Raw genomic sequence first — 288,358 nt, 5'->3', positions numbered from 1 at the left:
CTTTAAGAGTCTCATCCTTAAAGTTGGGCCATCAGCTCCTTAGACCTGAGTCGCTCGATGACGATGACAAAATGCAGTTTAGGACAAAAAAAGTCCTCAATCGATACAAGTCGACAGGCTTCGATGGGCAGTCATTTGTTTTTAGCTGCAGCCAACATTACCTAAATAGCTGACAGTACTGTGTGAGGTAGCCATTGTCTACTTCGTTACTATGTGTTTTACTTCATTCTATTTCCAGCGTTTCCTTTCCTTGTGATAAGTGTATGTAATTGTTACCATCCGTAGTGGAAGTGAAGAAGAATTACAGGATCTGCTGAATGGTTCAAAAATGGTTCAAATGGCCGTAAGCACTATGGGACTTAACATCTGAGGTCATAAGTCCCCTAGACTTAGAACTACTTAAATCTAACTAACCTAAGGATATCACACACATCCATGCCCAAGGCAGGATTCGAACCTGCGACCGTAGAAGCAGCGCGGTTCCGAACTGAAGCGCCTGGAACCGCACGGCCACAGCGGCTGTCCTGCTGAATGGAATGGTTTAATGAGTATAGAATATGGATTGAGAGTAAATCGAAGAACGACAAAGTTAATGAGAAGTGGCAGAAATGAGAGCAGCGAGAAACTTAACATGAGGACTCGTGATCACAAAGTGGATGAAGTTATCAAATTCTGCTACCTAGTGAGAAAAATAATCCATGACGGTCGGAGGAAGGAGGACATAAAAAGCAGAATAGCAATGGTAAAAAGGGCATTCCTGGCCAAGAGAAATTTACCAGAATTTAACACAGGGCTTAATATGAGGAAAAAATTTGTGAGAATATACGTTGGAGCACAGTTGTGTGGTAGTGAAACATGGACTGTGGGAAAAGCAGAAAAGAAGAGAATCGAAGCATTTGCAAGTGCTGTTATAGGAGAATGTTGAAAATTAGATGGGCTGATAAGGAATGAGAATCGGTGAGGAAAGCAATATAAGGAAAACACTAACAAGAGGAACGGACAGGATGGTAGAACATGTATGAAGACATCAGTGAATAACTTCCACGGGACTAGAGGGAAATGTGGACCACAAGGAGATTGGAAGAAATCCAGCAGGTAGTTGAGGACGTAAGTTGCAAGTGCTACTCAGGGATGAAGAGGTTGGCACAGGAGAGGAATTCGTGGCGGGCCGTATCATACCAGCCAGGAGACTAATGAAAGAAAAAAAATTGTTGTGGTTATGATCTTTATGAAAAATATCAATACATATGATTATTTCAGTTTCGATTGCGAACATCATTTAATCGATTTTTATCTCTATCTTCTGCTTGCAGAAGCAGCTGTGTCTTATTCACACTGCATGATGGCGGTGAATTTGGGGGCAGGGCTTGCAGTCGGCTAAGTGACATCGAACTCAGTAGCGAGTCAGAAATAAATCGAAACGGTTGGTTATTGTTACTGATGGTGTAGCGTTTTTACAATACTGAACTCGCCGCCAGCCACCAACGAAAGTACTTTAATACCATAGCCAAAAAGGAAGCAAAAAGTGAAACTGAAAACCAATTTTAATGACGACTGGTGTAAGGTTTACTCATGGCTTCACGAAGGTAAAGATGATTATCTATAATGCTCACTGTATTGACGTTAAAAACACACGTTAAAAATTCCGATTTTTTCAGTTTAAAAGTGTCATATTCGACAAAAAAATCCCGACCTTGATTTAGAAAACCAGATATTCCTGCCCTCTCCCCCTCCCCCAAGAGCAAAGCTATGCAGCAAATGTCATTGGAAGTACTGAACGACTGATACGTATCATTGCACAACGGTAATGGTTTCAGTGAGGTTGGCAACCAATATCATGCTATGATTCTGCAACGTAAAATGTCTCAAATGTTGTTATACAGTAAAGAGTGATAAAATCTGAAAAGAGTTATATGTACATTGTATTGTGTTGTATGTTAACCGGGGACCTAGAAACGACGGAGAGGCTCCGCCCCGCCGCAGCCGCAGTGGTCCACAACCCCACGACGACTACCGCAGTCCACTTCACCCCTCCGCCACCCCACATATTTCCGCATTTCCGTCATGCTCCTCAGCGAATTAAACCTGTGACAATTCTTACAGTCCTTCTTTGTAAAAGGGCGCGCTGAAAAGTAATGCCTCCGAATTTTTATGCGAAAACTCTTAAAGCTTATTATGCGGTTCGGCGTTAGACCGCACGCCCAAGCGAGCGGGCTATATGTACATACGATCTGCGCAAACTACTGTGAACTGCATGGCAAAGAGTACTTGGCATGAAACCACTTGTTGAGGTTTCTACCCGTTTCAATCACATATGGAAAGCGGGAAGAATAGCTATTTATGCCCCTGTTCGTGCTGTAGCTGATCTAACCTTGTTCATACATGAGAGATACATACGTGTCTGAAGAACACCGCTATAGTCTGTACTAAATAATGCATCCTGAAAATCTTTAGGTAGGATTTTGCAGGATAATTTACTGGTGTCAATTTTCAGGAGTGTGCTGATTCAAATTTTTCCGCATTTCCGTCATGCTCCTCAGTGAATTAAACCTGTGACAATTCTTACAGTCCTTCTTTGTAAAAGGGCGCGCTGAAAAGTAATACCTCCGAATTTTTATGCGAAAACTCTTAAAGCTTTCTAAATAAAACAAACGTTATTAACATTCCACATCTTTATTTTTCATGTCTACGTATTTGCAGCCCTCTGCCCCTAGCGGGCTCCGAATTGTAGCGTGTAATATGGTGGTGTGTTACATAAATATGTCAATGCGTCAGACAGCGTGCTGTAATCTAGTTTCGAATTCTGCTTCAGCATGACAATGCGAGACCACACACTAGCGCTGCGCCATCTGCAACAATCCGACACCTTGGATTCACTGTCATCGATCATCCTCCAATCTGTCCTCATTTGGCCCCATCCGATGTTGACCTGTTTCCAAAACTTAAAGAGCATCTCGGATGACTTCACTTTGATAGTGATGAAGCGGTGCAGCCAGAGATGGGGCTGTGGCTCACTCAACAGAGTCAAACATTCTACAGTGACGGTACCAACAAACTGGTGTCTCGTTCAGAGAAAGCTGTACGTCGCCAGGGCGAGTATGTTGAGGAATAAATATGTAAAATTCGGAGGTACCGCTGTATTACTTTTCACCACGCCCTCGTGTTCGTTCGTTCAGCTTCCTCTGTCCGTCTGTTTGGTTCGGGTCCCACACACTTGAGCAGCATCTAAGATAAGACGCACGAGTGATTTAGAGGCAGGCTCCTCTGTCACCTGATTATCTACTACTGAACCTACGTCATCGTTTTATTTCATATCCCTACAAATGTTACATCGAAACCAAGTGATTCAATTTGTGACTTTATTGACGTCGTTGTTATAGGAAACTACTATTCCCCTTTTTTTTGTGAAGCGCACATCTTTACATTTTTGATATTTCAAACTACACTCATGGTCATAAATTAAGGATAATGCTGATACATGGTGAAACAACGGTCTAGTGGGCGGTTTGCGTTTTAAATCACCTCGGGGTATGACCATGCGGTGCATTTGACCTCTGATCATCGCGCGGTGGTGCTGGCAGCAGTCCACATACGCAGAGGTGTGTTGGTGCATGTCAGAGTACGGTGCATCAAGTAAGTGTGCAGACGTTTTCAGTCGTGCTAATGGTGACTATGTGCTGAAAATGGCTCAAAGAACGCATATTGATGACTTTATGAGGGGTAGAATACTAGGGCCACTGGAGGCTGGTAAAACACAGCAGGTCGTAGCACGGGCCCTCCGTGTTCCACAAAGTGTGATCTCACGATTATGGCAACAATTCCAGCAGACAAGAAAGTTGTCCAGGCGCTACTGTACGGGATGTTCACAGTGCACAACACCACAAGAAGATCGATATCTCACCATCAGTGCCCACAGAAGGCCTCGGAGTACTGCCGATAGCCTTGCTCAGGACCTTACTGCAGCGACTGGAACAGTTGTCTCCAGACACACAGTCTACGGACGACTGAACAGACATGCTTTATTCGCCTGGAGACCTGCAAGGTTCATTCCACTGACCGTTGGTCACAGGAGAGCCCGTAAAGCCTGGTGTCAAGAGCACAGTACATGATCATTGGAACAGTGGTCCCAGGTTATGTTCACAGACGAATCTCTTGGGGTTTTCAGCTGGCGCGAACCAGGAACCAGATACCAACCCCTTAATGTCCTTGAAAGGGACGTGTATGGAGGTCGTGGTTTGTTGGTGTGGGGTGGAATTATGATTGGTGCACGTACACCCCTGCATCTCTTTGACAGAGGAACTGTAACAGGTCAGGTGTATCGGGACGTCATTTTGCACCAGTATGTCCGCCTTTTCGGGGGTGCAGTGGGTCACACCTTCCTCCTGATGGATGATAACGCACGGCCCCACCGAGCTGCCATCGTGGAGGAGTGCCTTCAAACAGAAGATATCAGGCGAATAGAGTGGCCTGCCTGTTCTCAAGACCTAAATCCCATCGAGCACGTTTGAGATGCTCTCGGTCGACATATCGCTGCACGTCTTCAAACCCCTGCGACTCTTTAGGAGCTCCGACAGGCACAGGCGCTGGTGCTATACGCCAGGTGCCGCTCGACCACCTGATCCAGAGTATGCCAACCCGTTGTGCGGCCTGTGTACGTGTGCATCGTGATCATATCCCATGTTGATGTCGGGGAACATGCGCAGGAAACAGTGGCGTTTTGTAGCACATGTGTTTCGGGACAGTTTTCTCAACTTATTACCAATACCGTGGACTTACAGATCTGTGTCGTGTGTGTTCGCTATGTGCCAATGCTATTAGCGCCAGTTTTGTGTAGTTGCCATTCTTCGCACCTCATAGAAATCTGAGAAAGAACTGACTGGATATTTGTGCAGCTATTTTCAGATAGTACATTACATTATAGACAACTGCATCATCTGTAAAAAATCAGAAGTTAATACAAATTTAATCTACCAGGTCATTAATTAGGGTCGTAGCAAGTCCCATGGTGGGGTACTCTCTCGCCACGGGCGCAGGCACAGAGGGAAAAAAAAAGGAACAAACGACTATCGCTAACTTCCGCTTGGTTCACACAGGTGCCACCGACACAGTTCGCCAGCGTTTATAGATCGAGTTTTCGGGATTTCTGCGTAACAGACAAAAAATTCGCTAAAGTGATGCCATTTCGGCACCTTTTCCCCAAATATCTTAAACCTACCTAAAAAATTAAACTCCGTCCGAACAGGACTCGAATGGCGCAGCGGTATTGACCGACCGCCGTGTCATTCTCAGCCCTTAGGCGTCACTGTATACTAATATGGAGGGACATGTGGTCAGCAAATCTCTCTCCCGGCCGTTGTCAGTTTACGACACCGGAGTCCCACTCGAGCAGATCCTCAAGTTGTCTCACAAGAACTGAGTGCACACCACTCGCCAACAGCGCTCGGCAGACAGAACGGTGCTAGCTAAGTACGTCAGCGCTTAACTTCGGTGATCTGACGAGAACCGATGTTACCACTGTGGCAAAGTCGTTTGCTTAAACCTACCTAGTCCTTTAATTTAACATTTGTTATCAGTTTTGATAGCTTGAAAAGTTGCAATTATGTGTTCATGACCATAAAATATAGTAGAGAACAAAAATTATACTACATAAAATAAAATTTTCAATTTTTAAATAAACACAGTAGTCTGGCCAGAAAAAAGATCCACCTCTAGGGGGCCACTTTTTCTTCGTGCTTTTTTCATTGTTTTACTGGTTTATGATTAAGGTATCACCTATACACAGAAGTGAGTAAGTCATGGGATAGTTCCTAATACCGTGTCGGGTCCCCTTTTGCTCGGCGTAGTGCAGCGCCTCGACATACGTGGGTGGACTCAACAAGTCGTTGGAAGTCCCCTGCAGAAATTTTGATTGTTGCATCTATAGCTGTCCATATGGGCAGCGTTGCCGATCCAGGATTTGGTGCACAAATTGACCTCTCGATTATGTCCCATAAATGTTCGATGGGGTTCATTTGTGTGGCCAAATCATTTGCTCAAAATGTCCAGAATGTTCTTGAAACCAATCGCGAACAACAGTGGCCCGGTGACATGGCGCATTATCACCAATAAAATCTCCTACGTCGTTTGGAACGTGAAGTCCATGAATGGGTCCAAATGGTGTCCAAGTAGATGCATATAACCATTCCCAGTCAATAATCGTTTCAGATGACCCATAGCACCCAGTCCTTTTCATGTAAACGCAGCCTACACCACTATGGGAGTCACTACCAGCTCGCACAGTGTCTTGTTAACAGCTTGGGCCCACGGCTTCATGGGGTCAGCGTCACACTCGAACCCTTCCATCGGCTCTTACCGTCTGAAACCGAGGCTCATGTGACGAGACCACGATTTTCCAGTCGTCTAGTGTCCTACCGATATGGTCACGAGTGAAGGAGAAGCGTTGCAGGCGATATCGTGTTGTTAGCAAAGGCAGTCGCATCGGTCGTCTGCTGCCATAGCCCATAAATGCAAACTTTCACCGCACTGTCCTAACGTGTACGTTTGTCGTACGTCCCACATTGACTCTGCGGCTATTTCACGCAGTGTTCTGGTCTGTTACCAATAACAGCTCTACGCAAACGCCGGTGCTCTCGGTTCCTCTATCCCATCACTTTTGTCACCTTAGTGTATCTCACTTCGCAAATATATATCTGCATTCACTACGCTACTGTGAACACACAAGATCCGTGACTGTGCTTTCTACTTGCTCCTCCTGAAGGCTCATTACAGCCGACCTGTCATTACCTTATATTTAATTACAAAAATCATACCAATACCGACGTGTTTTGGAGAGACCCTCAATATTTGCAACAGCAGATATTCATAGGACGTACGTTATAAAACGCAGCAAATACAAGCTTCAACTAAAACGACGATATCCAACATGACACCCCCTTGGACCTCGATACGACTACGAACGAAACTGTGCTTTTTTTCCTTTATTGTTATTTCATTCCCCTCGCCCATGTAGGCTGTCAGTGCATCAACACTCGGTGCTACAACACTCCGCTCTTCAGCCAAGTGAAATTAAAAAATGTATAATGAGAATAAGAAGCAAATATTAGGGCTGTCTTTCTATTTTAAATTAAAAATCAAAGACGGAGAGCTAAGAAACGAAAATATATACATTTAAAGAATCGCTATATGATGAAATTCTTCTGATAAAAACACTGAAGCAGTGCACTTTCACTTAAAATCTGGAGGGCCTGCTCTGTGTGAGAAGTATTGTGAGAGGAAAGAATATGTTCCATAGGATTGGGGGGTGTGGGTAAAAATTTAGGCTCCTGTTAGGTAGGAAAACTATGGAAATCACAGATGTGAGTTGAGGTGGATAGTGGGAAATACAGACGGTGGGAAGACAGAAGGGGAGGAGGAGTGTGGTACATTGGTAGGGTAGTGGTTATATGGATGGGTGGAAAGGGAAAAGGAGAGAGGAGCCCTGATGTTGAATGGAGTAGGTGGGGAAGAGCTAAAGTTGGTAGGAGAGAGAAACAGGTCATATGCAGATCATAGTGGTCACAGAGAGGTGTCACAGCGGTGAACCTAAAGTCTCCTACAAATGGAAAGGTGTATCTATTGATTTTAAGCGAGAGTGACTTCCTTTTGTCAATTAAATAAATCTTAACGGGTAAAATACACGAACAATGTCTTACCGAAGCACTACCATTTTAAGTACCACTTGAAATACGTAAATGTATATGGTGGCATCTAGTGATTAGAAAACTAACTATGTGTTGTTCGAACCAAAAATCAGAGATGGCATTAGTAACGAGGCTAGGCACATAAAATGCCGTGCGTCGGCGAAGTGTCTCTGCAGCAGCAGTCTCTCGCCCAGTAAGCTCAATACTGAACTGGAGAGCCTACTACACGAAAAACCGTGACGCGTGACGTCACAGTCGCCATATTAAACCGAGGCAAGGTACAAATTGTTCTGCTACATAGAAAAAATTCAATTAACGTTTATGCACACTATATGACGCAGTATGTGTTTTGTTTATAGTTCACTCTTAGCTGTTGCTTTGTACCCTCTAACCCTTCCTGCAAGATCAATTTTTGCTGTTACTCTGCTGTGTTTACATACGCAATTTTTGTACTGCCACTAAAGCTGCTGACAAATTATGCTTCTCAAAAATCTTACCTCTGTGCAAAAGATTTCTTGCTTTCACTTTTTGTACTTTATTTCCTGAACGACGAAATTGCATTGCGATACAAAATGATCAAAGTATTGACATGACATTTTTTTATTATAGTTACTTCATCAGATGTGTGACGAACTTTTACACAATAACACATGTGATGCAGTGTTCATTTCTTTTACATGTAACGAGAAAAGTTCTGTACACATAATTAGGCAACAAAACTGCTAAACCATTGCTTTGTTCCTAATTTCAGCTATTAAATAGGAAATATTTTTAATGTTAACACGAATCATTTAACAGGTTATTATGTTAACAATTAACAGGAATGAATTTTGGGAAAGGAAGGAGGTGGTCAAATTAGTAACATGTATACATCAAATTTTAATTTTTATTCATTGTTTTGCTTCATTCAGTATACATTCACATGTCATACATTGTCAAATGTAATTAGCTTCCCCAACCTCTGCCTCATGCCAGAATAGTTACCGTGTGCAGCAGCTGTTGCCTTTTTGTGTGTGCCTTTAATGTAATCTCGAGGTGCACAGTAACAATACGTTGCATTAACTGTGACTTCATCATGTCTTCTCAATCAGTGGCAAAGACTAGCGTATGCACATTGCCAAATACATTGTTCACCAAAGAAACAACAAACAGAATTTATAAGCCTGTCAAAAAATGGTTTGAGTTTAAGGTAAATCTCACTGGAGCAGAACGAAAACATTTTTCCACATGCTGCACTATTTCAAACACAGCTAGAGATAGGTGAAGCAAACCACCTCTGTCAACCTCCATAGTAACGGCAGATGGATTTGCCACAGGCGTCTTGCAGAAAGTGTGATCGTTTGGACACATGTAGGAAACAGTAATAAGTTCTTGGCACTCACACATCTTAACGTTTCCATAATCTTTTTCATAACATATCCTAATACACAATAAATAATATTATCCTGTATTAATTGAGTAGTGCTGAATCAAGAGCCTTGAAGTAACTAGTACCTTCACTACCATCAGTGAACTTATCACTGGCTTCTTATGTTACATAAACTCATGAACAGTGAAATAGTTCACTTTCTCAATGTCATCTGCAGTACTCTTGTCACTTGCAGTAGCATTGTTCTTGAGCAACATTGTTCTCAGAGTAGACTGGAGATGTAATGTGATGGGCTTATTGTTCCAACCAAACCAAGATGTGATGGAAGAAAGAAGGAGTTCTATATGATCGTGTGAGAGTTTTTATGTTAAAAAATACTTTAGAGGTTCACTGTCCCTAAACAGAAATTCCTGGGAGAGATCTTAATACTATGTATGCATATCAAAAATCCCAGCACAAATGTTTTTCGTGGATGTACTAATGCATACACACCATCAATCCTTAGTGTTTGAAGGAAGTATTTTGCACAACAAAAAAATTCAGTCCAATAATTTACATTTTAAGCTCTCATTCGTTGTTTAAAGCCCTTAGCATGAACATCCTAGAGTTGAACACATCAAACTCCGGCCTTAGCCAGCTTTCAGTGCCTGTGAGGATTTGAGCATCAGTGCTTTGTATTAGCGCTTGGAGCTCAGGTACTTTCCCAACACAGCTACGACAATTAACTGTTATACCGATTGTTCCTGTATCTACGTCCTTTCTGTGTTCGGCCTGCATCCTTTGTGACTAAAGCCCTTTTTGTGTTTTCCCGAGACCGTCTAACCTAAAAAACCGCCCAGTCCACGCCACACAGCCCCTGCTAACCGTGTAGCCGCCTCCTGAGTATAGTGGACTCCTGACCTATTCAGGAAAACCAGAAAACCCAACCACCCTTTGGCGCAAGTCGAGGAATCTGCAGCCTACGCGGTCGCAGAACCGTCTGAGCCTCTGATTCAGATCCTCCACTCGCCTCTGTACCAGAGGTCAGCAATCGGGCCTGTTAACTACAACAGCACTATGTTAACTAAGAACAGAGCATGTTATACTTTCGGCCTGGTTCCGTAAGAAGCGTACGGTATTGCTGGAGCTTTGCCGAATATTGTTTCATTCTGTTTCAAAATTAAGTGACATTCAATGCTATATTGTTTCTTTGCTCGTCTCTTTTTAAGTGTTAACTGCAACTGCTCACATCTCTGTCAGGAGTGCTGTCTTTTCCTGTGCTTGCCTGCTTCTCCGTACTTCCTCCATCAAGTTTTATTTTGCTTCGAAGGAAACAGAATTCCATAACTCGTCTACTTCGTGGTCACTAATACTTGTGTTAAGTTTGTCGCTAATCCCATTTTTGCTGCTTCTTATTACTTTCATGTTTCTTTGGTTTACTCTCAATCCATATTCTGTGTCTATCAGACTATTCATTCGTTTCAACAGGTCCTGTAATTCTTCTTCACTTTCACTGACCATAGCAATGTCATTGGCGAATCTTATCATTGACACCTATTCACCCTGAATTTTAATCCCAATCTATAACCTTTCATTTACTGCCGTTGTATTGTTAACCAACGAGACCTACACTACACTGCATGCAGTGCCTGCCCTATGACGACTAGAGATGGGCAGTCCGCCTGTCAACTGAATCAAAGAGCCAGGTCATAATGTAACATAACATTATTATTATTTTTTCTTTCTTTTTTTCTCCCTCGTACTTTTCTTTATATATATAAAGAATAGTATATAAAGAATATATATAAAGAATAGTACTTTTCTTTATATATATATATATATATATATATATATATATATATATATATATATATATGGAGTATCGTAATTAATGGCGTAAACGCATACAGTTGAAAGTACACGATACTAGAAGCAAAAAAATCTCAGTAAACATAGGGTCGAAAATGCGTACTTTAAGAGCTACGAGCAATTTTTCATCTTCGATACTGTGAAGCAAATCTCTTCTATTGTAAGCTCTTTGCTTTCCACATTTTGGGAAGTAATAATATGAACCAAAACAAGAAAAACTGTCCCGTAAACGTTCGCTCTAAATTGCATACCTTAAAAGTTATGAGCTGTTATTCATTAGAAGAGTTGTGTTTCCAAGTAGCGAAGATGAGCACGTGCTCGTAGCTCTTAAGGTATGAACTTTAGAGCGCATGTGTACTGGACTTTTTTGTCTTGTTTTAGTCCACATTACCATTTCACAAAATATGGAAAGCAAAGAGCTTGCAGTAGAAGAGATTTGTTTCACAGTGCCGAAGATGAAAAATTGCTCGTAGTTCTTAAGGTATGCATTTTCGACCCCATGTTTACTGAGAATTTTTTCCTTCTAGTATCGTGTAACATAATTAATGAGGAAGTATTGAATAGGATTGGGGAGAAGAGAAGTTTGTGGCACCACTTGACTAGAAGAAGGGATCAGTTGGTAGGACATGTGTTGAGGCATCAATGGATCACCAATTTAGTATCGGAGGGCAGCGTGGAGGGTAAAAATCGTAGAGGGAGACCAAGAGATGAATACACTAAGCAGATTCAGAAGGATGTAGGTTGCAGTAGGTACTGGGAGATGAAGAAGCTTGCACAGGATAAAGTAGCATGGAGAGTTGCATCAAACCAGTCTCAGGACTGAAGACCACAACAACAACAGTATCGTGTACTTTCAACTGTACGCATTTGCGCCATTAATGCGCCCTGTAAATATATATATGGCTCCGAGCACTATGGGACTTAACAGCTATGGTCATCAGTCCCCTAGAACTTAGAACTACTTAAATCTAACTAACCTAAGGACAGCACACACCACCCAGTCATCACGAGGCAGAGAAAATCCTTGACCCCGCCGGGAATCGAACCCGGGAACCCGGGCGTGGGAAGCGAGAACGCTACCGCACGACCACGAGCTGCGGATAGATAACACTGACAGGCAAACAAAAGAGGTAGAAAGAGATCCTCTTCAACCTTTTAATTGCTTTAGATTCATCTGTCTTTTCCTATAACTGGTAGCGGGTGGACATGTAACGAGTTCTGCCGCATTGGTATTGTTAAGAAGTGTGTGTTCCAATTGTGCGTTAGAAATTATTAAAGACACTTATCGAGACAGCATAGTTTATTCGTTCATTCATGGCGATGATCCCGTCTGTTCATCTCTCCGCGACTCCGAGAATCCTGCATCAAGAGAATCGAAGCTAACAAGAAGAATCCGCGTGAGCAGAGGAGCGATCCGGAAGCAGTATTGTCATACTAATCCCCATGCACAACAGCGGTAACAAGAAAAGGATGTACGTAAATTTATGAATGTTAAACGCTGAATATATGTATTGAATATTTAAGTGCCATTTAACGTTCACTCAGGGTATGTGTACCTTCCAACTTCTATGTCAATCATTCTAGCAAAATTTCCCTTTTAAATATCCAAGCAGCAAATTTTTATTGGGATTATTCAATGGTGACGGTTCAAAGGTCGGCGCCAAACGGAATATGAACAGACCTTTCAATTGTTGAGAAAAAAATTTGAAAAAAACCATCGTACAGAAATACATAATTTGAGTCTAAGAGTAGATCAGTTAAGTTTAGAGTCAGAATTTGCCTAAGAACAGAGAGATAAGTTACGTGCAGATGAAAAGGAAATAACTGAAAAAGCTGAAGCCGGGATTCTGGTTAAGGACAGCACTCTTGCTGAAAAGGTAGTGACAGAATGCAAAATTTATGTAGATACTGTAGGAGAAGCTCTAAAAGAGAAGGATAGTCAACTTCTAGCTAAAATAGACTCGGGTTTAAAGGAAGCAGAGGAAAGGTTACGAGGCAGTGTTGCTAAAACTACTGATATTCCAAAACAACATATGACGGAGAACAAACCTATGCTTTTAGAGAACTTAGATATCTTCACTGGTTACCCACAATAAGGGTTAGCCCGTCGAAGGAAAATAGCGAAGCCTGCCTAACGCAACACTTGTCGGCAGTCGCACCTGTCGAGCAAGCGCAGTTGCCATGCGCTATCCCACACGCGAACATAAACACGCTTGTCACTGACAGGGCGGCGTGTTTGTCAACATTACTTGCAGATGAGGGATTACTTAGGCATCGACAATTACCGATATGTACTTCTGAAGGGAAAAGAACACACCCTGTGGTCTTTCAAAGAATGGCTCTGAGCACTATGCGACTTAACTTCTAAGGTCATCAGTCGCCTAGAACTTAGAACTAATTAAACCTAACTAACCTAAGGACATCACACACATCCATGCCCAAGGCAGGATTCGAACCTGCGACCGCAGCGATCACGCGGTTCCAGACTGAAGCGCCTTTAACCGCACGGCCGGCCTTGTGGTCTTTATCAGAGCATTTAGAAATGTTTTACCTCGTACCTGGACCAAAGCCCAGAATATTAGATTTGTTGTTGGATACACACAGGGTGACGTTCTGCTAAGGGCTACGGACATGGTGGAACGTTGCCACTATTATGAACAGTTTGAGAAGGCATTTCTGGATAAGTATTGGTCTGAGGACTCACAAGAGAGGCTTAGACGTGAAGTACTCAACTCAGTTCCGTTCAATAGCAAGTATGGAAGCTTAAGGCGCTGTTTCGAAAAAATCAAAATAAAACCAGATACTGGACGAACCCTTATCTCAAGCAGACGTGCTGAAAATTTTAAAAAGCCGTCTTCCTGCCACAGTAGGGTAAAGCTCGTTACCATCCCGGAACACGACATCGAACACATTCTATCTGTACTGGACTCAATACATTTAATATATGAAGAGAGACCAGTACAACCGAAGCCTGTTAACCCTCCCGTTGCTCGCGTGGATGACACTCGTCATCCACATGACATTCCCGCTCAATTTTTTCTGACAGGGCTGGATTGAGTTCGCGCCATTTGCAGTACCTTTCTGTTAACTCTCCGGCTGTTAGCTCCAATCATTGTTGTCTTTCAGTTACGAAAGGTACATTGTTTATGAAACATTATTATAGTCTGGAGGACACTTGTCATCCGCGTGAGCTCTGCTGCCACAATCTGAAACAAATTAAGTCTGCATTACTTTATAGCTTTTCTAGATTCAATCGATCGTTCATGTGTGTAAATGTAGACGTATTGAAACTGATTGCAGTTACCTTCCATCTTACCTAGTATTCTCTTTATTTTTACATTGTGGAAAGAAATTTCAAAGGGAAAAAACCCCGGAGAGAGTTTAGTAGAAATCCTAATGTATTGTTGGAATGGTTCAATGAGCTGAGTGACGAAGATGCTCACAGTGATAGCGCTGACTCAGAGACTGAGGATTCTATTCATGAAAGCGGTCATGATTCAGGAACAGAACAAGAAGTGTCAGAAAATGATGAATATGGATCACAGGAGGAAGTAACTCAATAGGATGCATTTTTTTAGGGAAAGATGGAAAAACTAAGCGGAGGAAAAATAAATATCCTACAAGCGTTAGAAGCAGATCTTGTAATTTTATTACGCATTTGCCTGTGCTAAAAAATCAAGCTGTTATAAAAAAGACAGAAATAGAAATTCTGAGTCTGTTCTTAGATGAAAACATAATAAGCATTATCGCAACATGCACTAATATATACATCAATTAAGTTCGCGGTAACTTCTCTAGGGAAAGGGACACTAAAGAAACAGATGCCATAGAGATCATAGCTTTCATTGGTTTGTTATATTGTGTGGATCTTTGAGATGTTCTAGAAACAGTATATCGAAATTGTGGGATAACTGAAAGAGAAACGGACTTGAATCATGTTATTCATGCATAAGTGAAAACTGATTCAGGTTTCTGTTGAGATGTCTGAGATTTGATAATATCAGTGTTCACAGAGAAATTGAAAAGTTGGCTGCTAGCCATAGTTCATGTATAACCGAAAAGGCTGAAAAGTATTTAAGTAAAATCACTCACATCTGGTAACTTTGTGGAAAAATTCATATAACTGTCACAACCGTTAGAGACTTGTGCCAATCGGTTGTCTCACATTGAGCGAAACCACTCAAACCAGAGAGTGAATGAACAAGATCCATATAGCTGATATGATCACACACACTAGTTTTATTCGGCAGTTGCATTCCATTGAAAAAGCCTACTGAGTGAAACAACAGTCAACCAATGTGGCATTTTATTTGTGTTGGCTCGATGGTGATGGTTGTCCCAGTCTGGTTGACATGGAACAGCGTCTGTCGATCGCGGCGACTCCGATCTGTTGTTGTTGTTGTTGTTGTTGAGGTCTTCAGTCCTGAGACTGGTTTGATGCAGCTCTCCATGCTACTCCATCCTGTGCAAGCTTCTTCATCTCCCAGTACATACTGCAAACTACACCCTTCTGAATTTGCTTAGTGTATTCATCTCTTGGTCTCCCTCTACGATTTTTACCCTCCACACTGCCCTCCAATACTAAATTGGTGATCCCTAGATGCCTCAACACATGTCCTACCAACCGATCTCTTCTTCTAGTCGAGTTGTGCCACAAACTTCTCGTCTCCCTAATCCTATTCAATACTTCCTCATTAGTTATGTTATCTACCCATCTAATCTTCAGCACTCTTCTGTAGCACCACATTTCAAAAGCTTCTAATCTCTTCTTGTCCAAACTATTTATCGTCCATGTTTCACTTCCGTACATGGCTACACTCCATACAAATACTTTCAGAAATGACTTCCTGACACTTAAATCTATACTCGATGTTAACAAATTTCTCTTCTTCAGAAACGCTTTCCTTGCCATTGCCAGTCTACATTTTATATCCTCTCTACTTCGACCATCATCAGTTATTTTGTTCCCCAAATAGCAAAATTCCTTTACTACTTTAAGTGTCTCATTTCCTAATCTAATTCCCTCAGCATCACCCGACTTAATTCGACTACATTCCATTATCCTCGTTTTGCTTTTGTTGATGTTTATCTTATACCCTCCTTTCAAGACATTATCCATTCCATTCAACTGCTCTTCCAAGTCCTTTGCTGTCTCTGACAGAATTACAATGTCATCGGCGAACCTCAAAGTTTTTATTTCTTCTCCATGGATTTTAATACCTACTCCGAATTTTTCTTTTGTTTCCTTCACTGCTTGCTCAATATACAGATTGAATAACATCTGGGAGAGACTGCAACCCTGTCTTACTCCCTTCCCAACCACTGCTTCCCTTTCATGCCCCTCGACTCTTATAACTGCCATCTGGTTTCTGTACAAATTGTAAATAGCCTTTCCTCCCTGTATTTAACCCCTGCCACCTTCAGAATTTGAAAGAGCATATTCCAGTCAACATTGACAAAAGCTTTCTCCAAGTCTACAAATGCTAGAAACGTAGGTTTGCCTTTTCTTAATTTAGCTTCTAAGATAAGTCGTAGGGTCAGTATTGCCTCACGTGTTCCAACGTTTCTACGGAATCCAAACTGATCTTTCCCGAGGTCGGCTTCTACTAGTTTTTTCTATTCGTCTGTAAAGAATCTGCGTTTGTATTTTGCAGCCGTGACTTATTAAACTGATAGTTCGGTAATTTTCACATTTGCCAACACCTGCTTTCTTTGGGATTGGAATTATTATATTCTTCTTGAAATCTGAGGGTATTTCGAGTTTCGTCAGGACTGGCTCTCCCAAGGCTGTCAGTAGTTCTAATGGAATGCTGTCTACTCCCGAGGCCTTGATTCGACTCAGGTCTTTCAGTGCTCTGTCAAGCTCTTCACGCAGTATTATATCTCCCATTTCATCTTCATCTACATCCTCTTCCATTTCCATAATATTGTCTTCAAGTACATCGCCCTTGTATAGACCCTCTATATACTCCTTCCACCTTTCTGCTTTCCCTTCTTTACTTGGAGCTGGGTTTCCATCTGAGCTTTTGATATTCATACAAGTGGTTCTCTTTTCTCCAAAGGTCTCTTTAATTTTCCTGTAGGCTGTATCTGTCTTACCCCTAATGAGATAAGCCTCTACATCCTTACATTTGTCCTCTAGCCATGTCTGCTTAGCCATTTTGCACTTCCTGTGTAAGGAAAGTAACTTTTAAAAACAAACTCCTCGCTTGGTTGATTAGTTTCAGTGTAACGATGTAGCAGCACGCCGGAATGTGTAAGCAGCTCTTGTTTAAAATTGAAGCACTGATGTTCGAATTCTGTCGGTGTTCTTCACTTCTAACCCACAGCAGTTGCACCATTCGGTACCGCAACAACTCCCTTGTTCTGAAACAATTAACCAAATACCGTTCGCGTGTTCGCGACATCCTGATAAGCTTACGCGAACTATAGTTCTTATGCCCAGTTTTCGAATGAGTGTTCAAACGCGGATAATAGCATATCTTGAGTTATAAAGTCCATCACTCAAGCCAATGCCACATCATAGTTTTTGCGAAGATGTTGATTTATTAATTAATGTAGCGTCGTCAAGGCGTCGCTACGTTGGTAATTCAACAACTAATACGACGTAATTTCAGAGATAAAATACTCTTCTGGCAACGTACAGAAAGCGTCTTATTTCGGTGTAAACTTGATGTTCCCAGTTAATAAAATCACTAAATCACCTTTAACTTCTGAGTTCTCTCAAGAAATAGTTGATTACACAATTACACAGTAATTCCCATTAAATGACGAAGCCGACACGAAGCATTAAGGTTATATTGGAGTTTATTGAACTTCGTAATTATTTAAACATGCTCTGAAAACACACCGAAATGTCATTCAGGGTCTTGCATCACTGATTCTGACATTGACTACAGCTTCCGATAACACGGCGTAATTGTTAAGTTCTTTGTGATCGCGTGTAGCTGTTTCCTGCTCAAGGCTAATAATAGAGTTTATGTCGGCGGTTGGTATATTGCTGTGTCCTTTGATGTACGTGACAATCACAGATCACGAAGGCTAAGTCCCAGCGTTAATCAGGTATCAAACGACTTACTTTCCTTTCACATATAATAACTGCTCCGTTGTCTGGCTAAAAGGTAAATGTTATTTTACTTCAGTTCGAAATTCTGACTAGTACGTCAAGTCGATATTGAAAAACTTTTAAAACTCCAGATCGGTTTGAAGCAATCTAGTAGCGTTCAAAAGGCTTACTACTATTACGACGTCTACCCGAAAGGCTGAATTTACATCTTCATTGCAGTGTTACATTGTAGTCGCAGCGAACTTACAGCTCGATGCGGCTACAACTCTCTTCTTGGATAAATGTTATCTCTGATCTATTTATGGTCTGGGCTTTAACCGTCGTAATGAATATATTTCGAAGTATTTTTTAAAGTTTCAAGCTTCGTATCATCTGATAGTCTTTCATTTAGTCCTTTCTTTATAATAAACGTTATTAATTACTAATATTCCAGTTAGTCAAACTTGCAATAGTGTTCATTTTGTTGTCAATTGCTCCCGTCAATGTCAGGGTAACTAATTTTGCTATTTCTTTTATTACCAAAGTGCTTTTGTTAGGGGTTTTATATTTCAGGTGTTACACTGACCAAGCAGTTTTTAAAACCAGTCGGCTGTCCCATTACTATCTAACTCCGCAGTGGCCGCTTTACCCCTCCACCCCTGAGTTAAGCGGCCAACTATACTTACAAGCAACTTCAGTGCGAAGTGCAAAAGGCTAATGATGTCTACGGCATTCAACGCCGCAAAGATTGTGTACCATACAAGCACAATATTGGCTGCTAATGGCAATAGGGGGGTGGGACTGGAGGTATCCAATGGCGAGCACAGCATTAGGCTACGGAGCATAGTTGAACTGCTTAGTCGACGAGTAACTCAACAGTGCTACAGTGTTAGTGGTGTTGATACAGAGAAAACAATGCAAACTTTGCGTTATACCTACAACAATAGATGTTAAAGTTGACATTTCGTCACAGAGGAATCCAAGGAATATCGTAGAGTGAGAAAGAAGTGGCAGATGAAATATTAGCCTTTCAGCAAGGTAAGTGGAATGTGTGGTGTCATATACCCTGGACTGTGCGGACAATGTACATGAGGCGTACAATGATGACGATACGTGCTTAACAGCTGAAAGTGATACTGAAACAGATGTCGAGCCATGTAGTTCATCACCCTTGTCGGACAGGCAGCCACAAATTCCGTCTCCGGTGAAACGCAGTAAAGGACTATCGTTGTCCAAGGAGCGGGTACTAAACAACATAATTATGTACATGGCAGATCATCCGCAGCATAGTAAAAAAAAAAAAAAAAAAAAAAAAAAAAAAAAAAAAAAAAAAAAAAAAAAAAGAGAGAGAGAGAGAGGGAGAGAGAGAGAGATTATGAACAGATTTCGAATAAATCCACAGCAATATGATCGTGTAGCGCATAAAGAAAACTACGGATATTCAAGCGAGGATAAGGAGCACTTTTTACAAAAATTGGTGTTTTCGCATCTCAAGGGTGCTCGATACAATTTACAGGATGTTCAAGACAGTCACCTACTACGTTATGCACATCAAATTTCACTCGACATAGGCTATAGAGATTTCAAAGGAAGCAATGGATGGTTGCATAACTTCAAACAATGCTTCAGAATTGGAACATGTAAGATAAGGAAATTTCGCACAAATCGTCAATCAGGCGATGCACAGTAAACTGTGGAATCTGCCCGAAAATTTGTAGCTGAGATGAAACAAACTTATTTCACCATTCAGTAAGTAATATGTTTCCAACTCGGGCCAATCGCTATTGGAAGAGGAAATGCACTTAAAAGGATCCTGGAAATAAGAGGTACCAAGGGAGTTGTATCAAAAATCAACGAACAGTAATGACTTAACGCGTTCGTATACAATTTTGTCCACTGTTATTCAGGATGATAAATCGGCTGGAAAGTTGTTTATTGTGCTGCGAGAAGTTGGAGGCGTTCTGCCCCCTAGTGTTCCTTCTCGTGGGTGTGATCTTGCAAGGCCGACCGCTGTGACCGAGCGGTTCTAGGCCCTTCAGTCCGGACCGCGCTGCTGTTACGGTCTCAGGTTCGAATCCTGCCTCGGGCATGGATGTGTGTGATGTCATTAGGTTAGTTAGATTTAAGTAGTTCTAAGTCTAGGGGACTGATGACCTCAGATGATAAATCCCATAGTGCTCAGAGCCATTTGAACCTTTTTTTATCTTGCAAGGACAGGAGGGAACATTTACGTCGCAGCAAGCAAGAGTGGGAAAATGGGCGTAAGAGAACTACAGCAATGGTATGAGCACTGTTTTTGGCCAATAGCTGGTCAAAATAATTTGCTTTTGCTTGATTCCTGGTCTGCGTATAAAAATCATACTCTCTTAGAGCAAACTATCCCTCCGGAAAAGTATGTTACATTGCAATTAGTACCGCCTGGAACCATTCGACGTATTCGGCCTCTAGACGCTTGTTTTTTCCGTGCCTATATAAAACATATTATCGCAATATCTGCCGCTATGCCTTAAAGGACAGCCAGTTTCACGATAAGCTCCGCGACTGACTATTTCACGCTCGCTTGCATACCATCACATTCCATCAGTTCTCATCACCCCGGTACATCTATATGATTCTACACGCGTTCTTTGAGATAGGATACATAGCTGAATGTCCTGTACGGTTTGTAACCCCCAATAAGTTCGCCTTCGATCTTGATGGCGCGAACATTTGCGATCACTGTGGCGCGACATTTATCATTCAGTGTGCGTGGTGCAAGTTAATGGTTTGTTTTGAACATTTCTGGAATGTCGACGATGTCCAATTTGAGAAGCATAATACATACATTCCATGGAAGGTTGATATCTGCACCTCCTACACACTCATTTTCTGTCGCCCTGCTGATGCACGTGGTTAGTCATTAGCAGATAATATTTTTCATGTCATAATCATTAACACAACAGTTTCAAATTAGCCTCACTTAAGATTGCACTCTCACACTCAAGAGGTTCCTTTGTAGCTCACGGACGAATTCAACGTCAATAAAAAATTAAGCATTTTGGAATATTGCTGTCTCTGTAAGTTGTTTTGTTTATTACTGTGCAGGAAAACAACATTCTTGAGAACCTCTTACAGATAGCCGACATTCTTGGATTCACCTGCCGGATCATAATGCTATAAAATACAGCTGAGAACCGGGGGCCGCACGAATAGTTGATACAGGCCGCAGTTTGACGACCACTGATCTATACTGATCAGCCAGAACATTATGACCAGCTACCTAACAGCCGGTATGTCCACCTCTGGCACGGATAACACGCCGTGGCACAGAAGCAGTGAGGCGTTGGTAGGTCGCTGAAGGGAGTTGATACATCAGCACACACGAGTCACCTAACTCCCGTAAATTCCGAGGAGGGTGCGATGTGCTTTGACGCCACGTACAGTCACATCCCAGGTGTGTTCGATCGGGTTAAGGTCTGACGAATTAGGAGCGCAGCACATCAACTGAAACTCGCCACTGTGTTCCTCGAACCACCACACTCCTGTCTTTGTGACATGGCGTATTATCTTGCTGAAAAATGCCACTGCCGTTGGGAAATAGGATCGTCATGGAGATGTGTACGTGGTCTGCGACCAATATACGATACTCCTTGGCAGGCATGGTGCCTTGCATGAGTCCACTGGAGTCACGGATGCCCACTTGACTGTTCCCTTCGAAGAGGACGGACTCGCGTCCTCCTATTGGCATGATGAAGAAGGTATCGGGATTCATCAGACCATGCTACGCTCTGCCACTGCGTCAACGTCCAGTGCCGACGATAATGTGCCCATTTCAGTGGTAGTTGCCGATGTCGTGGTGTTAACATTGGCACTTGGATGGGTCGTCGGTTGCGGAGGCCCATCGTTAGCGGTATTCAGTGCACTGAGTGTTCAGACACACCTGTACTCCACCCAGCATTAAAGTCTCATGCTAGTTCCGCCACAGTTCGCCGACTGTCCTGTTTTATCAGTCTTCCCAGTCTACGACGTCCGACAAAAGTGTTGAGGGGTGGTCGCCTAACCACACGACATCTGGACGTGGTTTCACCTTGGTGAAGACACTCTCCACAGAACTCCTCGAACACCCGTCAAGTCGTGTAGTTTCGGAAATTTTCGTGCCGAGCCTCCGGGCCATCACAAGCTGCCCTCGCTCAAACTCATATACGAGGGTCACTCCAAAAGAAATGCACACTATTTTTTGTAAAAATACGGTTTTCATTCTGCATGTGTGAAAGTTTTACATTGTATAGATACATCCTTCCCGCTTGTTTTGAAACTTAGTTCAACCTGTTCCCCTGAGTGGCGCCGTCACAGCATGTCTTCAAGATGGCTGCTACACTTGAAGTTCGTTGTCAGAAGCTACGTGCTGTCATAGAATTCCTGTGCTGTGAAAAAGAGACAGTGAGAAACATCCACAAGAAGTTGAAAAAGGTGTATGGAGTTGCTACTGTCGATCGCAGTACAGGTAGTCGGTGGGCAAGCAGGTTATGCGATGAAAGCGGGCATGGCACTATTGAGGATTGTCCTCGCAGCAGCAGGCCTCGTACCGCACACACTCCACACAATGTGCAGAGAGTTAACGAATTGACGAATTGGTGACTGCTGACAGACGCATCACAGTGAACGAATTGTCACGCTACGTTGGGATAGGGGAAGGGAGTGTTGGCAGAATACTGAAAGTGTCGGCGTTAAAAAAGGTTTGTGCTACGTGGATTCCCAGGATGTTGACAGTGGCTCACAAAGAAACAAGAAAAACGGTATGCAGCGAAATTTTGGAACAGTACGAGAATGGTGGAGATGAATTTCTAAGAAGAATTGTGACAGGTGATGAAACATGGCTCCATCATTTTTCACCAGAGACGAAGAGACAATCAGTGGAGTGGCATCATGCAAATTCACCCAAGAAAAAATATTCAAAACCAGTCAGTTGAGAGGGATGAAAATTATCTGGAGAAATGAAAATATTGTTCCTAAAGGATGTATCCACACACTGTAAAACTTTCAAACATGTAGAATTAAAGATGGATTTAAAAAAAAATAGTGTGCATTTCTTTTGGAGTGACCAACATAGATTGCACGTCTTCCCCATTCTACACACGAACAGCAAGCTCACTGATACTACACGCACCGTGCGTCTGTCTGATTACCGGTCATTCCTCCCCAGGTGACGCTGCTATCGCCTGAACGGGTTTCTATCGATGATATATCGGTGGTCTTAATGTTCTGGCTGTTAGTGTATATAGTACACGTAAAACATATTAAAAGTCCCACTCGTCTCGAAAGCGAACTGAGTGTCAAAAACACCAGCGCCTTGCCCGTTTCCTGTTGGGTATGCAGAATTTTGCCCCAGTTCCACACCGGTCGGAGCAGATGCAATCGCAATAGCCTCACGTTAACAGGTCCCTTTGATTGATGCGTCAGCTATCGACACTATCGAGGCACACTAACTAGGATACGGCAGTTCAGACGAATTCCGATAAGCGTGGGTATTAAGTCACCGGCAGCAGCGTGAGGGGAAGAACCAGTTGTTATCACAAGGTCTTCTGGCAGGCGACAACACAGCACTTTAGACTGCCTGGCCGCGGTGTTTGTGTTATGTGGTCGCATACGACCTTAAAAGTAACAGGGTCGTACTGTCTGTCAACGAGGAAACTCACTGTCTCCTTCTCCGTATTCGTCTGTGATGTTAGAAGGAAATATTAAGAGCGTAACATGGTGATAAGAGTGTTGGAATTTGCACAAATTTCCCCGCAACATTGAAGGAAAAAGTAAAGCATTCGTCAGTATCTAGGTTGTTTTGGACACCACGGTGTTTTTCTAGACGCGATGTGCCTTCGCCTACTTCCGATACGTTAATACCCTAAACGAAGGGACGTTTAGGGTTTTACGTCTCGTCGACGATGAGGCCGGTATAGTTGGAGCACGAACTCGGGTTGGGGAATATAGAAAAAATTCTAGCTTTTTCAGAGAAACCAACTCGGCCTTTGATGTAAGCGACTTATAGCAACCACGTAAAACCTAAACCGGAGAGATATGCAGAGATTTGAACTGGCGTCCTCCCGAGTGTGAGTCCAGCGTGTTGCCAATGCGCCACCTTCCTCAATCTGAACTATGGATGTAGCCAGTTAAAGTATGGGAGAGTCTTGCAGTTTGGGCCAGTTTAGGTATCGGCCACGACCGTGATATCCGTTTCCGCCACTAAATGGCAGAACGCAGGATGCCATTCTCAATGGAGAGAAGTCTCCCGAAGTAAGAGTGATTTCAGGTGTACCGCACGGGAGTGTCGTAGACCCTTGCTACTCACAATATAAATAAATGACCTTGTGGATAACATCGGAAGTTCACTGAGGCTTTTTGCGGATGACGCTGTGGTATATCGAGAGGTTGTAACAATGGAAAATTGTACTGAAATGCAGGAGGATCTGTAACGAATTGACGCTTGGTGCAGGGAATGGCAATTGAATCTCAATGTAGACAAGCGTAATGTGCTGCGGATACATAGAAAGAAGGATCCTTTATCATTTAGCTACAATATAGCAGGTCAGCAACTGGAAGCAGTTAATTCCATAAATTACCTTGGAGTAGGCATTAGAAGTGATTTAAAATGGAATTACCATATAAAATTAATCGTCGGTAAAGCAGATGCCAGACTGAGATTCACTGGAAGAATCCTACTAAGGAAACGCAGTCCGAAAACAAAGGAAGTAGGTTACAGTACACTTGTTCGCCCACTGCTTGAATAATGTTCACCGGTGTGGGATCCGTACCAGATAGGGTTGATAGAAGAGATAGAGAAGATCCAACAAAGAACAGCGCGCTTCGTTACAGGATCACTTAGTAATCGCGAAAGCGTTACGGAATGATAGATAAACTCCAGTGGAAGACTGCAAGAGAGACCCTCAGTGGCTCGGTACGGGCTTTTGTTGAAATTTCGAGAACATACCTTCACCGAGGAGTCAAGCAGTATATTGCTCCCCCCCCCCCCCCCCCCCCCACACGTATATCTCGCGAAGAGACCATGAGGATAAAATCAGAAAATCAGAGAGATTAGAGCACATACAGAGGCATACCGACAGTCTGTCTTTCGACGAACAATAAGAGACTGGATTAGTAGGGAGAACCGATAGAGGTACTCAAGGTACCCTCTGCCACACACCGTCAGGTGGCTTGCGAAGTATGGATGTGGATGTAGTGTGCAATATGCAGGAGCTAGCTTGTGTATCCATGTGCACTGAAGTCGGATGTCATCTTCCTCTCTTCACCACCTTCTGCACTCTGAGTGCTTGATGGTGTTGCTGTAGCTCTTAGTGCACGGAAGATACACTCTAAAAATAAATAATAAAACGACGCGCTACGAAGGAATTATCCGTGTGCGACGGAAACCGGTAGAGTGCAGACAAACTAGTCATTACAATTTCCAAAAAATAGTGGAGGATTTTATCCAAGAGAAAGAGCTTCACAACAGGAGCCAGTCAGTAACGCGTTGGACTACCTCAGTCCCTTATGAAACCAGTTATTCGGCCTGGTATTCATGACCGAGTAATTTTTGATGTTTTCCTGAGGGATGTCGTGCCAAACTCTGTCCAGTTTGGCGCGTTATATCGTGAGAGCGTGGTTGGAGAGTACTGCCTGGTAATGTTCCAAACTTTCTCAATTGGGAAATATCCGGCGACCTTGGTGTCAAGGTAGGATTAGGCAGACACGAAAACAAGCAGCAGAAACTCTCGCAGTGTCTAGCCGGGCATTTCCTTGCTGAAATGTAAGCCCAGGATGGTTTGCCAGAAAGGGCAACAATGTGGGGAGTAGAATACCGTCGGTGTACCGCTGTGCTGTAAATGTACTGTGGATGACAACCAAAGGATGATGATGATGATGACGATGACGTTTGGTTTGTGGGGCGCTCAACTGCGCAGTTATCAGCGCCCGTATAAATTCCCAACCTTTCGTCAGTCCAATCTTTCCACGTGCATGAATCATGATGAGCACAACACAAACACCCAGTCATCTCGAGGCAGCTGAAAATCCCTGAACCCGTCGGGAATCGAACCCGGGGCCCTGTGCTCTCGAAGCGAGATCGCGACCGCGAGACCACGAGCTGCGGAAACTACCAAAGGATGCCAGCTATGAAAAGAAATGGCACTGTAGACCCTTCTCCTGGTTGTCAGCCGTACGGAAAGCGACAGGTTCGTGTCCCACCAGTCTCCAGACAGTCTTTGCTCGTCATCGGGGCTCCATTCGAAGCGGGACTCATCACTGAAGACAATTCAGTCAGTGAGGTTCCAGGTCGAAGACATGTCTGGAGGCGGCCCGTACAGCGATGGTATGCCAAACTCACTGTCGGCCGCCATACGGCGCGACGACCGGGATGCCACTTCTCTTCATTGCCAGAACCTGTTTGGTTGCCATCCGCGGTACGTCGATGGTATTCTAAATCCCGTTTTGTTGCTCTTCATGGCAAGACATCCTGGGCTTATATTTCTGCAAGATAATGCCCGCCCGCACACAGCGAGAGTTTGTAATGATTGTCTTCGTGCTTGCCAAACCCTATCTTGGCCAGCAAGGTCGCCCGATCGCTCCCCAATAGAGAACGTTTGGAGAATTATGTACTGGTCCTCTGGGAACGAGAAACGTTTGTTTATGGTTCAAGAAATTCGGGAACTTTGTCCACAAATTTATTCTACGTGTACCTTTTACTTATTGTGCATGGTCTCCTTCACTCCTTCGAAATACTCTCCTCCACAACTGATACACAATTCCCGACGCCGTTTCCAGTCTTAGTACGCCTCTTGTTGGATCGTGCGAAGCACCGTCTGCGAATTTCCTTGTATCTCGTCTATCGTTGCAAATCTTCATCCTTTCTACTGCGTTTTCAACTATGGAAATATAAAAAAGTCCGCAAGGGCCAAGTCTCTCATTTGCGCGATCCAAAAGCTCTTCACAGATTGCGAGGCGAAGATCTGTCTGGTCTTCAATCATGAACCGTCGGGCGAACTTGGCGGCAAATGGATGCATTCCAGGCTGCTGCGTCAGGATTTCATGACCTGATCCAGCTGAAATGTTACGTTCTTTTGCAATCTCTCTGAGAGTTGTCAATGCACAATTCCGTTGACGTTTCTGCTATGAGCGTCGTCGGTAGACGTCGGAGGGTTTCCTGAACGAAGGTTACCTTTAAGTTCAGTCCAGACATTTTTAAACCGCGTGAACCATTCGTAACACCGAGTGCGACTTAAGCACTCATCACCGTAGGCTTTTTGCATCATTTGGCGTGTGTCTGTAAAGGTTTTCTTGAGTTTCACGCAAAATTTAATGTAGACGCGTTGCTCGTCTAACTCTGCCACGTCGAAATTCGCAAACTGTGCGACACAACGTTCTACTCAATACAGCACTGAACAATAACTAACAGACAACACAACAATGAAACCTCCGGCAGTTGCACATTAAACAAAGGTGTGTGCAGGGGTGCCAACCCCATTTCGCTCCATCATACCATTCTCGCGAAATTACGAATGTTTCGGAATTTTTTGAACAGATCTCGTATACCTTATAATCTTTGGTTTGAATCTTCCCACGAGAATGACGTGGATGGAGACGTATTTCTGGTAAATACATGCTGTTATTGATAACCAAACCACTTATTTCAGTAGCATTAGCATCAATACAAGTATAAAAAATTAATTGTTAATTTTTCAGAGATTAATCATTCGAGGTACAGCGAGTTGTTGGCCGCCATTTATAAGACGGCAGATTCCTTTTTAAATTACTCCTATATTACATGGCGTAAAGCCAAAAGGTGAAGGTTTACAATTAATTTCTTTAATAAACAGACTAAAGTCAAGTTAATTTAATTGATTTTGCAAAAAGTAGTATCGATTTCAAAAGAGATTCTTGCTGTTGCCGCTTCACGGCTATCTTTTGTTCAAGTTACAAGATTTTTTACAGTTAAGAAAGTGCTCAGTTTTGAATTAATAATAGATGTACCACGCAAAAGGTTTTTCTCCATGCGAAGCTACGAAACTGTAAATTATATTTCATGCTAAAAGACATTCCATTACAGCCCTAAGATCTTTCAAAAAGTATACCATTAACGGGTTTACTTTACGTCTATACAGACACTCCAAAGTGATTTATTTAGTGGCCATTTGAGTATAGAAGGTGTTTCGGTAAAAGAGTGCAAAAATTTAAGAGGACGTAGAGGATGCTCCACTGAACAATTTGAGGTAGGGAAACTGTGGTCGGAGAAGCCAGCTTAAGGAGATAATAGGAATAAAACTACATTCCTGTGTACTTTTTTATTTGCATGTATTACTATTAAGGGTAAATACCTTCACTGACACAATGACGTACCATTTGTACCGTATCTTACAAAATAAGCTGAAACTAACGGCCACCAACCTCATTTCAAGCATGACATCGGTGAACAAGATTCTGATGCATCTTGACAGGTACCTCTGGTGTGTTTCGAATCACATCACAGACAGCTACAACTCTGGCAACTAATTCCATCTCCATATGCACTGGGGCCTCATACACAAGTGACTTTAGATATCCCCAAAGGGCGTAAGCAAGGGGAATCAGGTCAGATGACTTCGCACGCCATGGTATAGGACCTCCCCTTCCAATCCAGCTACCAGGAAATAATTGATATGGATGTGGACATCCATACTGAAGTGAGGCGCTGCACCATCATTTTGTATCCACATCCTCTCACGAACAGCCAAGGGTACGTTCTCCAAAACTCAGGCAGAATTCTTTGAATGAATCTCAAGTACATGTGGCCATCCAGATGGCGAGGTAGAAGATATGGCCCAATGAGATTGTCGCCTTGCAGGAAATAAAGAACGTACATGTAAATAAGCAGCACAGAACATCTGAACTTGTACGCATGTTAGTTGTAAGTAAGCTGAAATACAGTAGTGCTAGACAGAGTAATATACAAATTTACTTCCGTATCTATTTAAGCTGGCTTCACCAGCCACAGGTTCCCTACCTCAAATTGTTCAGTGGAGCATTCTCGTTGTCCTGTTGCACTCTCTTACGGAAACACCTTGCAGAAAAGCTTTATAATATCAAAGAAAAAATTACTTGTCCATGGAATGGATTTGTACAGAATGTGTTGTACGTAGCCTCATGTGATCTTATGATGTGTTAGTAACAGCACAAGTGTACTCATACCTGCTCTTCAGTGAGTCGTACACACAGACACACGATACACACACACACGTAAAATAAACCACGTTTACGCTGCAACGAACCTACACACTCGTATACACAAAAAAATCACAACCATTACCAGGCAGAGCCCTCCAACCATCCTGGGATTTTGACGATCTAAGGTGCCAATTGGACAGTATTTGGTACGGTATCTCTCAGCAGGACATCCAACAACTGTATCAATCAATACCAAGCCGAGTAACTGCTTGCATAAAGGCCAGAGGTGGACCAACACGTTATTGACTTGCTTAATTTGTAAAGCTCTTTCCCTTGGATAAAGCATCCAATTAATTGTGATCATCTGTTTGACTGTCCATGTACATCACATCTACCTACTTTCCGTCCCATTCGGATGATTCCTTTGTGATGCGTCGTTTGTTTCCTTTTTCGGCTGTATTTCGAGACCTGTGGTGCCCGTTTTCGAGGTAAGTGATTCATTTCGTTGCTATATCTCAATTATCTACGTTACTTACGGAGTGACATAATGACATCTAACAAACGTTTCATGATAATGTCCATAAAAGAACGTACAACAGGAATAGATCTTACTGCGTGTTTATCGTGCTGTACCGGACACCCAATTGTCTTTCAGTGACGGCCAGTAACTTCAATTTCTAAGTTTTATTTTCTCCTTCTTACCTCTTTTCAGATTGAAATGGTGGAAAATGAGACAAAGTAAGACGAAAGCCAATTATAAAGGGGAGAAGAAAACTGCAATTTACCGAAATAATGGACCAAAAGAAGTGACTGGAAAGTGCATTATGGATTTGGGGTCATTTGTAGAAGACTGAGACTGAATGCTGTGTAGCAAGTGTAGAGACTGGGCACATGTTGAATGTGTGAATTACGAGAATATGTTGTATTTTATTTACGATATCTACGAAACAGTGAGCTAAAGATTGGTGATCTGAACCGAAATAGCAACAATAAGTTCCCATCCTTACGTGTTATACTATCTTCTAGTAACCGTCGGTACAGTGTATCAAAACAACCGATATTATCACAGAAAAGACAATGACCAATACTGCAAGACAATTTCTAAAGGCCTTGTAGTTGTAGCTCCTTTACTTCCGATGTAATTGAACACTATAACTAAAAAGCAGAAATCGTTACACTGCGCTATTCATAGCACATAGTATATTCCGATTAACTACCACAGTTAAACCGTAAGGTAAAAACCTTAAACTGGCCGCTACTAAGCGGCTCATCCCTGCTCTAAAATCAGGAGTGTGACTGATTGTGTTCTGACTTGACGTGTTTCGATGTTCAGTTTATAAGGAACAATATGAACTCTGTCCAGCATAAGAGCTCATAAAGGTATATGCTGAGCACCTTAAGTTTCGTGAGTTCCTTTAATGATGACATAAATAATTCTCTCTCCTTCTAAGATTGGCTCTTGTCTTTATTATTCTTTCCTGTAATTTGAATATTTTATTTGTAATCCCTGTAGAGGCACCAAACCACCCACCCTCGATCACAGAATTATACCATAACTTGACCCTGCACAGATGGTTTTGAGACGGGTCACAATTCGGTAATATCTCTCCCTCCTCCCCTCCCCCTGAATAGAACTTGCTGTCATCCCCAGTTTGAAAGTGCTACAAATGCCTAGGATTTTAATAGTAATAACAATAAAATACTTAAATTGTTTTATTCAATCAATGTGTATTATAAAAGTGTACAATATGCGTGCCGCCAAAACTCATAAACGAGTCCCCATCCATGAAGAAGATTCCCACTTTTACCTGAACGGTGTGCTTTTGGCGATATAAGGGCAGGGAACTTTCGCTCTCTAGAAACTTCTACAACATTCCAAAACAACCTGGAGTATTCGAGAACATTCCAGAACATTCAAGAGCGTTCCACAACATTCAAGAATGTTCCATGATTATTCGGGATGTTCTGGAATGTTGGGGGAGTAGTCTGGAACATTTTTTAAGATTCCTGAATGCTCGGGAGCATCCCGGAACATCCCAGGTCTTTGTGGAACATTCCAGAACACTCTCGAATATTGTGGAATGTTCTGGTACATTGTGAACCATTCGAAGCCTTTGTGATATGTTCTGGAATTCGTCACTGGTGGGGCTACTCTTTGGTAGGGGTATATAAAGCAAAATCGGCCGTGGGTTCTAATATCAGTTTCTTTTCTGCGACGAAGGAAGGAACCGAAAAAGTAGTGAGTGAATGAATAAAAACAAACAGTGGAGTCTGACAAGTTAAAGTGATACAGTGACTGAAAGTAAATCGAAAATAAAGTGTGTAAAGTGTACTTAGTGTTTTTGTTAATAAAAAGTTGATTTGATTTGATAAAAAGTTAATTTGATTTATATTTTAGACAATACGCAAACGTAAAAGAGGAGGAAATCTAGCCAGTTCTGAAGAAAAATGGTGAAAACAAAAAGAACAACGGAAAAGCGAAACAGACGAAGCGCACTAAGCGCGTTTAAGTTCCCAGGGAACGACAATGAGCACCGTGAGAAGCAGAGAAACCGAAGAAAAACGAAACTAACGGACTGAAGAATCAAGAATTTGCAACACACTCTAGGAATAAACGACTGCGAACTCAAGCCAGTTATGAAAATACCTCCCTACGGGAAGCGTGGAAGAGGACAAGTAAATCGTACAACGGAACAAACGCAATATTCCACTACGACCCGACGAAAGGATATAACAGAGCCGGCCAAGGTGGCCGAGCGGTTCTAGGCGCTACAGTCTGGAACCGCGCGACCGCTACGGTCGCAGGTTCGAATCCTGCCTCGGGCATGGATGTGCGTGATGTCCTTAGGTTAGTTAGGTTTAAGTAGTTCTAAGTTCTAGGGGACAGATGACCTCAGATGTTAGGTCCCATAGTGCTCAGAGCCATTTGAACCATTGGAGTATGCACGAAAAGAAGAACAAATAATAATATTTTAAACTTTACTTCTATTAAATCTCAAAAATGTTATAGGTGCTTTGATTATAAACGTTCTGTGTCATGGAATAATTGTTCTTAGAATTAGATTACACTGTAGCTTACTGCACATTAAAAGACGTGGTATCGTAAGAAGTATTACGAACTTTATATTATGCGATCTAAGAGTCTTCTCATGAACATTATGGAAGTTGCGATACAAAAAAGCTTTTTTTATGAATAATAAGTACAAGGTAATTTATCTCATATGTCAAAAAATGTAGACTATTAGTTGCTGTATGTATATCAAGAATAAAATTACAAATGAAAGAAAATTAAGTTTCATCATTTCCATTAAGCAATTCTGAGAAGAGAACATCATTATTTCCAAATCTAGGTGACACGGTCAATAAAGGAGAGATACAACATCGTGGCTACAAAAGACATCGAATGAATTTTCCGCATGCACGAAATAAAATCATTGCATAAGTGCTTTGTAAGAAAATACGAGAAACTGTACATACCTCTAATGAAATACACGCATATTTTTTCGGATGTGCTAGTAGGAAAATGAAACTCCTTCCGCTCCAACAAGGTTTTTCACATCAATAAATTCATTTCTGAACTTTTGACAGATGTGAAAAATGCAGGGGCAACCTATAATCTTATTGCCAGACTAAATCAAGATTCTCCCTAAAACTTTTTCCACAGTTCGTGATATTGGTGCATTTTACAATAACCCGTCGCCCTTCGAGGTTGAAAACAGAATTCGCCTACTAGTACTGACAGGCAATGCGACAGGTATACCTTTACCCTTTGATGCTTCCTTTGCAGAGGGCAAAGACCAAACATCTGCAAAAGAAACAGTGGGAGAGTTAGAGAATAATTTTATTTAAACTGAGTTGTGCAACAAAGTATCTGACGCGTCACGTCACGATACTCAAAATACTTGGCAGGATACATCCCGTTACAGTGCGAAAACATCGACAGTTTATTAGGAATTACAAGAGCAAAATGCCATATCGATGCAACATTAACAGCTAATCAAGACTGGATAAGTATACATTCGAAAGTTGGCGTTGCTTCTCCATCACCTGAGTGGCTTGCTTCGATATCAGATCTCTAAATTATTTGTGGCTTATTTTCATGTAGCCAATATTTCAGGCTGCAAATGGGTGACGGAATCATTCGTAGCACTAGTACAATCAAGATTTCCCGCAGTCAAAAAGAAAATCATTGATGTTTATGGAAGAAATTTCGACCGCATTAGACATTTGAAATAAAAAAAAGCAAAACTGGATTAAATAAATTGGTCTTCGACGAAAAGACATCGTCTTTGGACTACGTCGTCTTCAGCAACTTCGAATTAATTTTTCCGCGTCAGCGTCATCAGGTAAGTTTCGTCATCTCTACCATAATTTTCTCTAAATATGTCTGAACTAAAGTAGCACGTGAGACTGTAAAATATTCAGCGTAGTCACATTCTTAAGTCGTAAGTTTTACTGACGATCATCTACAGATTGCTCTGTATTTTAACAACTGTTATCATCAGTGTTTTTACCGCTTAATATTTCCTTTCGAATATTTCAGAAACTGATTCTTTCGAATCATCTTTAACCCCGTCAATGAGATGCTCAAAATCTAATGAAAAGAAGCGTGAAAAATTGTTTTACTGTAACGCATCGCTCAGCAATCGGAGCGTAGTATTCGCCGGAATGGCCTGCCTTTCTAGTCGATGTACCCTGACTTCTAGGCAGAGATTCCCAAGAATTCTATATTTTCTCATGCCTTAAATAGTTGACAATGACTGGCATGCTTTGTTACGAGAAGATCCCAGATGGACTCAGGTCAAAAATATACCTGTCTGTAATCCGGCAATTTGCCTAATACATTGCAGAATGTTGGTTCACAACAAAAGAAACATAGCAATAATTTGCTATTCTGGAAACCAAAATGCTTTGGTGGACAATTGGTCTTACAGTTCACGATCACGTGACCAATGACGAAATACGGAGGTGGTACGGATTGGCACCTACCGTTGAGAAAAAGGTGGGGTGGGGAGCCACATCTACGGTGGTAGCGACACGCACTTCGAGAAGACCAAGATACAATAGCAAAACGCTGGTTTTCGTTGAAAATCCTCCATATAAGTGATCTCTAGATAGCTCGCCTCCACTCTGATGCAGCAGAATATGGCTGGCGTCAAGTGGAGACAGAGAGACAAAACAGCAGACCCTGCCACAATGCCGGGCAAATGCTGAAGAAGAGGAGGAAGAAGAGAACTGCTCAGTATGTTGCTTTAGCATAACTTCCAAGAAACTGAAAATCAGATAAATACACCATTTGAAAAGTATGCAAGTGAATTAGGAATTTTAATAGTTACAAACCTCACAACTTTGACAAAGTCGTAATTTAAAAGATATAATTCGTAGTGTGGCTTCACCTCACCTGCAGGAAAAACACTGAGGCAGGTAAGTACGAGCACATTTTTCTTCTTATATAGACACTACTATTAATACCTGCACTGAGGAGATCTCTTCTTAGGCCTACAAAATATAATGGAATAATCTATCTTCATGGATACTCTGCAAATCACATTCAAGTGGCTGGCATAGGGTTCATCGAACCACCTTCCCAATTCTCTATTATTCCAATCTCGTATAGCGGGCGGAAAGAATGAACATCTATATCTTTCCGTGCGAGCTCTAATCTCCCTTATTTTATCGTGGTGATCGTTCCTCCCTATGTAGGTCGGTGTCAACAAAATATTTTCGCATTCGGAGGAGAAATCTGTTGATTTGAATTTCGTGAGAAGATTCCGTCGTAACGAAAAACGCCTTTCTTTTAATTATGTCCAGTCAAAATCCTGTTATCATTTCTGCCGGCTGTAGTGGCCGAGCGGTCCTAGGCGCTACAGTCTGGAACTGCGCGACCGCTACGGTCGCTGGTTCGAACCCTGCCTCGGGCATGGATGTGTGTGATGTCCTTAGATTAGTTATGTTTAAGTAGCTCTAAGTTCTAGGGGACTGATGACCTCAGAAGTTAAGTCCCATAGTGCTCAGAGCCATTTGAACCATTTTGTTACCATTTCTGTGACACTCTTTCCCATATTTCGCGGTAATGCAAAACGTTCATACTTCCAAAAGAAGCAAAAATTGTTGTAAAAAATGTGTTAATACAAGTTTCAGTTGCTAAATATGAACCTGAATGTGAAATTGAATTAAAGGAAGAAACACTTCAAACTGTAAGGGGATCCATATCTTCCTATGACCTACATAATGGAGAACTTTAAGGCGGAACTTCTCATCCCATTTTCTTAGCAAGCACGGAGACAACAAGAAGAACTGCACCACAAGATGATTATGGAGAACTTTAGTCCTTCCTTTAAACAGAAAGTATAATCAGCTTAGATACTCTTCATTATTTGGCCACATTAAACTTCAAAAAATTCATCTAAAGAATGGTCGTAATGAAGTATTTCTTTAAGAAATGTGGAATTTGATTCCGCCAGATAACTTTCTACAAGTAAAAGATTCATTTAGGGATTTTAAACGTTCTACACACTTCATAGGAGACGTCAGTGAATTTGGTTTTATCAACAACTATCCCGTTTATAACATAAACGTGACTCATATGAAGAGTGTGTTAACAACTCAGAAAATAACTGATAATACATTGACCTACACAGCTGTGCATGGGAAATAGAACTTGATAATGATTCACAACACAGAATATTTACTGAAAACTTTTAGTTTAATAAACGAATAACGAAATTTAAAAAATGTGACTGTGTTAACTCTATATTTACATTTCTTTGTAAAGAATGTTAAGGAAGACAAAAATAATAAAAAATGAAAATTTAACTTTTATGCGTCTTCGAAAGATAAAATTTAATGATTAATTTATCATGGACTCGGTCTGCTTTAGTAGATTAAAACAGCATTTTGAAGTTTTAAAATCGGTTGATATTTGGCTGAGAAATAAAGAAAACGTATTTCCCCTCTTGCACTTGCGAGTTACGCAGCTCATAGTATTTTTGTGTACTGTAGGTAGTAGTTTTTCAGGGGTTTCTGCTTTGTCCAAATATGCAATTAGAACTCAACTTTCTCTAAGAATCAAAAGTTGTGCGGCATCTGTAGGTAGACAGCTCAACACATATAGCAAGTGTGCTGGCGTGTTGGCTCATAATACGAGATATTAAGAGCTGCTGTCTGTTAGCAAAGTATTGACTGTGATGAATTCAAGACATGATTCAGAAATGAATATGAATAGTGCACTTGATTGTCATGTTGGTTCTGTTTTCTTAAATTAGTCAGAAAATGTAAACAAGTGAATAGATTTTTTATTTAGTAGTTGGCGAATATTAATTTTTCATTTACTTTTATACTTTTTAAGCTTTACAACTGTTAGTGTAATATTTATTAAAAATGTTCTTTTATACAGTTTCAAAGTAGTAGAATATATAGGAGAATACAAAGGAGATTCTAACTTTTATACAATACCGAATGGAGAGTACGAGCTAGCCAAAATGGGGAGTGGCCACAGTCACTTGGTAGGTGGGAACAACTACTACTCAGTTAGAGCTGTCTATTTCGAAAACATTCACTGTCTTCTCTTCTGTGCAATTCATCGACAACAACAATGGTGGGTCGTAACCTGATCTAGAGAGTGGTGGTGTGTTTAAGCCGAGATTAATGGTGTACTCTTCTTACTCAGAGGTGCTCTCCGTTCTCACTGACGAGCAAATGTTATGTACATATGCCTGACTCCAAGCCTTGTTAAATCGTAACTATATTGTTACAGAAACTAAGCATTTGCGCCACGATCCTGACCACATCATGTTACATTTCATGATTAAATTCGAGGCAATTCGAGGCGACAGCTGATTTGCTTGGTTATTTTAGTCGGCTGTGTCGCTGATGTTCCTTGCACCTCTCCTGCACTATTCTAATAGTATGTTCCACATAAGACAGGTCACATTCGCATGGAATACGTATCACCCGGTTCTCAGAGACCTAGATCGTTTTTAACACTGCCGAGTAGACTTCTTATCTTAGTTAAAGGAGGTGATGTACACTGTATGCCATGTTTCCGTAGAAATTTACAGTTTTTTACCCATATTGGGTCAGCACAATGTAGATTTTTTTACGATTTTTGGCTTCTCTTCCCCGTTCTGTCTCAACAATACGTGGGGAAGTGCGAATACCATTTCCGCGAGACACCGGGAACTTAGTACAACGCCTCTGTCAATTGCGGATCCAGGATAGGGCTTGAATTTAACAAAGCTTGGGGCTCGCAGGCCATCACATTGACCAGGGCTGGAAAACGCCGAGAGAATTTACATTTCGCAGAATATCAATGTGGGCTCTGAAAAAAACAAAAATGCATCAAAGGGTATAATAGGCTGTGGGAATCTAACACGGCTATAAATAACGACACGAAACCAACAACAGTTCACAGTCTGGTTTAAGTCCAGGCAGTGAAAACACTTAACAGCAAAAAACTAGGAAGTCAACGTCTGTCATTGAAACAGTATGCATAAAATGCAAACACCTCGAGAGAACACACGAAAGTACACTCTGCATCAGTATTTTATTGTTTTAGCATAGCGAAAGACTTCTCTCCAACGACCGATTTTACCAATCTTTCCACCTTGTATTTCTATTTTTATTTTTCATCGTTTTTAACTGTGGTAGCACCTTATCCTCGGGGGGGTAGTGTCTCGGTCATGCCAGCGCAGCAACCGTCCTTACTATTATCGCTAGATAATTCTCTTAATTTCTCGATGATTTTTCCTTAATTGTGCCTTGATTATTTTTGCATATCCTCTTACATTAAACAATATAGCAACTTGACGCAGTTCTCAACAATACAGGAAAGTCTGCTGCGGCCCACTTACTTTAGCAGTCGGCGCACGGGACGAGTTTGCTAACGCTGGCGTGGCGCTCTACGAGTTTTGTGACGTCACTTTCTGCTATTTGTCGTTGAGAAGCTTCGACCATAAATATAATAGACTGGCTCTGACATCGTTTTCATGGCTCCAACATCTCTGGGCTGAAGTCACGTGAATGTTGGCAAAACATGGTTGTTTCGTGTTGCGCTTATGGCCGTACTCAGCGTTTTGTCGGGGGAAATGGCATTACATTTCACGTGTGTTTCTATCATAGTGCAGATGCGTTTATTGAAATCTGCTGAAGGGACTTTTATATGTTTTTTTTACACTTGAAATAGAGTATCACGTAAATTAAAGTGCTGAAAGTGATGCCTGTAAAGTCAGACTCATATTACATTTTGGAAAGTATCTGTGATAATTCGGTTACAGGAGTACTCATAGTTTCCCTAAGGATGAAAACCGAAGGCAGTTTTGGATACAGGCCCTGAAACGGAACAACTTTAAGCCATCTGCACATACGCGCCTTTGCTCGTAGCACTTCGAGGAGAAGTGTTTTGATAGGTTAGTTATTATTTACAATGTATAGTTATAATTTATGTTTACAGTGTCGGTCAATTTTAATCCTGATGTATTTATAGGGCTAAGACTGGAGGGAATTGGCTAAGTAGTGATGCTATCCCAACACTTTTTGATTTTCTGGAGCATATGAAATCGAAGAGGCCTAAGCTCCGTAAATTAGACACTAGAAGACGTTCGGTATATGATGCCTCGTCTTCTGAAATCTGTGCTTCCAATGCCTGTAAGTCTAAAAGTTGTTAGAATTTGTGTGATAACTGCGAGTTAGTAAAATATTGTATTAGAATAGAACTGTAGCTCGTTACGTTTTTTTAAACTGATAGTTTAAACTTTTGTAAAAATAGTGGGAACTGAACCTTTGAAGTGCACCTAAAATTCATACTCTAAAATGGACCTGCTCCTAAACTCGACAATTTTGGCACCTATAGTTGACATAATTCCCATATCCCATTTTCTTTTATAAGTGACTAGAACTCAAAACGCGGCGAATCCAATGTTTAAAGTTTTGACACGAGCCCACTCTTACTGTTTAAAATAATTTTAACGACATTTTACATTAATTGATAGTTTATAGTAACTTCGTCCCGCCGCCCACCAGAGGGGCGTTCGATGTGTTTGTTAGTTTTTATAAATGGTACTGTGAACAAATCCAGGTCGAGTGTAGTTCTGGCATAATTTTTCTCAAATAAAAAAGTAATTTTTGTTGGAAGCGTTTGGCAGTCAGTTGAGAAATGTGGGGCAAATACGATACAAACATAGGATGGCAGACCGCTGATTTGAAATCCTGCCACGTTTTGCCAACAGTCACGTGGTTTATGTTGGAGCCACACCAGCCCTATAGCTTCTGCACAGCAAGGCCAGTCTACTAGTATCTATGGTCGAAGGTGAGAAGCCACTTCGTCACGTGAAGCACAAAATAAGTTCTGTGATATTTCGGCATAGACCATACATAACATAGATCGCGCATGACCCTATCCTTGGCGTTCTAAGGCTTGAAACCACCATCTAAGTCACGTGTCTAGGGGGAGAAAGCCGAGTTCCTGTCTTTACGCGCTGTGTGGAGTTGGCAGTTACAGTTCTTCCCATTTATATCTGAAATCAAGCGTTGATTTTGACACTTCAACGAACTGTAGTACTACTGTTACACATGTAGTAGTGCAGTTAACGTAGTTTCACCAAAATTCCTGAAAATAAAGCAATGGTTATCGTTTTTACATGTGGTAAAGTTGAAAGTATTGACAGTTCTATTTAACAAGCGACAGAATAATTATTGTTTAGTGAATACTCTTTTTTGGCATTGTGAATTCGTGTAGTTCAGCACTTCCGCGGGAGTGGAAGATAAAACAATAATTCCGCATGCAGCAATAGTTATCTAACGATTCCACGAGCATGTGTCTGAAACGTTATATGCTTTTGTAAGAAAGGAAATTTATTTCTGTGCGTAATGTCAGGTATTTACATAAAATAAGCGCATATATTTTCTGACTTTTTCTCAATCCAGTACAGATACCGAGACGATATAAGTATAGCAAGCGTAATATGTTACAAAACGTTGATTATTCTTGTGTAGTGATCTAGATATTAACAACATGTCGTCTTAAAATCGTAGTAATTCATCAAGTTTTGCATCCAAGGGGCAACATCCATCCTAACTTTCAACTCATGGAAATACCTCTGCAAGTATTTTGAAATAGTTCTTTCTCATAATTGAGATTTTCAACCGCTTGTGAAGTGTGTCGGGTCAAAACAAGACTTCTGTGGGCATATATTCACTGAAGAACTGTAATTTTGTTGCTTGTAAACAGAACTGTCAGTAAAAATGATAACCATCGCATTAATGTTAGGAATTTCGGAGAAATCAGATTAATTGCACTACTTCATGTGTAATAGCGACAAGGCAAATTATTTTCTTGTTAAAATCAGTGCTTCATCTCAGCTACAAATGAGAAAAACTGTGTCAACTCAACCGCACAAGTGCGTAATAACAGAAACTCGGCGTCCTGCCTCGAATCACGTGACTTAGATGTTCGTTTCGGTGTAATGGCGTCACGCGCAGTCTGTTATCTGTACAGAAAGCTGGCTGTACAGAAAGCTGGCTTAAGCCAGAGATAAATTGTGCCGAAATTTTTACAAAGGTACAGACGGTGTTTAGAAAGGATAGATTGCATGCAACCGGTGGTGGAGTGTTCGTCGCTGTTAGTAGTAGTTTATCCTGTAGTGAAGTAGAAGTGGATAGTTCCTGTGAATTATTATGGGTGGAGGTTACACTAAACAACCGAACTAGGTTAATAATTGGCTCCTTTTACCGACCTCCCGACTCAGCAGCATTAGTGGCAGAACAACTGAGAGAAAATTTGGAATACATTTCACATAAATTTTCTCAGCATGTTATAGTCTTAGGTGGAGATTTCAATTTACCAGATATAGACTGGGACACTCAGATGTTTAGGACGGGTGGTAGGGACAGAGCATCGAGTGACATTATACTGAGTGCACTGTCCGAAAATTACCTCGAGCAATTAAACAGAGAACCGACTCGTGGAGATAACATCTTGGACCTACTGATAACAAACAGACCCGAACTTTTCGACTCTGTATGTACAGAACAGGGAATCAGTGATCATAAGGCCGTTGCAGCATCCCTGAATATGGAAGTTAATAGGAATATAAAAAAAGGGAGGAAGGTTTATCTGTTTAGCAAGAGTAATAGAAGCCAGATTTCAGACTACCTAACAGATCAAAACGAAAATTTCTGTTCCGACACTGACAATGTTGAGTGTTTATGGAAAAAGTTCAAGGCAATCGTAAAATGCGTTTTAGACAAGTACGTGCCGAGTAAAACTGTGAGGGACGGGAAAAACCCACCGTGGTACAACAACAAAGTTAGGAAACTACTGCGAAAGCAAAGAGAGCTCCACTCCAAGTTTAAACGCAGCCAAAACCTCTCAGACAAACAGAAGCTAAACGATGTCAAAGTTAGCGTAAGGAGGGCTATGCGTGAAGTGTTCAGTGAATTCGAAAGTAAAATTCTATGTACCGACTTGACAGAAAATCCTAGGAAGTTCTGGTCTTACGTTAAATCAGTAAGTGGCTCGAAACAGCATATCCAGACACTACGGGATGATGATGGCATTGAAACAGAGGATGACACGCGTAAAGCTGAAATACTAAACACCTTTTTCCAAAGCTGTTTAACAGAGGAAGACCGCACTGCAGTTCCTTCTCTAAATCCTCGCACAAACGAAAAAATGGCTGACATCGAAATAAGTGTCCAAGGAATAGAAAAGCAACTGGAATCACTCAATAGAGGAAAGTCCACTGGACCTGACGGGATACCAATTCGATTCTACACAGAGTACGCGAAAGAACTTGCCCCCCTTCTAACAGCCGTGTACCGCAAGTCTCTAGAGGAACGGAGGGTTCCAAATGATTGGAAAAGAGCACAGATAGTTCCAGTCTTCAAGAAGGGTCGTCGAGCAGATGCGCAAAACTATTGACCTATATCTCTTACGTCGATCTCTTGTAGAATTTTAGAACATGTTTTTTGCTCGCGTATCATGTCATTTCTGGACACCCAGAATCTACTATGTAGGAATCAACATGGATTCCGGAAACAGCGATCGTGTGAGACCCAACTCGCCTTATTTGTTCATGAGACCCAGAAAATATTAGATACAGGCTCCCAGATAGATGCTATTTTTCTTGACTTCCGGAAGGCGTTCGATACAGTTCCGCACTGTCGCCTGATAAACAAAGTAAGAGCCTACGGAATATCAGACCAGCTGTGTGGCTGGATTGAAGAGTTTTTAGCAAACAGAACACAGCATGTTGTTATCAATGGAGAGACGTCTACAGACGTTAAAGTAACCTCTGGCGTGCCACAGGGGAGTGTTATGGGACCATTGCTTTTCACAATACATATAAATGACTTAGTAGATAGTGTCGGAAGTTCCATGCGGCTTTTCGCGGATGATGCTGTAGTATACAGAGAAGTTGCTGCATTAGAAAATTGTAGCGAAATACAGGAAGATCTGCAGCGGATAGGCACTTGGTGCAGGGAGTGGCAACTGACCCTTAACATAGACAAATGTAATGTATTGCGAATACATAGAAAGAAGGATCCTTTATTGTATGATTATATGATAGCGGAACAAACACTGGTAGCAGTTACTTCTGTAAAATATCTGGGGGTATGCGTACGGAACGATTTGAAGTGGAATGATCATATAAAATTAATTGTTGGTAAGGCGGGTACCAGGTTGAGATTCATTGGGAGAGTGCTTAGAAAATGTAGTCCATCAACAAAGGAGGTGGCTTACAAAACACTCGTTCGACCTATACTTGAGTATTGCTCATCAGTGTGGGATCCGTACCAGGTCGGGTTGACGGAGGAGATAGAAAAGATCCAAAGAAGAGCGGCGCGTTTCGTCACCGGGTTATTTGGTAACCGTGATAGCGTTACGGAGATGTTTAATAAACTCAAGTGGCAGACTCTGCAAGAGAGGCGCTCTGCATCGCGGTGTAGCTTGCTCGCCAGGTTTCGAGAGGGTGCGTTTCTGGATGAGGTATCGAATATATTGCTTCCCCCTACTTATACCTCCCGAGGAGATCACGAATGTAAAATTAGAGAGATTAGAGCGCGCACGGAGGCTTTCAGACAGTCGTTCTTCCCGCGAACCATACGCGACTGGAACAGGAAAGGGAGGTAATGACAGTGGCACGTAAAGTGCCCTCCGCCACACACCGTTGGGTGGCTTGCGGAGTATCAATGTAGATGTAGATGTAGATCTATGTATTTCGGCAAATTACGACGTTAAGCATTACGAATAGGAAGCAACAACGAGCCTTACGTCACAAGCAGAAAGCAAGATGGCATCCTGTATTCGGCGTGTCAAGCAGAAGCTCATATTCAATGATTTTATGTATACGTGACACCGAATGAATATATACTATTTCTAAGCACGCCCGCTGAATTTCTTGAGATCATATCTTTAATGGTACGATTTGTCGTAATAAAATGACAGTAAACGTCACACTGGCGGTTAATGAATTTTCGTGTTATTACTGACGTGTAATGAGACTAAGCCGTTTTATGGCAACGACCCATTTTCGATTCATGAAAACGTGTCGTTCATATTATGATTTGTTATGTAGTCAAATGCCTATAACACTCCGTGGATTAATGTAGACAAAACGAGGAATAAATCGGATGATGGTTCGCTTTCCTCTGTATCCAAGGCTTTTTTTTTCACCTTCGCGTTTTCTAAACGGTTGTGGGAGTTTTGTATGAAATTAATAGGAATGATTTCTGTAATATTTGATGTTACATAAATACAAGTATGCCGTCTGTCAGGAGTGAATTTGTTTGATTTGGTGAACTTTTATAAGCTTATGTCTTTCCTGAGTGAATATGTATGATTCATTTTCGTCTTATTAAAGTTTTTATTTATACCATAGACAAAACACTGTCACTAGCATATGGTCAGAAAAGGAAATATCCGTTTTAATAGAGCTAACGCAGGAATTCTGCATTTTAGTGAATAAACTGTATGGTTTGCGAGCCAAATAAACCCGACAACACCCAGTGAAGAGCGCAGAAGCACGGCAAACAGCTCGAGCCGTATATCCAGTCTGTGTGCACGTCAACATTTTAGTTCAGTTCTTTTATCTTGGCGGCTCGCGCATGCCCGCCCAGACGCGGGAGATTGCTGCGTTGCCAGTTGCACACGACGCAAGCGTCAAGAGAAGCAGCGCCATAGTACAGCATAGTTCGCAAGTTTACGTTTAGGGGGGAGCGCGCAGTTTATGTAGTAAAGCCACCACGGCCGCATTAACCCTTTCGCTGCTACAGAGACGTGCTCGCCGCATTCCGCGCTGTGCGCGATTTTGTCATCACTGTGCAGACACGTGGTGTTCCGACTGCTTTGACACACCTATCATTCGATTCCACAAAAACTATTTGGCCCAAAAATTTGATTTTTATACATCTTCTTGACTGATACCTTCCCCCCATAAATGACTTAATTTTGTTTCGATGTTCAATGCAGTTATTATGCAGCATTAAATATAGTAAACCATTGCACGAAATTTTGAAGAGTTTGCAGAGGTAAAAGTCCATAGAGTATACTTTCCATATGGTCGATTTTAGTTGCCACAATGTCGAGAATGAAATGTGGACAAGTGCTTTAAAATAAAGCCAAAAGCGCACGGTGTAAATAAAACTTTTATTACAGTCGCGAAAGACGGAATATTTCACAATATTACATACGACACCTATGTGGTACTTAAATTAAATGAGATATTGTTATACAGTAAATTTTATATGAAATTTAGGTATCTTGTCCACATTTCATTCTCAACATTGTGGCAACTAAAATCGACCATACGGAAAGTATACGCTATGGACTTTTACCTCTGTAAACTCTTCAAAATTTCGTGCAATGGTTTACTACATTTAATGCTGCACAATAACTGCGTTGAACATCGAAACAAAATTTATTCATTTATGGGGGGAAGGTATCAGTCAAGAAGATGTGTAAAAATCAAATTTTTGGCCAAATAGTTTTTGTGGAGTCGAATGATAAGTGTGTCAAAGCAGTCGGAACACCATGTGTCTGCACAGGCGAGCAGTGCAGTGATAAAATCGCGCACAGCGCGGAATGTGGGGAGCACGTGTCTGCAGCAGCGAAAGGATTAATGAAGAGACAAAGCACTAGAAATTTCAAAAAGCTGCATTCAAACGAATAAAATTCGTGAAGTAAGACACTTCGATATCGTTTTTAAATAAAGAAAATATTATGCATCACACAAGGTTTGAACACCCTTTTGCTTAGTAGCCCAACCAACACCTTAACCGTTCCGCTAACGCAGCTCGTCTGGCAATATATCTCCATGAGGACTGTAACACGTCACGCAAAATACTGACAAACACTATTGGTACGACTATGAATTAGTCATGCTTCGTCGAAGTACAATAGGAAATAAACAATTACTGCTGTTCTTTATTTCGAAAAAGCGGTTCGTGAGATTGATACATACACCTTTCCATGCTATCGCCTGAATTAGGAGTTTTATTGCTTGTTTGGTTTAATTAATTAATAGAATATGAAGCAACTGATGTAAAGAATGCTCTTTCCAAACTTTCTATAAAAGAAAGTCTGCTATCAAGACATTGCTTTTCTTCTATTACTTTATTTATGACTGAACGTTTCTAAAACTGGAGACACTCGTCCGAGCTCTGCAGTGCAGTCGAGATCTGGCAACGTCGTTCTCTGTTCATTGGCTGACTGTGTTTTGTGACGTCAGATGCGCAGAACGAACCTAAACTCGGCCGCCAACATAAATGACGCGCACTTTAGTTACCTTGTCCCATGTTCCGACGTCATTATTATCAGTTTTGAGACGAGACGACTGGCACGCAACACCAATATGCATGTCCCTAGGCAACAAAATCTTGAGAAAACCGTGAAACCGTAAGAGCATGGAGCAACGATAGCAATCGGAAGGTTATGGCTTTAAGTTCCGCAGGTCTGTAGCACACATACATCAAGTCGGTTGCACCTTTCTGCGGATGAATAACATAATTTGTCAAAGCCATGTAAATTTAATGGGTATGGATACCTTCAACATGGCCATGATATTCAGCGTAATTTGATTTTATAAACCAGTCATTCAAATTGATTACCGAGTTTTGTTTCAGGCAGATGGAGGAACATGAATTTTATAAATCTTGCAACTACAGGAAAATCGGAATACAGAATACGTTCTCCTACGAAGATTCCGTTCCAAGTTATCTTTGTATTCGCCCATATAAACATTGTTCCAGAAGTCTGGTTTGTCACCGGGGTGTCTTGAGACACAGGTTTCCCATGGACATGTCATAAGAAATAATACATCCAAGCTAATGTTATCAATGCGAGGGGAACCCTCGTTTCACAACGATTCCGCAATATCGAAGGCAGTATGATCAGCTCTCGACTTTCGTTAGCTTTCGATACAGGCCTCTCACAAGATTGCATGCACACGTACTGGAGATTTAAAAAAATGTCATTCTTAGAACATTTATTATGTAACTATAGCTATAACAACTATAGACATAATCCCCCCCGCCCTGAACCATGGACCTACCCGTTGGTGGGGAGGCTTGCGTCCCTCAGCGATACAGTTCAAGTTCATATGCTCACTAGCTCCGCTAATGACGAAGAGATTGAAGAAATGTATGATGACATTAAAGAGATTATTCAGATAGTGAAGGGAGACGAAAATTTAATAGTCTTGTCGGACTGGAATTCGATAGTAGGAAAAGGAAGAGAAGGAAAAGTAGCAGGTGAACATGATATGGGTGTAAGGATTGAAAGAGGATGTCACCGGGTAGAATTTTGCACGGAGCATAACTTAATCATAGCTAACACGTCGTTTAAGAATCATGAAAGAAGGCTGTATACATGGAAGAGGCCTGGAGACACTGGAAGGTTTCAGACTGATCATTTATTTATTTTTATTTATTTAGCTTATGACATTTGAGTACATTTCAGTATTGGATCACATTATTCTACATTACATATATTCACAGACAAACATCTAGTCGTTGTATATATTCAATGGATTTTTGGGATGCCATGAGGAATTCGTCAAAGTCCCCACCGAACGCTCTGGCACTGCATTCTTCTCTGATGTGATAGATGGTCTGCTTAGGCCCGCTGCAGTCACGTGCTGGCGAAGACAGCAGTCCTCATTTGAGGAGCGAGTCAGCACTTCTTCCATGCCCAGTTCTTAGTTGGTTCAGAGTTGACCAGATCTTGCGGGGCTGATCAAACCCAGGAACTGCCTCAGTGCAGGCATTAGGTGGCACGTTGTAGGGGCATTTTGCCATTCTCTTCTCCAAAAGTTGTCAGCCCTAGTGAGGCTGTCGAGAGCAAGAGGAGGATGTTTTAAACGAAGCCTCTTGATACTGAGATCAAGTATATCGATGTGTACCGGTAGTTCAGGGTTGCCTCGATCTTGTTATATTCCCTGACAAGGCTGCTTCTCGTCGAATTTTTGAGGGTGGTATATGACTCAGGTCTGCCCCATTAGCTGAGTGATCAGCACGGCGGTCTGTCGCGCCAAGGGGATCAGGTTCAATTCCCGGCTGGGTCAGAGATTTTCTCCGCTCGGGGACTGGGTGTTGAGTTGGCCTTATTATCACTCCATCATCACCAGTGGAAGGCAATGGGAAATCACCACTGGAATCACTTCCCTAGACGCTCATGGGGTGGACCTCTCTGACGAGGCTTCCCCCATGACAAGACCTGCCGTAAGGCAGAACATAAAGTATATGACACAGGACAGGTAGCCGTGTGTTACGTGTAGACCTAATGGTTCCTGAAATAATGCGCATGATGTTGTTAAGTTCAACATCGATTTTATTCACATGGCTACTGTTTAGCCATACTGGTGCTCAGTGCTACGCCGCAGAGTAGACGAGGCTCAGCGCAGACGTCCTCAGAGTTGTTGCCATTGATCCCCAGGTGGTTCCACAGAGTTAACAGATAAGGTTGTTTCTTGTTCTCACCTTGCAAGCTGTTTGTAAGGTGTGATTTAGATGGCAAGGTTCTGTCTAATGTGACCCCCAGGTAACTTGGCTCCTTGTTGCGATTGAGGCCTGTGTCATCAAGGTATACTTCCAGAGCTCTGTCGGCTTCTCTGTTATTGAGATGGAAGCAAGTTACTTCTGCCTTCGTGGCATTAGGTCTAAGCCTCCATTTAGGGAAGTATGCTGCCAGGGCAGGCAGATTGGATGTCAGGGTTTCTTCCATTGTATCAAACTCGGTGTGCCTTTTTGTGATGGCCCAGTCATCAGTGTAGCCAAATTTTGTACTGGCTGTTTCTGGCATGTCAGCAATGTATAGGCTGAAAAGCAGTGGGGCTAACACTGAGTCTTGAGGTAAGACATTTTGATGGAATTTCTGGCTACTGACTTTGTCTCCCATGATGACCTGGAATCCCCTGTTACCAATCATGGTACCAACAAGCTTTGTCACTTTTTGACAGGGAATTATTTTCATCAATTTATAGAGTAGGCCTTATCTCCAGATGGTATCATAGGCGTCTGATAAGTCAATAAAGGCCCCAGATATTTTTAATTTCTTTAGGAATCCCGATTGAATATGTGTTTTAAGGGTCAGACTTGGTCTGCACAGCTTTAGTTAGGGACGAAAGCCGGCTTGTTCTACTGGGATGACCGTGAGTATTGTCTGGCCGATCCTGTTAAGTAGTACTCGTTCCAGAAATTTGTACACCATTCTAAGCAGTGCTATGGGCCTTTAGTTTTGCGGAAAATTTCCTGGTTTACCTGACTTTAGGAGGACGATTATCTTGGCACGTTTAAGTTTTTAGGGTATATTTCCTGTCTGCAGTAGTGATGTGAAGAACTTTGCTAACCATATTTTCGTATATTTGCCAGACTTGATAAAAAAACTCTGGGAGGATGTCATCTGAGCCGGTGGCTTTACCTTTTTTTTCTGCTACCGAGATCTCTTCGGGGGTAGTGTCACATGAATATCTAGTGTCAACACTGGCTGTTGCTTTTAGCTTTCTAAGTTCACGTTTAATGCGTATTGTTGTCTCTCGGTGGTTTACCCCTATAGACGTTATAACAATGTGTAAAGCAATTTTGTTAGGTGTTGGGTTTTCTTCTCGAATGATACGGCTGCCTCCTCCTGGTTTTCGAAGCAGGGACCATGCTTATCTGCTGGATACTTTAAAATCCATAGCCTGATTAGTTTCCATCCACTTCCTTCGTCGTGCAGTATCAAGGCTGTGTATGAGTTCATCTGCTCTTTCTCTGTCACCGCTGTTTTGGTAGTCATTATACAGTTCCTCACATTTCTCGTCCCAGCTTGGAATGTATTATTTGAGGTATCCTCTAGGTATGGGCTTTTTTTCTGTACTGATGTGTATTCCCACAAATCTTTTATAGCTATTAGCAGATGGAGGGATCCATCCCAGCCATTTATCGAGGTCTTCAGAGTAAGCTTTCCAATCCGGTTTTTGTAGGTTCCATCTGGGTCGAGAAGTTGAGGTTATCAATGAAATACTTGTGCCTGTTTCTACTAGGACAGGTCGGTGTTGATTATGAGGGAAATCTGGCAAATCATTTCGGCTGGTGTAGACCAGCTGGTGATTTTCATCAGCTGTGACAAAGCATAGGACTGAGTCATACGCTCGTTTCCAAGCTGCTGATCTGAAGGAACCGCGATATTTAGCATCGAAAATGAGGTGGATGTTGTTTTCTTCTGCCCAGTTCGCTAAGGCTTCACCATCTGTATCAGTCGTTCTGTATCGCCATTGCGTGTGGTGGCTGTTAAAGTCTCCTAAAAAGACCGCAGGATGGCGGTATGATTGGAGCAAATCTGCTGGTCATGCGGATCCTGGTGCTTTGTAAATGTTACTTACGACCAGATCAGCTATTTTGATTATCACAGAGTGGATATTGTCATTTGTGAAAGTGGATAGCAGGTGAGCGTTCTCTATTTTATTTTTGACGTATGTGGCTACTCCATAGGCATAGTAGTATGTTGCGCCAATGATATCGTATCCTGGTAGTTTTCCTCAGGAGCGTAGTTGATCTTTGTTATCTGTGTGAGTTTCCTGTAGGACAACCACGTCAATGTTGTGCTTCGTCAATAACTTTTGGAGAATTGGGCATTTGGTTTTACTAATGCCCTCAATATTCATTTGACATATTTTAATACTTGTTCCAAGTTTCCTAGATGTTTGGCCCTGAGAAGGACTTTTGATGTGATTATGAGAGATTTCCTCTCGGTTATGTACTTCTCGAATAGCCAGGAGATCTAGAAAGATTGTCTAGCTGCCAGTTTTGTTGACTTTTTAGCACCATCCAGGGGTCACGTGTGGGGCAAATTTCAGGTTTACATCCACGGACATGAAGCACCATCGACCCCCTCAGATTGATTATATAATGGTAAGACAGGGATTTGGGAACCAGGTTTTAAATTTTAAGACATTTCCAGGAGCAGATGTGGACTCTCACATGAACTGTCGATTAAAACTGAACAAACTGCAAAAAAAGGTAGGAATTTAAGGAGATGGGGCCTGGATAAAATGAATGAACCAGAGGCTGTAGAGAGTTTCACAGAGAGCATTAGGGAACGATTAACAAGAACTGGGGAAAGAAATACAGTAGAAGAACAATGGGTGGCTTTGAGAGATAACATAGCGAAGGCAACAGGGGATCAAATAGGTAAAAAGGCGAGGGCTAGTAGAAATCCTTGGGTAACTGAAGAGATATTGAATTTAATTGATGAAAGGAGAAAATACAAAAATGCAGTAAATGAAGCAGGCAAAAAGGAATACAAACATCTCAAAAATGAGATCGATAGAAAGTGCAAAATGGCTAAGCAGGGATGGCTAGAGGACAAATGTAAGGATGTAGAGGTATATATCACTAGGGGTAAGATAGATACTGCCTATAGGAAAATTAAAGAGACCTTTGGTGAAAGTGGAACCACTAGTATGAATATCAAGAGCTCAAATGGAAAACCAGTTCTAAGCAAAGAAGAGAATGCAGAAAGGTGGAAGAAGTATGTAGACAGTCTATACAAGGGCAATGTACTGGGGATGTAGATGAAGATGATACTGCATGATGAGTTTGACAGAACACTGAAAGACCTGTGTCACAATAAGGCCCAGGGAGTAGACAACGTTCCATAAGAACTACTGATAGCCTTGGTAGAACCAGGCCTGACAAAACTCTACCATCTAGTGAGCAAGATGTATGAGACAGGCGAAATACCCTCAGACTTCAAGAAGAATATAATAATTCCAATCCCAAAGAAAGCAGGTGTTGACAGATGTGAAAATTACCAAACTATCAGTTTAATAAGTCTCGGCTGCAAAATACTAACGCGAATTCTTTACAGACGAATGGAGAAACTGGTAGAAGCCGACCTCGGAGAAGATCAGTTTGGATTCCGTAAAAATGTTGGAACACGTGAGGCAATACTGACCCTACACTTATCTTAGAAGATAGATTAAGGAAAGGCAAACCTATGTTTCTAGCATTTGCAGATTTAGAGAAAGCTTTTGACAATGTTGACTGGAACACTCTCTTTCCAATTCTGAAGGTAGCATGTGTTTATACAGGGAGCTATTTGCAATTTGTACAGAAAGCAGATGGCAGTTACAAGAGTCGAGCGGCATGAGAGGGGGAGCAGTGGTTGGGAAAGGAGTGAGACAGGTTTGTAGCCTATCCTTGATGTTATTCAATCTATATATTGAGCAAGTAGTATTGGAAACAAAAGAAAAATATGAAAATATGGAGTAGGAATTAAAATCCATGTAGAAGAAATAAAAACTTCGAGGTTGCCAATGACACTGTAATTCTGTCAGAGACAGCAAAGGACCTTGAAGAGCAGCTGAGCGGAAAGGAGAGTGTCGTGAAGCGAGAATGTAAGATGAACATCAAAAGGAAAACGAGGATAATGGGAAGTAGTCGAATTAAATGAGGTGATGCTGAGGGAATCAGATTAGGAAATGAGACACTTAACGCAGTAGATAAGTTTTGCTATTTGGGGAGCAAAATAACTGATGTTGGTCGAAGTAGAGAGGATATAAAATGTAGACTGGCAATGGCAAGGAAAGTGTTTCTAAAGAAGAAAAATTTGTTAACATCGAGTATTGATTTAAGTGTCAGGCAGTATTTTCTGAAAGTATTTGTGTGGAGTATAGCCGTGTATGGAAGTGAAACATGGACGATAAGTAGATTAGACAAGAAGAGAATAGAAGCTTTCGAAATATGGTGTTACAAAAAATGCTGAAAATTAGATGGGTAGATCAGGTAACGAATGAGGAAGTATTGAATAGAACTGGGGAGATGAGGAATTTGTGTCACAACTTGAGTAGAAGAAGGGATCGGTTGGCAGGACATGTTCAGAGGCATCAAGGGATCACCAATTTAGTACTGGAGGGCAGCGTGGAGGGTAAAAATCGTAGAGGGAGACCAAGAGATGAATACACTAAGCAGATTCAGAAGGATGTTGGTTGCAGTAGCTACTTGGAGATGAAGAAGCTTGCACAGGATAGAGTAGCATGGACTGAAGACCACAACAACAACAACAGCTGATAATAAAATGTCACGTAATGATTTATCAACGATTAATGCCTTCATATAAGAGGCTCTCTTAGGACTGAGTTATTATTGTCAATAATTTACAAATTAAGAATGACACACACTTGTTTTATAATTTGCAGTATGCCGTTTCAGTGTAACAGAGCAATGAAACTTTATCACAGACACATCACCATTATCATTATATGTCACTTAACAATGCATCAACGGTGCAAGATAGAATATGATAAGCGAGACCGAAGTTAAACATCGCATGGTTAAGCGCTAGCGTAATGAATAACGTCGTGGTTTCTGTAGTCGAAAGTTGTTTGCATTCCGTTTCATGTATTTTTTTTCTTTCGTGTTAACATGTTCTGTTACTTTCTTATGAATGTAATACAAATGAATCGCTGATTGCAAAACCCTCCTAAATCCATTTCTGGTGAAAACTAAGTTAAGGCAAAAATGCATACTCTGGATGTAGCTCCACCAGACTGTGCACGAAAACAGCCGAAGTTATCGTCTGTTGCCGTTCAAACAGATGTAGGAAGTTAGAGCTGAGTGCAGAAACGTCCGTAGTCCAGGACTTTCTTCTCAACTGTTGTACTACAGTAAAGTGCGGTACAGCTGTACGGAAGAAATTGGCATTGTTGATTTTAGTATTCTTGTGAAAGTGGATGAAGTGGTGTTACCAGCAGTTATGATAAGAAAAGGGTGATACATTCTTCGGAATATCAAAGAAATATTATGAAGAAAGCTAAAATTCATGGAGAGGAACATGTGAATTATAGAGGAAAAGCAATTCTGAAAAAGGTGACAGGGGAAGACTGTAAGTGTCGAAGAAGCAGAAGACAACAGAACTCAAGCTTCAGCACATGTTCTGAATATGGAATGCAAGAATGACCAGGACCTTTTCCTGCAAGAACTGATCACAGCAAGTAATGTTAAAAGACACTACCCAAGAAGTGAGAAGGGGTGCAGGCGTGAAAAATCTTTTAGCTACTGTGTTCTCGTTGGAGACAAACGATTTGAGGTATGTAGAAAAGAATTAAAGTTAAAGCAATAACAGCCCTCGGTCGCAAAAAGAAGTCTTTTGACGTAGGTTTCGGTACTACTATGAGTGGCTTCATCAGAAGTAAAACATCAAACTGGCCTATAACATAAGTACAAAAATTATAGGATTTTAAAAAAAATTTATGTAAATGTAAATACTGACTAACACTACATTGGCTGCTCACACATGTCGAGTCACATGTAGCAACAGACTGAGGCGCCCGCGTTAGCAATTGCGGGCAGGTGAACATTACACCAACAGTGCCAAGTACAAACATTCAAAATATAGACAGATGAATATAATGATGAACATTATTTAGTACACGAAGTAAAAGGCAATATTTTATCTGACAGCAGCAGACATGGTAACATTTTGTCTACATAAGGCCTTAGAAGTACAGTTTAAAGGCTGAAAACACCATTATAGGATTACAAAGAGAGAGCTGAATAACTCAGCGCGTAGAAAAACGGTATAACATGAAATGCAGCCATATATAAGAGTGTTAATGCTATGCCGTCAGAGGAAATTGTCAAAATTACAGATCACATCAGATCATTCCCCATTAAGGAAAGTCATTATTTTGTAGCCGCACTTTGCACTACCTTGACTGTGAGCTATCTGTGGAAAAAAAATGCATCAATTTTTTATTGACAAATATCTTAACTCGCCAGTGAAATACGAGTACTATAACAAGATTTTTCGTGAAAGCTTTTCATTTGCTTTCGGGAGACCTATAGTAGACATTTGCGGCACTTGCGAAGAGTTGATGTTAAAGATTAAGTCAGAAACACTCGATGAAGTAGCAAAACGAGCAGCAGTAGCAGAGAAGATTGTCCATATCTGAAGATCTAAGAAGTTTTATGATGCTCTGCAAGATGCGGAAAGAGAGTCGGAGACTAATCCCAGAACTACTGTTTTATGTTTCAACTGCATACAAAATGTTCAACTTCCTCGTCTCCCGGTGCACGAGCTGTTCCACCTGCGCCAGTTGACCATTGCAGTATTTTGTATATGTAGTCTACATACAAGGTCATCTGTCTTTTTATCTTTGTCACGCAGGGAATGCGAAGAAAGGACCCAGCGAAGTTTGTACTTTTCTATTAAGCTACATCAATGAATATATAGTCCAAGATGTGAAAAACTTAACTTCTGTTTTCCGATAACTGCCCGGGACAGAAAAAACACAACACGCTAATCCGCCTTCAGATCAAATGGCTCTGAGCACTATGGGACTTAACACCTGAGGTCATCAGTCCCCTAGAACTTGGAACTACTTAAACCTAACTAACCTAAGGACATCACACACATCCATACCCGAGGCAGGATTCGAATCTGCGTCTGTAGCGAATCCGCCTTCATTTAGCTTTTGTGGAGTTAGACAGATATGAAAAGATTGAGCATTTTTACACAATCCACAGTCGTTCGCTCCTGTCATGTGATAGGGTATTTGGGGTAATAAAGAGAGCTTTCGAGAAAGTAGAGAGAATGTACACAATCCATGAATTAATGGAGCTTATAGTAACTGCAAACTATAATTCAATTGCGCATTTGGTGGATGGAGATGAAGTAGTAGACTTCAAGAAGTGGTGGCCATCAATTTATAAGAAGACTTGCTTTTCTGTTGAAACATCGAAACGAGATATTCCGAGGGCTCACAAGGTACCACTAAATATTTCAGAGTTTCATCATTTCCCTTATAAATCATCAACGCCAGGAGTTGTCGAAGCAATGGAATTCATTAATGGGCTTCAGACCAATAACTTCTTGAAATTTGACGAAAGGAAGAAACCACATTGCCAGATGAAAAGTGTTACAAGGATACAAAAGTACCTATTGGGGTGAAGAAAATAGAAGACATTAAACAATTTGTATGATTTGTTCCTGACAGTGAAAGTGTGTCATCCTTCTGGAATGAAATATTAACCTGGCCTACAGCAAATATGTAAGAAACGTTGGGTGGACTTCTCTACTGTAAACATTAAATACTTCTTTGTTTTGTTACTTTTGCAAACAGTGTTATTAGCGAAAGCATTCAAATATGTCCTACTACAGCTCTGCAAGAAACATAAGAACAGTGTACTGTATTCTAAATAAAAATAGTTAATTTGTTTTTGTATTTTTTGATATTTTTTATCATCAAATGCGTTGACTGCAAAAACAACCTAAATCCACAGCTTAAAAAGACTTCTGCAATGCAAACAGGTTAGCACGTAGGTGTAAGATGTTGACAATGAACCTGTTGAGTGCTATTTAATCTTCAGCTTAAGTTTCGCCTTATTCTAATAATTTATGTAGTACTTATATTGTTTTTCTCACTTTCCTTAAAAGTAGGTGCATGTGACTTAGGTTGTTTTTGCAATCAACGATTTAAATATGTTATGCAATATTGGATGTTATTTACATTCAGTCTGATATGAGAACGGAGGATGAAATAAATATTTAGCGGTTTCCGAGCTTGTGGTTAGGCAGAAACCAAAGACGACAGCTTAAATTGCCGCGGCTGAAACGAGCAACAATATAATTCATATTTTTCCTTCTCACAAATATTTGGTTGGCTCTTGATTTCCTTTCGACTGTGCGTTTACGCAGGAACCTGAGGACAGATTAAATTGCTGCGTGTGAAACGTGGAGATTATTAACATTCATATGCTTGAAACTTCCTGGCAGATTAAAACTGTGTGCCGGACCGAGACTCGAACTCGGGCCCTATGCCTTTCGCGGGCAAGACAAAGGTCCCGAGTTCGAGTCTCGGTCCGGCACACAGTTTTAATCTGCCAGGAAGTTTCATATCAGCGCACACTCCGCTGCAGAGTGAAAATCTCTTTCTGGATTCATATTCTTCCTTGCCACAAAGTCGATCATGCGGCAATCTATATTATTGCGTGTGATGTCAAAATGACATCACGTTTGCGGGAATTGTGACACGAGCATTACTCAAATGCAAAAGAAACTCCGTCTGTAACGCTTTCACGACTAAACCGCTGAACCGATCATGATAATATTCGGTGTGCGGACCGTTTGAATATTGAGGAAGAACATAAGCTACTTTAGAAAGTGTGTAGTACAAGATAATTATTGTTTTGGAGAATATAAGTGGAGTATGGAGAAACAATTACTCTTTCAAAAAGCTATTTACCTTTCATTTGAACTTTAACATATTTGTGGAAGTGCTTTTGTTGGTTGACATATTCCACCCAATTTCAGTTCAACGTAATGAATACAATGCTTATACAATCCCCAATGTGGTTGATCCATACTTCCATACTAATATTAGTCACAGGCTAGCCACTGAGCGTCATGCATCACTCATAGTTTCCGAGATGCTTGATGACCCACAACGATGGTTTAAGCAAATATTGTATAGTGTATGACAAACAGAGAGATATCGTACCTTTACATGTTGAACATTGGAGACCTTTCCTGAGATTGGATTTAATAATGATATGTGAGTTCAGCCGCAGGCAACAACCACACATGTGAGGGCAGCTAATTTGCATGTACAAATATTATAAAATTTGCTCTACATAGAACTACACTTAGGTATTTATTTCTTTCTTCGTCAGTTTATCGCTATTTAATAATTTCAGAGAGTCCATATTTTATTTTAGTGGTGTCAGTAGTACTGATATACGTGAACAGCTTGTGGTAAGCGTTGCTAACTTCCGATCAGGGGGTTCTGGGTTAGATTTCCGTTTGGGGCAGATTTTCTCCACTCGGGACTGGATATATGCCCTGCCCTCATCATCATCGCTGAAGTGGCATCAAATAAAAAGAACTGGTTCTTCTAGATAATAAGGTCATGTGTACATTTGATTTCATTTTGCTTACATGCGAGCACAGCCAGTGGAAACAGCTAGAATAATGTAGACAGCAGCATTCACTGTGGTCCCGTTTTCAGCAGAGTTCACCAATAACACACCATGCATATTCCAGAGCACTGTCACAAGCACTTCCCTACCAGATTGAGTCACTTTGATTTTTATTTTTTATTTTTCCTCATACTGGGGAAACAGCATGTTTCCACCCCATAGAGGCCAGCTTGGTTTCAGGCATGTACTGGTACACCCACGACTCATCGCCAGTGACGATGCTTTCCAGAAACTCACGCCCTTCTGCGGCATAACACGTTAAGTGATCCAAGCTTGTCATCGTTCACTGGTCCTTGCGGTTATCTGTCAGAATATCATACACCATACCGTAGGAAACGCTGAACTGCTGCAATAAGGTTCGGACGTGCACGCACCGGTCGATCAAAATTGCTGGCTCAATGGCTCGTATATTCTGCCGTGTTGCAGCTGTTAACCAGCCGCCAACAGCGTGACGAATCACTAAGGTTCACACGGTCCTCTCGTGTATTTCACGTAGTTCTTGCCCTTTGGCTCACGATGTCGAACTACTCTTCGCTGCTCTTCACAAATTGCAAATGTGCGCCATTTTTGTTTCATAGTTCAGACTACTTCTCTCGCTGCAGCAGGACATGAAAACAAAGTATCCTATGTAGCGCAAACTTCAAACTGTATCATCGTGAAATTTCAACCTTCCAGATGCCATACCAGGGGAGAACATAATTATTGTGCATTACTTTTCGATCCTCCCTCGTACAATCTTCAACGTGTTTAATCCATACATCCATAGTAATATTACTAAATAATACAAAAGTTACTCTGCCTGTTACGTTTTCATGCCTAAACTATTTAACCGATTTCGATTAAATTTGATATGAAGATAGCTTGAACCTTAAGAACGTAGGGTAATTTTTTAAGAAAAAGCAGATCCATTAAAGGGTGAAGTAAGAAATGGAACATCTTTTATTTACATCAGTGAACATAAACCATGTTAAAAATTATTAAATTTGTTGTATAGTGAACATATTGTATAATGTATATAATTGCCTACACCCATCCGCGCACACTGCGTCATCCTGTGTGACTCATTGTTGTCGGTTGGTGCAATTGGGGGGGGGGGGGGAGGTTGCATATCAACATAAGCTATACTTATTTGAACAGGCAGACATGTGAGGGCAGCTGATGTTATTGCACATACAATAGACATAGTCCATATCAATTCAGGCAGGCTAGGAAAAATTCTTATCTTCATGGTCTGGGATGTTATTGAATTTAGCATATGTTAAAATGAAGGACTAAGTGAAGAACACGGATTTTTGTTTTCTCCAAAAAAATATCTGCTCCAAGATATAGCCCTCAAAGATGGCGCTGCGCATATCATTTTGAAGATGCGAAAATTTGGAAAAAAAAAATTTTTAATGCTGTATCTCTGGGACAGTTCCAGGTATTTTGTTGGGTTTTTGTTATTTGGAAGAGAATTGCTTTATGATTACAAAGAAATCCTCCATTTGGACTTATCTGTCAAAGTTCTTTTACTATAGCATTCTGAACTTCTTTATAATTTATGGAAAATTTTTTTTTCAAAAATGCCAATACATAAAATTTTGATTTTTTTCCTGCTGATTAGTACCATATAGTTCTACATTCCCAGAAAAGGAGAGCTTTCACTTTTAAGTTGAACAGGTTTTAAAAAGAATTGAAACTTTTGCCATACATAAACCTGTTTCATTACCACATTATCACATAACAGGCTCATAAAAATCAAAACCTAGCCTTATTTAACATAATGTTAGTTTCTAAAGATGAGAAAGGGACTCATTTTTCAAGCATTTTAAATGGTTCCAAAATGTATGTGAAGGGTTCAAAAACTTAAAGGTTTCAATATACACAACTTCTGTGCACTCTGCTTTGCACTGAAATTAGCCAGTCAATGAACTAATGCCTTCCTGTTGAACCAATAGGAACTGGAGCACTTACAGTCGACAAAACATTGTGAACAGGAAGTGAGCACTGATGGCGTTGTTGCTGTCCTTCAGCTGGAAACCTATATCCAGCAGACCAGTTCTCAGCAAAATCACAGTGAAGCACTAAACATAGTTCTTCAGCCTGTACACACCCTATCACTACTGCAATTTGTTGTTGCAATTTATTCAGATGCTGGTGCTTTGGTTCATTTTCTTCTGAAGATGGAATTTCTACTTTGAAGAGTGTGTCAGTTTTGCTGTAGTGAATTCATCCATAGCTTTAGTAATTTCTCTGTGCTTCCTTGATGCATGCAGCTTACAACTCGCCCTCACTGATCACAGTTTCACTCAAAACTGGTGCCTATAATCTCTGCAATCCACCAGTCACAGTCATACACACGCGCCACAAATATCCCCCTTATCAGGTTGTGAATCTGAATATTATCCTGCTGTTTCTGAGGTATTGGATGAACAAACAAAATTCCTCCTTTCTTGCTCTTTAAAGTGCAAACAATATGAGTTCTCCCATCACTTTGAGTCCAAAAATGTGTCTTCTGAATTCCTTTCACAGGAGTAGTTTGTTTGGACTATTCTTTTTTTTTTTGCCCACGCAGTTCTTTGATTTCCTCTTTGGACAAAAGAATGAGGGCTGTGGATGTGTGAGATTTCAGGACTCTTGTAAAATCTTCAGCATTCTGAATCAAAACAGTATTTGGTGTGGAAAGATTATGCTTTGTAGCATGGTGCAAGGCCCCTTCCCATGACCAGTAGCACTGTATACCCAGTCAGTTGGCACAAGCGACTTACTCAATTGAAACAGCTGGTAACGATTTCGAAAATGACTGGGAGCATCGTCAGAAATAATGATGATCTTCTCTGTCCCTGTTTGCAGTTGAACAATTTTACACATTGCTAGCAAAGCATGTGCTGAGTCATATCCTCTGTCATCAAGAACTGCAACACTTGTGGTCTTGTTTTGAAAATATGTCATTCCTCTAAAAATTGAAACCTGGTCATTACTCCAATGATACCCTTGTACTTCTTGTGAGAGAATTACAGACCAGTTCTCAGCAAAATCACAGTGAAGCACTAAACATAGTTCTACAACCTGTACACACCCTTTCACATCTACAGTTTGTTGTTGTTGCAATTTATTCAGATGCTGGTGTGTTACTGCTTTCACTGACCATTTACCAAGTTCATCAATGAAACTGTCAAAGACAACAGGTTTCTTAATTATTATATTTTCCTCCCATGCCGCATATGTAATTTCTGCAGAGTTATCTGCTATGTCTTCCAGGCCATGTGTTTGTAAAGACAGTCCTTCCTTTCCAGGGCAGTCATCACTTTCTTGAAACAAAAAAGTCTCTCACTTTATGTCACAGACTAGTAATGACTTCAGACACCCAACCAAGATGTCATATGTCACATGCTCCAGTAAGTTAAGTTACCACACAAATTTCAAAATTCACGCAGTACGCACATAAACAGGCACCTCTAGGTGGGTGTGGAGCTACCCACTTAGATCATAGTGCATAAAATTTTGATCTTCCAATATATGAAGTTGTATAGTTGTTCTCATAAATTGCAAAAGTTTCTTTAATACTGCAAGTCATGTACTTCTTGACTTTCACAATTTTTTGCCCTTCAGCTGTTACAGTTATAGAGTCTTTTTTGTTGGCACTCTGGCGAGAACAGTCCTATTTATCTTCCAGATAAAATGACTGCACTGTCTGAACTTGAGATGCTTCTACAGGATGGCAGAAGTAGGGATCTGGTCTTCCAAAGACTCCTTTTACAGACCTCGTATATCTTTGTCTACTATGTACTTTGATGCTGATGGAATGTGGTTCAAAATTGTTTTCTTTGAAAATTTCTCTGGAATAATAGTTAAAACTTGCACCTTTTCACTGTAGGATGCACAATATTCAACAGCTGAATTGATATTTGTGAAAAATTCCTGACAAGAGGTGCAAGAGTGCTTTGGTTCATTTTCTTCTGAAGATGGAATTTCTACTTTGAAAAGTGTGCTCAGTTTTGCTGAAGTGAATTCATCCATAGCTTTAGTAATTTCTCTGTGCTTTCTTGATGCATAGAGCTTACAACTCGACCTCACCGATCACAGTTTCTTAACAGGACCAACACCTACCTCTGTAGTTGATTAATTCAAGGTATTTAATTCTTACTCTATTGATGCAAAATCTGCATCATCTGCACCATGGAAGGCTTCAACTTGTTCAGATACTATCATTGTTGTTATTCTGTCAAAACATTTAGAACACAAAAAGTAATCACTGGAAACATCTTCACTTTGAAACAGAGTCTTCAAATGAGGACACTTATTCCCAACCAGAACAAAGCCTATTTTTTTGTTTGTCTTATATATCAATCTTATATGGGTATGCAAACAGTCAGCACACTTCACTCTCCTGTGGCCCGAGTCATAAGACATTTCAAACAGTCCTTTTCACAAAACACACTGCATCTGTGTCAACTGGCAGATTTCTCATGAAAACACAGAACTCACTGAATGGTCTCAGATTTCTTAAAAGCCTCTTCAGTAAACAAATTAGTGCTGACCAACTACAATACAGAAACCTGTAATGAACAACCATGACAAAGAAACTGACAAGAAACTACAACAAAGTGTAAGAAATATCTGCAACAGTGAAAGTAAAAAGAAATAACTGCAGCAAAGAAAGTGCTAAGAAATAACTGCAACAAAGACAACAGAAATAAACATTGTAACAAAGAACTTAGTAAGAAACAACTTCAGTGAAGACATACATTACTCTTGAAAGTTAAAAAACAGATTTTTTAAAGTAAAACTAGTCAAACTTAAAGATGGAAGCTCTCCTTTACAGAGAATATACTACTACATGGTACTAATCAACAGAAAAAAACTAACTTTTCTGGAATGGCATTTTTGAAATTTTTTTCTGTAAATTACAAAAAAAAAAAATTAAAAAAAATAAAAAATAAAAAAAATAATAATAATTCAAAATGCGAGAGTAAAATAACTTTGACAGAAATGTCTAAATGGAAGATACCATTCTAATCATAAAGCAATTATCTTTCAAATAAAAAACTCTAACAAAATATCTAGACCTGTTACAGACATACAGCATTTTAAAAAATTTGCCGAAATTCACATCTTCAAAATGGTGTCCGTAGTGTCGTCCTTGGAGACCTGTGTCTCGGGACAGGAATTTTTTTGGAGGAAAAAAAAATGTGTTTCGTACTTATTCCTGAGTTTTAACATACGGTAAATTCAATAACATCTGAGACTATGAAGGTAACCCCCCCGTCTGAAATGACATGAATCATGACAATAGCTCACTTACTCATGAGAACTCATAATAACAAAACTACTGATATGCAAGCACAACTGTGGATAACAGCTAATTTTATTATAATTTGTAACGATCACAGATTAATTTCATACACCAAGCTGGAAAACTAATTTACCCTTTAAATCACAGACATCTTATAAATGGGATTTTAAATTACTGTTGCTGCTTGAACTATAATTAAGTACAGGTGGGCCATCTTTCGTCATTGTGCCAGCGTAGTTTGTATTATTAATCCCAGTAAAATGTGCCCACATTTTTTTGACTTCTCTGCTCCCTACTACTGAATTGGTAGAAGTCGCTAAAATTTGAGATGGTAACATATTGATTCTTCTCACTTCCAATTTTGGCAATCCAATGATGCTGTTTGCAATGGCCCTGATGCTACAGTCACTATTTATGCAGTGTTTCATTTCAGTGATAAGTAATGTATAGCAGTATCATTTGTATGCAACCTGTTATGCCATTGTGTGCCCCCGATCTGTCACAACAAGTGCTTGCTATTCACTCTGAGAAGACTTTCAGCAGTGGCTGATGGCAGTACCAATAGCTGTTGTTGTTGTGGTCTTCAGTCCTGAGACTGGTTTGATGCAACTCTCCATGCTACTCTATCCTGTGCAAGCTTCTTCATCTCCCAGTACCTACTGCAACCTACATCCTTCTGTATCTGCTTAGTGTATTCATCTCTTGGTCTCCCTCTACAGTTTTTACCCTCCACGCTGCCCTCCAGTACTAAATTGGTGATCCCTTGATGCCTCAGAACATGTTCTACAAACCGATCCCTTCTTCTAGTCAAGTTGTGCCACAAACTCCTCTTCTCCCCAATCCTATTCAATACTTCCTCATTAGTTATGTGATCTACCCATCTAATCTTCAGCATTCTTCTGTAGCACCACATTTTGAAAGCTTCTATTCTCTTCTTGTCTAAACTATTTATCGTCCATGTTTCACTTCCATACATGGCTACACTCCATACAAATTCTTTCAGAAACGACTTCCTGACACTTGAATCAATACTCGATGTTAACAAATTTCTCTTCTTCAGAAACGCTTTCCTTGCCATTGCCAGTCTACATTTTATATCCTCTCTACTTCGACCATCATCAGTTATTTAGCTACTCAAATAGCAAAACTCCTTTACTACTTTAAGTGTCTCATTTCCTAATCTAATTCCCGCAGCATCACCCAACTTAATTCGACTACATTCCATTATCCTCGTTTTGCTTTTGTTGATGTTCATCTTATACCCTCCTTTCAAGACACTGTCCATTCTGCTCAATGCTCTTCCAAGTCCTTTGCTGTCTCTGACAGAATTACCATGTCATCGGCAAACCTCAAAGTTTTTATTTCTTCTCCATGGATTTTAATACCTACTCCGAACTTTTCTTTCGTTTCATCCCTCGACTCTTATAACTGCCATCTGCTTTCTGTACAAATTGTAAATAGCCTTTCACTCCCTGTATTTTACCCCTGCCACCTTCAGAATTTGAAAGAGAGTATTCCAGTCAACATTGTCAAAAGCTTTCTCTAAATTTACAAATGCTAGAAACGTAGGTTTGCCTTTCCTTAATCTTTCTCCTAAGATAAGTCGTAGGGTCAGTATTGCCTCACGTGTTCCAACATTTCTACGGAATCCAAACTGATCTTCTCCGAGGTCGGCTTCTAACAGTTTTTCCATTCGTCTGTAAAGAATTCGCGTTAGTATTTTGTAGCTGTGACTTATTAAACTGATAGTTCGATAATTTTCACATCTGTCAACATCTGCATTCTTTGGGATTGGAATTATTATATTCTTCTTGAAGTCTGAGGGAATTTTGCCTGTCTCATACATCTTGCTCACCACATGGTAGAGTTTTGTCAGGACTGGCTCTGCCAAGGCTGTTAGTAGTTCTAATGGAATGTTGTCTACTCCCGGGGCCTTGTTCCGACTTACGTCTTTCAGTGCTCTGTCAAACTCTTCACGCAGTATCATATCTCCCATTTCATCTTCATCTACCTCCTCTTCCATTTCCATAATATTGTCCTCAAGAACACCGGCCCTGTATAGACCCTCTATATACTCCTTCCACCTTTCTGCTTTCCTTTCTTTGCTTAGAACTGGATTTCTGTCTGAGCTCTTGGTATTCATGCAAGTGGTTCTCTTTTCTCCAAAGGTCTCTTTAATTTTCCTGTAGGCAGTATCTGTCTTACCCCTCGTGAGATAAGCCTCCACATCCTTACATTTGTCCTCTAACCATCCCTGCTTAGCCATTTTGCACTTCCTGTTGACCTCATTTTTGAGACGTTTGTCTCCCTTTTTGCCTGTTTCACTTACTGCATTTTTGTATTTTCTCCTTTCATCAATTAAATTCAGTATCTCTTCTGTTAACCAAGGATTTCTACTAGCCCTCGTCTTTTTACCTACTTGATCCTGTGCTACCTTCACTATTTCATTCCCCAAAGCTACCCATTCTTCTTCTTCTACTGTATTTCTTTCCCCCATTCCTCTCAATTGTTCCCTTATGCTCTCCCTGAAACTCTGTACAACCTCTGGTTCTTTCAGTTTATCCAGGTCCCATCTCCCTAAATTCCCACCTTTTTGCAGTTTCTTCAGTTTTAATCTACAGTTCATAACCAATAGATTGTGGTCAGAGTCCACATCTGCCCCTGCAAATGTCTTACAATTTAAAATCTGGTTCCTAAATCTCTGTCTTATCATTATATAATCTATCTGAAACCTTTTAGTATCTCCAGGGTTCTTCGATGTATACGACCTTCTTTCATGATTCTTGAACCAAGTGTTAGCTATGATTACCAATAGCTATTACAACAGAAGTCTAAAGACTGTGTGTGACATTGGACTGATAGTTACTTGTTCTTGGTGCCCACCGATATTATCTTTCAATATTGTCTGCAAACAGTATATTCCATTAACGTATTAACAATTATAAACCATTTCAAATTCAGTTACACATAACATTGCTGAGACCTTTAACACTCCATGTTACATCTACTTCCATTTACAAGTACAGGGATGAACTGAACATGTTGTGTTCATCAGTCATATACTGGGCATCAAACATAAATGTGGCAGGAAGAGAACCCCTGCCACTAAAAGTTGTTGCTATTATTGGCATTGCATGATTCCACACAGTAACCATACAGATTCATCACAGGCCCAAACAGGTTTATGCAAACTACAACAAAACTGCAAGTGACAAGAATTAGCAGCAGTTAACAATAATGGGTCCAAAAATTATACACTCCTGGAAATTGAAATAAGAACACCGTGAATTCATTGTCCCAGGAAGGGGAAACTTTATTGACACATTCCTGGGGTCAGATACATCACATGATCACACTGACAGAACCACGGGCACATAGACACAGGCAACAGAGCATGCACAATGTCGGCACTAGTACAGTGTATATCCACCTTTCGCAGCAATGCAGGCTGCTATTCTCCCATGGAGATGATCGTAGAGATGCTGGATGTAGTCCTGTGGAACGGCTTGCCATGCCATTTCCACCTGGCGCCTCAGTTGGACCAGCGTTCGTGCTGGACGTGCAGACCGCGTGAGACGACGCTTCATCCAGTCCCAAACATGCTCAATGGGGGACCGATCCGGAGATCTTGCTGGCCAGGGTAGTTGACTTACACCTTCTAGAGCACGTTGGGTGGCACGGGATACATGCGGACGTGCATTGTCCTGTTGGAACAGCAAGTTCTCTTGCCGGTCTAGGAATGGTAGAACGATGGGGTCGATGACGGTTTGGATGTACCGTGCACTATTCAGTGTCCCCTCGACGATCACCAGTGGTGTACGGCCAGTGTAGGAGATCGCTCCCCACACCATGATGCCGGGTGTTGGCCCTGTGTGCCTCGGTCGTATGCAGTCCTGATTGTGGCGCTCACCTGCACGGCGCCAAACACACATACGACCATCATTGGCACCAAGGCAGAAGCGACTCTCATCGCTGAAGACGACACGTCTCCATTCGTCCCTCCATTCACGCCTGTCGCGACACCACTGGAGGCGGGCTGCACGATGTTGGGGCATGAGCGGAAGACAGCCTAACGGTGTGTGGGACCGTAGCCCAGCTTCATGGAGACGGTTGCGAATGGTCCTCGCCGATACCCCAGGAGCAACAGTGTCCCTAATTTGCTGGGAAGTGGCGGTGCAGTCCCCTACGACACTGCGTAGGATCCTACGGTCTTGGCGTGCATCCGTGCGTCACTGCGGTTCGGTCCCAGGTCGACGGGCACGTGCACCTTCTGCCGACCACTGGCGACAACATCGATGTACTGTGGAGACCTCACGCCCCGCGTGTTGAGCAATTCGGCGGTACGTCCACCCGGCCTCCCGCATGCCCACTATACGCCCTCGCTCAAAGTCCGTCAACTGCACATACGGTTCACGTCCACGCTGTCGCGGCATGCTACCAGTGTTAAAGACTGCGATGGAGCTCCGTATGCCACGGCAAACTGGCTGACACTGACGGCGGCGGTGCACAAATGTTGCGCAGCTAGCGCCATTCGACGGCCAACACCGCGGTTCCTGGTGTGTCCGCTGTGCCGTGCATGTGATCAATGCTTGTACAGCCCTCTCGCAGTGTCCGGAGCAAGTATGGTGGGTCTGACACACCGGTGTCAATGTGTTCTTTTTTCCATTTCCAGGAGTGTATATTATATACCTTGAATGTGAAGAGGAAGCATAGCAAGTAGTTCAGTGTTCACTTATATTGATCTTTCTTTGAATACTAATCCAACCTGAAGCCAGTAAATCATTAGTATAACTAATAAACATCCATTTTCATTCTTCTGGGCAGCAACTGTATATAGTCCTGATGCTGCCTGGAAGCACTTTTTAATACTGTCGAACTAACTATTGATACACTCTGAATAGAGCCACGCATCTGCTAATATCTGTGTTCCTTGGTGTATGTCCACTTGGGAACTATTTGCATGAACTAAGGTGAAGGCATAACAAAGTCCATGCTGTGCATGCCCTCTTTGGCAAGTTGATTAAATGATTTTCATCTCTTTACATTAGAATGATTTCCTAAATAAACTTTGATTCTTTTAATACAGGGAACGATTTCGGTTAACTGAACAATTCACTTTAAATTTCACCTTTTTCAAATTTTTATTTCCGGCACCAAATGTCCCAGTTGTACCAGCCTACTTACATCTTTGCATGTAAACCCATACACATTTTGACATCCTTAATTGTGGAAGTACCTTAAATTTTGATCTGCATGTAAACCTTTATTTCATCCTGAATCAGGAAAACACAACAGATGTGCTCCCAAATGTGGAATTCTCATAAAAACGAAAGTTCCTGTATATAACAACCCCCATTTCCTCATCTGCTTCAACACTGACATATTGTTGCATTTGAGCACACAATTTTCAGCTCTGTACTTGCATACTTTCATTACCTCATCAAAGTATTTCTTGCTTTGAGTGGCCTTTGTGGAAAGTGTAACAATAATTTCTCTTATTTTACCAACTCATTATATGCTAATAATTTGTACCTTGGTAATGCTGTACACCACTCCCTACTTTCATCCTTCATAAACATTACTTCTTGTGAAATATAATTAGTGGAAGTATGTGGCAAATCATTCATTACAGTTTCAAACTGATGCAGGCACATATACCAACTGCTTCAGTTCCTTGCATAATAAAATCACTTAAAACAATTAAACTCTCTAAAAATGCACTCTTATAGATCCACTTCAGGCTGGAATTTTAAAATTAAAATTTGTTTAATCTTTTCTCCAGTACTGATAAACTGACTGTCATTGTCTGAAATGATGTATTCAGCTTGTGCAAACTGTAGCATGTAATCATTACAAATTCATTTAGTAATAAAACCACTCACTTCTTTCAACCTAGTATCTGCAATAAAGTGTCATTTCTCATTAGTAAAACGCTCATGTTGATGCTAGTTTCTGTCTTAAAGGGCGGCTCATCCAAACCTCCAGATAGATATGTTATGTTAACTGGGGACCTAGAAACGACAGAGAGGCTCCGTCCCCATCGCAGCCTCAGTGGTCTGCAGCCACACGATGACTGCCACAGTCCACTTCAACTCACCGCCGCCCCACACTGAACCCAGGGTTTTTATGCGGTTTGGCCCCCGGTGGACCCCCCCCCCCCCAGGGAACGAACGTCTCACACCAGACGAGTATAATCCCTATGTTTGCGTGGTAGAGTCATGGTGGTGTACGCATACATGGAGAACTTGTTTGCGCAACAATCGTTGACATAGTGTAGCTGAGGTGGAATAAGGGGAACCAGCCTGCATTTACCGAGGCAGATGGAAAAACGCCTAAAAACCATCCACAGACTGGCCGGCTCACCAGACCTCGACACAAATCCGCCGGGCGGATTCGTGCCCAGGAGCGGTGCTCCTTCCCGCTCGGAAAGCTGTGCGTTAGACCACATGGCCAACCAGGCGGGCCTCAGATAGATATAATAGTGAATCTATGTGTTCCTTATCTTTAATATATATGATTTGAAGGCTATATTCTTGCAGTGATAATGTCTGCCATGATAATCTACATGTAGTCATTTGCTGTTTAGAAGAAAAATAGCTTCATGATCATTATATATTCTTGTGTGATTTCCCATCAAATAACAGATTTTCTTTAAAATGCTGATACTATTGCAAGAGCTTCAAGTTCATTCATGAAATAAGACATTCATGTTCCTAACGTACACAATGTATGAGCGCAATCATGCAAATCACAGGTTTTCTTTTGATTTGCCTTATTTGAAATAAACACATACCCTGGCCAACATTTGAAGCATTAACCATGAGGCAGTGACTGTTTTTCATATTAGGATGACACCATAACATCCCTGCAGTGGATAGTTCTTGTTTTATAGCATGAAATACAGCTTGGCATTCATTTGTCCATTGCTATTGTGGATATTTCTTAAGTAGATATACTAGTGCCTTAATGTTTAAAGGCTGGTTCAGCACAAATCTGTGATAGAATGAACAAAACCCAGGAATGACTTGAGTTGCTTTTTAGTTCATGGGCTTGGAAAATTTTTCATATGGTTAATTTTATTCCTGCCGCGTAAGATTCCCATTGGTGTAATGCGATGTTGAAGAAATTTAGATCTCTGTAAATTGGCTGTGACTCCAACTTGCCAAGAAGCTTGTTAAACTTTCTCGAGCAGTTCTACACATCCTTCCACATTCTGGTAGAAATTAACAAATTGTCAACATATATATTAATCTGGTCAAGAAATGTGAGCCCAAGTACATTATCCAGTGCACATATAAAAATGCCAGAGTTGACAGCCAACCCAAAGTGTAACATGCAAAACAGGTAGCTTCTAACCAGCGTACATAAATGCTGCACATTTGCATGATCCTTCAGTTAATGTGGCCCGTTAACATGATGCTCTGAGATCAATGCTGGAAGAGAGATTTAAGTCCTGGGGAATTCTGTAACTGTTCCTTCATGTTCTTGGTACTTGTATAGGTTGTGTAGGCTGGGAGGGCAGCAGAATAACACTTCATTACAAAATTTTCACATCCCCCAATTCTGACCAAGGTTTTTGGGAGGTTCCCTTAGTTGTAAGGCAAATCCTGTAACTAGCAATCCCATCCAAAATATTCCCAATAGTGCTTCACTTTGTACTCATTTCCCACTCAACCTACACCACTCCCACTCCCAACCCCTTGCCAAAGGAGTCACATCCCTGTGGAAGACCCAAGTGCAAGACCTGCCAAAACCACCCATCCAGCACTTCTTACGGTGCTCCAGTCCTTTCACTGGACTACCATATCCCTTCACAGCAGGGCCACCTTTGAAAGCAGCTAAGACATCTCTCAGCTCTGCTGCAATCACCACACAGCTCCTTTTTATGTCAGTATGACAACCAACCAGCTGTCCACCTGAGTGAATGGCCACCACCAAACTGTTGTCAAGAACAAAGTTGACCACCCAGTGCCACAACATGCAGCTAAACACAACATGCTTGAGTTCAATGGCTGCTTCACAACTCAGGCTATCAGGGTCTTTCCCTTCAGCACTGGTTTTCCTGAACTATGTAGGTGGAAGTTATCCTTACAACAAATTCTTCACTCCTGTAACCCTCCTGGCCTCAATTTCCACTAACCCACCGCCCCCACACCCTATACCCAACAGTTTCAATCCTCCTCTGTCCTGTCACCTCTTTCCAAACTGTGCCTCCACGTCATCTTCAGCATGTACTGTATCTCACTGCTCCGATACCCGCGTATCACATGCCTGAACCATGCATCTATTACCCCTCCCTACTATATTCCTAGCCAGTGAACCTGCTGCCTACCTGAGCTGCTAATCACCCATCCCCAACCCCTCTTCCACGCTAGTCCATGTGCGTGCACACGAGCGCGCGGACGCGTGCGCGCGCTCGTATATGTGTGTGTGTGTGTGTGTGTGTGTGTGTGTGTGTGTGTGTGTGTGTGTGTGTGTGTATTTGTACTCTTGGTCAACAAAGAATTTAATTACAAAACTAGCAGTTTTCTTTCTCTTTCATGTGCCCCTGTCAACAGTTTCATGTTCATGTTATTCTGTTAGGGGTCTCCTTCAATCCTAAATAATTTACCCTAATGTCTCTGCAGTTAAAAAAGTATTCTGAGAAATATGTCTAGATAGCTAGATAGTCTAGCAGTCTGTAGTGAAATTAGCAGTATGTGCTGCATACGTTGGAGCCTGCCCACCATTTGCCTGCTCTGAATACAGCACAACTTGTGCTAGAGGAACAAGCAACTTCCCAATGCAACTTTTTATATTTTCTGTTCCAATCAGTTCCTGCACATCATGCTTAGTTTCAATATTTAATACAAAATTTAGGGAAAGGCAACAGTGCTTGAATTTCTGTAGCTTGTCCAGACACTGTTAAAATAACATTCTCAACACAATCACTATGTGGGAAATACCACCATGGAGTCTCATACTGGGATATCTGCAAGAATAAATAAAATTCATTAGAAATCTTGGAACCAGAGTACATTGAAGACACTCAATATAGAAGAGAAATCTATTCACTTATAAAAACTTATAAGTGTGTATTTCTCATTAGATAAATTATGTGTAGATCATGGACACAGTGAAGTGGCATCAATAAAAAAGTAGCTGTCCATGGTCACTGTCAAATATAAAGCACTTGTAGTGGGCTCAGAGTCAGACTCTTAAGACTCATACCTAGATGCAGCACTGAGTTAAAATAATGAAGTAATATGAAGTAAAGATAAAAAAAAAAACACACATCACTGCACCAGTTGTTACTTGGCAACACAAACTGAAGTCCTGCCCAGATAGCAACATCACTGTGTTTATATGTAATAAAGAGAAAGATGGAGATCCAGTAGTGTATACTTTAGTATTTTTACCAACTGGGTGCTGTCATAATGTAAAATCCCAGCAACAGCTAAAGACTGTCTGGCACATTTGATCACAATATTTCTCCAAAAATAAATTAATAAATAAATAAAATGAAATAAATAAACAAAAAATTACTATAAACATAAGTGTTTGAATCCATATCTACCACTGACTGTTTGAATTTTGTTTGTTAGCTTTTCGTAGAAAATTAGATCACCCTAATTGTTGTTCACATATGACTGTTCATACAGTACTGAAAGCTGTGAACACAAGACAAACAATAGAGAGAGCAATGGTAACCACTCATTGAATAGTTGAGATACTGAAACAGTGTCCCATACTGTGGCCGGACTGGGGTGAGGGTCTGACAGTATTGCCCCATATCACTGGTATCATTCAGTCATTTATTCATAAATCCCATCATGAAGCAATGCCATCAGAGATGGGGAACGTATCAAATCATACATCAATAGGCAGAAACACCTACTGCAGGCTACTTCTGTTAAGTATACTAAAAACAAATTATTCACTTCTATAGAACAAAACCATATGCAGGTCCACACAGTGGGAGAGATTCTAAGTGCAAAGCAAGCAGAACTGAACTTTCTATTTGACATATCCACATACTTGTTTGCTATCCATCTGGGTACTTAGGAACTTCACAAATGGAGCCTGATGCAGTGTGTATCCACTGATTCTACTTCTTGTATCTGTTAGCCATTTTGAATTGTTTCCAACTTCACGATATGAGCCTTTGCAAGAGCAAGGGTTAAACTGTTTGCTGTGAAGCAGTTCTAAGACTGTTTGATTATTCTCCTTGCTGCGGCTGATATGGATGTGGTTGAGCATACTGCTGTCATCAACAAATATTGCATTTTTTGAAGAGTTTTCTAATGTCCCAGGTAAATCATTTATGCAGGCCAAGAACAGCGGTAGGCCAAGCACCAAACCTTGTGGGATACCATATTTAATGTTTCCAACTATGTATATAACCTTATTCCTATCATATTATTTGTTAAAGTAGCCCTTTGCTCCCTACTGTTACGATACAACTCCATCCATGCAAATGTAATGCCTTTAAGAGCATATCATTTTAGCAGAATTTTATGATCTGCATAATTGATGTCCATGGCAAGATTATGTAACATGCCAACGTGCGAAACTCAGCTTGCCCTTTTCTCACATGATATGCTGCAAACTCGGGTTCCATATTTCTAGATTTCCGGAAAGCACTTGACACAGTGCCTCCCTGCAGGCTGTTAACAATGGTAGGAGCATATGGAATAAGTTCACAGATAAGTGAGTGGCTCAAAGACTTCTTAAGTAATAGAACCAAGTATGTTGTCCTCGACTGCTTGAAAGAAGACATCAAAGCAATTTAGAGGCCAGCTGATTGATTCATTACCGGTAGGTTTGAACAACATGTAAGTGTGCAGATGCTTCGGAAACTCAAATGGGATTTCCCTGGAGGGAAGTTGATGACATAGAGATAGGAATATATGAATATTACCCATGACAACTGTCAAAATTTACACAGAGAACAAAAGTTATCAGAGAGAGTGGTTTTCTGAATTTCAAGCCACTTTTGTCAGTTTAACTGATCTGTAACATCTTGCTTTAAGAGTAGGCTTCCTGCTTCTTCTTCATGTAGCCTGACCTTTCACTTGCTGTGATGTGATAGTGGTAAATCAAACACACTAAGTTAACTGGAATGTGTGCATAGGTGCTTACAACTAAAGGCAGGACAAAGAAAAGGGAGCCTCCCCCCAACCTGGAGTCAGGGTATTTTTGAACAAGAGATACCACTTATTTTCAGCTGACTTTACTTACATGCTACCAGTTTTGGTGTACAGTACTATCCTCAGGCCACTCAGATATCCACCTATTTAGAAAGTGAGCGTGCCGACTGCGCAACTAGGGGATGGCATGAGGATGCTCTGTGTATTGTTTAATATCTCAACTACCGAGTCAGTGATTACCTTTACTGCCTCTATCACTTGTTTTGTGCCCACAAGTTTCAGTACTGTATGAAAAATTGTATGGGAACAACACAAGGGAGGTTTAATTTTTTTATGAAAAATTAAACAATTCAAATAGTCACATACTGTGACGTTTGTTTACAGTAAGAAATTTTCTGAGAAATATCATGATCAAAAAGTGCTGGACAATATTTAATTGGTGCTGAGATTTTAGTTTAAGACAGCACCCAATTGGTCCGCAGCTCATAGTCTCATGGTTGCGTTCTCGCTTGCCGAGCACGGTGTCCCGGGTTCAATTCCTGGTGGGGTCAGGGATTTTCACCTCCCTCAAGATGACTGGGTGTTTGTGTTGTCTTCATCATTTCATCATCATTCATGAAAGTGGCGAATTTGGACAGAGCAAAGGATGGGAATTTGTATGGGCGCTGAAAATCGAGCAGTTGAGTGCCCCACAAACCAAACATCATCATCATCAGCACCCAATTGGTAAAAATCCTAAAGTGTACACTACTGTATTTCCACCTTTCTCTTTATTATATGAAGTAATGTTGCTATTGGGGCAAGGCTTCAATTTGTGTTGTCATGTAACAAGTGGTGCAGTGATATTGGTTCTTTTAATCTACACTTCACACTACTTCATTATTTTAACTTGGTAAGATAGACATGCTGCTGCTAGTTGTGAATCTTTAGTGACTGATTTTGAGCCTACAACAGATGGTTTGTATTTGAATGTGACCATGGGCAGCTACTTTTTCATGATGCCACTTTATTGTGTCGATGATCCACAAGCAATACTGAAAGTGTTGTCGTTAAAAATGTTTGTGCCAGGTGGGTTCCCAGGATGTTGACAGTGGCTCACAAAGAAACAAAATACACGGTACGCAGCGAACTTTTGAAGAGTATGAGAATGGTGGAGATGAATTTCTTGGAAGAATATTGACAGGTGATGAAACATGGTTCCATCATTTTTCACCGGAGACGAAGAGGCAATCAATGGACTGGCATCATACAAATTCACCCAGGAAAAAAAATTCAAAACCACACCTTCTGCTGGAAAAGTTATGGCTACAGTGTTTTTCGATTCTGAAGGACTCTTGCTTGTGGACATCATGCCATAAATTCTGATGCATATGTGACGACACTGAAGAAACTTCAAGCTTGACTGAGTTGTGTTTGACCACATCGGCAAAAGCAGGATGTTGTACGACAATGCACGGCCACATGTGAGTCAAAAAACCATGGAAGCAATCACAAAACTCTGATGGACAACACTGAAACAACCGCCTTACAGTCCTGACCTGTCTACATGTGACTATCATCTCTTTGGGAAACTGAAAGACTCTTTTTGTGGAACAAGGTTTGAAGATGATGACTCCCTTGTGCATGCTGCCAAGCAGTGGCTCCAACAGGTTTGTCCAGAATTTTACCATGTGGGTATACAGGCGCTGGTTCCAAAATGGTGTAAGGCAGTTGAAAGTGATGGAAATTATGTAGAGAAATGAAAATATTGTTCCTAAAAAATGTATCTACACACTGTAAAACTTTCAAACATGTAGAATAAAAGATGGATTTAAAAAAATAGTGTGTATTTCTTTTGGAGTGACGCTCGTACATTTAGGGCTAGCTGTCATCCATCACACGAACTAAAAATATTGTCTTAGTCATCCTGTATCCTCCTACAGTCACTCAACAATGACACCTTCTTGTACACCACAGTATCATCAGCATCCAGCTGCAGACTGCTGCCCACCTTGCTTGATATATCTTTTATGTATATACAAATTAATAGCACACCTATCACACTTCCCTGGGACATTTCTGATGATACCCTTGTCTCTGATGAACACTCACTGTTGAGGACAATACACTGGATTCTATTACTGAAGAAGTTTTTGAGTTACTCACATATCTGGGAACCTATTCCACATGCCTGTAACTTTGTTAACAGTCTGCTGTGAGGCACTGTGTCAAACAGTTTTTGGCAATCTAGAAATAAAGAATATGCCTGTTGCCCATCATCCATAGTTCACAGGATATCATGTGAGAAAAGGGAACGCCGAGTTCCACACGAGCAACACTTTCTAAAACTGTGCTGATATTTGGAGATAAGCTTTTGATCTCAAGGATATTTATTACATTTGAACTCAGAATACATTCAAGAATTGTGCAGCAAACTGATGTTAAGAATATTGGTCTGTAATTTTCCATGTCCGTTCTCTTACCATTCTTATACACAGGAGTCACCTGCAATTTTTTCCAGGGACTTAGGACTTTGCGCTGGGTGAGAGATTTATGATAAATACAAGCTAAATAAGGGGTCAATCCCATAAGGTACCATTTGCAAAATCAAATTGGGATTCCATAAGGACCTGATGACTTAATAGTTTTCAATTCTTTCCAGTTGCTTTTCCACACCAGGGATGTCTATTACTATGTCATCCATACAGGAGTCCATGTGATAGTCAAATGACAGTACGTTTGTACGATTATCCTGTGTGAATGATTTCTTAAATGTGAAATTTAAAACTGTAGCTTTCCTTTTGCTATCTTCTACTACCACACGAGACTGGTCAATGAGTGACTGGATGGAAGGCTAAGACCCGCTTAACCATTTTACATAGTACCGGAATTTTCTCGATTTCTCGGCCAGGGGCTAAGTGCATCAATGTTGATTAAAAGTTAACCACAGTTAAGTCGGCATTTAATCCTGGTCAATGCAAGATTCAACTGCACCAACCTCGTTTAAAGTTAAACCAAGGAATTAGTTGTCGTTAAAGTTGACCAAAATCTTGAACTGATCACAGTTAAAACGAAGTAAACACATACTGTGTTAAGACTGTGGTGTGTTTTAATGTTTTAGGTGGCACAGAAGATGAAGAAATGTTATATCTTGACCATGTAAATTGTTACCACAAATGTACTGTGGTACTTCTGGAAAGTGAAAATACTTTCCAAGATTGCAAAGACAGGAAATCTGAAGAGAGATTTCATGTTTCAAAAGAAAAATGATGGTGGTTATTAGGTCAAATCAACAAGACGTTGGAATTTCCTACTTATTGGAAAAACCCTGTCTCACCCATGACCAGACTTCTACTGACATTAAGGGTATATCCAACTGCTGCATTTAATATAGTTATTGGTGACAGAGCTAATGTACATAGTACAATTTAGATTATGGTACAACAGCACAAAAAATAGTGAGTGATGTGTTGGGCATCACAGCAGCAGTGTTACCACAACACATAAGTTTCTTCCTTAAGCAGAATTACACTCCAGGATGAGTGGTTTCAGTGTATTGGATGGATTTCCTTGAGTCATTGGTCAATGGTTTGTACTCAAGGATTCAGTCTCCTGGGGGATATAATGCGGAAGTTTTCTACAATAGAAAATCACATTCGTCATTTAACTGCCAAATTGTCAGTGTTCACAGTTTAATAATATGGGACATCATTACTCGATGGCCTGGAATGGAATTAAATTCTGTTGTTATATTTGATGACACTTCCAGTTCCCCCTAACACTCATTACACCTGTCCGCTTTTTTGCATTCTAAAATTTTTGTATTACAGCTGACCAGCTCTGAAAGGATATCAGTTTCACATTTTGAGAAATGTGGCATCCTTTTCTTGCCATTCGTAGAGCAGTAACAACACTCTTGTTATAACGTTAAACTGAAATGTGTGCTTAGGTACCAAAGAGGCTAGAGGTAAATACCTCAGACAGCAGTTATCATTATCTTTTCATGTATGATGGGCACTTTCATTTGTAACTGATCGAGTTAACCTCAATCAAATTCCTGTTTAACTGAACACTTTTTGCTAACTGGCATTTAATGTTAGTGCAGCGCAGAGCCACCTTAATCGTGATTAAGCTTTAACTATGATCACAGGAGCATTGGTTATCTTACTATTTAATCAACATATGTGTACTCGGCCCCAGATCTTTTGCTAAGGTATGATGCTTCATGCATAGATCTTTTTACAAATGCACAAATCTCTACTAACCTTCACCTAGTGGTGAGAACAACTGAATAAAAAACAACTGATTCAGTTAGTTGTTGGAAAACAATGGACTTATTCAGTTGTAGCTATATATATCTGTTGAATTATTCATTCATTCTTTTGTGTGAAAACAGTCTATGGAAGCAACCAATTGTTAACAATCAAATCAGTCAGTTGTAATTTTACGTATTGGTGGGGTTTTTGTTCATTCATTTCTTTTGCATGAAACCAGTCTCAGAGAGCAACAGAATGAAAACAGTCGATGCAGTCCAGTGGTGTTTTGCGCACTACTTACTGAATTATTCGTTCTTCCATTTTTCTGTCGGTTGAAGCTTGTATTCATTTGTTCCTTCAATTAAAAGCTGACTGAATTATCCAGTTATTCTTCTGACTGAAACCAGTCTTTAGTACTTTCATTAAGTGAAGTAAAGCGGTCGTATACAACACAAACCAGGATGCACATACCCTCAGGTATACGTGAAGACAAGCAATAAACACATTTGTTTCATTATGTGCTGAAAGAATAGCTCTGCTTTCACCATTTAAAAACAATAAATAGATTGCTGTGCATTAAATTTTTCTAGGTGCAATTAGCATATAACTAATAAAGCTTTCTTGTTAATATGAGGGTGGTTTGAAAAGTTCTCAGAACGAAATAGAAAAAAAATACTTACATCACTGAAACTTTTTTTTATTTTTCAATTTAGTCTCCTTGTAGATTAATGCACTTGCTCCAACGATGTTCCAGTGTATTGATCTCATCTCAAAAATGAATTTCCTACAGGCCTGCAAAACAGTTGTCAACCCCAGTTATCAATTATTCATTTGAAGTGAATCTTCATCCACTAAGAAAAATTTTCAGTTTTGGGAAGAGACAGAGCCATGTCAGATGAACGAGGCAGGTGTGGCAACAATTCATACCTTAGTTTGTATAATTTTGCCATGGCGATGGCATATGTGTGCGAGCGCACACTGTCTTGTCACAGCACCCATCTTAGAAATATTTTTTCATTTCTAATTCTTCAGTTAAAATGTGATATACCCTTTCAGATGAAATCTGGCAAGCATGGACAATTTCATGCACTTTCAATTGGCGATCCTTCATGACCATTTTGTGCACTTTTGCAATGATTTCTGTAGTAGTACACATCTTGGGCGACCACTGCGCGGATCATCATCTAAGCTCTCCTGACAAAATTTAAATTCATTTGTCCACTTGGCAACTGTTGAATATGAAGTAGCAGAGTCCCCTAGTGTATTCTGGAAATTGGCATGAATGTCCTTAGCTTTCGTACCTACCTTTATGAAGTACTTAATCACTGCTCGAATCTCAATTTTTTCCATCTTCGCAAATCACTGTGCAGGAACAACAACGTAGCTACGTCACAGCTCTCTTCCAAGAGCATTGGTGTGGCACGTGCTTATGGGCAACAGTCCAATGAATATCACAATTCCAAGAACTTTTCAAACCATCCTCGTACAATACTGAGCAAGCATAGGAGTTCTCTTAGGGGTATATGAAGAAGAAAGGAGAACTGATACATTTTTGAAACTGTTTGCATTATGTTTCAATGAAAAGAGATGAGGTCCATAAATAAAATTAAAATTTGAGATAGCGCCTGTGTCATGCACACTCCACATCAGCATCCTGCAGCTGCCAGAGTCGCAGTCAGCATGACGAGGTAGCGAGATGGTCAGTCGCTGCTAGTGCAGCTCCCAGCAGTGGTGTGCTCATTCCGGCCTATGCCACCTCTTTGCACTTGCTGTGACCATGTTTCTGGCAGCTGCAGAAAGAGGCTACAGTGGCAGTGTCAAGTGCCCGTTGCAATGACCCCAAGGTAAAAGGTGAAAAAGTATGTTAGCAAAAATCACTCAAACACAGATACTGAGTGAAAGCATTCATGTAACAACTGCCATCAACACTGATCTGAAGCAGTTGGTTCTCTCACATTGAATGGAACCACTTGAACCTGGTCAGTAAGTGAAAACATTCATATAACGGCCACAACCGACAGCGACTTCATCTACATCTACATGGATACTCTGCAAATCACATTTAAGTGTCTGGAAGAGGGTTCATCAAACCACCTTCACAGTTCTCTGTCATTCCAATCTCGTATAGTGCATGGAAAGAATGAACACCTATATCTTTCCACACAAGCTCTGATTTCCCTTATTTTATCATGGTGACCATTTCTCCCTATGTAGGTCAGTGTCAACAAAACATTTTCGCATTCGGTTGAGAAAGATGGTGATTGGAATTTCATGAGAAGATTCTGCCACAGCGAAAAATGCCTTTGTTTTAATGATGTCCACCCCAGATACTGTATCATTTCAGTGATACTCTCTTCCCTATTTTGCGATAATACAAAATGTGCTGCCCTATTTTGAACTTTTTAAATGTACTCCCTCAATCCTATCTGGTAAGGATCCCACACAGTGCTGCAGTATTCTAAAAGAGGACAGACAATCATAGTGTAGGCAGTCTCCTTAGTAGATCTTTACATTTTCTAAGTATCCTGCCAATAAACGCTGTCTTTGGTTAGCGTTCCCGACAACATTTTCTATGTGCTCCTTCCAATTTAAGTTGTTTGTAATTGTAGTTCCTAGGTATTTAGTTGAATTTACGGTCTTTGGATGTGACTGATTTATCATGTAACCAAAGTTTAACAGATTCCTTTTAGCACTCATGTGGATGACCTCACACTTTTCGTTATTTGTTTCAGTTGGTTGTCTCACATTAAGTTAAACCACTCAAACCCAGTGAATGAGTGGAAACATTCAGGGAGATGACATGGCCACAGAGACTGAAAAAAAACCGACTGAACAAAAAAAAAAAAAGATAATTGACTGACCAGTCGAATATTAAAAACAATTCGTTAACCCATCACTATTGGGCTGTGCTGGTTTGTCTTTTGAACTGAGAGCACTTGGGCTTCCAAACTAGCTGCTCAAGAGTTTTCAGAAAAGGTGTGCCTTTGCTTCCTCAGCATTTTTTGAATTTCGTTGTTAAGTCACAGGGAGTCATTTCTGTCCATCCATTAACTTCTTATTTACTCTTTCCAGGAGAATTACTCTCCTAGCCTTCTTATCTCTTTTATTAACATTAGTAACCATAGTCACTATGATGATAGCACAATCACTATTCCCTATATCTATATTGACACCATTGATAAGGTCTGGCCTGTTTGTAGCTACAAAGTTTGAAATATTTCCATTGTGTGTGGGCTGCCAAACTAGCTGCTCAAGGGTTTTCAGAAAATGTTTACAAAAATGCTTCGCAAGACTGTCTGTCTGTACCACTTGCAATGAATGCATACATATCCCAGTACTACTCAGTAGGTTAAAGTTGCCTCCAACTAGTATTGCCTGACCTGTCATTTACATGCTACTGACTAGACTTCCTTTGATTGACTGTAAAACTGTCACAGCAGAATCGTGTGGCCAGTAAAAACATCCAACAATTAACCTGGTTTCACCTAAAACTATTATATTCAACCAGATAACTTCACTATCACTTAATTTTGACCACAATGTAGTCAATATTTTTGTCAACCACAATGAACCCTTCTCCTCCTATGGCATCTAATCTGTCTTTTCAATGTACATTCCATGACTCGCTAAGTATCTCGAACCTTTCTGCATTGGGTTTCAGCCAGTTCTTAGTCCAAAGAATAATTTGAGCATTAGAACTTCAGTGGAGGGCAGTAAATTTGGGAACTTTGTTACAAATACTTTGACAATTGACTGATATAATTTTGAGAGTACAAGGGTCTTTACTCTGAATGTGGTCTGAGTTTGCTATCTGCGTATCATCTGGTGAGTGTTCATCAGAGTACCTCAAACTTCCACCTAGCCTAAAAAAAAAAAAAAAAAAACCATGTGCACTCCGCAAGCACTCTGCTACCTGAATAGATGTTTCCTTGGTGCAGCGCATTCCTGATGTATCAAGAGGAGCCTTACAATTTCTCAGCGAATAACACAGTTCCAGAAACTGCAGTTTAAGACCCTTCACTCAGCTCCAAGCCAGAGGACCCCAATCAACTTTGGGAACAATGCTGAAAATTGTGAGCTCTGCTTACAACCCACACACGAGGCCAGCAATCTTCACCACTTCCACCAGCCATCTGTATGAACTGTGGATGAACTCAGAACCCATGTGATACATGTTGTTGGTGTCAATATGAGCCACAACTTGCAGACGACTGCACCTCACACAGTCGATAGCCGCAGGCAAAGCCTCCTCCACATCTCTGATGAGGCTTCCCGGCAGACCTTTCTTTACAGCCCTGTACACTATCTCCCTACGGAGTCATAATATAATGCACCTAACATTGGAGCTCCCAATAACTAGCAAACCACTGCCCACGTGTACCAGCTCGGACCCTGTAGAAGGAATGGCCAGCACGTTCACTCAGAGGGCAAATAGGTAATACCAGTCTCCACACTGGTCGTCTGCCTCAAGTGATGCAAATGTATTACCACTTGCCACTCATCCCATTGCGAGGGTGGATCTTCGCATCTGGTACACTAGGAGCAGCAGACCCCATGAGTGAAACAAGTGACACCTCAGACGTCCCAGGCAATGTAGAAGACCTCTACAAACTGAGGCAGCAGTCTGATGGCAGCTGACCGTAGCCAAAAGCACATTCACCTTTTAGCGAACTGTGGCTAGCTCCTCTTACATCCACACAGAGCCTATACACATCACTACAGCAAAATAGATATGCAATGTGCTACCTTCCTGATGTGTCATCAATAGATGCTGATGCATTAATGAGCTGGCATTCAGATGAAATGGAAACTTCCTGAATTTACATGTTGAGTTATGAAAAATGAGATTAAACCTCTTAAATAACTAAATGTGCACGAGATTTAAGGAATTTACTACCAGGAAAATGCAATAAAAGCTGAATACTAACTTGGCACTCTGGAGATGTGTAACAGGCAACAGCTGAGGCCTGACTGACTGACTTACTAGGCTGAAATGAACAGACTCTGGTTTTTTAATTTATCTGCTGTTACTCCAGTAGCGTTAGTCAATGACACTGTTATTTTTATTGAAGTCCATCACAATCATCTCACATGTTCAAGTTTTAAATGTTCAGTGCCAACCTAATACTATTTGTATTAGCTCAATAGCTAATAATGCACTACAGAATGCTTGAATTTACACTTACAATTACAAAACACTTTTCTGGATTTAATGATCTGCAGATTTAATTTCAGGTCTTTTTAAAATGTGACATGAAATGCTTAGTGTTGTGACCAGACAAAACTACAGCTGTCCAGCCATAACTGTGGATTCTTTGATCTCTCTGTGAGACGGCTCATTGGAACAATAACATATGAAGTATTAGTTCACTTCATTACTTTATTGAATAAAAAAATTACTTAACGTGATGCAATGCTTTGCTACAGGAATGCTTGAATATTTACAGCTGTCATTGACTACTAAAGCATCCCTCGATGAATACAATTACATCTCTTCTCTTGAAACACAATGTTCAACATTTACAAAAGTACATTTCTGTCTGGGACTTGAATAACTCTTTAGGGCTAATCAATAATGTTGGCCGTTTCTGCTGATGTCATCGCAAATGTCTGTGGTATTGATGCGCATTGCCCACTTTGGTATGGTACTCTGATTTATGGTTGATATTATACGTACCATACTTATATGTTAACAGCATGTTTATATATAGTAAACTTCTTGGAAAAAAATAATAATTCTGTGTATACAGTTTGGGTCTGTCCCATAGATTTTTCACGAAAACACCAGGGTAAAATCATAAAAAACTTTCCATGAGAGCTAACTATCTATCTGAATACCTAGGAATTTGAAATGCTCGCACTCACTGGTCATAAGCCCCTTGTGTGAAATCAAAATGTCAGTTTTAACTGAATTGTGTATTGAAAAAATGAGTCTCATTGTGTTTTAGCACCAATTTATTGTCTACAAGCCATGAACTTATGTCTTGAACTACACTATTTCATACATTGCCTACATTGTAGTCAACACCCTTCACTACCAGACTAGTGTCATCACCAAACATCCATATTTTAGAATCACCTCATAGTCGGTCTCATTACTGGGAAGAATGATCTTTTGCTACATGTTCTTAAAGTGTTGCAGGAACCAACTGTGAGCTACTCCTCTTATTCCATAATGGGCCAGCTTCTGCAGTAACATTTTGTAAGCAACACAATCAAACACCTTAATTAAATTAAGATGCCTAGTGTTCGCAGATTTTTGTTTAATCCATCCAGTGAAAGAACATTATAGCGTTTTCAGTTGCTACCCCTCTTCTGAAACCAAGCTGTGCATTTTATAGCAAATTATATGAACTGAAATGATCAATTACCTTTATATGTACAGCCTTTTCAATGACTTTTGCAAACAATAATAACATAAAAAAGACCTAACATTTTATACATCATCACTTTCTCCTTTTTTTTTATAAAGTTTCACTATTGAATGCTTTATGGCTAAGTACTGGGCTAATGACAGGCAGCAAAGTGCTTTTATAATCTGCAAAATACCCCATCATATCCATGAGAGTTCTTATTCTTCAGCAGTTTAATTATTGACTCAATTTCCCCCTTGTCACAAAGGTGTCTTTGACAACCATTTTCTAAGAGTTATATGGTTCTGCACAGAAATAAGTTCTTATTTAGTTCATCTACTATATTCACCAACTATCGGGAAACATTGTACAAATATCTTACTCATCAGCAAGAAAAATATTTCTACTATGTACTGTCTATGACCTCAACCCCATAATTTAAGCCAGATACTTCCTTCATGACTGATCATATGGCTTTGATTTTATCCTGTAGATAGATATTAAACTTTTTTTTGGCCTTCCGAATAGCATTTTTGAGCACCTTGCAGTAGTGTTAGTAATGGTCTACTGCAGCTTGATCATTACTATTCAAATTTTGATACAATTCTTACTTTGTTCTACTTATCCTTATCCCATTAGTCAGCCATCCAGGTTTCCTGTTGGTGCCAGAACCCTGTTTTAAATGTTCTGATGGAAAGCAGCTTTCAAAGAGGATGAGAAATGTGTCGGAAACATTATATTTATTGTCTATCTTATCTGCACATACAGACATGTTCTATTCATTGTGGGCTTCACCACTGTTTATGCATAATTAGTCTTGTAATCAATAGTGATTCAAATGTGGCTATATTTTGTTACACAAGACAGTTCACACAAGAAACAGAGAGATGTTTTCATGTCAATATTGAGTGATAATTATCAGTCATTTGTGGTATAAATATTGTGAATCTTGTGCACTGCCACACCGGATAAATTTCTTTGGACCTCATCAATGTATGCCAGACTTTTTATATGAACTAGGCAACACAACTGAGTTAAAGATTAAGGTAAATGAGGCCAATTTTTTGGAGATGAGTTTCATTTCTTTTATTGTTTGTAACATTCCCATTTTTCTTCTTCTTACAATTTAGATTTCAGTTGCCATTACATCCTAACACTATTGTTGAAACTGTTTGCAATATGGTATTCACAGAATATCAGAAACCATCTGTTTTTAAAAAAAATGTTCTGTAAAATTTTTACAAACTTTTGAGATCATTTGCTAGGTATTCTCATGGTTTCTAAATATATAGGAAGCACTTGTACAAAGGTTCCCTTCCCCATAAAATTCACTCTTTTTGCTGTTAATCTCTTAATTTTACCTATGATCCAATCTGGAGGACTAGTTTCTTGATTAAACTTGCAAGCGGTTTAGCCACCTGCACCTTTAACACATTATAAGTATGAACCAAACTCATCCAGCCATATTTAACTGGAACAGCAACTCCACTTCAGACCTGAACATGTAAACACAACACCGAGAAACAGTTTTCAAATTTCAGTTTTTGTCTTTCGAAAGATGTGTCGCACAATAACGTAGTGCATATGGCACCTACTAAACTGCCACTCCAATGATAACCAAGATGGTGGAGGGGGAAATTAAAGGCAAAAATCTTACAGGCAAGTGGTGAAGGAGAAAAGATCAAAATTGAACACAAAATGGCAGTACAGTTGTTGCCAAGTGATGAAGGAATATAATGGCACATGTAGAAATAAAATCCTTAGCATGAACAGATGTTTGCAAGAGGGGGGCAAGAGCCATTGTCTGATGAGTACAGCAGTTTACCTCTAATTATTGATAATTGATTACTATAACCTTTGCCTCCCCTTGTCATCACAGAAGATGGCTCTCTTTCAACCCAAGCTTTAAGTGACCTCCCCCTCTTTCTAACCTTCTCCAACCAATCCTCCTTTTCTCAATTAGGTCAGAACAAACAATTCCAAAACCTAGGATAGTTTTATGACATTAATGACTGATTCTGTTGTTTCTCTTAACCCACCAGCCAAATGTCACTCATGAGCACATGCCCACCAACTTCCAAAAACCAAAAATTGAGAGGTACGAATGGCCAGAAATCAAGGCTCATTTTCAGTATAATCTTGAGACAACATATGTGAGTCTTTCTATGACAGACTTTTCAAGATACCATTGTTTGGAGCAGCATGATTCCGTCTTTGCCCTGGCTTTGACGAAACTCTGCCAATGGGAGTGTGGAGCACTTGCCATTCGCTTGACAGTGACAGCCAAGCAGCGCTATGCAAAGCTGGCTTATTCTCCTTTTGTGGTGTCATAAATAGAAGAAAGCATTTGAAACTGTTTAGTCACATTAAATCAACTCTCTGGTGAGCAATTGGGGATACGCATACTACAGGAACCATAAAAGGGAACCAAAATTCTGATAAAGATGTTGAGCATTTAATGAAGATGCTTATCACAACAATTTTAATGCCAAACAGATTTTGGAATTCACGAAGACATTGCCAGTGAATAAAGAAAGACAAAATGAATGTAAATAGGTACTAAAAATGAAAGTTAATGGATGGCAAACTGCAAGTCTATGAAATTAATCCACTTCAGTTTCCTATTGCTGCTTTCTACAGCTTCAACATTCGGAATGACTGATTCAACACAGTTCAGACTCAAACACATTTCAGATGATAATCTGATATGGAGCCTCTGTCATGTCACACACATTTTCATTAGGCATAAAAAATGCTCACAATTGTATGTTGATCCAAACAGTCTAAGCTCTGTGCTGCATATCTACGAAGTGTCAAGTAATCCTTCTGTGACAGCTATTTATAGAGTCACTTCAAGTCTTTCTTCTCTGATATCTATCTTTCAGTTCTGAATTGCACTTTAGATTTATGATTTCCATTTGGAGAGGTTGCCTTGCAGAATCGAAGTCCACAGTTTGCAGTGTAGCAAAAATTCCTAAATCTGTTTCCAAGTGTGAAATATCTGTGAATCTTGTTTCAAATTCAGTATGCCATTTTCTTAAAGGACTTGTATGCTCTCTAAAATCTGCAGCAATAGCAATGTTTGTTAATGCTGACAGTTTCAGAAAGTAAGAGACATTTCTAGTCTCCAGCTGTCTCTCCCAAAGCGACTGTTTCATCTTGAATGTCTTTCTGTTGTCAAAGAAATGGATGAGGAGAATATCCTTCCTTTTCTTGAAGTGATATACACAAGTTGCCCTGTCACACCAGTTAAATAGGTTAAATCACAAATCCATCTATCACCCGACAATTCAGGGACACTTTCTCCCTTCAATTCCATGAATATGATAGTTCTTTGTGCAGTTCCATGAAGCGATCCAGAGCTTTAGCATGACTGAGCCGGCAAGACTCACACTCCATATTCACAGCCAACATCGCCCAGAAATGCTTTGAACAAGTGATGACTGAGTCCTTTTGCTCAAATAGAATCAGTGATGTTCAATAACAGCTCATTACAATATTCAGTTTTACGCTTTTGGAACACAAATGTTGTTGATGAATCAGGAAATACATAGGGATAACCAGGAGATTATGATTCTTCATTTTTCATTGGACGCGCCCCATTAAGCCACTGATTTTGCCAGTCACAGCTGGAGCACTGTCTGTTGCTACAGAAGTTAGCAATTCCCATGGCAGATCAAACTTCACAGCCATTTCAAGTGCATCAAAAATGTATTTAGCTGTCGTGTCCTTCAATGGGATGAGATCTAACATCTCAGCTGTGTTGTGTCTGACAAGTCAAGAAAGTCATCCCAGGACAAAGAAAATGCAACACCATCTTTAATATTCATTGTCAACTGACCCTCCTAATCTTCTGCTAATTCTTCAATTCAGTGCATAACAGTGGCTCGAGGAAGTGACAGGGACTGTAGCTGTGGATCGAGTCGTGGGCACAGCTCTCCTGCCGCTATTACAAGGCATTCTTTAATAAATTCACCTTCAGCAAATAGCTTCAAGTGCACAGCTACCTGATACGAAATTCTGTAGCCAATTCTCACAAAAGAGTCTCTTCCAGGTAATCAGCATCCTGTAAATAATACAAAATATTTTTATCGAACAATATCAGTAGCATGAGCTCTCAAAACTGACACAGTGATTGGTGAAACAAAGCCATTTTGTCTTATTTCTTCCACTGCCCCCATATTACAAACAAAACTTATTATTAATTGGTAACTTATTTTTGTCTGAAAAGCTGGCTTTCAGTTAAAGGATTATTGCTTTTCGTTTTGTCATTGACATATGTCATGCTGTGCTGCATGATTTACTGCATAATGACATTTTAAATTGAATTTGTTTACATAGTTTCATACTTTGTGACATGCTAAAGATTTTACATGACCATTGTGTGCAGTAAAAATATATAGATCATCCCATGCAGCGTTAAAAGAAAGTGGTGCTGAGGGCCTGCTGTTAGAGCTGCTTGCTGCTTCTGCCATGTCTATATCTGCTGATGGCTGGGACTGGCAGCCTACACAGCCCATGCTCTATCTGTTGCTCTCGCCTATCGCTCTGTTTACTTTTTGCAGCTTTGCACTACCAACTGACTTTTCTGACCAGCCGTGCCCTCTGACATCAACAATACTCTAAAGATTTATACCGATTATAAAAATGCTGAATAATAAGCAGCTTCACTTGAGCACAATGACAACACACAAACACTACTCTAAGTGGATACCAGTACTGAGCAATGTGAGTGTACATTCTACGCAATGCGTAGGAATGAGGTAAAACAACAGTCAAGTCAGTCGACTCAACATCTCCACTATATGGGAGTGGCAACTTTCCTTTTCAAAATCCAAAGAGCGAATGACTTTCTACCCTTGGCCAAAAAACTGAAATGGCAGGTTTTCAAAGCAAATGCACAAGGTTTGAAGATAAGTAGCTAAAAATTGGGATAAATAATGGAATAATTGGGAAGCATGAGAAAAAGTGAAAAATCGGGAGTCTCCAGCCTCAACTGGGAGAGTCGACAGGTATGTGAGCATAAGATTTCTGCTGTTTGGAAGGAAAAGACAATAGTCACCACAGTGAATTGACTAGTTCAGCACCGTCATGTGACTGGTAATGTCACAAGACCCTGCTTTGCTCATGGGAGTGACACTCAAGCACACGATGGCCAAGAGGCACAATACTGGTGCATTTGATCACAGTCAAAATTTGGATGTCAGGTGTGTGGTTGTGTAAGCACTGGACTTTTTCATGTGATATGATGTTAAGTGTGTAGCCTGAATATCCTGATTTAGTTAATACTGCCTGTGCTGGCATCAACTGTTGAGGGAAACAATGTTTTGATGACAGCAGTCAATGATGATCATGGATTCTAATAGCATATAGGAAGGTCCCAGTGTAGTAAACATGAGTAAATCAAAACCCATAGGAGGCGATGCATCCTGATTGTCAACAGAGCACCCTTTAGATAGATAAGTGGTGAAGGTATTCCCCCCGTGGTAGATATTTAAGTGGGAAGAAATAGGGGCCTTGATAGGTCTGCCCTCACCTATCACACATGAACAATTTAGTAATTTACTGTCATATCATTTGCACCCAATTTATCATCTACAGCACCCATAGGTGACCTGCAATTTTAGCGGAAAGCTTCACTAGCAAACTGTGTCAATGGTTGAGGAACATTCCATTGATATAAGGATGCTTGTTTGGCTCCTCAGATCCCTGACATCAATACTATAGAGCTCACCTAAAATGAGGTGTGTGCGCCTTCAAGCCAACTCTGACCAGTATGTGCCTTCGAGCCCACTCTGATCAATCTCTGTGAGTTGTAACTAGGGGCTGAGTGGTCTTGGAATAGTATTGTTCCACAGTGTTTTCAGTATCTCAAGTGCTTCAAGTTATGATACATCATTGCCATCATTTGGCTGAAAGGAGATGCTACAACTAGGGACGCATTCAGGGCTCAGTTCTAGGGGGTCACATTCTTTTACTCACCCCATATATTACTAGCTGTAACATTCACATTGAATGAGCCACGGACACCTAGGATTTTAATAATAATAAAATATTCAAAATGTTTTAATATGATCATTATAATATGTTTATATCAGTAGTTAGTAGCAATAGGTAGGTGTTGCTTTATTTCTTTTTTGCCGGAAATGGGTCATGACCTCCGTAACTGTCCCTTGGATTTGCATCTGGCTACTTTCTACTAGGTGGGTTGTCTACTTCAATTGCTCACAGATGTGTGTAGATGAAAGTACAACAATAAGTTGTACAAAATTGTTACTGTTCCTGTGTCAAATTCTGAATCATCATAATATGGATATACAATCACTATGTAAAGTATTGCGTGGGGTATGCTAGGCTTGGTGTTAACATGGACTGTGACAGGGACATGCAAACCCTGGAAAATAAGTGTCATATCTAACCCATTACAGCGATAAATACAAAAGTGACACAAACTGTTCCTCTTCAGCTGCATTGCTAAGCCTAACACATCCAAGGACTTTCTGTTAGGGATGACTCCCTTAGCCTTTGAAGATCTCTCATTGCCACATTGTTCATTGCTTTGTGTGTTCACTCTCAGAAAGATAAAAGTGACTCATCTGCCAACTGTTTCATACCAATGATCTCCATCTCTGCTGTAGATGTCAATGGGGTCTTCACTCATATGCCTGAGCTTGGTCTATTCATATTTGAGACACGTGGAGAGAGAATGTCCTAGTACTTTTGAGCTCTCCGGAACTAGGGCCAGTACTTGGAAAGGAATGTACCAGACAATCAGTTGTCTGCTTAGTAGGAAGTGGCTGGACCAAATTAAAGAAGACCTTGAAAGGAAAGGAAAGGAAAGGAAAAGAAAGGAAAGGAAAGGAGAGGAACAGAATGTTGTGGTGGGGAAGGAAATCGACTAAGACAAAAAGAAATGGGGCAAATCATTCAAAAATATCCTACCCGGCTTTCTGGAACACCCCATAATGATGATTATAATGGATACAAAATATAAATAACTGCCTTTCAAGCAATTTATTATTTACTTGTTATACTTTAAACTAAGAAACTACAAGTAAAATAAAACTTCTTGCAATTATGTAATAAAAGGGTTTTATTAACACAAAATCCCAATTTGTACATATTGGAAATACATAAAAATTATACCACATGGAGAAATGTTAATGCATTTAATGCACATGTAAAACTTTTATAAAATATCTACAATGATAAGCAGATGTCACTGGCATATGTTGCTGTTTTGTACCTAAAAAATTATAAGTTTATAAACTATACATGCCTTGATGAGCCTAATATTTATGGTACAAATGTTTCAAAAATTAAGTGCTATACACATATAATATTTCAGAATAAAGTAAAAAATTGTGGACGGAAGATTCAGCATGTCTAGACGAACATTTTAGGACATTCGTTGCAGCTGGTACTTATAAATGTCAACACAAGTCCAAAAACAAGTCCACTAGTCCAGAGTAGCTCACTCTTGTAACCACTTCCACAACCAACAAACCAGTGTGACACTGATAAATGTGCATGTTCACAAGCCTACTATGAAGTCTAGTTCTGCAGCAGTGAACACATGTTAGTACCAGCAACAAAGTCACGGGGAACAGGTTTTTTTGTGTCTACAGTTTGGTTTTCTTGTGATTATCACACAATCATATATAATCTGAACATGTCAAGTACTGATAAGCAAAATCAGATGCTGTCATATTATTTAAGTGAACGGAATGCCAACTGTTAACTTCAAGAACTATTCTTTCATATAACTGAGATGTTACTTTTCAGATAAAAGTCATTCAATGGTAATGTTTAAAAACAATACTGTATCAAGTCAATATACAACCATAAAATAAACATGAGGTTTTATTCTCCAATATATTATCATTTTTAAACAGCAGAAAGTTCAAATTTAAGTTCCTACTGTCATTATTCAATATGTCCTTGTTTCTGTGGGTATCACAAAGTACCTAGAAATGTTTGATAGATTTCTCGTAATGACCTTCACCAGAAACCACATTTAAAAACTGATTTCAATCTCTTTCACAGCTCCTGCAGTCTTTGTAGTCTTGGAACTATCACAAAGGCATACACATCCATCTGCAAACAAATAAAATTCCCTGTATTCAGAAACACTACTTTAACATAAATCATATACTTTAAAATCAAAGAACAAGACGTACATCACTGCAAGTACAAAATTACGTAGTGAGTGAATAGCAAACATATTTTTGTTATGACTGTGTCAAATTATTGAGAATTAATACTGTGTCCAGAAATTAATTTTTATGTAATATGTTTGAAAATAGGTGCATAAAGAAGACATTACATGACAGGTAAGTGGAGTTCAGGTGACAAACTGAAAAACATACTCCACAGAACGGCAGAGAGAGCATAATTTTAAAATATGGAAAATATTCTGTATCAAATTTAAAACTGCTTTCAATTCACACCCATATTTGTCTTTTTTTTTAATTGTTCAATTCTCAAGTATAATGTGTAAATAGTTTCCAATCAACTTTATGCAAGGAATATTGTAAACATAGACAGTGAATATCTTTTTTGTCTTCATCTCTGATCCATAAGCAAGATGAAGAATGTAGGCAGCAGGACTGTTGTGCAGACTACCTCAAATACAACATTTTTAAATTTATGTAACAGTGTTTTACAAAGATGTCACCCTTCTTTCAACAATTCTCACTTAAGTTTGATGAGTATCTTTGTTACACTTTGATACAAGCTAAACTGATTTGTCACAACACTAGCAGCATATCTCTGCACTCTTATAATGTCTGCTGTCAGGCCTACATTTTAAGCCTTGGTTGTCTGCACTCTATGCTGCTGCCAAGATGGAAGAAACATGGTTAGGGTGGGTATTTTAATATATTTATGGTACATATAGAATCCCAATAACAAAAGTAAATGTCCAGAATGTTAAAACGTTCATCAGGACTCTATTTTGGAATACTGCTGATGATCTAGCAGGAAATGTTGGCCTCAGGCAAATGCAGTACTTCTGAAAATGTCACCACAGTTTCTGGAGTTACTCAGCAAAATCCAAGGAAATCCGACCAAAGAATTACAGCAGAGACTGGTTTGAAGCATTCCAGTAAGCAGAAACTACTGAGACAGAGCCTACACATTTTCATTCAACATACGTACTTGTATGAGCACTGTGACAGAAATCTGATTTTGCGAAATAGATTTTTTCAATGATTGATGATGAAGGATTTGATGTTAGCTGCATCTGGGCCTCAGATGAAGCACATTTCCACCTGAATGGAGTGGTGCTTAAACAAAACTGACAATTTTGGAGTTTCCAAAATCCCCATTTGTCTGAATCAAAAGCAATTTGTCCTCCCATGGTTACTGGTTGGGCAGCAGTATGCAGCACAGGAATTATTGGCCCTTTTCCTGTGCAAGAAATGGTCAATAGTGAATGTCATGTTGTAATGTTGGAACAATTTGTCTCCACACAGCTAGTGTTGGAGGATCAACCAGCCACCAAGTGGTTCATGCCAGATGGGCCAGACCAGATCACATCAAACAGGTGCTTTGCTTTCTTGATGAATACTTTGGGAAAGAACTCACTGTTTTGGCTTCTTGCAAATTTACTGGTGAGTGGATGGATTGGCCTCCATATTCATCCACTCTCACTTGTTGTGACTACTTTTTGCAAGGCACGTGAAAGACACAGTCAATCAAAAGGATCCTAGTATGTTACACAAGCTCGAATCAGCGGCCTGTGTAGCATCTGAATCCATTGCCACTGAGGCACTACAGGATGTGACTGCAAATTTCATTTCCGGCACACAGTTTTAATCTGCCAGGAAGTTTCATATCAGTGTACACTCCCCTGCAGAGTGAAAATCTCAATCTGGCAAATTTCATTGTTTGTTTGTGTCCTCTCCATACTGTAAGTGGTGGAAATTTCATACTGGCTGTGATGTGATAGCACAGACTGCTTGGAGAGGACAAGTATAATATGCACACTAATACTGTCTGAGTTGCATAGTGTACATGCCACCTGTTAGCAGCTTTTTGAACTATTTCAAAACTTTTGTATATAATTCTTAAAGCTTTCACAATAAACATACCATCTGTAGCACTCATCTATTGATATTAGTTTTTAAAACAATTACTTTTGAAATTGGGGTCTTCTATGCTGGACACCCTGTACTTACAAAGGTAACAAGCATCTAATCAATTGCAACATCATCAATTTTTTGGTTGGTTGGCAGCTCTCCATCTGGTTCTATTACAAGCTACTTTTTTTTCATATCTGCAAAATTAACTGCTTTAGTATTGACTGTGCTATATGTTGATTATACTATAATTTTAATTTTTTATATTGCACTGTATTACGTGCTTAAATTAGTTATGGCATTGAATTAATTTTATTGTAATATACCACATATTTAAACCTGTGTATTAATGTATAAAGTAACATGATTCCTGTACCCATTATTTGAGAAAACGGACACTTAGTAAATAAATAAAAAAAATTTCAGCTGCAGTCTTACTCAAGCTATCTCTGTTTGTAATGTCCTTTCCATGACATTTCCAGGGAACTGACTGTGTCATATCATGTGACCAATCCACTAATGTCTTATTTGTCCTGTTGTTTTCCTAAATAATAAGCTGCAACTAAGTCTGAATGATCCTGACTTGGATTCTAGCTGGAGGACCATGTGCCGACTGAATTTCATCCACTGCAGGCCACCTCTTTGGGAGGTAAGCAGTTCACCTGGGCCACCTAGCTACCAAACCATCGTCACCCTGTGTACACAAAGTCTGCTGGTGCTCATCACCCTGTCAGGGCACACTCCTCGTCTGCCTGCACTGGGGTCCACAGTTAGACTTTACCACCTTGGCACACCCCACACTGAGACGTGCACTCACATCTACAGCAAGGATGTCCTCCTGGAGACCGCCATAGCTGTACGCTGCCAATGCGGGAGCCCTGACTTGCCAGTTCCTTGTCACCAGACAGCTGATGGGGCATGCTGCAGCTATGACCTGCTTTTGCCAGGGCCATCCAGACACTGCTCGCTGAGATCAGCAATTTTGAAACTCAACAGATGCCCAACTTTGGTCGCAACATCATTATTGTTGTAAACTTAAGAAAAAACGTATGCCAGTCCTATGTTCTTGATTTACTGGAAAGCATGCAACCAGTTCACATCGCCTTGCTGGAACCACATCCAGGGATGGAGAGCTGAATGCCATCATGTTCACTAGATGTTTGGCTCCACCACCCACCAGACATCATTCACCCTTGACCCCTACATAATTATTCATTACATACGCCAGCATAACCATGATTCTTTGGAGAGGAAAAGGAGAATATGCAAATACTTGTGAATTAAAGGAGAAGCAGAAGCAGATAGATTGAGTTGTTGACACACAGACACGAAAGAAAGAAACTTGCTAGCTTTAGGAGTTATCCTTTGATGAGCTAGAGTAAAAAACACACACCTCTCTCTCTCTCTCTCTCTCTCTCTGCAGGCGTGCATGGTCCTACAGAAAAACAAGGAAAAACATGCATTTTAATGAACCCCACAGCCCCAAGACTAAAAGCTCAACCTAAGACCCATAAACCCCATGTTCCAGTGAGGCCCATGGTTAATTCTAAAAATACACCTGCCTCCAAAGTCTCCCTACTACTGAATCAAATTCTGAAACAGTACTATACTTTTGAGATACATCATACTCAGTTAAGAACACAACTGAATTAGCAACTAAAATTAAAGATATAAATACTCCTGCAGGTGCCAGGTTTGCCTCTTTTGATGTAACTAACCTATTTACAAACGTACCAACTGGAGAAACAATAGACATAATCTTCGAAAACTTAATAAAACATACAAAATTGTCAGTTGCAGAAATACCAGAAGTCAAGGACATGTTACAGCTAATATTGTCTCACAATTACTTTACATTTAATGGGAAAGTTTACCAACAGAATGAGGGTCTTGCCATGGGTAGTAAGATATCAAGTTTTCTGGCAGACATGTTTCTCAATCATCTGGCAAGTAAGTTCTTAAATGAAGACAATAGACTCAAAAGTAAAATAATATATTACTGGAGATATGTTAATGACACCTTGCTACTATTTGATGGAACAAAATTCAATTCTTTCCACAAAAACATAAAAAATTCACAATAGAACATGAGGACAACAAAAGCATAAATTTCCTGGGTCTTAAAATCACCAACCACCAACAAAAACACAAGTTCAGCAAACACAGAAAACGCACATACACAGACGTAACACTGGACAACTCATCATGCCACAACAAAACATGCTGTATTTAGGTCCATGCTACACAGAGTACACTCCCTTGATTTAGAGGAAAACACTGTCAAGAATGAGATAGATAGAATAAAGAGCATTGTCATAATCAACAGCTACACAGCCAAGACTACTGACAACTTAAGCAGACAAATACACAAAAGTAAGGCAATGAATAGACACACTGTGAAAGAAGAGAAAATATTCGCCAGTATCCTATACCTGGGTCCCATATCACAAAAAATTGTTACCTTTTCAGAAAAACAAATGTAACAGTTGCACTCTCAACTAATAATAAGTTAGGAAACTTAGTTGTCCATAATGTAAAATGAAATACGCAAACATACAACAGCGGAGTGTACAAAGTATCATGCCCCAGTTGTCATGCCTACTATGTAGGGACAAAAGGCAGAAACTTCAAAACCCATTTTCAAGAACACGTAAATGCTTTTAGGCTCAACCATTTCGAAAAAATCAGTCACTGCACAACGTATGTTGGAAATGAAACATGTCATCAACAGTCTAGAAAACTATCTGGTAAACGAGGCCAATGGTAAGACCCTACATCTGTTAGAACAACTGCAGGTTTACCTCCACAAAATCGAAATACCAGAATCTATGTTAAATGAACAAACAGATTTCACAAGCCATAGTTATTTCAGTAATTTTAAAGGCCTATTCTAAAGTTATTTCCTGCATATGTCAATATTGTTTAATAGTTACATCTTTAGCACTATGAATAAATTCATCTTTGATAACACCATGTACAAAAACATCTGTGAAGTGTTTACAAACATGTACGCGCAAATGTGCCTCTTGGATGAAGTGACATGTACGAAAAAAATGTTTGTGGGTAAATAGTCTTCACGGGTTTGTCGCCGGATCACATTGTGAAAATTCCACAATGCTTCCTCAGAACAACTGTCCGACATCTTCAGGTGGTTCAACCTTGCTGGTGGTTAGGTACGACTGATGGTATCCCCATGCCGGATCACGTGAAAATTCCACAATGCTTCCTCGGAGCAACTGTCCGACATCTTCAGGTGGTTCAACATTGCTGGTGGTTAGATACGACTGACGGTATCCCCATGTCGACACCTCATTTCTAGAGCATGCACGCGAAGTATGCGCAAGTGCAGAAATCGTGCATGCGCAATGATTTACAGATAGGTGGTGCCATATACAAACTCCCTCTGCCAAAAATTGCAGAGCGGCTCTCTTGCACATGCACTGTACACTGCATTTGCCAACAGTGCGGCCAGACGTCACTCAGCAATGGCCATAATAGACCAATGTTATGACAGGTCTGTTATAAAAGAATCTTGATTTTTACATCATGATTTAACAGCTGACAACGCAGGGTTCCAGGCTGTGCTTAGTTGAAATCCTGCATCCTTGTTGATGAGATTATCGACTGTATGGATATGTATTGCTTCCTTAATGACACAATCCCGGAAAGATCATGCTGGGAATAAAATTTCTTTCTTTTCATAAATCATCAATTGTCCTGTATTCAGACAGTGTTCTGCAACTTCTGGTTGACGAGGGCGCGTATGACGCTGATGTTCATCACAGCATTCTTGTACTGTGCGGCATGTCTGTCCTATATATGCTGCCTCACATTGACTAAGAATCTTGTACACACCACATTTCCTCAGGCCAAGGTCATCATTAACTGAAGCCAACAGATTTCTCAGTTTTGCAGATGGTTGAAAAACACAGTTAATTCCATATCTTCCAAGGACTCTTCCGATCCTTGACGATATGGCACCAAAATATGGTAAAAAGGCCAAAGTGGTGGGTGCTCCATAGACTGAACTCACCTGGGCCTGAATGCATTACGTATCTGTCTCTCAGAATAACCATTTTGTCGGTCAGAACACTGTCTTCAAATGTTGTACTTCACTCAACAGGCTTTCAGGATCAGATACCACATGTGCCCTATGAACTAATGTACATAATGCACAACCGCATTGTGCAGGATGATGGCAGCTTGTGACCTGCAGATATAGATCTGTATGCGTTGGCTTGCGGTAGATGCTGTGGCCCAAGGTTCCATCTGTTTTCCTTCGTACAATCTTTTTTCACTTCCATTGTGAAGTTTATATTTGGATGGAGTGAATTCAGATGCTGAAGGAACAGGGATACCGGACATCGGATGATTTATGAAAAGATGGAAGTTTTATCCCCAGCATCATCTTTCTGGAATTGCATCATTAAGGAAGCAATACATATTTGTACAGCTGATAATCTCATCAATGAGGATGCGGGATTTCAACTGGGTACAGCCTGGAACCCTGCATTGGCTGCTGTTAAATCACAATGCAAAAATCAAGATTCTTCAATAACAGACCTGTCGTAACATTGGTCTAGTACAGTCATTGGTGAGTAACGCCTGGCCGCACTGTTGGCAAACGCAGCATACAGCGCACGTGCAGTAGAGCCGCTCTGCAATTTCTGGCAGAGGGAGTTTGAATACGGGGCCATCTGTCTGCAAATCATTGTGCATGTGCGATTTCCGTACCTGCGCATTCTTCGCATGCATGTTCTAGAAACGGGGCATCGACGTGCAGATACCGTCAGTCATACCTAAACAGCAGCAAGGTTGCTCTGAGGAAATGTTGTGGAATTTGCACAATGTGATCCGGCGGCAAACTCGTGAAGACTATTTACAACACATCTGCCGGGAAAGCTTGAAGAGTCACAATGTTTGCTGGTGTTAAAAAGTTGAAGATGGTTTTCTTGGATTTTGTGGTAAGTTCATCTTGTTGATGAAGGTTTCTCGGGTCTCCAGCCAGGTGATAGCATTGATATCTTGCGACGTTTCGGGAAGTGTCATACTACCCGTCTTCTGGCGAAGTGTTGAGATTTGCAGAGAGGGCTATTTATATGCGCGGTCACCCCCCTCCACTAGACCTCGGATGGCTGCGGTGGACTGGCGGTAAGCGCGCGGTGGTGGTGGGGATAGTGGTTGCCCCCGGCAGCCGCGTTTGGTTCTTGATGTAAGCACTCTGTCTGTGTCCACAGTGGAGGACGTTGATGGGCGCGATCCCGACGGATTGCTGCCATCGCAGGGATCTATGCTGCGCTGAGTTGGTATCCTTCATCTCTGTTGACCACATTGTCGTGAATCCTTATTTCTATGGATTCTTCGATAAAGCTTTTCCAGAAGCCAGATGCTTGGCACAGTACCTTCGTGTTTTCGAAGTTGAAGGTGTGTTTTTCATTTATGTTATGTTCTGCTATGGCTGATTTTTCTGTGTGATTTAATTGCTCACATCTGATATGTTCTTCGCAGTGTTTAGATATACAGTGCTGTGTTTGCTCAATGTATTGTTTACCGCATTCGCATGGTATGCTGTATACCGTATTTACTCGAATGTAAGCTGCACTCGAATCTAAGCCGCACCTGAAAAATGAGACTCGAAATCAAGGAAAAAAAATTTACCCGAATCTAAGCCGCTCCTGAAATTTGAGACTCGAAATTCAAGGTGAGAGAAAAGTTTTAGACCGCCCCTCCAAATCGAAACAAAGTTGGTCCATTGTAACGTGAAACACAATAGAGGTAGAATGGATGAAGATACAGCTACAGTAGTTTTGGTTCGAGTCGTAAGCTTAACAGTTAAGCTTTACCAAGTAGCTATTGCTATGTGTCAGGCACTCCGTCCGTATTTATACGGGTACCTTTCCTTTTTCACATGCTTCGTCTGGTTTGAATCGATTGCTTATTTTGCTTTGATCTGATAAGTGCCATTCTCTTTGTTATAGGTGTCACTCTAAGCTGAAAATGCATTATTTGTCGCATTCTGATAACGAGTGTTTACGGCCTGTCACCGCTCGCGGTGTGGCTTGCTTAGTGCGCGCCCGCCGCTTACAATTACTTACACTGCTGCTTTCTTTGATAATGATCAACAAGAACCAAATAATAGCTGCGTATGATAGAAGATGTTCTGAACGAGAGTTTAGCGAAAATTTTTCTCCGTTTGAAAATCTTTGCAGACGCCTCTTTAGTACATTACATTCTGCACAGAAATTAGAGTCATCTTAGATTTAAAAATTTAGTCAGTTGCCGTGCTTCGTTTCTGACTGTATCACTATTCAACATAAGAATAATACGAATATAAACATGACATGATATGTATATTCTTCCGCGTTTGCTGTTGTCTTGGTCTAGTTTCGTAGTTTATTAGGCAGACAGGATTTAAATGAGATAGCAGCAAACACGAAAGAATAATGTTTACATTCTTCTACCTTTTCTTTTAATTTATTTACTGACACAGAGGTTTTGGCGCCAGTATTTATCTTTGTGCCTGCAAAGCATACCTGTGTTGCGCTACATATATTTGACGGCGGAAGTTAGTTGTGGCGACACCTACCATTTTTTCAGAACTTCTGCTTACTTTGCACTCGATTCTAAGCCGCAGGTGGTTTTTTGGATTACAAAAACCAGAAAAAAAGTGCGGCTTAGATTCAAGTAAATACGGTGCTCCTGGTGTGTTAAGGTTCAGTGTGTCTTTGGCGGAACCTAGGAGCTCCTTTGTCTTCGGTGGTGGTCAGGTAACGGTTTTGATATCGTATTTGCCCAGAAGTCATGCAATTTTGGCCAAGAGTGGACCTGCATACGGAAGGAATGCGAGTCGTTTGTCTTCTTCTTCATCATCATCTTCTTCTGGGGTTCCCACTACTTCCTTCTTTCTTTTAAGTGGCCTGCTGATCTGCGTTTCACTAAAGCCATTTTGGTGGAAGACTTCCCTCAGGCTTTGCAGCTCGGATGGTAGACTGTCTTTGTCACAGACGGCATGCGCCCTATGTACCAGGGTGGTCAGTACTGTTTGTCTTTGTGCTGGATGGTGGCAGCTTGTTGCATAAAGGTATAGGTCTGTGTGTGTCTTCTTCCTAAGTACTGCATGGCCTAGTGAACCATCTGCCTTCCTCTTAAATTAAAATATCAAGGAAGGGGAGGCATCCCTTTTCCTCCACTTCCATCGTAAATTTGATGTTCAGATGGATGCTGTTGAGGTGTTCCAGAAACTCATCTAGTGCCTGTTTGCCATGTTCCCACACGAAAAAAGTGTCATTGACATAGTGGAAGAAGTGCTTTGGTTTCTGTCTGGCAGTTTGAAGGGCCACCTCCTCGAAATGTTCCATGCACAGGTTTGCAAACACAGGAGCCAGTGGGTAGCCCATGGCAACACCATTGATCTGCTGGAAGAATTCCCCGTAGCATTGAAAGTAGGTGGTTGTTACTGTGTGTTCGAAGAGGCTGACTGTTTGTGGTTCAAAGTGCTGGGCTAAAAGTGCCACGGAGTCTTGAAGGAGTACTTTCCTCAAAGGCAACATCACGTCGAAGCTCATGAGTAGGTCCTCCCTTTGTAGTTGCATGTTCCTGAGTATCTTTATGAATTCGGCTGAGTTTCTCACATGGTGGCTGCAGTGTCCCACAAGGAATTTGAGCAGTGTTGCTAGGTATTTAGCACAAGTCCATAACTGTGAGAGTTGATGGGGTCCACAATCGGTCTCAGAGGTACCCCTTCCTTATAGATCTTGGGGAGTATATAGAGATGTGGTATTGCTGGCACTCTGGGGTACAGCTCCTTCTTCATTGGCTCAGGTAAGTCAGATTTCTTCAGCAGAGCTATTGTCTTTCTACTCATTGTCGAGGTTGGATCTTTCTTCAGCCTCTTGTAGGCCTCGTCTTGTAGCAGCAGGTTTATTTTCTGCCGGTACTCGGCAGTGCTTAATAGACTGTAGCGTTCCCTTTGTCTGCTGGTAGGATCGTTATATAAGGGTCATCTCAAAGGGACTGGAGAGCTGCTCGTTCTTCCACAGATATGTTATTTTTTGGCAATTGAGATCTGTCGATTATTCTGCAAATTTCCTGTCTGACTTCCTCTGCTTCCTCCTTTGGAAGCCCTCGTACTGCTTCTTCCACACCGCTGGTAATGTCTCATTCGGTATCGTTCTGGGGAGGGGGGCGAAATACATGAGGGAAGTCTTCCACCAAAATGGCTACAGTGAAACGCAGATCAACAGGGCACTTAAAAGGAAGAAGGAAGTAGTGAAAACCCCAGAAGAAGAAGAAGAAGAAGAAGAAGACAAACGACTCACGTCCCTTCCGTACGTGGGTCTGCTCTCGGCCAAAATTGCATGACTTCTGGGCAAATACAATACAAAAACCGTTATCTGACCACCACCGAAAACAAGGAAGCTGTTAGGTTCTGCCAAAGACACACTGAACCTTAACACACCAGGAGTATACAGCGTACTATGAGAATGTGGTAAACGATACATTGGGCAAACACAGCGCTGTGTATCTAAACGCTGTGAAGAACATATCAGATGTGTGCGACTAGGTCACACAGAAAAATCAGCCATAGCAGAACACAGCATAAATGAAAAATACACGTTCAACTTCTAAAACATGAAGGTACTGTGCTGAGCATCTGGTTTCTGGGAAAACGTTATCAAAGAATCCATAGAAATAAGGATTCACAACAATCTGGTTAACAGAGATGAGGGATATCAAGTCAGTGCAGCATGTAACCCTGTGATAGTGGCAATCCATCGGGAGCGCACCCGTAAATGTTCTCTGCCACGAACACAGACAGAATGCTTACACCAAGAACTGAACGCGGCCACTGGGGGCAACTGCTATCCCACCACCACCACGCGCAATCTGCCGGTCCACCGCAGCCACCCAAGGTCTAGTTGAGGGGGGTGACCACACATATAAATAGCCCACTCTCCACGAATCTCGCCACTTCGCCAGAAGATGGGTAGTATGACACTTCCCAAAACGTTGCGAGATATCAACGCTACCACCTGGCTGGAGACCTGAGAAACCTTCAACAACAGTTTATACCGGGAAAGCCTACAGTCACACATTGTTCATCTTTTCCACTGTTTTGCACATATTTTCCGTGTTCGACTTACGAAATTCACAACCTAACATTAAACCTTTTTGTGACAGGAATTTGCATTTCTCCTCACACAAGAGGAGAAATAAAACGTATTAAGACAAGTTAAGCCTGATGATGGACCCACAGGGTCCGAAATGCATCATGTATTTAATGAAGCACGAAAAGTTGTGACTGAAGATGTTTTTTAATTCTATTGAATATAGTCATGTTTGATGCTGCAAAATACGGATAAAATTAAATAGCATTTACATTCTGCAAAAACTTTCCTACAACAGAATACGTAAATAGGAGCGCTATCACTGAGAAAAACTGAAAGAAATTAAACTGTGAAATTAAAAGATTGTTGAACAATAATTTTTCTGCAGAAAGAGGCGTATCTTGATGGCTACTACCGTATTTACTCGAATCTAAGACGCACTTTTTTTCCGGTTTTTGTAATCCAAAAAACTGCCTGCGGCTTAGAATCGAGTGCAAAGCAAGCGGAAGTTCTGAAAAATGTCGGTGGGTGCCGCCACAACTTAGTTCTGCCGTCGAATATATGTAGCGCTACACAGGCATGCTTTGTAGGCACAAAGATAAATACTGGTGCCAAAACCTCTGCGTCAGTAAATAAATTTAAAAAAAAAAAGGTGGAAGACAAGCTTTTTTTCTCCGCACCGAGTTTCGACCACTGCATTTTCATACATTATCCAACGAAGTACATACAAATTCCGTACTGTTCATCTTCGAATGTAGCAGTATTTCAATGTACTACGAAAACCTGACTGGCAAGAATGTTTAGGATGTTTGTCAATACGGCCAACTCTACGTTCTGAATTTTTTCCTATCTGCGAGCAGAGATGGTTGCTAATAGGAACTTTTATAAATTGTGAATCACATGCAGTATTCTCGTCACCATAAGAATAATACGAATATAAACATTTTGCGATGTATTGTTTCATGTTTACTGCTATCTCATTTAAATCCTGTCTGGGTAATAAACCACAAAACTAGAGTGAGACAACAGCAAACGTGGAAGAATATACATATCATGCCATGTTCATATTCGTATTATTCTTATGCTAAACAGTGATACAGTCAGAAATGAAGTGAGGCAATTGACTAGCTTTTTAAATCTAAGATGACTATAATTTCTGTGCAGAATGTAATGTACTAAAGAGGTGCCTGCAAAGATTTTCAAACGGAGAAAAATTTTCGCTAAACTCTCGTTCAGAACATCTTCTATCATACACAGTCTATTATTTGGTTCTTGTTGATCATTATCAAAGAAAGCAGCAGTGTAAGTAACAAGTAGCAGTCTCTTGCCATTGTTTCGCCATGCCGCTAGCCGCGACAAGCCGTAAACACGCAGTATCAGAGTACGACAAACAATGCATGACACAGTACAGTAACGCATTTTCAGCATGGAGTGACATAAACACCTATAAGAAAGAAAACTGTGCTTATCAGATCAAAGAAAAATAAGCAATCAATTCAAACCAGACGAAGCACGTGAAAAAGGAATGGTACCCGTATAAATACGGACGGAGAGCCTGACGCATAGCAATGGCTACCTGGTAAAGCTTAACTGCTAAGCTTACGACTCGAACCAAACTACTGTAGCTGTATCGTCATTCATTCGACCTAAATTGTCTCATATTCCAGTGGACCAACTTTGTTTCGATTTGGAGATGCGGCCTAAAACTTTTCTCTCCCCTTGAATTTCGAGTCTCAAATTTCAGGTGCGGCTTAGATTCGGGAAATTTTTTTCCCTTGATTTCGAGTCTCATTTTTCAGGTGCGGCTTAGATTCGAGTGCGGCTTAGACTCGAGTAAATACGGTAAATAAGTTGGTTGTGTTTTGAAATTTCTTCAAAGTAGCAAAGTAGATGGATTTATCTGAGTTTGTTAATCTGCTCCATGTGCTGATTTAAAGATGACATAATAACAAGACAAGCGTCTGAGTTTTGAGTGCTATCCTTCAGGATCGAAAAGATAGGCAACTTATAATAGAATGCCTGACAACAAATGTTTCTTAACTGTCCTAAACATGTAACTCCTCTAGTTCAGTACTAGTTTGTCAATGCTAATGGTGTCTGATTAGCATATTGGTCTCATAACAATGAATGTGGTGTTCTCTGTAACAGCTACACAAGGCAATATCCCAGTATAGCTCTGTAAGTTTTGCAGTGTGTCACATACTCCTTCTACAGGAATCTCTATGTTTCAAAAATTATATTGGATATGATAAGTAATGTGATTTGGTTTAGAAGAGTTCTCTATGAGAGGTTAGGGTACTTTAATCCATGGAATTCGTTTAATCTGAATGTGGAATTTACAAAGGTAAAGATTATTACTGAGTTGTGTAGCTACCCTCACCAATGTTATCAATAGCAAGGTATCAGAACCAATATTTCGGGCCTGTATGGATGAAAAAGTTACCCGTGGTTTATAGTTAGCATCTCTGAGTAGTAATGAAAATGTCCGAGTCCCTGGGTTGGAACTTCACCACCGCCTAAATTTTGAATAAAAATGATCAGCAATGGTGGCTGAAGATTTCCATCATAAGAAGTCACCCTCGGTCTGCCAATGGCCTTGACAAACATGACAGAGGAGCAGACAGAAGTTCAGAGCACTCTCGTGTCCTTGGGATGGGAAACTAACCCCAAAAGGCAGATGAATCAGCAATGATCTACACCATGAAGATGTAGAAGGCAATGGGAGCCCATGCATTACAGACACACAACATGTAGCCACAGGAGTTGTGGTCTGTAACTGAAAAAGTGTCATGATGATGACACCACTAGTAAAAGATTCCACACTGGTCCCCCATTCGGATCTCTGTGAGGAGACTACTAAGGAGGAGATGACCATGAGAAAAAGATTGAATAATTGACAAAAGGGTAACCTTCTATGAATTGGAGTGTGGAATGTCGGAAGCTAGAAACTCTGAAAAGAGAAATGCTAAGGCTCAATCCAGATATAATGGGGGTCAGCGAAGAGAAATAGAAAAAAGAGAAGGAGTTATAGTCAGACGAGGATAGGTCAATATCAACAGCAGCAGAAAATTGTATAACAGGAGTAGGGTTTTTGTTATGAATAGAAAGGTAGGATAGAGAATGAGTTACTAAGAACAGTTGAGTGATAGGGCTGTTCTCATCAGAATCAACAGCAAACCAACACGGACAAAAAGAGTTCCAGCATACATGTTGATGTCGCAAACAGAAGATGAAGGGAGAGACAAAGTATATGAGGATACTGAACACGTAATTCAGTAGGTAAAAATCTAATAGTCACAGGAGTCTGAAATGTGGTTGTAGGGGAAGGAGTAGAAGAAAGGGTTACGGGGGAATATAGGCTTCATAATAGGAATGAGAGAGAAGAAAGACTAATTGAGTTCTGCAATTAATTTCAGCTAGCAATAGTGAACAGTCTGTTCAAGAATCACAAGAGAAGGAGGTATACTTAGAAAAGGCCAGGAGCAGGCTGAAGTTTGAGAGACTAGCCAGGAAGAATCAATGCACAAAGAAATGTGATACAGAAGTACTAAGGAATGAAGAGATATGCTTGAAGCTTTCTGAGGGTCTAGAAGATACGGTGATAATGAACACAGTTCAGTTGAAGAGGAAGAAACATGTCTAAGAAGAGCAATCACACAGATTGGAAAGAACAACATATGTACAAGGAAGGTACCTGTGAAGAAACCATGAGTAACAGAAGAAATTCATCAGTTGTTGAATGAAAGAAGGGAGTACAAAAATGTTCAGGGAAATTCAGGAATACAGAAATACAAGTCACTTAGGAATGAAACAAATAGGAATTATAGAGAAGCCAAGGCAAAATGTGAACAAACAAAAAAAGAAATGACTGTCAAATGAACTGACTCAGCATACAGAAAAAAGTAAAAACAATGTTTCAGTGAAATTAAAAAGCAAGGGTGGTAGCATCAAGGGTAACATGGGAATTCCACTATTAAATGCAGAGGAGAGGGTAGATAGGTGCAAAGAGTACATTAAAGGCCTCTGTAAGGGTGATTGCTTGTCTGATGACTTGATCAAAGAAAAACAATTTAAAAGAGCTTTGGATGACTCAAGATCAAGTAATGCAGAAATTCTAAAATCACTGGGGAGATGTGACGACAAAATGGCTATTCATGTTGGTGTGTAGAATGTATGAGACTAACATACCGTCAGACTTTTGGGAAAACATCATCCTCACAATTCCTAAGACAGCTGGCGCATTGACTAATATCCAGTCTGAGCGCCTTCACTTATGCGCGCCGCCAATTACACTGACACGGCTGCATTTCCTGCAGCCACCACAGCAGCTAGAGGGTGCTGCCACGAATGATTATGCTGCTGTCAATGAGATACAAGCATCCCTCTCTGGAGCTCCAGCAGCAGGTATATTTAAGTTCGAACATTCATACATTGGCCAAATTTTGTGCGTTTGCCATTTGAAAAACATTTACAAACTTTCATAGTGGTCATGCTTGACATCTTCTGAGCAGACACTATACTGAAGAGTGACAGATTTATAAATCTTTTGTATGATTATATACCTCTACGTTCAAATCTACTGTTAGGAACTGACATTGCAACTTCAGCAAAAAAGTTATACATTATTTTTACTGAGCCCCAAACCCAGACCTATGAGCTCATAATTGCAAAATTAGATTAATTTTTTGAGAGTCAAACACACATTACCACTGCATGGTATAAATTTTTATGCAAGCAGCATCATAGTGACAGTCCTAAAAAGAATGGATTGCGCAACTGCAGGGCATATACAGACTCTAAATTCAATTGTGTCTGTGGCGCAACTTATCAGGATGAACTGCTTCACAATGCTATTATTCAGAATGTATCAGATCAGAGATTGGGGACCGAAATTCTAAAGCATTGCAACCCCAGCTTCAATGAAGTGCTTAAATTTATTGATGCACGTCAAGTTCAAGATTTAGCTGAGCAAGATTTCTGTCTACAAGTTATCACTTCACTTGAGACAAAGAGACTGTGCCACAGCTACAGCTCCGGCCCTAGCACTCGCCAGTCAGTATCGCATAAACAAGGCCAGACAAACTACATACAACATTCACCATGCTGGCACAATGCTAATTGCACTGCCCCAGCTCCACACAAAGCGAATTCACGTTGAAATGCTATGTCACCCATGACTGGAAGAATTGCTTCTTCAGACAGTTGGATATACAATTTTTGTCATTGCACGGGATATACAAAACCAGTCTGCCTCTCTTTCACACAGGAATAATGCAAAGCAGGAATGGATGGTTTGATTCTGTGCCTCATCCTGCTCAAAAATCAGACAAGTGAAGATGCAGAAAACACACACGCTTCCAAAAGGCCTTCCCAATCTTGAACATCAAGAAAGTGCTCTAGTGCGCAAGTGGAAACAGAGAACTGTTTTCCATCTGTATTCAGAGAACACACCAGAAACTGTGGATTACTTTGCAAATTTGTAACCAGTTAGTACCTTTTTAACTGGATACTGGAGCTTCTGTCACATTGCTTACAGACATATGGGGAGAGGGGTGGGGGGGTTGAGGGGGGGGGGGGGGAGGGGGGGAAGGCCAACCACCTTTGCAAACATAAAGTCTACATCTCACTGACAACATTTCAGTGCTTGGAATGTATCGCTTACCTGCAAAATACAAACACACGACTAAGAAATTCCCTTTCATTGTAGTCCGCTCATGCATGAGCCCAATTATTTTCAGGACGGATGTGTTTGATTCCTTCGAAAGAGACATAAAGGACAATGTGCATGCCATTGACACAAACGTTTCCCATGCCGCAATTTAACAACTCTGTGACAATTATCAAAATTTGTCCAATAGTACTCTAGAATGTGCAAAAGATTTTTACGCTCACATTACACCGAAAGCTAATGCGCAACCCAAATTTTGCTGCACATGCTTTGTGGCGCATGTATTACACGACAACGTGGTTTCATTCATAAGCCAAATGGGCCCCTCTTTGTGTGGATTTCAGACACATGATAAATTCACAGTCAGTCATTGATTCCTACCCGCTCCCATGTATAGAGGAAATTTTGGATTGCCTAACAGGAGGACAGTTCTTCTTAAAAACTGACCTTGCAGAAGCCTATCTTCAATTACCACTGGAAAAGAGATAAAGAAAGTTTTTGTTGTGAATTCTCATTTCGGCTTGTTTCAATATCAACACCTACCTTTCGGAAGTACTTCCATGCTTGCGTTGTTTCAAAAATTTCTCGAACAAGTAATGTCCAAAGTGCCTTCTTATTTTAATTATCTTGACAACATAATTGTCACACACAGGACTGCAGTCTCAAGCAACTGAAACCAGCGTGGTTTCAGTTGCCTGAGACTGCAGTCATGTGTGTGTGTGTGTGTGTGTGTGTGTGTGTGTGTGTTGTTGACAAAGGCCTTAATGGCCGAAAGCTTTAATTGTGAAAGTCTTTTTGCTGTGCCTATCTCCGCTACATGGTGAATAGCAACGCAACTTCGAAAAAACATTAAAAAGTAATTGGTTGCAGGTCTCACACAAATTACCGTATTTACTCGAATCTAAGCCGCACTTTTTTTCCAGTTTTTGTAATCCGAAAAACAGACTGCGGCTTAGAATCGAGTGCAAAACAAGCGGAAATTCTGAAAAATGTTGGTGGGTGCCGCCACAACTAACTTATGCCGTCGAATACATGTAGCGCTACACAGGCATGCTTTGTAGGCACAAAGATAAATACTGGCACCAAATCCTCTGCGTCAGTAAATAAATTTAAAAAAATAAAAAAAAAAAAGAAATGGTGGAAGACGAGCTTTTTTTCTCCTCCCCGAGTTTCGACCACTGCATTTTCATACATTATCCAACGAAGAAAATACAAATTTCGTATTGTTCATCTTCAAATGTAGCAGCACTTCAATGTACTACGAAAATCCGACTGGCAAGACTGTTTGGGATGTTTGTCAACATGGCCATCTCTACGTTCTGAATTTTTTGCTACCTGTGAGAAGAGATGGTTGCTACTAGGAACTTCTATGAATTGTGAATCACATGCAGTACTCTCTTCACCATAAGAATAATACGAATATAAACATTTTGCCATGTATTGTTATGTGTTTGCTTATTGTTATGTGTTTGCTGCTATCTCATTTAAATCCTGTCTGCCTAATAAACTACGAAACTAGAGTGAGACAACAGCAAACGCGGAAGAATATACATATCATGCCATGTTTATATTCGTATTATTCTTATGCCTAATAGCGATACAGTCAGAAATGAAGCACTGCAATTGACTAGATTTTTAAATCTAAGATGACTCTAATTTCTGTGCAGAATGTAATGTAAAATTTTCAGTAAACTCTTGTTCAGAACATCTTCTATCATACGCAGTGTATTATTTGGTTCTTGTTGATCATTATCAAAGAAAGTAACAACAAATTGCAGTCTCTTGCCATTGTTTCGCTAAGGAGACGATTCCTCCTTTTTTTTTTTTTTTTTTTTTAAATTGTAAGCGGTGGTAGTGCCCACAAAAGCAAGCCATGCTGCTAGCCGCGACAGGCTGTAAACACGTACTATCAGAAAGCGACTAACAATGCATGACACAGTATAGTAATGCATTTTTAGCTTAGAGTGACATAAACACCTATAACAAAGAAAACAGCGCTTATCAGATCAAAGAAAAGTATGCAATCAATTCAAACCAGACGAAGCACGTGAAAAAGGAATGGTACTCGTACAAATACGGATGGAGCACCTGACGCATAGCAATGGCTACCTGGTAAAGCTTAACTGCTAAGGTTATGACTCGAACCAAACTACTGTAGCTGTATCGTCATTCATTCGACCTAAATTGTGTCTCATATTTCAATGGACCAACTTTGTTTCGATTTGGAGATGCGGCCTAAAACTTCTCTCCCCCCTTGAATTTCGAGTCTCAAATTTCAGGTGCGGCTTAGATTCGGGAAAATTTTTTTTCCTTGATTTTGAGTCTCATTTTTCAGGTACGGCTTAGATTCGAGTGCGGCTTAGATTCGAGTAAATACGGTATCCACTATCTAATCACAATCACAGAGTTCAGTGTACAGAATGCATTGAAATAAAGTCACTGTGAAAATGATTTAGGTAATTCTAAATTTAATTAGAAAATGTAACATGGCCTTCTCACTAGCCTTTTGTATTACTGGATGGAAACAATTCTTCAATGACAGCAGCAGTTGAATATCACCATAAATTTTGTTGAATTATTATTCATCTTCATCGGTGTCACTTTCCACTATAATATACGGCCAAGGTTTCTTCTTAGTTCTTTTTCGATAATATGTATAATCTGAAAATGGTAGAAATATGAATTTTATTTTCAACAGTAAATTTAACCTGAATTCATGTTAAAAAATAAAATAAATGAATAAAAATTTCAGAAGGAAATCATGAAGGAATTGTAGGGTGGCAAGAAGCAAGGAGGGACAGACGGAGTGTGTATCCAATGATGCATGCTTATCTCTTGTGGCATGAAGGCCCACTGGAATGCAGCATTTGGAGCATCATACTCACAGTACACCATGATTTAATGTCCTGTGTTTTGTATGCTGATGGGAGGGAAGTCTTTGTTACTTCTCACTCTGCACTTATCATCTCTATATTGAAGCTGGTAAAGTGGTTACCAATGTACTACCTATCAAATTCTACATCTAACAATGGAAACTCCAGGTGGGAATATAAACAATGTGGAAAAGACGGATTGCTACCAACCATTTTAACTGTGCCTTTCCGCAACTTAACGTGTCTTATTTACAGTAAATTCTACATCTACATACGTAAGCTGCAAACAACTGTGAAGTGTGTGGGTTCAGGTACTTAGCACTATACCACATTTTAGGGTTTCTTCTTGTTCCATTCATGTACGGAGTGTGGAAAGAATGACTGTTTAAAAGTGTCAGCAGATGCTAAAATTAGCATAAAATTGTCTTCATGACTGCTGTATGAGTGATATATATATATATCCAGAACCTTCAATTAATATTCGTACTTGAAACTCTGTAAGTAAACTTTCATGAGGTAGTTAATATCTTTGAGCATCTGTCAATTCACAGTTTTTAGCATTTCTGTGACACAATCCTGCGAGTCAAACAGACTTGCCACCATTCGTGAAGCCCTTCTTTGTATCATTCAATTTCCCCTGTGAGTCCTATTTGGTGTAGATCCCACACACTTGAGCAATATTTTAAGAATGGGATGCACAAGTGATTTGTAAGGAGTCCTCTTTGTAGATTGACAGTACCTGCCCAGTACACTCCCAATAAACTGAACTATGACAACTGCCTCACCCATGACTCAGCCTACATGATCAATCCACTTCATATCCCTGCAAATTGTTACACTCAGGTATTTCTACGAGTTGGCTGGTTACAATGGTGACTTGCTGCATTTTGCCAACTGCAGAATTTTACATTTTAGAACATTTGAAGCAAGAAGCCAATCTTCACACCACTTTGAAATATTATCAAGTTTTGCCCAATTATTTGTGCAGTTTTTGTTTTACATAGTACTTATTGTGGACAATGGCACCGTCCGCAAAAAGTTAGGAAATCCTGAGTCTAGTCACAAATTTCATTTGAAACCTCATATGTTCATACTTAAGTTAATAAATGTAAGTGTAGAACTGAGTTAAATGCCTTTCCAGAAGTCAAGAAATACTGTACCCACCTAATTACCTTGATCCATGGCTTTAGGATGTCAATCACTCAGTTTGAGACATGTCATTATGCTTCAGTTCAGAGACATTCTAGGATTCTACAAGTGAGATGCCACTGAAACTGGACATTAGTTTTGTAAATCACTCCTGTCACCATTCTTGTAGAAGAATGTGTCCAATTTTTTTCTAATCTCTAGGTGCAGGTTTTTATTCAAGGAATCTACAGTACCTTATGTAAAGGTTAAAATGGAAGTTGACTCAGCTGCAAATTTGGTTCAGAATAAGACAGGGATACCACTGAGTCCTGCAGCCTTGTTTAATTTTAGCTACTACTCTCACTGATGCCTCCCATCTTTGTCTACCCTTCTTCATAATACATATTTATAATGCTCTCTGCACTTTGAGATGGACTGTCAATTCCTTCTTCCCCCCTTCCAGAGATTGCCATAACTCAATCTGCAAATTTTGTCTGTGGGGAAATTAAGACTTCTTAAGTGAAGAGAATCAGTTAATATTTAAAAATAATATTTTAATGCAGACATTTGTGCTTTTGAATAATTGTTTAATGAACACTGGATCTTGCCTGCTTGAAAGTAAATAAACTGAAGAATGTTGTAGATGCAGATGAAGAAAAAATGTTGCTGAGTTTGAAACAACAATGTAGTGTGGATACAAGCATACAGGTTCCGTGATCATTTAGTCACTTGATCGGGCAAGTTGAGCATGGTCATCAACCATAAAATAAAAGCAACAACATATGTGTATTTCCATACACTGTAACATTGTTTCAACAGCACATTTGCTGTAATTAACAAGTGAAGTGGGATTATAAACAAATTGTATCAGAAATAAATTTGGTGAAACAGTTAGAGAGAACATGCTACCATTGTCAGTAAAATTGAACTGTCTCATATTACTGTTTTCTTTCTAAAGTAAAAGGACAGAAAGTAGCCGTGCAATGCTTGCACCCACCTACTTTAAAAGTACCTACTTTGATTCAAACTTATTGGCTAACTAGTTATCACGTTGTGCTAGAGGAGATTAGGTAATCAAAGTAAAAGTTGTGTATACCTATGTCTTCTTGTCAATGAATAATACTTGTAAATGGAAACTGTAAAATAAAGTATCGCAGGTAACAGTACAGATATTGTGCGGAATTTTTTTTTTATTTTTTTTTTTATTTGTGGTGAGACATGCTGAGGGAAGACACATGTCTTCGGGATGGGATGGCAATTGCAGGAACTCTGCGAAATTAAGTACTGTTTGGACACAAATACAGAAGTTCCTGGGATCACTATCCTACTTTGACAGGGCACAGAAGTCTACAAAGAGATAAATGATATGTCCTTTTAATATTCATTCTGTGTTGAGAATCCTTGGTAGAATTATGACTGTCAGAAGCTATTGATGTGATCAGTTCAATGTTGTACTTGTTTAATGTCAGTATATGGTTTATTAATATGTTATTTATAAGAAGTTAGAATTGTGGTAATGCATTTCTTAATAGCAATAACACCACAGTTGGAGGAGGAGTCTGCCAAGTCTTTCATAAGATCACAGCCAAGAATACATAGAAGTAATGAAGAAACTGCATTAAACCATGCTACATCCAATGGAACGCCTCCAAGTAACAAGCCAGGAAATATGTAATTTATGCAGGAGAGTGAAAGTGTAGATTTGCAAAGGAGATAAGTCGGTGAAGAACTGAAACTGCAAAATTTCAATTGTCAAAGAAAGAAAAATTATACAGTTGGATGTCTGAAAGAGGTACACTTGGGAAAAGATTTGAAAGAATGCAAATGGACGTAACTTTTCATGCTGGAGAGATTGTTATCATAGTATTTTAAAAGGAAGATTCAGTGGAAGGAAGTTGTTTTTCTTTCTGTGATAGGATGTGTAAGATAAATAGCAGTCTTTAAGTGAGAGAAGTGATCAAATGGGAGCCTTCAACTGCAGGCTATCTATATTTGTTCTGTGAACAAGACCTGAATGCTGCTTAGCTTAATCCAACCATTATGAGGTATGAAGTCAATTAACAGGATTTCGTTGTAGTGCACTCAAAGTTCTCAAAATTTTAGGTAAGGGAAGCAGCTCTGAGAATGAAAGTAAATATAATAAATATTGAAAGCAGACACTGAGGAACAAATGGTCTTCAATGATGATACTGAGTCCACATGAACTTCATCCAATTCTGTCTAGACTTGTGTGGCAGTCCAGTCATTGACACAAAAAGGTTTAATAATAGTACGAAACTTTGTTTTCTCCATTTTCAGTTGCAGTTGACACATTGACCAATTCAGATGGCTGTCAACAATGAATTCTATGCTGTAAATTGTTGAAATTCTTTATATGATCCTTGGAATAATCAAGCTTATGAATCACGAAGGTGCAACAAAAATGTTTCATTCTTTCAACAAACCATCCTTGTATATTACAGGAATTTAATTCTGATACCCAAGTTTATTGCAGATGGGCACTTGAATGGAAACTTCGCATTTACACATTTACAGAGTGTAAATACCAGGCTTCCTCATTTCTAAGTGTCATGAATCTAAGATACTTATTATTAGACGTAATTTTTTTAAGTTTAAAGTGAAAGTTATTACCTCGAGACATTAACAGTTTAGAGTGTTGTGAGTGAGAACTATTTGTAACTGTATCAGTTTTCACACTGGAATTTGGTCCATCCAGTCCATTATGTATGCGCTCTCCTGGCACTGAGTGCAATACCTTATCTTCACATCCATTTCTGTGACCTGTGAAGAAGCATGCTTTTAGTAAAAATAAATCGTACCAAATGAAACTAAACAAATACTGTGTAACAACTGCTGCTCTTGTTATTACACTACTCTATCTTCCTCTTCATCCCTGACAGCTACTGCAACCTACATCCATCTGAACCTAGTTCCTAAAGACAAGCCTTGATCTCCGTCTACAACTTTTTACTGCCTGCACTTTCCTCCATAAGCAAACTGACGATTCCTTTATGCCTTCTTTTTGCCAAGTTGTGCCACATTTTTTTTCCCCAATGTGATTCAAAAACTCCCCATTAGTTATTTGATCTGCTCATCTAATCTTCAGCTTTCTTCTGTGGCACCACATTACAAAAGCTTTTCTCTTCTTGTCTGAACTGCTCATCGTCCATTTTCACTTTCGTGCGCAGCACAATTTCAAACATATAATATATATAACTTCCGAACACCTAAATTTATATTAGTTGCTAACAAATTTCTCTTTTCCAGATTTGCTTTTCATACCAGACCGAGCATACATCTTATACCCTTTCTGCTTTGGCCATCAATAGTTACTTGCTGCCCAAATGGCAAAATACATCAACTAATTTTAGTGCTTGATTTCCTAATCTAATTAGTTCAGCTTCATCTAATTTAATTCAACTCCATTCCATTCCATTATAGCTGTTTTATTTTTGTTAATATTTTTCTTATAATCTCTTCTCAAGATACAACACATTCCCTTTGCACAGACTGAATAACATCAAAGATAAGATACAACTATGTTTCACTCCCTTCTCAACTACTGCTTCTCTTTAATGTCCTTTGACTCTTATAATTATGATCTGGTTTCTGTACAAGTTATAGATAACATTTCACTCCCTGTATCTTATCCCTGTTGCGTTCAGAATTTCAAAGAGTGTATTCCATTCAACACAATCAAAAGTTTTCTCTAAATTTAAAAATGCTATAGGCTTAGGTTTGCCTTTCTTTAACCTACATTCTACGATAACTCATGTTCCTACAGTTTTCCGGAACCCAAACTGATCTTTCCTGAGTTCAACTTCTACCAGTTTTTCCATTCTTCTGTAAATTTCAGTATTTTAGAAGCATAACTTATTAAACTGATATTTTGGTAACACACACACGCCTGTCAGCACCTGCCTTCTTTGGATTTGGAATTGTTAAATTTTCTTGACGTCCAAGGGCATTTCACCTGCCTCACATGTCTTGTAGACCAGATGGAATTATTCTGTCACATCTGGGTCTTCCAAGGGTTTCAATAATGTTGAGGGAAGTTGTCTACTCCAGGGGTCTCGCTCCTGCTTAGATCCGTCAATTCTCTTTCAAAGTTTTCTCACACTATTGTATCTCCCAACCCTATCTTCATCTATTTCCTCCTTCCTTTCTATAATACTGCCTTCAATTTAATTTATCTTCTTGACCCTTCTACATGCTCCTTACACCTTTCAGATATCACTTCTTTGCCGAATACCAGTTGCCATGTGAGCTCTTGATATTCACACAGTTGGATCACTTTTCTCCAAAGGTGCCTCTAATTTTCCTATAGGCAGAATATATTTTTTTCATAGTTATGCATGCTTGTATATCCATACATTTCTCATCTAGCCATTCCTGCTTTGCTATTTTGAACTTTATGTTACTGTAATTGCGTTACACATCCTTGCATATAGGTCATACTTGAATCACTGTTTTTCAAACAATGGATCTCCTATGCATCTTAAGCTTGAAAGTAAATGTATCTTCAATTGAATCAGACACTAATAATGAAAACACTGCTGCTGAACTTCAAACATCAGTATATAAAAGGCATCATACTCAGTAAAGCAATGCAGATGTTTTCTCTCAACTATATCCACTGTTTGTCTTCCAACCAGGAAATTTAATTGTGACACTCAAATTTAATTTATCATATTAAAGGCAAAGCACTTGAGATAGAACCTTCACATTTACAAGTTTAACGTGCATAAATACTGGGTGGTTATAACTAAAATGCAGCTACTCACAGAGTTCCAGTGTGGGGTGTAATTATCATATGGCAGTGGAACTTGGTATATACTGTAATGCGTTAAGGCAAAACCAATTTACAATGGGAAAATTTTGGCCACCAGGTGCAAATCTGGCACTGTGAATGCAAGAAAGTCATACAGATACGTTCTCATATGTTCCCACATGAAATGGATTAGGAACGGGAAGTGGGCAGAAAATGTTAAATAAGTGAGAAAGGCATAATATTGGTATTTTATTACTCACTGTTGCTTGCACAATTTGTTCAATATGAGAAATATGAGCACGGAGACACTGACGAGATGCTGCATCTGTAAAATAACATGTTCAACAGTTGATTGCAGCAGTCCGAGAGGAATCTGAGCAGCATATTCCTATATACTGGCCTTCAGATCAGTTAGAGACTGAACATGTCCCTGGTAAACAGGTTCTGTTACATATCCTCAGAGCCAAAATTCACATGGGTTTACATCATGTGATCTTGTAGGCCATGCATCTGGAAAATCTCTAGAGGTAACACATTCATAGAAGGTTGTATTAAACAGATCTTTCACTGGGTAAACAACATGAGATGTTGCCCCATCTTGAATAAAAACAGTGGTTTCACACAGCTGTGCTCTTCCAAAGCAGGAATCACATGCTGTACAAGGAGGTTTCGATTACATGCAGATGTCGCAGTACTGCATCTGACAGGCCCTCTGGGTGTACTCTTTTCAAAGAAGAAAGAACTGAGAATAAAGGTGTTTGTGAATCCACACCACATAGTCACAAACAGTGAGCGCAATTGCTCTTCCAGCACAGCATGTGGAATAACAGTACCTGAAATTTGGCAGTTCTGCATATCACAGCATCCCCTTATGTAAAATGTGCCTCGCCACTCCATAGAATATTGCCCAGCCGCATTTCATCAACCTGGATCCATGCCAGGCATCGAAGAACAAATTCGGAACATTGCAGTGGATCATAAAGTTTCAGATGCTGCACCATCGATCTTGTATGGGTACTGTTGTAAAACAGACCATAAAATTTTCCATACTGTTGACCATGGGATGGACAATTCTCATGACACTGCACCAGCAATAACACTATCCAAGCACATGTTACTTAGTCAGTTGAAACAACAGCAAAAGTCAATAACTTCCACTGGTATAGGACGTTTTCCTCTTCCATGTGCTACATGAAAGTCACCTGTGTTTCTAAATTTCATTATCATATTCTTTTAATGAAATTGGCCATCTCCTCTGATCTTTCAGTCAGAAATACTCTCTCAATGAAGCCCTGTAATCACTGGCATTCACATGAAACAGTTCCACTAACAGTGCACGGTCTCTTTACATGATAGCCATTCTCTTCACCCACGTTATGATTTGTCAAATGACACTGCAGATGTCATACTGTGATGCAAACTGTACAGCACCAGATTTTGACCTGGTGGCCACAACTGGAACTAATGTTTCTTCCCAGTGTAATCAGTTCTGCAATAATGTATTAGCATATGTACTAAGTTTCACTGTTATATGATAATTACAGCCCACACTAGACATCTGTGAGTAGCTGCACATTAATTATACCCACCTGGTACCAGGCTGTTCAGTTTCTGTCATGAATCATAAACACTTGTTATCATATACAATTTTTGTTTAGTTTAAAGCGTCAATTTTTAGTCAGATACTTTGACAGCTTTGAGCTTTGTGAATGAGATTTATTTGCAGCCACATCAGTTTTCACACTAGAATTTGGTCCAACTATTCTACTACGCATGCACTCTCCTGGCACTACCGGCAGTACCTTATATTCACATCAATTTCTGTGATCTGCAAAGAAGCATGAACAAAATATTTCATTATTAGCATATTGTAAGAAATGAAACCAAACAAATAAAACAACAGTTGTTGTTGTTGTTGTTGTTGTTGTTACACTACTATATCCTGTGTAAGCCTCATCTCTCCATAGCTACTACAACCGAAATCCATTTGACCCTGGTTTCTAGAGTGAAGCCTTGGTCTCCTTCTACAGTAACTACTACACTTCCCTCCCCCCATAGCCAAACTGAGACTGCTTGTGCCTTAGAATGAGTTCTATTAATCAATCACTTGTTTTGTGAATTTTTGTCACATATTTGTTTTTTTCACCAGTGTGATCCACAACCTCCCTGTAGGTAACTTGATCTGCCCAACTAATCTTCAGTGTTCTTCCGTAGTACCAGATTCCAAACAACATTCTAGACATATACCTTCGGAATAAAGATTCTTGAACTTCTCGATGTGTAATTTATCATAAAATATTTCACAGGAAAACAGCCAGACATTAGTGGACAATGGGTGTGATATATAGCCAAGCAACCATGTTGTCATCATCTATTGTGCTGATGAACTGACTGCCTGGAAGGCGTTTCAGGGCTTTTATCTCCTCCTCATCCCTCCAACCTGCCACTACATCATAATTCACACCCCGGAGCAGGTGCACAGCAAGTAACCAAGTATTGCCCCCAACCCCACCGCCACACTCAGTCTGCCATCAGCACCCGGGGACTACCACTGGTGGCATCTTCACTGTTGCTGCAACAGCCCTAAGAGTCATATTTGTGGTGTGATATATCCTTCTTCTTCTTCTTCTTCTTAATCAGACTAAGTGCAAGTTCCTAGCCATTACTATGAATGTAGCCACAATTGATCAGCTGTTCACTTATTCAAATATCAATAGATTCAAAGAACTACACTGATTGCAGCAAAAGACAGGAGATGAAGACATGGCAGATCTCAAAGAATCTGGCTTGGGAGATGCAGTTGTTAAAATGCTACAACAGAGAGCATAGGTTTTACTAACACTTGAATGACTTCCACACATTTAAAGAGGGATGGCTTTACACCCAAACTGAGAGCCACACTGATGTTCTAACTGACATACATTACACGAATTTTCAACCGATACAGACTGAGAAAAAATACGTGTTGCATTACTTACTGCACACCCCTAGCACTTTTGTGACCTCTTCACAAGGCAATATCCATTACATTCAACATCTCTTCAAAATCCTTTTGCTGTCTATGGCAGAATTATATTGTTACTGGCAAAATTCAAAGTTTTCATTTGTTCTTTCACTTCTTTGCTTAGTACTGCCTTGTCACAGGAGTTATTGATATTCACAAAGCTGGATCACTTTTCTCCAAAGATGCCTCTTGTTTTCCTATACACAAACTCTCTTTTTCCCCCAGTTATGCACGCCTCTACATCGTTACATTACTCGTCAAGCCAATCCTACTTTGCTATTTTGCATTTCCTGTCTATCTCATTTTTTAGAGGTCTATAATCACATCATTCAACTCCCTCGGCTGCACTTTTTAAAAATTTTCTCCTTTAGTCAATTTAATTCAATGTCTACTGTGTTATACAACCTAACATATGGGCCATACTTGAATCACTGTTATCGAAGCAATGGTTCTCCTCTGCAACTTGAGCTTAAAAGTAAATGTATCATTGAATGAAACGGACAATAATAAAGAAAACATTGTTGCTGAACTTCAAATGTTAGTACAAGAATCTGGTGGATGCTTACAACAACATGAATGTGGCCGTACAGAAAGGCATCATACTCAGGAAGGCAATTAAGTCAGAACACATGAGACATCAATGCTTTCTCTCAACTACATCTGTAATTTGTAATCTAACAGGAATTTTAATTGTGATAAATTCAATTTATCATATTAAAGGTAGAGACCTGAGATACATTTACAAATTTGCAATGCATAAATACTAGGCTTTCCAAATTCTACGTGACATCAAACATAAAAACCATTATCAAACATAATTCATGTGAAGTTTAAAGTGTCAGTTATTACCCTGAGCCTTTGAAAGCTTACAGCTTTTTGAATCAGATTTATTTGTAGCTACATTAGGTTTCACTCTGGAATTTGGTCCATCCAATCCATTACACATGCATTCCCCTGGCACTGAGGGCAGTAGCTTATCTTCACATCCATTTCTATGATCTGAAAGAGGCATGAACAAAATATTTTAGTAAGAGCATATCAAACAATATGAAACTACACAAATGTAATAACTGTTCTTGTGCAAGCCTCTCCATTTCTCCTTCGCTACTGCAACCTACACCCATGTGAAACTCATTTTTAGAGTCAAGCATTGTTCTACCTCTACAATTTTTACCCCTTACACTTTCCTCTATAATCAAATTGATGTTGTTCTTTTAACTGATCACATCTTTTACTAAAGATATTCACAAATTATTTTTCCCCCAATCTGATTACGTTCGTCTCGATTACTTACTCATTTTACCCAACTAATCTCCAGCATTCTTCTGTACTACCAGATTTCAACTACATTCTAGTCAAATACCTTACAAAATGTGATTCTTCAATGTCTCCCTGCGTAATTCATCATAAAATAGTTCACAGACAAACAAGCAGTCATGAGTGGACAATGGGCACAACATTTTACCAAGCAATCAGTCTGCTGTCGTGTAGCGTGTTGATGAACTGACCGACTAAAAGCTGGGGACAAGCACTGGTGACACCTCCACTGTCTTTCTCCCGATTGTTATATTTGTTGTTTGCTATCTGCTTCCTCTTCTTAAACAGAACAAGTGCAGGTTCCCGGTGTTTACTAAGAATGTAGCCACTTACACAACTGATCAGCTGTTCACTTACACAAATTTCAATAGATTCAAAGAATTTCACTGATTGCACCAAGAGGCGAGAGATGTACACATAGCAGTTCTAAAAAAAACTTGCTTGTGAGACGCAGTTGTTAAAAAAGCTACGATGGAGAACATAGTTTTTACTGAGACTTGAATGATTTCCAAAAATTCATAAAGAGGGATGGCTTTAGGACCCAATTGTGAGCCACATTGATGTCAAAACTGACACACTGGTTGAATACCCTTAGGCTGGGAAAAATCCACATTATATTTGCAACTTTGTGAAATTTGTTGGATGCTTAACAACTTGAAGCTTAGGGATTTTGACATACTTGTGAGCTTTGATGCTGATGCTCTTTTCAACAGAGTGCTTCTATAAGAATCCCTGGAACTTATTGGGCACAGATTTGACATACAGATTACCAATGTACAGCCATTTACTTTTTCGTAATATGGGTCCACAGCTTATACTAATTTTTTAAATGTCATCATCTTGTTTTCGGTTGTCAGAATGTTATTTGATGATTACAGTTTCGCCATTAAGCCATTTTCAAGCATAAGATTTTGACATGTTTCAAACAAAAACCATTATGTAAAAATCTTATGCTTTAAAATGGCTTAATCCAGAATTTGCAATAAAAAAAATTACAACGCCTGAAATCATGACAATGACATTTAAAAAACTTTACGGGTATGGCTTAGTGTTGAAAGACTTTCTTTTCGACAGTGGTTACTACAAAGAGACAGAAGGAGTAGCCATGGGGAGTCCACCCTTACCGATTGTTGCCAAAGTGTATATGGAACATTTGGCGAAGCAAGCCCTGGCATCACCCCAAGGAAAACCATCAAATTTCTTACCAGTATTTTGATGTCACACTCACCATACGGCCACATGGAAGACATAAGCTGAATGCTTTCCTCATATATCTCAATTCCACACACCAATTGTGTCATAGAAGTCAAGGTGTTACACTTTCTGGACGTATTTGTAAAAATATTAGCAAAAGGTACTTTGCGCCACAGTGTGTACCTTAAGAAAACACACACCAACCTTTGCTTACACACAGTCAGCTGACACCAATGGGCACGGGAGAACATGGTGCTCAAAACATTTTTGCATATGGCTTGCATCCTCTCCAACAATGAGAGTTTCAATCAATAAGTAAAACACCTGTGGACAGTGTTTGGTGGAAAGGCTACACAGAGAGGGAAATTAGGAGAATCCTATGTCCTAGTCAGTGGAAACAAAGAAGACCCTCAGGAGGATGCAGCCACATTGTTTATTCCATTCTGTGGAATATTATCTACAAATATAGGATGAAATCTACACAAACATCAAGTGAAGACCATTTTACACCTGCCAGATAAACCGGGGTACCGCTTGGTAGTGTCAAGAAATGACGGGGACAAAAAATTCAGGAACTATAAAAGTCCCATGCCAGTGTGGCACAATGAACAAAGGTCAGACAGTGCATATTGTCTTAGATCACTATTGTGACCAATGGCATACCAGGGTGCAACAGCCTAACATGTCAGCACTTGCAGAAGACTGACTACTGAAATTAAATGGAATGGATTATGACCATCTAAGGTTTAACTTCTGGATCTGTGTAATTATAGAAACTATCAAGAGTCGAATCAGACAACAGATGACCAATATTGATAGTGGCTACATTCTTAGTAAGGCTGGGAACCTGTACACAATCTGGTTAAGAAAGGGAAGGAGATATCCCACAACAAACTGATTTCAAAAACAGGTGGATCAAGAGTGGAGATGCTCCCAAAACATACCCCTGTGTGCAAACCACGGAAAAAGTGTGGTCAGAGGGAACGGGATGAGGAGATTACTAATTATGTCAAGTGCCAAGTTGGAGGATGAGGCGGGAATGGGGGGGATGAAGACCTGTGCCAGCCTGAAGGCAATCAATTCATCAGCACACCTCAATGGCAACGAGGTTACTTGCTGAAATATTGTGCCTGCTGTACAATGACTTCTCGCCATTCACCTGTGAACTATATTAGATATTAAGAAATCCCTCTTTTTCAGAAGTGCTTTTTGTTCTACGGCCAGGTTGCCTTCTATATCACCTTTACTTTAGCCATCACTGATTATTTTGCTGGCCAAGTAGCACAATTCATCAACTACTTTTAGTATTTCATTACATAAGCAAATTCCATCAGTAACACATGATTTAATTCAACTACATTCCATTACCCTCGTTTTACAAGGGGGCATTCAATAAGTAGTGTAACACATTTTTCCCCCCCCTGAAGGGTTTTATGTGGGATTCCAATTCGCCATTTTAGTCCCCACTCTTTTGGATGGAAACCCTATTTTGTAACGTAATCCCCGTTCAGTGTGACAGCCTTATGCCACCTTGTTGGGAGGGCCTGCATGCTTGCATAGTACCACCCTACTTGTAAACATTGGGGCCAAAGTTTTGCTGCATCAATAACCTCCTCATCATTCACATACTGCTTCCTGCAGAGTGTATCCTTTGATGCACAGATGGTCCTTCATTGCTCTATAACATCTTCTGCTAGTTGGCAAGGAACCCAACGAGCACACACCTTTACGTACCACAACTGGTGGACAAGTGTATCAGCACTACCAAGAGCGACATACAGTTTAGCAGTGCGATGTTTGATTGTGATCCGTGAAACACCTCAAATGACTGTGTCTGCGCATTCATACATTGTTGGAGTCACAGCTGTGCGCAGCAGGCCGGAAAGCATGATATCAGATACATTATGTGATTAAAAGTATCCAGCCCTTCCCCCCCCCCCCCCCCCCCCCACCCTACACACACACATACGATTTTCATATTAGGTGCATTGTGCTGCCACCTACTGCCAGGTACTCCATATCAGTGACCTCAGTAGTCATTAGACATCGTGAGAGAGCCCAATGGGGGACTCTGCGGAACTCACGGACTTCGGACGTTGTCAGGTGATACGGTGTCACTTGTGTTGTACGTCCGTACACGAGATTTCCACACTCATGAACATCCATAGGTCCACTGTTTCCAATGTGATAGTGAAGTGGAAACATGAAGGGACATGTACATCACAAAAGCGTACAGGCCAACCTAGTGTGTTGACTGACAGACACCGCTGACAGTTGAAGAGGGTCGTAATGTGTAATAGGCAGACATCTATCCAGACCATCACACAGGAATTCCAGTCTGCATCAGTATCCACTGCAAGTACTATGACATTTAGGCAGAAGGTGAGAAAACTTTTAATTCATGGTTGTGCGGCTGCTCATAAGCCACACATCAAGCCATTAAATGCCAAACACGCCTCGCTTGGTGTAAGGAGCGTAAACACTGGACGATTAAACAGTGGAACAACATTGTATGGAGTGGCGAATCATGGTACACAATGTGGTGATCAGATGGCACAGTGTGAGTATGGCGATTGCCCGGTGAATGTCATCTGCCAGCGTATCTAGTGCCAACAGTAAAATTTGGAGGCGGTGGTGTTACAGAGTGGTAATACTTTTCATGGAGATGGCTTGCACCCCTTGTTGTTTTGCATGGCACTATCACAGAACAGGCCTACACTGATGTTTGAAGCACCTTCTTGCTTCCCATGTTGAAGAGCAGTTTGGCGATGGCAACTGCATCTTTCAACATGATCGAGCACCTGTTTATAAACCAAGGGATGTGGCGAAGTGGTTACATGACAATAACATCCCTGTTATGGACCGGCCTGCACAAAGTTCTGACCTGAATCCTATAGAACACCTTTTTGATGTTTTGGGACACTGACTTCGTGAAAGGCCTCACAGGGTGACATTGATACTTCTCTCAGCGCAGCACTCAATGAAGACTGGGCTGCCAACCCTAAAGAATGTACGCCTGCATGAGTGGAAGCCGTTATCAAGGCCAAAGGTGGGCCAACACCATATTGAATTCCAGCATTACTGATGGACAGTGCCACGAACTTGTAAGTCATTTTCTGCCAGATGTCTGGATACTTTTGATCATATAGTGCAGGTAAGCATGGCCTTGTAGCAATGATGACAGACACCTCACCCAATGACTCCTCATGCATTTGTTAACTGATGGGTCTCTGTAGATATTCTGCAGGCACCTATGAATATCTGCAATGTTCTGGCTTTCTGCCAAATGAAACTCAATGATATCACACTGCTTTGAATGCACATCTGTTACAGACACCATTTTGAGACAACATATAGCACTGCCACCTATTGGGACTTCAACAAACTATAGGGGTGGAAGCGGGAATATTCTACGATGACTCAAAACAAAATCCCGCGTACTTTCAACCGATACAGACTGAGAAAAAATATGTGTTGCGTTTCTTACTGAACACCCCTAGCGCTTTTGTGACCTCTTCTCAAGACAATATCCATTACATTCAATATCTCTTCAAACTCTTTTTGCTGTCTATGACAGAATTATATTGTCACTGCCAAACTTCAGAGTTTTTATTTGTTCTTTCACTTCTTTGCTTAGTACTGCCTTGCCACGGGAGTTCTTGATATTACACAAAGCTGGATCCCTTTTCTCCAAAGATGCCTCTAGTTTTCCTATAGGTAGACTCTCATTTCCCCCCCAGTTACACATGCCTCTACAGCCTTACATGGCTCATCTAGCCATTGTCACTTTGCTATTTTTCACTGCCTGTCTACCTCCTTTTTCAGGGGTCTATAACCCCATTCTACAGCTCCCTCAGTTGCATTTTTAAAAATTTTCTCCTTTAGTCAATTTAATTCGATGTCTACTGTGTTATACAACCTTACATATGGGCCATTCTTGAATCACTGTTATCGAAGCAATGGTTCTCCTCTGCATCTTAAGCTAGAAAGTAAATATATCATTGAATGAAATGGATAGTAATAAAGAAAACATTGCTGCTGAACTTCAAATGTTAGTACAAGAATCTGGTGGATGATTACAACAACATGAATGTGGCCGTACAGAAAGGCATCATACTCAGGAAGGCAATTAAGTCAGAACACATGAGACATCAATGCTTTCTCTCAACTACATCTGTAATTTGTAATCTAACAGGAATTTTAATTGTGATAAATTCAATTTATCATATTAAAGGTAGAGACCTGAGATACATTTACAAATTTGCAATGCATAAATACTAGGCTTTCCAAATTCTACGTGACATCAAACATAAAAACCATTATCAAACATAATTCATGTGAAGTTTAAAGTGTCAGTTATTACCCTGAGCCTTTGAAAGCTTACAGCTTTTTGAATCAGATTTATTTGTAGCTACATTAGGTTTCACTCTGGAATTTGGTCCATCCAATCCATTACACATGCATTCCCCTGGCACTGAGGGCAGTAGCTTATCTTCACATCCATTTCTATGATCTGAAAGAGGCATGAACAAAATATTTTAGTAAGAGCATATCAAACAATATGAAACTACACAAATGTAATAACTGTTCTTGTGCAAGCCTCTCCATTTCTCCTTCGCTACTGCAACCTACACCCATGTGAAACTCATTTCTAGAGTCAAGCATTGTTCTACCTCTACAATTTTTACCCCTTACACTTTCCTCTATAATCAAATTGATGTTGTTCTTTTAACTGATCACATCTTTCACTAAAGATATTCACAAATTATTTTTCCCCCAATCTGATTACGTTCGTCTCGATTACTTACTCATTTTACCCAACTAATCTCCAGCATTCTTCCGTACTACCAGATTTCAACTACATTCTAGTCAAATACCTTACAAAATGTGATTCTTCAATGCCTCCCTGCGTAATTCATCATAAAATAGTTCACAGACAAACAAGCAGTCATGAGTGGACAATGGGCACAACATTTTACCAAGCAATCAGTCTGCTGTCGTGTAGCGTGTTGATGAACTGACCGACTAAAAGCTGGGGACAAGCACTGGTGACACCTCCACTGTCTTTCTCCCGATTGTTATATTTGTTGTTTGCTATCTGCTTCCTCTTCTTAAACAGAACAAGTGCAGGTTCCCGGTGTTTACTAAGAATGTAGCCACTTACACAACTGATCAGCTGTTCACTTACACAAATTTCAATAGATTCAAAGAATTTCACTGATTGCACCAAGAGGCGAGAGATGTACACATAGCAGTTCTAAAAAAAACTGGCTTGTGAGATGCAGTTGTTAAAAAGCTATGACAGAGAGCATAGATTTAACTAACACTTGAATGAGTTCCAAACATTCATAAAGAGGGATGGCTTTACACACCAACTGAGAGCCACAATTATGTTCTGACTGACATAGTTGCTATATACCCTTAGGCTGGGAAATGTCCACATCCTATTTGCAACTTTGTGGAATTTTTTTTTTTTTTTTTTTTTTTGATGCCTTAACAACTTAAAACTTAGGGAATTTGACATCCTTGTGAGCTTTGATGTTGATGCTCCTTTCAACAGAGTGCCTCTATAAGAATCTCTGGAACTTATTGGTCACATATTTAACATACAGATTACCAATGTACAGCCGTATACTTTCTCATAATATGGGTCCACAGCTTTTACAAATTTTTAAATGTCATCATCTTGCTTTCAGTTGTTAGAATGTTATTTGTTGATTACAGTTTCTGCATTAAGCCATTTTCAAGCATAAGATTTTGACATGTTTCAAACAAAAACCTTTATGTAAAAATCTTATGCTTTAAAATGGCTTAATCCAGAATTTGCAATCATAAAATAAAATTCTAACCTCTGAAATCATGTCAATGACATGTAAAAACTTTACGGATATGACATGATGTTGAAATACTTTCTTTTTGACAGTGGTTACTACAAAGAGACAGAAGGAGTAGCCATGGGGAGTCCACCCTTACCGATCGTTGCCAAAGTGTATATGGAACATTTAGAGAAGCAAGCCCTGGCATCACCCCAAGGAAAACCATCAAATTTCTTACCAGTATTTTGATGTCACACACATCATACGACCACATGGAAGACATAAGCTGAATGCTTTCCTCATATATCTCAATTCCATACACCAATTGTGTCATAGAAGTCAAGGTGTTACACTTTCTGGACGTATTTGTAAAAATACGAGCAAAAGGTACTTTGCGCCACAGTGTGTACCTTAAGAAAACACACACCAACCTTTGCTTACACACAGTCAGCTGACACGAATGGGCACGGGAGAACAGGGTGCTCAAAACATTTTTGCATATGGCTTGCATGCTCTCCAACAATGAGTCACAACCAATAAGTAAAACACCTGTGGACAGTGTTTGGTGGAAAGGCTACACGGAGAGGGAAATTAGGAAAATCCTATGTCCTACACTGAAGGTGCAGTCAGTGGAAACAGAAGAAGACCCTCCGGAGGATGCAGCCACTCTGTTTATTCCATTCTGTGGAATATTATCTACAAATATAGGATGAAATCTACACAAACATCAAGTGAAGACCATTTTACACCTGCCAGCTAAAACATGGGCACTGCTTGGTAGTGTCAAGCTAATCTTGGACACCAAAAATCCAGGAACTATAAAAGTCCCAAGCCAGTGTCGCATATACAAAGGTCAGACAGTACATATTGTCATAGACCATTATTGTGACCAATGGCATATCAAGGTGCAACAGCCTAACATGTCGGCAATTGCAGAAGACTGACTATTGGAATTAAATGGAATGGATTATGACCATCTAAGGTTTAACTTCTGGATCTGTGTAATTATAGAAACTATCAAGAGTCGAATCAGACAACAGATGACCAATAGTGATAGTGGCTATGTTCTTAGTAAGGCCTGGGAACCTGTACACAATCTGGTTAAGATTTATTCCAAGAACAGGTGGATCAAGAGTGGAGATGCTTCCAAAACATACCCCTATGTGCAAACCACGGAAAAAACGCGCTAAGAGGGAATGGGATGAGGAGATTACTAACTATGTGGCAGCTCCTGCGCACAAGTACAAACAAAGGATGGAGTGCCAAGTTGGAGGACGAGGCAGGATTGGGGGGGGGGGGGGGGGGGGTTGAAGGCCCCTGTAGCTTGAAGGCAGTCAGTTCATCAGCACACCTCATAATGGCAACGAGGTTATTTGCTGAAATATTGTGCCTGTTATACACTGCCTTGCTATGAACTACATTAGTTATTCAGAAATTGCTTTTTTCAGAAGTGTTTTTTGTTCTAAGGCCAGGTTGCCATTTAAGTCCTCTCTACTTTGGCCATCACTGGTTATTTTTCTTCATAAACTACTTTTAGTATTTCATTACATAATCTAATTCCATCAGTAACACCAGATTTAATCCAACTACATTCCATTACACTTGTTTTATAAGGGGAATTCAATAAGTACTGCAACACATTCTTTCCCCCAGGAATGATTTTATTCGGGATTCTAATTGACCATATTATTCCCCACTCTTTTGCACAGAAACCCTAGTTAGTAACACAATCCCCGTTCACTTGGCAGCCTTATGCCACCTTACTGGGAGGGCCTGTATGCCTGCACGGTACCACTCTACTTGTAGGCATTGAAGCCAAATCTTTGCTGCATCAATAACCTCCTCATCATCCACATACTGCTTCTCGCAGAGTGCATCCTTCATTGCACAGTTGGTCCTTCATTGCTCTTTAAGGTCTTCTGGTAGGTGGCAAGGAAGCAAGGGAGCACACACCTGAGAGGACGGAAAGCAAGATATCAGATACGTATGCATGACCTTGTAGCAATGACAACATACGCCTCACCCAATGACTCGCCATGCATTTTTAACTGACAAGTCTCTGCAGACATTCTGCAGGCATCTATGAATATCTGCAATGTTCTGGTTTTCTGCCAAAAGAAACTGAATGATAGTTCTCTGCTTGGAACATACCTCTGTTACAGATGCCCTTTTGAAAACTACATACAGCACTGCCATTTATTTTAAATTCATCACACTATAGGGGCGGAAGGGGGAATATTCTACGATGTCCCACAACAAAATTCCACATATTTTCAACCGATACAGACTGAGAAAAAATATGTGTTGCATTACTTACTGAACACCCCTTGTGCTTTTGCAACATTTTCTCAAGACAATATCCATACCATTCAACATCTCTTCAAAGTCTTTTTGCTGTCTATGACAGAATTATATTGTCCCTGCCAAACCTCAGAGTTTTTGTTTGTTCTTTCACTTCTTTGCTTAGTACTGCCTTGTCACTTTTCTCCAAAGAAACCTCTCGTTTTCCTATATGCAGACACTCTTTTTCCCCCAGTTATGCAGGCCTCTACAGCTTTACATTGCTCGTTTAGCCAATCCTACTTTGCTGTTTTACAGTGCCTGTGTATCTAATTTTTTAGGGCTCTATAATCACATCTTTCAGCTTCCTTGGCTGCATTTTTTAAAATTTTCTCCTTTAGTCAATTTAATTCAATGTCTACTGTGTTATACAACTTTACATATGGGCCAAACTTCAATCACTGTTTTCCAAGCAGGAATTTTAATAGTGATACTCAAATTTAATTCATCCTATTAAAGGCAGAGACCTGAGATACATTTACAAATTTACAATGCATAAATACCACAATTTCCAGACTCTATGTGTAATGAAACATGAAAACCCTTATCAAACATAATTCATGTGAAGTTTAAAGTGTCAGTTATTACCCTGGGCCTTTGAAAGCTTACAGCTTTTTGAATCAGATTGATTTGTAGCTACATTAGTTTTCACACTGGAATTTGGTCCATCCAATCCATTACGCATGCATTCCCCTGGCACTGAGGGCAGTAGCTTATCTTCACATCCATTTCTATGATCTGAAAGAGGCATGAACAAAATATTTTAGTAAGAGCATATCAAACAATATGAAACTACACAAATGTAATAACTGTTCTTGTGCAAGCCTCTCCATTTCTCCTTCGCTACTGCAACCTACACCCATGTGAAACTCATTTCTAGAGTCAAGCATTGTTCTACCTCTACAATTTTTACCCCTTTCACTTTCCTCTATAATCAAATTGATGTTGTTCTTTTAACTGATCACATCTTTTACTAAAGATATTCACAAATTATTTTTCCCCCAATCTGATTACATTCGTCTCGAATACCCTCATTTTACCCAACTAATCTCCAGCATTCTTCTGTACTACCAGATTTCAACTACATTCTAGTCAAATACCTTACAAAATGTGATTCTTCAATGTCTCCCTGCGTAATTCATCATAAAATAGCCCACAGGTAAACAAGCAGACATGAGTGGAGAATGGGCACAACATTTTTTTGGCAAGCAACCACGTCGCTGTCATGTAGCGTGTTGATGAACTGATCGATTATAAGCGGGAGACTTGCACTGGTGGCATCTCCACTGTTTCTCTCCCTGAGTCATATTTGTTGTGTGATATCTGCTTCCTCTTCTTAAACAGACTAAGTGCAGGTTCCTCGGCATTACTAAGAATGTAGCCACTTACACAACTGATCAGCTGTTCACTTATTGAAATTTAAATAGATTCAAAGAATGACACTGATTGCACCAAGAATTTTGAGATGAAGATATGGCAGTTCAATAGAATCTGGCTTGTGAGATGCACTTGTTACAAAGCTACAACAGAGAGCATAAGTTTTACTAAGACTTGAATGAGTTCCAGACATTCAAAAAGAGGGTTGGCTTTACACCCCAATTGTGAACCATATTAATGTCCCAACTGGCACACTTGCTAAATACCCTTATGTTGGGAAATGTCCACATCACAGTGTCACAGAAGAAACTGAGTAACACCATAGTGTAGTGGTTATGATACTAAACTGTTGCATGGAGGGTCACGAGTTCAGATCTCACCTGGACTGTACAATTTTAATTTCTATATTCGGTTCGATTACATTCTAGAAGTATCTATAAAGGTGATGAATCACTGGACTGGAATGTTCTGTAGCTGTATATATACTGTTTGGGTTCTGGTCGGTGCAGACGACTTCATAAAATGGTGTCAGTATATTGAAACAATGCATAAAAAAAGAATTACATGCAAGAAGTTTGAACGGCTTCCAAACGTAGTATCAATGTCTGTGATGGACTAAGCAACTGATTTCACAAGTGTTCTTTGTCAGAGAGTGAGAGACGAAATTCAGAAGGCACTTGGATTGCACGACGAGCAAAAAACAGAGACGCTTCAAGAGGTCATAAGAGAGGAAGTGGAACGACATTGAACTCAATCTCTCGTCCTTCATTTCCCTTTAAAAAGGTGAAAAAGTCAAGACCCAGGCAGAGTTACATTCCTACAATGCCGCATGAGGAACCTGTTTGGGCACCAAGGAAGACTAACATCTGGAGGGCCCAGGATAACCAACCTGTATGTTTCCACTGTGGATGACTGGGACATGTGGTGCACTATTGTCGAGAAAGGCAGCGGATATTTGATGATGCCCGCGGCAGAAGACAGCAGACCAATCTTAGCAGACACCAACTCCGGGACGACGAAGATGAACAAGAAGGTGTGGGTGCAGGACGACATAGGTCACCATTGCCACAAGCTAGCCGCTGGAGAGGATGCTCCCCAACACTCTGATCAAAGGTCTTCATCACCGTTTAGAAGCTCCAGCCGATCACCTAGCCGTTGCAACCTGGAAATCTAAAGGGTGCAACATTCCTTGGAGTTGAGGCCACCGAAGAGAAAAATCCTCCGCCGTCGATTACTCCAAAAATGATAGGAAACTATGTCGATATTCTCATGGATGGCCAACCAGCCGAAGCTCTTGTGGACTCTGGAGCATCATACTCAGTCATTTCAGAGAAGTACCATCACCAGTTGCTGAAAACCGTATTCATCAAGAGCAAAACATCTCTCCTGAAGGTGGCTAATGGGAAATATCTAAAACCTACAGGAAGATGTACCATTCATGTGGATATAAGTGGCCATACACAGCCCTTAGAATTCATTGTCTAACAAGATTGTAGTCATGATGCCATCCTCGGATGGGACTTCCAAGACTTTTTGAAAGCTTCTCAGGCAATTATAGATTGTGGTTGCTCACAGATTATACTAGATGAGATACTGTGGACCGGAAGATGCGCATCTGAGTGTGTGGAGACTGTGTGTGCTGGATGAAGTGATCATTCCTGCAGTCAGCACTAGAAAGGTAACAGTCACGTGTCATGCCTTGCATCAACCCATGGATCTTGTAGTGGAATGTACAGGGTGTTTCAAAAATGACCGGTATATTTGAAACGGCAATAAAAACTAAACGAGCAGCGATAGAAATACACCGTTTGTTGCAATATGCTTGGGACAACAGTACATTTTCAGGCGGACAAACTTTCGAAATTACAGTAGTTACAATTTTCCACAACAGATGGCGCTGCAAGTGATGTGACAGATATAGAAGACAACGCAGTCTGTGGGTGCGCCATTCTGTACGTCGTCTTTCTGCTGTAAGCGTGTGCTGTTCACAACGTGCAAGTGTGCTGTAGACAACATGGTTTATTCCTTAGAACAGAGGATTTTTCTGGTGTTGGAATTCCACCGCCTAGAACACAGTGTTGTTGCAACAAGACGAAGTTTTCAACGGAGGTTTAATGTAACCAAAGGACCGAAAAGCGATACAATAAAGGATCTGTTTGAAAAATTTCAACGGACTGGGAACGTGACGGATGAACGTGCTGGAAAGGTAGGGTGACCGCATACGGCAACCACAGAGGGCAACGCGCAGCTAGTGCAGCAGGTGACCCAACAGCGGCCTCGGGTTTCCGTTCGCCGTGTTGCAGCTGCGGTCCAAATAACGCCAACGTCCATGTATCGTCTCATGCGCCAGAGTTTACACCTCTATCCATACAATATTCAAACGCGGCAACCCCTCAGCGCCGCTACCATTGCTGCACGAGAGACATTCGCTAACGATATAGTGCACAGGATTGATGACGGCGATATGCATGTGGGCAGCATTTGGTTTACTGACGAAGCTTATTTTTACCTGGACGGCTTCGTCAATAAACAGAACTGGCGCATATGGGGAACCGAAAAGCCCCGTGTTGCAGTCCCATTGTCCCTGCATCCTCAAAAACTACTGATCTGGGCCGCCATTTCTTCCAAAGGAATCATTGGCCCATTTTTCAGATCCGAAACGATTACTGCATCACGCTATCTGGACATTCTTCGTGAATTTGTGGCGGTACAAACTGCCTTAGACGACACTGCGAACACCTCATGGTTTATGCAAGATGGTGCCCGGCCACATTGCACGGCCGACGTCTTTAATTTCCTGAATGAATATTTCGATGATTGTGTGACTGCTTTGGGCTATCCGAAACATACAGGAGGCGGCGTGGATTGGCCTCCCTATTCGCCAGACATGAACCCCTGTGACTTCTTTCTGTGGGGACACTTGAAAGACCAAGTGTACCGCCAGAATCCAGAAACAATTGAACAGCTGAAGCAGTACATCTCATCTGCATGTGAAGCCATTCCGCCAGACACGTTGTCAAAGGTTTCGGGTAATTTCATTCAGAGACTACGCCATATTATTGCTACGCATGGTGGATATGTGGAAAATATCGTACTATAGAGTTTCCCAGACTGCAGCGCCATCTGTTGTTGAAAATTGTAACTACTGTAATTTCGAAAGTTTGTCTGCCTGAAAATGTACTGTTGTCCCAAGCATATTGCAACAAACGGTGTATTTCTATCGCTGCTCGTTTAGTTTTTATTGCCGTTTCAAATATACCGGTCATTTTTGAAACACCCTGTAAGAGAAGCATACCACTGAAGAACAACTTGGTCATCCCAGCCTCTGTCATCTCATTTAAGAATGGATTTGTTGAATTGTGAATAATTAACTATCGCCGAGAACCGCAGATCCTTCCAAGACGCATGTGCATAGCGAACGCTGAGCCGTTAATTGAGGAACAGATGAGCATCATAGAAACCTCCCATGCCGAGTCGGTGGGTGAAATTAGTGCTACCACTATGAGACAAGATCTTCTAGCTCGACTATCACCAGATCTCACTAAGGAACAACAGAAGAAGCTACTTGCCATTCTTCAAGAGTTCTCTGAATGCTTCAATCCACATGTGAAGAGCAAATTAGACAAATCGACTGTGAAGCACTGGATTAGCACTGGAGACCATCAGCAATAAGACAGAGAGCATACCATGAGTCAGCAACAGAACATTGAATAATTCGCGATGAGGTACAGAAAATGATGAAGAATGTCATCATTCAGCCTTCGCAGAGCCCATGGTTGTCACCAGTGGTCCTCGTCAGGAAGAAGGATGGCAGTTGGCGCTTTTGTGTTGATTACAGGAAGCTTAGTAAGATAGCTAAAAAGGACATTTATCTTCTTCCACGAATTGATGATACACTAGACTGCCTGAAGGGAGCTAAGTTTTTCTCAACCATGGACATGTACTTGGGATACTAGCAAATTGATCTTTGGTGTGACGTCATAAGCGAGTGACTGCGTGTGAGATCGCTCTCTAAGTTTTCATATATTTTTAGGTTTCAGATACATATTTTAACGGTTTTTGTGATAATATTTACTATATAAGCGACATATTAGTGGTTTCTTCATTCACCTCTGCCTTTCTTGTGTTGTGACCTGATATTTGTGAGTGTTTCGTATCGGGCAACTTAACCTCTTGCCTGTGTTTACATTCCGCGCTGACCAGTTGCAGCTGTAGCGGCGCATCGAAAGCTAAGTACTAATTAATTGTTTGTGTATAGTGGTTTATTTAGGAACTTTAGTTGTCTTCAACCGGTGTTCTTGGTGTTTTCTGGTGAAATAATTTCAGAAGAACCTTTTGGGAACTGTTTTCAGCTTCGTTACTGTGTCATTAGACGTTTGATTCTCTTTCTGTATTAGTCTTTTGTTATATTCACATTTGTTGTTTATTAATACTGTTAATAATAGTAGTTACTTCCCTTGCAGAGTAAGTTTGTGATTATTGTAGTCAGGTTTTTAACATCTTCTTATTGTAGTAGCGGAACTTAGAAAAAGTAAAATTTTACCATGAGTGAGAAGTGTGGGCTTTGCCGTAGGTTCGTGAGTAGTGGATTGCGGTGTGAGACTTGTTCGAAGTATTTTCACTGGGGGGAATGCAGTGGGGAAGCCAGTGGGCATTCTGGTGAGATCCTCTCCAGGAACTGCAGGTTATGTAGCACGAGTAAGTTGATAGAGGAGCAGGAGCGTAAGATCTGTGCCCTTCAGGTGCAGTTGAAAAACGCACAGGAGGAGCTAGATAGGATGAGGAGGGAGAACGGGGTTGGGGAATGGGAGCTGGCTGTCGGCAAGAGATCTGCTAGGAGAAGAAGATTTTCAGATAGTTTTACTATTGGTGTTTACAATAGATATGACCAACTGTCAGAGTCTAGTGGAGAGGAATCTATAGTAGCTGTAGATGTAGGAAGTATGCAGCAGACCTCAGTAGTTACTGTGCCTACAACAGTTGCAAAGTCGAAGAGGAAGAAGAAGGTTCTGCTGTTAGGTAGTTCTCATGGCAGAGGTGTAGACCAGCAGTTGCAGGAAGTGCTGGGGAGTGAGTACCAGGTCACCAGCATTGTGAAGCATAATGCAGGGTTGGCTCAGGTGACTGTTAACATAGGGGGGTTATGTAGGGATTTTACTAAAGAGGATCAGGTAGTGATTGTGGGTGGGGCTGGTAATAGTATTGGTAGGGATGGGGAGTATAACATAGATGGTGACCTGGAAAAGATAGCCACTCAGACTGGCAACACGAATGTGCATTTCGTGGAACTGTTTCAGCCTCACGATCTGCCTCATTTTAATACAGCCGTCAGGCGTAATAACATGAGACTTGGGGGTGCGCTGATGACAGAAAGCATGGGTCACATTTCAGTGGTGTCGGTGGAGTCTATCAGCAGGACGGGTTTCACTAGACATGGCCTGCACCTCAACAGGTATGGGAAGGGGAGGGTGGCAAAGCTTATAGGTGACAGCATAGGTAGGGTTGGTGGGATTACTCATGGGAAAATTCCTGCAGTAGTGGGTGTTAGAGCTGCACCTTTTTTAGATTGAAGTCAGCAGACAGGTATTCCTGCTTAAGGGAAGTCTCTCTAACAACCGAATCACTTTTGACAAAGCTTAGGTATCCGAGTAATGAGGGAATTAGTATATTTCATCAAAATATACAAGGTGTTAGAGATAAAGTTAGTGAACCGCTTATAGATGTTGACTCTGAAATTATTGGTATATCTGAACACTTCTTAAATAAGGAGATAATTCAGAGGCTTCCTTTACCAGGATACAGGTTGGCTGGCAGCTTTTCGAGGAGCTCTTTGCGGTGTGGGGGAGTAGCCATGTATGTGAAAAACAGCATCCCATTTGAGTCAATTGATGTTTCAAAGTACTGCACTGAAAAGGTGTTTGAATGTTGTGCAGGTGTGGTTAAATTTTACGGAGCTAAACTTCTAACTGTTGTTATTTATAGATCCCCAGACTCCGATTTCACAACATTTTTGTTAAAGCTAGAGGAGGTTCTTCGTTCATTTTATAGGAAATACAAAAAGTTAGTTATATGTGGTGACTTCAATATTAATTGTATAAGTGATTGTGCAAGGAAGAGGATGCTGGTAGACCTCTTTAATTCTTATAATCTTATGCAAACCGTATTCTTTCCAACGAGAGTGCAAGGGAACAGTAGAACAACCATTGACAACATTTTTGTTCATTCCTCATTACTAGAAGGGCATTCTGTTAGCAAAAAGGTGAATGGCCTTTCAGATCATGATGCACAAATTTTAACTTTAAAAGATTTTTGTGCTGCAACACGTGTTAAATATAGTCATCAGCTGTTCAGGAAAGCTGATCCAGTTGCTGTAGAGACCTTTGTAAACCTTATAAAGGAACAAGAGTGGCAAGATGTTTATAGCGCTGATACAGTAGATGATAAATATAATGCTTTTCTCAAGACTTGTCTCATGCTCTTTGAAAGTTGCTTTCCATTAGAACGTTTAAAACAGGGTACTAGCACAAACAGGCAACCTGGGTGGCTGACTAGAGGGATAAGAATATCTTGTAGAACAAAGTGGCAATTATATCAAAACGTTAGAAACAGTCAAAATCTAAATGCAGCAGCCCATTACAAACAGTATTGTAAGGTGCTTAAAAATGTTATTAGGAAGGCAAAAAGTATGTGGTATGCAGATAGAATAGCTAAGTCTCAGGATAAAATTAAAACCATATGGTCAGTCGTAAAGGAAGTTGCTGGTCTGCAGAGACAGGTCGAGGATATAGAATCAGTGCGTAGTGTGAATGTCCGTGTTACTGATAAGTCGCATATATGTACAGTATTTAAAAATTGCTTTCTGAATATAGCAGGTGAACTAAATAGAAACCTAGTCCCAACAGGGAATCATATAGCGCTCTTAGAAAAAAGTGTTCCGAGACTGTTACCTGAAATGCTCCTCCATGATACTGACAAGAGGGAGATTGAGTTAATAATTAAATCACTAAAGACCAAGAACTCTCATGGATATGACGGGGTATCTAGCAGAATACTGAAGTATTGTTCTATGTATGTTAGCTCAGTTCTCAGCCATATCTGTAACTTTTCCTTTAGGAGTGGTCGGTTTCTTGACCGATTAAAGTACTCGGTAGTGAAGCAACTTTATAAAAAGGGAGTCATTGATAATGTTGACAATTTTAGACCTATTTCTATGCCATCGGTGTTTGCTAAAGTTATCGAGAAGGTTGTATATACAAGGTTACTGGAGCATTTAAATTCACATAATTTGCTGTCAAATGTTCAGTTTGGTTTTAGAAATGGCTTAACAACTGAAAATGCTATAGTCTCTTTTCTCTGTGAGGTTTTGGACGGATTAAATAAAAGGTTGCGAACGCTAGGTGTTTTCTTTGATTTAACGAAGGCTTTTGACTGTGTTGACCACAAAATATTACTGCAGAAGTTGGACCATTATGGAGTAAGGGGAGTAGCTTACAATTGGTTCGCCTCTTACTCTAAGAACAGAAAGCAGAGGGTAATTCTCCGCAATATTGAGAGTGGTAGTGATGTTCAGTCCTAATGGGACACTGTTAAGTGGGGCGTTCCCCAAGGGTCGGTGCTGGGGCCACTGCTGTTTCTTATTTATATGAATGATATGCCTTCTAGTATTACAGGTGATTCAAAATTATTTCTGTTTGCTGATGACACCAGCTTGATAGTGAAGGATCTTGTGTGTAATATTGAAACAGTAACAAATAATGTAGTTCATGAAACAAGTTCGTGGTTTGTGGAAAATAATTTGATGCTAAATCACAGTAAGACTCAGTTTTTACAGTTTCTAACTCACAATTCAACAAGAACCGATATTTTGATCAGACAGAATAGGCATATTATAAGCGAGACGGAACTGTTCAAGTTCCTAGGCGTTCGGATAGATAGTAAGCTGTTGTGGAAAGCCCATGTCCAGGATCTTGTTCAGAAGCTAAATGCTGCTTTATTTACCATTAGAACAGTATCTGAAATAAGTGACACTTCAACACGAAAAGTAGTCTACTTCGCATATTTTCATACGCTTATGTCGTATGGTATTATTTTTTGGGGTAATTCTTCTGATTCAAAAAGGGTATTTTTGGCTCGAAAACAGGCTGTTCGAGCTATATGTGGCGTAAGTTCGAGAACGTCTTGTCGACCCCTGTTCAAAAATCTGGGAATTCTGACATTGCCCTCACAGTATATATTTTCTTTAATGTCATTTGTTGTTAGCAATATTACCCTATTCCCAAGAGTTCGCAGCTTTCACTCAGTTAATACTAGGCAGAAATCAAATCTGCATGTAGAATGCACTTCCTTCACTCTTGTGCAGAAAGGAGTGCAGTATTCTGCTTAATCCATTTTCAATAAGCTACCACAAGAACTCAAAAATCTTAGCAGTAGCCCAAAGTCTTTTAAGTCTAAACTGAAGAGTTTCCTCATGGCTCACTCCTTCTATTCTGTCGAGGAGCTCCTGGAAGATCTAAAAAATTAAGCAAATTCCAGTGTTACATTGTTGGTTTTCTTCATTTAAACTTACGACTTGTCACCTGAATATGTTTTTTTATATTTCATTTTATCTGCTTCTAATATTGTGTTATAATTTTATGTATTGACTCGTTCCATGACCATGGAGACTTCTCCTTAATTTGGTCACACGGAACAATAAATAAAAAAATAAATAAAAAAATAGATGAGGCTGATCATGAGAAAACTGCATTCATTACGCCTGAGGGCCTATATGAGATTAAGGTAATGCTGTTTGGTTTGTGTAATGCACCAGCAACTTTTGAACGAATGATGGATAATCTGCTAAGGCAGCTGAAGTGGACGATGTGTCTTTGTTATTTAGATGATATTATAGTGTTCTCAGAGACATTTGATGAACATATAAAAAGACTGAGGGCTATTCTTAAGTGTCTCCAACAAGGCGGACTGAAAATTAATCCAAGAAAGTGTCTCTTTGGACCAACAGAAATCAAAATACGTGGACACCTTGTGTCAAACGAAGGTGTGTGGCCAGACCCAGAAAAGGTGAGATTTATAATGGAATATCCTATTCCTAAAAGTATTAGAGATGTGAGAAGCTTCCTTGGATTATGTTCTTATTACTGTCGTTTTATCAAAGACTTCTGTATCAAAGCCAGGCCACTCCAAGATTTGTTAAAAGCTGATGCTAAATTTATCTGGGTAGTGCTCAACAAGATTCTTTCGATGTGCTGCGAAAAGCTCTGACGACTGACCCTGTACTTGGTCTGTATGATGAGAGAGCACCTACAGAACTACACAAAGATGCCAGCAGGTATGGGATTGGTGCTGTTCTGTTGCAAATTTCGGATGGAAGGTTATAGCCTAAGCTTCTAGGACACTTACAACAGCCGAGAGAAACTACAGAAAGAGAATGTCTTGCTATGATATGGGCCATGTGCAAATTTTGACATTATCTCTAAGGAAGGCCATTCACAGTTGTTACAGACCATATTCACTTTGTTGGTTGACAGGTATTATGGATCCAACAGGACGACTCGTCAGGTGGGCACTACATCTTCAAGAGTATAACATTACCATAGTGTACAAAAGTGGAAGAAAACACCAAGATGCCGAATGTCTCTCAAGAAACCCAGTGCAAGACCATCAAGACTTTGATGAAGATAGTGACTGTCTCGCTGCACTCCAGGATCTCTCTGCTGAGCAGAAGAAGGACGCCAAGATATTTCAAATTATGCTTGCCTTAAATCGGTCAGAGTATGTGAAAGGACAATTTAAGGTGGTTAATGGATTACTTTGCAAGAAAAACTTTGATCCGTTAGGAAAGAGGTGGCTACCAGTGATTCCTAAACACATGCACTTAGATGTTCTACAGAAATTCAATGACACACCTGAGGCCGCACATTTAGGATTTATTAAGACACACGATAGAATCCGCAAGAGAATTTTCTGGCCAGGTTTATTTGGGAGTGTCCGTCACTATGTGTCACACTGTCGTGAGTGTCAGAGGAGAAAGGCAGTCCTCAGAAACCACCTGGCCATCTCATATCAACTCCACCAGCCGAAACACCTTTACAGCTTGTTGGGATTGACCTCATTGGACGACTTCCAACGTCTGCTAGCGGCAATAGATGGATTATTGTTTGCACTGATTATCTGACACGCTATGCCATCACAAAAGCTGTGAAAACAGCCGAAGCATCCGATGTAGCCAAAGTCATCACGGAGGACATTGTATTAAAATACGGTGCCCCAAGGTCATTAATTAAGGATCGAGGGAAAGTTTTTTAATCAAATCTTATGACAGAGATAAACTGTCGGTGCAACATTACTCAACACATGACAACTGCCTACCATCCGCAAACTAACGGGCTTACTGAACACCTTAATAAGACCTTGGCCGACATGCTATCAATGTCCGTCAGTGTTCAGCAGAGCAACTTGGATGAGGTGCTACCTTTCGTGATGTTTGCCTACAACACCGCAAAACAAGACACCATAGAATTTATGCTATTTTTCCTGGTGCATGGGCGAGGCAACAATGACAATGGACGCTGTGTTTCCGGTACATCCTGACGACGTCGATGATGACTACATCAACCAGGTGTAAACCAGAGCTGAGGAAGCTCGGCAGTTAGCTCCACTATTCACGCTGCAGGCTCAAGAAATCACTGAAGGTATGACGCGAGTCACCGCCTAGTTGTATACCAGCCTGGTGATCTCATCTGGATCTCCACACCTGTTTGGAAGGTTGGACTCTCTGAGAAGCTCTTCAGGCGCTACTCTGGACCTTATAAGGTTGTAAGACAGTTGTCTGATGTTACTTATGAAGTTGAAGATTTCGACCCAGACAGGAGACGACGAAAGGTCAGAGATACGGTCCAAGTCCTTCGAATGAAGCCCTATAAGGATCCTGCAACCTAGGGTAAATTCGAATCTCCTGCAAAAGGCAACAAGCAGAAAGGTGACAAAGAGCATAGCGGTAAAAGAAGTTCTAAAAGGTCACCGCCAGCGCGAGAATCAGTCATCAGGAGTCAGAGTATGCAGTACCGATAACTCATTCCCGGACTAGGAAGACGTAACACCAAGATGCTGTTCTCTTAAGGAGGGAGCAATGTCGCAGAAGAAGCTTAGTAGCTCTGTGATGTAGTGGTTTGATACTAAACTGTCGCATTGAGGGTTGTGAGTTCAAAACTCACAATTTTAATTTCTATATTTGGTTCAAGCACATTCTAGAAGTATCCACAAATGTCAAGAATCATGGTACTGGAATGTTCTGTAGCTATATATATATACTCTATGTGTTCTGGTCAGAGAAAGTTCGCTCCACGTTCTTGAATATGCAAGTGCTAAATAAACCTTTGTTAAGTGAACTTAGTGTTCATCATTCATCTAATTACACCTTCTTCTACGTGACATTATTTGCAACTTTGTGGATTTTATTGGATGTGTTAACAACTTAAAACTTACGGATTTTGACATCCTCATGAGCTTTGATGATGATGCTCTTTTCACCCGAGTGCCTCTATAAGAATCCCTGGAACTTATTGGCCACAGATTTGACATACATATTACCAATGTACTGTCGTCTACTTTCTTGTAATATGGGTCCACAGCTTCTACAATTTTTTTAAAACGGCATCATCATGCTTTCAGTTGTTAGAATTTTATTTTACGATTACAGTTTCTGCGTTTATTGTTATAGGGTGAGGTTGCCTTTTATATCCTCTCTACTTTGGCCATCACTGGTTATTTTGCTGTCCAAATAGCAAAACTCATCAGCTACATTTAGTACATCATTACATAATCTAATTCCATCAGTAACACATGATTTAATTCAACTACATTCCAGTACTCTTGTTTCACAAGGGCCATTCAATAAGTAGCACAACAGATTCTTTCCCACCTGAATGGTTTTATTCGAGATTCCAATTTCACCATATTATTCCCCACTCGTTTGGATACAAACCCTATTTAGTAATGTAATGTGTGATAGCCTTATGCCACCTCACTGGTAGGGCCTGTATGCCTGCACGGTACCACTCTACTTGTAGGCATTGAAGCCAAATCTTTGCTGCATCAATAACCTCATCAACCACATACTGCTTCTCGCAGAGTGCATCCTTCATTGCACAGTTGGTCCTTCATTGCTCTTTAAGGTCTTCTGCTAGGTGGCAAGGAACCCAATGAGCACACTCCTACCATGAGAGAGACATGCAGTTGAGCAGTGCGATGTTTGATTGTGATTCGTTAATCACCTCGAACGAGTGTTTGTGCGCGTTCAAACATTGTTGGAGTCACACCTGTGTGCAGTACGCTGGAAAGGATGATATCAGATAGGTATGCATGACCTTGAAGCAATGATGACGTACGCCTCACCCAATGACACAACATGCATATGTAAACCAACAGGTCACTGTAGACATTCTGCAGGCACCTCTGAATATCTGCAATGTTCTGGTTTTCTGCAAAAGAAACTGAATGACAGCTCTCTGCATGAAATGCACCTCTGTTACAGACACCATTTTGAAGACTACTTACACAATTGCCACATATTGGAATTTTATCAAACTATAGGGGCGGATGTGGGAATATTCTATGATGCCCCACAACAAAATTCCGCATATTTTCAACTGATATTGACTGAGAAAAAAATGTGTGTTGCATTACTTACTGAACACCCGTTGTGCTTTTGCAACTTCTTCTCAGGACAATATTCATTCCATTCAACATCTCTTCAAAGTCTTTTTGCTGTCTATGACAGAATTATATTGTCACTGCCAAACTTCAGAGTTTTTATTTGTTCTTTCAATTCTTTGTTTAGTACTGCCTTGTCACAGGAGTTCTTGATATTCACAAAGCTGGATCACTTTTCTCCAAAGATGCCTCTTGTTTTCCTATACGCAGACTCTCTTTTTCCCCCAATTATGCATGCCTCTACAGCCTTACGTTACTTATCAAGCCAGTTCTACTTTGCTATTTTGCATTTCCTGTCTATCTCATTTTTTAGAGGTCTATAATCACATCATTCATCTCCCTCCACTGCATTATTTTAAAAAATTTCTCCTTTAGTCAATTTAATTCAATGTCTACTGTGTTATACAACCTAACATATGGGCCATACTTCAATCACTGTTTTCCAAGCAATGTTCAAATGATTCAAATGGCTCTGAGCACTGTGGGACATAACATCTTAGGTCATCAGTCCCCTAGAACTTAGAACTACTTAAACCTAACTAACCTAAGGACATCACACACATCCATGCCCAAGGCAGGATTCGAACCTGCGACCGTAGCAGTCCTGCGGTTCCGGACTGCAGCGCCTAGAACCGCACGGCCACCGCGGCTGGCTTATCCAAGCAATGTATCTCCTCTGCAACTTAAGATTGAAAGTGAATGTATCATTGAATGAAACAGACAATAATAAAGAAAACATTGTTGCTGAACTTCAAATATTAGTACAAGAATCTGGTGGATGCTTAGAACATGAACATGTCTGTACACAAATGGCATGATACCCAGTAAGGCAATTAAGACAGAGCACATGAGACATCAATGCATTCTCTCAACTAAATCCATAATTTGCAACCTAACAGGAATACTAATAGTGATACTCAAATTTAATTCATCATATTAAAGGCAGAGACCTGAGATACATTTACAAATTTATGATTCATAATTACCAGGCTTTCCAACTAGAAGTGACACGAAACATAAAAACCCTTATCAAACATAATTTTTGTGAAGTTTAAAGTGTCCGTTATTACCATGGGCCTTTGATAGCTTACAGCTTTTTGAATCAGACTTATTTGTAGTTACATTAGTTTGCACACTGAAATTTGGTCCATCCAATCCATTACGCATGCATTCCCCTGGCACTGAGGGCAGTAGCTTATCTTCACATCCATTTCTATGACCTGCAAAGAGGCATGATCAAAATCTTTTAGTAAGAGCATATCAAACAATATGAAACTAAACAAATGTAATAACTGTTCTTGTTGGTGTTTATGTTGTTACACTACTCTATCCTGTGTAAGCCTCTCCATTTCTTTTTAGCTACTGCAACCTACATCCATGTGAACCTCATTTCTAGAGAGAAGCATTGTTCTACCTCTACAATTTTTACCCCTTACACTTTTCTCTATAATCAAATTGATGAAGTTCTTTTAACTGATCACATCTTTCAGTAAAGACGTTCACAAATTATTTTCCCCCCCAATTAGATTAACTTCCTCCCAATTACTTACTCATTTTACCCATCTAACCTTCAGCATTCTTCGGTACTGCCAGATTTCAAACTACATTCTAGTCATATACCTTTGGAAATGTGCTTATTCAATGTCTCCCTGGGTAATTCATCAGAAAATAGTTCACAGGCAAACAAGTGGACATGAGTGGAGAATGGGCACAATATTTTGTCAAGCAACCACGTTCTGTCTTGTAGCATGTTGATGAACTGACTTCCTAGAAGTGGCGTCTCCAGTGTTTCTCTCCTTGAGTCATATTTGATGTGTGATATCTGCTTCCTCTTCTTAAACAGACCAAGTGTAGTTTCCTGGGCATTACTAAGAATGTATCTACTTACACAGCTGATCAGCTGTTCGCTTATTATAATTTCAATACATTCAAAGAACGATACTGATTGCACCAAGAATCAGGAGATGAAGATATGACAGTTCAAAAGAATCTGGCTTGTGAGATACAGTTGTTAAAAAGCTATGATAGGGAGCATAGGTTTTACTAAGACTTGAATGACTTCCAAACATTCACAAAGAGGGTTGGCTTTACGCCCCAACTGTGAGCCATATTAATGTCCCAGCTGATACACTTGCTAAATATCCTTAGGCTGGAAAATGTGCACATCATATTTGCAACTTTGTGGATTTTGTTGGATGACTTAACAAATTAAAACTTACGGATTCTGACATCCTTGTGAGCTTTAATGATGGTGCTCTTTTCACCTGAGTGCCTCTATAAGAATTCCTGGAACTTATTGGCCACAGATTTAACATACATATTACCAATGTACAGCCATCTACTTTCTTGTAATATAGGTCCACAGCTTCTACATTTTTTTTTAATGTCATCATCTTTCTTTCAGTTGTCAGAATTTTATTTTACGATTACACCTTCTGCATTAAGCCATTTTCAAGCATAAGATTATGGCTTGTTTCGAACAAAACCTTTTATCTAAAAATCTTATGCTTTAAAATGACTTAATCCAGAATTTGCAATCATAAAATAAAATTCTAAGCTCTGAAATCATGATGATGACATTTAAAAAACTTTACAGGTATGGCTTGATGTTGAAATACTTTCTTTTCGACAGCAGTTACTACTAACAGACACAAGAGTAGCCATGGGGCTCCATTCTTACTGGTTGTTGCCACCATGTATATGGAACATTTAGAGAAGCAAGCCCAGGAATCAATCCAATGGAAACCACCAAGTGTGTTCCAAGTATTTTGATGTCATTCTCATCATACGGGCACATGGAAGACATAAGCTGAATAGCTGAATAGTTTCCTCATACACCTCAATTTCATACATCAGAACACCAATTTTATCACAGAAGTCGAGGTGGATGGAGTGTTCCCCTTTCTGGATATCCTTGTAAAAAGAAGAGCAAAAGGTACTTTGTGCCACAGTGTGTACCTTAAGAAAACACACACTGCCCTATATTTACACACAGACAATGGGCACCAATGGGCATAGGGGAAAACAGTGCTCAAAACATTTTTACATGGGGCTTGCATCCTCTCCAACAATAAGAGTCTCAACCAATAAGTAACACACCTGTGGACTGTGTTTGGTGGAAAGACTAAACAGAGAGGGAAATTGGGAGAGCCTACGTCCTACACTGAATGTCCAATCAGATTTGTTAGAATGACTATAGTGAACAGCAAAATGAAATATTCCATGACATTATAGGAAAGAATACACCCCCTGCTGCAACAAGGAGGCAGAATACCTACACAGACAATATCAAAGAACAGTGCTGAGACACAGGATCTTACAATCTATCACTGAATTGTGCAAGAAATGATGGATTCAAACTACAGAAAATCCAGATTTCACCAACAGCAGTAGGTAAAGCACAGTCCCTCCTAGGGAAACGAGGTGGAGCAACAGTCATCCAGAATCAGGAATCTGACCTAACACCTACCAAGCAGCATTGCACATGAAGAAACATGCTAAAAATGTACAAGTTGATCCTGTTTTGGAAAAAGGAATTAAGAAATAACTCAGGGACAAGAGACAGAGAGAGAGAGAGAGAGAGAGAGAGAGAGAGAGAGAGAGAGAAATATATGGCACTAACCACTAATCTCTCTTCACCCTTCACAGAGGAGGAACTGGATGCAGCAATGAAATCCCTCAAAAATGTGAAAGCTACTGAACTGGAGGATATATTTCCCGAGTTAGTTAAACAAGTAGGAAGGAAAGCATGACAGTGGCTAGTAAAATATTACATAAAACAGTAGACAGCAGAAATATCCCTCAGCAGTTTAAAATTTTAAAAACTATTGCTATACTCAAACCACGAAAACCTACAGAAAACCCAGCGAGCTATCATCCATTTGCCCTACTAAGCATTTGTTACAAGATGTTGGAAAGACTTCTGTATAATCAAATATACTGAGATGACAAAAGTCATAGGATAACTTCTAACATTTCATTGAACCTCCTTTTGCTTGGCATTGTGCAGCAGCTCAACATGGCATGGCCTCAAGAAGTTGTTGAAAGTTCCCTGCAGAAATATTAAGCCATGCTGTCTCTTTATCCATGCATGATTGTGAAAGTGTTGCCAGTGCAGGATTTTGTGCACAAATTGGTCTCTCAATTATGTTCCATAGATGTTCCATGAGATTCATGTCGGGCAATTTGGCTGGCCAAATCAGTTGCTCGAATTATCCAGAATGCTGCAAACCAATTGCGAACAATTGCGACCCAGTGACAATTACATCGTTGTCTGGAATGTGAAGTCCATGAAGGGCTGCAAATGGTCTCCAAGTAGCCGAACATAACCGTTTCCAGTCAATTATCAGTTCAGTTGGACCAGAAGACCCAGTTCATTCATTTTAAATGAAGTCCACACCATTATGGAGCAACCACCAGCTTGCACATTACCTTGATGACAACCAGGGTCCATGGCTTTGTAGGGTTTGCGCAACGCTCGAACCCTACCATCAGCTCTTACTAGCAGAAATCGGGATTCATCTGACCAAGCCACTGTTTTCCAGTCATCTAGGCTCCAACTGGGCCTAGTTATGCAATAAGGATCCAACCACCATTTTAAGGATTTTTGGATTTATACTGCAAAATGTGCTTGAAAGTGTATACCATGCATGTTATGCAAAATAGAACCAACTCCTTTCTGTAATGTGCTGCCATCTAGAGAGTGCAGAACCAATGGCCAGCACTAGAATTAAAGGTGCAGTAATTTGCAATATGGAACCAAGTCATGTCTTCATGAGCCTTCTATGTGTAAGTGTTTTTGTTATGACTGAACTGAACGAACTATTGTATTTTTGGTTTATGTTATTCATATATATAATATTAAAACACTTCCTTAGGAGAAACCAATGACAATGAACAAGTTATCTAGAGGAAAATACCCAATCTCTTTGTGTTTACATGACAATGTGAGTTTGCAGGTTAGTGGAATAAATAATATTTTTAATACTTTGTGCACATCTGGAACATAGTACTTTGTAGGTGATATTACTTACAAGGCCTTGCTTGTTATTGTTGCAAGAAGGGAGTGTTACAGAACAATTTCAACAGACCCAACATGAATCAAGAGAAAGTGAGGTTAGTATAATGTTTTAACTCACTTATTTTTTATGACTGTCATTGATATTGAACTGGATGCTATATTCTTGGTACTGTGTATAAACAAGGGCCTATTTTTATGTACTACAGGAAGAAGATGGAAATATCATATGAGGCTTAAGACAAGGTTCATGGATATTTATGGATCTATTGATATAGAAAATTCAGTTAAGGTAACTGATGCAGAAGACAGCTATAGTAGTGCTGCACATAAACATAAAGGGAGGCCCACAAAAGGAAGGAAGACAAAATTTGGAGGTTTGTCAAGAGAGCAGTGGAAGATCCTAAGAAACAGTAACAAAAAATATGTTAATGCAGCAAAGAAATCAGTGGAGCCAAAACAGTTTAGAGATTAAATCTGTAACTGTTAAAGAAGATGTAGTGACCAAATAAGCATACAGGAGAGGAAACTGTGCTGTGATAAAAAGTGAGGATTATAATATACAAACTACAGTGTTAGGTAGAGTGATTAGGCAACAAGAAGTCTGCTGTCACAGATGAAAGAGAGACAATAATAAATGTACTTACAGTAGGATTTACACAATAAATGATATTATAGTTTACAAGTATTTCTTCTGTCAGACATTGCTTATTTCAACAAAGAGGTTGAATGCAGCAATGAAGAAGAGCAGATCCAAAGATAACAATGCATTACTAGATAAAAGGGGATGTAGTGGAGGTCATAATAAGATTACAGATCAGCAAAAATGGCACATTATGCACCAAAATATGTAAGTCACTACAGTAAAAACAAGTCAGATGCAGAATACATTTCACCTGATTTAACGATAAGCAAAATGTTTGAGTTATATGAGGAGGACCAAAGTGATACTGTCTCATTTTTCAAGTATAAGGAAGCATTTCTGGAAGAGTTAAATTTAAGAAGGAAGACAGTTCAAAAAGACACATGTAATGTTTATGACGAATATAAGGCACAAGTTGTAACAGCAAATGCTGCAGTGGATAAGGCAATGCTCAAAGAACAGCATGACAAACGCATATATAGAGCAGAACAAGCTCAGAAAATGCTGAAAGATAATATGATTAGGGCTCAGGAGGAAGATCAGATTGAAACATTCACTTATGATTGCCATTACCACGGAAACCAACACATATCATCATCTACAAAAGACAACTCTGGGTGTACAACTGTGCAATCCATACCGGTAAATGTAATGAAGCACACTGCTATACCTGGACTGAAGGCACTGCTGGCCGTGGGGTTCAAGAAGTTGGGTCATGTCTTCGATGTCTCATACTTCAAAATGTAAATTATAGTGTGAAGGAATTGGTTTTGTGGTCAGATTCATGTGGGGGACAAATCCGTAATATAAAAATGGTCTTAATATCACAAGCAACTCTAGAAGAGCATACTTCTTTGGAGACAATTACATTGAAATATCTCATCTCAGGCCTTCCCCCCCCCCCTAATGATAGTGACTTTGGCAATATAGAATGCGCTCTGAAAATGCAGGACAGACTCTATACGCCAGAAGACTACATCTGTGTAATGCAGAGGACAAGAAAAAAGGATCCCCTACAGGTCCATAGGATGCAAAAACATGACTTTAAAGGAACCACATAACCTGAAAAGAGTACTATTAATAGGAAACAAGACATGCATCAGAACAAAGTAAGCTGGCTGCAACTCCATCAGATTAGAATCTTAAAAAGAAAACCCTTCTCTGTATTTGTGAATACAAAATTACATGAGAATTTTGTTGAAGCTGATGTGAAGAAAAGAAGAGCTGGTTGCCCAAAGTAAACTTCTCCTTGCTCCTGTTACCTATGTGGCCTAATGGAAAGCCTATATCACAGCCAAAACTGGACAACATCGCACCCATTATGGATCACATTCAGAGTAATACCACCACGTTTTACAGTAATCTTTGAGTAGATTGTGGTATTGTGGATGATATTGATGGGGTTGATGGAGAGCTGGACTCCACCTTAGAATAAAATTGGATTCATTATGCAAAATGTATTATTTTTCTTGCCATTGCATTGCATTGTGTTTATATTGTTTGGTAAATATTTGTAGTTTAATATATTACTACATGCAAACATCACTACTGCCAGGTTTATTAAGCTCCTGCTGCACACTACCCAGTCCCTCAAAATACAACACAAAATCTCCAAGTGCCATTTCATCTTATTGAGATAAGCAACAAGGAACCAACTCCCATTTAGGCCATTTCCACCTAGGGAATTCTATATTTTACATCTTTCTTTATTTTAAACATCAGTATCTAAAATGTACACTGTAATGTGCCATTTCATCTTATTGAGATAAGCAACAAGGAACCAACTCCCATTTAGGCCATTTCCACCTAGGGAATTCTATATTTTACATCTTTCTTTATTTTAAACATCAGTATCTAAAATGTACACTGTAATAAGATTCTCACCTTATTATATTGTATTTGCAGAATTTTATTTTTAATGTTTTGCAAAATGTGATGTAGATCAAAACTATAAATTTTGAGTTGGTTCCATATTGCATAACTGGGACCAGCTGATATGGTAATGAGCCCAGGAACAATGCTGCAGGTGACGTCATGCTGTTAGCAAAGGCATTTGCAGAGAATTGGTAGGAGAGGTAGGTCTTTTTTAGGATATATCCAGACAACAGGTTCCCCTGCCTAAAGAGTATCTCCAGCAGTTTAAAAAATACTGAAACAACCACTCACAAGACAGATTTTAACACTTTAAATATCACACATACCAGATGTCAGAAAGAAAAACAAACCATTGATGAGAGTAACATGGGGCATTTCACAGACTTAACAATCCTTCATCAAAACATGCAATCAATAAAAAAATAAAATATAACTACTAGAAGTTAAGCTCCAAGCTTTGAACTGCACAGTAAGTTGAGTTACTGAGCACTGGTATAGAGACACAGAAATCCAACATACAGTATTATCATATAAAATGGCAAAAGGAACACAGTTCAAATCAAGACATGACCTCAGTACAGTAAGTGAAGACAAACACTTTGAAATATCAGCTATTGAACTAACAGGGCTTGATATCACCAAGAAATCAATCGTTTTGTGTGTGTATAGATCTCCCAGTGGTAGTGTGGACACTTTTTTCAATAAATTAAGAGAAGTTCTAAAAAAGTCTCAAGTAAAAAGGTCAGCATAATTGTGTGTGGGGACATTGATATCAACACTAATAGCATAAATGAATCCAGCAGCACCCTCATAAATATCCTTCAAAGTTTTGGCATGTCCCTATTGGTCAATAGTGCAACAAGCATTACTACAATGACTTCATCAGTAATTAACTATCTGGCCACAAATATGGACAGGCAAAAATGTGATGCAGCTGTAAAAGATCTCGGACTATCATACCATCTCTGTCAAATAACAACAGTAAAATCAGGCATCGAATCTTTCCATAAACTACAAGCCTGCAAACAACATCCACCAGAAATCAAAATAAAAGATTTTTCGAAAGAACTAGCAAAACAAAGCTGGGGTGAAGTGTATGAGGAAACCAATATGAATAAGAAATTCACCAAATTCTCCACATTATTTAAATTGAACTTTGAAAAGGCATTTCCAAAAGTATGCATGTCTGTATCAACATCACACAAAAACAGATAGATAACAGCAGGTATTAAGAAATCCTCCCAAACATTTAAATTCCTCAGTTCCATGAAAAAGAGTCCCAATGATCCAGAATTCTTAAATTTCTATCATAGATACAAAAAGATCTATAGGAAGGTGATGATCACTGCAAAAAAGTCATTTAATGAGAAAATAATATATAATGCAGAGAATAAAAGCAAAGCAGTCTGGGATGTTATAAAAAGGGAAAAAGGGAGGGAAAAAAACCCACAGAATAACATACTTGTAAGGGAAGGGGAGAAGGTAATATATGATCCACAACACTTAGCAAACTAAGTAAATGAGAATTTTTCAAGTATTGCAGAGAAGTTACAGCAAAAATTCCCTAAAACAAATATAACACCTGTAAATAATGTTGCACTAAATACAATGATGTTACTTTCAACCACAGAGAATGAAGTCTATAAAACTGTTCAGAAACTAAAAAAAAAGTCAGTAGGCTTAGATGAAGTACCAATGTGTGTACTAAAACAATGCATAGAGATTATACAAGGCCCCTTAACAAATATAATAAATGAATCCTTCACATAAGGGACGTTTCCAGAGCAGTTAAAACAAGCAAGAGTTGTACCTTTGCTTAAGAAAGGTAATGCAGAAGACATAGAAAATTACTGGCCCATTTCCCTGCTATCACCATTCTCAAAAATAATAGAAGCAATTATGAAAGACAGATTAATGAATTATCTGAATAAATACAATCTTTTAAGTGAATCACAGTTTGGTTTTCGAAGTGCAAAAAATACAGCGTCAGCCATAGTAGAATTCACTAAAGTTGTTCTTCATGCTCTTGATAAAGATGAGTGTGTCACAGGCATATTTTTGGATCTTTAAAAGGCATTTGATACAGTCAACCACAAGATTCTATTAAATAAATTAGAAGCATTAGGAATAAGAGGGGTAGCTAATGACTGGTTTCGATTATACCTAGCAGAAAGGGTACAAAGAGTAGAGATAACACACACTTCAAATATATCTAAACATTTAGTAATACACTTATCAAAACCAAAATACATTAATATATAGGTTCCGCAAGGTAGCATATTAGGACCAATACTATTCCTGATACACATCAATGACTTTCCCAGTAGTGTTACACATGGTGAAAAAATTCTCTTCGCTGATGACAGCAATATTATAGTCACTGAGAAAACAAGATGACTCCTCGCAGAGAATGCAAATGAAACTTTCAAGGAAGTTTATGATTGGTCAATCAGAAATAAAGCAACATTGAACATAAAGAAAAATAATGCCATGAATTTCTGTTTGAAGAGGGAAAATGACAATGTTAAATTAAATATAGGTGGCACCTCTATAGATGCAAAATGCAAACTTTTTAAGAATGAATATTGATTCCCAATTGAAGTGGCATGAACATACAAAGGTACTTGCAAACAGAATGTCGTCGCATGTTATGCCCTTAGAATCCTATCATCAGTGTGTAACATGCAGTGTCCTTTTAGTTACATACTATTCGCATGTACACTCAATTCTTAGCTATAGCATTCTGTTTTGGGGAACAAATGCACAAAATATGAACACAATTTTCGAACTCCAGAAAAGAACCATAAGAATAATAAGCAAAAATAGCAGTCAAGCTCATTGTAAAGATCTGTTCAAAACACTGGGGATTTTAACTGCACCATGTGAATACATTTACCAGTCAATTGTACACATTAAAAATAACACTGGTAATTACTGCACAAACATCTCTGTCCATGACCATGGAACCAGAGCTAGACTCAACTTACATTTACCAAGAAAAAATAAACATAAAAGTCAAAACATCATTTTCTACCAAGGAATAAAACTGTACAATAAATTAACAAAAGAAATTAAAGAAATTGCAAAAATAGACTTATTGAAAAAGGCAGCTAAAAAGTATCTGTTATGCAATACATTTTATACATTGCAGGATTACTTAGATAAAACAGAGTAGGTGTTTGGTAAAAAAAAGTTATCAAATAAATAATAATAATGATTACAAAACATCCAAAATTCCACATAACATGCTCACTCTATGTTTTTTCCCTTCGTTTTTCCTTTTCTATAAATACTTACCCCCAAGCTGTGCATAGCACAACACTAACACCTCTTCCCCTTTCTGAGCTCAACATCTCACTCATTATAGAGGAAAGCTGACTCAGTTTTTCAGGATAGCAAATGGGAAGTTGTGGTACAGAAAATGGACCAGAGATCACCAGTGTGTGTGTGTGTGTGTGTGTGTGTGTGTGTGTGTGTGTGTGTGTGTGTGTGTGTGTGTGCGTACGCGCGTGTGTGGTGTGTGTGCGTGCGCACGTGTGTGGTGTGTGTGCAAGCGTGTGGTGTGTGTGCGCACGCATGCACGCGTGCGTAGTGAGTAAAGTGTTACGAAACAATGCGCGTATAGTGTGTGCAGTGACTGATAGTGAGATATGAGTGAACAGTGTGGCATTACATTATTTAATAAGTTATTTGTAAAAAAATTGTTATATACCAGGAGTAAACCTATTGATTGTCTTTAACTAGAAGTCTGTAAATGTATGTGTATATGAATTAGCTTATTTTAAATTGATCTTGTAAATACTTTGACATGTCCAATATCCTTGTAAAAAGAGTACTAATGGATATGGTCGTCGTATTCCACACCGATTTCTGTGGTTATTTCAAACAGAGTTGCTTGTCTGTTGGCATTGGCAACTTTACACACACTCAGTCGTTAAGAGAAGGCCATCAGCCACTGTACTGTCCATGTGAGAGGTAATGCCTGAACACCATAATGAAAAGTGAGTTCCAGACTGGAAGTATTGGGACAAGTGTACTATATCTGACAGAGATTACTTTGAAGGGGATGCAGTTTATGATGATGATGATGATGATGATGATGATGAATACTTTCAGAAAAACATAAATTCCTACACTTAACTCATAGAACGTTAGCTGCATTCCTATTTTCTTATTCATTATGATACCAGCTCATGAACCAAACTGCTGCTGAACCTGAAATGTCAGTAAACCATGTGTAGAAGAATATCCCAGGTGCTTGCAACATCAATAATGTGTGTTAAATGAATGGCACCTTCCTTATTAATGCAGTTCAATCAGGACCACCAAGATGCAACATATACATTCTCAAATAAATACATTCTCTGCAATCCATCTACAAATTTTAATTCTCAAATTTATTTTACCATATGCTATGAGTAAAAAACTGTATTGCACACAGTTTTGTTAAGTTTAAAAAGACAGTTATTACCTTGAAAATTTGCTGTTCTAGAGACTTGTGAGTGAGAACTATCTGAAGTTAGATCAGATCTCAAACTGTATTTTTGTCTATCCAGTTCATTAAGCATAAATTCTCCTTGCACAGAGGCCAATAAATTATCTTCACATACATTTTTGTGATCTGTAAAGAAGCATAAACACAACATTTTACTAAGATCTTTTTGTACAAACTGAAACTAAACAAATACAATAATAGAAAGTAATTATGGAAGAACAGTTTTTCATGCCTACAGTTTTGTTTTCTTGTGCTTCATTATCTGTGATGACATTGACTGAAATGCTAGATAACCAACCAACACCAGGACCTACCAACACTAAAAAGAATAGGAATAATGAAACATTTTTTGACACTCACTTACTGAACATATTAGAAAATAGCAGTTTTGAGTATGAAGACAACGAACCAAAGGAAGGTGGGTGGAATCTTGAGTATGTGGAAAGTTACCATAATGAGAATAGTGTGGAACTATAACTTTGAAATATGCTTTGTGACAGTCAAGAATTGTAAAGTGTGGATAGTGTGGTGGTGAATTCTATGATTATGACGATGGTGATGGTGATGATGAACTCACACTAAAGGAAGTTAATAAAGCAGGTGAGACCTGGCATTGTGATCCAAATGAATGTGATATCATCTGTTAACAAAATAAGAATGTTTGCTTATTTATCCTAGTATCAATAAAGCAATGGATTTCTTTAGGCTACTACTTACTAAGCCTTGTCAGTGTATAGTTGATAAAATGAATGAAAACAGTGGGAATAGTTTACTGAGCAGAAATGAGAATTTTTGCTTATTTATATTACTAACTACACACTAATAGTTTTCTTTAGGCTTCTATTTACTGACGACATACTTCAGTGTGTAGCTGATGAACTGAACGACAACAGTGGGACTAATTTTCTGAGAGAAGATACAAATGGTGCATCTATGATTTGTAACTTGGACCTCTTAGTATTGAAGAAATATTTGACTAGTTGTGTATCTTATTACATACAACTAATGTGAAAACTGTCAGACTACAAGACTACCAAAAAAAAGATCTTCTGTTTCAAAGCATAACAACAGCACTAAGTATAACCACAAATATATACATGTGATCATCTTACACTTATTACTTTTTTCTAAATATCTACAGCCAGTAGAGTCAAAACAAAATGACCTACTGTGCAAAATATGACCCACACTAAATTATTTTCACAACACAAAGTATCCAAGGTATTACACAGGAAGAGAACTATTTTCAGATGAACAATGAATCTTTGACAGGAGAAGTTGTCCTTTAGACAATATATTCAAAACAGAAGGCATAAATTTGATATAAAAATTTACATGCTGAACAATGTGGATAGTTTTATAAATAAGTGCCCTTTGTACAATAGGTTGTTTGACATTGTGGGTACTCGATCTCATGCTGAAAAGGCCATTCTGAATTTATTGGAGGAGAAGCTACATGTTGGCAATCATATTTGAATGGACAGTTATTTCAATAGCTTTGCAGTAGCTAAAACCCTGTTCAATCTGAAAACACATAGCACAGGGACAGTACAGTTGAACAAGAGGGACACCCATCAAGACACTTTGTCCGGAAGGACAGAGCACAGTATGCAAGCTTTATCACATGATCCATCTCTCACTGGCACTTATATGTGTTTTGACATCTAGCATCCTTTCATGTGCAGATATGAAGTTTGCTGTCAGTATTACATAGATACAGAACTTCTATATTTTGTCTGTGTAAGATTTTGGCTCAAAGCACATGTATCCTGTCTCATGGGATGACAGATAATGCTGTTAACTGCCACAAATCTGTTCAGACCAACTGGCAGCACGATAACTGAATGAGACATATAGGAAAATTGGCATCACAGGTAACAAGTTAAAAGACTTGGATAGAGGGATTGATGGGGTTAAAGGTATCAAACTGCATGGTCATCTGTCCCTCAGTTGCCCCCAGGTTTCCTGAGCTGGGGATGGGTAAGCACTGCCAGTCCCCATTCACCGTAAGCTCTGGGCATACTAAAGCGACCACTGTGCAGCGCTGCGGTGGAACGTTGTGTGTCTCATGGAATGGGGAGCTTGGCTTGACCGCCCGAATAGCAAGGATGGAATAAACCTCTACAAACAACCCCTCAATCTCAAGGTGTGCTGCGCGCTGATGAGATACATGGCTGTTGAGGTGGAACAGCCGTTAGCGGGCAACCTCTGGGGAACCTGCTGCACCTCAGTTGTATAAGGCTTACCTAGGCACGCAGGGCTCTGTCTAGGTGGACTTCTAGTTCCCTAGCTGCTCTTGGGACCGAGATGGATCCTTTGAAATCCTCTTTTCTTCCTCCCAGTGGAGAGGGTGGGCTGCTGGAAGGTTCTAACACCCAGTCTCTTAAGAGGGCTTGAGCAGTCAGTCCCACTGACTCCGGCACTTCTTTGACAAGTCCAGTCTTTGGTAACAGAATGCATTCTGGTATTCAGAACGTGTTTCTCATTGTGAAACGGAAGGAGGCTAGTTTCGAGAAGGTTTCGCCCTTCTATACACAAAAGGGTTTGGGGGAATCTGTGGCTCCTTAAAATCGGTGAAGCACTTATGTAATGGGACCTTGCTAGTGGAAACTTCCACTTCCCAGCAAGCAACTAACCTCCAATCTGCTAAATGCCTTGGGGAGTATGCCATAGACACTGAACTGCACAGCACATTGAATTATAGCAAAGGTGTTGTGACATGCCGGGATCTAGTTGACATTCCCAAGGAAGAACTGCAATGTGAGTGGGCTCCGGAAGGTATCGTTGATGTCCAACATATCATGAGGAGGGTTGATGTCAATCTTGTCAAATCCAACTCCTTTATTCTGACCTTCAGTAGCACGAAACTTCCTGAACATGTTAAAGCTGGCTTCCTTCGCCTTAGTGTGAAGCCTCATTTCCCGACCCCAATGCGCTGTTTTAAATTCCAGCATTTTGGGCATACCACCTTAGGGTGTAAAGGTGAAGCGACTTGTGGCAACTGTGGTAAGGCCATTCATGAAGGAGTTAGTTGCTCATCTCCAGCCAACTGTATCATTTGCTCTGGAAACCACCCTGTATGGAGCAGGGACTGCTGAATATTTTTAGAGGAACACAAAGTCCACGAAATAAAAACAACCATGTGTATCTCCTATGGTGAGGCCAAAAAGATCTACAAGTTGATGCAACCTCCCATATTTGCTACATCTTTTGCATCCATGGGTCAGAAGCCTATTCCAAAAGCCGATGCCTCTACGCAGACAGAGGTGGTGAGTGTTGGCATTAACACCTGCAGAAGTCACTGCACTTGCAATGCAGCCAGTGTTTCAGAGCCTGTAGCCCCTACTTCAACGGCATAAAAAGGTACAGAGGCAAACTTGGGCCAGCCCCTGGCGCCTCCAACAACTGAGGCTGTTCCGAACCCCAGTACGGCCATTACCACTCCCATGTCGCCTCCCCCAAAGCCCACCAAACTGCAGAAAGCTCCTATACAGCAGCAACAGCGAGTCAAATCACATGGTAAACTGTCTGACCATGCAGATGTCATTTTACGTGAGGCTTCATCTGACTCTGCCCCAGAGCTGATGGAGTACGACATATGTGTGGGGCAATCATCTCGCCCCACGACTGCCCCTCCACCTGCTGCAGTCTCCCCACCCCGTCGGAGAGACAGGATGAAGGTGCTACCCCCGTCATAGATGGCTCCCATACTTTAGTGGAACTTGCAGGGATTCAGGACGCATGTGGAGAAACTTTGTCTACTCTCTCAGGGTAGACCTCTGTGTCTGTGTCTCCAGGAGACTTATTTCCATCCATCTTACTCCCCTGAGCTACGAGGCTATACACTCCACAAAAAGGACGACCTGCGTGGAGAGAGAGCTAGAAGAGGCGTAGGTATTTTCGTCAGGACGGACTACTACTCCTCGCCTCTCTCGCTTACAACGAGTTTACAAGTCTTTTCCGTGCACGTGCGTCATCCATTGACTGTGCGTTCTCTTTACTTGGCCCCACATGATGCACTTGATGAAGCGGCCCTCACTGACCTTCTTACACAACTCCCCCAGCCGTTTATTATTTGTGGCGATTTTAATGCCCACAATGTACTTTGGGGCTCTGCAATTACCTGTCCCAGGGGTAGAGCAGAGAGGCTTCTCCTGTCATCCTGTGCCTACTTGCCTACTTGCTCAAAGCAGGACAGAGCACTCACTCCTGCACAGTGACTGGGTCATTCTCTACCATTGATCTCTCGCTTTGCTCTCCAGCTCTTGCCGCCAGTGCTCAATGGGAAGTGGTAGCTGACTTGCATGGCAGTGATCACTTCCCAATCTGGAGATTTACCTGCCAGATGGCATGGGCCTCAAAAGGAGACCACCACAATGGGTGCACAGTGGGGCCGACTGGACACTTTATAGCCAGTTGGTCCAGTTCGAACACTGTGCAAATGTTGAGGCATGGGTGGATCATATTATCAAAATGGTCCACCACGCCGCTGCAGCATCCATTCCCCAGTCCACAGGCCACCGAAAGCGACAACCTGTCCCTTGGTGGGGTGCCAAATGCCACTCTGCAATCAGGACAAGGCATACAGCTCTGCGTAGGTTCCGGGGTTGGCCAACTGCTGAGAATCTTGCAGCCTTTCGGGTGGCGAGGGTAAAATGTCGCCGCATTATTCGAGAGAGCAAGAAGAGGTCATGGCAACAGTTCCTGAACACCATTAATCGTTCCACCAAATGTTCCATTGTGTGGGAGACCATCGGGAGAATTTCTGGGAGAGGAGGGAGGTGCCCCATGGCTTCTGTAATGAATAACAGCACTCTCTATACGAATCCATGAGACATTGCCCAGACTATGGCAGAGTATTTTGCCATGGTTACTGCAACAACCAGTCAGGATCCGGGTTTCCAGCGCCATAGAGCGGTTGCTGAGAGGTGTAGTTTGGACTTCCAGTCCACCTCTAATGAAGTTTGCAACTGCCTATTTTCTATGTGGGAGCTGGATTCTGCATAGTCTGCAGCTCGTGACACATCCCCTAGTCACGACAGGATCCATTACTGTATGCTACGGCAACTCACAAGGCGCAACAAAGAAATCCTCCTCGGACTTTTTAATGCCATTTGGGCGTCAGGTCACTTTCCTAACTCGTGGCGTGAGGCAGTTTTAATTCCTTTTTTAAAACCTGGGAAAGACCCCACGAGCCCGAGTAGCTACCATAGTGTTGCCCTCACAAGTTGCATGGGAAGGACCTTGGAGCGGATGGTCAACCGCCCTTGTCTGGATGTTAGAATCCCGGCAACTCCTTAGTCGCTTTCAGATAGTCAGGAGGTTTCGTTCCACCTTCGATAACCTTGCCCTCCTGGATGCGGCTATACAACAAGCTTTCCTATGCCGTCATCACCTTCTAGGTGTATTTTTTGACATCAAGAAGGCCTACGATACTACTTGGAGGCATCTCATCCTGGTGCAGCTTCACGAATGGGGTTTTCGTGGTTGTCTTCCTCTTTTTATTCAATCTTCCCTCTCACCACGATATTTTAGATACCGAATTGGTCACGTCCTGTCTGACCACTTTGAGCAGAGAACAGTGTCCCTCAGGGTAACATTTTAAGTGTGACTGTCTTTGCCATAGCTATTAATAACATTAACTCCATAGTGAAAAGTCTTGTCAAGTGTTCCTTGTTTGTGGATGATTTCTCTGTTTTGCTCTTCTTCAAGCCTTGCAACGACAACGCGTCAGTTGCAACTTACTCTTAGACGTTTGGGTGACTGGACGCAGAAGAGTGGTTTTATGTTTTCCACCGAGAAGTCCGTATGTGCTCTTTTTCACTGTTCTCATTCGATTTTAACCTTTCCTGAATTGAGAATGAGGGACACTGTCCTTACTTTTAAAGATGTGATGAGATTTCTGTGGCTCATTTTTGACTCGAAGCTTAGTTGGTTACCTCATCTTAAAGACCTGAAACGACGGTCACTTAATGCTTTAAGTATTTTAAAATGTCTTAGCCACAGTACATGGGGAGCTGACAGGACTTGTCTGCTCCACTTTTACAGGGCGTTTGTGCGATCTCAGCTCGATTATGGGTGCACAGTGTATGGGTCTGCGAGGCCTTCTAACTTAAAGATGTTGGACGTTGTGCACCATGAAGGGCTTCAGTTGGCCACTGGGGCATTCAGAACTAGCCCCTTAACAAGCCTCTGTGCAGAGGCTGGTGAACCGCCACTTCATATGCGGCGGCAGCCAGGGTATAAAACTTTGTCCACACCATACACACCTGCATACCATACCACTGCTCAGCTTCCTCTGGCATGGCATTTCATAACCGGCAACGAGAGACATGGCCCTATGGGATTCATGCACAGGATTGCCTCTCTCCGATGGATATGGCTGGTCTTCATGTTTTCCGTCGCAGTTGGAGCAGATTTCCACCTTGGCTCCTCCGGAGACCCAGACTTATTTTAGATTTGACTAATTTTAAGAAACATAGTACACCAGATTTTACATTCCAATCTCAGTTTTTTAACATTTTAGATGTGCATTGCGGTTTTACCATCATTTACACTGATGGCTTCAAACAAGGGAATTTCCTTGGCTGTTCTGTGGTGTTCCCTGATCATGTTGACCTGGATTCACCTCCCTGATGAATAAACTGTTTTCGCAACGGAGCTCTACGCAATCCTGAAGGCACTGGAGCAGATGAATCGTGTTCAGGGCAATCGATTTCTCCTCTGCTCCGATTCTCTTAGTGCCTTACAATCATTGCAGAATCTGTAACCAACTGAGGAGATGGTCCAGCTGATATATGACCAACTGTACTTGCTCCAATGGTGGGGTGAGGAGGTGTCCTTCTGTTGGGTGCCTGGTCAAGTAGGAACATGGGGCAATGAACAGGCTGACTGGGCTGCCAAGGAGGCCTACGGAGAGCAGGATGTGGTCCAGTGTCCTATTCCCATGCAGTCTGTCATTTCCGCACTCCACGCTCCACAAGAAGTGCATGGAGTTGTGGGAGGAAGAATGGCTGGCGGTGACGGCCAATAAACTGCAGTTGGTGAAGTCAACAACTCGGCCGTGGTGTTCCTCCTGCTGGTTGCTCAGGCAGGAAGAAGTGACCCTCACATGTCTTCGGATTGGGCACTGTCCTCTCACACATAGCTTTCTATTACGGTGGGAGGATCCCCTGTTTTGTGATGCTTGTGGTGTGTACATCTTTGTCCGGCACATTTTAACAGACTGCATTTTATACCGCGATGCAAGGGCAGAAGCACAAGTTGATGGGGATCTGCCCTGTGTTTTAGCTAATGATAAGATGTGTGTGTCTAGGGTTTTAAAGTTTTGTGATGTGTTTGGACTCTGGCCTAAACATTTAGGCTGGAGGTTTTAGTGTATTGCAAAGTGGCTGGCTCCTCCCTTTTTTCCTTGTGGTCAGCCAGCCACTTCCATCTGCTATATTGTTTCGGCTCCCTCTACCACTTTCTTCCTGTGTTGTCCATGTTTTACTGCTGACGGCATGCTTCGTCCCACCTGTGTTTTACATTCTGTTTTATCTTACTGTTCTGAGTATTTTCTTGACACCTGTCTCAATCTGTTACTATGCTGAAGACCTTGCCATCGTGCACCCATACAACCCTCTCCATCTCCATCTCATGTCCCTCAGTCCTTTGTGTGTCCAGCTGGGGATGGCCCCAGAGAGGAGGGCTACTTCCCAATGAACTCAACAGTATCCAAGACTCCAGAAAACAAAGAGATAAAAGCAAGCAGAGGAGAGCGAGAGAGCTGTAAAAAGGGAGGAGGTCAGAAAGTCATCCAGTCCAGAAAGCAGCTGAGGCCCCCAGGCATCTTATGCAGTGGGAGACGCAACCTCCACATCTGATCCGTGCTTCCACATCCTCCATTATCAAATGAAAACTAGCTACATGGACAAGTTGACAAAATCTCAGGAAAGAGAACAATGATGATGAAACAGTAAACCTGTGACAGATGGGGAAAAAAAGGAAGAATTAAAAAGAGAAGGAGCCAGTACAGACCACCAATCAACTTCAACCATAGGGTCCCTGGACTGGAGCATGCGACGGGGCACCCCTGCAATCCCTTAAGTGACAAACACAACCAGATCAGATGCTTTGATGTCATCTGCTAGCGACAGAGGTAGCGTGTCAACAAGTTGAAGGTTTTGCCATAAGGGGGCCAAATTAGGGCAGACCACTAGGATGCCACAGTGACAGTGAGGTGAATCCTCGTGTCAGAGAATTTGGCCATGGATCTGCCAAGTATGGCCAATGCTAAGCCAACAGAAAATTGTAGATACCCTGCAAAAGAAGCATTACGAGAAAACTGCTGCATGGTTGTGGTCTCCTTTATGATGCACAGTTAGGAACCAGAGTGTACCAATCCATATTTCAAGCCTCCAACAACTGACTGACTGGCTGACGCTACAGATCTTTATTTATGAAAATATACAGTACAATCACCAACAAATTTTACATATTCACATACACCTTTACCTTTAATCCATATAAATACAGATTCATTAGGATTGAGTTTTCTTTTGTTACGTGTATACAAGTGGAGAAGTAGAGTCATAAGCTGATTTACCAAAGTCTTTAGTAGTAAGTTCAAACATATGGTAGGTACGATACGCAATTACATCTCTATCATTAAAACTTTCAAGTCCAGATACACTAGAAACTCCACTACCACCTCTCACTATGGCGGGGGAGTGAACCATCCATTTCCATGTGAGAATGTGTCGTTAATTTCGAAGCTGAAATTAAGTGAACAGCCAAGAAATACACTAGGTCCATCGACGAGGGTGTGGGCTGCAACACTCTTCACTGGGATGCGATTCTTTTTGTCTCCTGATGTTGTAGTCAGTTCAATGTTCTCTATATTTTTGTAAACTGTTGTGCGACGACGACGTCGATGGCACAGAGTTGACCGAAGGTCTGATTCAGGTACCCCCAAATCTAAAGTCAGCATCCTGGTAGTCAACTCGGCCAAGCAGTCAGCTTGTTTGTTCCCTGGAATCCCAACGTGATCATGGGTCCATACAAATACAACCCACTCTCCAGCTTGGTGGGGATCATAAAGGAGATCATGGATAGTCACAACCAATGGGTGACAAGGGCAGCACTGATCAATAGCCTGAAGACTACTCAGGGAGTCACTGTGGATTAAGAACGTCTTGCCAGCGCAATAACAAAGGTGCCTGAGGACTTGAGCAATGGCCACCAATTCTACAACAAATACACTGAATCTGTTTGGCGGGGAGTGTAGCTCACTGCACCCCGCATGTAAGTACGCAAAACTGGCTCGTCTGTCAACCATAGAGCCATCAGTTTATACATCTTCTGAGACTGAAAATGTGTCAAGGATGCCCAGGGGCAAGCAATGAAAAACCATGGGGTCTACAGAGTTGGTCTAAAGGCTAGCTTGAGACAGATCTGAGGTACACACCATGAGGGCACAAGCGATTTCTCGTGGCTAAGAGGTGACAGTGGGGGAAGTTGGCGTTCAGAGCAGAGACACTATATGCAAACTGCAATCATGACTCCAGTTCTTGGCCTGTGTTGTGGGAGGTACCTCTGCTTCCAGGGAAAAGGGCATGGTAGTTCGGGTGATCAGGAGAGTAGCAAATGTTTACTGCATAGTTGAGCAGCAGTTGACAGTTGATCTGTACTGAGTGGACCCCAACCTCCATGAGTAGATTCTTCACAGGGCACCTGTCGCACGTCAGGTTCCACAATGACGTATCGAGTCCAGCATCTGCGACACTGAAGGTGATTCTGAGCCATATGCCAGATTCCCATAATCAAGATTGGACAGGATCAGAGCTTTGTAGAGCCACTAGAGTGTAGAGCCGTCTGCAGCCAAACCAGCTACTGTTGCTGAGACAGTGAAGAGTATTAAGGCGCGATCAGCACATTAGCTTAAGATGGCAAAATGGGGAAGCCACGTCAATCGGGCATTGAAGACCAAGCCTAAAAAGCAAGAAGACTCCAGCACTTTGAGCACTTGGTCAGTGAGGTAGCATTCTGATTGGGGATGAACAGTTAAATGGTGACAAAAGTGCATGATGCATGACATGGCAGTAGAAAAGCCAAAGAGCCCAGGTCTGTACCTTTTGTATGCCACACTGCAGATGGTGTCAAGCAATACCCACACTTGAGATGCAAAAGCCATCAGGATGCAGGGAGAGTGCCACTGCAGATCCCACAACTGCAGCTACTCCATCAATAGCCATGAGAAAAAGTGGCACACCAATACAGAGTCCTGTGGATCACCATTCACTTGTAGAGGGGGGGGAGGGGGGGCGGTACTGTGGGTGGCACCAACATAAAGCTGGAAAGTATGTTGGGACGAGACATTCTGGACAAAAAACAGGAGTGGGCAGTGGAGGTAGCGAGGATGTGGTGATGTCATGTGATATCAAGTATTTTATAAGTCAAAGAAGACAGAAATAAGATGCTGACATTGGACAAAAGCTGATTCAATGACAGACTCCAGGCAGACTAAAGTGTCAAAAGTAGAACAGCCTTGGTAAAAATTGACCTGGAACAGAACCAAAAGACTCCAAGGGAGGGTCAACATGATCCGAAAATGATTGCTGTCACACAGGTCATCATGGACTCTCAAATGGATGGACAGGAGAAGACCTGGGCTGTAAACGGATAGCACAATGGCCGAATAAGATCTGTATGCCACAGTAAAAGGTATGGGAATATGAGGATTTAAAAGGAAAAGATTGAGCTCTGGAAGCAACTTTTTGACAGCTTTACAGTGGCCAATAGTTGTAGTTCTATGCTACAAAGAGTTGTGGGAACTGAAGTCACCCAATATTAGGCAAGGGTCTTACAGTCTGGGATTCTATTTTCCCATTGGAAAATGGTGCTGTCCAGTGAACAGGGGGAATGGTGCTCCCCACATTTGACACAGACGAGGGGAAATCCACAATACCTACTAGAGGGCTGACATTGCAATGTGAAAACTTGTGTCCAAATCATGTGCATTTGTAACAGCACATGGGTAGAGGAACATGTGGCTTGATATCACAGCAAAGCGCCATCACCTTGAGATTCCCAGGCAACAAGTCACCTACAAAGATCAAGATGAAGGCTCCAGTATCCATCCTGTTGTCTTTTAATCCCTGCAGGATGTGACAGACAAAATGCACATCCCATCACTCCAAATCGGCACGCAACTCATTATCATTCTGTAAAAGGAGATCACAGTGGAAGATGATTCCCTGAACCATATTAAACTGTTAAGGGGTAATAGTTATAGGAATATCACCCATGCCACCCAGCTTGATGCATGCGAGCAGTTCACGGGACTAAGGAGGAGAGAGGCTATTTTCAATCAAAACGGGACCACTTTTCATTTTTGAGACTGCTGCTACTTTCCCAAATCTATACTCAAAGTGGCGACGAAGAACAGTGGTTTTGTAGCCAAAAAGGAACCCATGACAGTGCTAAAAAAAAAAAAAAGCAAAGTACTTGGGGGGAGTATTTCTCCCCATTTCTGAGTCCTAAAGTCCCTCACACAGTGTAGTTATGGAAGGGAACATTTTGGGGTCATACATCTCAACACTTTCATATGTCTTACCCTGATAAGCCAGCCAGTAAACCATCGCTCGGAGTCACCGTGCCCCAGCCATGGCTTGAACATACTCATTGGCAAGCATCGCCCGGAGTTGACAAGCAAGTACTCACAAAAGAGATGCGAGTTCCCTGGGGATAGTTAAAGAACAGAGATTTATTCGGAATTCTTGACAAACTGAGAAATGGAACAAACAGAAGCTTGAAACAACAAAACAAAAAAGCTCAGAAAGATGATGAAGCAGTTTTGTAAGAAGAAGAAAGCTTATATCAACTGCCTAACATGATCACTGAAAGCTTATTTCAACTTCCTAACATGATCATTAACTGTTCAAAAACACAATGGTGGTAATAAATGTGATATTTCCCAAATAATCTAGTAATTCAACAACAGAAAAATAGGACTGGTGGATAAAAACTAAGTGCAACATAAAATTAGCTGTGACGGAGTAGGGTCTTTCTGTCTACTGGAATTAACTCACGTACCTCTGTGAGTTTCCTTAAAATGTTTACTTGCCCCGAGGCAATGTATAATATGAACCAACCTGGTATAGCTGTTTAAAACACCAGCTACACTAGCATGCATAAAATGCTCTTTTTCCTTTTGCGAAAAGGTTTCTTTATCACAGATATACCAACAGACACTACTCAATAAAATAAGTTATTGTATAAAATATGTTTGCACTTTATTCTGATTTTAACAATACATAATCTGCTACCAAGTCTGCACTAGAAGACAATTCTTTCTGCAAAAACATTTACCTGTTTATAGTTTGTAGTGTTGCATTCACTCAGTTCACATTCCCTCAACAATAGCCAGCATAAGCACACAACTCACGATACACTGTCTAAAAACAGCAACTTGAACATTTACCATACGATTTGAAAAGTCAGTGATGATTATCAATTTGGGTACACTTGTTCAACACTACACAGTTCACCAATATTTAGTAATCAGAAATTGTCAGAATTATGACTGCACAGCATGACATGTGGAATTCTTTAGCCCATCACAAGAGTCACAAAATTATCTAAAATTATCAAAAAATTTCAGAAATGTTGTTTAAACTGGATCCAATATTTTCTGAATCACTCTCTCTCTCATCAAAAGCGAATCACAAAATCTTTAGTAAAACACCTCAACATAGTACCACACAGTACTACAGCTGTGTTACGAATCCTTGACAGGAAAGTAAGCAAACATGCAGAGCTCTCCAACGCACTCTTGCACTCTCTCTCTCTCTCTCTCTCTCTCTCTCTCTCTCTCTCTCTCTCTCCCTCCCTCCCTCCTACATACACAGATGAACACCCATCTAGTTTTCTCAGAGAGATATTGTTACAACTTCATTAGTAAAGTTTATTTCTCAGAAGTAAAACTAAAACACATGGAATGAAAAACTTACCACTAAAAACCTATGGTAATTGCCACTGCCAATTACTTTATTACTCTTGGCCAGTAATCTGACAACAAATTGTATGCACAAATGTCCATAATGCAACAGGTGGATTTATTTAAAAAATTGTTCTCTTCATAATTTCTAAACTGACTGTAACATCTCATCATTACCCACTGTACAAAATGTTTATTCCTATCATCCAGTGTGAACACAACATTCTTCTTTGTACGTATACTTACAACAAGCCACAAAATTTCAAATGAATTTATTTCTCATTGGCAAGGAGGTGTTTTTAGGACTGATGTCTATGCTTAGTGAGGGGACAGCTTAGATCTTTCCTTCTTGCTTTTAACAGAGGAGCAGTTGCTGCATTTACATACAGCTTTTTGAAGCTGAAAATATCTTCGTGAAAGTAAGTTATTAATTTCTGCCTTCTGAGATGAAAAGGATGGGGGTAGATTAACAACTTAGTAACACTAGAGTTGATAAGAGATTTGGGAATAGTTTGCTTAGGGGCTATTTCATGGACTTCTTGATGGTCATATAATTGTGTTAGCTACAAAAGTTCTTACTAGGCTCAGCTATAAATAATGATTTCAGCAAAACAAGTAAAGGGAGCTTTCTGGTACTCCTTATTGAATCTCAAGAGTTGCATCCACTTTCATGAATACCTTCTTTTTCTGTTAATCTTCTCAGTTTATTTAACTTTTTTTGTACATAAATCCTATAGTAGAAACAATCTTAGAAAGGAATGAGCTCATTCCAGTTATATTAAATAACTTTACAGAGTTTTGCTGTCACGTCTTATCTTCAGAAATTCAACTGAAGTTTACCACATAATATGCACCTGTAATTTTTGGTGCATAAGTATCAACCTCTAAAGTTTACTTTTTGTCATATACGAAATATATGAATTCATGTATCCATTTTGTGTGTTAGTCATTACCTTGAGGTTTCGTTAATTTGGAAGCTTCTGGGCCAGAAACACTTATTGACACATCCTTTTTCAAACTGCAATTCACAGTAGCCAGTTCATCAACCATGCATTTTCGTGGCTTGGAGAAAGATGCTGTATCTTCATTTTCATGCTTGCAAACTGTAAAGAGGAGTTAACTAAACAATACATAGAGCTCATCACAAGCAATATAGCCTAGCAATTAACACAACAGAAAATAAAAACAGAACATAAAGAACAATCACATAGCTAATGTGAGTAAAGGAACAATTGAACTTAGATACCACTAGATATACATAAGTGCTTGATTGCAATTACACAATGCATAGAATCGATTAGAATTTCATTCTAGTTGAATTAGCTGTTTCATAAGAGAACACATTCCCACTTTGGCCAAGTCCTTGGCATGGTATGTTTGCCATCTAAAACATGTAAAAATTACTCAGTCTAACCTGAATGCCTGCTGATTACCTTGACAGAATGCAGTTGAAAAATGTACAGAAAGTCACAGCTTTTTGTTATTTTTACCCTTACTGCTCAATGGATTGCTTTTTACAGGGCAATTGTGAAGTAACAGAGAATTGTTATGTATGAGTTGTAAAACATATGCAAATAGCATGTTATAGCACCTGAAACGAAATTGTATTCACTATGTTTGGACACTTTATCTCAAGTTGAAGAACTCTGGAAATAAGAAACAGGGGATAATGTGCCATTACCAGAAACACTATAGAAAGGCATAACAGTTTTCTAAAACACAAAAGAGAGCAAATTCTGATTCTATAAAAAGCATTCAAAATACGGGTTATGCATACAGCCATTTGAATGTAATACAATAGAGCAAATTTGCAGAGAAATGATAGCAAGAGCGATTTTTTTGAAAAATGAAGTACAAGAAAATCGTGCCAAGATATCTTCTAGTTTTACATCAAATACTTGAGGAATTAGATGTGTAACACAAAGATATAAAGTCAAACTATAATCAGTGTTTAATGGGCAACCACAACACTTAGGACAATAATGAGGAAAGAAGCAGACTGTGTTCTTTTCAATGGAGGCACGCTGAAATTTGTTGCAACTGATTTAGAGAAGCCACTGATAACTGATCCGAATATAGAAATGTTCACAAAACTATTTCTATTATTACATACATTGTATTCAATAATCTATATTCATGGACATAGAAAATATGCTAAAAGGAAATCCATTATACACAGGATGCACTTTGGAAAATGGAGCTAGCATGGAACAGAGTACGAACCCAAAGATAATAGTTTGGCATGGATACCCAAGCAAACAGAGAAAACAATTGCACCACAATAATTTGCACCCATTTCACCTTGTTAGCCATAGGTAGTCAACTAGTTGCTACTTATATGTTTCAACTCATGCCAGTTGCCCAGTGTTGCTGACACTTATAAGCCTTCCCGTGACAAACAAAGATGTGTGACACATTATACGAGGGCTAATCAGAATGTAGGGAACATTTCTGTGTATATTTTGGTGTGTGCATGTTCAGCAGCTCAGTCGGCATCCATCCGTGACAGTGGGAACGTCTCTGCGTGTCTGATATTTTCGATATTCGAATTTGAAATGTGCGCTGGAATCAAAAATCCCGCCAGTCATGAGATGCGGTCTGTGATAAGGTTTTTGTTGGCAAAAAAAACCTAAAACCTATAATAATTTATCGTGAACTGTGCGAAGTATACAGAAACAACGTAATGAGTGAATGTTTCATCTGAAATGGTGCATTTGGTTTAAAAATGGCTGAACCAACATTCATGATGAAGAGAATAGTGGCTGCACGAGTATTGTGACTGACGATCTTGTCGCTAAAGTTGACGAAACGATTTTCTCGAAAGTGTGGAGCAACCATAAATTCTGCCCAGTACTGTCAAACTTTGCACAGCCTTAGAGGAGGAGTTCAAAACAAATGCTGAGGAAAGATGACATCCAAAAATTTTGTTTTCGCACGACAATGCCCGACCTCACATGGCAAACCGCACTAAAGAACTCCTTAATTCATTCAAATGGGAAATTTTCCCTCATCTGCCCTACAGCCCTGATGGCATCAAGCGACTTCTACTTGGCTCCTAAGATGACGAACTGGCTTGCAACTAAGCACTTTGACGATGACGTGGAACTCCAGGTGCCCACGACTCACTGGCTGAACTCTCAGGCGGCAGAATTTTAAGGCGAAGGTCTTTCAAAGCTTGTCCACTGCTATCGTAAGTGCCTCAATGTGTTTGGTGACTATGTGGAAAAGTAGTATATCAGTTGCTCTTTCAGATGTATGTAATAAAATGTATTTCTTGTACTTAGTTTTTTTTTTAATGTTAAAATGTTCCCTACTTTCTGAATAGGCCCCTGAAGAATAATACATTCTAGTTTTGCACTTGTGAAAAGATGTTTGTACAAACAACAAAGCCTCCATAAACTGTTTTTTCTATGTAACATTTTGTTTTCTTATGCTTAAATGTATGTGCTGTACACTGATCAAAATGGCAAATAACCTAACAACGCCAGGATGTTCTCGGCACAACGAAACACACCATACTGATCAATTAATACACATATTACAAGAACACAGCAATTCTGAGTATAAAGACAATGAATTAAAGGACGATAGGTGGAATCTTGAGACTGTGGAAACATGACAAAACTGCAGAATGTGAAGACGCAGACATTGTGCTAATGAATTCTATGATGATGAAGAACTCCTACTGGGAGAAGTTTAATAAAGTAAGTGAGACTTGGTTTAATGATCTACAGGAAAGGGGTCTCATCCGCTAACAAAACAAGAATCATTGCTCAATTTTTTAGGCTACTGCTTACTGATGACATAATTCAGCATGCAGTTGATAAAATGAACAACACTGACAATAGTTTTCTGGCTGAAGATACAAATGAAACATTTCCCAAATTTAGTAATTTCCAGAAAGCAAATACACTAAACAAAATCTCATTTTCACATGCCTACTTTACTTTAAGCACATCATACCATGTACATGACTCATCACTCAATTACACAATATACTGCAATTCAGACTCACATTCATCATTAATTATTAACAGATTTAACGATTCATACATCATGTACGTGCAGCATTTGGTTCCTCACTCACTCCACTGTCCGCTGTGTATTGGTAATTCCATTATAGCTTGTCTTCCACAAGTGCATACTGTTCGCTGTTCGAGCAATATTTTACAGTGTTCTTTTTAAACACATCATACCATGTATGTGAGTCACTACTCAACTACACAATATGATTCACACTATAATACCTCATTTATTACTAACACATTTCCAGATCCATAAATCAACTATGTGTAGAATTCACCCCCTCACTCACTCTTCAGGGTATAATACATGTAATGATTTAAGTCAGACAGCTAAGAATAGTAAAACCGTGTGGAAAATAAAAAACAATGAACCTTTATTGTTATAAACATAAATCTCTTGAGCTTCATTTTATGATAAAGTATTGGCTTTAAGCCATCATCTCATGTACTTAGAAAAACATATTAACATATCAGAATTCTCTTTTTAATGGGAAGATACAGATTCTAGATTTTACGTAATTTTATATATCACCAAAATTGTTTTGAGTTTGGAACTGAAACTCGTACAACAATAAATAATTGTTATTCTGAAAGGTTCTATAAAACTACGTCTTTATTGGGTACGATAAATGACTATTAATTTTCGTGCTCATGTGGTAACTAAATGATCTGCAAACTAGGACTATGCCAGCAACCAGTAATCACACACAAAGACGACAGATGACACTTCCCAACAGTGTGGCAATGTGCACTGTAGGCCATTGGGTCAGTGAGCAGCAGCAAAAGGAATCTTACAGCATCCTAATTGTTACTGCCTATGCCACATGTTATTACACCTCTGAACTGTTCCATGCAATCTGTCTAAGATGAACACTCAGAGAGGGCTACAGTAATGACTTGATTAATAAAGTTTACCTGCCAGAAGTAAAACTAAAACAAATTCAAAGGAAAAAGTGAAATGTTTTAACATTACATACATCGCAAGTCTGATATCTGTTTTCCAAACAACTGATAATCTCTGCAACATTACACTTGGAAATAACAATGTAAACAAATGAAGGAAAACCTGCACAATAAAACTGCTACTGCACCAGAAATATCACTACAGCACACAATGAAGAATCTCCCAGATGTTTACAACACGAGTAATATATGAAGTACACAAATAGTATCTTCCTTATAAAGGCAGTTCAGTCCGTACGGACAAGATACAACTCGTGCCTTATCAAATAAATACATTGTTTGTATTTCACCCACAGATTGTAATTGAGTGAGTCAGAAGCAAAGGGATTCAAGCGATATTTCCCAGAAAAATGAGATAATAGTGTCTAGAGCATAGTAAAGCTTCTGGACTTGATTCCATTTATGTTGCCTACCCATCATGAATTGTTCTACTCAATTGCTTGCACATAAAGAAAGACAACCAAAACAACAACTGGCAATGATCTGCTTAAGGGACTTGAACCAGATCAAATGATCAGAAACAACTTCAGGGACCAAGCTATGAACTCTTTCTCATTTTGAAGAACTATTTTAAATGCTTAGTCAAAAATTTGCATTATGTTCATGCAGCATCGTACTGATGTTTTATGTTGTATGTTATCTAAATAACCTTTCTATGATATGTGAGAAGAGGGAAGTGATCCAGTTGGTACAAATACACTAGGGTGACAAAACTCATGGAATAGCAATATGCACACGTATGATGGTGAAAGTGTCATATGCACCAGGTATAAGAGGGCACTACATTGGTGGAGCTGCCATTTGTACTCAGGTGGTTCATGTGAAAAGGTTCCCAACATAACTATGATTGCACATCAGGAACGAACATACTTTGAACATGGAATAGTAGTTCGAGATAAACACATGGGACATACCATTCAGTTAATCATTAGAGAATTCAATATTCTAAGATCCACACTGTGAAGTGTGTCCCGAGAATACCAACTTCCAGGCATTAGCTCTTTACCATGGGCAATGCAGTTGCTGACAGCCTTCACTTAACAACCACGTGCAGCAGTGTTTGCATAGTATTGTCACTGGCAATAGACAAGCAACACTGCATGAAATAACCAGAGAAGCCAATGTGGGGTGTAGGACAAATTTACCCTTTACGATGGTGTTGTGATATTTGGCGTAAATGGGCTGTGTCAGCAGACGACCAACACGAGTGCCTTTGCGAACAGCACAGTATCACCTGCAGAGCATCTCTTGGGCTCTCCTGGCTTCGTGACCATCTCAGTTCCACCCATAACAACTGGAAAACCTTGGCTTGGTCAGATGAGTCTCAATTTCAGTGTGTAAGCGTGGATGGTAGAGTTTGAGTGTGGTGCAGACACCACAAAGCTATGGACCCAAGCTGTCCACAAGGCACGGTGCTAGGAGTATTTGAAACCATTCATGAATTTCATGTTCACAAACAACCACATCATGTCACCAGGCCACAATAGTTCACGATTGGTTTGAAGAATATTCTGGGTAACTGGGAAGTGTCACATGGCTGGCGAGATTGCCAGACACGAATCCCATCAAACATATATGAGACATAAGTGAGAGGTCAGTTTGCGCACAACATCCTGCACCAGCTACTTTTTCGCAATTGTAGAAGGCTATACAGGCAGCATTCTCAATATTTCTGCAGATTTGTTGAGTCCATGCCACATTGAGTTATTGCGCTACACTGGGGAAAAGGAGTTCGGACACAATATTAGCAGGTATCCCATGACTGTCACCTGGGTGTATTTTCAACAATGAGATAATGCATAAAACAGTATTCTTTCTTATTTTGTTTTATTTTTATAAGCCACAAATGGCATGGCGTTCCTGTAGCTGTATCTGAATATTTTGTTTGGCAATATTATGATAACTCAATTGATAACAACAAACAATAAAGTATTATGGAGAAGACATAAATCACATTCTTCTTAATTCACAATATTCTGGAAGCAAAGGAATACAAGTGCATGTAGACTTTTACGAATTGTGGTAAAAGCTGAGCATTTACATTAACTAGTTATTCTGAGTTGCAAACAGAGACAGTTACAAAATGTTTTTTTAAGTTTAATATAAACCCAAAAAAATTGAAATTTCATTTTGCAATATCAAGAAAATTTTGAAATCTTGTTAACTTTAACTTCACTTTTCTCAAAACTACAAGTACTTAAATTTAATTTACCATTTAATACATGTTACAAATAGAAAAGGCTTGTATTATACATGCTGTTTGGTAAATTCAAAAAAACTAGCTATTAGCTTGAAGATTTGCTGTTTTAGAGGATACTGCGGGAGAACTATCTGAAGTTACACCAAATCTCAAACTGTACTTTGGTCTATCCAGTCCATAAGCATGCATACTCCTGGCATGGAGGCCAATAAGTTATCTTGACATTGGTCTCTATGATCTACAAAGAAGCATAAGCATAACCTTTGGCTAAGAGCTAATTGTACAAAATGAAACCATATACTAGACTGGAAACTAATTGCAAAAAAATATGACAAGTTAAATTTGAGTATTGCAATTAAAATTCACTGGTGGAATACAAACAAATTATGTATTTGAGAGGATCCATTTTGTATCTTGTTTGTTCCGATTGAGCTGTTTCTGTGAGGAAGCTACCTTTAATGTACTTCACAATCACACAATGGTGTTGATGCAGGCATCCAGCAGATTCTTCATCACATCCTGTACTGACATTTTCAAGGTCACTGAAGTGGACTGCGTTTGAATTTAACGCCTAATTCAATCACCTAATTTCAGATATTCAGATAACACAAATATTAGCACCTTCAACCTGAAATTATTTACCCTGTATTAATTTCAACTGATTCCCTTATTTTCTGCACAATTCATTTTATTGGGACTGAAATTTGGTCTCTGCCACAATCAGAATTAACCTGTATTCGCAAAGGAAGCTTAGGATGATACTCCAGTTGAACTTCAGGACAACAGCTGCATGACATGAGTGGCATGCAGTAAGGAGGCTGTTACCTCCAGTTCCTATTGATTTCACAAACATTAGGGCATCAAATTACTGGTCTGAAGTACTGCATTCCATTTGTGTATATGTTCCTCCTATTGATTACCCATGCCCGTAAATTCTGTGTCACTTCATCATCATTATTACCACAATTGCCACAGCCAATTACTTTACTACTCTTGGCCACTGAACTGACAACAAATTGTTTGCACTAATGTCCATAATGCAACAGTTGGTTTTATTTAAAAAATAGTTCTCTTAGTAACTCCAACACTGACTGTAAAATCTCATCACTACCCACTGAACAATATGTTTATTCCTAGATTTCATTCCTTCACCCAGTGTGAATAGAACATTCTTCTTTGTACATGTACTTACAACAACCCACAAAATTTCAAATGAATTTATTTCTCATTGGCAAGGAGGTGTTTTAAGGACTGATGTCTATGCTTAGTGAGGGGACAGCTTAGATCTTTCCTTCTTGCTTTTAACAGAGGAGCAGTTGCTGCATTTACATACAGCTTTTTGAAGCTGAAAATATCTTCGTGAAAGTAAGTTATTAATTTCTGCCTTCTGGGATGAAAAGGATGGGGATAGATTAACAACTTAGTAACATTAGAGTTGATAAGAGATTTGGGAATAGTTTGCTTAGGGGCAATTTCATGGACTTCTTGATGGTCATATAATTGTGTTTGCTACAAAAGTTCTTACTAGGCTCAGCTATAAATAATGATTTCAGCAAAACAAGTAAAGGGAGCTTTCTGGTACTCCCTACTGAATCTCAAGAGCTGCATCCACTTTCATGAATACCTTCTTTTTCTGTTAATCTTCTCAGTTTATTTAACTTTTTTTGTACATAAATCCTATAGTAGAAACAATCTTAGAAAGGAATGAGCTCATTCCAGTTATATTAAATAACTTTACAGAGTTTTGCTGTCACATCTTATCTTCATAAATTCAACTGAAGTTTACCACATAATATGCACCTGTAATTTTTGGTGCATAAGTATCAACCTCTAAAGTTTACTTTTTGTCATATACGAAATATATGAATTCATGTATCCATTTTGTGTGTTAATCATTACCTTGAGGTTTCGTTAATTTGGAAGCTTCTGGGCCAGAAACACTTATTGACACATCCTTTTTAAAACTGCAATTCACAGTAGCCAGTTCATCAACCATGCATTTTCGTGGCTTGGAGAAAGATGCTGTATCTTCATTTTCATGCTTGCAAACTGTAAAGAGGAGTTAACTAAACAATACATAGAGCTCATCACAAGCAATATAGCCTAGCAATTAACACAACAGAAAATAAAAACAAAACATAAAGAACAATCACATAGCTAATGTGAGTAAAGGAACAATTGAACTTAGATACCACTAGATATACATAAGTGCTTGATTGCAATTACACAATGCATAGAATCGATTAGAATTTCATTCTAGTTGAATTAGCTGTTTCATAAGAGAACATATTCCCACTTTGGCCAAGTCCTTGGCATGGTATGTTTGCCATCTGAAACATGTAAAAATTACTCAGTTTAACCTCAATGCTTGCTGATTACCTTGACAGAATGCAGTTGAAAAATGTACAGAAAGTTACAGCTTTGTGTTATTTTTACCCTTACTGCTCAATGGATTGCTTTTTACAGGGCAATTGTGAAGTAACAGAGAATTGTTATGTATGAGTTGTAAAACATATGCAAATAGCATACATGTTATAGCACCTGAAACGAAATCGTATTCACTATGTTTGGACAATTTATCTCAAGTTGAAGAACTCTGCAAGTAAGAAACAGAGGATAATGTACTATTACCAGAAACACCATAGAAAGGCATAATAGTTTTCCAAAACAAAAAAGAGAGTGAATTCTGATTCTATAAAAAGCATTCAAAATACAGGTTATGCATGAAACTATCTGAATGCAATAAAATCGAGCAAATTTTTATAGAGAAATGATAAAAACAGAGATTTTTTTGAAAAATGAAGTACAAGAAAACCGTGCCAAGATAAACTGAAGTTTACCACATAATATGCACCTGTAATTTTTGGTGCATAAGTATCAACCTCTAAAGTTTACTTTTTGTCATATACGAAATATATGAATTCATGTATCCATTTTGTGTGTTAGTCATTACCTTGAGGTTTCGTTAATTTGGAAGCTTCTGGGCCAGAAACACTTATTGACACATCCTTTTTCAAACTGCAATTCACAGTAGCCAGTTCATCAACCATGCATTTTCGTGGCTTGGAGAAAGATGCTGTATCTTCATTTTCATGCTTGCAAACTGTAAAGAGGAGTTAACTAAACAATACATTGAGCTGATCACAAGCAATATAGTCTAGCAATTAACATAACAGAAAATGAAAACAAAGTATAAAGAACAATCACATGGCTCATGTGAGTAAAGAACAACTGAACCTGGATACCACTAGAAATACATAAGTGCTTGATTGCAATTACATAACACATAGAATCAATTACAGTTTCATTCTAGTTGAATTAGCCATTTCATAAAATAACATATTCCCACTTTGGTCAAGTGTAAAAATCACTCACTATATACACTCATGTCAGTCTAACTTCAATGCTTGCTGATTACCTTGACAGAATGCAGTTGAAAAAAGTACAGAAAATCACAGCTTTGTGTTATTTTTACCCTTACTGCTCAATGGATTGCTTTTTACATGGCAATTGTGAAGTAACAGAGAATTGTTATGTATCAGTTGTAAAACATACGCAAATAGTGTACATCCCATAGCACCCGAAACGAAATCGTATTCACTACATTTGGACACTTTACCTCAAGTTGAAGAAATCTGCAAGTAAGAAACAGGGGCTAACGTGCCATAGCCAGAAACACCATAGAAAGGCATAATAGTTTTCTAAAACACAAAAGAGAGTGAATTCTGAATCTATAAAAAGCATTCAAAATACAGGTTATGCACACAACCATTTGAACGTAATAAAATTGAGCAAATTTGCACAAAAATGATAAAAAGAGTGATTTTTTTAAAAATGAAGTACAAGAAAACCGTGCCAAGATATCTTCTGGTTTAACATCAAATACTTGAGAAATTAGATGTGTAACACAAAGATATAAAGTCAAACTATATCCAGTGTTTAATGGGCAACCGCAATACATAGGGCAATAATGAGGAAAGAAGCAGACTGTGTTCTTTTCAAAGGAAGCAAGCTGAAATTTGTTGCAACTGATTTAGAGAGCCACTGATAACTGATCCGAATATAGAAATGTTCACAAAACTATTTCTGTTATTACATACATTGTATTCAATAACCCAAAGTCATGGACATAGAAAATATGCAAAAAGGAACTCCACTAAACACAAGATGCACTTTGGAAAATGGAGCCAACATGGAACAGAGCACGAACCCAAAGTTAATAGTGTGCCGGACCGAGACTCGAACTCAGGACCTTTGCCTTTTGCGGGCAAGTGCTCTACCAACTGAGCTACCCAAGCAATATCCTTTCTTTCAGGAGTGCTAGTTCTGCATGGTTCACAGGAGAACGTCTGTTAAGTTTGGAAGGTAGGAGACGAGGTACTGGCAGAAGTAAAGCTGTGAGGACGGGGCGTGAGTCGTGCTTGGGTAGCTCAGTTGGTAGAGCACTTGCCCGCAAAAGGCAAAGGTCCCGAGTTCGAGTCTCGGTCCGGCACACAGTTTTAATCTGCCAGGAAGTTTCATATCAGCGCACACTCCGCTGCAGAGTGAAAATCTCATTCCCAAAGATAATAGTTTGACGAGGATACCCAACCACACAGATGAAACAATTGCGCCATGATAATTTGCACCCATTTCATGTTGTAAGCCATGGGTTTCAGCACACTTTTAGTAACTATGCAGCAGAAGGATTAACGTGATGAAACATGTTTATACTATTGTTTTTTAACATGGTATATATTGTACAGAAACTCATACAGTTATCTTGTGACAAGGAAACAAACAACCTAAAATTCACTACATCGGCTACAATGTCTTGCCCCATTTGCACTTACTGGCATTCTTTAATGGTTATAAATTTCCATACAGGTTGTGGTTCATTACAAGTTACCTGTGATACAGGATGGGAGTACTTCAAGAAAGAAACAACTATTTGCTGAAGTAAGAATGATCAACATTGCAATGAAATCTTCAAGCTACTGGAATATTGTGTTATATATTACAAACATATACAATCAGTACCTATGTGTCATTAGGATAAAGTGTCTGACTACAAATCGGAATGTTCAGGGGTTGATTCTAGTTGATTTTTTCAGTTGATTTTTGCTCAATTAACCTGTGGCAATGATTTATGTATGTGTAAAATGCCAAGCTGTAGCATCGCTCATAGCCCACAATGAACAGTACGTTCTCTGATAACTGGCTGGGGAAGTTAATTTAAGTGTCGTTTGCAGGAAAGTAGATATACTATCCAGCTAGTCTGTTTCTAGTAGAGAACTCTGATGTTCAAACTAATCTTCAGTTTGAAGACATTTGTTGTTATTCCAATCACTATATAAACAAAATTTAAGTGATGTAGTGTAGTATCCAAAGTTATATCATCATGAAGTATAGGTTAGGTATCTGCAAGTCACTACTGAGTCTCGAAGTATGGGAAATCATGATGGAAATTTACTTCAATGAACACTGTGATGCTTCACATCCTTTGTTGGTTTTAGAGCTGTAGGCCAATGATATTCTTCGACAAACAGAATATTAGATTGTTCTGTTATACAGGTTGTATATTTCCACACGTAGTTCAAACTATATTCAATATACCCCTCCATTTGGTTTAAAGACTCCACTGAGTGTTTTATTAGTAGATAATGACACCAACTGAACGTGCCATGAATAAAATGTTTTCACTATAACTCCAATCAATGAGCATTGCAAACATGGTGTAATATTAGCAAGAGACTGTAGTGGGTGTGTATCCTCCTTTCCAGAATATTGATCTAGCAAAGGAAATAATAGGTGTAAAGCTATAAATCTCTATGGAATTCATTACTCACAGTTCCACAGCTAATTGTCAAACATATACCTTATTGGTGATTATTTTGGATTTTTGTGAGTTTATTGTGTATTGTGGTTATAGTAGCACTACTGCAGTGGGACAGAAGTGACTCCATCTCCTGCGGATGTGCAGGTTGTGTGTGAAAGGCAGGAAACACACAAAACAAGAGGTGAAGTTTTATGATTTTCAGGGAAAGACTGGAGTAGTGAAAAATGAATTTGAGGATTTGAGAGGGGGAAAATGAAATTGTGATGTGGGGAAAGGAAACAGGAAATTGACAGAGAGGGAGTAGTTTGAATAATTTGGTTCCCATTTAGCTCAAGAACAGATAAAACCTGTTACCTGCTTATAGCAACCTCACATACAGATGAGGGCTTTGTGAGGAACTGTGGCAGTATTATCAACTCTGGATGAACAAAGTTATCGGGCAAATTGACCAAGAACTGATTGGGTAGCCGCTGGCTTCAGTGCTCTACCAATTGAGCTACCCAAGAAATACCCTTTCTTTCAGGAGTGCTAGTTCTGCACGGTTCGCAGGAGAGCTTCTGTTAAGTTTGGAAGGTAGGAGACGAGGTACTGGCAGAAGTAAAGCTGTGAGGACGGGGCGTGAGTCGTGCCACTTGCTACTACTGTGAAAGTGGATACATAAGATATGGCCCAAACTTTAACAGGACGGGGAAGTTATATCAGCAGAACTGGCGGCTGAAACAGTGTTGGGATAATACAACTCCTGTGACTACATGTGTGAGAGGTAAGCCTTATTACAGCAATATCTCATTCAAACAGGCTGCTTTAAAAGAGGTTTAGATAAATAAGTGTTTCAGATAAAAGAATGGGATTATTGTGATGCATAGAATGTAAATAAAGTAAATGAATGCCTTATGTCTTTACACGACCCAGGCCAGGCTGTTCCAGATCAAGTGTCTGCCTGCAAGGGAGCTGGGTGCCCGCAGGCAGCACTGCACAGGGCTGGCCAAACATCTGTTGCACAGGCTTTCAGTCAGCTGGGCCACAGCTTACACAATCACACTGCTCTGACCTTCTGGATGGGAGCAAGAATGGACAAGTCACTCACGCATGCATAGATCATGTGCTACATGACAATTGATTTTATTATTTTGACCAATAATTTTTAACTCTGTATGCCCACACTTCAACATCACCATTAAGCATGTGACTGCATGCATCATATGGAGTAATATTCAATAGAGGGCTCTAAAGTTGACAGAGGGCAGTCTTACAGTGGTAATACATCCACATGCACCACCGTGTCAATTTTTGGTATAAACTTAGTGAGGTTCATCAGCAATCTCGAGTGTAAAAGTCACCATAGATGGGTGCCTGGTTGTCAGATGAAATATCATTATAAGCTGTCAACATCATCTGGCTGCAATCTTGAAACCTCATAAAATACTAAGTTTTGCTGTTTATGTACCCACCAGAATTACATTTAGAGGAGAGCCATACACCAACAGAAAACATATCAACACTTCATCATTGTTATGAATGTTTATTCAACAGAGAATGGTCTCTATGATCATGATGTACGGGTAGACATGCTAAATAACTTACCTGGTCATGAGAAAATGGTGTAACGGGAAACAATTAAGAGTAATTAATGAACAGACAGCAGACTGTTTCAAGCCAGTGGAAAGCTGAATGGGAGGATGTATATAACATTATAGATGCCAATTCTAATTTCATGTATTTAAGATGGGTTTCTACCACTTGTTAACAACTGTTTTTCCAAGAAAACAATAAAATATGACACTAACAAGACATCAAAAAGTACTGGGTTTCAAAAGGAATCAAAATATCCATGCACAAGTAAAAGGGAATTATTTGTAATGGTTAAGAAAAACAGAAAAGCAGGACTGATTTAACTTTACAAGAAATACTGTGCTTATGGAAAGTGATTAACAAAAACAGAAAATCTCTGTGTGATGTATGACATTAATAGCTAAGATACAAAATTAAATCTATACATCATCAGGGTAAAAAGAGAAACTGTGCAAGTGAGGACTTCATTGTTAAAGAAAACAGACAAATAATACATGATAGCATTCAGTTGGCCAATGTACTACATAATCACTCAGAGTAAGGAGATCAGGAGATTGGCATAGACTATTAGACTATTCAAGGGTCACAGAGATAAAATACAAGCAAGAAACAAAGTCACACAGATGCAAGCAAATTACATTTATTCTTTGCTCTGCCAAAGAAATTAAGAATGTAATTAATTCCTTACAAAGCAAAAATTATCATGGAGACGATAACAATTTGTGTGACTTTGACTAAATCAGTCAAGCTCTCGACAGCTGTCTCCATCACCATCATCAGGAGTAAAAAACCAGGGCCGGCATGGTGTTCCATTTACATAAATGTGATAACAGTGTCTGGAAATGCCAAGAGAAGGCCAAAGTTATGCTTGTGTGGCACGGGGAATTTGGCACATCATAGCATCTCCAGCTAGCTGTGGAACCAGTGACATCAGGTGGTGTGAAGGGCTGGCACCCCATCTGAACTGTCACCACTTTATAATGTCAAGCATTTCTGATTTCACTATTGGAAGATCGGCCCCATGCCCTAACTGTTGTGGTTTATCCTAATCTTGGCCGGTTCCTTTATAATGCTATTCCAATATGATGATGCATGAGCCAAGACTCTTTCTTTTCAAATTGTATTTGGTGTCTATTTTCCAGGCAATGTTCAGGTATGGCTGACTTCTCTAATTCCCTTTGTTGAATATGCTGTGAGCGCTCAGCAACATCGCGAATAGTGTGACCTATGTACATGCTATCGTGTTCATAGAGGACATCATACATGCCAGGAACTCGAAAATGTACGTTGTCTCTACAGAAACGTAACATATATCTTATCTTGGAGATGGAGTGGAGCACTGGTCTCGGTCCATGCCTCTGCAGCACGTGCATTTTCCTCATTTTCCTAGTCTTTGCCCCGCAGTATGGAAGGAATGCAGCCAGCCTGGCCTTTTCTAAAATCTTGTTCTCCACATATATGCAATGTATTCAGTCACAATAAAGAACATCATTTTCACAATGGATACTTCCAGACATACTGAACAATATAATTGTCAGAACGCTTTACAAGAAAGGTAGGTTGGTTGAAATGGCTCTGAGCACTATGGGACTTAACATCTGAAGTCATCAGTCCCCTACATTTAGAACTACTTAAGCCTAACTAACCTAAGGAGATCACACACATCCATGCCCGAGGCAGGATTCAAATCTGCGACTGTAGCGCGCGCGCAGTTCCAGGCTGAAGTGCCTAGTACCGCTCGGCCACACCGGCTGGCAGAAAGGTAGGAAAACTGATATTAAAAATTACCAACCTGTCTCACTCGTTACCCTCCTCCTCTTCCTCCTCCTCTTATAATGTTCTGAAAAAAAAAAAAACATCATGTATGCTCAAAACATAAAACACCTCTCTCAAAATACAGTGCTTAGTTAGCCTCAATTTGGATTTTAAAACAGTTCCTACAAAGAACATGCTGTTGTTCAATTCATGAATCAGATTACACAAAATTTAAATGACAAAATATTGAAAACTAGTATTCTCTGTGACATGTTCATTCATTCATATATGATGTTTAGTAAAGCCCATTATGAAGGAATGTGGAGCAAGTCAAACTGTACATTAACAAGCAGATACTTCAGTAAAACATACTAACAACAAATTATAATTAGTACTAATCTACTCAAACTAATAATTATGGTAATTAAACAATGGAGAATCCAGGATGGAATGTGACAACATTACGAAAAGGATAGTTGCTACAACAACAAATAACAACAGTTGCTATTCACCATATAGCGGAGATGCTGAGTTGCAGACAGGCACGACAAAAAGATTGTCAGAAAGTAAGCTTTTGGCCAACAAGGTCTTTATCAGAAATAGGCAATACACACACATACTCACGTAAACGCAACCACACATCCACACACACACACACACACACACACACACACACACACACACACACACACAAGACCAGTCTCTGGCTGCTGAAGCCAGACAGACCCACAGCAATGGTAATTACTTCTAGACTATTCCACATACGTATATCAGAAGGAAAAAAGCTGCTCTGAAAAAACTGCTGCTCTTCCTCCAGTATTCCTCAGCTGCTGTTTTCATCCAACACTTGAAACAAAGGACCTATAAAACTTTACAAACATTACTATCAGCTACCCTTACACTGACAAAGTTAGGATCTATATAAGTTTTCCAAAAACTGCCTTGAGCAGCTAGTCTGGGATCCCACACACAATGGAAATACTTCAGACCGGGTAGCTAAAACTGGCCTGACCTTATCGGAGGCATAAGTAAAGAGAGGGATACGTGATCATGATGTCATCATAGCAATGATGGTCACCAAAGTTAACAAATCAATAATGAAGGCTAGGATAGTATTTTTGCAAGAAAGAGCAGATAAGCTGTTGCTAGCACCTCACTAATGAATGGGCATAATTCAGTTCAGCTATAGTGGAAGTAAAGGAAGTATGTACAAAGCTTAAAAATGTGCAAGTTACACTCTGGAGTGGTATGTGCTAACTAAGTGGATTAAGGATGGAAAAGAAACACCAAGGTTTAAAATGAAATTTGGAAAATGCTGAGGAAGCAAAGGCTGTTGCACTTTCAGTTCAAAAGATCACAAGCAAATGACAACAGGCTAAAGATAGTAGAGATCCATGCATCTGTAAAAATATCGATGCATGAAGCATATGGTAACTACCACCATCATACAGGGAGTGGCAAAAAGATCTGATGTTTTCAAAGTACAAATAACCTAAATATTAAGAGTGACAAAAAATATTTCATTGGTTACTACAGAATTGTGTTAATGGAAATTAAAGAATATAGCATTGGAACTACAGATTTCATCAGTTTAAGATTTGAAGATGACGTCCTTCAAACGGTGCGCTTCTGTGATGAAGCACTCTTCCAGTCTCACACCAATACTGTTGAACACCTTTCCTAACATTGCAGGTTAGAGATTTCTTGAGTTATGGCCACCATAAGTTTGCTCAATGTGCGGGGCTTGTTTGTGCAGACTCTTGATTTCAAGAAGCCCCACAAGAAAAGCTCACAAACACTTAGATCACGGTAGCATGCTGGCCGTGCAATATCCCCGAAATGTAAGATTACTCGGCCACGGAACTTACTTTTCAAAAAGTCCGTCATCTCATCGGCTGTATGGGCAGTTGCCCCATCCTACTGGAACCACATTCTATTGTGCACTAAGCGTTTTCTCCGAAGCTCAGGGATCAAGAAGTTTTGTAACATCAACAGATAATGTTGGGAATTGGCCGTAATAATTTCACCACCCTCTTCAAAGAAGTATGATCCAGTGACACAAGTTTTTGTTCCACCACACCACACAGTGACCTTAGGAATATGCAGAGGACGTTCATGCAGTTCTTCAGGATTTGTAGCTGACCAATAACGAAAGTTCTGTTTATTTACATAACCATCCAGATGAAAATGCACCTCGTCGCTCATCACGAAAAGTTTTTCGTCTGTCATCAAATCAATCATTTGCTCTGAAAATGCTTTTCACTTCACATAGTCATTGGCCTTTAGTTGCTAAATAATAGCCATTCTGTATGGATGGAAATGCAGATCGAACCGCAAAATTACTGAGTGGTCAGACATAGGCAAAGCAGCAGCTAGTTTACGGGTCAGCTGCCGAGGACTGTCTTCCACAGCTTCTCTTACTCTATCGATATCTCCGGTGTCCGAGCTGACCTTGGATGGCCTGTTGACTGTCTTTCCAACACTGAAACGGTAGCTCTGAAGTTACTCACCCGCAGCATAATTGTGTTGCATGTCAGAACTTTTCCTCGTGGACCTAAATTAAAATGCCTATGGAACTACTGTTGCACAGCAACACAGGAATCGCCACTTTCAAAAAATGCCTCAACAACAAAGGCGTGATGCTCAACCGACCATTGCTCCATGGCTACTAAAAAGGTCCATGTGTAGGCTCTGAAACGCGCCTATTCCCACTACCCCTCAACCGCACGGTGGCGAAAACCGTAAGATCATTTTGTCCCTCCCTGCATCTTAGCAAAGGATCTAGCCAACAACCCGAGAAATTTCTGGTCCTACATAAAAAACCACTAAGTGGGTCAAAGGCCTCTATCTAGCCACTCACTGACCAATCTGGTGCAGCGATAGAAGATAGCAAAAAGAAAGCTGAAGTTTTAAATTTTGCATTTAAGAAATCATTCACGCGGGAGGAACACACAAGCATACCATCATTTGAATGGTCCACAGACTCCTGTATGGAACATATAGTAATAGGCCACTCTGGTGTACAGAAGCAGCTAAAAGAGTTGAAAACAAAATAAGTTGTCAGGTCTGAATGATATCCCAATTCAGTTTTACAAAGAGTACTCCATGGCAATGGCCCCTTACTTAGCTTCCATTTATCATGAATCTCTTGACCAGTGCAGACTCGAAATCGATTGCAAAAACGCACAGGTGACTCCTGTATATAAGAAGAGTAACGGAACATACCCAGAAAATTACAAACCAATATGCTTAACTTCGGTTTGCTGAATAATTCTTGAACATATTCTCTGTTCGAACATAATGAAGCTCCTAGAGAAAGAAAAGCCTCTGTCCACAAATCAGCACAGTTTTAGAAAGCATCACTTGTACAAAACTCAGCTTGCCCTAAAGCTCAGATGATATCTTGCAAACTACAGATAAAGGGCAACAGGCAGATTCCATATTCCTAGATTTTCAGAAAGCATTTGACACAGTGCCCCTGCAGGCTCTTAATGAAGGCTTCTTAAGTAATAGGATCCAGTATGTTGTTATCAATCGCAATGTTATTAGAGACAATGGTATTGTCAAGAGTGCCTGAGGGAAGCGTGATAGGGCCAATATTGTTTTCAATATACATAAGTGATCTGTTGGACAGAATAAGCAGAATTTTGCAACTGTTTGCTGATGATGCTGTGGTGTACACGAAGGTGATGTCATTGAGTGACTGTAGGAGGATACAGGATGACTTATGACAAATTCCTAATAGGTGCTAGTCTAAATGCTGTCTAAATGCAGAAAAAAGTAAGTTAACACCGATGAGAAGGAAAAGGAAAGCTGTAATGTTCAAATGCAGCATTAGCAGTTCACTGCTTGACACAATCATGACTGCAGAATATCTAGGCATAATTCTGAAAAGCAATATGAAATGGAATGAGCATGTACGGATTTAGTGGGTACGGTGAATTGTCGACTTTGATTTATTGGGAGAATTTTAGGAAAATGTGGTTCATCTGTAAAGGAGAGAGCATACTGAACACTAGTGCAACCCATTGTTGAGTATTGCTAGAGTATTTGGGATTCCCAGCAGATGGAATTAAAGGAAGACAGCGAAGCAGTTCAGAGGTGTGCTGCTAGATTTGTTACCGGTAAGTCTGATAGACAAGCAAGTGTTACGGAGATGATTCTGGAACCAAAATGGGAATCCCCGGATGGAAGGCAACATTCTTTTCGAGGAATGCTATTGAGAAAATTTAGAGAACTGGCATTTGAAGCTGACTGCAGAACAATCCTACAGCTGCTAACAATATTTCATGTTAGGACTGTGAACATAAGATCAGAGATGTTTGCGCTTGTATGGAGGCATATAGATGGTTGTTTTTCCCTCGCTCTACTTGCGAGTGGAACAGGAAGGGAAATGACCAGCAGTGGTAAAACATATCCTCCACCATGCACTGTACAGCGGCTTGCAGAGTATGTATGTATGTAAATGCAGATGTTGATGCAGATGCATACCGTAAGAGTATATTATTTCTATTTCTAGTATTCTTGTTGTGAACTGCTGAGTTCATCCTAATTTTACTCTTTTCATTAACAACCAATGACATTAGGAAGTAAATTTATTGGTATTGAAATGTAAGAAACTCCAAATTCCTGATGAGCATTCCACAAGATTTTTTGGTTATCAACATTACACAATATTCTTATTGCTCAATTCTGTAGCTAGAAAGCTCCAGAAGGTTGTCACGGAACAAAATTGAGTACTACAGCAATCCTGTTTGCAGGTCAACACACTGAGAGATATTCTCACAAGGGAACCTCCCCATCGCACCCCCCTCAGATTTAGTTATAAGTTGGCACAGTGGATAGGCCTTGAAACACTGAACACAGATCACTCGAGAAAACAGGAAGAAGTTGTATGGAACTATGAAAAAAATAAGCAAAATATACAAACTGACTAGTCCATCCGCAAGATAGGCAACATCATGGATAATGTGAGCTCAGGGTCGCCGTGGCCCGTGGTCAGCGCGGGCAGCTGCGGAACAAAAGGTTCTTGGTTCAAGTCTTCCCTCGAGTGAAAATTTTACTTTCTTTATTTTCGCAAAGTTATGATCTGTCCGTTCGTTCATTGATGTTTCTGTTCACTATAATAAGTTTAGTGTCTGTGTTTTGCGACCGCACTGCAAAACCGTGCGATTAGTAGACGAGAGGACGTGCCACTCCAATGGGAACCGAAAACATTTGATTGCAAGGTCATAGGTCAACCGATTCCTCCACAGGAAAACACGTCTGATATATTCTACACGACACTGGTGACGGCATGTGCCTCACATGACAGGAATATGTTGTCGACCCACCTAACTTGTACACTTGGCGAATGGGTAAAAAGATTCTTCTACCTTGCCTGATTTAGGTTTTCTTGTGGATGTGATAATCACTCCCAAAAAAGTGATCAAAACATAAGAGTTTGTTACATAAACTGGAACAAATGAATGCAACAGTTTCACAGTCGCTCAGTTTTCCCTGTACTCTGTCAAAACATATGTTTTTAACATTTTCAAATTTTTCCGTGTGTAGACCGTCAAATCCTGCATATGTCCAAACAAATCTGAACATGTCCTGGAATTTTGGAGAGCGAAGTTGATTTTGTGTGAGTGCCTGAACTTTGATAATTGTCTGAAAATAAAAAATTAAAATTTTCACTCTAGGGGAGACTTGAACTAAAGACCTCTCGTTTCGCAGCTCCTCACGCTAACCACGGGACCACGGCACTCCTGCACTCGCACTGCCCTTGATGCTGCCTATCTTGCTCATGGACTACTCAGTTTGTATATTATGCTTTTTTTTCCTAGTTCCACACAACTTCTTCCTGTTTTCTCCATTGATCTGTGTTCAGTTTTTCAAGGCCTATCCACTGTGCTAACTTATAACTAAATCTGAGGGGGGGTGTGATGGGGAGGTTCCCTTGTTAGTGTAAAGAAAGGAGAACTGAGCTTTTCACTAGTTTGTTTATATACTGGTGCCACCTTGGTTTATATCCACCCAACGCCGAAGAACGTCACACGTGGAGCCTTATCAAATTTATGATGATTGTTCTCTGCTTCTGATACTTGTAAGTCATTTTTATTGCATAATATGAGGTTTTCTTTAACGAATAAAGGTTAAGCAGTTGGCTGTGAAGCAGTTGGAAGCCTGTTCCATTATTTTGCTAGCTATGTCTGGTGTGGTGGTGATTTGGCCCTTTATCAATACACATGTATTATAAGCGGATGTTATACTGGTCCAGTCACATTAATGTGAGCACCTGTTGAAAGCCTTAATAACCACCTTTTGCAATGAGGGTGTGCAAGAAGAGAGTCTGTGATATTCTGGAAGGTACCAGTAGGGATGTAGAGCTGTGCCAACTCCAGTGCCTGGCCAGTTGTGCTAGATTTCCCTGATGAGGATCCACAGCAAGAACAACCCAATCAAGCTGGTCCAACGGATTCTCAACTCGGTTTAAATCCAGTGGTACTCTTTGAGCCATACAATCTGTCTGACACGTTGCTTTTGTCCTGCTGGTAGATGCCATCAAGGTGAGGAAAAACAAACTGCATCTAGGGGTGGACATTGTCCCAAAGGATAGACGCATACTTGTGTTGATCCACTGTGCCTTTCAGAATGACAAGATCACCCAGGCAATGCCATGAAAATGTTTTCCAGACCACAGTACTCCCCCTCCAGACTTGACGCTTCCAACAATTGTTGCTGGGCCATACATGCTAACAGCCATCTGTCCAACTGAGCATAAAACACGATTCCTCCAAAAAGGCCACCTGTCATCCCTCTGTGGACATTAAGTTGCCCTATTGGCATGTAAATTCGAGCTTTCATCACTGATGAATAGCAGTCATCCTGGATCCATGACCCAGGTGCCTGCTGTGCAGCACCATTTGCTGAACAGTCATTGAGGAGACACTGTTGGTAAGCCCTTGGTTCATATGGATGGTCAGTAGCTCAACTGTTTCATGTCCATTCATCTGTACACATTTCTGAAACCAGAGTTCACCCCTGTCATCTATGGCCCATGGTGGCCTACAGTTGCCTTGTTGCCAGTTTTGGATTGTGCAATTTTGATATGCACGGTACACTCTAACCACAGCAGCACATGAACAGTTTAGAAAAATAGGAATTTCAGAAATGCTTCCACCCTTGGCCTGAAAGCCAATGATCATGCCTTTTTGGATGTCAGATAAATCGCTCTCGTTCCACAACAATGACTGCATTGTTTTTCGCATCTCTCAACACGCATTATATACCCTCCACTGCTAGTGCTGTCAGCTGCCATCTGTGACTCGTTATTGCATGTTGACATCAAATATAGGTAGTGGTCACATTTATGTGACTTGATGGTGTGGCATTAATGTGACTTGATGGTGTGGCTTCCCTGAAGAGTCCTCTAATGACCCAGGTAAACTGTTTATGTGGACCAAGAACAGGAGTGGACCAAACATCAAACCTTGTAGCACAACATAATGTTTCCCCAGATTCTAACCTTATTCCTGTCATATTTTCTAATGTGATCCTTTGTTTTCTACTGTTACAATATAATTCCATTTATGCAAGGGGAAGACTTTTTATGCCCTATCATTTCAGGTACACCAGCAGAATTTATTGAGCTACACATTTCTGGGCCATAGGAAGATCACAGAAATTGCCAGCCAGATCATTTTTATTGTTTAGTTCTATTAGAAATGAGTTTGTGAGATAATATATGTCCTTTTCATACATAAACCTTTACAGAAACTAAACTGAACTGTTAACAGGCTATCATAAGAAAGAAGGTTCAGTATTCTGTTAAACATTGCTTCTCAAAATTTTTGAGGACACAGGAAGGAGGGAGATCAATCTATAATTGGAACTCAGTTTCTTATTGCCATTTCTTTATAATAGTGTATACTTCAGTCTTTCATGAAATTAAACTTGACTTGTTGACCGACTACAATGGTGCCTCAAAGGTGGCACTACCGAGTCAACACAAGATTTTAATATACTTTAGCTGAGTTGGTACTGACCTAATGATTTTCATTGTCCTTTAACATATGACTTGGCAAAACTAGTCTACGAAGATTATTGGATCTGCTTTTGGGAGACCATTTTCTTTTTTTGTTCCTCTATTTTCAGTATTTGGCTGTGCAGTTTGAAAGCTCAAATATTATGGTATCAGAGATCTCACTTGTAACTGGTTTTCATCCTATCTAACTGAATGGCTGCAGAGTGTCACATTAAGAAACCCAGCAAGTTTAAACAACAGAACAGTATCTTCATAATGGTGAATGCAGTATTAACTACAGGTTGACCGCAGTGAGCAATATCGGGTCTGCCATTGTTCCTATTGAATATAAATGACCTGTCATCATATACTCAATAAACAGAAATACTTCTCTCTGCTGATAGCGCAAGTATTTTGATCGAGCCTGATGGAGAAACTTCAACACCTGCAAATATAAATAAAATTTCCTCAAAAATTAATAACTGGTTAACTGCGTAGAATGTCACTAAACTTTGATGAAACACAATACATGCAATTCTGTACAGCATGAGGCCTGAGCATGTCATTAGAAATAATATATGAGAATAAATCAAAAAAATGAAACACAATAATATAAATTCTTAGGTGTTTGCATTGATTCGAACCTGAAAAGAAAGTCAAATGTTATATATGTTCTTAAACATCTAACATCTGTAACTTTTGCTTTGTGGTTAATATCAGATTTTGGCAATGAAAATATCAAAAAGTTGACTTACTTTTCTGATTTTCATTCATTAATGTCTCATGTTATCAATTTCTGGGTAACTCATTATTGAATATAAAGTGTCTGTTGCACAGAAGAGTGTAATGTGGATAAAATGTGGTATTTACTCTAGACTCTTCTAGATATCTCTTTAAATCTGTTGGGTATAGGGACAACACAATATTTTAGTGTCTATGTTGTTCAGAAGTACGATGCAACGTCCCTTCGGACATGCAGGTATGTCTGAAGGAACAGGTACTGTGGCAACTACAGCCATCGGGAATACATGAAGTGTATTCACAGCTGCGAATATGGACAATCATCAGCTGACTGACAATAATGAAAATCTGTGCTGGACTCAAACCCGGATTTCACGCTTTACACAAGTGGTAATCCTAAAACCTTTGGCTATCTGTGCACGAACCATAGCGAGACCCAAAATTCCATATGTCGTCATTCATGTGTCAAACCTGCACTTGTACACATTATGTAATTCCAGTATTGGGGGAGGCGGACGACACATTTTCATTGAAAGTCGCTGCCTGATATCAGCGGATAAATATACTATTGCACTGCCTGTGTTGTTAAGAAATATAATGTAATATTCTATTAATATTATATTACACAGTAGTACTAGTTTATTAGGAAATGAGACACTTAAAGTAGTAAAGGAGTTTTGCTATAAGGGGAGCAAAATAACTGATGATGGTCGAAGTAGAGAGGATATAAAATGTAGACTGGCAACGGCAAGGAAAGCATTTCTGAAGAAGAGAATTTTGTTAACGTCAAGTATTGATTTAAGTGTTAGGAAGCCGTTTCTGAAAGTATTTGTTTGGAGTGTAGCCATGTATGGAAATGAAACATGGACGATAAATAGTTTAGACAAAAAGAGAATAGAAGCTTTCGAAATGTGGTGCTACAGAAGAATGCTGAAGATTAGATGGGTAGATCACATAACTAATGAGGAGGTACTGAATAGAATTGGGGAAAAGAGGAGTCTGTTGCACAATTTGACTAGAAGAAGGGATCGGTTGGTAGGACATGTTCTGAGGCATCAAGGGATCACCAATTTAGTACTGGAGGGCAGCGTGGAGGGTAAAAATCGTAGATGGAGGCCAAGAGATGAGTACACTAAGCAGATTCAGAAGGATGTAGGCTGCAGTAGGTACTGGGAGATGAAGAAGCTTGCACGGGATAGTGTAGCATGGAGAGCTGCATCAAACCAGTCTCAGGACTGAAGACGACAACAACAACAACTAGTTTATATGCCAACTAGCACTGGAGACAGTGATGAGACTGAAACAATGTGTGATGAGATAAAGGAAGTTGTTCAGATAGTTAAGGGAGACAAAAATTTATGAGGAGTGACCAGAATTTCATAGTAGGAAAAGGATGAAAATAAAAATAGTAGGAGAAAGGAAAGGAGAAAAGCATGAATGAGAAAGCCACCTGATACAATTCTGCACAGAGCATAACTCAACCACTGCTAACACTTGGTTCAAAAATCACAAAAGAAGACTGTATACAAGGAAGAAACCTCAAGGGAAAAGTTTCAGATTGATCATAAAATGCTTAGACAGAGATTCAGAAACTAGAATTTAAACTATAAGCCATTTCCAGAGGCAGATGTGAACTTGGGCATTAATTTGCTGTTCAAAGCTGAATATTGAAAGTTTTAGAGGGAATATCACGCAATGTTGGACTGAAAAGGTTGAAACAAATACAACAGAAGATGAATGGGTAGCTTTGAGAAATTAAATAGTGAAGGCTGCAGAGGATCACATGGGTAAAAAGGCACGACTTAGTACAAACGCTGAATAACAGGGGAGATACTGAATTTAACTGGCAAAAGAAGAAAGTAAAAAATGTAGCAAATGAAGCAACCAAAAGCGAATGCAGATGACTAAAATATGAGAGAGAGAGAGAGAGAGAGAGAGAGAGAGAGAGAGAGAGAGAGAGAGAGAGAAAAGTGCAGAGTGGCTAAACAGGAACAGTCCGAGGACAAATGCAAGAACACTGAGGCATGCATAGCTAGAGGAAAGATAGATGCTGCCAATAGGAAAATTATAGAGACCTTTCAAGAAAGACAAGTAACTGCATGAATATCAAGAATGCAGTTGGCAAGCCTGAACTAAGCAAAGAAGGGAAAGCTGAAAGGTGGCAGGAGTATGCAGAGAATCTACCTAATGGAAACAAACTTTAGGATAATTTTGAAGAAAGAGAAGAGGAAGTAGGTGAAGATGAAATGGGAGAGCCAACCATGACAAAATTATTCCATCCACCTGGTGCGCAAGAGATATGAGACAGGCAAAATATCCTCAACATCAGGAAGAACACAGTAATTCCAGTTCCAGAAAAGAGAGGTACTCGCAGGTGTGAATACTATCTAATCATCAGTTTAATACATCTACATACATACTCCACAAGAAACCGTATTGTGCACTGTGGAGGGTGCCATATGCTACTACAAGTATTTTCTTTCATGTCCCACTTGCAAATAGAACACGGGAAGAATGACTGTCTAAAAGCCTCTGTACGAGTCCCAGTTTCTCACTTATTTTTTGGTCCTTATGTAAAATGTTCATTGATGCCAGTACAGTCATTCTGCAGTTGTCTTCAAATGCCAGTTCTCTAAATTTCCACAATGTTGCCTCATGAAAAAAGCATTGTCTTTCCTCCAGGGATTCCCATTTGAGTTCCGGAAGCATCTCCGTAATACTTATGCAATTATCGAACCTACTGGTAACAAATCTAGCAGCCCACCTCTAATCTGCTTTGATGTCTTCCTTTAGAACTATTTAGTGGGAATCCCAAACACTCAAACAGTACTCATCAATGTGTCACACTAGCACTCGATATGCTGTCTCCTTTATAGATGAGCAACACTTTCCCAAAATTCTCCCACTACATAGAAATTGAGCATTCACCTTCCCTACTATCAATGTGACATGCTCATTCCATTCCATATTGCTTTGCAATGTTATGCTTAGATATTTAACTGATGTGCCTGTGTCAAGTAGTATCCTACTAATGTTGTATTCAAAAGTTAGGAGATTGTTTTTCACACATATATGGATCCAGTTGGAGCTGCTAGTGGTACTGGTCATGTTTGTGTGAGGTGTGCTTGCTTGTGTGAGTGTCTGCTCTGCTAAAGAAGGATTTGACCAAAGGTTCCTATGTGTGACATTCTTTTTGTTGTGCCTGTCTGCAACATGGTGAACAGCAATCTATCCTTCACAATATCCAACTTAGGATTCCTGTTGTTTAACTTATATTTATGTATATTTAGAGCAATCTGCCATTTATTATACCAACTAGAAATTCTGTCAAACCCATCCTGTATACTCCTACAGTCACTCAATTATGAGACTTCCCCATACATGTTAGAGTACTCCTATCACACTTACCAGGGGCACTCCTGATGACATCCTTGTCTCCATTGAACACTCTCTGTCAACAAAAATGTACTGGGTCCTGTTTCTTAAGAAGCCTTCGAGCGACTCACATATCCAGGAATCAATGTATGCCTGTACCTTCGTTGACAGTCTGCAGGGCACCATTTCAAATGCTTTTCGAAAATCTGGAAATATGAAATCTGCCTGCTGCCCTTCATCCGTGGTTTGCAGGATATAATGTGAGAATAGGGGCAAGCTGAGTTTTCGCATGAGCAATGTTTCTTAAGTTACTGCTCATTTGTGGACAGTAGTTTTTCTGTCTCACGGAAATTTATTACATTTCAACTCAGAATGTGTTCAAGAATTCTGCACCAAACAGATGTCAAGGATATTGGTCTATAATTATGGGGATCCGTACGTCTATCCAGGAATCATCTGCTCTTTTTTCCAGACGCTTGGGATTATATGGTGGGTGAGAGAGTTGCGATAAATGCGAGCCAAGTAAGGGGCTAATGCTGCAGTGTACTCTCTGCAAAAACCAGATTTGGATTCCATGTGGACCTGAAGACTTATTTGCTCTGAACTCTTTCAGCTGCTTCTCTATGGCACATATGCCTATTTCCTCCATGTGGGATTCTGTGTGTCAGTCAAATGACAGTATGTTTGTACGATCATCCTGCGTGAATTGTTTCTTAAATGTGAAATTTAAAACTCCAGCTTTCCATTTGCTGTCTTTTACTCCCACCAGACTGGTCAACAAGTGACTAGACAGAAGTCATCAACACACTTAGTGATTTTAAGTCATGGTGCCAAATATTTAAACAACAATTTACATAAGAATGGAAACTCTGGTAGAAGGCAACTTCGAGGAAGAACCGTTTTGCTTCCAGAGAAATGTAGCCTATCCCCACTGTTATTGAATCTCTACATTACTCAAGCAGTAAAGGAAATCTAGGAGAAATTTGGAAAAGGAATTATAGTTAAAGGAGAAGAAATAAAAACTTTAAGGTTTACACAGTGAAGAGCCAAAGAAACTGGTACACCTACCTAATATCGTGTAGGGCCCCCACGAGAACGCAGAAGTGCCGCAACACAAAGTGGCATGGGCTCGACTAATATCTGAACTAGTGCTGGAGGGAATAGACACCATGAATCCTGCAGGGCATGAATCCTAACATTTTCCATAAATCCATTAGAGTATGAGGAGTGGAGATCTCTTCTGAATAAAATGTTGTAAGGTATCCAAGATATGCTCAATAATGTTTATGAACATGTCATCTGTCATAGTCATATCTAGATGTACCAGGGGTCCCACATCACTCCAACTGCACATGCTCCACACAATTACAGAGCCTCCACCAGCTTGAACAGTCCCCTGCTGGCATGAAGGGTCCATGGATTCATGAGTTTGTCTCCATACCCATACACGTCCATCTGCTCGATAAAATTTGAAACAAGACTTTTCTGAACAGGCAACATGTTTCCAGTCATCAACAGTCAAATGTCGGTGTTGACGGGCCCAGACGAGGAGTGAAGCTTTGTGTCATGCAGTCATCAAGGGTACATGAGTGGGCCTTCGGCTCCGAAAGCCCATATCAATGATTTTTCATTGAACGATTTGTACACTGACAGTTGTTGATAGCCCAGCATTGAAATCTGCAGTAATTTGAGGAAGGGTTGCACTTCTGTCACGTTGAACGATTCTCTTCTGTTGTCGTTGGTCCCGTTCTTGCAGGATCTTTTTCCGGCCACTGCGATGTCGGAGATTTGGTGTTTTATCAGATTCCTGATATTCATGGTACACTCGTGAAATGGTCGTATGGGAAAATTCCTGCTTCATCACTGTCTCAGAAATGGTGTGTCTCATAACAACTGTGCCAGACACTTTTTGTCTTATATAGGCATTGCCAACTGCAGCACCACATTCTGCCTGTTTGTGTATCTCCATATTTGAATATGCTTGCCTATACCAGTTTCTTTGGCGCTTCAGTGTAATTCTGTTAGAGACAGCAAATAAATTGGAAGAAAAGTTGCTTGGAATGGATAGTGTCCTGAAAATAGATTATTAGATGAACATCAACAAAAGTAAAACAATGGATATTGAGTGTACTCAAATTCAATCAGGTGGTCCTGAGGGAATTATATTAGAAAATGCAAAACTAAAAATAGTAGATGAGTTCTGCTGTTTGGGCAGTGAAGTAACAGATTATGGATGAGGCAGAGAGAGTGTAAAATGCAGACAAGCAATAGAACGAAAGCATTTCTGAAAAGGGGAATTTGTTAACATCTAATATGAATCTGTGGTTTAGGAAGTCTTTTCTGAAGGTATTTGTCTGGACTGTAGCCTTGTACAGAAGTGAAATGTAGACAATAAGCAGTTAGACAAACATATGCTTGAACATCTCCCTGTGCACTCTAATTGTACTAATCTTGTCTTCACAGACCCTAAGGTAGCAATATATAAGATGTCGTATATTCCAAGATTGCTTATTTAGTGCTAGTTATTGAAACTTTGTATGCAGACTTATGCAACATACTCTCTATCTCCAAGTGTCTGCCACTTCAGGTTTTTCAGTATCTCTGTAATGTTCTCCCTTGAGTCAACTAAGCTTTCAATGCATGTAATGCTCCTCTTCACATGCATTCAAAATCCTGTTAATCCTATAGTACGGGCCCCACATACTTCAGCAACATCACAGAAAGAGCAACACAGGTGAATTGTAAGTTATCTCCTCTGTTGACTGATTGCATTTTGCCATTACGCTACCAATGAATCACAGCCACCTGTTTTGTCCACTACTGAGTCAATGTGATCATTGCATTTCATATCTCAGTTGACCACTGTTGCTCACATCTGCAGGTATTACCTCTCTACTATCCTGCACATACTCCCAGGGTGGTGCTAAGCGAGAAACAACTATTAAGACGAGACTGAACACTCTTAAACGTCCTCTCGGTCAGAGTCTCTGAGGAAATACATTCAAACAGGCTCTTCTCAGGACCCTCAAGTTTGTTAGATTGGACTTCAATATCAATTTAGCAACTAAACAAAGAAAACATCAGTAAAGCAAAGAGTGAATGTTTATCCAGGACCCTGAAAGAACATCTAATTGACATCAACTTACTCCAAGAAACCCACATAGAAGATGATATACAACTTCACAGCAGAAGGACATTTTCGGGCTTTAATCTGGGTAACTAAATTATCGATTGGCAACTGATGCACAAAACAATATTAATAACTAACAAGTCCTATCATCAACTTCACAGCTACAGTTAAAGTGAAGAACTTGATAGTCAAAATGTATGAAGTATCATGATGCAACTGGCCTTCTCCACCTCTGCCCTCACCACAACATTCAAGCATCATCGTTGATGACCTCAACAGCTATCATATGCTCTGGGGACATCAAGAATGTGACAAAAGTGAACAAAAACCTGTCGACTGGATGAAAGCAGAAAACCTAAAACTTATACACAATCCCATAGGCTAGGCAACCTTCGTCTCTGGCCGATGGAACAAAGGCACACACACCTTTAACATATGCTGATCATGCAGTCTCCAAACATGCCCAACTAGGTGTGCCACAGAGTCCTATCCCACCATTCAGAATAATCCAATAATGCTCCATACAGGATTGCTCATAGCCATCATCCATTCCTACCTAAAATCAGGATGGAACTTTTAAGAAAGCCAACTGGTCTGAATTTTCCAAACAGACTCCACACATACAATGGAAAAACCCATCTTTAACAACCACAACAGATTCACTGGTGTGCTGAAAGGTGCAGCAAAACAAAGCATACCAAGGCATGACTGCAAAGAATGCATTCCTGGCTGGAATGAAGACAGGCAAGGGCTTCTCCAGGACCTCGATGACAGTGGTGATCCTGCTAGTGCCTCCAACTTTCTACAATCACTAAATGAGAGCATACAAAACAGATGGAAAGAAACCTTGGCTTCCTTGGACTATATTCCAGCAGGACGGTCTTGTCCTTAATCAGAAAGCTGGATACAGCAGGCAACAACACCCGACAAAAATGTAACATACATCTGGATGATATGCCCAATTAAATGATCTACACCGCTAAGTCAACAAGAGATAAACACATCCAAAGAGAAGTTAGACATCTCTTAAAAGTAAAGATCATTTGGGTTCACAAACATCTGAATTTTCCATCCCATTTCAATTGGACGAGAAAATAGAATCCATAAAGCACACGAAACCTCAAAGGCAGCAGATGTTGATAGTATTTACCCTGAGTTTCTATTATATTGTGGTCCTGCTAGTGTCAAGAGGATGAACACCTTCTGTCACATATCTTAGACTCAGAAGAAAACTAAGATCATTGCTGTACTAAAACCAAATAAAGATCCACCAAAAGTTGAAAACGATCACCCACTGACCTCCTTAATGTCACATTTAAGTTCCTGGAGAGGCTCATTCATGACAGAATTTTGTCAGCCATCAACAAACACATCCCCATAGAGTAAGTTGGGTTTTGACCAGGAAGAGGATGTGAAAAAACAGGTGCCAGCAAAAGCAACTCATATCAAAAATGGCTTTGAGAAGCAGAAGGTAAACATGGGGTCTTCTTAATAAGGAAGTGAGTAAGTAAGTAACTGCAGCCTATGATACCATCTAGTGCAACACACACTAGCTCAAATTCATCAGTGTCACTCCGTGCCAGAAACTAATCACTCTAACTGGAAACATAGTGAACAACAAATACTTCCAGGTGTTCTCACCGAACTTCAACAGCAGAGACCACATAATAAATGATGGTATTCCATAAGCTTCTGTTTTGGCCCCACTTCTTTTAATTTATGAACATACGACCTTCCAGAAACAAAGTCCAGGGAATTCATTTACTCTGATAACATTGCTCTGATCGCTCAGGATCAAAGGTGTAGGGAAGCTGAAGCAACACTAATATCAGACCTGAAGATGCTGGATGAATACTTCAAACAGAACTCTCTCCAACAAAATCCTCCTACAGAATAAACGAGCAAACTAAAAATCCACCATCACATTTAGAGATCAGACTCACCAACAGTGCAACACTCCAAAAATCTAGATCTGACCCTAGACAGGTCTTTGATATACAAAATGTACATTTGGAATGGGACAACTAAAATCAAAACATGGAACAGCATAATCCAGAAGTTAACAGGAACCGCCTAGGGTACCACTAGAACAGTCCTCGGATCATCAGCTCTAGCTCTTTCATACTCAGTCACAGAATACCACTGTTCCACCTGACTAAACAGTGCTCACACTAAAGTAAATAACACATAGCTCAATCAAGCAATGCACTTCATCCCAATCCATATAACCTGGGAGCTCAAGGAACTCTAACTCTAAAGATTTTTCAAGATATCCTGTGGCAGACCATGTAATGGCACTTGTATTACATAACCATTATGGCACCTCAACTGAACCTCTTGATACCAGCAATATTCTACTATGTTTCTGTAGAACAGTTAACATATTTCTGAGACAACATTCAGATTTGATTTCATTAATGAAGAGGTACTTTGATACATCGATATGTTTATATTGCAATGATATTATTCTTATGTGTATTCTTTCTTTTGTCACTATGATCTTTGTCGTACTTGTAACTCTGATTTTTGGGCGCATAAGCAATTAGTAAGTAGTCAGAGTGTCGGACCTTGAAAAAGTCAAGTGTTGGACATCATGCTGGAAAGACGCATATTGTAGCCAGTTTATAAAATGTGAACTTTAACAGTGAGGAAGATGTTTTCAAGTATGTTTTGTATTGTGAAGTGACGTTTTGTGTGTTTCGTGATATTGCAACAAAAGCAATAAAAAGGAAGTGTAACTTAAATTCGGAGTGCTGATTATTTTTTTTACATCACCATTGTGCTGACTTTCTAAGGTTTAATCTTCAAGAATGGTTTGTGAAACACATCTATAAAACTTTTGAATATAGCAGAATAAAACCTAAGCCTCTTTGCATCCGAGCTTGGAATCATCACCACCTAGATTTTCGACAATTGAGCCATGATTTTACAACGAGACCAGCGTGGGAAACACGAAAAGATGAGTGCCTAGTTTATTCATTATTACATGAAACGACTTTATTAACTGTGCTCTAATGACACCTGCCACATAATAACTTTGTTGTTGCCCAAAAATGCAGTATTTAGCAGCGTGAGCAACACCACAATCATTATTAAATTTTGACCTTTGTTGTGGTAGGGTTGTTAGAACCAGAATTCTTCAGAAGCTCCACCATTTTTCTGACATGTGACAGAGTTTCATCCCATTTTAGGCATTTGTATATGCTATCTTCAAACAATGATGCCACTTTGCTGTGATGTTCAGTAGCTTTAAGAACAACTGCGGCATTTCCATGGTCAGCAAAATGGCTTTGTTGTTGAAGGATAGCATGTACAATTGCCTGAAATGGAACTCAACTCTGTCATACAGCTGAAAAACAGTGTGCCTATGGAATATCGCCTCAGTTGTGTGACTGGATTCATGATTTCCTGTCAGAAAGATCACAGTTCGTAGTAATAGATGGAAAGTCATCGAGTAAAACATAAATAATATCCGGTGTTCCCCAAGGAAGTGTTGTAGGCCTTCTGTTGTTCCTGGTCGATATTAACGACTTACAAGACAATCTCAGTAGCCATCTTAGATTGTTTGCAGAAGATGCTGTCATTTACCATCTTGCATTTACCATCTTGTAAAGTCATCTGATGACCAAAATGAATTGCAAAATGATTTAGATAATATCTCTGTATGATACGAAAAGCGGCAATTGACCCTGAAGAAAGAAAATTGTGAAGTTATTCACATGAGTACTAAAAGAAATCTGCTCACGTTCGATTTCACGAAGGCTGTAAATTCAACTAAACACTTAGGGATTACAATTACAAATACCTTAAATTGGAATGATCACATAGATAATGTTGTGGGTAGAGCCAACCAAAGACTGTGATTCATTGGCAGAAGACTTAGAAGGTACAACAGGTCTACTAAAGAGACTGCTTGCACCATGCTTGTCCGCCCTATTCTGGAGTATTGCTGTGTGGTGTGGGATCCGCATCAGATGGGGCTGATGGATGACATCGAAAAAGTACAAAGAAGAGCAGCCCATTTCGTATTATCGCAAAGTAGGGGAGATAGTGCCACAGACATGATACATGAATTGGAGTGGCAATCATTAAAACAAAGATGTTTATCGTTGCGATGGGATCTTCTCATGAAATTTCAGTCACCAGTTTTCTCCTCCGATTGCGAAAACATTCTGTTGGCACCCACCTACATTGGGAGAAATGATCATCACAATAAAATAAGAGAAATCTGGGCTCGCACAGAAAAATTTAAGTGCTCGTTTTTCCCACGCGCCGTTCGAGAGTGGAATGATAGAGAGAGAACTTGAAGGAGGTTCACTGAACCCTCTGCCAGGCACTTTATTGTGAATAGCAGAGTAATCACGTAGATGTAGATGAGCTTCTGAATTATTCTAGTCTACCAGAAGATGTCATGAAAAATTTTAAGATCTCGAACTTCTACACCTCCCAAGCTTTATGAATTACCTAAAGTCCACAAGGAAGGTATTCCATTCAGATCAGCTATTAGCATTATTGGTTCTCCTACCTACAGGCTAGCCAAATATCTAATTAAGTTAATGATTCTGATAGTAGCCTGCTGCGAACATCACATCAAAAACTTGCAGATGTTCACTGAGAAAATTAATATATTGTAAAAATTCTTGTGAGGAATGCACTGAAACTGCTGAGAGAGCATTTTCTTCCTGAAACAGTAAAGTTGTTCTGACGTGTTATGATGACCAACTACTTTTGTGTGGCAGTAAATTTTATGAAATGTCTCCAGCAGTGGCCGTCCTTTTTATGGAACATTTTGGGCAATGTGCATTAAATTTGGCTCCTCTTCATCCATCTTCATTTTGTCTTTATGTTGATGACAGAATTATGGTCTGACCGCATGGCACAGAAGCTCCTGAGCATTTCCTTGAAGGCATGAACAGCATGCACTCAAACATCAAGTTCGCTGACGAGAAAGTGAAAGACAATTAATGTTGGGTGGACGTCTCAGCCACTCTGTATACTGCAAGCTAACATACACCAATTTGTATCTTAGCACACAGAGTTTTTGTCAACCAGTCCAGCAGAGAGCAGTTTTCAATAAACTGGTTCACAAACCAAACACTGTTTCTGACAAGGACCATTTGGATTTGTGCCGGTCTGACCGCATGGCACAGAAGCTCCTGAGCACTTCCTTGAAGGCATGAACAGCATGCACTCAAACATCAAGTTCGCTGACGAGAAAGTGAAAGACAATTAATGTTGGGTGGACGTCTCAGCCACTCTGTATACTGCAAGCTAACACACACCAATTTGTATCTTAGCACACAGAGTTTTCGTCAACCAGTCCAGCAGAGAGCAGTTTTCAATAAACTGGTTCACAAACCAAACACTGTTTCTGACAAGGACCATTTGGATTTGTGCCGGTCTGACCGCATGGCACAGAAGCTCCTGAGCACTTCCTTGAAGGCATGAACAGCATGCACTCAAACATCAAGTTCGCTGATGAGAAAGTGAAAGACAATTAATGTTGGGTGGACGTCTCAGCCACTCTGTATACTGCAAGCTAACACACACCAATTTGTATCTTAGCACACAGAGTTTTCGTCAACCAGTCCAGCAGAGAGCAGTTTTCAATAAACTGGTTCACAAACCAAACACTGTTTCTGACAAGGACCATTTGGATTTTGAAATTAATCATCTGAAATACGTGTAATGAAAGAACAGCTGTGGTTCATGTGATATGAAGTCAGCATTATCCAAGGAAAGGAAATGTGAAAATGTTGAACATTCACAGGATGAGTCATTGACTGTATTGCTTTCTTTCTGTGATATTGCATCCAGCAAAATACGCAGAGACCTGGGAAGAGTAGTCACAAGACCTATTTTCTGACCTTCTATGAAGATAAAGTTGAGGCTATGCCTTGTTAAGGACAGTCGTGGCCTCAGGATCCCTGGGATTTATAACATCCTTTGTGAGTACGAAAGCATCTGTACCATTTCCGAATGCTGTGCAGAACATCAGCGGCATATTAAAAATCAAGAACTGGAGAAATCTGCAGTTGCTGAACACAGCCTTGCAAACAAAATATCATTTGAGGAAACAAATGTTTTGTCCCGGGTTTCGACATACTGGGATTGTGTAATTAAGGAAGGCTCCAGAAGTAAGAATGTGCAAGAAGAACTTTAATTGTGACAGTGGATATAATTTAAGCAGTGCATGTAGGTGAGATCTTGGTGCAGAGAAGAAGCAGAGATATTTATGAAAGCAGTGGCACCACCAGAACAGAAACTGACACCATCTGTGACAGCATTACATAGCTACCGATCAATCAGACGTTGTCTATGGGCTATGCAAGGCCACCACAGCAACAGCCTAAACAGTCATTTGCTCCTGACAAAGATGATGGAGGCAATCATCTAAGGCTCAAGGTTTTACCCTGAAGTGGCACAGCAAGATGTCCTAGTATGTTTTATACAAACAGGGAATCCTCTATCTACAACAAAAACCCATCAAGTAAAAAAAAAAATGTTACAAGGAACAACATAGAAAAAATATTAGGTGTTGATCAGACAAAGGAACAAACTGGCTTTAGAGGCAGATACAGCATACTGGGCAACCTGCAAAAATGTACAAAATTATGGTATTGAGCAATGATTATTAATTACCATTCTATCTGGGACTCATAGATTTTAAGAAAACTTCTGACTTAATTTCAACAATATCAGTACTAAGAGCTCTTGAGAAAAAAGGCACTGATTCAACAGATGTAACTGTACTAAAGAATATTCATGTCAATGCTTCAGCTTCCTCTAGACTTCATCGAGGCAGTGAAAAATTCAGAAGTGAAAGAAGAGTCAGGCAGGAATATATCCTATTAGCACACCAGCTCTCAGTAGACCACGTGGAAGTTTTTGGATACTTACACTGAGAAAAAAAAGAAAGAATATCTCATGGAACATATGTGAAACACCTTCATTTCACTGGTGATATTGTACTGTTTGCCTCTGGTACAGATAAACTGTAACTACAAATGGAACAATTTAATAAAGCAAGTTTGAAAGTAAGGCTACTACATGTTTGGGTATCTGTCGTTCTGCAGCATTTACAGCAGCTGATGAATATGGTACTGTATGGGCTAAAGACATACATGCAGTAACTTGTGTGGAAACCCATAGCAGCCACCTTCTCGGGAATACTGAATGCAGAATGTCTCAACAGCTATGTCGCTGGCTGCCTGCACACAGTAAACTGTCAAGTCTTTCTTGATTCACACTGATGACTCTTGATAAGTCTGTAACTATGTGGGACAAAGTGTCAAACAGAGTGATGGTGGGTTGGCACAATATGTGTATTATTGAAACCTGTAGTTGGGAATCCATTGGTAAAAATTATTTACTTGTTATTTGCACATTTCTGTTCCTTGTGGATCCAGTGCCTACATTACCTCATAACTAGCATGTGTGCCCTTAGGTAAAATAACCAATTATAGTATGTAACATAAAAATTGGATACTGAATAGAGTGTCTACATACATTACCTTCTATCATTTCATATTATTACCTTTCTTCCTCTTCACTGGCGTGTCAACATCCTGATCACCAGTATCTGTTTCGAATTTCCTTATACATTCAGCAAGCAGTCTGGGCTTTTTGAAAATGGGGGATAACTCATCTTCTTCATATTTATACCCTGAGAAGAAAGATTGTAAATGCAATTTGAAACATTTTTAACTACCCAAATGTATAACTCTATAGCTAATTAAAATAAACACTGCCCACTCACAAAATTTTGTATGTACTATACAGGGTGGTTCAGGAAGAATGTCACATAATTTGTGAGGTGATTCTATATGTGAAAATAAACCACAAAAGTCCTATGAAGATGTGTCCAGTTTTCGATCATTACTCAACTGGAGTGGATTGAAGAGTACAATATCCATGAATGATTATAAAGACAAGTGTGAATATTACTTACCAAAAAGCTGTGTAGGTGCGGTGGCGGACAGAATCATGGTGGGACAGATAACTGATCCATCCTACAAGAGGTGTGGAGGTCCTACAACAGATGGCAGCACTGTGATGTCACACTGAGGCAACAGCTGCAAGCTTACCCAGTGTGCAATTGTGGGCTGGATCAGTGAGCAGTCATGAGGCTGTGTGCATGTTTTGCTCGGGTGGCATTTAATTGAGCAAAGTCCATTGTGTACGGGTACTTTCATGGCAGTGCCCATGAGGCTGTGACAGACTACTAGAGACGTTTCCCTGATCGACGAACCCCTGTGTCAGGGTATTTCCCAAGATTTTTCAAACATTACATGAATCTAGAACACTACCCGGTGTACATGTAACATCAGAACATGAGGCCATCCAGTCAACTGAGGAAAGGGAAGACATTATTGCAATGGTACACTGGAGTCCATCATCAGTACATGACGCATTAGCTATCAGTTTGATATTCTACAAATACAAGTGTGGTGTACATTACATTCCAAGGGCTTGTACCTGCTCCATGTACAACCCATGCAACATTTGCATCCACGTAACTCAGTAAGCAGACAACAATTCTGTGAATGGTTGGCTGTACACAGAGATGTTGTGCAGTACATTCCATTTCAAGATGAGGCTACATTTACATGCAATGGTATCATGAACACCCACAATTCTCATACATGGACGATGGGGAACCCACATGATACTAGGGAAACAAGATACCAAGTTAGGTTCTCAGTGAACACTTTGTGTGGCATGACTGATGACCTGGTGACAGGACCTTTTTCCTGCCAAATTGCATGACAGCCACAGCATAAGACATTTCCTGGCAGGAGACCCACCTGCATTTTTGGAAGACATGACATTAGAGCAACAATGGAAAAGGGACTTGTATCTTGATGGCTCACCTATTCACTGTGCCTGACACGTATCTCAGTATCTGAATAATACATTCCCTCAATGGGGAATGGGCTTTGACGGACCCATTAACTGACCTGTCAGATCACCCGACCTAACCCTATCACACTTCTGTTTATGGGGTTGGTTAAAGTAGGATTTGTATGCTACAAAAGTGGATGGATACACATGAAGAATTTGTCACTCATGGCATCAGTGCTGCTGCCCACATTAAAGTCCACCATATGATGTTCAACATACAATACAATACACCCTCAAATGCATTGGCAAGTGCATTGAGACAGGTGGGGAACTTTCCAAATACCTCTTGCAGAATGGATCAGTCACATGTCCCACCATTATTCTGTCCACCACACAGTGCCTACACAGCATGTTGGTAAGTAATATTCACATTCGTCTTCATAATCACACACGGATGTCGGTAGGCTTCACCCCACTCCAGTTCATTAATGATCAAAAATTGCACACGTGTTCCTAGACTTTTCTGATTAATTTTCATATGCAGAATCACATCACAAGTTATGTGACATTCCTCCAGAATCACACCATCTGTGGCTTTACTGACTTGTTATTGTGTTGTTATGACAGAAGTGGTTGATTAAATGGAGAGACTACAGCTCTATCATCAGACCAAAAAAAAAAAACTGAAATTTATATTTGGGTACATGATTAACGGCACATACTGTTCCCTGTCTCCTTCAGTGTTATACGAACAGCTGTCTGTCAGTGCCTGGTATTTGTGACCTCTTGTCCTCCTTTTATTCTTCTTCTTCCTTCTGTTCTTTTCGAGTGTCATTTCCTATGCATTGCTCTATCAGATATTTTCACACAGTTTAGACTTCTGTCCATGATGAATCTGACATTATTTGTCCTTTGCACAACTCAGTTGTTTATCAAATTTTATATTTAAATTGCTTGTCCAAAGTGACAAAGTCTCCCTCAGAGTCAAAATCTTCATCAGATCTAGCGAGAAGATAAGTTCACTGGACAAAATATCAGCCACACTCTTAAAGTACACCAGTCACTTTCTAGTGCTGTATATGGCATTGAAATGGTACCAGGTTGTCATGTTATTCTGAACTGCTTATGTAAGTCATGGCAGTGAAGTAATGTGACTTTCGGTTTCAAACCTGAAAGGAATTGCTGTTACCAGTGAATGCAGTTCCATCTCAACCAGTTTCCATGTGAATATTGCAAAGGGAAAGATGCACAGTGGACATTTGGAGTTAGGTATCTCAAAAAAAGGCCACTGCTCACACTGTCACACAAAAAGTTGCACATCTATAATGTGCCAAAAAACACAGAAACTGGACAGGAGCTGACTGGAGGCACATGACATATTTCGATGAGATATGATTTTCCCTCTCTTTAAATTAGGCAAGGAATCAGGCGTGATAATTGCTCATTGAGGCGTTTAATGTGCAGTGTGTGTGTGTGTGTGTGTGTGTGTGTGTGTGTGTGTGTGTGTGTGGGGGGGGGGGGGGGGGAGGGGGGAGGAGCTGTACTTCATGCTGGAGGTAACTGTGCGAAATGACTCCGGGTTACAGCGAACATGAACCAGGATGTCCATTTCAATATTTGCAGTGACCAAGTGTTATCCTTTCAGGGTGGCTACTCAAACTTGGAAATGAAATTCGCTGAGAATTCCAAGTGAAGTGTGAGGAGGAAGAAGGTGTCAAGAATGTGCTCCTGATAAATTAATGGTGAGCAGCAAGAGGGGGGGGGGGGGGGAAGCAGCATGCCACAATAATGGCTTTTTTTCCCTCTCAACTGAGCTATATACCAGCTACAAGCAGCAGTTTAACTATACCTTTTTTAAACATCAATAATTTATACAGAATAATATTCACTTCGAAATATTAAGTATTTTAAAATTTGTGATTTATTAAACTCAATAAAATTAAATTTCAATGCTAGGTTAAAACACTGAATTCCCTGAGATTTTATGAAATTCCTAAAATTCCCTGAGATTTTCCTGATTTCTCCAGGTGAAATATAATCCCCTGAGAATCCCAGGTTTTCCAGAAGAATCACTATCCTTCCCTTCTTCTCCCCAATGGACACCACAGTCATAAATTTATTAAATGAATGCAGCACTTCGTGACGGTTCTATTGTGTCCTTTTATATACAGCTAAACAATAGAAAATGGCTTAAAAATCCAAAACCAGTTGCGGAATAAGAAAGAAGGCTACATACATACAGTCAATGCTGTTCTGGCTGCAGCAGCTGGAGATAGCGATCATGTGTGTGTGAGGTGCGCTTGCTTGTGCGAATCTGTGTGTGTGTGTGTGTGTGTGTGTGTGTGTGTGTGTGTGTGGGTGTGTGTGTCATCTTTACAGTGAGTAGCAATCTATTCTTTTCATACTATCTGACTGACGAACTTCCTCATTTTGATGAGACTGGAGGAGTAATCTGTTTCACTTGCTAAAAACAAATAACAGTCAAGATCACAAAAATATTTCTTTATTTAAAACAACCAGTTTCGACAGACTCTGTTGTCATCTTCATGTCTTAAAAAACCTTTTTGTTATGAAAAGTGCTCATTTTACATTGGACCTCACACAGAGTTGTCATGTCAATAAAAATCATCAAATTACAAAAGGACCAGCATGCAATGAACACAGTTCATAACAAAAAGATTCTTTAAGACCTGAAGATGACAGCAAAGTCTGTCGAAACCACTTGTTTTAAATAAAGAAAAATTTATGTAATCTTGGCTGTTGAATGTTTTTAGTTTCATAATATTGTTGATATCCCAACCAGGACTTTCCAATATTTGAGTTTTGGGAGAATGTATGCAATCAAATGGATTAGCATACAAACGTAGCCAAAACTGGCAAAATAAAAGATCAGTATCATTCCAGGAAAATATTACGAAGTATGTGACAGTAATTAAACTGGAAACACTAAGCAGATCTGAATGCCTAACACTGAGTAAAACAGATGAACAAGAAGAACTGGGAAAGAAAAAAAAGAAAAATTTTGGGATCAAATCTTTGAAGTTGTATTGAATAATATTATTTCTTCATTCTTTTCTTTTCTTATACGTAAGCAATATGTAAACTGAATGAGTTATAGACACCGCCAAAGGGAAATTAGTGAGTTATTTTGTGGCAAGGATAAGTTTTGATACAACGTTAAATATCTGTGTGAAACAAAGTAAGAAGTTGAAGTTGTATTGAATCATATTATTTCTTCGCTCTTTTCTTTTCTTATCTTCATTTCTGCCCTTTGTCCAGTTCCTGTCTTTGTTCTTTTGTTGTGTTTATGTTCAATGTATTCCATTTTCTCATATGATTCTTGTAGTCCAGTTTTAGCTGCAATTTTGTGAACTGTTTCTATTATTATGTTTGCATGTTTTGTGCTTAGAAATTATTACAATATCGTCAGCAAAAGCGAGAAACTTCACACTGAATCTTACTCTTCTTTATCCTATATGGAATGCTTCGATGTATTTCTCTTGTAGTTCTTTATCCTACTCTCTCATGATCTTGTCTAAGACCAGATTGAAGAGAATCGGTGAGGGCCCACCGCCTGCCGACCTCCTGGATTGATTCTGAAGGGTTCAGAAATTTTTCCTATGAATTTAACTTCTGAAGTTGTGTCTGTAAGCATCTGATTGGCAAACTGACTGGTGATTTTGTCGATAGTTGCTTCTTTCATCATTAAGAATACTGTCTGTCTGCCTATGGAATCACAGGCCTTTTTTAAAACTAATGAATGTGAGGACTGTCTTTGATACTGAGGATTGTTTTAAAATTAAAAATTTGCTCCACATATGATCTACTTTTTCTGAACCCCACCTGGTACTTGCCAACTGTGTTTTGCTTAGTCTTCTACCTCATTCAGTAGAGCTTTGGATATAATTTTGTATGTGACTAGAAGCAGAGATATGCCGTGGTAATTTTTGATGTCTGTGCTATCTCCTTTCTTATGCAGCAGATGGACTATAGTTGTCCAGTATTCTTTCTTTCTCCCAATAAACTTTAATAATCTCATAAATGGTTTCAGCTGCCTGCTTCCCTCCCAGTTTCCACACCTCAGCTACTATACCATCTTCATCTGGTACTCTGTTGTTTCTCAGCTGGCCAAAGTATTATTTAATATGATGCAATGACGGTGGTTCTGAAGGCGAGTTTTCCCTCTGAGACAGAAAATTAGTCATTAGTTGGTTCCTTACCATTTAGAAAATTCTTAAAGCATTTTGCTACTAACTCACAGTTGTCTTTGTTACTAGTAATCAGTTTGCCCGTTGAATCTTTGAAGTTGTATTGAATCATATTATTTCTTCGTTCTTTTCTTTTCTTATACATATGCTATATGTAAACTGAATGAGTTATAGACACCGCCAAAGGTAAATTAGTGAGTTATTTTGTGGCAAGGATAAGTTTTGATACATCGTTAAATATCTGTATGAAACAAAGTAAGAAATATGCTCTTCAATTTATTAATTCCTGCATCTTCACTCTTTTGTTTTGATAAGTGGTAGCGTACGGACATATGCTTGGATCTGTTGTACCAGCATTATTAAAAATGTGTATTTCAATCCTTCATTAAAAAGTGTTATAATAAGTTATTAGAAAAGCAATATTTATTTGCACAGTTAAGAGGTCAACTCCTATCTGTTCACCATTTCACTCACTGTCGTGATCCTGCATCAAGGTGCAGATGAGAAGAATTTATGTGGTATCCGAAGAAGTGCTCCTGCATCAACATTGTCACAATCAAGGCTAAACACAATGAAATTAATGAGAAGCAGTAAGTAATGCAAATTATGTTTATTGACCTTGAATGTACTGATATTAAAGGTCTGTCAATACTGGTATCAGTTAAATCACAAATTACCTTCAAACTTCTTTCAACTATTCTTTCCAATCAATTTTTCCAATTATTCTAGCAATTATTAATCCATTTCCATTACCACATAACTATTCAAAGTGAACATTCACCAGCTTGTTTCCTCAATAATTCTTATTTGAAAACTTTGTAGAAGTCTCTAGTGTTCTATTGTCTGACATTTGTGTCTATTTTCTTCAATCATTTTGTATCATACTGTGATTTCTCTATTCGAATTATTATTAGTAGCATTACTATTTTGAATATAATAATTCCAATCCCAAAGAAAGCAGGTGTTGACAGATGTGAAAATTACCCAACTATCAGTTTAATAAGTCACAGCTGCAAAATACTAATGCAAATTCTTTACAGACGAATAGAAAAACTAGTAGAAGCCGACCTCAGGGAAGATCAGTTTGGATTCCGTAGAAATATTGGAACACGTGAGGCAATACTGACCTTATGACTTATCTTAGAAGAAAGATTAAGGATGTGGTGTATAAGCCCCAACACACCACATCCTTAATCTTTCTTCTAAGATAAGTCATAAGGCAAACCTACGTTTCTAGCATTAGTAGACTTAGAGAAAGCTTTTGACAATGTTGACTGGAATACTCTCTTTCAAATTCTAAAGGTGGCAGGAGTAAAATACAGGGAGCGAAAGGCTATTTACAATTTGTACAGAAACCAGATGGCAGTTATAAAGAGTCGAAGGGCATGAAAGGGAAGCAGCGGTTGGGAATGGAGTGAGACAGGGTTGTAGACTGTCCCCGATGTTATTCAATCTGTATATTGAGCAAGCAGTAAAGGAAACAAAAGAAAAATTCGGAGTAGGTATTAAAATCCATGGAGAAGAAATAAAAACTATGAGGTTCGCCGATGACATTGTAATTCTGTCAGAGACAGCAAAGGACTTGGAAGAGCAGTTGAATGGAATGGACAGTGTCTTGAAAGGAGGATATAAGATGAACATCAACAAAAGCAAAACGAGGATAATGGAATGTAGTCAAATGAAGTCTGGTGATGCTGAGGGAATTATATTAGGAAATGAGACACTTAAAGTAGTAAAGGAGTTTTGCTATTTGGGGAGCAAAATAACTGATGATGGTCGAAGTAGAGAAGATATAAAATATAGACTGGCAATGGCAAGGAAAGCGTTTCTGAAGAAGAGAAATTTGTTAACATCCAGTATAGATTTAAGTGTCAGGAAGTCTTTTCTGAAAGTATTTGTTTGTAGTGTAGCCATGTATGGAATTGAAACATGGACAATAAATAGTTTGGACAAGAAGAGTTTAGAAGCTTTCGAAATGTGGTGCTACAGAAGAATGCTGAAGATTAGATGGGTAGATCACATAACTAATGATGAAGTATTGAATAGAATTGGGGAGAAGAGGAGTATGTGGCACAACTTGACAAAAAAGAAGGGACCAGTTAGTGGGACATGTTCTGAGGCATCAAGGGATCACAAATTTAGCATTGGAGGGCAGCGTGGAGGGAAAAAATCGTAGAGGGAGACCAAGAGATGAATGAATACACTAAGCAGATTCAGAAGGATGTAGGTTGCAGTAAGTACTGGGAGATGAAGAAGCTTGCACAGGATAGGGTAGCATGGAGAGCTGTATCAAACCAGTTTCAGGACTGAAGACCACAACAACAACAACAACAACAACAACACTATTTTGCCAAGCAATATGGGTGGGGTGATAAAACAAGTTGCCACCAGAAGTGATCCTCATTTATTTACATTTGTTGCATCTACTTTGGGAAATTAACCACACATGATCACAAATGAGTTATGTATTTCATGTAGTACAGTGGAGGGCATCATAGCCATACAGTTGTTATGCTGGAAGAACTTGTCTGTTACAGGAGGGGTATGGAAAAATGGCATATCCTAACATGGAGTTCAATCTTGCACACTCCCCACAGAAAGTTTGGACTTTGATCTTGATTTATGAAGACCACCAATGGAACATTTAGTATTTGACTATCGCTGTAGCTAGAGATGATAACAGCATATTCCAATTGCATACAAATATTTGTATATTCCTTGACAGGAGTAGAATGCTGACAATACCAGTTTCATATGTTATTTGATGTAACAGAATGCGTAGAACACACACCAGCAACCTTCACTTTATTTAAGAATCAGTGGTGCTTGTTTCTAAATTACAAATTCATCAGATGCCCCTAATGCTTTTACAAAAACACATGGGACGTATATTTACAGGTGAGTAGCCCTAGGGAACATATCACATGTGTTGACCTAACACCCAAGCTGTATAATGATAAATTTGCAAAATTCAAAACTCGTGCTTGGAGTTTCTCAGTGAAGTGATTCCAAACCAAATTGTGGCTGTTTCCTGCTGTACATAATAAACATTCTGTACATCGCAGTCATGATATTTTCAGGTTGACATATTAAGATGCAGACAGGCACAATTAAAAGACATTTACACATACACTTTCAGCCATAGCCTTCATCAGAAAAAGAGAGAGAAACACACACCACTCATTCACACACACAAGTGCACCTCACACACACATGATCACCAACTCTGATAACCCCAAGCTGCCGGAATTGGTGGTCATGTGTGCATGAGGTGTGTTTGATTGTGTGAATGAATGGAGTGTGTTTCTCTTTCTTTTTCTGGTGCAGTGGGACACGAACCACCTAAACATAATATGTTTCCTTATGAATCGGTAATGCTACTCACTGCGCTAAACCGACCACAAGACCTAGATGACTAATGGTAGCATCTTAGATCTCCTGAAAGTTTTAATCATAGCTATGTTACTAACCGAAATTTAATTATGACAAAATGTACCACGAACTATGGATTTTTCACGGATCCCCAATGTGATGTTGCCTTCAAATAGCATACGACATTTCTCTTCATTTTATTACAACAAATCATACAATTAACTATGGGTTTTGGAGAGATGCTCAATTTTCTGGTGCTCAGAAATGGCACATATACATATGGGCTTCAATTGAAAGCCAATAAATTGCCTCGCGACACTCTACTACATGGATATGGCATGCATGTGACATGGGTGGCCATCTCAGTGGGCAAGCTTCATATACACATTCAGAATAATATTGTTCTGTGTGTTTAGAAAGACTGCCCAATGTGCTATTCCACGCCATGGTGCTAAAATGCTCACTGTATGAAAGCATGGTCCATGTGCCAACAGCTTAGGCTTTTTCTATCTTGCAGCCTTTAATATTGTGGTAAATGGACCTCTCTTGTGAAGGACTACCTCAATAAGTATACCAACAATCCTGTGATTGCCCGTGCACAGTAAAATAATCTTGAATGAAAGCCAATCTTTCAGGCTATTCTGGCTCAATCAAAGCAAGATGCTCCTTCAATACAAATAAATGGTATTACTTCATGGTTTATAGTGTAAGAAAGTCCCTCCTACCTTGCCTTTTTTATTTGCATTCTATATAGTAACTCCCTGCCTTTATTTCCAAAGAAGCCTCTGTCAGCTCTTTTGTCTTCACTCCTTGCCTACTCATTTATTTTTGTTCTGTATTATATTTACTTCAAAAATTGTCCCTCTTACAGCCCATCATTTATTTTTATCCATTTGCTTTAACAACAGGAAAAAAATTCACAAAAATGAGTTAACCACTGCTGTTGGTCTGCTGTGAACATATGCAGAGCCCATATCTTGTGCAGACTTTCTGATATCCCAAGCGCCATTCCATCATGAAATAAATTGTTGGGACACAGTGTTTGACAAACCTGACTACCACGATTTAGATTTCCCATAATTTTTATACATTAGGTCAGGCAAATGCCAAGATAGTTTCTTTAAGAAAGTCACAGAGGAATTTATTTCCTTCTCTTGATCAAATAGGTAGTATATAATAACTATGGTGTGTGTCAACAGGACACAAAACCTTTAACTGCCATTCAGAACGATTCTCTCCATACGAATCCTTGGCTACATCTCCAAAGACCACCGTGATGATGAGATATTATTAAACTCTTCATCCATCCACTGCATGTGGCAACTGTAATTGATACCTTAGAGGTTACATCCAGTACAACATATTTATCTGGAGATGTTTCCTTGACTGTTACTAGTATGTTTTCCTGCTTGTATCTTGCAGCAGATCTGCATAATTAACAGAAATACGTGGAAATACATGTACCATCTGTCTTGAATCTCTTCTTTCTATACGAAGTCTGTCATTCTTATACAAATTTGTAGCAACAGGACACACACACACACACACACACACACACACACACACACATACACACACACACACACACACACTTGTTTATCTCATAATTACCTTCTTGATGGTTCTGTTGTGATCGAGTTGCATGCAGACGAGACCAAGTAAAAATGGAAGTATTTGGTTTCCCACTGGCATCCACTGGAGACTCTTTCTGGCACTTGCTGGATACATGGTCATCTGTAATTGATACTGAATTTGGACTCAAGTTCTGTAAGAATTAGAATTAAAAATGAAGATATAGGAGATCAAATATCATTACTGTATGATAAGGTAGCAGAAAATGTGAAAAAAATCGCTACCTGCAATTGCTGACTCATTGTATGTACAAGATGTTTTAACAGTTGTATTGCTGCATGTTAAAATATTTGTTTGTTGTGTGGCTACAGAAATTTTATTTCTCTCTTTTCATATAATGGCTGATAATGAAAAGGATGTGTGATGCGTTTGAAGAGAGGATGAGCTGTCAAATATCAGGTCACAAGCTGTATCATGCCAAAGGGAACTGTCCTTTAGATCAATGATTACATATTGTCCCTGTTTTCTCCATGTGATTTTTACTGACAATTTGTAACTTTATGTTAATGGAGTTGGTTTTGTGTGCAGTCTTATTTTACCAGACTGGCTTGTTTGTTCAAATATGCAAAGACTGTAATGACAAAAAGTTCTTATTGAAGATTGGGGGATAATGAAGTAGTTGCTCTTGTTTTGCATGTTTCGAATTATGTGGGAGAGACGGAGATTAAATTTTTCTGAAAAATAATTTCAAATTATATTACATGCTGAAGCCTGGAGGGAATGCCTGAGCTGTACAACAAAAGGTTGTGAATTATTTAGGCAAGACAATTTTAAGAGAGAATAACTTGTTTTAATCTTATATATTAGTTCTGAACCACAGACCTTGCCATTGATGGGGAGGCTTGTAGGCCACAGTGGCACAGGTAGCCATACCGTAGGCACAACCATAATGGAGGAGTATCAGTTGAGAGGCTACACAAACATGTGATTCTTGAAGAGAGGCAGCAGCTTTGTCAGTAGTTGCAGGGGCAACAGTTTGGATGATTGAGTTATCTGGCATTGTAGTATCAACCAAAATGACCTTGCTCTGCTGGTAGTGCAAACAGCTGAAACCAAGGGGAAACTACAGCAGTAACTTTTCCTGAGGGCATGCAGCTCTATTGTATGGTTAAATGATGGTGGCATACTCTTGGGTAAAACATTCCAGAGGTAAAACAGTCCCCTATTTAGATATCCAGGACGGGTCATACTCAGGAGGATGTCTTATCAGGAGAAACAAAACTGGCATTCTATGGATCAGAGCATGGAACGTCATATCCCTTAATTATGGCAGCTAGGTTAGAAAATTTAAAAAGGGAAACAGATAGGCTGAATTTAGATACAGTACGAATTAGTGAATTTCGGTGGCAGGAGGTACAGGACTTATTGTCAGGTGAACACAGAGTTACAAATACAAAATCAGATAGAGGTAATACAGGAGTAGGTTTAATAATGAATAAGAAAATAGGAACACAGGTAAATTACTATGAACGCACTACTGTAGCCAAGATAGACATGAAGCTCACATCCACCACAGTGGTAAAAGTTCATATGCCAATTAGCTCCGCAGAAAATGAAGAAATATATGATGAAATAAAAGATATTATTCAGATAGTTAAGGGAGACGAACATGTAACAGTCATGGGAGATTGGAATTCGATAGTAGGAAAAGCAAGAGATTGAAAAACAGTAGGTGAATATGGACTTGAGGAAACGAATGAAAGAGGAAACCATCCGACAGAACTTTGCACAGAGCATAATTTAATCTTTGCTAACATTTGTTTTAAGAATTCTGAAAGAATGCTGTATGCATGGAAGAGAACTGGCGACATCGGAAGATTTCAGAGTGATTATATAATGGCAAGACACGGGTTTCGGAACCATATTTTAAATTGTAAGACATTTCCAGGGACAGATGTTGACTTCAAGCTCAATTTATTGGTTTTGAATTGTAGATTAAAACTCAAATAGCAAAAAGGTGGAAAATTAAACTGAAAGAACCAGAGGTTGTTAAGAGTTTCAGAAGAAGCATTAGGGAACAACTGACAAGAACAGGGGAAAGAAATACCATAGAAGAAGAATGGGTAGCTTCAAGAGATGAAACAGTGAAAGCAGTGGAACATCAAATAGGTAAAAAGATGAGAGATGAGGTCTAGTAGAAATCCTTGGATAACACAAGAGATATTGAATGTAACTGATGAAAGAAAAAAATATAAAATGCAGTAAATGAAGCAGGCAAAGGAAATACAAATGTCTAAAAAATTAGACTGGCAGGAAGTGCAAAATGGCTAAGCAGGAATGGCTAGAGGATAAATGTAGGCATTTAGAAGCATGTATTGCTGGGGGAAGATAGATACTGGCTACCGGAAAATTAAAGAGGCCTTCTGAGAAAGGAGAAGAATCTGTACACATATCAAGATCTCAGATTAAAAACCAGTCTTAAGCAAAGAAAGAAAAGCTGAAAGGTGGCTATACAAGGGAGATGAACTTGAGGTCAATAATATACAAATGGAAGAGGACATAGATGAAGATGAGACGGGAGGTATGATACTGCAAGAAGAATTTGATAGAGCACAGAAAGATTAAGTCAAAACAAGGCTCCAGGAGTAGACAACATTTTGTTAGAACTACTGAGAGCCTTGAGAGAGCCAGCCATGACAAAACTCCTCCATATGACATGCAATATGTATGAGACAGCCAAAATACCCTCAGACTTCAAGAAGAATACAATAAATCCAATTCCAAAGAAAGCAGGTGCCGATAGGTGCAAATATTATCAAGCTATCAGTTTAGTAAGTCATGGTTGCAAAATATTAGCACGAATTCTTCAGAAGAATGGAAAAACTGGTACACGTTGACTTTGGGGAAGACTAGTTTGGATTCCGGAGAAATGTAGGAACATGTGAGCTAATACTGACCTTGACGACGTCTCTTAGAAGCTAGGTTAAGGAAAGGCAAACCTACATTTATAGCATCTGTAGACTTAGAGAAAGCTTTTGACAATGTTGACTGGAATATTATCTTTGAAATTCTGAGAGTAGCAGCGGTAAAATACAGATGGCAGTTGTACAACTCAAGGGGCATGAAAGGGAAGCAGTGGTTGAGAAGGGTCTGAGAAAGGGTTGCAGCCTATCCCCTATGTCATTCAATCTGTACATTCAGCAAACAATAACGGAAACAAAAAATATTTGGAATAGGAATTGAAGTTCAGGGAGAAGAGTAAAAACTGTGAGGTTTGCTGGTGACGTTGTAATTCTGTCAGACAGCAAAGGATGTGGAAGAGCAATTGAATGGAATGGACAATGTCTTGAAAGGGAGGTTTCAGGGTAAATCAGATGATGCTGAGAGAATTGGATTAGGAAATGAGACACTTAAAGTAGTAGATGAGCTCCATTAGTTGGGCAGCAAAATAACTGATGATGGTCGAAGTAGAGATGATATAAAATGTAGATGCAACGGCAAGAAATGCATTCTGAAGAACAGAAATTTGTTAACGTCAAGTATAGATTTAGGCGTCAGGAAGTCTTTTCTTAAAGTATTTGTGTGGAGTGTGAGAATATATGGAAGTGAAACATGGATGATATGCAGTTTAGACAAGAAGAGAACAGAATCTTCTGAAATGTGGTGCATCAGAAGAATGCTAAAGATTAGATGGACAGATCACCTAACTAATGAGGATGTACTGAATAGAACTGGGAAGCAAAGAAATTTGTGGCTCAAACTGAGTAGAAGAAAGGATCATTTGGTAGGCCACATTCTGAGACATCAAGAGATCACCAGTTTCGTATTGGACGGAAGTTTGTGGGAGTAAAACTCATAGAGAGAGACTAAGAGATGAATATAGTAAGCAGATTCAGAAGGGTGTAGGTCACAGTAGTTACTCGGAGATGAAGAGGCTTGCACAGGATACAGCAGCATGGAGAGCTGCATCAAACCAGTCTTGAACTGAAGACAACAACAACAACAACAACAACAACAACATTAGTTATGTGCCACTAAGTGACAATTTAATTAAAGTATGATGACAGATAAATAGGAAGTCAGTCAGTCTTATCCCTGCTCTACATATCTTAACATCTCTTCCTTCTCATGCTGTAGAAAGCTGAACCTGCAATCTAAAAATGGAAATAAATATAATAAGGCAATGAAGAATTTGGGTACAAAGTAGGAAACACAGAACTGTGATACATTTTCTATGCTGGTTGAACTGTTATGTTGTGTTCAAAGAACTTGGAGGAGATAAATTATAAAGTGTAAACTTCACCCATGACATGACAAGTACCACAGATTTATCTGAAGGCATATCCTCAGCTGTTATTAGTGTGGTTTTGTGCAGCACATGTACATCACTAATGGGAATCCATGCACCATTTATCAAGAGCCTCTCCGTTCTACACAAGATCTGTCTCTGTCATTCTTCTACAATTGTATAGCGACTGGAACTCTGAATTACAACAGGGCTTCAGCTCCTGCTCCCCCCCACCCCCCCCCCCCCACCCAAAAAAACCACCACTTGTTTATTGTTTATTGCAATATTAGTTCATTACCTTGGTGGTTCTGCTGTGACTGAATTATGTGTGGAGACCGATCAAATACAGTAGTATTTAGTTCCTCATTGATGTCCACTATAGACTCTTTGTGGCATTTGCTGGATACGGGGTAATCTGCAATTGGTAATGAATCTCCATCTTTGGACCCAAGTTCTATAAGAATTAAAAATCTAAAATAAACATATAGGATAACAAAAAATAACTACTTTGTGATAACTGTGGCAGTAAATGTAACTACTCTTTCAAAATGTATTGACAATCATAAGGTTATCTAAGGCTTCAGACATCTGTTTGACAAGAAATGGAAAGAGTATGAGACATACATATGGTAGATGATATCCAAAAACAAAATAGCTTTCTCGTCTAATGTTGGAAGAATACAATCAACAGCAAATGTCATTTGGGCTGGATAAATTCTGTGCAAATCAGTTACCTTGTATTTGGAATTCATACAATAACATCAGTGGCTGATAAGTTATTCTTAATTAGTTCTACCCTCAATCTTTTTAACAAAATGTATGTAGTCACATTTTCTTCCCATTTTCTGCCAACTCATTGGACTTTCTCATTCTGAATTTACTTTCTGGAAAATAGATAAATGCCAATACTCAACAGAACTGTATGTATTGAAAGCTAAGAATATATTCTATTTTTATCTCAATCTAGTGTATGAAGCCTGCTTCCAGATTGCATTAGATGTAATTGTTTCTGCAGGTGAAATACAGGCTAGTGGGAATATGGTACATGGTTCCCATGTACGACAAACATCCTGTCACTCTGTGCAATGGTTATGATAAAATTTGAGCAGAAAAACATTAATATAAGTGACCACAGTGCTCCAACCTGAGTATTTCTGTTCATGCACAACCTTTAGATTTGTTCTTATCAGTGAGCACTGTATGACCAACTATTGTCATTGGTTCCCCATATTCATTTCCCATTTTAAATTTTGTTGTGTTTGGTAACAGGGTTTCATTGTCACACCCTGGATTGAGTTTCTGTCTGCTGAAGTTGGATCCCTTAATCTGCATTGCATATACTGGAACCACTGAGGCCAATAATCACCACACTTCAATACAATACTGACAGACATACACTATATGATCAAAAGTATCCAGACACCTGGCTGAAAATGACTTACAAGTTATTGGCGCCCTCCATCAGTAACGCTGGAATTCAATATGGTGTTGGCCCACCCTTAGCCTTGATGGCAACTTCCACCCTTGCATATATATGTTCAATCATGTGCTAGAAGGTTTCCTGGAGAATGGCAACCCATTCTTCAATGAGTGCTGTGCTGAGGAGAGGTATCAATGTCAGTCAGTGAGACCTGGCATGAAGTCGCCGTTCCAAAACATCCTAAAGGTGTTCTATAGGATTCAGGTCAGTCCATTACAATTCCATGCATTACGAACTGGTGCTCGATTGTATTGAAAGATGCAATCGCGATCCCCAAACTACTCTTCAACAGTGAGAAGCAAGAAGATGCTCAAAAAATCAATGTAGGCCTGCGCTGTGATGGAAATGAAGTCCCATGGTTCTTGACAGAGCATAGGCGAACAATGCGGAAGAGCCACACCGCCGTACTAGGCAAGGTCCTAATGGAGGTGGTTTGCTGTTGCCTTCCTCTGACTGTAATGGGGATGAATGATGATGAAGAAGATGTAACAACCAAAACCGACTGCAGGAACACCTTGGGCTGCGGATCGGAGCCGCCAGGCGGGGAAGCCGCCGGCGGTGGAGCACGCACCACCGGGTAAACACAGGACGAGTCGGGCAACAGACCAACGACAACTGACAACAACCGACCACGACAGACTATGACCGACACAACAAGGAAGAGATAAACAACCAGGCTTGTGGAAACCACAACACCAAACACCAACAGTAAATCCACTCAGAACCAGAGCCAGGCAAGTGTCAACAACGAGCAACAACCAGAGCGCAGTACCGCCGAGATAGAAACGATATCCAGAGCGAGTACCAGACTGACTGGACTAGGGCAGAGCGGGTCCCTATATACGAAACCGGAGGGAGCGGCTATTGGCCGCTGTCTGCACGTGGCGTGGCGTTGGCGCCTTCGCTGCGCGGAATAGCCGCCACGGAGGCGGAGCCCTGTATGGGCTGACCACGTCCATTTGTTTTGGTGCGTGTTCGACTTCCACGGCGAAAGGTACTAGAGAAGATGACACAACAACACCCAGTCATCTCGGGGCACCTGACCCCGCCGGCAATTGGACCCGGGGCCTGATGCTCGGGAAGTTATAACGCTACCTTGAGACCACAAGTGGTGGACTGTGCTGTGATAGTGTCATGCAAAACAACAAGGGGTGCAAGCCCCCCCTCAGTGAAAAGCACGACCACAGCATAACACCACCGCCTCTGAATTTTACTGTTGCCACTATACACGCTGGCCGATATTCACCGGGCAATCGCCATACCCAAACCCTGCCATCGGATCACCACATTGTGTACCGTGATTCATCACTCCACACGTTTTTCCACTGTTCAATCATCCAATGTTTACACTCCTTACATTGGGCAAGGCGTCGTTTGGCATTTACCGGCATGATGTGTGGCTTCTGAGCAGCCGCTCGACCATGAAATCCAAGTTTTCTCATCTCCTGCTTAACTGTTATAGTACTTGCAGTGAATGCTGGTGCAGTTTGGAATTCCTGTGTGATGGTCTGGATGGATGTCTGCCTATTACACATTACTTCATCTGTCGGCGATCTCTGTCAGTCAACAGACAAGGTCAGCCAGTACGCTTTTGTGCTGCATGTGTCCCTTCACATTTCCACTTTACTATCACATTGGAAACAGTGGACCTAGGGATATTTAAGAGTGTGGAAATCTCGCGTACAGACATGTGACACAAGTGACACCCAATCACCTGACCATGTTCAAAGTCTGTGAGTTCCACGGAGTGCCCCATTCTGCTCTCTCATGATGTCTGCTGACTACTGAGGTCGCTGATACGGAGTACCTGGCAGTAGGTGGCAGCACAATGCACCTAATACGAAAAACGTATGTTTTTGGGGGTGTCGGGAAACTTTTGATCACATAGTGTATTCTCGATACATTTTGCAAGAAACAAAATTACGTCACAACACTGAAAAGGATTTTGTGAAATTTTCTGAAGAAAATTCTGGAACTTTGGGAAATAGTGTTACAAACTGTTGTCACACCCTGCATAATGTTAAGTATCATGACCAGGGAAAACTGCTGAGAAGCCAGTGGTCGCTAAACGTTTTTATCCATCTGTATAAATAATGTTAAAATCGTGATACTTATTTATAAAATGTTACCACAGAATGCTTTCACAATCAGATTTTCAGAGCTTTCTGTTTTAAAATAAGTCAAATTTGAAATCATTATGCACCTTCTGAAAAATCAAAGGGGATGACTTACTTAAATCTTACCATAAAAGATTGATATTTCCCACATGCAATTCCAAAAGATGGCTCTTTGCACAGGTCCCAAAGTCTATCATTATTCACAAAGTTACTCAAAAGTCACACACAGGTGAGCTAGCAACGGTGTCATATCATTGGTGAAGAAACAATACCGTGTACGTAGCAAAATAAGAATTTTACACAAGAGACAAAAATCTGTCTGTTGTTGTTGTTGTCTTCAATCCTGAGACTGGTTTGATGCAGCTCACCATGCTACTCTATCCTGTGCAAGCTTCTTCATCTCCCAGTACCTACTGCAGCCTACATCCTTCTGAATCTGCTTAGTGTATTCATCTCTTGGTCTCCCTCAAAGATTTTTACCCTCCATGCTGCCCTCCAATACTAAATTGGTGATCCCTCGATGTCTCAGAACATGTCCTACCAACCGATCCCTTCTTCTAGTCAAGTTGTGCCATACACTCCTCTTCTCCCCAATTCTATTCAATACCTCCTCGTTAGTTATGTGATCTACCCATCTCATCTTCAGCATTCTTCTGTAGCACCACATCTCGAAAGCTTCTATTCTCTTCTTGTCCAAACTATTTATCATCCACGTTTCATTTCCATACATGGCTACACTCCATACAAATACTTTCAGAAAAGACTTCCTGACACTTAAATCTATACTGGATGTTAACAAATTTTTCTTCTTCAGAAACGCTTTCCTTGCCATTGCCAGTCTACATTTGATATCCTCTCTTCTTCGACCATCATCAGTTATCTTGCTCCCCAAATAGCAAAACTCCTTTACTACTTTAAGTGTCTCATTTCCTAATCTAATTCCCTCTCATCACCCGACTTAATTCGACTACATTCCATTATCCTCGTTTTGCTTTTGTTGAAGTTCATCTTATACCCTCCTTTCAAGACACTGTCCATTCCGTTCAACTGCTCTTCCAAGTCCTTTGCTGTGTCTGACAGAATTACAATGCCATTGGCAAACCTCAAAGTTTTTATTTCTTCTCCATGGATTTTAATACCTACTCCAAACTTTTCCTTTGTTTCCGTTATTGCTTGCTCAATATACATATTGAATAACATTGTGGATAGGCTACAACCCTGTCTCACTCCCTTCCCAACCACTGCTTCCCTTTCATACCCCTCGACTCGTATGACTGCCATCTGCTTTCTGTACAAACTGTAAATAGCCTTTCGCTCCCTGTATTTTACCCCTGCCACCTTCAGAATTTGAAAGAGAGTATTCCAATCAACATTGTCAAAAGCTTTCTCTAAGTCTACAAATGCTAGAAACGTAGGTTTGCCTTTCCTTAATCTTTCTTCTAAGATAAGTCGTAGGGTCAGTATTGCAGCACGTGTTCCAACATTTCTACGGAATCCAAACTGATCTTCCCCGAGGTCGGCTTCTATCAGTTTTTCGATTCGTCTGTAAAGAATTCACGTTTGTATTTTGCAACTGTGACTTATTAAACTGATAGTTCAGTAATTTTCACATCTGTCAACAACTGCTCTCTTTGGGATTGGAATTATTATATTCTTCTTGAAGTCTGAGGGTATTTCGCCTGTCTCATACATCTTGCTCACCAGATGGTAGAGTTTTGTCAGGGCTGGCTCTCCCATGGCTGTCAGTAGTTCTAATGGAATGTTGTTTACTCCGGGGGTCTTGTTTCGACTCAGGTCTTTCAGTGCTCTGTCAAACTGTTCACGCAGTATCGTATCTCCCATTTCATCTTCATCTACATCCTCTTCCATTTCCATAATATTGTCCTCAAGTTCATCGCCCTTGTATAGACCCTCTATATACTCCTTCCACCTTTCTGCTTTCCCTTCTTTGCTTAGAACTGCATTTCCATCAAAGCTCTTGATATTCATGCAAGTGATTGTCCTTTCTCCAAAGGTCTCTTTAATTTTCCTGTAGGCAGTATCTATCTTACCCCTAGTGAGATAAGCCTCTACATCCTTACATTTGTCCTCCAGCCATGCCTGCTTAGCCATTTTGCACTTCCTGCCGATTTCATTTTTGAGACGTTTGTATTCCTTTTTGACTGCTTCATTTACTGCATTTTTATATTTTCTCCTTTCATCAATTAAATTCAATATTTCTTCTGTTACCCAAGGGTTTCTACTAGCCCTTGTCTTTTTACCTATCTGATCCTCTGCTGCCTTCACTATTGCATTCCTCAAAGTTACCCATTCTTCTTCTACTGTATTTCTTTCCCCCATTCCTGTCAATTGTTCCCTTATGCTCTACCTGAAACTCTGTACAACCTCTGGTTCTTTCAGTTTATCCAGGTCCCATCTCCTTAAATCCCCACCTTTTTGCACTTTCTTCAGTTTTAATCTATAGCTCATAACCAATAGATTGTGGTCAGAGTCCACATCTGCCCCTGGAAATGTCTTACAATTTAAAACCAGGTTCCTAAATCTCTGTCTTACCATTATATAATCTATCTGATACCTTTTAGGGTTCTTCCATGTACACAACCTTCTTTCACGATTCTTGAACCAAGTGTTGGCTATGATTAAGTTATGCTCTGCGCAAAATTCTTCCAGGGGGCTTCCTCTTTCATTTCTTAGCCCCAATCTATGTTCACCTACTATGTTTCCTTCTCTCCCTTTTCCTACTCCCGAATTCCAGTCACCCATGACTATTAAATTTTCATCTCCCTTCACTACCTGAATAATTTCTTTTATCTCATCATACATTTCATCAATTTCTTCGTCATCTGTGGAGCTAGTTGACATATAAACTTGTACTACAGTAGTAGGTGTGGGCTTCATGTCTATCTTGGCCACAATAATGCGTTCACTATGCTGTTTGTAGTAGCTTACCTGTACTCCTATTTTTTTATTCATTATTAAACCTACTCCTGCATTACCCCTATTTGATTTTGTATTTATAACCCTGTATTCACCTGACCAAAAGTCTTGTTCCTCCTGCCACCGAACTTCACTAATTCCCACCATATCTAACTTTAACCTATCCATTTCCCTTTTTAAATTTTCTAACCTACCTGCCCGATTAAGGGATCTGACATTCCACGCTTCGATCCGTAGAACGCCAGTTTTCTCTCTCCTGATAATGACATCCTCTTGAGTAGTCCCCGCCCGGAGATCCGAATGGGGTACTATTTTACCTCCGGAATATTTTACCCAAGAGGACGCCATCATCATTTAATCATACAGTAAAGCTGCAAGCCCTCGGGAAAAATTACGGCTGTAGTTTCCCCTTGCTTTCAGCCGTTCGCAGTACCAGAACAGCAAGGCCATTTTGGTTAGTGTTACAAGTCCAGATCAGTCAATCATCCAGACTGTTGCCCCTGCAACTACTGAAAAGGCCGCTGCCCCTCTTCAGGAACCACATGTTTGTCTAGCCTCTCAACAGATACCCCTCCGTTGTGGTTGCACCTACGGTACGGCTATCTGTATCGTTGAGGCACACAAGCTTCCCCACCAACGGCAAGGTCCATGGTTCATGGGGAGGGAAATGCTTAATACATTTCACAGCCATGCTAAATTTGCATCGTAGCACTACAAGGAAATATTGGATCAAATAAAAATGTGAAACAAAAAAAAAAAAAAATCGCTTTAGGAAGCTGAATTATGGCACATACGTGGAATTCTCTTGGTATTTATGCCAAGATCTGTTACTTAAGCGGTATTTGTTTGTCAGTCTCCCGTCATTACTTGACACATTTACATTGGTATTTGGTGCTGAGAAAGCTAGTAAGAACATGTACTGTAGCATTAATCATTTTTACTGAAAGATTTCATAGAAACATTTTAAATAAATATACTGTTTACACATTTCCGATAATGCCTGCACATTTCTTCAAGAAAAATCCTAAACGTCACTCAAAGCAGCAACAGAGAAGTACCCTACACTGATACTTGTCACACAGTTACCTCCACAATTGTTTCATTCATAAGGTATGTTGTCATAATAACTATGACAATCTTTAGGAAGAACAGATTTACGTTGTTGTAAATGATCCCATTTGGATTTCTTGATTTTCAGTCTTTCCTTGTATAGTTTTGGGAAGCAAACATCTTGAAGAATTTTCGTCGGACACCTCAGTAATTCTTGCCACACCTCATTGAAAGAGCACTTGTAGTACATAATACCATTTGGGCGGTACTGTAGTGCCTCAGATTTGTAACTGTAGGCTCATTTTTTACAGCTCTTCCAGGCCTAATTGAGTCATACAGCCACAAACTTTTCTCAGAGTACTTGATGAAAAATGAATAATCTAGGTAATGGAACTGTGAACAGAGTCGCATTCCATCTGAATATGGCCTTTCTCCAAATACTTTTGTGTAATCAACACTCTAGTATCAATTGCTAATCGTAAAAGAGCATTTGAAAATATCACATTTCTGTTCTGATACATGCAGCCATCAGAATACAGAATGACTTGAACGGGATTTTCCTTAATCATTCTGGATAGGGTGTCCATGATGCATGAGGCAAAACATGATGCAGCCAAATCACCTTGCGTTTCATCAAACCAGTAACAAACTGCATCATGGCTTTCTAAATTATACATTGTAAAGTTATGAACAGCCAACTTTGTTTTATAATAAATTGCATTTGCACTTAAAAATGGAGCTACTTTCACGGCCTGTAAGTCCATGGTGTACACTGAGCAGAGCTTCTGCTGGGCTTCTTTCTTGTCAGCATCTTTTTGCATCCTTGCCTGCTCTTTCTGTTCTGCGTGTTGCTTCTATACGTCTTCACTCAAGTTACCAAGCCTGTAATTACAACAAGTTGCACTGGTCTTTCTTGGGGGAAAATAAGCTAATATTACCATCTTCTAAAATCAAGTTAAAGGTAGCCCAACTTAATGGTGAAACCTTCTCCGCATGACAGTTTCCACATAGAGTCCACACAGCTGTTGTCTGGATTGTAGAACAGGCTCAAGGTACAACTCTGAGGAGGATTTCCTGCAGTAATGCGATGAAAGTTTCGGAAGAGAGTCCAGGAATTCTGTCATGAAGGTTCTCTCATCTTTCTTCTGCGTCTGTTTGATTCGAGGTCATGACAATACAGTATCAGGACTTATCGCACGTGTGGAATTACCCAGCCAATATCAGACAGTCCATTCTTTAATCCCAAGAGTATTGAGAAACATCTTTTTGCATACTTTATGTTTCCCCAGCTCATTTTTCAAATGATACATGAGCATCCATTTTCTCCTGGATTCACCAGTGTTCTTCCCTGGACATTTGGTTGGAATTACGTCCACAAGGTTGATAATATAAACCTTCCTCTGATCCCACAACACCGTTCCCCAAAATGTGTTAAATACTGCCTGCCTATCATCAGCAGAAAACTGATGACACTTCCTTTGAATGGATTTCTGGCATATCTTCAAAGTATATGTTGGACCTAATTTTCATGCCTCCCTTGGAGTATCATGCGTGATTTTACCAATTCGACTTCTTTTGTATCCAAAATATGCCTGTTCACGCATTCTCAGAATTTTATTGGTATTTTTCTTCCAATCTTCAGGATGTGGTTCAGACTTCCTTTCCCTGTCACTGCTTACATCACCATAAAATTCTTGGCCTTCTCTGTCAGCATCATTACTGCTCCCGTGATCTTCCGATAATTTATCCAGAGTGTTTGGCAAACAATGAGCACCATCGCATAGCAATGAGTATGAAGTACTGTCGTCTCTAGTGGGAACTGTGACTGTGGTTTCATTTTGAGCATTGTTGGATACAGCCATTGAAGTTTCTAGATGGAAAAATGTTTATAAAGTAATTTAAGCACACAAAGATGAAGCTCAAATTCATGTATTTATGAGAATGACGGCATCAGTAATACTATTAACAATAATCCTAGAAAATTGACCTGCATCATTAGATGTTGCAGGAACAGTAACCAAGAACCCCCATATAAGAAATTAATTCTTCTTCGGTAAATGTAACTTCAGCATTATGACTTTTCTCACCTGTTGTTTACTCTGCATTTATGGGAGATCCTACAAGAAAGTGGACAGTCTAGAAATCTTTGGCAGAAATGAATAAAGCGCAGAACGAGTGATGTGGGGGCGTTCTGATTTATATCACAATAAGACACTTGCGATGCTACTAATTTTCAAAGGTGAATAATAAAGCAATTTTCTTACCACTGTCAGTCACTCTCAGGAATGATTCTCCATTTGCATAAGCTGATTTCAGCTGAGAAACAATTTCTTCTTCATAAAAAGATTGTCATCTATATCACTGTCCACTATCACGAATGAAGCTACAAACATGGAACCACTTTCGAGCAATGTTAAATACGTAATAAGGCAGTAACAATGTGCTGTGGCTGCACGCACTTTTGCACTTACATGGTATTGTTTACACTATCCATAGATTGTAGTACGCGGTATTTAATTCTCTAAGGTTCCGCAGTTTTGCCATCTATTTATACGCGGTATTGTTTTAGATAATTTTTTCATGGTAAATAATTAAAAATTTGGCATTATGGCATTAAGAGCAGATGTGCATATGGTCAACGACATCATCTGACTGAAAAACGAAAAATCGGCAATTTGTCACTTACGTGGTATTGTTTCTTCATCGATGATATGTAGGTGTCTGGAGACAACGGGGAATAAACATCATATCATGAATAGCTGCTGCCTAATGTGAAAGGGTAGTTCCACAGGCCAGGAATGGAATTGTTCAAAACATCCTTGTGGTGAACCTAACAGTGGATTATATTCAGTACCTTGAGGTAGGATAGTCCAGCTGACTCGTACACCATGTACACCTAATGAAGCTGGGAACTTAAAACCAGTTTTTAATGCTCATTCATCTAGCCTCTTTACAGTTATCTGTCACTAACATGCACTTTCTGTGAAACTGGAAAATTTACTAAAAATTAACTAGTTATCCACAAAGCACTAGTCATAGACCTTCACTATAGATGTAATACTATCAATAGGTATTAAAAACAAGGTCAAATTCAAATGACTCTGCCTTGAGGGATGTTGTTCTCTTACGTAAAAAAATTAATAGAACTTCTCTACGTCAATATCCAACATAGTGTGGGAAGAAGTAGGACAGACAAAACATGAAGATATCCACACACATACCATAGGAAATTATGCTTCCAAATAGTATCAAGGCCATCCAAATATATATAAAAAAAATCTTTTAGATGTTGCTTATGAAGGAAAGCCTGTGGGATGTAGTCCCCTCCAGCAGTGTCAAGTTATCAACAGTGGATTGGTACCTCTTGAACCCACAATGAAAATAACTATGGAGCTGCCTGGTTTATAGAATCCAGATAAGGTTATAGTGCCTCGAGAACTTCGGGGGAAAATTCGAGAGACACTTATATTTCTACCATCTCAAACACACATTATTTTAAGAATGGGTGTGTGAAAGTGGAATTGTGTCTACTGCACCACGATTATGTGTGTGCAGGACTGGTGTATATCAGACGGTTGATCGGCGTGGGCAGGTAGATGCAGCACTCGCCTCAGAAGTTACACGCCCAGCACAAGGAGCAAAAGCGATGTACTCCGTGATGGTGCTACATCAGTCATTATTGAGAACAGTTCAAAGTTGTTAAAGAAAAGAAAAGACAGTTACTTATCCACTTACTTTCGTGAGGTCCGGATGGTAGACTTGCTAGAGTCTTCTAGATTGTATTTGTTATAAAGTATGCAAGAGTCTCTGTCGAAGAGGTAATTGTTGGGCTTACAAAAATTAATCACTTATATGGTGTATTGTTTGTGGAAGTGAAAATGTAGTGAGATTGGTTTAAAAGTATCCTCAGTGTACGGAGTTATTTTAAGAGTATACAAAGTTCCTCCAAGACAGTATCTTATCTTCAGAGAAGAAGTTGGACAGACAATTGCACCTGGCTATCCTGAAAAGAAGATCGGTAAAACAACTCCACGTAAGCTCAATAATAAAGTGGGAGTGGGAGTCTGGCACACCAGCACCACACTGCTCCCTCTAGTCACCGGAAATTGCCAGAACGTGGCGACCAAAGTGATCAGGACTCGAAAAGGAGGAATTTTTTGGAGTAAATTGAGACAAGAAGAAGTTGGGAGTTGCCATAGCAACCCTTAATAACAAGATTTAGAAATTGATTTGTAGGATTTGATTAAGAAGATTTGGGTGTGGGAAGGAAGCAATCTTGACACACGCAGTAACCAGCCATCGCCGACACTGTAACCAGCCAACATTGCTGGTTGCCGTTTGAGTTGCAGATTTTGTGCCCGCCAACGGTGACACCGTGACCAATGTTGGACACTGCTGGTACCCGTGCTATTCACCAGTGCTGATTCTACACGTCACGGACAAAGCTTAGAACTCTATGCTGGGTGAGCTAAAGACAATAACTATTAGAATGTAAAGTAGTGTGGTCATTATTCACAAAGGTGATTCTTTTAATGATCACAAGGTCAAGAAAAGAATAAAAATATGGAGTAAGAACAACAACCCACAGAAACTTCCAAACTGGGCGTGGCCATAAGAATTAGTAGAGAGATCCCAGATTGGACTAAATTAGCAAATTTAATAACTGCTCAAATTTCCTCTTTAAGTGAAAAACTACACGAAGATTCAGCTTCTTTAAGACAAGAACTAAATTCTCCAAATGCTTCAGAAAGGGAAAAAATAGAGGGACAAAATGTAGCTGCAACTGCTCAAATTGACTCTTTGAGAAATGAAATAAGTACAGCTTTAAGTGAAAAATTAGAAGCACAGGGTGAAGCTGTAAATTCTAAATTTGAGGTGTTAAATGATAATGTGGAAAATTTACGAGTAGATTTCAATAATCAATTAAGTAATTCTTTAACTGTACAAATAAATCAAATGTTTATGGACTTTAACCAAAAGCAGGATGATCAATTTCAGCAGTTGACCCACAAATTAAAATTTTATATTGAAGACAAGTGTAACAATATATTAGCATCATTTCAAAATGTATGTAATGTTGACAGAGGACATCGAAAAAGTGCAAAGAAGGGCAGCTTGTTTTGTGTTATCGTGCAATAGGGATGAGAGTACTGAAACAAAGGCGGTTTTCTTTGCGGGGAGCTCTATTTACAAAATTTCAATCACCAAATTTCTCTTCTGAATGTGTAAAAAATGACCACTAAGACAAAAAAATGCAAAGAAACTGTGACAGAGATAAAATGGAGGGAGGTTAGCAACCTCAGAGAGAAGGTTAAATTTCCACCCTTAGATAGTACAATAAAAATCCCCCTCTTGAATAAAACATAAAACTAAATCTGCTGTTGAGGCATTGCCGCCCAACACCGAAGGTAGGGTGCTGGGAAGGTTAAAAGTCTGCCGCAGAGTGGCTAAAAGTGGGCAGTCCAGCAAGATGTGGACAACAGTCATATGTGAGCCACAGTGACACCAAGGTGGATCCTCGCAACGGAGGAGGTAGCCATGTGTTAGCTACGTATGGCCAATGCGGTGCCAGCAGAGAACCACAGAGACCCTGCGAGAGGCCCGCATGGAGGTCTTCCACACATTCGTAGTCTCCTTAAGGACATGCAGTTTGTTGTGTGTACTGAGATTATGCCATTCCGTCTCCCAAAGTTGAAAAATCTTGTGGCATAATAAAGATTGCACATCAGTTACAGGGGTGCTGATCTCCAGAAGTGGTTTCTGTGTAGCCTGTCGGCAAGTTCATTTCCTGGGATTCCGACGTGGCCTGGGGTCCACACAAACACCATGGAACAACTGGACCGTTCTAGGGCACAGATGGACTCCTGTATGGTCACTACCATAGAATGGTGGGGGTAGCACTGGTCAATAGATTGTCGGCTGCTCAAGGAGTCAGTACAGAGAAGAAACGACTCACCAGGGCATGAGTGGATGCGCTCAAGAGCACAAGAAATGGCCGCCAGCTCTGCAGTGAAAACACTGCAGCCATTTGGCAAGGAGTGCTGTTCAATATGTCCTCCATGTACATACGTGAGGCCAATGAGCCATCAGTGTAAACCACTTTATGGTCCCAGTACATGTCAAGAATTGAGAGGAAGTGACAGCAGAGAGCTGCGGGGTTAACTGAGTCCTTAGGACCATGGGAAAGGTCCACACGAAGTTTCGGCCTAGGTGTACACTTTGGAGGTGTACGTGAACGGACCTTGAGTATAGGTGATAAAAGCAAGAACTCCACTTCAGACAGAAGAGATTGGACGCAAACCGCAATCTGAAGCCCAGACCTGGGCCTCCGATGTGGGAGATGAACCACTGTGGATGGGAAAAGGAGATGTTAATTCGGATGAATGTGTGCAACATAAATGACGAGCAGTTGTGCATGCCTAACCTTCAATGGAGGGACTCCAGCCTCCATCAGCATGCTGGTCACCAGACTCGTCCTAAAAGCTCATGTTACCAGTCAAACGACACGGTGTTGCACTGGGTTGAGTGAATGCAACGCTGAGGCCGTCACCGAACCATAGACCAGACACCCGTAGTCAAGGCGGGATTGAACAAGGGCTCTGTAGAGATGCAGCAGTGAAGAGCGATCTGCACCCCAGTTGGTGCTGCTCAGGCAGCGGAGGGCATTGAGGTGCTGCCAGCATTTGTGCTTCAGCTGACGAAAATAGGCAAGCCATGTAAATCGGGCTTTAAAAACCAGTACTAAGAATTGATATGTCTCCACTACAGTATGAATGGTACGACGCCGACAGAAGTGCATGACACATGACTTTGCGGCTGAAAACTGGAACCGTGAGCTAGAGCCCATGACTGCACCTTGTGGATGGCTGCCTGGCTCCCTGTAGGCGCCGCTTGGCAACACCAGCACTGGAGGAGCAGTATGAAATGCAGAAGTCATCTGCATACAGAGAAGGTGAGACATCTGCCCAGATGCCACCCACTCCGATTAGGGGCTCTCCCCATGGGCGCCACCAAGCCACAGCAGAGGCCACCTGGCATGATGGCCATTGCCACCAGTCCTGATGCCCCAGGAAGACAGGCATCTACTCCTTGGCATAGGTGGGGAGTTTACAGCAGTGCAATCCCAGTGTTGTCAGGAGGCTCCCACCAAATGGGTACATGACGGCCCCACCACAACGGACTGGCTACCATGCTGGATATTGGGCACAGAGAAATTCAATACTGTCATGGGGACGAAAGAGGACAGGAGTCAACGGAAGAAGAAGACAACCCTGGAAAGTGTCCTTGCCCATATAGTTGAACTGCAGGTGGAAATGCAAAGCTATGACAAGAGGTTCAGGAGATTGAGTCTACGGGCACTATGGATACCTCATGCACCATGTAAGGTGTCCTTCACCATATGGCCCAAACTTCTGTAGAATTTGGAAAGTGGAAGGTCAATCCATAAAATGTGACCTGAACTTATAGTGCCAAAAAGCAAGAGACCCCTTTTAGTCACCTCTTGCAACAAGCCTATTCTAACCCCCAGACCTGCAGGAGGATCAGTGACTGGTATCTGTAGACTTTTGACACAGTGATCCCTTTGATCATTACTTGCCGACTTGTTTGGATAACAGTCACTGAATGCAGGCCCGTATTTTGACTGGGCCAGAGGTGGGATTCTTCATATGTGTCAGTCAGGGGACCTGAAGATGGTATAATGTAGCACCAAAACTGGCTGCTTAAAATAACAACTGGAAATTTAGACAGCTGAAGATGCTTTGATTCGATATTTTGTAAGTTATGGAAACAAGTGACAACTGTTTCACAAATTAATTTTGTTCTCCTTAATTATATGACAGAATTCTGTTCTCAGCACCTGAAAGGCTTTGAGTTTCTCACCAGATGGCCTATACTTGAATATCTACTGAGCCGCATATCTGTTTCTAATACCGTAACAATACTCATGATCCCACCACAGACAAGTAGCCTTCACAGCTGTCTGGAAGAATTTAATACCGATATCTCAGCTGGGTACTGACTCATGCTTCTAACGTGATCAATCTATCCATGGACCTTGTCCCACGTTGAAACATAACCAATTGGCAAAAAATTATAACTGCAGGTGGTTAAAACAATGGACTCACATTCAGGAGTGTAGCAACCAATCCCATTCATCTGATCTAACTTAGCAAACAAGGAAATCTTTTCCCAACTTTAAATTTCATGCTTGGTTTTTTATGCGAGTTAAAGTCTGCTTTTACTCAGTGCTATACTTTACCCTTGACTATCTGCATACAGTTCAACTTTATTAGTACCGCTGTGCCAGTGAATCTACGCACAAAAAAAGCCTCTAGTACCAAGAGGAAACATAATAAATGACTCACAGAGTTTAGATATTACTTACGAATAGACCACACAGAAGAGATACCAAAACAGATAGTTTTTATGAAAATTTAATAAAAATAAACTCTTTTTGTAATCTGTATCAAGTGAAGATAAGATGTATTAAGTTTACTTCAGCTGATAATGTTTACACCACTCACAGACATGAGTTTCAAAAATACAATCCATAAATGGATTACAAAAATAATTATATTCCTGGGATATGGTACTTCTTTTCTGGCTGCAATGGTGTTTCGGCACAGTATTAAAACCTCTGAAGGAACAGGGTGCAGTCAACTATATACTGTGGAGCACACTGCTTGTCAGCAGGCCTCTGATTCATACATGGATCTGTTCAGCCACTGAAATAAAAGGTTGACAAGACCAACCTTGTTCAAAGAATTTCAACGAAGCTCAAAATCTGCAGCATTGTCCCCAGAACTGAACATGGAGCCCCAGTTCTGGGTCAAGCAGAAGGCTTGAACCCGAGACTAAAAATTTTCTGTAACAAGCTAGGCTGCAATTTCCTAGATTTGTGCCATACAGTTGACAAATGAAGGGTCTCACTAAATGAGTCACGGATGCAACACATAAAGGCTACAACCCAGATAGCTGACCACATGTGGGGTACACATAAGGATTCTTTAGATTAGGCGACTCTCCATCCTCTACAGATGACTCTTAAAATTTCAGTGATCAACTACTAAAGCATTTACAATGGAGACCCACAATTTGAAGCACTTCTATGAGGGGTGTTTGAAAAGTCTGTGCAAAAATATAAACTACTTACATGTTTGGAGTAAACTTTTTTTATTTTTCAACGTAGTCTCCTTTTAGACTTAAACACTTCGTCCTTGTTGATCCCTTCCGAATAATAGGAATTGTCCAAGTCTGCAAAATAGCTATTACTTGCTGCAATCACCTCCTCGTTTGAATAAAATCTTTGTCCCGCCAGTCATTTCTTCAAATTGGGGAACAAATACTAGTCTGAGGGAGCCAAATCTGGAGAATAGGGGAGGGGGGGGGGGGGGGTGATGTGAAATGAGTTGGAATCCTATTTCCATTAATTTTGTGACCACAACTGCTAAGGTGTGTGCTGGTGCATTTTTGTGATGGAAAAGTACCTTTCTGCGGTCCAATTGCTGGCGTTTTTCTTGCAGCTCGGTTATCAAACAGTCCAATATAGACGAATAACATTCACCTGTAATAGTTTTACCCTTTTCTAGATAGTCAATGAGGATTATCCCTTGCGAATCCCAAAAGACAGCCACCATAACCTTTCAGGCTGAAGGAATGTATTCATGTTTCAGTCACAGTGACGAAACGACGCTTAAAGTCCTGCGGATTCTTCCTGAACAGCTGCAAACAATCCTTGCAACATTTCACACGATTCCATTTTTGGTCAAGCATGAGCAATCACGGAACCCATCTTGCAGATAGGTTTCTCATGTCCAAATGTTTATGCAAAATATTATGTAACCATTCATTCGAGATGCCCACAGCACTATCAATTTCACGCACCTTAACTCTTTTGTAATCCATTACCATATCATGGATTTTATCAATGATTTCTGGAGTCGTAACCTCCACAGGGCGTTCAGAACGTTCAGCATCACTTGTGCCCATATGGCCACTATGAAAATTTTGAAACCACTTATAAGCTGTTCTAATCAAAGGAGCAGAGTCACCTCAATGTTTATCAAGCTTCTCTTAGTCTCCTGAATCATTTTGCCTTTCATAAAGTAATGTTTAATCACTACACAAAATTCTTTTTCATCCGTTTTTTGACAATCACTCAACTTCCTTGATTCACACAAATGACAAACACAAAGAAATAGACCAATATGGCTGAAACTTGGTGTGTATTCTTTACTTGGTGTGTATTCTTCCAAAGATCCTACTAACTAAACATGACCTTGATACGCGCCGGTGGTGCCATCTCCCAGACTTTGGACGGACTTTTCAAACGCCCCTCATAAAATGTGGTGAACCTCACATAATACTACCTGGCAAAACCTGAAACTTTGGAAATTTTGGACGTAAATCGAAGAGAATGTCAAAAGATAGGCTAATGGGAAATTGAAATGATGTATACGTTCTGGCGGTTTCTGGCGCCTAGAGAGAGCAATGTGGTGCTGGTATGCCAGACTCACACTCCCACTTTATTATTGAGCTCACGTGGAGTTGTTTCACCAATCTTCTTTTCAGGATAGCCGGCTTTGATTGTCTGCCCAACTTCTTCTCTGAAGATAAGATGCTGTTTTGGAGGGACTATATATACTCTTAAAATAACTCCGTACACTCAGGATACTTTTAAACCAATCTCACTATATTCTCACCTCCACAAACAAGACACCATGATTCATTTTTGTAAGCCCAACAATTACTGGTCCAACAGATACTCTTACAGACTTTATAACAAATACAATCTAGAAGGCTCTAGCAAGTCCACCATCCGGACCCCATGAAAATAAGTGAATAAAAAAGTGTCTTTTCTTTTCTTTAACAACATTCAGCTGTTCTCAATAATGACTGACGTAGCACCGTCACGGAGTATGTCGCGTTTGCTCCTTGTACAGGGCATATAACTTCTGAGGCAAGTGCTGCGACTACCTGCCTGCGCCCATCAACCGTCCGATACACGCCAGTCCTGCACACACATAATCGTTGCGCAGTACACACAGTTCCACTTTCACACACTCATCTTTAAAATAACGCATGTTCAAGACGGAGGAAATATGAGTGTGTCTAGAATTTACCCGGAAATTCTTGAGGCACTACAATGTCACAGTAGAAATGAAACTAACCCACAAAGATAGAAAATGAAGGTGCATGCAAGACTGATTGGGCAAGACTCACTACCAACGGTCAACATAAACTTCTGACTGGATCCTTCTACTGACTATTAGACTTATTCCGATACGTAAATGAAAACATTAGAGAAAACCTCAGCCCACTAGTGCATATGTTCCCCGATCGTACTCTCACCACTCGAGGAGACTTTAAATACCCAAAAATCAACTGGGATAATTACACTTTCACAAATGCTGAGCATGACAATAAATTCTGCCAAAGATTGTCTTCCCTGAAAGCTGTTTAGAACACACAGATTGGAAGCCTTCTCATGACAGAAATAAATTAGATGTAATGGAAATAAATAGATTTCACCCATTTGAAGCTGTCCGTGCTGAAACTAGTATCAGTGAGTATGAAGTAGTTTTAGTAACAATGATTAGCAATGCACAATGAGAAACTAAAACAAGCACAAAGGCTGACCTTCTATATAAAGAAGCAGTAGGAGAAGTTCTAGATGTTCAGCTCTTGGTAAGAGCAAGAGAGGAACTGTAACTCAAATTTAGGAGAATAGTTGACCAAGCACTGGACAGATATATACCTAGAAGAACAGTTCATGATGGGAGAGACTTTGTAAAGAAATTTCTAAAGAGATTGCATAATATGCAAAACAAACCACAAAAATATAACTACGGAAATGATAAATGAAATGCATTTAGCTATCAAAAGGACAGTGCACAAATCCTTCAGCAACTACTACAGCAGAATACTGCTGAAGGATCTTTCACAGTTTCACAAAACTTAAATTCTGGTCCTGTATGAAATCTGTCAGTGGCACCAAGTTAAGTGTCCAGACAGTCATCGATGAAGGAGGAATTGCAACTGAGGATAGCAAAGCAAAAGCAGAAATGCCGAACTCCACTTTCATGCTCAATTATAAAGGAAAATCTATGGGTACTGCCTAAGCTTAATCCTCACATCACTGCAAAGATGAGTAATTTAGATATTAAACAACAGAAAATCCAGGATGGAATAATGAAAATATTATGAAAAGGATACAATTGCTACTCACCATAAGGCAGAGATGTTGATTTGCAAAGTCTGGCCTCAGCAGCCAGAGACAGTGATCACATGTGTACGAGTTGCCTTTGCATAGATGTGTGTATGTTTTCTAATTCGGAAGAAGGCCTTTTGGCCGAAAGCTTACCTATTTGACAGTATTTTTGTGGTGCCTATCTGGGACTTGACATCTCCACTATTTGGTGAGTAGCAATCTATTTTTTTCATAATATTGTTGATATAGGTATTAGTGTCACCATTGTTGAAAACCAACTGATAATGTTGAAACTGAATAAAGCTACAGCAGGCTTGAAGGAATCCCTATCAAATTCTACACAGAATCTGTAGCTGCATTAGCCCCTCTTTTAACCATAATATACTGTACATCCCACAAATAAATAACTGTACCCAACAGTTGAGAGAAAATACAGGTCATACTTGTCTACAAGGAGAATAGCAGCAGTGACTCATCTGGCTCAGTACCACACCAATGCTTAGTGAGATTACGATCATGTGACGAATCAAAAAATATTTGAGACTGGATTGAGAATGTCTTGATATGGAGGACACAGTGTGTTATGCAGGATGGAGAATCATTGCTAGATGTAGAATAACTTCAAGTGTTTCTCAGGGAAGTGTGTTTTTGTACATGTTGTACATTATAAATCTATAATTTTTTGTGACTTACTGGTCATGTGCAAGTCTTTCAAATGGATGCCACTTTGGCAATTTGCTTGTCCGCAGCTATCGTAGTTATCCAACCAGGGAAAGGAGACTTACAGTTCGACATGGAATCCCAACCAGGTGTCATTAATGGTTACTCCCTCACTTCAATGAGAGGTGACGGCTGGATTAAAGGTAGGCTGAAGTTTTTTGTGGTTCATCCAGGATTCCATCCCGTGAGTTCTCAGTTTTCAGGTATGTGCTTTACCGCTAGACCACCAGCCACAACACGTTGTATGTTACTGAACTGGCAGACAAAGATAATAGTTATGTAAGACAAAAACATACTATCTTACAGACAAAAAAATACTATCCTATAACTAAAATATCAATGACTCACAACTGGAATTGGTAAACTCTACAAATTCCTGGATGTAACAATTTTTAGGGACATGAAGGTCGCATGGGTGGCAGATTTTTATTCACTGTCAGAATACTATGTAACTTATGAGGGCAGTTCAATAAGTAATGCAACACATTTTTTTTCTGAAACAGGGGTTGTTTTATTCAGCATTGAAATACACCAGGTTATTCCCCAATCTTTTAGCTACACAACACTATTTTTCAACTTAATCTCCATTCAATGCTACGGCCTTACGCCACCTTGAAATGAGGGCCTGTATGCCTGCACGGTACCATTCCACTGGTCGATGTCGGAGCCAACGTCGTACTGCATCAATAACTTCTTCATCATCCGCGTAGTGCCTCCCACGGATTGCGTCCTTTATTGGGCCAAACATATGGAAATCCAACGGTGCGAGATCGGGGCTGTAGGGTGCAAGAGAAAGAACAGTCCACTGAAGTTTTGTGAGCTCCTCTCGGGTGCGAAGACTTGTGTGAGGTCTTGCGTTGTCATGAAGAAGGAGAAGTTCGTTCACATTTTTGTGCCTACGAACACGCTGAAGTCGTTTCTTCAATTTCTGAAGAGTAGCACAATACACTTCAGAGTTGATCGTTTGACCGTGGGGAAGGACATCGAACAGAATAACCCCTTCAGCGTCCCAGAAGACTGTAACCATGACTTTACCGGCTGAGGGTATGGCTTTAAACTTTTTCTTGGTAGGGGAGTGGGTGTGGCGCCACTCCATTGATTGCCGTTTTGTTTCAGGTTCGAAGTGATGAACCCATGTTTCATCGCCTGTAACAATCTTTGACAAGAAATTGTCACCCTCAGCCACATGACGAGCAAGCAATTCCGCACAGATGGTTCTCCTTTGCTCTTTATGGTGTTCGGTTAGACAACGAGGGACCCAGCGGGAACAAACCTTTGAATATCCCAACTGGTGAACAATTGTGACAGCACTACCAACAGAGATGTCAAATTGAGCACTGAGTTGTTTGATGGTGATCCGTCGATCATCTCGAACGAGTGTGTTCGCACGCTCCGCCATTGCAGGAGTCACAGCTGTGCACGGCCGGCCCGCACGAGGGAGATCAGACAGTCTTGCTTGACCTTGCGGCGATGATGACACATGCTTTGCCCAACGACTCACCGTGCTTTTGTCCACTGCCAGATCACCGTAGACATTCTGCAAGCGCCTATGAATATCTGAGATGCCCTGGTTTTCCGCCAAAAGAAACTCGATCACTGCCCGTTGTTTGCAACGCACATCTGTTACAGACGCCATTTTAACAGCTCCATACAGCGCTGCCACCTGTCGGAAGTCAATGAAACTATACGAGACGAAGCGGGAATGTTTGAAAATATTCCACAAGAAATTTCCGGTTTTTTCAACCAAAATTGGCCGAGAAAATAAATGTGTTGCATTACTTATTGAACTGCCCTCGTATTTTTCCATGCTTTAGGTATTATGTAACCTACTTTATTTGTTACCTTGTTGTTGCTAGGTCAATGTAATTTGGGGGATAAGACACATATTATGACAGTCGTATTACTTGCAATCTATCTGCAATTTTTGGCACCTATTTGTGCTGGCCTGTATGCCAGAACATGTTTAACGTCCAGTCATGGTCGCAGCTCTGAATTCATCTTCTGATGGATGGCACATATTGATACGACAATACTGTCTCAGTAGGAACCACTGGCATCGCTTAACCACTATCTCTGCTGGCATACAATCTATGAGTTTGTGATAAATCAGAGAGGAGCACTCCCCTCATGATTCTGTACCACTCAGGACTGGAGCAACTGAATTACATTCTCCGTCAGAGTTTCATCATACCCTGGAATGAGAAATGTCCTACCTACTATCCTTCCTGCCCATCCCACAGTGGTATTCCACGGTCCAGGGAATCTACACAATATCCTCATCCATCCCTACACAACTGCTGCTCCAAACCCTTTGCCTCATGGTTCACATTCCTGTAATAGATGTAGATGCAAGACCTGTCCCATAAATCCTCCCATCACCAACTACTCTAATCTGGTTAAAAACATCACCTATCCCTTAAAGGTATGGCTTCCTGTGAAACCAATCACGTGATCTACTAACTCAGCTGCAACCACTGTCCTGCACTCTACCTGGGCATGACAACCAACAAGCTGTCTGTTCACATGAACGGACACCGACAAACTGGTCAAGAAATAACTGGACCACCCTATTGCTGAGCACACTGTCCAACATGACATTCTTCATTTCAATGACAGCTTAACATTCTGTGCCATCTGGATCCTTCCCACCAACACCAGCTTTCCTGAATTGCGCAGGTGGGAATTCTCGCTCCAATATAGCCTACTTTCCCATAACCCTCCTGGCCTCAACTTCATTAGTTATTGTCCTTATCCATCTAGCCTCTTCCCATTCCAGCACTACACAGCCCTGTTCCACCAACACACCCAGTCTTTGTACTTCTCTCCTTTTCCGCTATCTCCCCCCCCCCCCTCCCCCCCCTCCCCTATATGGTGTGTAGCGCCTATCCTTTTCGTAATATTATTGTAACAACTGTTTTATGAGCTGTATGACTGATTGGCTATTGTTGACATAATTTGGCATGCAGTGAGAGTGGAGCATCATGTGTTTAAGCAACAACTGTGTTACTCTCCTTAGCACTTGATGTTCGTGGAGTCACATCATCCACTCCATTCACCACCACTACCTAATGTCATGTGTATAATTTCTTCTTTTAATATTTGTCATATATGATGTATTTTTTATGTTCCTACTATTATCAGGTGTCCCTCCAAATCAGTATTCAGTATTTCAATTTGAAGGTCTTTTGGATGGTCAAATACTGACTGAATCTGGTTACCACTGAAATAAATGTTTTTGCAGTTGAGACTGTTTATAATCCATTTTTAAAGTACTTTTAGTCAGAGTGGTGTTTTTACATGAGAAACATTCTCAAAAATTACTGAATACTAGAGAGATGCAATTAGTCTATAAAGGAGATTTCTTACAAAACACTCTCACACCCATAAAAAAGTACTATTCAGGTGTATGGGACCCATACCAAATGGGACTAAAAGGGGATACTGAATGTATAATGGAAGGGCAAGCATGAATGGTCACAGGTTTGTATGACCCATGGGAGAGCCTCACAGAGATCATGAAAAAAGTAAATTGGCAAAAGCCTGAAGATAGAGGACAAATTATTCTACAAAAGCTTGCTTACAAAATTTCAAGAACAAGCTTTACGTGATGAATCCATAAATATACCACAACCCTTTAAGTATCACTCTCTTTAGAATCTTGACAAGATTAGACTAATCACAGCATGTACAGAGGCATTTAAGCAATTACTCTTCCTGTGCTCCTAATGTGAATTGAATGGGAAGAAGCCCCTATAGCTGGTACAATGTGATGTACTCTCTAGCATGCACTTCACAGTTGTTTGCAGAGTATGTATGTGGATGCAGATACACATTTCTAAAAGCTGCCACTGTTACATATATTAGAGGGGGGAGGGGGGGGGGGGGGTACCCAAAAGGAACTGAACTTTTTTGTTTTTTAATTTATCTATCCACATTTTAGGCACAAACATTCAATTACTTTCATAAAGTACTCTCCACATGCACTAATTCATTTGTCTAATCTTTTATTCCAATTTTCAAACATTGTTTAAATTCATCTTTTGTGATGCTTCACACAGCTCCACGGCTTTTTTCTTCAGCACAGCAACATCAGCAAAGTGCTTTCTTTTCATGCCTCTTTTCATTCTAGAAAACAAAAAGCATCACATAGGGCAAGTTTGGGTGAGTATGAAGGGTAAGGAACAGGGGCCATACCAGTTTTGGTCAAGAATTGTCGTGCAGACAGGGCTGTATGAGCAGGGACATTGTCACAATGGAATAACCAGTCACCTGACGGCCACAAATCAGGCCACTTCCCCACATGCCTTTGCACAATCTTTTCCAAACTTCCTAGTAGAAAGCCTGGCTAACACAGAATGGATGACTCCTCTCACATTGAAAAAACCTATCAGCATTGTCTTAATAATTGGTTTCACCTGACAAGCTTTCATGGGATGAGGTGAGCTTGAAGTCCTCCAGCGGCTTGATTGTTGCTTTGATTCAGGATTGTAAGGATAACACCAAGTTTTGTCATCTGTGATAATTTTTGAAAAACAATTTGGATCATTTTGGAACACTTCTTTCAAAGCACAGCATGTTTCCATGTGATCTAATGTTTGTTCAGCAGTTATGGCACGAATTTTGCAGTCAGTCCATTTCATTCCCAAATATTCTGTCGCAAGTCACTGCACTGAACTCCAAATCACCCCCGACAGTTCCACAATTTCTCCCATGATTGGTTATTGATGTTCGTTGATGACTGCACACCTGTTTTCAACATTTTCATGTCTCCAGGTTGTGGAAGAGGGCCAGAATAGTATTGTAATCAACTGACATTTCACCATTTTTGAAGCAGGAAAACCATTCAAACACCTGAGATTTCCCCACGTCATTGTCCTTGTACACTGTTTTTAACATTTCAAGAGTCTCTATTCCACTTTTACTGAACAAAAAGCAGAATTTCACTGCCACACACTGCTCACGAAAATCAGCCATTGCAAAAATGACAATCACACAAAACAGTTGTCAAGCTTACTGACTCTCGAACGTTCACTCTATGTGCTCCTAACGACAAAACACGGTACCACAAAAGCTCTGCCCACCAAAAAATTAGTTCAGTTTCTTTTGGGTATCCCCTCATATAGGCACAATCAATAAGTTCTAAATGAGGCTACCAGTTACAATTATTGAGTACATAGCATACATTCAACAACTAACTCACCAGTCATTCTCACTCAATCAATAGTGAGGAAGTACAAAACCGCCTCTTCATCACTGCCCCAATAAAAGGTGAAAAGTACATTCACAAAAAGGCAAAATTTAAGTGTACAGAATTTAGCTGAATCACAATCAGAATTTTTCTCATATGCATTGGAGGTGTAAACATATCTGTAGCCTCATCATCTATACATGAGCAAGCCGGTCTAAAACAAATTTTATTATAAAGATTATGATGTTTAAATACCACAGAAAACTGTCATTTCATATATATATATAATATTCTGTATTAATTCATATATTTGTTTTGAATTTTATTACTTGTTTGAGGTACTTCTTGTTTGATGTACGGCAGTCGGAATTCATCAGCAGATGTCCCTATGTCACAGCAGTTGCTGTATGGAGCTACCAACAGTGCACAGACTGCCTAGGAAGGCCCTGGAATACTCTTCTACAAGAGTAATCAATAAATATTCACGATAATAATGTCAACAATGTTGATGTTGAAAGTCTTGTAAAGTCTGAAGTCAGTCGGAGCTTAGTATGTGCACGATGTACATTTGTATCCAAGCATACAATAAATATCCATTGCCACAGTCCAATTAAAATTACTTCAGTTCACAAAGTAATTTTAATTGGAGTAAACATGTAGTCATTGAAAATCATTTTAAAAAGGATTACCATTAGAAAATTAACAATTGACTTCAATTGGAGGAACAAACCCGCATAGCTGTTTGTATCACTTGATACAGGTAATCTGGAAAATTGAGACCATACCAACAGAACTGAAAGAATCATTAATAGCCCTAGCACATAAAAAGGAGACAGGGAAGACTTCAGAAACTATAAGGGAATATCACTAGTTAAAACACCAATAAGATTTTACCTTGTTTATATGCAGAAAATATAATTTGGGATTATCAAACTGGTTTTCGCACAAACAGATCCACTACTGACAGTAAGATGATGAAGAAGAAGAAATCTGACAATATATTTGCAATCAGAACAATAAATGAAAAAGTATGGAACTGTAAACAAAAAATATATTACTTGTTCATTGATTTTATGAAAGTTTTTGACTCCTTTCATAGGCAAAGCATGTGGAATGTAACAATGGGCTTGAGATTTCCAATTAAATTTACAAATCTTTATAAAATGCGCTTGGATGATAACATATGCAAGGTTTTGCTAAACTGAGTAAAATCTATCCATTTTACAAATAAAACTGGACTAAGAGAAGGAGACACTCTGTCTTGTCTCCTTTTTAATGCAGCCTTGGAGAGAGTTGCATCAAAAATCAAACTATTACCTGTTGAGATGCTCCAAAGAAATAAAGTTAAGGTTTTAGTGTATGCAGATGATATAGTGCTCACTGGAAAAAGTTTAACAGAAATTAGACAGTTATTTCTGGATCTCATAGAAGATGCATCCATACTTGGCCTAAAATTATATGATGAAATAAAATACATGACACTTCAAAGATACAGAGATGAACAAGATGACCAATTGTATCTAATAATTGACAAACATAAATTCAAATGCAATGAACAGTTCAAATTTCTGGGTGCAAAGTTAGACAAATGAAATCAGAGGCAAGTAGAAGTGAAAATTAGGATGCAAATTCCTAACAGAGTCTACTACTCCACAAAAAAACTTCTAGGATCTAAACTACTGATAAGGAAAATTAAAATGAAGCTACATACACACAATCATAAGACCAGTCCTAGAATATGAAGCAGAAACATGGAGTTTAACTAAAATGGATAACACCAGTTACACCTAGTGGAAATCAGAGTTTACAGGAAAGTCCCTGAAGTCTCTGCTCCATACTATGATAATGAACCAAAAAGGTCGAACAGAAGACACAAAACAAAAATCCACATGCTACCACAACAAGCAACAATCACGTGCATAATAAATTCCAGAAGACTTCAATAGAAAGGCCATCTGATGAGAATGAAAGAGGATCAAATGATTTCAAGAAGAATACTCTTTGCCATGCAAACCCTTTCGGAATCATCAGTGTGAGGACATCAATGGAGCATTGAGATATAAAGTTTCCACTACAGTTATTCACCCATGATATACTTGCTTGGAAGAGTATGTACAGTTGACAAATTATGCTATTTCAGAAATACTGCACTCTTGGCAGGTAGACTGTTGCCACTGTATGGGAAGTGCCTATGCTGAAATGATTTTCTGCAATATGAAAGAAAAGTTTATTTATCATCTTGTGAAATTTATGCATCTGGGTATAAAATACAGGGTACAGTTTGAATCACTTAATGAAAAAAATGTTTACACCAGCAAGCTACAAAGGAGATTGTATTAATGGATGTGAAGAGTCTGGTAAAGATAAAAGTAATACTGTGAATGAGTCATGCTGTGTATAACTTAAATTAAAATAGTCAAGAACCCAAGGATTGGTCTGAATGCTACAGTGTCATACTTAGCATGCTCTTATTGGAAGTGGTACACCCTTCCTCTCCTTAGTAAAGAGTATTATGGTTACACTCGTCAACAATGGTAGTATCTGCAACTGAACTGGAGTCAAGGTGGCAACAAGTTAGAGAACTCGATAGTGATTCCAGTCCTAATCATCAGCCTTTTGACATCTATTGCAGGATGAAGGCCCAACTCTACACATTTCCATCCATTTTATTTAGCTAGTAGAAGCCGACCTCGGGGAAGATCAGTTTGGATTCCGTAGAAATGTTGGAACACATGAGGCAATACTGACCCTACGACTTATCTTAGAAGCTAGATTAAGGAAGGGCAAACCTACGTTTCTAGCATTTGTAGACTTAGAGAAAGCTTTTGACAATGTTGAATGGAATACTCTCTTTCAAAATCTGAAGGTGGCAGGGGTAAAATACAGGCAGCAAAAGGCTATTTACAATTTGTACAGAAACCAGATGGCAGTTATAAGAGTCAAGGGACATGAAAGGGAAGCAGTGGTTGGGAAGGGGGTGAGACAGGGTTGTAGTCTCTCCCCGATGTTATTCAATCTGTATATTGAGCAAGCAGTGAAGGAAACAAAAGAAAAGTTCGGGGTAAGTATTAAAATCCATGGAGAAGATTTAAAAACTTTGAGGTTCACCGATGACATTGTAATTCCGTCAGTGACAGCAAAGGACTTGGAAGAGCAGTTGAACGGAATGGATACTGTCTTGAAAGGAGGATATAAGATGAACATCAACAAAAGCAAAACGAGGATGATGGAATGTAGTCGAACGAAGTCTGGTGATGCTGAGGGAATTAGATTAGGAAATGAGACACTTAAAGTAGTAAAGGAGTTTTGCTATTTGGGGAGCAAAATAACTGATGATGGTCGAAGTAGAGAGGATATAAAATGTAGACTGGCAATGGCAAGGAAAGCGTTTATGAAGAAGAGAAATTTGTTAACATTGAGTATAGATTTAAGTGTCAGGAAGTCATTTCTGAAAGTATTTGTATGGAGTGTAGCCACGTATGGAAGTGAAACACGGACGATAAATAGTTTCGACAAGAAGAGAATAGAAGCTTTCAAGATGTGGTGCTACAGAAGAATGCTGAAGATTAGATGGGTAGATCACATAAATAATGAGGAAGTATTGAATAGGATTGGGGAGAAGAGAAGTTTGTGGCACAACTTGACCAGAAGAAGGGATCGGTTGGTAGGACATGTTCAGAGGCATCAAGGGATCACCAATTTAGTATTGGAGGGCAGCGTGGAGGGTAAAAATCTTAGAGGGAGACCAAGAGATGAATACACTAAGCAGATTCAGAAGGATGTAGGTTGCAGTAGGTACTGGGAGATGAAGAAGCTTGCACAGGATAGAGTTGCATGGAGAGCTGCATCAAACCAGTCTCAGGACTGAAGACCACAACAACATGCATCCATTTCACCATAGCATGTCTTCCAGTGCTATCTTCTCATCTTGGTCTTTTCTTATCACATGGAATGTAGAAAAAGACTGCTTTGTTTCATCTACTCAACTGGTTACATGCCCCAACCACACCCATTTCATTTCCATTAAGTGCATGGTTATGACATCCACTTCTGCCTGTTCTTTAATTCGTTTGTTTTCCTGCCGCAAATAGTAATTCTCAATACACATCTCACTGCTGACCAGTGAACATCCCTTGCACTGATCATAAATTTTCTGCTTCAGATACATCTGAAAGATTAGTCTAGATTACCCTGCTTAGGTTACGAAAAGCACTCCAGGTCATTTTTGCTCTTCTGTTTATCTTTTTCCTTGTCCACCTAGACTTTGTCTAGCCTAAATATAAAATGTGTTCTATTGCTTCATTGTTAATTCTTACTTTTTTCCACTCCGCTGTTTATTTACTATTTTAGTCTTATTGTAATTGATTTTTTAGTCAACTTTATAATTTGCAATATTACATTTCCCTATTTTCTCATTTGTTGCTATAGTTCATCCACACTTGATGCAAACTGTAGAATTTCTTCAGCAAAACAAAGGTGGTTCAGGATTTCTCTATTCATATATATTCATTTTTTCACTTTAAACAGCTTTTAAATTTTCTCTAGGACTGTTGAGATTAATGACATGGCATCTCCTATCCTGGCTCCTTGTACCATAGAACCCAAGAAGTCTAATGGATGTTGTAGAATTTAGGTACATGTTCTCACTGTGTTAACACAGGTTGACTAATGACTTATTTCTCAATGTCCACCTTTAGAAAAGACTGTTTACAGCAGATTTGCAGAATTTCCCACAAGTCGCACTTCTGTTAGTGACAAGTTTTGTTAAATTCAGCCAACGTAGCTCACTGTTCCGAAAAAACATCAACGCTGTGTGCAACACAATTGAAAAGATTGGCATGTGACTTACTGTGATACAGAGGTTTCCTTAGGTGTTTCAAAGACTGGTGCACATTTGAAAATTTAGCTGTGAAAAAGATCTGTTCCAGACAATTCAATCAGAGCTCAGAAACAGGCTCAGTTTGATTGGTGTATGGAAACACAAAAAATTCAGCTGAAAAAAATGCAAAAACCCATACACAATGTTGTAACAGGAGGTGAATCTGGGATATGAAACTATTTAAAATAGTTCATTTGTGAAGACTTCCAAGTGGACCTCCATGCCATGTTCCACCATTGCATGCAGCAAGCACAGTAACATTATTCACTGCTTTGTCTCTCGATTTTAGTAAATTAGTAACTGAATAACCAGTTATGTTGCATATGACACAACTAGTGTTGGAGGATCAAAGAACAGTTAATTCTGAGTGGTATACAATAATTTATATAATTTATTTGCCACAAGTCATTGGCGAAATCGAGGAAAACTACCATAAATGTCACCTCATTCTTCATTCTAACATCAGCTGTCACACAACAAATCAAACAGTTTATCATTTGACAGAGAAAAACATTAAGACAATGTCTCCTTGCCTCTATTCACTGGATTTATTGCTTAACAAGCTCTTTTTACTCCCTCAAGTCAAACATAAAATGCACAGCCAGCAGTTTTCGTCACCTCAAGAAGCTGTTAAATCTATCTAAAACCATAATTTTACAAGTACAACATCAGTGTGGAAAAAATGTTTCCAGAAATGGTTTGAACATATGCAAAAGTGTACACATTATAAAACAGAAAATTATAAGAAAAATCAAATGGTATGCACCAAAAAAAAATTTTTTTTTTCAATTTTTTGTAAAAACTTGCAAGACAGCACTTATACACAGCTGAAATCATGTAAAATCTGCTCAATTCTGCAAACTACTATAACTGTATAACTTCTTTTTAATGTGAGAGGCTGTGTACAGCACGATTTCTTGCAAAGATAGTAAAACTGCATGCTCTAGTTACAATCACTCAATGAATGACCCAAGATGATCCACTATTTCTATAACTGAAGAAGTGAAACATATATTCTGCTTGAAATTAACAACTGGTTTAGGGCACAGTTTTGTCAATAAATAAAAAAAAATACCTTGAAATTGCTGCAGTGATTTCTCACCCACTGTATTAACATCATTAGTGGCCACATTTGGGCGTTTCCTTCTCGGAACTTTTCTCTGGACTTCCGTATATTTCTTAATCTTTCCATATTTGTATTTTTTAAAAAGTTGACTGCCTCTAACTGGACGCAATTTTCTCTTGTCGAGAGATGCAGTCTGCCCGGTAAGATATTTATAAGGAATATCTTCATTCACTGATTTTGCACTCTGAGGAAAAAAGAAAAAAATCACCTATGATAAACATTATTTGTAACATTTATTCTGAATATAAAATATTAGTGATGGTTTCCATTACCTTCACAATTACTACTCAGACATCCTCTAAAATTGTGTCAGTGCTAATTAGCTTTTTTTTATACTCTTGTAACAACTTTGATACTTAAACATGTCTGGTTTCGTTTATGGAATGATTTAGTTTTTAATGACACTCGGAAACTCTTGGAAAGATGACTACATTGATATAATGCTAAAGTATACCACCACATGTTGGTGGGTAGGATAACTGCTTTGCTTCTGAAGTGCAAAATATACTTGTTTGCAAGCTGATAACAACTTAAAAGGAAACCCTTCCCTGCATAGTTAGTTGAATGATTTTGCATTAATTGGTAACCTTGTAATAAACTTAGCGTAACAGATAACTTTTCCAAGAACAATTGCAGATGTGTATCGTTGGAAGGCTTCATAATCTTGATGTGGTCATCAGTTGAACACAACCATAGTACTCTAATTCTTTTTAAAAAATCTGCTCTTCTTACACTGATTTCTTGAATTGCTCAAACCAAAATGCACAAATTATCTATGTGCTGCTGTTGGATTGCACATGTTACACTGACGATGTCTATGACCCTGATGCATGCCAGAATTTTGTGTTGGAGTTACGGCATATACTGCTGAAATATAGCCGGAACACTGCCCATATCAAATAGTAACTGTAAGTATTCGCACAGACAAAATCATATGTTAATTAGTCTGTGTTCTTGCAACTCTGCATCTAGAGGAAGTTGTAAACATGTGACCACAAAGTCTATGTAATAAAAAATATGAATCATCCACAAGTTTCAATATCATCTCTTCCACGCAAGAATAGAATAAATGACAACTAATGGTTTTACTTTTTATTTTGTTATAGACTTGGTTACCTGCAAACAAACAAAATGTCACTCAATTTCTTCATCTTTACTTCAGACGCTGCCTATGAACTAATTGGTTTGATTGCTTCTTGTGTTTACAGACTATCTAGTTTGGTTTATCGATGTCTGTCACTATGAATTAGACTGATAAAGCATGATAATAAATGATTAATGGAAAATCTCATATAAAGATGTGAAACAAATACTAACAAAGAGATAGAGGGACTGGCCAGTACTTACCTCAGCTCAGTACAGCTGACAGATACACAAAACAGAACAGAAAATTTACATTCCTAGCTTTCGGAACTTTGTTCCTTCATCAGGGAGGGGAGAGGGGTCTGACGACCATGCCTCCATCCTTACTACCCTCCCTGTTTACCTTTCCCTGTTGCTTCATAACCTGGGTTGTGAGTAACTGAATCTACTTTACCTTCTTCCCTTTTCCCCCCTCTCTCCTCCCTGGTGAAGGAACAAAGTTCCGAAAGCTAGGAATGTAAATTTTCTGTTCTGTTTTGTGTATCTGTCGGCTGTACTGAGCTGAGGTAAGTACTGGCCAGCCCCTCTATCTCTTTGAAAGCATGATAATATTACGATTGTAGGGACAAATACCAATTGCATTTGCATCAAAAACCCTTTCAACACTGTAATGAAATTACTCACGGAAGACACTTGTTATCATTCAGCTCGCAAAAAAAGTTACTACATTTACCTCTACAGAGACCAGTTCCATTTGTCGAGAAACCACATCCCACTGATAGCTATTTCTTGACTGTGATATTATGAGAGATGCAAAATAAAGAGCGGCTATAGCAATGGGCATTTTTCTTAAACTTATTATAATTACAACACTGACTTGCGTATTACCAGATAGCATGTCTACACAAATGTCTTTACAAACTACGTAACCATGCATTCTGAGTGTTAATAAAGCACAGAGAATTGCAGTAAAGTACCTGTCACCCACAGCTTTAAACAGACATCAAAACCATGCAGAATATGGTGTAGAACTATAGCTCTTAGTACCAGAGTAAAATTGGGCACTGGAAGGCAGTGAATAGCATGAAAAATTGTGTCCCCAGTATATCATGACTCCAGTAAGTGACATTTTAATTGCACTAATGGAAGGAGTAAAGGTACTCACTCATTATATACAGGGTGTCCCACAAAGGGTTTACAGTGTTTCAACTATAACTGACAGCGTAATATTGATAACCCGATCCAATTGCGATTATATGGTACTCTCAGAACTAAGGTGTACAGACATTGCTCTTGTTTCTATTCAGTTGCCAGTAACTAAATGTAAATAACAGGAAAGCTGGACACTTGGTCTTGGACCAAAGAAAGTGGATTTTAAAGTGTTCCTGAAAAGATGAAAACATGAAAGAAGTGCAGAGACAATGGTGAGCAGAGTATGACATGCACAGCCATCAAGTGTAACAATAATGAAATTATGCAACAAATGTGAGACGGAAGGAACTGCATGATATGAATAAGTGGTGGTGTTGCAGGAAAAAATCAGCAGCGAATGAAGGAGGGATGGATGCTCTAGTATAAGCTTTCACAAAGTCGCCAAAGAAGTACAAATAGCAAGCTGTGTGTAAAGCAGGTGTAAGCAAATCAAGTGTTCATTGCATTTTAGAGCAAGTAAATTGGAAACCCTACATTCCCAAGTTGCTTTACATGATGAATAAAGATGGTCCGGATATGTGCCTCAAATTTTGTCAATGGATTTCGAATAATGAACAGCTAACCGATATCATTGTTTGGTCTGATGAGGCTACTTTTAAATACAATGGAACCATCAATTGTCATATTGGCATGTTCTGGGCAAGAAATAATCGACACGTTATGAAAGAATGAGCTGTTAATCTACCTGTGTTATCAGTGTGGTGTGGTACGCCTGTCAGAGGACTTGTAAGGCCATTCTTTTTTGAAGGGAAGACAGAAACCAGTGACCAGGGAGACCCAAGAAGTGTTGGATGGCCTCCATGAAGATTTAAACCAAGCATCAATAGATATGGACGGATGGTGGGTAGCAGCAACAGATAGAATACAATAGAGGAGGAAACTTGCAGAAGCGTGTGGTCCACCGGTTCTGATAACAGAAAAGAAGAAGAAGAAGAAAAAGAAGAAGAAGAAGACAGAACATCATCACATTGCCATCATGACATGCGGCAATTCCTGGATGAAACTTTTGTTAAGAGTTGGACAGGCCAACAAGGAAGTGTTGAGTTTCCACTCACATCTCAAAATTTAATGCCATTACTTCTTTCTGTGGGGAAGACTGAAGGACACTGTCTATGCTGGATGACATGAGTGAGGCAGTTGTGACTGCCTGTGAATTCATTCCAAAGGTAATCATAACATGTGTATTGATCTGTTCTGCAGCGATGTAGATGCTGTATTGCAGCCCATGGAGGAATTTTGAACATCTTCAACAGTGAAACAGCGTCATCATCAGTAATGTTGTGACCACCTACATAACTTAAAAATTCATAGTTTTTGTTATTTTTGTTTGAATTATTAAAGTTCAAACAGTGTAAATCCCTTTGTGGGACATATTGTAGTTATGGAGTTGAGGAGTCGCACGGCAATCGCATTTCAGCACACTACACATAAGAGAGTCTGTGGAGTTTGAAAAATTGGGTTTTGGGCTGGGTCATAGACCCGGATAGATGGATGGATGGATGGATGGATGGATAGATAGACAGACAGACAGACAGATTCACAGATGATATTCAGAATAAATGTTATGATATGTAAGACTGTAATTAGCCATTTACAGTATTGTAGCTGACTAGTTTTATTCAGTGTTTCCTTTATATTGTAGAAGGAGAAACAACTTTAATTTGGATAAATTATGCAGTCTGTCAAATACTATTTCTGAGGAAAACTTTTAAAAGAGTTATACAGCTGTGTATTTCACTCCTTTCCATGCCAAATTTCAAATTTTTATTTACTTGAGGGAAGTGCAGATTGTTTTTCTTGTTATTACGGTAGTTGTGAATATATATATTACTCTCAAACTGCATTGCATTATTGACTAGAAAATTCATTAGGGAATAAATGATCTGTGAGGCCATGGTTAATATTCCCAACTACATAAATAGATCTCTGCAAGATGTAAAAGTCTGAAATTTTCATTATTTTCCTTCGTGCAATATGTTATGGAAAGTGACGAGTTACCTCAGAATATTATTCCATTGCATACTGCTGAGTAAAATATGCAAAATATGTTAACTTACTGATTTCTGTGTCTAAAAGTTGTATTCTTATGGGAAAAGTAGCTGAGCTTAAATGTATCAGCGGGTCTACTATATGGTTTTTCCATTTTACATCAATATGTCCACCTACGAGCTTAGAAATGTCTACCCTGTTTATTATTTTTTACTGCTACATTACACTGAAAGGATATGGGGCATTTCTGAGAAACAGGATGAGCTAAATTTTAAAAGTAAGTCATTTGAACAAAACCAGATGATTACTTTAATATAATTCTCATTCACTATTTTCTTAGTTGATGCTTCTTTGCCCAACTTGACATCAATAATTGTACGACTTGTACAAAGGATTAATTCTGCCTCCCAATTCAAATAAAATGATAGACATTAACACAAACCTAGGCTAGCACTGGGTGCATGATCAGACAACGCAGACTGCCCATGCAGATGACATCACAGTGTAACTTTTCGCCTTCTGTTTCTTAAATAGGATTTAAACCAGCCATGTGCTAACAAATATATGTCATAAAACATTAATATTTGAAATTCAAATGGTGAATGACTAATTATTTAGTTGCTACGTAGGCAGGTGACAACTGTTGAGTAAATTGCCTCCCAAAAACAGATGTCAGTAAAAGCAGTGTCTGTGGAAGGCTAAGATCTGGGTTTGAGCTATCTCCTCCAATAACATTTAGTCTGAATCTATAATCATCTGGTTCTCAAACAGGTCATGTTGTTCTTTTTTCTCCCATAATACTCAAGAAAGAAATTTTAGATTACTGGAGCATTAGAAAAGATTAGAAAAGAAGGGCAAGTGACACAGACCTCAGGATGAGACGTATCAACCTGTTGTGAGGACGAAAGCAGACTTTTTTTGCCTAGAGAATTACAAACTGTAGCTTTCCTGAAATAGTCACCTTGAAAAAGTGGAAATATATCATTTCTCATATGTACATCTAGTAACTGATATTCCTGATGTGTCTGCATATTTCATGATCACCCAGAAAGCACAGCAACACAAATGGCTGACAAACTTTCATAGCCATTGTATGTATTGTATTGTATTGTATTGTATTGTATGTTAACCAGGGGCCTAGAAACGACAGAGAGGCTCCGTCCCCGCTGCAGTGGTCTACAACCCCACGACGACTACCGCAGTCCACTTCACCCCTCCGTCGCCCCACACCGAACCCATGGTTATTGTGCGGTTCGGGCTCTGGTGGAACCCATCCCCCCAGAGAACGTCTCACACCAGACGAGTGTAACCCCTATGTTTGCGTGGGAGAGTAATGGTGGTGTATGCGTATGTGGAGACCTTGTTTGCACAGTAATCGCCGACATAGTGTAGCTGAGGCAGAATAAGGGGAACCAGCCCGCATTCTCCGTGGCAGATGGAAAACCATCTAAAAACCATCCACAGACTGGCCGGCTCACCGGACCTCGACGCAAGTCCGCCGGGAGGATTCATGTCGGGGGCCAGACGCTCCTTCCGGCCCGGAAAGCTGTGCATTAGACCGCACGGGCACTTCACAGCCATAGTGCTGATCAAATAAATTTCATTAATTTGCTTACCTCCATGTGGTAGACAGCCCAGAATTTTTTAAAATAATTTCCTTCCTTGTTGCAGAGTCAACTGCTCTTATTTTCTCTATTAAAGTATTATACACTGCTACTTTCTCATCTTGATTATTGTACTTTACGTTCACGTCATATGCCGGATTTGAAGTAATTCCTGGACTATATACAATTTATCTGCACAGATGAGATATGTGCCCATATATTTTAGCTTTGCTGGCCAAATTGTGACTCCACCTTACGTCTTTGCCCAGATCTCAAGTCTGCACAGGTATCTAGTCCACACTCTATGTATTACATAATTTCCATAAAGTTTCTAAGGCTAGCAATGATGTAACTAAAGACACTGGGATACCAATGGAAGTTATCTTTCGAAAAAGAAAGGAAAATTGGAATTAATGTACCACCGACAGGGATATCAGAGACAGAACAAAAGGACTATTCGAGCATTTACCTGAAGTTATTGAAGAAAACCATGCAAGTAGTTGCCAGAAAGGCACTCATATCTCACCCTTCCTAACTGCAAGTCTAGCATCTTAACCATTGAGCCACATATTCGGTCACTTTCTGAAGGAAAGGGTGGAAGATTAGAATTCAACACACTTCTGACAATGCCGACATTCATCTTATGGAATTATCTTCTGGAGCAGTTTGTGTACATTAAATAAAGTTTTTGTTCCCCATAAGTGAGCTGTAAGAATAACGTGTACAGCAGATAACCAAACACCATGCAGAAACCTTTTTTAAGGATCTTGGAGTTCTTACATTCACTTCCCAATATGCTTACTCCTTAATGGTTTTTTTGCTGATAAAAGAAATTAGTACAGCTAAATTGTGATACCCAGTCACAACACAAGATAATAAAAATAATGTTCATGGTGACCTTGTCTCCTTATTTTACTTAGGTTGTAGGATAAACAATAAGATCCCATCCAAAACAAAGCAAGAAACTGACAATCCCTACCCATTCAACAGAAAATTAAAAATATAACTCTTTAGTCACTCTTTCTACAGTGGGCATTAGATGGCCAATAATATTGTGCAATATTTCCTAATGTTCAATAACACTGAGCACAAAGGGTGAAATTGTGAGGTTGCACAATAATATTGAGAACATCAAAAACTTTTGAAATGTATTGTGCTGCCAGGAAATATTGTGCCGTCTGTGGGCAGTATTGACAGTACGTTTTCCAGTTTCTTGCATGCTACACATGCTGGGCATATTTATATTTGCTGTTTGTTGCAGTTGTGTTGAAATTTAGTTCAAAACAAGATGAAAGAGTGTTATTATTAGAGTGTACTGAAATGTATAAATCATTGCTGGCATGCGGTATTTTAGGACCAATGATCACAAAACCAGAAACACTAAGAATGAACTATACGATTTTTTTCCTCAGAAATACAGGGAATGGTACAATACAGCATGATGGAAAATGTTCTAAAAAAATTTTAATTAATGTAAGGCTATGAATAAAAGTCTATGTAGACATTTATGTATGTGTGTACCTGAATATAATCCTTTAGCACATGTATTATTGTATGACACATTTTGAGAACTAGGTATGTCTCAACTACTTTGAGGTGCAACTGCACTTGCAAATTTCAAGACTTCAAAAGAATTGCCAGTAGCAAAGTATCATAGCATAACAGGTAAGTACTGCCTTGGTGGAATTGCATCTCTCACAGTAGTATTTTGTGTTTTGATAATGGGGATATGGGTGCCTACAGAAATTTTTCAAGGGGGATAGGGGGAGACTCTAAAATTACCATTTTTGATATAAATAAGTTAGTCAGTTTTGAGAAGTTGCATCCCACAAAAACTAAATTTTATATCTGACACAGGAAGATTATATGGAAACTCAAAACCAACAAACATATACCATAAACAAACTTTGAAAAAATGCAAGGGGAACCCATTACGTAATTTCTACACAAATGTATGTTTCACAGCAACTGCTAAAGCCATCATATTGTTTCACTGTGATCAGCCACATAGTGTCACATTTGGTTAAACGAGAAGTCTAGCAGTATCAAGGAAAATCACTTCTAGAAGAGTTAGGAATTTTGTAATGAATACTAGCTCTGTACTCCAGGTTCCAGGGGGGAAAAAGTTGGACTATCAACACCTAACAAGTTATGATAAGCTTTTTCTTTTTCGTTTAACCTCAATTCTTACAACAAATTTTCATGAGTGAACTTCAACATACCTTGAACGAATTGTTCCCCTACTTTTTTTTTCCTTCCCCCCCCCCTCCCCTCCCTCCTGCTTGCATCAAAGTAGAGCAATTATCACAACAGCAGCCTCTTTATCATCCTACATTCTGAACCATGATGTTATTGTGCAATGCTATGGAGCATGTAAGGGGTGCTCACAAATTACGCAAGTTTCAAGATCTGAGATTGAGAATTTCCATTAGCTATATGGCAAGCAAAGCTGTACGACAATGACAAGTAATAAAGTACAAGAAACAGGACTTAGTATTTATAGATGTAAAAAATGTTTCCTTTGAAATATACAACCATAATCAAGTAAATGTCAAGTGATCAATAGTATAGCAATAGCAGCTATACAGTAAAAACAAGGGGTCAGCGGCTCTTTTCAGTGTAGCAGCTTTCTTACTAACTTACGCAATTAAATTTAGATGGTATAAACGTGAATAATGTTCATCAGTATAATAGTGATAGTTTATTACTAATGCAATATACAGATTAAGTTTCAGTTGTGTCTTTGTCACTTGCTAATGTACATTTAGACTTTTTTCACATCCTTGAAGACTCTCCTTCTCGATGGGCTCTTTGGAACACAATGAAAGAATGAATGAATGAGTGCATAAATGAGCCTGAAAGGGGCAGTCTCTTTAGTACTCCCAAAATCCCCATCAATTATTGTATAGTAAAATTTAAGAATATGTTTAATACCCTTAAGTTTTCCCCCTAGTTTTCATCTTTCCCCTGATTTCCTTTTCTGCATCACGTAAGAATAAAATAATGTCGTAGCAGAATACACACTACTTTTAATTTTCAATGTTTTCAGTAAAACATTATTCACAAAATGAGAATCTGAACATCAAACAAAAATATTAAACCTTGTGCAAGGTATGAGAATGCAGTTAATCAGAATGCAATTCAAAACATCCTTGCATATGTAAATCAAGACTTCATCAGATCAGAAAATATTTCCACAAGAAGCATAAGGATAATGACATCCTGCACTGTCCTAGCATAATATTTTAATTTTGCATTGGATGTTCTAATTAATGTACCTGTGTGGATATAAATGCACTTGACACTTTCCAATAACAAATGCAGTTAGCAAAATTGTGAGGAAAATTCATATAATTTATTGTATTCAGTGATCATCCATCATTCTGATGAAACACAAGCAGCTGTTCTTGCATCTCACTCCTGGAACTGTTCCCTGAAGTAATCGAATGAAATCAGACTGGCAGATAATAACATAAATAGAGACGAGCTATCCTTTAAGCGAAATGTGGAATCCCGTTTTATCTGACACGGCCTCACCTACATATACATTTGACACACATATTGAACACATAACACATCTTCTTCTTCTTCTTCTCCTCCTCCTCCTCCTCCTCCCCCCCCCCTTCTCTGTGTTCACCTCTTCCTCCCTACACCTGTGCTCCTTATCCTCTTACCTTTAACTGTCTATGTCTTCCTCACAACTCTCTTTGTTTCTTCACCTCCTCTTCTCCCTCTCTTTGTCCATTTCCTCCACCTACCCCCCTTCCCCCCACCTCTCTCTCTCTCTGACCATATCTTCCTCCTTGCTCTTTCTGACTGTATCCTCCTCTCCCTCTCTCTTTCCATCTCCATCTGCCCCTCTTGCTTTTCCACCTGCCTGTCACCCCTCTACACCTTCCACCTGCCTTATACATTTCCCCTTCCTCCCCTCACTCTGTCCATCTCCTCCTCTATCCACCTCAATCTGGACCAGCCATACTCATCAGCATGTGTAGCCCCTGCAACACAGTTCAATAAAGCAGGCCAATACTACTCCCACAACACACGTCATGCAGAGCAGCCTACATGTCATAGCCCAGCCAGGCAGGTTCATTTGGCAAGTTGATACTGTTCCCAAAGCACAAGCCTGTCGTGCTGGTCAGCCTCTACACCACAGGCTGGAAAAAACACATTTCTGTCCATATTAGAGCTAGGAGGTTATAACCCCCCACAGTGCAGATACTCATGTATCTATTCCTGTATCTATTTCTGTGCCAAATTTAGTCAGTATCGATCCAGGAGTTTATGAGGAGATGCCAGACAAAGACTCTGCTTTATGTGTGTGTCAGATTTAAAAAAATAAACAATTAAAAAATATAAAAAAAAGCATCTTTGTTCAGCAGAATGTGTTGACTTGCATGTTCTGTATATTCACAGTGCTGCCAGCTTTCACTAATGGGGCACTGCAGGTTCACTTTGTGTTACAGGTCAGCAGCAATGGTTTAGATGCACACACTGTTGCTTTTTTATGTGACATATAAAAGAGACATTTTTATGATAGGAATCAGTTCCCAGAAGATCTAGTGAACAGCGCTCTCATCTGAAGATTGTGACCTGTTGAACTGCTGAAATATTCTGTTGATATGACTATGACAGGGCTGCACATCTGACAAGAATATCATCAGCTAAAATACTGAGAAAGCTTATGTGATTCTATAGCTGTTTCTAGGAGGACCACTCTCCAATATACGCACCCGTTGTGGCGTAAGCATGTTTGAAGAAGAGACGGAGATTACTTTTATTAACTAACCTGTTTCTTCCCTCAATTTCACTGAAAACATACATGGAGAAGAAACAGACAATGTGTGAAAACTAGCCTGATTTGACACCACAAATGACTTCCAAAATGTCAAGTCAGGAAGAGATAGCAAAAATGAGTGATGTATTACCCCCCCTCACATGTCGACATACATAGTCAACAAGCTAAAATATGATGCAGGGCAGAGGGTACCTAATACCATTGCTGATCATTCTCTTCCCTGTTCTTCTCACAGAAAACAATTGTCGATATGCGTCTGTATGAGCCCGAATTTTTTTTATCTTGTCTTCATGGTCTTTAAGCAAGATGTGTGTTGGTGGCAGTAGGAGCGTTCTGCAGTCTGTCACAAATTCCAGTTCTTTAAACTTTTCAACAGCACTTTGCAAAAAGAATGTCATCTCCGCTTCAAGGATTTCCATTTGATCTCATGGAGTATTTTTGTAATGCTTGCTTGTTGGTCAAATCTATCAGTAACAGACCTAGCAGCATATCTCTGTAACTGCTTCAGTGTCTTCCTTTAATATAACATGCTGGAGATCCTGAACACCTAACCAGTATTCAAGAATGGGCAACACAGGTGTTCTATATGCTATGACCTTTAAAGATGAGCCACACTTTCCTAAAGCTCTCACAGTAAACCTAAGGTGACAACTCACCTTCCCTACAACAGATGCCTGTTCTACTATATGACACTTCATAACATTATGCCTGGGTATTTAACTAACATGACTGTGTCAAGTAGCGCACCTCTACCACTGTATTTGAACATTGGATTGTTTCTCTTACTCATCACTATTAACTTACATTTCTCCACATTTCGAGCAAGCTAACATTCACCACAACAAATAGTAATTCTATCCATGTCATCTTGTGTCCTCTTACAATTACTCAACGATGGCGCTTTCCCATACACTACAGCATCCGCAACGAACAGTCACAGATTGCTGCTGCTCACCCTACCCTTCAGATCATTTATACATATAAAACAAGAGCAGTCCTGGTGCATCCTGATGATACCTTTGTCTCTCATGAACACACACCGTCTAGGTAATGTACCACACGTTCCATTACTTACAGTGTCTTTGAACCACTCACACATCTGAATAATTATCTGTATATTCGGACCTTTGTTAACAACCTGTAGTGGAGCACTGTGTCGAACACTTTCCTGAAATCTAGGATTACGGAATCTGCCTGTTGCCTTTCAACCATGGTTCTCAGGTACCATGCAAGAAAAGGGCAAGCCAAGGATCACACAAGTGACACTCACTAAATCCATGCTGATATGCGGATAGCAGCATTTCTCTCTCAAAGAAATTTATTATATGTGAACCCAGTGCATGCTCAAGAATTCTGCACTAAACTGACAGTAGCCCACCCAGTTAGCTGTGCAGTCTAATGCACTGCTTTCAGGGCAGAAAGTCGTGCCGGTCCCCGGCACAAATCCGCCCGGCGGATTAGTGTCGATGTCCGATGTGCCAGCCAGTCTGTGGATGGGATTTAACGGAGTTTTCCATCTACCTCGGCGAATGCGGGCTGGTTCCCCTTATTCCACCTCAGTTACACTATGTCGGCAATTGCTGGGAAAACACTTTCTCCACATACGCGTACACCATAATTATTCTACCATGCAAACATTGGGGTTACACTTGTTTGGTGTGAGATGTTCCCGGGGATGTCCACTGGGGGCTGAACTGCACAATAACCCTGAGTTCGGTGTGGGACGGCGGTGGGTTGAGTGGACTGCTGTAGCCTGCTGTGGGGTTGTGAACCACTGAGGGCTACAGCGGGAGCGAAGCCTCTCCGTTGTTTCCAAGTCCCCAGTTCCATACAATACATACAAACTGACAATATGGATGTTGATTTGTAACTTCTGTGCATCTGTTTTTTACCCTCATTCTACATGGGAGTCACCTGTTTCCCCTCTCCTGTCACTTGGGACTTGGCGAGAGATCCACAATAAATGTGAGCTATGTAATGACACAGTGTCAAAGAGTGCTTTCTAAAAAACCAATTCAGGATTCCATTTGGACCTGGCAACTTATTTGTTCTCAATTCAAAGCTTTTGAATGACAGGGATGCTGTTTTGTAATGTTCTCCATATGAGAGTTTGCGTGGGGGTCAAACAATAGTATGTTCATAAGATCATCCCGTATGAATGATTTTTTAAACTCGAAATTTAAAACTACAGAGTCTGAAAAAAAGCCTTCGGCTTGCTTAGTGCTTTTACATAGGACCACAGTAGTCTAGACATTTCGTTAATGTATGAAGAAGCAAGTTGTTGTGCGCTTTGCACATTGCTCTCTTTATAAACACACAAATTTCTGCTAACATTTCCCTGTTGACAACTTGGGTACTCTCCCTGAAAAACATCATTCATTCCTGTAACGCCCTGGCCTCAACCTTTGCTACTTCCTGTTCCCCCCTTGCACCTGCTTCGACTCTGCTGAAGGAGAAGCCATTTGACCACTCATAGGGTGAACAGCAAATTCAGATGGCCATCCCCCACACAGTGACCCTCTAACTCGAATGACATGAACAGGTTACAATCTTCCATGAACATATCAGGTATGCTGGAAGGAACATCAGCAGCAAAGCTCATGGGAGAAACAAGCGACATTTAAGGTGCCCCATGCAATGTTCCAGTTTCTCCATTGCAGCTACAGACCGAAGCAGCAGTTTTTCAGGTGGCAGACTGTAGCCAATAGCATTTTCAGTTATTCACGAACTGTGGCTAAATCCTCCTGTGTCTGCACACAGCAACCACATCCTCTACCTGTACTATAATAAAATTAGAAATAAAGCATTAAGTAAAAGTGAGCTCTGTTGTCTTTTGGACATAGATTTGCACTACCTTCTCTGCAGGTATCACATGCTGAATTTTGTATTTTCTACAGGTGAACCAAATTAACACATTAACCCTAGCACCACTACATTCAAATCTGTCACACGGATGTCTGGGGGGGGGGGGGAGGGGGGGGGGGGCAAAATTCGCCCTCACTTTCTATTCACTTTTTAACATTTTGTTTGTTTGTTTTGTTTTCATTATTTAATGAATTAGGAATTTCTTTACTAGGTTGCAACACACTTTCCATAGTTATTAGGAATATTATAACACATACAAATAGAATAAATGAAGTAATGAATATGAGAAAAATTATTCCATTTTTATCATGAAACTAACACTCTCATATACATCAGGCTTATATTAAGAAATCATAAAAGAATGTACAATAGCAAACCACAAATAAGAAAACAGAAAATCAAAGTCAGAAATTAAACTGAGTTTTTTCTTCCTACTCACTTTCCCTTTCAATTCCACAACCTTTGCATATGATTGTTTTTGCAGGACGAATGGATTGGTTGGTTGGTTGTTTTGGGGAAGGAGACCAGACAGCGTGGTCATCGGTCTCATCGGATTAGAGAAGGATGGGGAAGGAAGTCGGCCGTGCCCTTTCAGAGGAACCATCCCGGCATTTGCCTGGAATGATTTAGGGAAATCACGGAAAACCTAAATCAGGATGGCCGGACGCGGGATTGAACCGTCGTCCTCCCGAATGGACGAATGGAACACACATACCTGGAACACCGGCAACAAACTATAGACACTTTTGTCATCTTGTCTTTTTCCTTTTTAGAGTTTTTACTCTTCAAACAGATGTGACATCCTCCTCTTGAATAAAATTCAACAGATTGCACAGCTGCAGTAATGCTGGGCAGCATTTTCTGTAGAACACTTTCCATTGCAGAGATGATAGGCTTTTGTAAACCCATATATTCTTTGCTCTCTCTTCAACAGCTGCCCCAAACAAGCTGTTGACCTAATTCTAGCAGATACAGCCTTCTATTATGCTGCTTTTTATTCTGGTTTGGGTTGTTTATCATGAAAATTGTTCCAGCACTCAGACAAGCAATATCTATCAAGGTGAAAAAGAGAGATAACAGCCACCTTCTTGTCCCTCATTTTACTGAATGATTTTGCATCATTTGATCGATGCTGCTTATGTCCCCTTTGGTTTCATTGTAGTAGAGATTGATGTTTGTCTTTTTTTTCTCTGTTGACATATCCGCCTTGCTATCATTGTGTTGCGTGAAAAGAAGTGGGAGAGTCTTAGTAGGCTTCAGTTTTGAGATGTATGAAACCAAGGTAATTGGTGCATTGCCTGTTTTCGGATCTGTGAATAAGAACTTAGAGGAATATAGCTCTCGACCCTGTGTCTTCTTTAGTTGTTCTGATATGTGCTTTCTGTTACTCTTCAATGTTCCCACCAAAGTTAACTTGTCATCATTGTAAAGCTCCTCGGTTAGGTCTATGGATGTATAATAACTATCTGTTGTTATATTTCTTCCACTTCCTGCCAGCAGATTCACTAGGTGTCTAACAGCTGCCTTTGCACTCCGTTCCTCGGCAGGTCATTCATCAATCCTTGCACACACCTCCATTTTTAGAACATACCGGGTGTGAGTATCTGATAACATCCTAATCAATATGCCATACCTCCTGGGCTTGTCTTTGATAAATACCTTAAAGGGACATCTTCCTCGAAATAGGGAGAGCATTTCATCGATCGTTACATCTGCACATGGTATGTAGTATTTCACAAACATTTCATCAATTTTGTCGAAAACTTCACAAAGGGGGCAAAACTTATCCTGCTTTCGTCTTTCGGTTCTTGTTTCTTTATCATCAAATCTAATCAGGGACAGAAGTTCTCCACATTGAATACAACTCATTGTAACTATGCAGATATTCATTCCCGGTACTTTCCCCCATAAGTCCTCAAGAGGCAGTCTAGTGTCATTATTTGTGCCCATGAGTATCAACATACCAATGAAGGTGTACATTTCTTCAACGGTTTAAGTTTTAAGTTCTCATTACGAGCTTTTTGGTTTCTTTAGTCCATGATAATCTTCATTATTTCGAGAGTTATAAACTTTTCGAACAATTCTGACACAGTAGAGGTCAAGCCTTCACAAAAATTCACTAATTTTCTACTGACCTGCGTACTTGCCTTGGAGGTGCAGTAATATATTCCCTACCACTTTTTGCTGTAACAATGATGCTGGAAGCAACTGCATACTGTTCATCAGGGGATGACCTCCATGAACTTGACTCATTTTCAATTGCTCGGGGGACAGGGGGGTGGGGGGGGGGGGGGGCGTTTGGGTGAGGAGACCAGACAGTGAGGTCATCGGTCTCGTTGGATTAGGGAAGGAAGTCAGCCGCACCCTTTAAAAGGAACCATCCTGGGCATTTGCCTGGAGTGATTTAGGGAAATCATGGAAAACCTAAATCAGGATGGCTGGATGCGGGATTGAACAGTCATCCTCCTGAATGTGAGTCCAGTGTGCTAACCACTGTGTCACCTTGCTCATTTTCAACTGCTCTGTCGCTATCATATGTCACAACTGTATCATCTTCTTCTGGATTACTTTAATTACCTTCACTTGCTTCATTTATTATAGCTGACACCTCTTCATCTATGAGAATCCTCTGATACTGACAAGATATTTTATTAGAACTACGAGTAATGTACAACTGGTGAAACAACAAAGGAGATTTATTTCAAAACAACATTGGCAACACAATACAGCAGTACCAACAGTCAGAAACTGCATTTCTTTCTGCATATTGAGAAATATTTTAATGAGAAAAGTAGTCTCACCGATGTCTAAGGGGGACAAAAACTGCCCGCACTTAAATTAAATATAATAGGCAGATTTCAATAATTCACAAAAATTATAAAGCCCTGACAGCACATACTCTGATTTTCTACAACTACCTAAATTCTTGATTCTTCACTCCAACAAATGGATACATTACACAAATAAAACAAATACTGTGGGCAAAGAAGTCCGAGAAGTGACAGGAAAGCTACAAAACCTGTAAAAGGAAATGCAAAGTCTCAATCTAGATACAGTGGGGGTCTATGAAATTACAATAGAAATAGAAAGAATTCTTGTCAAATGACTACGGAGTAACATCAACAGCAGCACAAAATAGTCTAACAGTAATAGGATTGATTATGAATAATATTATGGAAAGGATAGTGGCTAGTCACCACATAGCGGAAATGCTGAGTCGCTGATAGCCCCAACAAAAAGACTGTCACAAAATAAGCTTTCGGCCAACAACGCCTTTGGCAGAAATAGGCAAAACACACACACACACACACACACACACACACACACACACACACACACACACACATACAAATATGACCACAGTTTCTGGCAGCTGAAGCCATAATATTGTTACATTCCATACTGGAGTTTCCACTGTCTGATTTGTTATGAATAGGAAGATAGGGCAAAGACTGAATAACTATGAACAGTTTAGCGAAAGAATATCAGAATCAAAATTCAATCAATGCAAATAACTATAGTTCAGGAATATATGCCAATGTCCCAAGCAGATGATGGTGAGACAGAGACAGTATATGAAGGAGTTAAATGGGTAACTCATTATGTACATAGACATGAAAATCAGTTATACATGGGAAGAAATAGAAGGCACAGATATCGAAGAATGTAGGTTTGGCTAGGGTACATGAACAAGAAATGAGAGAGACTTCTTGACATCTGCAATAAATTTCAACTAATAACGCCAAACACACTCTTCAAAAGTTACAAGGACAGGAAGTATATTTGAGAAGTTCTGGAAACACAGGTCAATAACTGCTGGATTACATCATGGTGAGACAAATATTCTGATATCAGATATTGGATTCTATGGTGTAGTCAAGTGCACATATAAGACTCAGGTCACAAATTAATAGTGTTGAAGAGTTGGTTGAAGTTTAACAAAACTGTCAGGAAGAATCAATGTGTTAAGCAGTAGGATATTGAATTACTATGGAATGATGCAGTGCATTTGAAGTTCTTTCAGGTTACCATAAACAGCTCCATTGATGAGAAATGAACATCTCTAAAAAGGGTAGTCACAGAAGTTGGATAAACAAATGTAAGTACAAGGCAACTGTGGAGAAACCAAAGGTGAAAGAATTTTGTACTTCCGTTTGTGTGTAAATACTTTTAGGAGTAAATGGCCCTCTCACCAAAAAACAGAATGTTGAGTCAGTGATATGCACAGACACAAAACAATGAGTGTTTCCTTTATCCCTAAATTATTTAGCTAAAAGAACCTACAGCTACATGACAACTCTGCAATTCACACTTAAGTGCCTAGAACAGAGTTCATCAAACCCCTTTCACTATTTCTCTATCATTCTACTCTCAAACAGTTTGCAGGAAAAATAAATACTTAAACTGTTCCATGTGAGCTCTCATTTCTCTTATTTTATTATGATGATCCCTATGTAGGTGGGCTTCAACAAAATATTTTTGTATTCAGAGGAAAAAGTTGGTGACTGAAATTTTGTGGAAAGATCTCGCTGCAGTGTAAAACACCCTTGTTTTAATGATTGCCACTCCGACTCGAGAATCACATCCATGACACTCTCTCATGTATTTTGTGATAATACAAAACAAGCTGCTCTTCTTTGAACTTTTTTGATGTCCTCTGTCAATCCTATCTGGTAAGCATCCCATGCCGCTTACAGTACTCTTGCAGAGGATGGACAAGTATAATTTAGGCAGTCTTCTTAATGAGATTGTTGCAATAAAATACTTCAATTTATTGTTACAAGATGGAAACACAAAAATGTTTGGGAAAAGAAAGGACTGCACCAACTGTAATCATTTAAGAATGAAATTAATACGAATTGCAGAGAACCAAAAGTGTAATGCTGACACGAAAAATCGAAATGGAAATGGTCCTCGGAAAAACAGTTTCAGCATATCAAAATCCTACTTATCCTTCAGTGAAATTGAAAGCAAATGCATCAAAGAAAAGAGAGAAGAATGGATAGCAGGGAAGATTACAATGAGTGACTCCAAAAGATACAGAAACTGTCTGCTGATGCAACAGAAAATGAAATAGATGTTAGTTTGAAATACATAGGGGCTCCAGCATTAGAGTCAGATTTTAATAGATCTTTGGAAAACCTGCAATCAAACAAGGCAGAAGGGCTCGATAACAAAGTAATGTATAACATTTCTTCAAAATTTCTAAAACCATTGTAGAGCTGTGTCATAACCGAAAGATTAAGTCTACCCTACAAAAGATGTGGAGAGACAATATCAGAAATGAGAGCATAAAGAAGCCTTTCAAGTGGAAGTGGCCATGGAGGAAAGGCTTACAGCAATACTGAAATGGTTTGTTCATGTGAAACATTTGCAGCCTAACAGAATTCCCCATCAGTACTTGGAAAGCAACATTTAGAGACAAAGTCAGTTGGGAGTCCAATGAAGAGGTGGGTGGAAAAAATAAAGAAGACCTTGAAAGAAAAGAAGAGGCATGGGGTACCATGGTGAAAGATGAAATCCACCAACACAGAAACACAAGGATGCAAACTGCTTGAACATATTAATTACCCAGTTTGCTTGAAGGTCTGCTGATGATGATCATTGGAGGAAGCAGCATCTAAACAATTATTCAATTTAGTATGTAGAATCCTTGAGATGGAGACATGCCATGAGACTTTTAGAAGAATATCATCTACACAATATCAAAGATAGCACAGGCAAATAAATGCAAGAACTATCATAAAATCAATTTACCAGTTCATACATCCAGGTTGCTGTGAGAATAGTATACATAAGAGTGTGGGGAAAGCTAAGGAACTGTCAGATGACTATCAGTTAGGCACTAGGAAATGAACAACAGGTAATATACACTGTGTTCAAGAACCAGGAGGAAACAATAAGAATAGAACACCAAGAGAAAAGTGCTCAGATTAAAAAGATGGTAATGCAGTCTTTAATCTCTACTGTTGAAATTGTACCCAGAAGAATCAGTTATAGAAATAAAAAGAAAAGTTTGGCAGTGACATTGTGATTCAGGGTGATAGGATACCAATGGTAGGACTTGCTGATGATTCTGCTATCCTGAGTGTGTGGAATACTAATACTATGCATTATTATGTGTTATTGTAACTTATCTTTGACCTGTCCAATATCAATTGTACAATTTGTACTGTATGATAAAACTGGACCAATAAAAAATCAAATCAATAATTACAGATCTTGTTGAGCAGAATGAACAGTTTAATGAGCATACAATATAGATGGAGAGTAAACAAAGAAAGACAACAGTAATACGACTATTAGAAATTACATTGGTGATAAATTTAACATCAAAATTGGAGACTTTATAAGCAAAACAATGCACGAGAGGTGAAGCAAAGAGGATCCAAAAAAATCAGTACAGACAGAGATGACATTCATCACTAAAATATGTCTAATAGTATCAACATAAGTCTTTATCTCAGTAAGTAATTTATGAAACTGTAGACGTTGGAGCCCAGTATTTTATGAAAGTGAATCATGAACAATGGGAAAGTTGCTAAAGGAAACTCAGAATCTGAGACATAACATTACAGAAGTGTCCTGAAAATTTAGTTGCCTAAGAAGATAAAAAATTATGACAATGATATTGGTTTGAGGGCACACAAGGGCATGGTTATCAGTGTCCTTGCAGGATATTAACTAAATACTTAGTGGGAATAAAGTCTTTCTTTGTAAGCAATTTTCTAGGAACAATGGAAAATTTTGGTGACTTCAAAGACTGTCTGGAAATGACAACACGGACATTGGTTGTTTATAAGTAATTTAAAAATGATGATCAAATCACACATGAGAATGTGTGTGTGTATGAGCACACATTCGTGCCCTTATCACATGCTTAAGTGAAAGTATAATACAATGGTGAGATACATACTACATAAAATGAGAATTATGTGAAGAAAGTAGAAAGTTATTCACTGATACACATGGCTGGCTAACCACTAATAAAAAAAAGGGAAAGAGTCAGCTACTGCGAGAACAAGTAAGTGTTAGTTAATAGTTAATAACTATAGAGTAGGCCTATAAATAGATGTTAAACATGCTTAAACAAACACCTGGGTCTAGTTTAAAAATATATGTTAAAAGAAGAATGGACATTACACTACATATAATACACACACACACACACACACACACACACACACACACACACACACACAGTTACTACCTCATATTTAAAAATTCATCTATTGAGTAGCAGGAGTTGTTATTCAGACATTCTTTTAATTCGTTTTTAAATGATGGTTGGCTATCTTTCAGACTTTTAATGTTATTTGGCAAATGACCAAAGATTTTTGTGACAGCATAATTCACCCCTTTCTGTGCCGAACAGTGAAGACCATCCTTTCTTCTAGTGTTGTAGCTATGAACATTGCTGTTATTTTTGAAATGGGATGGGTTAATAATAACAAATTTTATATCTATTGTAAAGGTACTGTGAATATCCCGAGTTCCTTAAACAAATGTCTGCAAAGTGATCTTGGGTGAGTTCCAGCTATTATTCTGATTACACGTTTTTGTGCAATGAAACTTTTTCTCTCAATGATGAATTACCCCAAAATATGATGCCATATGAAAGCAGTGAATGAAAATAAGCGTAGTAGCCTAATTTAGTGGTATGTTTATCACCAAAATTTGAAATACCCTAATAGCATAAGTAGCTGAACTAACCATTTCAGCAGATCATCAATGTGTTTCTTTCCATTCAACTTCTCATCAATGCACAAACCCAGAAATTTTGAATATTCTGCCTTAGCAACAGATTCCCATGTAGGGTAATACATTACTTTCCTCATATGCATAACTTGCTTGTTTATTTCCAAGGATTTCTATATGGTCTGTCACCCAGCAGATGGATAATTCCCCCCTGTGACGTTGCAGTATGTGGAGCATGTTTTGTACATTCGGAACCACTTACGTGTGCTGTGTAGATCTGCTGATTGATCTGTATGGAATCAGTCCACTGTTGATTGCATTTCATCTACCCTATTGCTTTTAGGATTGTTTACATTTATGTGTCAAAAACTTAATATTTTTCTGGAAGTCTAATCCTAAAGACATAGTCAGAAAAAACTACAGAGCAGCCGACAGTATGCTCACGCTTACATCTGCCAGTATAAATAACTGTTAAAGTTGTGTTCACCTGAAAACTCTTAAAATGCTGGTTTACATAATAAAAACTGTACTTCGTTGAATTTAAAGCAGCTATGACTTCAAGACTAACCAAGGAGTACTGAGTACAGGAATATACTGCAGACAGAGGCTATAACAACAGTCAGGATGATAGGACATAGTTTAGAGCACCATAGATTAACTTTCATGGCACTAGAGAGAGCTGAAGAGGGCAAAAACTCTAGGAGATGGAGATTATACTAACAAATAAGCCAGTATATTGGGTGTATGTGCTACTCTGAAACGAAGAAGTTAACACAAGAAAGGAGGTCATGGTAGGCGATACTGAACCGTTCTGAAGACTGAAGAAACTGTAAGAGGCAAAATGTATTAAATACGTAACAGTGAATTTTGGCAAAGACACGTTCTGTCTGAAATTAGTACTTGCTCAAAAAATCAGAAAGTAGGCTTTGCATACTCTCATAATCATATGCATTAAGTTTGGAGCCAGCATAGGTGGTGCGACGGGGAATTTTCTCTGCCCAGTGTCTAGGTGTTGTGATGTCCTCATCATCAGCCTCATCAACTGCAGGTCGCCGAAGCCACTTCAAATCGAAAGACCGGCACCCAGCGAATGGTCTGCCCAAAGCTGGGGAGGGGGGGGGGGGGGGGTTGCCATACGATTAAATAAAATAAATAAAAACCTAATGGGTGATGCAAAGATGAGGAAAAAAAAAACATGTTGCATAGAGAAGTCTGAAAGAGGTCTTTACCCAGCAGTGGAATTCAAAACCGTCATCAAAATATAAGTAGTAGTGGCCGTAATAGTTGTAGGCCTAGTGAAGTAAGCTTCATTTCAGCAGCAGAGGAATAATTATTCCCCACAAATAACCACTGGCAAATTTGGAATTCTTTCCAGACGGAAATTAACACAAGTAACTAACAGATCTACCAGGTATTCCTCCCATTACAAAAGCAAGATACACTACTTACAGAGCAGTGATGGCTCTCTTTCATACGAGGCAAAATATGTAGGGATGGTCGAGAGGTATACCATTCCCATACACATTATCCCAGCATCATGAACTTGCAAACTGCTATGGAACAAAGTTAACAAGGAAAGGAAGCACTGCACTGGGAAGAAAAAAACAGTGACCCTGACCTGCAAACCTATCAAGAGAAAATAGTAGCCATCATGTATTTGCTATAATTATGACTAATTTCGACAGAAACAGCCATTCTTCCGACCTAAGCCTGAAGAAGATGGTAGCTGTCACCATTACAACCAGTGCCAAAAACAATTAACTGATCCGTTCCTATCACGCTAATCAATACTGCCTAAACACCATTTTTTTTACGTCGTAACTTTTGACTACATATGCCGCAAAACTTGTTTTTCTTTAAACTGCTGTGTGTCAAAAAAAAAAAAAAAAATGCAATTAAAGCGATGGTTGCAAAATACGTGATAGTTAACATCTTGCAAAAACTACAGGTCTTGCAATAAAAGCAAACTGCACAAATGTTATTAATATGATTTGGATGTGTTTTCTTTGTGCTCGAATATGTTGCACAGATTTAAATTTACTGTCTGCTCCACGAAAAGTATTTACTCGTATTTTATTTGTAGCAGGGCCTATATTCTGCGCTCTGTGGTCTTCCTACTAAAGTGAACATTGTAAAACAACGTACATCCAACCTTTGGGCAGTATTTCTCTCTCTTACCCGTTTAGTCCATCTACTGAAAAATTTGGACCACGCCAATTCTCTGTCTGAGTCTTTCTCCCGGCGTCGTTTACTCCATTTACTGAAAAATTTGGACCACGACGATTCTCTTGAGTCTTTCTGCCGGTGTGCCATTCGACTTGCAAAACCAAGTTATGTAACAACGTATAACGTATACCAATAATAGAAAAATAACTGGGTATAGGATAAATTTACGTAAATAACAAATACATTTGCTAGTACTCCCGCCGTCAAAATTTTAAAACATAAATATAAACAGATCGTTACCTTCGATAATTCGATTATCGAATGCTACAGTATCGATTGTTAACTATTTTTTATTTGCTGTTTGAATCCCACTATAGATAACAGGTATGTTTTTTAGTTCAATAAAACGATTGTTTAACTATATTATTTGCAGTGCAGCCAACGTTTTTCTCTACTGGTGGCATAGCTACAGAGCATTGCTTCTCAAGAATTCCAAAAACCCCTCGGGTTAGTTTTGTCACCACGGCAAAGTTCCCGTCACTGTCAGGATACGTCATAAAAGTGGAGGCGCTCTCTAAGGATGACAGTCACTAAACTTTTTTTTTAAATCCACAAGTTATTCGCTTGTGTGGTTTCTGAAAACGCGGTCATTCCAAACTCACCAGACGTAAAATAAAATATCGTAAAAAAGAATACTGTGGACACCCACTTTGGAGTAACCGGCTAATAAATGGATAGTTTTACACAATGTTTCACAAACATCGATAATATACAAATATTTTTTTCAATATTTTTGAACGAGTGATGAAACGGTTCATGAATTACTACGCAACATACACAAATACGAACATGAGATTCTCTGTCCCAGCTGATGAATGACTCGCTGTAACTTCAAGGTATATAAACATCAAGTAAATATCTCTGGAGTGAGCATTGCGTTCTGCGCATGTTGTCAACATCAAACCAGGATTGTCACGTGTTTTCGGGACTTCACTGTGCGTGTGTGCTTCCGCAGAGTTTGAAGTTTATAATATCAGGAGTTTTTGTTGAGTTTTCACCGTTTGTTGATAGTGTAACAGCGATGGTGAATTCCTGTTGTTGCTACGGATGCAAAGAAAAATAGGGTCTAGTGAAACAGGGGATACAACCCGTCGACTTTGTTCAATGACGTCATACATTAGTCATAGATATTAATGTCTTCACTTCGAGGCATAGATAATAAAGCAGTTCTGTGTTCTGGATAAGCGCTATGATTGCGCATTGAAATAATTATTCGTAATGATATTGAGGTAATTTGGAGTATTAGTTTGTTATTGTAGAACAATTTTTAATGTCTTGTTTTCGTTTATAGGACTGGATTTGTCTGTTTGTGGGTATGTAATTTTCGTTACTGTCTGTCTAGGCGAGCTTCGGTGATTCCTCGATATTTCCGTGTGATAAGTTCACTTTCCCATTAGCTTCTTTCACTGTATTTTATTATTTTGACATATTTCACTGTTTCATTCCACCAATATGTGTATTTTCGTGCTGTGTAGTACCTAATAGAAATTTCTCGTCTGTCGATCTTCTTTCGTTTCCCAGCACTAGTATCAGTACGACATTTTCGAATGTGTACTTGCTATATCACAGGCGAAACCCCTGACACAACTGCAGCTTGTATCCCGTTCTTCACTTCGCCTTTACACTGACGACACAACTAAAATTTGTATCCCGTCCTTCACTTCGCCTTTACACTGACACAATATACACTCCTGGAAATTGAAATAAGAACACCGTGAATTCATTGTCTCAGGAAGGGGAAACTTTATTGACACATTCCTGGGGTCAGATACATCACATGATCACACTGACAGAACCACGGGCACATAGACACAGGCAACAGAGCATGCACAATGTCGGCACTAGTACAGTGTATATCCACCTTTCGCAGCAATGCAGGCTGCTATTCTCCCATGGAGACGATCGTAGAGATGCTGGATGTAGTCCTGTGGAACGGCTTGCCATGCCATTTCCACCTGGCGCCTAAGTTGGACCAGCGTTCGTGCTGGACGTGCAGACCGCGTGAGACGACGCTTCATCCAGTCCCAAACATGCTCAATGGGGGACAGATCCGGAGATCTTGCTGGCCAGAGTAGTTAACTTACACCTTCTAGAGCACGTTGGGTGGCACGGGATACATGCGGACGTGCATTGTCCTGTTGGAACAGCAAGTTCCCTTGCCGGTCTAGGAATGGTAGAACGATGGGTTCGATGACGGTTTGGATGTACCGTGCACTATTCAGTGTCCCCTCGACGATCACCAGTGGTGTACGGCCAGTGTAGGAGATCGCTCCCCACACCATGATGCCGGGTGTTGGCCCTGTGTGCCTCGGTCGTATGCAGTCCTGATTGTGGCGCTCACCTGCACGGCGCCAAACACGCATACGACCATCATTGGCACCAAGGCAGAAGCGACTCTCATTGCTGAAGACGACACGTCTCCATTCGTCCCTCCATTCACGCCTGTCGCGACACCACTGGAGGCGGGCTGCACGATGTTGGGGCGTGAGCGGAAGACGGCCTAACGGTGTGGGGGACCGTAGCCCAGCTTCATGGAGACGGTTGCGAATGGTCCTCGCCGATACCCCAGGAGCAACAGTGTCCCTAATTTGCTGGGAAGTGGCGGTGCGGTCCCCTATGGCACTGCGTAGGATCCTACGGTCTTGGCGTGCATCCGTGCGTCGCTGCGGTCCGGTCCCAGGTCGACGGGCACGTGCACCTTCCGCCGACCACTGGCGACAACATCGATGTACTGTGGAGACCTCACGCTCCACGTGATGAGCAATTCGGCGGTACGTCCACCCGGCCTCCCGCATGCCCACTATACGCCCTCGCTCAAAGTCCGTCAACTGCACATACGGTTCACGTCCACGCTGTCGCGGCATGCTACCAGTGTTAAAGACTGCGATGGAGCTCCGTATGCCACGGCAAACTGGCTGACACTGACGGCGGCGGTGCACAAATGCTGCGCAGCTAGCGCCATTCGACGGCCAACACCGCGGTTCCTGGTGTGTCCGCTGTGCCGTGCGTGTGATCATTGCTTGTACAGCCCTCTCGCAGTGTCCGGAGCAAGTATGGTGGGTCTGACACACCGGTGTCAATGTGTTCTTTTTTCCATTTCCAGGAGCGTAGATACAAATGTTGCATACAGCTATATAGCTCAAGTAACGAATGGGATACTATTAGCGTGCAAGGCAACAAGAAAACTGCACCCCATAGTGAAGTATGGGATACAAATTGTACATGTGTCGTCTTCTTGTCTCCGTGTAGTTCAATTGAGTTAGAGGTTGCAAATGTAACTTACGTCTGTTTCCGCCTTTTCGTTACCAGTGTACATATATAGAGGTCAACGGAAGTCTGGTATACATATATTACATACGTAGGTCCTTCTGTCATCAGTAATACTGATATGTACGTAAGAAAGGACTGTTAGTATTAGCGGAGACGAAATAAACAGCGCATCTATAATTTGTATCCCGTGTTCCACTTAGGGTTTACTGAAGCGGAGGATACATCGTTCAAGGACAGTAATGCTAGTGAAAACGAAGAAATCGACTTACCGCAAACTCCTATTCCGTACTGTACTTAAGCAACACACTTCGAATGAGCTTTTAATTTGTATCCGGTGTTTCATTTACGGTTTAGTGAAGCAGGGGATACATAGTTCAAGTGAACAACAGGACAGCAATGCTAGTTGAAACTAAGAAATCGACATACGCTGAACTTGTATCCCATACTGCACTTAAGCAATACAGTTCGAAAGAGTTTCGAGATACAACTGACATACATGTAACGTGATGTATTCTTGCTAGTAATATATTTCATTCATTTCTTTCCATTGTATTTTGCGGAGAAATACTAAGATACAAACATGCGATATCATTAACATGAAAATACTACTGGCCCTTATAGATGTGAAGTATAGTTTTTCTCTCTTGCATTCCTTTGTTTCTGAACATTCTTCTCAGCTCTTTCATCTTTGTGATACATGCTCTCTGGCCAATTCTGACGTCATTGGTCAAAGCCGACAGGTTGTATCCCATACTAAACTAGACCCGAAAAATATGTGAAAAGAGGGATAGTAACTTTTCATGGGTACTATCTTTAAAAATTTCGAGACGCATTATAATTAAAGCTTGATTCTATAGACCTATTTTTCTACAATTTTATGACTATATAACAGATATTACGGCTCATACAAAAGCTTACAAATAATCGCTTCCTCTTGTAATTTGCCAGTGGAACAGGAAAGGGGATGGTTAGTTGTTTCAGCTAATACTATCCTTCATGCATTTATCAGTGACTTGTCGATTATGTATATAGATTTGAAAGACGGGAGACAAATAAATTCAATAGAGTGGGAGTCTGTAATTGTCTTCATATAATGTGTGTGTCCAAACGTTTTTGTTTAATATAAAGTTACAGCAGGAGACCATGTTAAGTGTGTCTAGGACATGGAGAATGATTATGTGTGATTTACATTTTAGTTTTCCGAAGGATGAACAACGAGGAAAGATGTGGCTCCAGAAAATGAGGAGTAATTTTGTCCCCACAAAATATTCCAAAGTATGTTCAAAACACTTCGAAGAGGAATGTTTAGAAAGAGAAAAATTTGGACGTGTGTGGCTGAAGGTAGATGCTATACCAACTATTTTTAATTTTCCAAAGCATCTACTAACAATTTCTGCATTCAGTTTAAGTACATTTTCTGCAAAAATCAAATAAAAAACACAATAGTGTAGCTAATCAAAGTACACATTCATCTTCTTTGGTGTTTTTTGCCTTCAATTTATTTTCTTCACCATTTTATTAAGAAGCGTTAAATATTAGTAAACATGTCCTCAAAATCTTTCATTTGTGTCACTTTCCACTTCTCATAATCGTGTTATATGGGTTGACTTTTACATGACCAACTGTATTTGCTTCACAGTACATTTATTCTCCGATCGCCTTTTTTCCCCATTCTTACTAAGTCTACTATTTGTTTAATAAACAGAGAGCAAGTACGTAAAATGCGTTAAATAAACGCTTCAATGTCTCACCAGTAAGAAAAAATACGCAGAAATAGCAGAAAAAAGGACGAATTAGCTCGGATATAATCGCTAATGTGTGGCAAATTCCGTGTTTTTCGGACACTTGCAAAGGTACTAGCGTACTGTCAAGTCGTTTTGCAAGACTATCACTGCAAAAATGTACACCAGGATCTGTAATACTATAAAGTGCCGTATCAAACCGAAAACTACCAAAAATCGAGCGCCACTTGAACTTAGAAGTTACATATCTGGTTTATACCCGGTATCAAATGGGTACTGTTAAAATGTCTGCGCAACATATATAAATAACCCACGACACATACGAAAAGAATCCGTCTGTATTAGGGATGTAGTGACATTCGCAATATACGGGGCGCTATACAGACAAACACACGACATCCCGACAACACGTGACCAGGCAGGCAATGTATGTTGACAACACAAAATCTGTTCTGTGCATGTGAATGCTCACTCCAGAGATATTTACTCTATGTATATAAATGAAAATAAGTTATTTCAATTGTTTTAATTTCTGTTAATAACAAATCAGTTGCAGATTTACAAATCAGCACAGCGCGTAAGTGATGGTAGCAGTGGTGATGCACACTAGCACCGATTCTTCTGTAAGTAATAAAGTAAGAGACAGTTTTAATTATTTAAATGAAGAGAGCGTTTTTGAAAGTTGCTCTGTAGAACTAAGTGATCTATACACACTGGTTATAGTAATCTAAAGATATCCTGGATGTGCGATAATAAAAGTGTTCTTAGCCAAATTCGAATGCCTCCTAGAAAACTTCCAAAAAGAAAGTAAGAAAAAAGTTGTTATAACAGCAGACTTCAACTTAAATGTCTTAACTGAAAGCAATGATTCCACAAAACTTCGTGACTTAATTCAGAAATCTGGTTTCAAGCTAAAACTTTCCTGATAATATTATTACCAACTACAAATTTGGCTATGGAAATAAGTACAAATATTGCTTAGACTTGGGTATTTCAGATCACTCAGCTCCCAAAAGCAAATAACCTAAAGCTCCAGAAGTGTATAGGGAAAGGTATCTCAGTAAAAGTAAAATCGATTTATTCTGCAGTATATCAAGTATAATAAGCTGGCCTGTAGGCCACAACAGTTCAAGCTTGATAAACTGTGACAAATTCTTAAATTGTTTCTTAGGGGTACTTAATGAATCATTTCCTTGTAGATCTAAGAAAAAGAAAGTAAATGGTGAACTCAAATGGATTACAACAGGAATAAAAATTTCTGATAGAAAGAGAGAACTCCACAGTGAGTTAAAAAAAACAGCAATCCAGATTTTGTTGTTTGTGTCAAACCATACAAAGCTGTATTTAGGAAAGTTGTAGTGGCAGCTAATAAAAATGGCAGATAATAACTTCATACAAGAACACAGAAACAAGACAAAAGCAGTGTGATCAGTTGTTCAGTCTGAATTAGGAGCCAAAATAAAAATTCATGAGGTTTTGAAAATTAGATGTGAAAATGAAATTATAGTAAACCCTTTTCAGATGTCAAGTTGCTTCAATAAATTCTTTCTAAATGTAGTAAGATCAGATGTGGATATAACATTTTATCGAGGCATCACAAATTTTGAAAATGGCCAGAACACATCCTTTAAACAATTTGAAAAAAATCAACCAAAGGGATGTGGAAACTGAAATATTGTCTCTAAAAAGCAAAACCTCACATCTGTAATCAAGTGTGTGTACGATATTATTTCTCAACCACTGTCAATTATTATAAATCAATCTTTTGAACAGGGATGCTTTCTAAATGTATTGAAATATGCTGGGTCAAAAAAGGATCGACAGAAGATATGGGGAATTACCTCCCTATCTCTCTTTTGCTGGTCTTCTGTAAAGTGTTTGAAAAGTTTGCAGCAAAACAAATTAATAAACATCTTACTGTAAATTATATAATTAAAAAAAACCTGTTTGGATTCCAACAGGGTAAAAGCTCTGTGAATGCTATAAATTAGTTTATCCAAAAATGCTCCATGTTAGATAAGAATAGAAAGGTCACAGGTATATTCTGTGATCTGTCTAAAGCTTTCGATTCAGTGAACCATGCATTACTCCCCCACAAATTATAGACGTATGGAACTGGGGTCGCTGCCTTAAAATGGTTTAACTCTTACTTGTCAGAAAGGAAACAAAGAGTAATTTTAACTTCAAATGGAACCAATTATTCCATAGACTGGAAAACAGTTCCCCAAGGAGTCCCACAAGCTTGGATATTGGGCTCCTATCTGTTTCTTTCTTACATAAATGACCTACCACTTGCTATTGATGTTTATTCAGTCTTATTTGCTGATGATACATCAGTTTTAATTGAAAATGAGGTATCTGAAAGTATTCCAGAAAAAGCCAAAAAATACTTTAGAAAAACTCGATTCTTGGTTCCATCAAAACGGACTAAAACTAAATGTAACTAAAACCAAAATGATGCAATTTGAAGTTAAATCAGTAGAAAGGACTGAAATAAAGATAACTTGCAATGATTAAACTGAACCACTTGGCATTTGCAATGTGTATTTTGTCAGGTACCAAAAACATGGATACCAGAAAGATAGTTTATCACTGCTACTTTGAGTCAGTTATTCATTATGGCATAATCTTCTGGGGAAATTCAGCAAATGTCACTAGGCTCCTAGTATTACAAAACAAAGTAATTAGAAATATGTGTGTTGCAAAAAAACGGGAATCCTGTCGATCACTGTTGTTATTGTTGTGGTCTTCAGTCCTGAGACTGGTTTGATGCAGCTCTTCATGCTACTCTATCCTGTGCAAGCTGCTTCATCTCCCAGTACCTACTGCAACCTATATCCTTCTGAATCTGCTTAGTGTATTCATCTCTTGGTCTCCCTCTACGATTTTTACCCTCCACGCTGCCCTCCAATGCTAAATTTGTGATCCCTTGATGCCTCAGAACATGTCCTACCAACCGATCCCTTCTTCTAGTCAAGTTGTGCCACAAACTTCTCTTCTCCCCAATCCTATTCAATACCTCCTCATTAGTTATGTGATCTACCCACCCAATCTTCAACATTCTTCTGTAGCAGCACATCTCGAAAGCTTCTATTCTCTTCTTGTCCAAACAACTTATTGTCCATGTTTCACTTCCATACATGACTACACTCCACACAAATACCTTCAGAAACGACTTCTTGACATTTAAATCTATACTTGATGTTAACAAATTTCTCTTCTTCAGAAACGCTTTCCTTGCCATTGCCAGTCTACATTTGATATCCTCTCTACTTCGACCATCATCAGTTATTTTGTTCCCCAAATAGCAAAACTCCTTTACTACTTTAAGTGTCTCATTT

At 39.9% G+C, this 288,358-nt stretch overlaps 1 protein-coding gene and 1 non-coding gene across 13 annotated transcripts; one reads left to right on the top strand and one right to left on the bottom strand.

Annotated features, from left to right (window-relative positions):
* Positions 1-91,649: 91,649 nt before the first annotated feature.
* On the bottom strand, positions 91,650-280,223 carry LOC126463202 (uncharacterized). Of its 12 annotated transcripts, none has more exons than XM_050096134.1 (17): positions 279,958-280,223; positions 256,480-256,714; positions 225,121-225,276; positions 220,574-220,696; positions 210,076-210,204; positions 187,322-187,369; positions 181,093-181,242; positions 180,039-180,188; positions 171,905-172,054; positions 157,949-158,098; positions 147,013-147,162; positions 132,443-132,592; positions 128,062-128,211; positions 122,037-122,186; positions 116,044-116,193; positions 111,915-112,072; positions 91,650-92,651 (listed from the first exon to the last, which is right to left on the bottom strand). In XM_050096134.1, the coding sequence occupies exons 1-16, from the start codon at positions 280,090-280,092 to the stop codon at positions 111,990-111,992; spliced, it is 2,259 nt and encodes a 752-aa protein (XP_049952091.1). In that variant the 5' UTR covers positions 280,093-280,223; the 3' UTR covers positions 91,650-92,651; positions 111,915-111,989. The 12 variants fall into 12 exon arrangements, with proteins under 12 accessions (XP_049952091.1, XP_049952092.1, XP_049952094.1 ...); XM_050096135.1 differs by having other exon boundaries at positions 132,464-132,592; XM_050096137.1 differs by lacking the exon at positions 122,037-122,186.
* Positions 182,558-182,632, top strand: Trnal-caa (transfer RNA leucine (anticodon CAA)). Its single transcript has one exon. It is a non-coding gene; the product is annotated as a tRNA-Leu (tRNA).
* Positions 280,224-288,358: the final 8,135 nt, after the last annotated feature.

Source organism: Schistocerca serialis, chromosome 1, assembly GCF_023864345.2.
Source record: "Schistocerca serialis cubense isolate TAMUIC-IGC-003099 chromosome 1, iqSchSeri2.2, whole genome shotgun sequence".
Taxonomy (NCBI): Eukaryota; Metazoa; Arthropoda; class Insecta; order Orthoptera; family Acrididae; genus Schistocerca; species Schistocerca serialis.
Note: the sequence above shows the minus strand (reverse complement) of the source record. Positions and strands in the feature narration are given on the sequence as shown.

What these genes read in the sequence shown, in the direction of transcription:
- LOC126463202 (XM_050096134.1), bottom strand. Translation starts at nt 280,092, where the DNA reads ATGGCACACCGGCAGAAAGACTCAAGAGAATCGTCGTGGTCCAAATTT. An exon ending in TCAGTAGATGGACTAAACGG is followed by an intron (nt 256,715 to 279,957) that starts GTAAGAGAGAGA and finishes TTTTTTCCTCAG; the next exon opens with AGTGCAAAATCAGTGAATGA. An exon ending in GAGGGTAACGAGTGAGACAG is followed by an intron (nt 181,243 to 187,321) that starts GTTGGTAATTTT and finishes TCCTCTTTACAG; the next exon opens with TTTGCAAGCATGAAAATGAA.